Source organism: Ornithorhynchus anatinus, chromosome 1 (genome assembly GCF_004115215.2).
Source record: "Ornithorhynchus anatinus isolate Pmale09 chromosome 1, mOrnAna1.pri.v4, whole genome shotgun sequence".
Classification (NCBI taxonomy): Eukaryota; Metazoa; Chordata; class Mammalia; order Monotremata; family Ornithorhynchidae; genus Ornithorhynchus; species Ornithorhynchus anatinus.
In genome coordinates, this window is record NC_041728.1 from 71384228 (window position 1) to 71628020 (window position 243793).

General features: G+C 44.3%; 1 protein-coding gene across 1 annotated transcript; it reads left to right on the plus strand.

Moving 5' to 3' along the window:
• The first annotated feature begins 59179 nt into the window (after window positions 1-59179).
• On the plus strand, window positions 59180-218848 carry LRRC1 (leucine rich repeat containing 1). The gene is made up of 14 exons (XM_029072931.2): window positions 59180-59351; window positions 111050-111167; window positions 140375-140453; window positions 152772-152861; window positions 173503-173559; window positions 174344-174407; window positions 175643-175717; window positions 177893-178037; window positions 182320-182438; window positions 184021-184104; window positions 200810-200925; window positions 213469-213641; window positions 214282-214418; window positions 217748-218848. The coding sequence occupies exons 1-14, from the start codon at window positions 59193-59195 to the stop codon at window positions 217904-217906; spliced, it is 1575 nt and encodes a 524-aa protein (XP_028928764.1). The 5' UTR covers window positions 59180-59192; the 3' UTR covers window positions 217907-218848.
• The last annotated feature ends 24945 nt before the right edge of the window (window positions 218849-243793 follow it).

Here is a 243793-nt window from a genome sequence, read left to right on the forward strand (position 1 = left end):
GGGTTTTCAAGGCCTAACTAGTAACTAGTGAAAATATTTTGGGAAAATCAGATATTCTCTTAATTCTCCTGAGTCTTCAAGACCAACCGCTCAAAGATGCCAAGAAAGTATTTAAGAATGAAAAGGAAAGATTTTATTTGTTGCATGCAGTATCTCCTACTTAAGGTTCTCCTGGGTCTTTAAATCTGGCTAATTAAGTAAGCAGGGAATAAATAAACTGGAAAGGGAGGAATTTGCTTCATAACATACTAAGTGCTTCAAAGCTCATTTCCATGAAAGAACAAAGAGAATCTATAGAATGGAAGAGAAGATTCCTCCTTGCAATATTTGCCACTAAATTATCTCCTGTCTTCAAAGCATAAGTCCTAGAGAGAGGAGGAAATATTTGAGAAGTAAATAAAGAGGTTTGATTTGCCGTAATCAATATTTTTGCTTACATCTCAGTGTGAGGCCTGACTACCGGCCTGAACAGAGACAGTGGTCTAAGGTGAAAATGGAGAGATTTGTTTCATGCAATATCTCCTGCTTAATTTCCTCTTTAAAGTCAGTCTCCATGCTAAACCAGAGAGAACTTCATTGAAAGAAATGGAGAGATTTGATTTGCTGCATGTAATATCTGCCATTCCATAACCTTACAGCCTGGATACACAGTGATACAGAGACTATATGTGGTAGAAAAGAGAGATTTGCTTCATGCAATATTTTCCACTAAATTGTCTCCTGGATCTATAAAGCCAAACTCAAGAGAGCAGAGAAAAAATTTTGAGTATTCATTCATTCATTCATTCATTCAATAGTATTTATTGAGCGCTTACTATATGCAGAGCACTGTACTGATCGCTTGGGATGAACAAGTCGGCAACAGATAGAGACAGTCCCTGCCGTTTGACGGGCTTACAGTCTAATCGGGGGAGATGGACAGACAAGAACAATGGCAATAAATAGAGTCAAGGGGAAGAACATCTCGTAAAAACAATGGCAACTAAATAGAATCAAGGCGATGTACAATTCATTAACAAAATAAATGGGGTAATGGAAATATATACAGTTGAGCGGATGAGTACAGTGCTGTGGGGAGGGGAAGGGAGAGGTGGAGGAGCAGAGGGAAAGGGGGAAAAGAGGGTTTAGCTGAGGAGAGGTGAAGGGGGGGTGGTAGAGGGAGTAGAGGGAGAAGGGAGCTCAGTCTGGGAAGGCCTCTTGGAGGAGGTGAGTTTTAAGTAGGGTTTTGAAGAGGGGAAGAGAATCAGTTTGGCGGAGGTGAGGAGGGAGGGCGTTCCAGGACCGCGGGAGGACGTGGCCCAGGGGTCGACGGCGGGATAGGCGAGACCGAGGGACAGTGAGGAGGTGGGAGGCAGAGGAGCGGAGCATGCGGGGTGGGTGATAAAAAGAGAGAAGGGAGGAGAGGTAGGAAGGGGCAAGGTGATGGAGAGCCTTGAAGCCTAGAGTGAGGAGTTTTTGTTTGGAGCGGAGGTTGATAGGCAACCACTGGAGTTGTTTAAGAAGGGGAGTGACATGCCCAGATCGTTTCTGCAGGAAGAGGAGCCGGGCAGCGGAGTGAAGAATAGACCGGAGCGGGGCGAGAGAGGAGGAAGGGAGGTCAGAGAGAAGGCTGAGACAGTAGTCTAGCCGGGATATAACGAGAGCCCGTAGCAGTAAGGTAGCCGTTTGGGTGGAGAGGAAAGGGCGGATCTTGGCGATATTGTATAGGTGAAACCGGCAGGTCTTGGTAACGGATAGGATGTGTGGGATGAACGAGAGAGACGAGTCAAGGATGACACCGAGATTGCGGGCCCGAGAGACGGGAAGGATGGTTGTGCCATCCACGGTGATAGAGAAGTCTGGGAGAGGACCGGGTTTGGGAGGGAAGATGAGGAGCTCAGTCTTGCTCATGTTGAGTTTTAGGTGGCGGGCCGACATCCAGGTGGAGACGTCCTGGAGGCAGGAGGAGATGCGAGCCTGAAGGGAGGGGGAGAGGACAGGGGCGGAGATGTAGATCTGTGTGTCATCTGCGTAGAGATGGTAGTCAAAGCCGTGAGCGCGAATGAGTTCACCGAGGGAGTGAGTGTAAATGGAGAACAGAAGAGGGCCAAGAACTGACCCTTGAGGTACTCCAACAGTTAAAGGATGGGAGGGGGAGGAGGCTCCAGCGAAGGAGACCGAGAATGACCGGCCAGAGAGGTAAGAGGAGAACCAGGAGAGGACAGAGTCCGTGAAGCCAAGATGAGATAAGGTATGGAAGAGGAGGGGATGGTTGACAGTGTCAAAGGCAGCAGAGAGGTCAAGGAGGATTAGAATGGAGTAGGAGCCATTGGATTTGGTAAGAAGGAGGTCATGGGTGACCTTAGAGAGAGCAGTCTCGGTAGAGTGGAGGGGACGGAAGCCAGATCGGAGGGGGTCTAGGAGAGAATGGGAGTTAAGGAATTCTAAGCATCGATTGTAGACGACTCGTTCTAGGATTTTGGAAAGGAAGGGTAGTAGGGAGATAGGGCGATAACTGGAGGGGGAAGTGGGGTCAAGAGCGGGTTTTTTTAGGATGGAGGAGACGTGGGTATGTTTGAAGGCAGCGGGGAAGGAGCCATTGGAGATTGAGTGGTTAAAAATAGAAGTTAAGGAAGGTAGGAGGGCAGGGGCGATGGTTTTAATAAGGTGAGAGGGAATGGGGTCCGAGGCGCAGGTGGAGGGGGTGGCACTTGCGAGGAGGGAGGAGATCTCCTCTGAGGATACTGCAGGGAAGGATGGGAAAGTAGGGGAGAGGGTTGGTCGGGGGGAGGGGAGAGGCGGAGGGTGACTTTGGGGAGCTCAGACCTGATCGTGTTGATTTTCGTGAGGAAATAGGTGGCCAGATCATTGGGGGTGAGAGATGGGGGAGGGGGAGGAACAGGGGGCCTAAGGAGAGAGTTAAAGGTCCGGAAAAATCGGCGGGGGTGACGGGCATGGGTGTCGATGAGGGAGGAGAAGAAGTTTTGCCTGGCGGAGGAGAGGGCAGAGTTAAGGCAGGAAAGGATAAATATGAAGTGTGTGAGGTCGGCTTGGTGCTTGGACTTTCGCCAGCAGTGCTCAGCAGCTCGAGCATAGGAGCGTAGGAGGCGGACAGAGGAGGTGATCCAGGGCTGTGGGTTAGTGGAGCGAGAGCGGCGGAGGGAAAGGGGGGCGAGAGAGTCGAGATGAGTAGAGAGGGTGGAGTTGAGAATGGAGATCTGATCATCGAGAGTGGGAAGAGAGGACAGGGCGGCAAGGTGAGGAGAGATGCTTTTGGAAAGACGGATGGGATCGAGAGAGCGGAGGTCTCTGTGGGGCAGTAGCGAAGATTTGCAGGGGGAGGGAGTGTGAGAGATGAGGCAGGTGAGAAGGTTATGGTCAGAGAGAGGGATTTCAGAGTTGGTGAGGGAGGAGATAGTGCAGCGGTAGGAGATGATGAGATCGAGGGTGTGACCGAGTCGGTGAGTGGGCGTGGTATGGTGGAGGAGGAAGTCGGCAGAGTCGAGGAGGCATAGCAGGCGGGCGGCAGAGGAGTTGTCGGGTACATCCATATGGATGTTGAAGTCTCCAAGGATCAGAGTGGGCAGAGAGAAGGAAGGTGAGAAAGGGGTCAAGGAGTACAAACAGGAGATCTCTAATTTGCAGGAGACAATATTTCCTACTTAATTCTCCCGAGACTTTAAAACCTGGTACTTCAATTAACTGAGAGACCATTTGAGCTGAAAATTTGAGATTTTTTTCATACAGTACTTTCCTCTTCATTCTTTCTCGTGTCTCCGAGGTTCACTTCCACTTGAGAGCAGAGAAAATTTTTGAGGTGAAAGTGGAGAAAGTTGCTTCATGCAATATCTCCTGCTTAATTCTCTCTAGGTTTTTCAAGCAGTGACTCTACGAAAAAACCCAGGGGATGTTCGTCAAGAAAAAGGAAAGATTTACTTTGCTGCTTAGAATATTTCCAACTTTCTCCTTTACAGGGTCTTTAAGGTCTGATTACTCAAGGGAGTATAGAATATTTGAGGAGGAAATGAGAACTTTGCTTCATGCAATATTTTCTATATAATTCTCTATTTGGTATTCAAGGTCTAGTTCCCTAAAACTTCAAAGAGAATATTTGCGGTAAAAAGGAGAGGTTTCCTTTATGCATTATCTCCTTCTATGAGCAGAAAAAATATTTGATATGGAGAAGAGATTTGATTTTCTTCATGCAATGTCTGCCAAATTATTCTTTTGTGAGTCGAAAAAGCGTAATTCATTGAGTTAACAGAAAGGGATTATCTGAGGTGGAAAAGAAGAGGTTTTCATCAAGCCATATCTTCTGCTAAAGTCTTACCTGTTTTTCTTTGAGACATGGCTACTGAGGTGAACAGTAACTATTTAATATGGAAAGAAAAGAATTGCTTCATTCATTAGTTCATGTTTATTTCTCTCCTCTGTCCTTTAAATCCTAATGATGGTGATAGCAAAGAGAATATTTGAGGAAGAAAATGAAATATTTGATTTGCTGCAAACAATAACTTCAACTTCTCTCCTAGGAGGATGAGGTCAGGCTACTTGTATGAACATTGAAAATTTAATGTGGAAAGGAAAGATTTGCCTCTTCCAATATCTCCTACTTAATTCTCTCTTGTGTCTTTAAAACCTAATTTACGGTGAGAGCAGAGGTCATTTTTGTAGTAAAGTTGAGAGATATGGTTCAAGCAATATCAGCCACTTAAATAACTCTTGGGTCTTAAAGGCCTAATTCTTCTCAGGAGCTGAGAGAATAATTGGGTAGGAAAAGGAGGGATATGCTTCCTGCAATATTTCTGGATTTTAAAGGCTTAACTCCTAAATTGAGCAGTGAAACTATCTCTGGGAGAAAATGAGAGATTTGCTTCAGGCATTATCCCTGGCTTAATTTTCTCTTGTATTTTCAAGGCCAGCCCCCTCGAAGGAGTTGAAAATATTTAACAAGAAAAAAGGGATATTTAATTTTCTGTATATACTAATATTGCTAACATATCTCTCCAGGGTCTTTAAGGTCTAGCTACTTAAGTAGGGAATATTTGACATAGATTGGAATGATTTACTTGTGCAATATGCCGTGCTTATTTCTCTCCTTGGTCTTCAAGACTGATCTCATAGAGGGAGCAAAGAGAATATGAAATGAAAAAGTTGTGTTCCTTCCTGCAGTATCTACTGCTCAATTCTCTTCTATGTCTTCAAGGCATAACTCCTAGAGAGTAGAGGAAATATTTGGGAAGAAAAAGAAGAGATTTGATTTGATGCATGCATTATTTCCTGCTAGTTTCTTTCATGTGTCTATGAGATCTGACTACTATAAGGTGGGAATGGAGAACTTTGCTTCTTGCTTTATCTCCTGCTTAATTCGCGCTTGGATCCTCAAAGTAAACCTCCTTGCTAATTCAGAAAAAATATTTGATTTGGAAAGGGAGAGATTTGATTTGCTGGATGTAATATTTGCCATTCTATGGCCTAATGATCTGGATATTTGATTGAGCAGAGAATATTTGAGATAGAAATGAGAGATTTGCTTCAACAGTGTCTTCCTCTTAATTCTCTCCTTGGTTTACAAGGCCAACCTCCTCAAAAGAGCAGAGAGAAAATGTGAGAATTAAAAGGAGATAGCTGATTTAGTGCAGACAATTTCTCCCACTGGATACATGTGGGCAAGAGAGACAATTTGAAGTGCAAAGGTGAGATTTGCTTCATACAGTATTTTCCTCTTTATTCTTTCCAATGCCTTCAAGGCCCACCTCCACGTGAGAACAAATAGAATATTTGAAGTGAAAGTGGAGAAAATTGTTCCTAGCAACATCTCCTGCTTAATTCCTTCTTGGGTCTTCAAGCCCTGACTCCTCAAAGTAGCAGAGAGACTATTTGACAAGGAAAAGGCAAGATTTGATTTGCTGCATGAAGGATTTCCAACTTCTTTCCAGGGTTTTAAAAGTCATGGCTAAGTGAGGGATCAGAGAATGTTTAAGGTAGAAATGAGTTATTTGCTTCATGCAATATTTTCTACATAACTCTCTTCTCAGCATTCAAGGCCTATTTCACTGAGAGAACAGAGAGAATATTTGAGGCATGGAAGGAGAGGTTTGCTTCATGGACTATCTCCTCCAGGGAACAGGAAGAATATTTGATATGGAGGACAGATTTGATTTGTTTTACATTTTATCAGCCAAATAATTCTCTCCTGGGCCTTCAAACCATAATTAATTGAGTTAGCAGAGAGATTTGTATTAAGCATTTTCTTCTGATCAAGTATCTCTTAGTTCTTTAAGGCATGGCTACTTAAGTGAACGGTAAATATTTAACATGGAAAGGAGACATTTGCTTCATTCAATTTTTAATGATGGTACTTGTTAAGCACTTACTATGTGCCAAGCAACCTGTTAATCAAGTTGGACACAGTCCCTGTCCCACATAGGCTCACAGTCTAAGAATTCATTCATTCAATAGTATTTATTGAGCGCTTACTATATGGCAGAGCACTTACTAAGCGCTTGGAATGAACAAGTCGGCAACAGATAGAGACAGTCCCTGCCGTGTGATGGGCTTACAGTCTAATCGAGGGAGACAGACAGACAAGAACAATGGCAATAAATAGAGTCAAGAAGGAGGAAGTAAGATTGAATCCCCATTTTACAGATGGGGTAACTGAGCCACAGAGAATTTAAGCAAGTTGTCTAAGGTCACTCAGCAGATATGTGGCAGATCCAGGATTAGAACCTAAGTCCTCTGACTTCCAGGCCTGTGCTCTTTCTAAAACTAGGCCACACTGCTTCTCGGAAGGCCACACTGCTTCTTTCCTAGGTCTTTAAATCCTAATGATGGTGGGAACAGACATAGTATTTGAGGAACAAAAGAAGAAATTGATAAGTTGCATGCAATTACTTCAACTTCTTACCTGAGTGGTTAAGGTTAGGCTTCTTGTATGGACAGCAAATACTCCTGTAATACCTCCTGCTTAATTTTTCCTTATATCTTTAATATCTAATTTATGTTGAGACTAGAGATCATTGTTGTAGTAAAATGGAGAGAGATATGGTTCATGCAATATCAGTTTTCTTCTGAATCCTAAAGGCCCAGCTCCTCTTAGGGGGCAAAAGAATATCTGAGGTGGAAAAGACAGATTAGATTTGTTGCATATAGTATCTCTGTCATCAATCTTAGGTATTTATGGTCTGTAGGGAATATATAAGAAGGAAGGAGAGATTTTCTTCAATATGTCCTGTTCAATTCTATCCTGGGTCTTCCAATGCCAACCTCCTGGAGAGAGCAGAGAGAATACTGGAGAAGCACAGGGAGAGATTTGATTTGCTGCATGCAATATATTTCTCTCCAGGATCTTTAAAGTGACTCAAGTAAGCAAAGCATTTCTGAGTATAGAGTTTTGCTTCATTCAGTATTTCCCACAGTCTATCCTTCGTCTTCAAGGGCTCACTATTACAGGCACCAGAGAACATCTGAGGCATAAAGAAAGCATGTGCTTCTTGTGCTTCATGCACCATCTCCTGCTTAATTCTCTCTTGGGTCTTCAAATGAGCAGAGAGAATATTTGAGGTGGAAAGGAGAGTTCCATTATGCAAAATCTCCTGCTTAATTTTCTTCTAAATCTTGGAGGTATAACTCTTCCAAGGAACAGAAAGGGCAGTTCAGGTGAAAAAGGAGAGAGTTGCTTCATGCTTTATCCTCTATGAAGACTTGAAGGCTAACCACCTCTATAAAGCAGAGAAAGTATTTGAGAAGGAAAAGGGGAGATGTAATTTTCTGCTTGCAATTTTCCCACATTTCTCTCCTGTGCCCTGAAGGTCTGGACTACTCAAGTTAGCAGAAAGTAGGTTACAATAACAATAATAATAATAATAATAATAATGTATTTGTTAAGCACTTAATTAAGTGCAAGGCACTGTACTAAGCTCTGGGGTTGATACAAGCAAATCAGTTTGGACACAGTCCCCATCCCATGTGGGGCTCATAGTCTCAATCCCCAGTTTACAGATGAGGTAACTGAGGCCCAGAGAAGTGAAGTGACTTGCCCAAGGTCACACAGCAGACAGGTGGCCAAGCTGGGATTAGAACCCATGACCTTCTGACTCCCAGGCCTGTGCTCTATCTGCTACAAGAGATTTACTCCATGTAAATCTTCCTTTTTCCTATTCTTTGGGGTCTTCGAGATCTAATTGAACATCAGAGGTGGAAATGGAGTTATTTGCTTCATGCAATATCATCCACTTAATTCTCTCCTGGATTTAAAAAAATCAGTCAGTGGTATTTGGTCAGCACTTTCTTTGGGCAGAGCAATGTATTAAGCACTTGGGAGAGTGCAAGACAACAAAATTGGTAGACACTTTCCTTGCCCACAATAAGTTTACATTGGGCCTGACTTTTCAAGTGAGTATAGAATATATGAAGGAGTACAGGAGACATTAGCTTCATGCAATATCTCCTAATTACTTCTCTACTAACTCATCAAGGTCTAGCTACTGAAGAAGCCAGAGAAAAATAATTCAAGTTGAAAGGAAACCTTATACTTCATTCAATATCTTTTTCTTAATTATTTCTTGGATCTTCAAGGTCAATCCCTTTGAGAGAACAGAGAGACTATTTGATCAGGAAGGAGATATTTGATTTTGCTGCATAAAATATCTTCCATTTTAGGTATCACCTGGGCTTTTAAAGTCTAGCTACTTAAGCAGAGAATACATGAGGTTGGAAAGGAAGGATTTGCCTCACACCATATTTCCTTGTTTCTCTCCTGGTTCTTCCGGGCCTAACTTTCTTTATGAAAATTTTCTGAATGAAAATTTTAGGAGTCAGCCAGTCAATCGTATTTATTGAATGCTTACTGTGTGTAGAGCACTGACCTAAGTGCTTGGGAGAGTACATGTAACAATATAACAGATATATTGCCTGCCCAAAACAACCTTACAGTCTAGAAGGGGAAACAGACATTAATATAAATAAATAAATTACAGAAATGTTCTGTGGGGCTGGTAGGCAGGATGAATAAAGGTAGCAAGAGAAGCCAACTTGGAAAGGAGTGGGAGAAGAGGAAAGGAGGGCTTAGTTAGGGAAAGTCTCTTGGAGGAGATGTGCCCTCAATAAGGCTCTGAAGGAGGGGAAAGTAATTGTCTGTCAGATATGAGGAGGGAGGTGTTCCAGGCCAAAGGCAGGATGTGGGCAAGAGGTGAGATAGATGAGATCAAGATAGATTGAGAAGGTTGGCATTAGAGGAGCGAAGTGTGCGGGCTGGGTTGTAGTAGGAGAGTAGCAAGGTCATTCATTCAATAGTATTTATTGAGCACTTACTATGTGCAGAGCACTGTACTAAGCGCTTGGGATGAACACGTTGGCAACAGATAGAGACAGTCCCTGCCGTTTGATGGGCTTACAGTCTAATCGGGGGAGATGGACAGACAAGAACAATGGCAATAAACAGAGTCAAGGGGAAGAACATCTCGTAAAAACAATGGCAACTAAATAGAATCAAGGCGATGTACAATTCATTAACAAAATAAATGGGGTAATGGAAATATATACAGTTGAGCGGACGAGTACAGTGCTGTGGGGATGGGAAGGGAGAGGTGGAGGAGCAGAGGGAAAGGGGGAAAAGAGGGTTTAGCTGCAGAGAGGTGAAGGGGGGGTGGTAGAGGGAGTAGAGGGAGAAGGGAGCTCAGTCTGGGAAGGCCTCTTGGAGGAGGTGAGTTTTAAGTAGGGTTTTGAAGAGGGGAAGAGAATCAGTTTGGCGGAGGTGAGGAGGGAGGGCGTTCCAGGACCGCGGGAGGACGTGGCCCAGGGGTCGACGGCGGGATAGGCGAGACCGAGGGACAGTGAGGAGGTGGGAGGCAGAGGAGCGGAGCATGCGGGGTGGGTGATAAAAAGAGAGAAGGGAGGAGAGGTAGGAAGGGGCAAGGTGATGGAGAGCCTTGAAGCCTAGAGTGAGGAGTTTTTGTTTGGAGCGGAGGTTGATAGGCAACCACTGGAGTTGTTTAAGAAGGGGAGTGACATGCCCAGATCGTTTCTGCAGGAAGAGGAGCCGGGCAGCGGAGTGAAGAATAGACCGGAGCGGGGCGAGAGAGGAGGAAGGGAGGTCAGAGAGAAGGCTGAGACAGTAGTCTAGCCGGGATATAACGAGAGCCCGTAGCAGTAAGGTAGCCGTTTGGGTGGAGAGGAAAGGGCGGATCTTGGCGATATTGTATAGGTGAAACCGGCAGGTCTTGGTAACGGATAGGATGTGTGGGGTGAACGAGAGAGACGAGTCAAGGATGACACCGAGATTGCGGGCCCGAGAGACGGGAAGGATGGTTGTGCCATCCACGGTGATAGAGAAGTCTGGGAGAGGACCGGGTTTGGGAGGGAAGATGAGGAGCTCAGTCTTGCTCATGTTGAGTTTTAGGTGGCGGGCCGACATCCAGGTGGAGACGTCCTGGAGGCAGGAGGAGATGCGAGCCTGAAGGGAGGGGGAGAGGACAGGGGCGGAGATGTAGATCTGTGTGTCATCTGCGCAGAGATGGTAGTCAAAGCTGTGAGCGCGAATGAGTTCACCGAGGGAGTGGGTGTAAATGGAGAACAGAAGAGGGCCAAGAACTGACCCTTGAGGAACTCCAACAGTTAAAGGATGGGAGGGGGAGGAGGCTCCAGCGAAGGAGACCAAGAATGACTGGCCAGAGAGGTAAGAGGAGAATCAGGAGAGGACGGAGTCCGTGAAGCCAAGGTGAGATAAGGTATGGAGGAGGAGGGGATGGTTGACAGTGTCAAAGGCAGCAGAGAGGTCAAGGAGGATTAGAAGGTCAGGTCAGGTAGTGGGGGCAAGGTGATTGCTTTTAAATCTGATGGTGCAGAAGGAGGGATATGATTTGCTGCATGCAATATCACATACTTCTTTCTTAGTCTTTATGGCTTCAGTACTTGCATGAGAAAAGAGATATTTGAGAAGCGAAGGGAGAGATATAATACACTGCAAGAAATATCTACCGTTCTCTACATGGTCTTGGTGGTCTAGCTACTTGAGTGAGTAAAGAATAATTGAGGTGTAAGGGAGTGATCTGCTTCATGCTGTATCAGCCACTTCTATCCTGAGTTTTTAAGGCCTCATTACTCAAGTGATTAGAAAATCTCTGAAGAGTAAAGGAGACATGTGCTTCATGCTCTGTCTCCTGCTTAATTCTCTCTTGGGGATTCAAAGTTTAACTCCTGAAGTGGACCAGAGAAAATATTTCTGGTTGAAAAGGAGAGATTTGCTTCATGAAATAGCTCCTGCTAAATTTTCTTTTAGGTCTGTAAGGCCAACCTCTTTGGAAAGAGCTGAGAGAATATATGAGATGCCAATGAATAAATATGGTGTGCTTCAGAAAGGAAATTTGAGGTAGAAAAGGAGTGACCTGATTTACAGCATGCAACATCTCCTACTTCCCTCTTTTTTGCGTCTTAATGACCTGGGTACTTGAGTGAGCAGAAGGAATATTTGCAATTTAAGGAAGAGATGTCCTTCATGCAACATCTCCTACTTAATTTATTTCTAAATCTTCAAGATGCAACTCTTACAAAGACAGAACATTTCAGATGTAAAAGGAGATATTTGCTCCATGCAATAACTTGTGCTTACTATTTCCCAGTGTCTTCAAGGTCTACTTGGATAGTTAAGGTGGAAAGGAGAAATTTCCTTTATTTAGTATCTCCTACATAATTTTCTCCTAAGTCTTCAAGGTGTAACTCTTCAAAAGGAACAGAGAATATTTAAAGTGTTAAAGAAGAGATTTGCTTCATAAAATTTTTACTGCTTTTATTCTCTCTGACGTCTTGAAGGCCAACCTCTAGAGAACAGAGAGAATATTTGAGAAGGAATAAGAGAGTTGTAATTTTCAGCATGCAATATTTTCCACATCTCTCTCCTTGGTCTTTAAGGATTGAACACTCAATAAACAGAAAATATTTTATGTAGAAGAGATTTCCCCCATGCAGTATCCCCGTATACTATTTACTGAGGTCTTCAAGGCCTAATTGGATGTTAGAGGCCGAAACAGACAGACTTGTTTCATGCTATATCTTCTTAGTCTTCAAGACTACTCCTTGGTCTTCAAGGAGTGGACTTGAAGACCACTCCTTGGTCTTCAAGACCTATTAACTCTATGAGTGACTAACTATATGTGACTTAGTGAGGGAAAACAGTTTCATGCTTGTCTCATGTTTTCTTCTTTACTGTGTCTTCAACAACTCGAAAAAATATTTTAGGTTGAAAAGGAAAACTTGGCTTCATGGAATATCTTCCATTTATTTTTCTCTTGGGTCTTCAAAACCAATCTCCTTGAAAGAGTAGAGAGAAAATTTGTGCTGAAAAGGGGATATTAGATTTATTGCATACTGTATCTCCCACTTTTCATCTCATCTGAATCTTTAAGGGCTGGATAAGTAAATAATAATAATAATAATAATAATGTTGGTATTTGTTAAGCGCTTACTATGTGCCGGGCACTGTTCTAAGCGCTGGGGTAGACATAGGGGAATCAGGTTGTCCCACGTGGGGCTCACAGTCTTAATCCCCATTTTACAGATGAGGGAACTGAGGCACAGAGAAGTTAAGTGACTTGCCCACAGTCACACAGCCAACAAGTGGCAGAGCTGGGATTCGAACTCATGAGCCCTGACTCCAAAGCCCGTGCTCTTTCCACTGAGCCACGCTGCTTCTCCTAAGCAGATAATCTCCAAATAAGCAGATAATATACGTCAGAAAGGAGGCACTTGCTTTATGCCATACTTTTTTCTTAATTATCTCATGTTTCTTCAGGACCTAACTTCCTTGGGATGCTGAAAGAAAATGTGAAGTGCAAAAATTAGGGATTGGTTTTGCTCCATGCAATACCTCTTACTTGTCTACTGAGTCTCTTTGGCCTGGTTACTTGAGTGAGCAAAGATATTAATTGAGGTGAAATAGAGAGATTTCTTTAAGACAGTATCTTACTAGGTCCTTCAAGGCTTAACTGCTTGAAAAAGCAGAGAAGATAGTTGTGAAAGAAAAGGAGAAATTTGATTTGCTGCATGCATTGTTCCCAACTTGCTTCTTTCCTGGATCTACAAAGAATGAACAGAGACTATTTAAGGAGGAAAAGCAGATAATGGCTTCATGCATTATATCCTGTGTAATTATCACTTCAGTTTTCAAGGCCTGACTCCATGAAGGAGCATAGAAAATAATTTGAGGTGGAATAGGAAAGTTCACAATGCAGTATCTGCAGCCTAATTTTCTCTTGGGACTTCAAGTATAGCTTCCTTGAAAAAACAGAGAGAATTTGTGAGAAGGAAAAGAAAAGATTTTATTTGTTTCCAACAATATTTTCCACTTATCTTCTGTGCTTTTAAGGACTGGCTAGTTGAGTAAGCTGAATATTTGAGGCAGAAAAGAGAGAATTGCTTCTTGCAATATCTTCCACATAACTATCTCCTGGGTTTTCAAAGCCTAGTGAGTCTGAGAACAAGAGGAAAGAAAAAGAATCATGTCAATTATCCTAATTAACCCTGAAAGAGGTTTTTTTCTTTTATACTCTCACTGTAATGACCGACAGAGGAACCAAGCCCCTGAGCCTTTGTGCCAGTGAAAAAGGTAGGAAGAGGACTGCTAGAGTGGGGTATAAGGGAAGGGAGGAATCCAAAGTTTGGGTTTTCTTGGGATTCTAGTTTGCAAGTAAGGGAAGTAGGGCCCTGGAATGGCCAATGATTTTTGAGCAACTTATATTATGAAAAAATGTATTCTTGTAATTCAAAAATATTACGTTCAGTAACGTTTTGCTTAATTGTAATTTGGATCCATGAAAAATGAGTGTTTGCATAATAAATGCTATGCCATGTCCCACATTTGTAATTCCTTGGGAAAACAGGGAGAGAAATTAATCTTTTCCAAATTTCCACTTTTTTTAAAAATTTCCCGAGAATGGACTGTCTCCAAATATAGTCCTAAGGAACTTAGAGGATGCTTGCTGTGTGACTTTGGGAAAATCACAACTTGTCTCTGCCTTAGTTGAGGAAACTAGGATAAAGTGAATTCAGTTTCAAAGTCCTGATTCTAATATTAGGCTATAAATAATTTATCAATATTTACTGCCCTATTGCAGTGCCAGCATTGCTCTAGAAAGGCTCTGTGGATTGTTCAATAGCAGCAGAAGCCTAGAGAATGGATGGAAATCAGGCAGCTGTTATGTTGGGAGAAAATCAGGCAACCAGTTGGCTCAAAGAAAACTGTTCTGGGTCCAGTCACCATCTCTGGTCTTTATGGCCCAAGCAATGGGAGAGGGAAAAGAGAATATTTGAAGGGAAAAGAAGGACTTTGCTTCCTGCCAAACCCTTCTTTAATCCCTTACAACCTTCTAGGAAGTTCTCCACCTTGGGTCTTCTAAGTCCTGCTGCTGGAGGGAGAGGGGAGCTTCATGCAAATCTCCCGTCACACATACCCACTCTATTACCCCTTTTTGGGCTGGAAATGAAAGTAAAATTTACAGAGAACTAGGGTACTGCAAGTTCTTTAGAGTCATATCAGGTTTACAGTTTCAATGATTCAAGCAGAATCTAGAGATAAAATCTTTCTCTTCTTTCTACATCATTTTATCAATAATTTTGACTCAGTGGAAGGATAGTTTCATCTCTTTCAAATAGTAAAAAACTCATGCCTTTAAGCCCGCTGCACATTCATATCATTTAAAAAACAATAAAGTAGTTTAAATAAGTAAATTGAAAAGTAAAACTAGGGAACCCACAACTCAATAAAGTAGTTCAAAACTAAAATTAATCATTGAAATCATTATTGACATATAATCATATATAGCTTTAGACATAGATAATGGGGAATTTTTTAAGGTAAAAGACCCTTCTCTCCAATATAAACATTTGGAAGTGGAAAGAGGGAAAGGCTTTTCTCTGCATTTTGGGCTGTTTGTTAACCAAATGGCTTTGAATCAGAAAGCTCGATGTGGCCCTATCCTCCCTCCAATTTACTCTAGGGAAAATTCAGCCCAATTCATTAATAACTTTAGTTCCTTATTTTTTTTAAAAAAGCTTCTTTGGGAAACTCAACCCTTCTCTCCTTTGGATCTTTGGTTCCTAATGATGAATGCCTAGGTTTTTGTCCGTGCGAGAGTTGGAGGGTGGCACTCTGGTTTTAATATCTCCAACTTGGGACAATGAGCACTAGGCTCCACTGCAGAGCAGTGGACGGTCTATTCAGGAAGTTGCTGGCAGTGCTTGAGCAAAGGTAGGAAGGGGTGGGGCTCCAGGATTATTCATGGAGAGAATGGTGGAGGCAGGAAATATTTGTTCTTACTCACTGTCAATGCATTCTTGCCTACTGTGTTCTTACACTTCCTTTAGCTGTGGGGAAAATATTTATTCTCTCAAGGAGGGTATTATCACCAGCCTTCTTGGGTCCAGAAAGAAGGAGGTAAAAATAAATTGGAGAATGAGAGCATCCCTGGATAGTAAAGGAGTTGTGTGATTGTGACTGCATTGCTAGCCTAGCGGCTGTCCCTGCAACCCCAAATCACTGGCAGAAAGCAGAGGCATGGTGGTGGGAGTAGGGGCTTAGTGGATAGAGCAAGGCCTGGGAGTCAGAAGGTCATGGGCTCTAATCCTGGCTCTACCACTTGTCTGCTGTGTGACCTTAGGCAGATCACTTCACTTGTCTGGGCCTCAGTTAAAATGGAAATTCAATCATTCATTCAAATGAATTTATTGAGCACTTACTTTGTGCAGAACACTGTACTAAGGGCTTGGAAAGTACAATTCAGCAATAAAGAAAGGCAATCCCTGCCCATAACGGGTTTACAGTCTAGAAGAGGGGAAACAGACATCAAACCAAGTAAATAGGCATCAGTATAAATAAATAGAATTATAGATCTGTACATATGTATCAAAGTGCTGTAGGGCAGGGAGAGATGGTAGAGCAAAGGGAGCGAGTTGGGGCGACAGGGAGGGGAGGGAGAGCTGAGGAAAAGGAGGGCTTTGAAGGGGGGGAAGTGTAATTATTTGGTGGATTTGAGAAGGAGGGCTTTCCAGGCCAGAGGTAGGACGTGGGCCGGGGTCAACTGTGGCTTAGGTGGGAACGAGGTAGAATGAGAAGGTTAGCACTAGAGGAGCAGAGTGTGCGAGCTGCGATGCAGAAGGAGAAAAGGGAGGTGAGGTAAGAGGGGGCAAGGTGATGGAGAGCTTTGAAGCCAATAGTGAGGAGTTTTGGCTTGATATGGAGGTTGATAGACAACCACTAGAGATTTTGGGTGCGGGGGGGGTGCGGGATGACATGCCCAGGGAATTGGGACAGTGAGCCATGTAGTATAGGGACTGTGTCTAACATGATTTGTATCCACCCCAGTGCTTAGTACAGTGCCTGGCACATAGTAAGTGCTTAATAAATACTATAAGTATTATTATTATTAGGGGGACCAGCTGAGAGGAGGTGCGATTGCAGGTCTGTGCCTGCATCATCACTGCCCCCTGATCCTCAGAGGGAGGAATTGCAGGGGGAAACAGTAACAGGTAAGAGATGAGGGGACTATCAGGAGCTCCTGGTTCCTCCTTTCCCCTTTCTTTTCCCCATCCTCCCCTCCCCTTTTTCTCTCCTACAGTTTTTTCCATCCCTTTTACTCTGAACTAAATTCTTGGTCGCATGTTTTGGGACCATAGCTCTAGGCCCTAACCAGATGGGCCTTTGAAATTCACTGTCAGCCATGCAGGGACAGCACTGAATCCTCCTTCCTCAGCACTCAAGTCGGAGGGAAAAAAAAAGGTAGGCAAAATCCTTCTGTTTCAGGGAAACAGGAGATGAGAGAGAGCACACACCTTTGAAGGAGGAATGAAGAAATCAATTTATTGTAGAAGTTTATCACAAAGAGCTGAGAGCTCACCTCCTCCAGGAGGCCTTCCCAGACTGAGCCCCCCTTTTCCTCTGCTCCCCCTCCCTTCCCCCTCCCACCCTTTGCTCTTACCCCTTCCCCTCCCCTCAGCACTATGCTCATTTGTATATATTATTTATTACCCTATTTATTTTGTTAATGAGGTGTATATCTCCTTGATTCTATTTATCTTGATGATGTTGTCTTGTTTTGTTCTGTTTTGCTTTGCTGTCTGTCTCCCCTGTTTTGACTGTGACCCCATCATTGGGCAGGGATTGTCTCTACCTGTTGATGAATTGTACATTCCAAGTGCTTAGTACAGTGGTCTGCAAATAGTAAGCGCTTCATAAATACTATTGAATGAATGAATGAACAAAGAAGGGAAGTAACTTTGGGTATCAGAGGAACTTTATTTTTGGACATACATTTAGTGTGGTTATTTTAAAAATTTACTTTGTAGGCAAATGTTCTGATGGAATTCAAATTCTTGTGAGGGGAAAACAAAAGGTGGAAAGTCACTGGGAGTTTACATTGCTCCTTTGTATTACCCAAATGTCTGGGGAAATATCCTGAAGGAGGTCAGTGGGGATAGATCTGGACTCACCTGAGAAAGGAGAGGTGAGGTGATGCAGCAGACCTCTGGAAACATAGTGAAAGGGGAAAGGAGCTGACAGCTTGACAGAGGAAAAAAATGCTATCTAGAATTGTTTCTGGGGTTGTCAGAAATTCAAATAATTTACTGTGCAAATCAACCTTTGAAAGCCTCATTCTAGCAACTTCTGAACTTAGAAATATTTCTCTCAAACTAGCCATCATAGAAATCAGGGAAATTACAGGGAAATTTATTAATATTTTCCTCATAGAATATTTGCCCAATCCATTTTCAGTTGAAAAAACTAGATTTAAGTTGAGCAAGTTTTCATTCATTTGTAAATATTGAGTAAATTTTCAGCTTTAAAAAATAAAATCCAATGGGCAAATGAGAAAACATCCCTTCTAGTTATATGAAGTTTTATAAACTTGAAGAGAACATTCATCATAGAGGACCAAAATATCTCCAAAAATCTACAGTCACATCCTTCCCCGGTCTTGTCAGTTTTGTGACAAAGTCTAATTTATATATTTCAGACCTATGAACCTACCTGCTCTGAGAAATGTATGATTGGGAGTGTTTTCTTTCATTTTTTCACTATCTGTCCAATCTGTGTTTATCCAAGTTACCTACTATATTTTATTACTTCCATTATCTCACAGACGAAGGTAAAGGAGACAAAAAAATCCTCAGGGTCCCCAGAGATCAGCAGAACAGAAATATGACCTTTAGTTCTCAGAGCTCTTCTCCACACTGATTCAGTAGGTTCAGAATTAGGTTAGATGGAATTTAATCTCACTTCTCTTCCCCAAATACTGCCTCACCCTGACCCAGAGAGTCCATTTGGATACATCAGTGCCAGAGATAAGGAGAAGAGTTGGACTCACATGAGGGAGTGAGAGAACTGGGGAGAGCAAGTTTGGATTGGGCCAAAATGGATAGCGGGAGAAAATGAAGAAAAGTAGTCCTAATCCTACCGTTGCTACTCAGAGAAACCTTTCATATACAGAATTTATCTGCCACTTGTAGCCAGCCACAGCTGGCTCTGGGGTGATGAGGGGCAGCAGGAATAATTGCTCCAGGAGTTTCCCTTTGGTTTTTCATGCCATTGTCTTAGGGCTCATGGCCAGCTGCTTATCATCCCCTTTCTTTTCCCCTCCCCAGAAAGAAGGAGACTGTGCAGGAGTATTCACAGTGGTGACCCACCCCATTTATTAAGGTGGTAATGTCTGGGTTCCTCAGAGCTTTCTGTCCCACTCAAGTGGAGGGAGGCAGGGAGGGATAAAACATTCCCCCTAGGGCCCCAATATGTGCTGATCACGCCCCTCTGAGAAGGCTAAGCAGGATTGGCCATGGGCTGTGTTCATTGGGCATTCAGAGTTTGGGGCAGTGGGGAAGGACAAGGGTTTCCTGAGGAGGGGTGGTAGTGTCTGTCCCAGGAGGACTCTGCCCCTGTCCCTTTCCAGTTTCGGCTTCTGGAAGGACCAAATGACCTGCCCATCCATCTTTTCTCACACCAAATAGTCCAGAAACAGAGGAGAGGGGTTGTTTTGGGCAGGAGCTACTTTTACTCCCCTGAAGCTTTTGTAACCCCCTGCAGCAATCATGGCTTAGAAGTGCTCAGTTGCACTCCTAGGGAGAAGGAAAATATGGAGCTTTTGGGAAAGTTTCTCCTTTCCTGCTCCCATTATTGATTAATAATGACTGGAATATGTAACCTTACTCTTTCAGTGACACCATAAAACTTGGCCCATAATCATTCAATCAAACAATCAATTGTATTTATTGAGCACTTACTATGTGCTGGGTACTGTACTAAATACTTGGGAGAGTACAAACCACAGAATTGGCAGACACATTCCTTGCCCACAATTAGCTAATAGTCTAAAAGGGGGGATGGATATATTAATAAATAATAAGTTGGAATACTTTAAGCCCTATTTAAGGCTAAACCATGTTCTAAGTGGCCTTTCTTAAAATGACAGTCTTTCAAATCGATAATGGGATAAGTGGAAACTGGGCTCTTATGTTTGTGGCCAAATGCAGGAGAAATAATGGTGTCAGTCAATTTCCAATTCCATCTGAGCAGGAAAAAGATTCATGTTCATTCATTTATGTATATTTGCCTAGTCAGATTCAGCTAGGAACCCTACAATAACATACCACAGATGGGAATTCCAGTCCAGTGAAGCAATATTTTATCCCCCAGTTACTTTACCCTTCTGTTCTTAAACATGAAATGCCACAGGTAAGCCATGCTTGTCTCCCACTGTCAGGAAATTAAAGTATTTAATTTTCACTAATATGGGAAAATTGCCAAAGAGCACCTGCCAATTCTGGATACCCACTGTCTGTAAATAACAGTGATAAAGGGCTTTTCTTTTACCAGTAAAGAACTGGAACAAAAATAGACACCCATTTGCTTGTGTTTTCCAGTGGAAAAAATAATCTGAAAAACTGAAGAGTTATTGAGGAAAATATAACAGTGGATCAAGATATAGATAATTGGTCAAGAGCTGATAAAGGAAAGCTCTTTTTGGTCCCAGATAAATTTCTAGAAGTTCATAAGAGCTCAATCCCAAGTCTTTATGCCTAGAAGCATGGAGATATAAAAAATATGTTTTTCTTATAGTTTCTTGGAAATTCTACTGTAGTCACTGAAAAAATCCCCAGGCCTTTGGGACATAGAAGCAAGAGAGGAAAATGCCTTTCCTTGAAAATATTCTAAGATTTTACTGCAAGAATATTTGGGGAGAAAAAGAGATTGTTGGTTGCTTAATCTCCCACTTTTTCAGTGGGTCTTCAAGATCAGGTTACTCTGTTGTCTATAGAAGGGAGAGATTTGCCTTGTGCAGTATTTCTCATTTAAATAACACCTGGGTTTTCAAGACCTAACTCTTCAAATAAGCAGAGAAAATATTTGAGTTTGAAAAGAAGAGCTTTGCTTCATGCTATCTCTCCTGCTTAATTCTCCCTTAGACCTTCAAAGCCAACCTCCTCAAGAAATCTGAGAGAATATTTGATAAGGAAAAGGAGAGATTTGATTTGTTGCATGTAATATCTGCAATTTCATGGTTTTTGTGGCCTGATACCGGAATGAGCAGAGACTATTTTTTTTAATGGTATTTGTTAAGCACTACTACATGCCAGACACTGTACCTTAGTACAGTTGGGGTAGATACAAGTTAATCACGATGAACACAGTCCATGTCCCACATGGGGTTTACAATCTTAAACTCCATTTTTTAGATGAGTTAGCAGAGGCACAGAAAAGTGACTTGCCCAAGGGCACACAATAGACAAGTGGTAGAGCCGGGATTAAAACACAGCTCTTTCTGAGTTTCAGGTCCATACTCTACCCATGAGGCCACTATTTGAGAGAGAAACAAGATATTTGCTTCACATACTATCTCCCTCTTAATTTAATCCTCGGTTTAAAAAGCCAGCTTCCTTGAGAGCAGACAGATCCAATTTGCAGAAGGCAATTTCTTCCACTTATTTCTCTCCTGGGACTTTAAAGCCTGGGTTCTTGAGTGATCTCGTAGAGAGACTATTTTAGGTAGAAAATAGATATTGGCTTCATTCAACATTTTCCCTGTCATTCTTTCCTGTGTCTTCAAAGCCCACCTCCACTTCAGAACAAAGAGAATATTTATGGTTAAAATAAAGAAATTTACTTCATGCAGTACCTCTTGCTTAATTTTCTTTAGGTTAGTTAAGGCTTGACTCCCAAGAATTGATTTCCTTCTTTCCAGGGTATTTAGGCCTCACTACCGGAAGTAGTAAAGAATACTTGAGGAGAAAATGAGAGATTTGCTTCATGCAATATTTTCTACCTATCGGTCTACTCAGCATTCAAGGCTTAGTTCCTGAGAGTGCAGCCAAAATGTTTGAAGTAATAATAATAATAATCATAATGGCATCTGTTAAGTGCTCACTACGTGCCAGGCACTGTACTAAGTCCTGAGGTGGACACAAGCAAATCGAGTTGGAGACAGTTCCTTGTCCCACGTGGCGAGGTGGACACAGTCCCTTGTCGCACGTGGGGCTCACAGTCTCAATCCCCATTTTACAGATGAGGTAACTGAGGTACAGAGAAGTTAAGTGACATAACCAGGTTCACACCGCAGACAAGTAGCAGAGCCTAGGTTAGAACCCATGACTTTCTGACTCCCAGGCCCATGCTCTATCCACAATGCCATGCTGCTTCTGTATGGTACAAAAAGAGAAATTAGTTTCATGCAATATAATCCCCAACAGGCAGGGAGAATATTTGATATATGGAAGAGATTTGAATTGCTTCATATGTTTGCCAAATAATGCTCAATTGGGTCTTAAATTCATAATTCATTGAATTAGCAGAGGAGAGTACTTCAGATAGAAAAGGAGAGATTTACGTCAAGCCAAATCCCCTGCTAAAGTTAGTCCTGGATCTTTTAAGACTTGGCTACTATTGGCTGCATTCAATAATTCATATTTATTTCATATTTATTTCTCTCCTGTGTCTTTAAATACTAATAATGGTGGGAGCAAAGAGAATATTTGAGGTAGAAAAAGAGAAATTTGATTTACTGAATGCAATAACTTCTCTCCCAGGTGGTTATGGTTAAACTTGATGTGTGTACATTGAATAAATGATGTGGAAAAGGAAAATTTTGCTTCTTGCAATATCTCCTGCTTAGTTTTCTCCTATGTCTTTAAAGCCTAATTTGTGTTGAGGCAGACATCATTTTTGTGGTAATATGGAGGGAGATTTGGTTCATGCAGTATCAGACTTAATTTTCTCCTGGTTCTTAAAAGCCTAATTTCTCTCAGGAGCAGAGAGAAGAGTTGAGTTGGAAAAGGTGAGATATGCTTCCTTCAGTCTCTCTCAATTCCTACCTGGGTCTTCAAGGCTAGAGAAACAGCCATGGCTTAGTGGATAGAGCATGGCCTGGGGAGTCTGAAGAAGTTAGGTTCTAATCCCAGCCTCGGCTGATGTCTGCTGTGTGACCTTGGGCAAATCACTTAGCTTCTCTAGGTCTCAGCTACCTCATCTGTAAAATGAGGATTAAGACTGTGAGCACTCATACTCCCTCCAACCTCCACAGCACATATATATCTGTAATTTATCTACTTATTTATCCACTTATTTATCTATTTATTAATTTACATTAATGTCTGTCTCCTCCTCTAGTCTGTGAGCTCATTGTGGGCAGGATTGTGTCTGTTTGTTGTTATATTGTACTCTCCCAAGCACTTATTACAGTGCTTAGCACACAGTAAGCATTCAATATATATGATTGAATGAATGAATGTGGGACAGGGACTGTGTCCAACCTGATTACCTTGTTTCTACCCTAATGCTTAGAATAATGCTTGGCACATAGTAAGTGCTTAACAAGTACCATAATTATAATTATTATTATTATTAAGGCTCCCTAAGTGAGCAGAGAAAATATTTCAGGTGGAAAATGGGAGATTTGCTTCATGCAATACCTCCCGCTTAATTATCTTGGGTCTTTAAGGCCTAACTAAAATGAGTAGAGAAAATATTTCAGGTAGATAATGAGTGATTTGCTTCATGCAGTATGTCCTGCTTAATACTCTCTTCTTACTTCAGTGCAAACCCTCTTGAAGAAGGAGAGAAGAAACAGGAGAGAGTTCATTTGCTATAATTATAATAATTATAATGATGGTACTTGTTAAGCACTTACTATGTGCCATGCATTGTACATGCATTGGAGAAACACCGTGACTTAGTGGAAAGTGCATGGGCTTGGGCGTCAGAGGTTGTGGTTCTAATTCCGGCTCCACCACTTGTCAGCTATGTGACTTTGGGCCAGTCACTTAACTTCTCTGAGCCTCAGTTACCTCATCTGTGAAATGGGGATGAAGACTGTGAGCCCCATGTGGGATAACGTGATTACCTTGTATCTACCCCACTGTTTAGAAAAGTGTTTGGCACATAGTAAGCCCTTAACAAATACCATTATTATTATTATTGTACTTAGGTGCTGGCATCAATACAAGATAATTAGGTTGGAGAGTCCCCATCCTACATGGGGCCCACCTTCTAAGTAGGAAGAAGTAGCATTTAATCCCTGTTTTACAAATGAGAAAAATGAGCCACAGAGAAGTGTGATTTGCAGAAGAACATACAACAACTAAATGGCGTAACAGGATTAGAACCCGGGTCCTCTGGCTTCCAGGCCCATGCTCTTTCCAATAGGTCACACTGTGCTTATTACAGTGCCCTGCACACAGTAAGGACTCGATAAATACAGTTGAATGAATGAATGGATGAATGCTTCATGTAAGGTTTCATGTCAAACCTAAGTATCGACAGCTTGGCTATTTCAGTAAGAAGAAAATAATAAAGGCTGAAAAGAGGGATTTTCTTCATGTCCTATTTTCTTAATTCTCTTCTAGTACTTTAAGGCCTACCTTTGTCAAGGTGCTGAAAGAAAATTTGAGGCACACAAGGAAAGATTTGATTTGCTGCCTGCCATATCACCTATTTCTCTCATGGGACTTTATGACCTCCTTGAGAGAGCAGAGAAAATACTTGAGAAGGAAAAGGAGAGACATTATTTGCATCATAAAGGACTTCCAATTTGCTTCTTAACAAACTCTCTCTATGGAGTGAATCGAGAATATTTAAGTAGGAAAGACAGATATTTGCTTCATGCATTATAATACTCTATTCAATATTCAAGGCCTGACTCCTCAAAGGATCAGAGAAAATATTTGAGGTAGAAAAGGAGAGATTTGCTTCATGCAATTCCACTTAATTCTATCCTGGGTCTTAAAGGTCTACCTCCTCAAGTGAGCCAAGATGATATTTCAGGTTTAAAATGTCAGATTTTCTTCAGGCAACATCTCCTGCTTAATTCTCTTTTGGGTCTTTAAAGGCCAGCTGCCTTGAGAAAGCAGACAGAATGTTTGAGAAACAAAAAAAGAGATTTGATTTGCTGCAAGTAATTCATCCCCCAATTTTATTCCGTGATCTTTGCTTCATATAATATCTTTTGCTTGACTATCTTTTGGGTCTTCAAGGCCAATCTCCTCCAGGGAACAGAGAGAATGATTGCATTGGAAAAGGAGAGACTTGTTTTGTGCAATATCCCTCGCTTAATTGTCACCTGGGTCTCCAGGCCCTAACTCCTCAAGTGAGCCCTGAAATAATCTATGGTGGAAAAAGAGAGATTTGTTTCATGCAGTATCTCCTGCTGAATTCTGTCTTGAGTTTTAAAGCCAAATCCCTTTTAAGGAGGCAAGAATATTTAAAAAGAAAAAGGAGATATTTAACATCCTGCAAATATTATCACACATATCTCTCCAGGGTCTTTAAGGCCTGGTCATTTAAGCAGAGAATATTTGAGGTGGAATGTAATGATTTGCTGTACATCTGCTTAATTCTCTTTAGTTCATCAAGATTCACCCACTTGAAAGAATACTGAGATAGCCCAGGAGAGAGTTCCTTCATGCGATTTCTGCGGCAAAATAATCTGCTAGGTTTTACTGACTTGGAAAAAGTTTCAATATCTTCCTCTTAGTTATTCCTTGAGTCTTCAAGGCCAAACTCCAAATATGAGCACTCTGAGAAGGAAATGGAGAGATTTGATTTGCTGTGGGTAAAACTGGCCTCATTTCCTTAGTCTTTAAGGCCTTGGTTAGTATTTCCTGTTGAAATGAGATATTTGTCTATGCAGTACAAATCAACCAATCAGTGGTATTTAATGTATACTTACTGTGTGTAGTTTTGTACTAAGCTCATGGGAGAATACAGTGCAATAGAGTTGGTAGATCCCTGACCTTGTAATAAGAAAATCATAACCACAGATCAAGTGGCAGAACATTAGACAAGAGACAGATAAAGGAAAACACTTTTAGGACCCCAACAAATTCTCTTTAGCTTATCAAAGCCCAACCCTTGGTCTTTATGAGTGGGAATATGCCGGGAGAAAAAATATTTTTGATAGAAAAGGAAAAATTAAAAAACTGTTTCTGAAAATCCACTCTATTTATTGAAGGAATCAACAGGCTTTCAGGATGTAGGAGCAAGAAAGGAAAATTCCCTGTGAAATGTCCTTGGAAATAGTCTGTACTTTGACTGACAGAATATTTGTTGAAAAAATGGAGAGATTGCTGAATGTAAGATATCCTACTTCTCTCCTGGGTCCTTAAAGGCTTGGGTACTCTAGTAAGTATAGAGTATTTGAGCTGAAAGGGAAAGATTTGCTTCATGCAACATCTCTCATTCATTTATCTTCAGAGTCTTCAGTGCCTCACACCTCAAGTGAGCAGAGAAAATATTTCAAGTGGAATATGAAAGATTTGCTTTGTGCAACATCTCCTGCTTAATTCTCTCCTGGGTTTCCAAGTCTAACCTTCATGAAGAAGCCAAGAAAGTATTTAAGAAAGAAAAGGAGAGATTTAATTTGCTGCCTGCAATTTCTCTCACTTAGGTCTCTCCTGGGTCTTTTAGGACTGGCTTCTTCAGGAAGCTGAGAATATTCGAATTGAAAAGTAGGGAATTTACTTTATGACATATCTCCCAATAAATTCCCTCCTGGGTCTTAAAGGCCAATTCTTCTAGGAAGTAGAAAAATACCTGAAGTGGAAAAGAGAGATTTGCTTCATGCATTTTGTCTTGCTTACTTCTCTCCTGGTGGAGGGGGAGGAGGGGCGGTTCAAGGTTCATATCCTCTAGAGAACCAAGGGGGAAAATATCTGAGATGGAAAAGGAGAGATTTGCATTGTTGCATGAAATATTTCTAACTTGTTTCACTCATGGTTCTACTAGTTACTAGACTGAGCAGGGACTATTTAAGGTGGAAAAGCAGAAATTTCTTTCATGCAATACCTTTTGCGGTAATTTATCTCTTGTTTCTTCAAGTCCAACCTCCCTGAGAAAGCAGAAAGAATATTTGAGAAAGAAAGCAAGAAATTTGTTTTGCTGTATGCAATTTCTGCAATTCCTTTACATTGTCTTTCTAGCCTCTCTCTTACCTAATGACCAGACAATATTTAAGTTAGAAAGGAGAGCTTTTCCTCATACAATATCTCTCACTCAATTATCCCGGGAGTCTTTAAAGCCCAACTCCTCAAGTGAGCAAATAAAATATTTCATGTAGAAAATTGCTTCATGAATTATCCCGCACTTAATTATTTCCTGCGTCTTCAAGACCAACTTTCTTGAGAGAGCAGAGAGAATAATTGAGAAGGAAAAGGACAGATTTGTAGAAGATGATGGCACTTACTATATGCCAGGCACTGTATTAAACACTGGAGTGGATACAAAGAAATAGAGTTGGATACAGTCACTGTCTCACCTGGCCTGGGAGTCAGAAGGTCTTGGGTTCTAATCCCGGCTCCACCACGTGTCTGTAGTGTGACCCTGGGCAAGTCACTTCAATTTGCTGGGCCTCAGTAACCTCATCTGTAAAATGGGGATTGAGACTGTGAGCCCCATTGCTCTATCCACTACTATTTTCTGCAGGAAGTATTTCCAACTTACTTCTCCGTAGGATCTTTAAGGCCTGAATACTCCAGTAAATATAGAATATTTGAGGTTAAAAGGAGAGATATGCTTCATACACTACCTCCTCTTCTTGGTATTCAAGTCCTAGTTCTCTTGAGAGAGCAGAGGGAATATCTGAGGTAAAAAGGAGATATTTGCTTTATATTGATGTCTCCTTGAAGGAGCAGAAAAAATATTTGAGAAGAAGAGATTTGCTTTGCTTCAGGTATTATCTACTTTATAATTATCTCCTGGGCCTTCAAAGCACGATTCCTAGAGTGAGCATGAGATTATTTGAGGCAAAAAGGAAAGATTCATGCAATGCATTATCTCCCTTAATGGTATCTCTTGAATCTTTAAGGCATGGCTGTGAGCAGTGAATATTTAACATGGAAAGGAGTGATTTTGTTTCATGCAATATCACGAATGCCTGTGTCTATGTATAAAATTTAATGGATGGTGGGAGCAGAGAGAAAATTTGAGATAAAATGGAGAGTTTTGTTTCATGCAATACCTCCTACTCATGGGTCTTCAAGGCCTAACTCCTCTAAGAAGCAGGTAAAATATTTGAGGTGGAAAGAGAATAATTAGCTTTATGCAATGTCTCCTGCTTGACTGATTCCCTCTTGGGTCTCAAAACCAACATGCACTAAAAAGCAGAGAGAAAATTTGAAATGGAAAAAGAGAGATTTGATTTTCTCCCTGTAATAGCTCCCACTCACCTCTATCCTGGATCTTTAAGACCTAGTTACTCAAATGAATGGAGATTATTTGAGGTGGAAAATGAGAGATTTGCTTCATGAAAAATCTCTTGCTTAATTATCCCTTGTCATCAAGAACAGAATTCACAAAGAAGCTGAGAAATTATTTTAAAAGGAAAGGAGAAATTTTATTTGGTGCAGAGCTCGTCCTCTAGCCTGTAAATTCACTGTGGACAGGGAATGTGTTTACCAACTCTGTTGTACTGTACTCTTCCAACTATAGTATTGTACTCTCTCTTAGTACAGTGCTCTTCACACAGTAAGCACTCAATAAATACCGTTGATGATAATGATGAAGATATGATGCTTGTAATATCTCCCACTTACATCTCTCCTGAATACTTGGGTCCAGCTACCCAAGTAGAAAATACTTGAGTGAAAGTTGAACTGGCAGGTTTTAGTAATAGATTGGATTAATAATAATTCATAACAATAATCATAATCATAGTTATTTCATTCTCTTCTCTCCCAGGCTGAGTCTCCCAACTCCCACTTCAGCCCATTGGTAAACACAACCCCAGCAGCTGTTCTGACCCCATTTATACGGGGGCACTTATTTTGTCCCTTGTCCAATCAATTGTACTTATTGAACGCTTACTGTGTGCAGAGCACTGTACTAAGCACTTGGAGAGTACAATAGAACAGAGTTGGTAGTTGCATTCCCTGCCCAATAAGGAACTTAGAGTATAGAGGAGGAGATGGACACTAAAATAAATTATGGATATGTACAGAAGTGCTGTGGGTCTGAGGGTGGGGTGAATATCAAGTGCTTAAAAAGGGTACAAATCCAAGTTCAATGGTGACACCGAAAGGAGAGGTAATAGGGGAGATGAGGGCTTAATTATGGAAGGCCTCTTGGAAGAGATGTCATTTAATAAGGCTTTGAAAGTGAGGAGAGTGGCGGTCTATCATTTATGAAAGGACTGGAGTTCATACATTCAATCATATTTATTGAACCCTTCCTGTGTGCAAAGCACTGTACTTAGCACTTGGGAAAGTACACTATAGCAGTGAACAGACACACCCCCTGCCCAAAATGAGTTTACAGTTAGAGGCAGGGCATGGGCAGGGCATTGGCAGAAAGTTGGATTGAAGTACAATGCATATGTTGGCCCCCTCTGAGGGTCACACCTGGAGAGTTTCCAGGACTCTGCCAGTCTTGACTATGGGAGAGAGAGAGTCAATCAGAGGCATACCCATTCCATTCCTAGCTTGGCCAGTGGAATAAGTGGAAAGTAATCGGCTACAAGTCAAAACTCACCTGTGTTGGATAGCAGCAGCATGGGAGAGAGTTGAGGGTGGAGACTCAAGTTAACTGCATGGAAGAAGGCAATGGTAAACCACTTCCGTATTTTTACCAAGAAAACTTTAAGGTTACCCTACCAGAACGATTTCAGGTGGAGGTGGGGGTGTTCTGAGAGAGGGGTGTCCATGGCATCACTATGGGTGAGAGATGACTCAACAGCATAAGACAAGAGTAGGTTGGCATTAGAAGAGTGAAGTGATCCTGGTGGAGTATAGAAGGAGATCAGTGAGGTAAAATAGGAGGGATCCGTGGTGATTGAGTGCTTTAAAGCCTATGGAAAGAGGTTTCTGTTTGATGAGGGTGGATGGGTAACCCCGGGAAGTTCTTGAGGAGTGGGGAGATGTGGACTGAACACTTTTTTAGAAAAACGATCTAGGTAGCAGAGTGAAGTATGGACTGGAGTGAGGAGATCAACCAGGAGGCTGATGGAGTAATCAAGGCAAGTACATGTATATCGATCAGCATAGTAGTGGTTGGGGTTGGGGTGGAGAAGAAAGTGCAGATCCAACTTTCTGTCCTTCAAGCCTGCTCTAACAATCAAATGTATTTACTGAGCACTTACTACATGCAGAGTACTTACTATGTTGGGAGAGTACAACACAACAATAAATTGTACCCATTCCTTGCCCATAACAAGCATCTAATAACACTCCTACCAAAATGAAATGATGGAATCCTAGCCTGCCCTCTGTGCCCTATGCCATGAATAAATTCCTCCACCCCTCTGATTTGTCTCCTCTACAGTCTCATAAATCAGCACAAATAGAGAAGGCCTGGTGGCCCAGTGGAAAGGACCCAGTACTGGGAGAGAGATCAGGGTCATAGTCCCAGGTCTGCCACTGACCTGCTGTGTACCCTGGGACAAGTCACTTAACCTCTCTGGGCCAACGTCTCCTGGTTTGTAAAGTGAGACTAAAATACATGCTCTCCCTATTGATTGGGAAGCCCATATTTGATTGGATTTGGGAAGCCCATATGCGCCATGGACCATGTCTACCCATAGCCTCCATCTGTTCATTCAGTCGTATTTATTGAATGCTCACTATATGCAGAGCACTGTACTAAGCACTTGGGAGAGTACAACATAACAATAAACAGGCACATTCCCTGCCCACAGCCCAGCACAGTACCTGGTACCTAGTAAGCACTTGCTACCTTCCATCATCGTTATTGAAATGTGTCTGGCAGGGAGTTGATACTGTTTGTATATATATTGTGGCATTCGCTAAGTGTTTACAATGTGCTATGCACTATACTAAGTGGCAGGGTGGATACAAGCAAATCAGGTTGGACAGAGTCCCTGTCCCTCATGGGGCTCACAGCCTTAATCCCCATTTTACAGTTAAGGTAACTGAGGCTCCGAGAAGTGAAGTGACTTGCCTAAAGTCGCACAACAGACAAGTGACAAAGGTGGGATTAGAATCCAGGTCCTTCAGACTCCCAGCCCTGTGCTCTACCCCGAGGACATGATGCTTCTCATTGTTGGCAGACCTCTTAACAGCCGTGGCTCCCACCTGTGACCGGCCGCATGTGGAGGCAGTGTCCATGTCAGGCCGTGCAGGAACCTGGGTCCCAAAACTTCGGTAACTGTTGGCACAGGTTGGGTGGGTACCAACCAACAGCTTGGGAGTCCAAAGGTCATGAGCCCGTTGTTGGGCAAGGATTGTCTCTATCTGTTGCCAAATTGTACATTCCAAGCGCTTAGTGCAGTGCTCTGCACATAGTAAACTCTCAAGAAATACGATGGAATGAATAATCCCGGCTCTGCCATTTATCTGCTGTGTGACCTTGGCAAGCAGTGTGGCTCAGTGGAAAGACCCCTCACTTGGGAATCAGAGGTCGAGGGATCTAATCCAGGCTCCATCACTTGTCAGCTGTATGACTTTGGACTAGTCACTTAACGTCTCTGTGCTTCAGTCCCCTCATCTGTAAAATGGGGATTAAGATTGTGAGCCCCATGTGCGACAACCTAACCTTGTATCTATCCCAGCGCTTATAACAGAGCTTGGCACATAGTAAGCATTTAACAAATGCCATCATTATTATTCTCCATGCCTCAGTTACCTCATCTGTAAAAGGCAGATTGAGACTGTGAGCCCTATGTGAGCCAAGGACTGTGTCCAACTTGACTACCTTGTATCTACCCCAGTGCTTAGAATAGTGCTTGGCACAAAGTAAGCACTTAATGAACACCATTATTATTATTATTATTATTATTATTATTATTATTATTAATACCAGCTGGGAACAGGGCAGAGAGAGAACACGTTCAGGCTGCAGTGACGGGGAGGCGGCTGGAAGGGGACACTGGCCTGACAGCTCTTCCTGCAGCCCCATATTGCTGAAAAGAGGAAGTAATATAATAATGATGGCATATAATAATAATAATAATAATGATGTTGGTATTTGTTAAGCACTTACTATGTGCAGGGCACTGTTCTAAGAGCTGGGGTAGATACAGGGTAATGAGGTTGTACTACTTGGGGTTCACAGTCTTAATCCCCATTTTACAGATGAGGTAACTGAGTCATAGAGAAGTTAAGTGACTTGCCCAAAGTCACACAGCTGACAGGTAGCGGAGCCTGGATTAGAACCCATGGCCTCTGAATCCTAAGCCTATGCTCTTTCCACTGAGCCATGCTGCTTCTCTAGACTATAAGGTTGTTGTGGGCAGGGAATGTGTCCATTTATTGTTATTTTGTCCTCTCCCAGGTGCTCAGTACAGTGCTCTGCACATTGTAAGCGCTCAATAAATACAATTGAATGAATGAATGAATGAACGAATGTTTAAGCTATCTAATAGAGATTACAAACAGCCCTTCCTATCAGGAAGAGATGTTTGGGAGACTACCAGTCCCTCTAGACCCTACGCTCGTGGTGGGCAGGGGATGTGTTTGTTAAGTGCTTACTATGTGCCAAACACTACAAAACATTAGCCTAGTGGTAAGGGGGGACCTGTGGGAGCTCTGCACGCTGGCATCCAGATCCTCACGAGCTCACGCGCATGCGGAGCTTCCCAAAGGTCTAAGGCTTGCAGAGGCTAACTTCAATGGTATTTATTGAGCGCTTACTGTGTGCAGAGCACAGTACTAAGCGCTTGGGAAGTACAATTCAGCAACAAATAGAGACGATCCCTACCCATCGGGCTCACACTCTACAAGGAGGGAGACAGACATCAAAACAGATGCAGCATGGCTCAGTGCAAAGAGCCTGGGCTTGGGAGTCAAAGGTAATAAATTCTAATCCTGCCTCTGCCACCTGTCAGCTGTGTGACTTTGAGCAAGTCACTTCACTTCTCTGGGCCTCAGTGACCTCATCTGTAAAATGGGGATTAAGGCTGTGAGCCCCACGTGGGACAAAGTGATCACCCTGTTTCCCTCCCCAGTGCTTAGAACTGTGCTTGGCACATAATAAAGGCTTAACAAATGCCATTATTATTACTATTATTATTATTATTAAAACAAGTAAAGAGGCATCAACAGCATCAATATAAATACATAGAATTGGAGATATATGAGCATCATTAATATAAAGCAATAGAATTATAATTCTGTACACAGATGCACAAATGCTGGGGGTGGAGGGGAAGGGGGAGCAGAGGAAAAGGGGGGCTCAGTCTGCTGCTTCTATGTGCACAGGATTTCCAGGGAGTCAGTAGGGCCGTGCCGCAGCCTCAGTTTTCCCTGGTCCCATTCCTCTCCCTAATCCCTTCTTCCCGCACCGCTTTGGAGCGTCGGCAAAGTCCTGGGAAAAACGGAGATTCCCGCTTGGAACCGCTTTGTTCTAGGAGGCGGCGCCTCTCTCGCTCGCCCTCTGGTGGACTCTGGGCGTTACTGTGGGCGACTGCACCTCTCTATTGCCCCCTGGCGGCAATAGTCGCTTCTCCGGGGGGCGGGCGGGGGAATTGCGCCTCTTTATTGCCGCCTGGTGGTACTAGAGGAGCTATGACTTCATTCATTCATTCGTATTGATTGAACGCTTACTGTGTGCAAAGCACTGTATTAAGCCCTTGGGAGAATACAATATAACAATAAACAGACACATTCCCTGCCCACAGCGAGCTTACAGCCTAGTGGAGGAGATAGACATTAATTTAAATAAATTATAGGCAATAATAATGATGGCATTTGTTATGCACTTACTAGGTGCCAAGCACTGTTCTAAGCACCGGGATAGATACAGTTATCAGGTTGTCCCACGTGGGGCTCACAGTCTTAATCCCCATTTTTAAAATGAGGCAACTGAGGTACAGAGAAATTAAATGACTTTCCCAAAGTCACACAGCTGACAAGCTGACACAGCTGACACTGTACTAAGCCCTTGGGAAAGTACAATATAGCAATAAACAGACACATTCCCTTCCCACAACGAGCATACAACCTAGAAGGGGAGATAGACATGAATCTAAATAAATTATAGACAATAATAATGATGGTATTTGTTATGCATTTACTCGGTGCCAAGCACCGTTCTAAGCGCTGGGATAGATACAAGGTTATCAGGTTGTCCCACGTGGGTCTCACAGTCTTGATCCCCATTTTAAAGATGAGGCAACTGAGGCACAGAGAAATTAAATGACTTTCCCAAAGTCACACAGCTAACAAGCTGACACAGCTGACACTGTACTAAGCCCTTGGAAGAGTACAGTATAGCAATAAGCAGACACATTCCCTGCCCACAGCGAGTTTGCAGCCTAGAAGGGGAGATAGACATTAATCTAAGTAAATTATAGATAATAAGAATGATGGTATTTGTTATGCACTTACTAGGTGTCAAGCACTGTTCTAAGTGTTGGGATAGATACAAGCTTATCAGGTTGTCCCATGTGGGTCTCACAGTCTTAATCCCCATTTTAAAGATGAGGCAACTGATGCACAGAGAAATTAAATGACTTTTCCAAAGTCACACAGCTAACAAGGTGACACAGCTGACACTGTGCTAAGCCCTTGGGAAAAGTACAGTATAGCAATAAATAGACACATTCCCTGCCCACAACGAGTTTACAGCCTAAAGGGGGAGATAGACGTTAATCTAAGTAAATTATAGACAATAATAATGATGGTATTTGTTATGCACTTACTAGGTGCCAAGCACTGTTCTAAGTGCTAAGATAGATACAAGGTTATCAGGTTGTCCCACGTGGGTCTCACAGTCGTAATCCCCATTTTAAAAATGAGGCAACTGAGGCACAGAGAAATTAAATGACTTTCCCAAAGTCACACAGCTGACAAGTGGTGGAGCGGGGATTAGAACCCACATTCTCTGTCTCCCAAGCCCAGGCTCTTTCCACTAAGCCATGCTGTTCTCTGTACATAAGTACATAAGTGCTGTGGGCCTGGGAAGGGGATGAATAAAAGGAGCCAGTCAGGACAATGCAGAAAGGAGTGGAAGAAGAGGTGCAGCTTTTCAGAGCAAAAGGACTAAATTTGGAAAAATGATTATCATTTTATTTATGGTATTTGTTAAGCACTTGTTATGTGCCAGGCACTATATTAATTTAGGGTAGATAAAAGATAATCAGGATGGAGTCATGCCGTGTCCCCCATAGGGCTCAGAGTCTTACTTCCTATTTAACAGATGAGGTAACTGAGGTGCAGCAAAGTTAAGTGATTTGCCCAAGGTCACACAGTAGACAAGTGGCAGAGCCAGGATTAGAACCCAGTTCCTTCTGACTCCCAGCCCCGTTCTCTATCCACTAGGCCACACGACTTCTCATTCTTAACTGTTCCCAGGACATTGCAGATGGTGGAATGGAAAAGGGAAACTGAGGCAGTGACTGTAAACAGAGTGCACTGACAGCCTTGTTCCCTGCCCTGTTTTCTCCCACCCTTCCTCCTGGAATGCACTGAGATGCTGGAACAGGGCACCTTGGTCACCGTGACCCAGAAAGAGCCCTAAGTGCCTACCCTGGAGAGTAAGGGAGGGATGGAACCAGCTGCCTGTGGTGCTGCAGTCTGGCCTTCTGCCCCATGATCCCCTCAGGTTGTGGCCTGGGCTTCTGCCCCACAGCTTCCTTGGGCTCCTGGGGGAACAGTCCCAGCCAGCAGCGTGGGGTGATAGCCATGTCTGGGCTCCCGGCAGCTCAGACCCTGATTTGGCAAGAGGAGGGTGAGCACAGGGACAGCCCTGGGCTGGTATAACCCAGCTCCAGATGCAAACCAGAGCAAGTCTCTGTTTTTCCCCCACCCCCCCAAATCCAGAGCAGGCCACTGTGTGCCCAAACCAGAACAGCCTCTGTGTGTCACCACCTCCCATAACCAGTGGAGTGAAGGGAGGATTTTTTCTGAACTAGGGGAGACATGAACATGTTTGAGAGCAATGGGGAAGAAGCCAGTGGAAAGTGAATGGCAAAAGATGGCAATCAAGGAGGGAAGAAGGAAGGGAACAAATGTTTCCATAAATTGCAAAGAAATGGAGTCAGAGGTGCAGGTGGAAGGGGTAGATTTTGAGAAGAAGAGGGAGATCTGCTGGATCTGATAGGAGAGTCAAAGAAGAGGCAAGAGGAGGGAGGGATTGGAGAGGAGCAGGGGAGATTTTAGGGAGCAAAAGCCTGGTGATTTCAGTTTTATCATTAAAGTAGATGGCTAGGTCAGTAGGGGCAAGCGACAGAGTTATGAGGGGACAAGGTGGGGTTGAAGAGGGAGTTAAACTTTGCTGATGCAGAGAACAGGCAGTCAATAAGGATGGAGAAACAATGTTGCCATCAGAGGAGAGGCCAGACTTAAATAGGAGAATTTTAATTTGAGTTGGATGAAGTTGACCTGATATTTGGATTTCCTCCAGCACTGCAGAGTAGCTCACACACAGGAGTGGAGGAAGCACAGTGTGGAGGTGATCCAGGGTTGCAGGTTACTGGTATGAGTTTGCAGAGGGTCGGGGAAGCATGGGTCATGTTGAGGGTATCAATTTATGTGCCAAGAGAAGGTAGTTTGGATATGGAGACCAAATGGGGCATGATGACTAAAGAAAATTTGAGGGTTTCAAAAGATCGGAGGTCTCTGTGGGGAAAAAGACAGATTCATGGAGAGGGTGTGTGTGGGAGAAATGACAGGTTAGGAGACTGTGGTAGGATAGAGGGATTTCAAAGTTGGTGAGGGTAGAAACTGTACAATGAGTAGAAATGCTGAGATCAAACATGAGTCCAAATTGTTGAGTGGATAAATAATCAAGGATGGTTTCTGTGGAGTGAAGGGGCCAGAATCCAGATTGGAGGGGGTCAAGGAGAGAATTAGAGTAGAGAAACCTGAGACAGTGGGTGTAGACAACTTGCACTAGGAGTTTGGAGAAAAATGGTAGGAGGGAGAAGGGACGATAACAGAAGGGAGCAATGGGGTCAAAGGGAGGGGTTTTTTTTAGAATAGGGGAGACTTGGGCATGTTTGAAAGCAGTGGGGAAGAAGCTACTGGAGACCGAAGAGCTGAAGATGGCAGTTAGGGAGGGAAGAAGGGAGAGGGCAAGCATTTTGATAAGGTGCGAAGGAATGGGGTCGGATGCATAGGTGGAGGGGGTGGATTTTGAGAAGGAGGCTAGGTCATTAGAGGCAAAGGTGGGGGTGGTTGGGGGACAGGGAGTTTGAAGAGGGAGTCGAACATCTGGAACAACTGGCAAGGGTGATGGTCATGGGTGTCAATAAGGATGGAGAAACAATTTTCCCAGGCAGAGGAAAGGGCAGAGTTAAGGCATGCAAGGATAAACTTGAAGTGCACTACGTCAGTCTGATAACTAGATTTCTGCCATTCATTCATTCATTCGTTCAATCATATTTATTGAGCACTTACTATGTGCAGAGCACTGAACTAAGCTCTTGGAATATACAGTTCGGCAACAGAGACAATCTCTGCCCAACAACGGGCTCAGAGTCTAAATGGGGGAGACAAACAACAAAGCAAAACAAAATAAAACAAAACAAGTAGTCTGGCATCAATATCATCAAGATAAATAGAAGCATAGATATATATATACATCATTAACAAAATAGAGTAATAAATAATATATACAAATATGCACAAGTGCTGTGGGGAGGGGAAGGGAGAAGAGCAGAGGGAGGGAGGAGGGGGAATGGGGAGGGGAGGAGGAGCAGAGGGAAAGGGAGGGCTCAGTCTGGGAAGGCCTCCTGGAGGAGGTGAGCTCTCATTAGGGCTTGGAAGAGGGGAAGAGGGGAAGAGAGTTAGTTTGGCAGATGTGAGAAGGAAGGGCATTCCAGGTCAGTGGTAGGATGTGGGCCAGGGGTCGACGGTGGGATAGGCACAAACAAGGGACCGTGAGGAGGTTAGTGACAGAAGAGCGGAGTGTACAGGGTGGGCTGTAGGAGAGAAGGGAGGTGAGGTAGGAAGGGGCAAGGTGATGGAAAGCTTTGAAGCCAAGAGTGAAGAGTTTTTGTTTCATGCGAAGGTTGATAGGCAACCACTGGAGGTTTTTGAGGAGGGGAGTGACATGCCCAGAACGTTTCTGTAGAAAGATAATCTGGGCAGCGGAATGACAGGAGGATGGGAGATCAGAGAGGAGGCTGATGCAATTATCCAGTCAGGATATTATGAGAGCTTGTACCAGCAAGGTAGCAGTTTGGATGGAGAGGAAAGGGTGGATCTTGGAGATATTGTGAAGGTGAGACTGGCAGGTTTTGGTGACGGATTGGATGTGTGGGTGGAATGAGAGAGCGGCGCTCAGTGGGGCAAAGGAGGTGGACTTTGGAGGCGATCCAGGACTGTGGGTTAGCAGGTATGAGTTAGACGAAAGAATAGGGAAGCAAGTCAGTTGAATTCAGTAGAGTGGATGGTGTTGAGAGCATCAGTTTGGTCAACAAGGGAAGGTAGTTTGGGTATGGAGGCTAATTGGGGCATGATGAGTTGAGAAAATTGGATGGGGTCAAAAAACCGGAGGTCTCAACGGGGGGACAGTAAAGATTTGTGGGGAGGAGATATGTGGGAGAGAAGGCAGGAGAGGAGACTGTGGTCTGATAGAGGGATTTCAAAGTTGGTGAGGGTAGAGATTGTGCAGTGGCTAGAGATAATGAGATAGAGTGTGTGTCCAGTTTGGTGAATGGGTGAGCTGGGGTGGAGGCAGGAGAGCAGTGGAGTTGAGGAGTGATAGGAAGTGGTCAGCGGAAGGGTTGTCAGGAACATCTATGTGAAAATGGAAGTCCCCAAGGACCAATGTAGGGATAGAAAAATGGAGAAGGATCTGAAAAAACATCAGAGGTAGGACCTGGAGGTTTTTGTGAAGTGAAGAGACATGGATGGAACAGTTTTTTAGAAAAATGATCTGGACTGCAGAATGAAGTACGGAAAGGGGAGAGGAGAGTTAGGATATAAGAGGTCAGCTAGGAGGCTGTTGCAGTAGTCGAGGCAGGAAATGATGGATGTGTGGTAGCTGGTATCTACCTATGTTGTGAAGGTAGAATGACAGGATTTCACGACAGACTGGTTGTGTGGGTTGATGAGTCAAAGATAATGCATGGTTACAGACTTGTCCTACAGGATGGTGGTGCTGTCTACAGTCTTAGAAAAGTCAGTGGCAGGACAGAGGGTGGGAAGGTGAGGGAGTTCTGTTTGGACATGTTAAGTTTAGGTGTCAGTGGGACATCCAAACTGAGAGGTCCTGAAGGCAGAAGGAAATGTGAGATTGCAGAGAAGGAGAGAGGTCAGGGCTGAATATGTAGATTTGGGAACCAACCACATAGAGACGGTAGTTGAAGCCATGAGGGTGAAAGAGTTCTCCAAGGTAGTGGGCAAAGATGGAAAATAAAAGGGGACTCAGAACTGAGCCTTGAGGGACTCCCACAGTTAGAGGGTGGGAGGCAAAGGAGGGGCCCACAAAAGAGATTGAGAATGAGCAGTCAGAGAGATAGGAGGAGAACCAGCAGAGGACCAAGATTAAATAATGTTTCTAGGGGAAGGGGGTGGAGTACAGCATAGAAAGCAGCTGAGAGGACTAAGGAGAATGGAATGGAGAAGAGGCCATCAGATTTGAAACAAAAGAAGGTCATTGGTGACCTTGGAGAGGACAGTTTCTGTGGAGTGAAAGGGGCAGAACGCAGATTGGAGGAGGTCGAGGAAGGAATTGGAGAAGAGAAAGTGGAGTCGGTGGGTGTACACAGTTCACTCAAGGTGTTGGGAGAGGAGTGGAAGGAGGGAGATGGGGCAACAACTGGAGGGAGCCATGAGCTCAAGGGAGGGTGTTTTTTTTTGGAGAGGGGAGACATAAGCACATTTGAGGCAGTGGAGAAAAAGCCATTGGAAGATGGCAGTAATGGAAGGAGAAAAGGAGAGGTAAGTGTTTGACTTAAGCATAAAGGGTTGGGATCAGAGGAGCAGGTGGAAGGGGTACATTGTGAGAAGAAGCAGTATATGTCCTTTTGAGATACTGCTGGGAAAGATGTGAGAGTCAAAGAGGGTACAGGAGAAGGGAGGGACTATAGAGGAGCAGGAGAGATTTATGAGAAAGAAGCTAGGAGGAAACTGTACCTCAATTTCTTTAACTGCATAAGGGACATTAAATTCCTGTCTCCCTAACTCAGAGTGTGAGCCCTATGAGAAAGAGGAACTGTGTCTCACCTGATTAAATAGTATCTTCCCCAGCACTCAGAACAGAGATGAGCATATAGTGAGTTCTTAACAAATTGTCACAGTTATTATCATCATCACCATAATCATTGTTATTTGCGAAAGTAGGCCAACAACTCTTTAGGATTTTAAATTATTCTGCAAATAATCCACTTGTACACTTCTGAGCAGGGCCTGGAGTCAGGGGAGGGTATGAGGGTGAGACAGGCTGGTAAATGTTTGAATTTATTTGAAAAGCTACCTAAGAATGAAAAGGGCATCAAAGAGCCACTGTAGTATCTGGGGAAGATATATTTCATCATCTCCCCTGGTTACAAGAGGATAAGAGGCTTCCTCCAGAAGACAGCTTTGGCTCTGACTCCTGGTACTAGGAACTGGGGCATGTATAGGGACTGTGTGATAATAATAATGATAATTGTTATATTTATTAAGCACTTACTAAGTGCCAGGCACTATACTAAGCACTGGGGTAGATACAAACAAATACAGTTGGACATAGTCCCTCTCCCCTGTGGGACTCACAGTCTCAATCTCCGTTTTACAGATGAAGGAACTGAGTCCAGAGAAGTGAAGTGACTTTTCCAAGGCCACATAGTAGACAAATGGTGGAGGTGGATTAGAACCCATGACCTTCTGACTCCCAGACCCATGTTTTTGGTCAAGTCACTTGACTTCTCTGTGCCTCAGTTTCCTCATCTATAAAGTCCCTTCTTTTTAGACTGTGAGCCACCGGTGGGCCAGGGGCTGTGTCTGACATGATTATATTGTATCTACCCAAGTGCTTAGTACAGTATTTGGCACATAGTAAGCACTTAGCAAATATCACCATTATTATTTTATTTTTTTAAATGGTAGTATTATTATTGGGTTCCCTGGTTCCCAGGTCTGTGTTCCTTCTTACTAGGTCATGCTGTTTATTATTGCACTTTGTAAGCCCTTCTTATCTGCCAAATCAATCAATCAATTGTGTTTATTGAGCACTTAACTGTGCAGACGACTGTACTAAGTGCTTGGGAGAGTACAATAAAACAGAGTTGGTAGACATGTTCCTTGCCCACAAGGAGCTTTCGGTCTAGAGGGGGAGACAGACATTAATACAAATAAATGAATTATGAATATATACATAAGTGCTGTGGGGATGAGGGAGGGGTGAATAAAGGGAGCAAATCCAAGTGTAAGTAAGGGTGATACAGAAGAGAGAGAGGGAGTAGAGGAAATGAGGGCTTACTAGGGGAAGACCCCTGAAGGATAATAAAGTTTTGAAGATGGGGAGAATGATGGCCTGTCGGATATGAAGAGGAAGCGTGTTCTAGGCCAGAGGCAGAATGTGGGCAAGGGATCATCAGCAAGATAGATGAGGTTGAGGTACGTTGAGTAGGTTGGCATTAGAGAAGTGAAGTGTGTGGGCTGGGTTGTAGTAAGAAATCAGAGAGGTAAGGTAAAAAGGGGCAAGGTGATTGAGTTCTTTAAAGGTAATGATAAGGAGTTCCTGTTTGAAGCAGAGGTAGATGGACAATCACTGGAGGTTTCCGAGGAGTGGGGAAACATGGACTTGTAGAAATGTTTTTGTGTTTTTGTAGAAAAATGACTGGTGTAGCAGAATGAAGTATGGACTGAAGTGGGGAAAGACAGAAAATCTGGGTAAGTGAAACATGTCTAGGACTTTGGGAACTCTCTAAGGATTTTTAACTTCAAAACAAGCAAATTTCTGCAGGAGTAAGTGTCTGTAGCCCATGATGCTTTTGTTCAGTGAATCAATCCATGACATTTATGGGGCACTAAGTGAGTACATGCTAAAGTACTAAGTTCTTGAGAGATGACATCAGAAGCACGACCCATTGTTCTCTGCCCTCAAGAAGCTCACATCGTAAAATAGGAGACTGACACAGTGCATTTACAAATATGGGAAGCAGGAAGGCCAGCAAGTATAAAGCAGGAATCTGAACAAACACTTCAGGATAAAATGGCTGAACAAGTATTTGAATGTACAGATACATAAAATCTTTGTTCATGAGTGCAACACTTTTCTCGATTTTAATGTCTCATTTCATCCTTTTAAAGACACAGTGAAAGTGAAATAAATTTCCAGTTCATGGCATTGTATTGGCTCACTGCTGCTTTTTGGCAGAAAAATTGCAACATCCCAGAGTCCACTTGGGGGAGTCAGTTCTCTGCAATTAATAGTAATCACCACTTTGACCTTGCTTTAAGAGTGCATCTGTTCATTACCCAAGATATCAATTCTAGAGAGAAAGACAATTAATTGTAAGATTGATGCCTGAGAAAATTGCCGCACATCTCCATTCCTCTGCCCTCTCCCCCCCCCCCCCCCAAACCCTGCACTCCTCTCCCACAACCCAGCCAACTCCCAGACAAGTTTCATGGTTAAAGAGAAACAAGATAAAACGGGTCATTACCTCACAGCCATTACAGCCAATGCAATTCTGGGAAAATGGAAACCCTTGCCAGCAGCCATCTTGTTTCTACAGTGTCTAAGGCCGAAGAAAAGACGCCAACTACCACACGGTTGTGTGGTCTAGTGGAAAGAGCATGGGCCTGGGCGTCAGGGCATCTGAGTTCTAATCTTAGCTCTGCCATTTGCCTAATGTATAATTTTAGGAAAATCACAACTTCTCCATGCCTTCATTTCATTAGTAAAATGGGGGATTAAATACCTGTTCTCCCTCGCCCTTAGACTGATAGCCCCGTACATGACTGGGACTGTGTCTGACCTAATTATCTTGTATTTCCCCCAACTCTTTAAAAAAATAAAATGTTAGTATTTGTTAAGCGCTTACTATGTGCCCAGCACTGTTCTAAGCGCTGGGGTAGACACAGGGGAATCAGGTTGTCCCACGTGGGGCTCACAGTCTTCATCCCCATTTTACAGATGAGGTAACTGAGGCACCGAGAAGTTAAGTGACTTGCCCAAAGTCACACAGCTGACAAGTGGCCGAGCTGGCATTCAAACCCATGACCTCTGACTCCAAAGCCCGTGCTCTTTCTGCTGAGCCACGCTGCTTCTCGAGTGCTTAACAAATACTATGTTTATTGTTAATATTATGGGAATATCATTTTTTCACTGGTTCTTTTGAGTTCTTCATAGAGGAGAGGAATGATAGTTGATAAACAGACACTAATCTCAGAACACAGGGAAATGTTATGATTCTAAAGAGTCCACATTTTCTTCTCAAAATTAAAAAAAATCTTTAAGCAGTTGGAACAGCTCTGCCCATCTGCACTGGCTGTTTCTTTGCCAATGCATTTAAGGAACATTTTATGCAATTTTAGCCTGCTGCTTCGGATCTATTGCTCAATTAACAGCAGAATTCGTCTGTTAACACAAAATGATTGGGAAAAAAACTGCTCACAGCTGACATTTTGTAAAACAGTGCACACCCAGATATACCATGCAGTGTATTATGCAGTATTATGAGGTCTGTTTGCCTGGTATGGGTGTGATCTCTGCTCTGAATATTTATAGTCTTGTCCTCTCTCCTGAGCTCCCAGCTTGGGCCATCATAGTTAGCGGGCAAGGAAAGAGTATCAAAGAGACCCCAGCAATGACATGGGATCATTGCTCTTTATTATTACTATTACTGTTATTATTATGGTATTTGTTAAGTGCTTACTATGTGCAAAGCACTCTTCCAAGCACTGGCATCGATCAGCATGGCTCAATGGAAAGAACACAGGCTGGGGAGTCGGAGGTCATGGGTTCAAATCCCGGCTTTGCCGCTTGTCAGCTGTGCGACTTTGGGCAAGTCACTTAACTTCTCTGTGCCTCAGTTACCTTATCTGTAAAATGGGGATTAAGACTGTGAGCCCCACATGAGACAACCTAATTACCTTGTATCGACCCCAGTGCTTAGAACAGTGCTTGGCACATAGTAAGCGCTTAACAAATACGACAATTGTTATTATTATTATTATTACAAGGTAATCAGGTTGTACACAATGCTTGTCCCACATGGAGCTCACAGTCTGAATCCCCATTTTCCAGATGAGGTAACTGAGGCACAGAGAAGTTAAGTGACTTGCCCAAGGTCACACAGCAGACAAGTAATAGAACTGGAATTAGAACCCATGTCCTCTGACTCCCAAGCCCTGGCCCTTGCCACTAGACCATGCTTCTTCCCTCTTCCTTTTGCTTGGCTCTTTCTCTGCTCTCTCTTTGCTTCATCCTACTTTCTCAGAAAGGTCTGTCAGGAGTGTGTGCATAAAGTGTCCCGTGACTGCAGAAGCGGAGGGGAGACAACTAGGAGCTCCTTCAGGGCAGGGATTGTGTATTTTACTTTTAATGTGTGTCTTCCTGGATCACCCCCCCAAAATACACACATCCATCCCAAAGAAAGCACTCTGCACTCAGGAGGTGTTTACCATTTACCTTCTGTGTCCAGATCTCTGTACTGAATGCCTCCTGTGTGCAGAGTTCTGTAATAATAATAATAATGGTATTTGTTCAGAGCTTAATATGTGCCAGGTCCTATTCTAAGTGCTACTGCATGCCTCCTGTGAGCAGAATCCTGTATCAGGTGCCTTCTGTGTGCAGAGCCTTGAAGTGCTTAGAACAGTGCTTGGCACATAGTAAGTGCTTAACAAATACCATTATTATTATTATTATTATTATTATTATCACCACTTACTTTCTATGTGCTGAGTCATGTACCAGGTGTCTTCTGTGTACAGAGCCCTGTACTGCATGCCTTCAGTGAGCAGATTATTGTACCAGGGGCCTACTGTATGTAGTAGACTGTACTGAGCACCTCCCCTGTGCAGAAGGCATCTGATCACAGGGCTCTACACACTGGAGGCATACAGTACACAGCTCTGCATACAGGAGGCACCTATTATAGGACAGCACACAGAAGGAACTTGATACACAGAAGGCAAGGAGCAACTGGCATTTGGGAAGCCCAGAGGCAGTTCAGAGTGGAGTGAGTACGCAGTAAGTGCTCAGTAAATATGATTGAATGAATGAATGAGTGGTTGGCTGGCAGTCTGTCCATCCATTGCTGTGAGCCACCATTTAATGCTCATTGCTCAGAAACCATTGCTCTCTAGGGCTCTACGTCATATTGGACCTGTCTTTAGCTTGAAGACTTTTCTCCTTTTCTCTCTTTTCTCCTAAATGAAGCAGAAGGTGGGACTGTACTGCATTCTCAAGCCCCTCCCCCCCACCACATCCATCCTGGGGGTTACACTAGCCAGAGAGGGATTGGGATTCAGAAGAGCAGGCCAGGTCCAGCCCCCGATACACCAGGACCAGACTGCAGAACCTGGTCCAAGTGTCCCACTGGGTCCAGAGGGTCCCATGGTGACGGCCATGTGAGAGAGGCAGCCACTTCTGGGTGGTACGTCTAAGTGGGGCACACTGGTGGGGGTTGTCTGGGGGACAGTGTCAGAGGGAGTCAGCGGTGATGAAGGGCCAGAATCAGATAGTGTGGCAGCGGAAGTTACAAATGTAGACGTGACTGCTCGTTGGGTGGGGAGTGGAGCCTGTTGAAACAGGACCTTGGGAAGGAACACATTAGCAGTTAAACCCCAAGTCCCATGTGGGATGGGGATCATGTCCAACCTTATTATCTTCTATCTACCCCAGCATTTGTATAGGGTCTGGTACATAATAAGTGCTTAACAAGCACGATTAAGGGGCTCTGCAGCAAAAGGGAGGTGTCGTGGTCCTCCTGGCATCCCGCTCCAGGTTTGGTTCAAATGGACTTCCATATGGCATCCCAGGAACAATAGCATGGTGTAGCGGATCAAGCATGGGCCTGGGAGTTCTACTCCCGACTCCACCACCTGTCTGCTCTGTGACCTTGGACAAGTCACTTCATTTCTCTGGGCCTCAGTTACCTCACCTGTAAAATGGGGATTGAGACTCTGAACCCCACATGGGACAGGGACCGGGTCCAACCCAATTTGCTTGTATCCACCCCAGAGCTTAGTACTGTACCTTGTGTACAGTAAGGGCTTAACAAATAGCATAATAATAATTATTATTAAAATGTCATGGGGAATGGGAGGGGGGATGAGTCATTAATGTCAGAAACATTTCTTTAGTGCCTGTCTCCTCTGCTAGACTGTTAGCTCCTTGAGGTTAGGGGTTGTGCTTGCTAACTCTATTATATTGTACTTTCCCAAGCTTTTAGTGCACTACTCTGATCAATAAATAGGGAAGCCGTGTGGCCTAATGGAAAGAACACGGGCTTTGGAGTCAGAAGACTTGGATTCTAATCCCAGATCTGCCGCTTGTCTGCTATATGACCTTGGGTAAGTCACTTAATAATAATGATGTTGGTATTTGTTAAGCGCTTTCTATGTGCCGAGCACTGTTCTAAGCGCTGGGGTAGACACAGGGGAATCAGGTTGTCCCACGTGGGGCTCACAGTCTTAATCCCCATTTTACAGATGAGGGAACTGAGGCACCGAGAAGTTAAGTGACTTGTCCAAAGTCACACAGCTGACAAGTGGCAGAGCCGGGGTTCGAACCCATGACCTCTGACTCCAAAGCCCGTGCTCTTTCCACTGAGCCACGCTGCTTCTCTACTTCTCTGTGCCTCAGTTTCCTCATATGTAAAATGGTGATTCCATACTGGCTCACCCTTCCATTTAGACTGCAGAATCTGGTTATTTGGTGTCTGCTTCAGTACTTAGTACAGTGCCTGGCATGTAGTAAGTACTTAATAAATACCACATATAAATAAATACCACATAAAACATATAAATAATGCTATCATCATTACAATTGGTTGATTGATTCATTCCAGGAGGAGTGGCTGAGGTTCCCAGGATTCCAGAAATTCTGACTGTTCAAGTTAGGGAAAAAGCCTGCCTGGTGCAGGTGGTTGAAAGCCTAGCACAGGGCAGTTGAACCCCCCTGGAGGCTTAGGCAAGGAAACACATGGAGGCTATCCAACTGCCATAGGCACTTGCCTCAAGACACATGCTGTCTACACTCTGAGCCTGTGGTCAGCGCTGGGGATTTCCTCCATTGGAAGAGCTGAGATCGTCCCTCCTGAAGGAGCCTGACAGCTGAAAGGATCCAGAGGAAGAGACACAACATCTCCCTGATGTGATCATGGCTCTGGGATGGACTTTAATCAGTAAGGGATAAGGGGACGTCTGAAAATAAGGAAACTTTGGATAAGCGGAAAAAGGTGCAAGTGGGATATATTGTAAAACCAAACTGATGGAAAAGGAAATGAACTAGCTAAAGAAAAAGCACTTTATTGTTTGAATTCTGTGCTTTTCTGCTTCCTAAATGGAATCAATTGATGAACGTTATTTACCAAGTGTTTACTACTTACAGAGCACTGTATTAAGCACTTGAAAGAGAGCACAACAAAATAAATTTCATGGAGATGCTCCCTGCTCACAAGGAACAAATGGACTAGTTGAAACGTCTGTGCTTCCCAGGGCAATGCAGATCCAGAAGATGACTTTGCCTTCAGTCAAAGGCAGGTACTGGTCTCCGGAAAGTGGGACGTTTCTGACCGGTTCCTGCTCCTGGGGGAGATTCATTCATTCATTCATTCATTCATTCATTCAATTGTATTTATTGAGCACTTACCATGTGCAGAGCACTGTACTAAGCGCTAGGGAGATAAACAATAAACAATTAGCAGACACAGTCCCTGCCCACAGCGAGCTTACAGTCTAGTGATGGACCTGACTGAGGGATGGTGGCTGGTGGGTGGGTGAGAAGGAAAAACCATGCCCCCTTCCTCTCCACCCCAGCCCCCGCCAAACCCAGAATTTCATTGATCATTCAGCCTCGTAAGTCAGCCAGAGCCAATTGCAACTGATTGACAGATCCAAGTGTACACACATTTGCACACATGATGCTTTGATGGATAGGTGCCTGCCTGTCCACCCAATTGCACTGTGAAATGATAAAGCCTTGCTTCTCAGAATTTTTGCCAGCAAGTAAAACTAATGCACTCTAACTATAAACAAAATATTTCTTAGAACAGATGCCAGGAGTTCAGAGTAGAAGACATGTTTCTCGGAACTCCGAGCACAAATATGAAGAATCAAAGCTTAGAGATTTCCCGCCCCCTCAGTTTATCAACTTAGTGGACATTATGTTTAATGTTTTCCAAACCCTAACCACTAATTCATCAGCCACTTATCCTAGAAATATGTCACCTGTTGCTAGAAATGTCAAAAGCAAGGTAAACAAAGTGAGAAACACAGTTTTATACGTTGAAGAATTTCCCTGTACAGTACATCAATTAGAATTCTTAAATTCTTGAGAGGACAGGTCAGACTCATTCCTATGAACAAGCCACTTTTGTGGTTGTACAACTGTATAAGAGCAGCACTTCAAAAAAGCTGCAAATTACTAAATAAATTCGTGGTAAAATTATGAGCTACTTAATGCAATGTTGTTAGAGCTAATGGTAACTAAATTGGGAAGCAGAACTGACTTTATTAGTCTCTGGCCGATACAGTATTGATGAGTATCAGGAGAATCAGGAGAATGCGAGGAGAGAGAGTAAAGACACAGGAATCCACTGAGTCTCCATCTAAATAACCTTTAAACTTTCATTTGCTGGGCCACAAAATCATGGAATCACGGTCTTGGATTAATAATAATAGCTTGTATTTGTAGAACAGTTTTATTTTTACAAGACACTTTCATATCATATCTCATTTTGTCTTCACAACAACCCTTTAAGTTGGAAACCATGTTACAGATGAGGAAACTGAGGTCCATTAAGCTTAAATGACTGACCCAAGGCTATTCTGAAGGCCAGGGACAGAAAGGAGACAGAACCCAGGTCCTTGGATGTCCAGTGTTCTATCCACCGAACTTCACTGATGGTCATATAAATCACCTCTCTGCTTTAGATTCAATATTGTATCCACAGTGTCATAAAGAACATAATAATAATAATTATTGCTGCTATCAAGGAAAAAAAGAACTGTCTTCACTTTGAAGCCCCTATGTAAACTCTGGGGAAATGAATTTAAAGACACAAAAAGTAACAGCATTTCAGAGGTTGTTGCTTAGCAGTATGCAAGGTTTCTGCAAACAAATTCAGATTATAAAATGTGCCTTAAGCAAGTAGTGTAATATTTTACTGGTTTCTATGGATTTAGTCCATTAATTATCGTACAGGTACAAGGTTAGGCAGAACACCTCAAAAGCCCACCCCCCGCACAGAGACATAAGGAGCTGGCATCAACTGTTAAAAATGACCGTGAAATTACTGGAACTCTAAAAAAAAAATACAGAAACTTCCAGAAAACTACTCGTTGCAAACGACTGTCAAATAACTTCAGAATATGGAGACGGGAAGGCTTGAAGTTTGACCTAGTAAAATCGTAGGTAATCACTGAAGCAGTTTCAAAAAGGACTCCCAGTTGTCTCATGACTAAAGAGAGGTTAGGCAGGAAGAACTGATGTTAAAGAGGCCAAGGATTATTGGATCCTAAAAATACGCTGGTCACGTCCTTCTTTGATGTTTCATTAGCAAAATCTTTGCTGACACAATTATATTTGCATGCAGTTAGAGCTACAGGCAATTTTAACCATTTGTTCATGCTGTGAGGTCTTAGGTACAGTCTAGCTGACCAGAGTACAGTGGGGAATTTAGATGGGTAAGAGGTGAACTTGAGTTTTTTGGCTTTAATGTCTTGGGTGGACTGTGGTGACAGTTGTGTGTTCCATGGACGATGCTCCTCTTGACTCATAGAGTGTAAACTCTCTCCTGCTTCATATCTGACAGACTGCCAATCTACTCATCTTCAAAGTCGTATTAAAATCATCTCTCAATCAATCAAATGTATTTATTAAGTGCTTACTGTGTGCAGAGCACTGTTCTCCTCCAGGAAACTTTCCAGTTTAACCTCTTCTTTCCCCACTCTACTCTCCTTCCTTTCGATGTTATCTACGCATTTAAATCTGTATGCCTCAACCCCTTCGAGGCCCCACCCCCACAGCATTTCAGCATGGCTTAGTGGAAACAGCACGGGCTTGGGAGTCAGAGGTCATGGGTTTGAATTCCGTCTCTGCCACTTGTCAGCTGTGTGACTGTGGGCAAGTCACTTAACTTCTCTGTGCCTCAGTCCCTCATCTGTAAAATGGGGATTAAGACTGTGAGCCTCACGTGGGACAACCTGATTACCCTGTATATACCCCAGTGCTTAGAACAGTGCTCTGCACATAGTAAACACTTAACAAATACTAATATTATATTCTGTTACTTTCCCTACCTGTAATGTAATGTCTGTCTCCCCAGCTCCTTGAGGGCAGGGATTGGATCCTGGAGCACCATGGCCTGATGGAAAGAGCCTGGATTTGGGAGTCAATAGGAACTGAATTCTAATCCTAGCTCTGCCACTTGTCTGAGGTCACACAGTAGTTCTCAGGCAGGACTCTTACCTCCCTAGCCTCAGTTATCTGATCTGTAAAATGGGGATTAAATTCTCTTCCCTCCGGTTTAAACTGTAAACCTCATGTGGGACAGAAACTGTGTATGACCTGGTGATCTTGTATCTATCCCAGTTCTCAGAACCATGCTTGACACATAATAAGTGCTTGATAAATGTCATTTTTTTTAAAAAAAAACCTCTTATTGAATTGTACTCTCCCAAGTGCTTAGAACAGTGCTTTGCACACAGCAAATCTTCATTTTACACGATCATTTGGCTGAATGAACTCCTTGCATAATACTAATTGTGGTATTTGTTGAGTGCTTACTATGTGCCAAGCACTATTCTAAGCACTGGGATAGATCAGGGTAGTCAAGTTGTCCCACATGGGGCTCACACTTTGAATCCTCATTTTACAGATGAGGAAACTAAGGCACAGAGAAGTTAAGTGACTTGCCCAAGGCCACACAGCAGACAAGTGGCAGAGGCAGGATTCGAACCCAGGTCCTCTGACTCCCAAGCCTGTGCTCTTTCCACTAAGCCATGCTGCTTCCCATAAGGTAGGTAGGTAGGCCTTGGCTTTACCTTCTATTGTATGTTCTCCAAGTGCTTACAGTATTGAATGCTTAGTAAGTGCACAATAGATACCATTGATGAGGATGATAGATTTCACACACAGATATTGTGGAACGCAAATGACTGGGACTGGGTGTGTGGTTGAACCCACGCTGATTAACTGATTCTACCATTTGACATTTTACATCATCTAATATTCACCATTTTAAATCATCATCTAAAGTCTAACAAGCTTCATGGGCCAGGCAGCCTAAATGGGTCACCTTTGCTTAGCTTGGAGCTGGGGAGGCAGTGACTAGCCAGTCTGATCTGAGGGGCTGTGACTTTCCACACTCCTCCACCCACATCAGGCTACTTCTGACCTATGCCTGCCGGGTCAGAGCAACTGTGGTGGTATAACAAGCCCCTCCATGCCAACGGAAGACAGTGCGTTTACACAGACAGCTGCCCTGCTTCTTCCAATCTCCAGAAGACAGGAGGGTGCCTGGCTAGGCAGACTCTCCACACAGGAGGTGCTCAATACAGTAATTGATCAATTAATCATCAGTGCAGAGCTCTGAGCACAGTAACCAGAGGTATTAAATGAGGGCTTGCGGTACGCAGAGCACTGTACTAAGTGCTTATAAGAGTACAGCAGAGTTGGTAGACCCCTTCTTCACACAGAAGACATTTGGTACAGTGGTCTGTATCCAGGAGGTGCCCACTGCACGACCCTGGAATTCCCCACAGAGACGACATGGGCAATTGCACCAATCTCCATATTCTAGAACACTGACCCCTCCTTGCCTTGGAAACTTTGCAGGCGTTCATCGAATCATTGAGAAGATTCCACCTGCAGTCCTTGAAATCTCCAAAGCTAGGGCCGGAGGTAAATAAGGACAGAGATGAGGAATGGGAAGGGGTTGGACAGAGATAGCAATGGAGTCAGTCTTCTCTGTTTTAAAGGGGTCCCAGTTAGGTTAGCAGTCCCTCTTTCTCACCTCCACCCCCTACACATCTTTTAGCAGCTGCCTTGCTTCAAGCTCTTTGGCCCCTTCTTCTGGCAGTTCCACCCCTTTATTTCACTTTTCCCACTCAGGGGTGACCAACTATCATACTATGCTTACCTATTGTCTTGTTCTCCTCTAAGTCTTTCTGGTCGCCTCTCACCAAAGTTGGGGCAAACCCTAGTTTCCCATTCATTCTTCCTTTATTTATCCCCCAGCCCTGACTTCTTCCTTTCTCCTCTCGGTCCTTCAAATTAGCCCCTTTACTGCAGCAGATGGGAAAAGACACCAAGAACTGTTTTCATGTTTGCAACATCTTCAGGGGTTGCATGGAAGAGGTCATTAGAACTGGTGGTTAAAGTGAGGTTTTGGATTATTCAATCTGTCGACTGACCGCGAGACTGACATGAGGTCGTGGGTTTTAATAGTCACCAGAGAGGTTTAGGAGAAGCAGAAAGAACACCCTGTTTCTGAGGTCCTGCTAATTGTCATGCTGGGCTCCTCAGAAAAGTCATGGAATCTTGTCTATCTTGAACAGTTTGGGTGTAGCACTGCCTGAAGGCCAGGGAGAGGTTCAAGACTCGTCAAGATGACCTCCCAGTTCCTCTTCTCAGCCCATGATTCCGTTCCTCCCTTCCATTAATAAGAGAATTAGCTGTCTAAATAGAGCCTCTGCCAAGCAGGAGAGTCTGCCCCTAATAACCAGGGTGGATAGACTTGGGGTTTTATGAATTTACTGTGCTGGAGACGACAGACTCCTCCCCTCTTTCTCTCCCTCCACATTCCTTTTCTCTCACAGGTTATTTGGGAACCTGACCCATTAGTGAGTTTCACCTGTCCACTGAGACAGGCAAGGTGAAACTGAATTTTTCAGCTGTCTGGGAGGAAACTAATTAATGCCAGCCTCCTCCAAGAGTTTTGGATTGACCCCCATTTTTGGCCTGCTTCTCTCCCCTATGAAACTCCATTGAACTCTGCAGGGAAAATAAAAAGTGGGGCCCTTTTCAGTTATGATTATTTAAAAGTATTTGGTAACTGAACTAAGTACTGGGGCAGATACAAGATTATCAGGTTGGACATAGTCCCTGTCCCACATAGGGCTCACAGTCTTAATCCTCATTCTACGGATGGGGTAACTGAGGCACAGAGAAGTTAAGTGACTTGCCCAAGGACATATAACACAAAAGGTAGGAGCCAGGCCCCTGTTCTTTCCACTAAGTCATGCTGCCTCCAGGACCACATTTAAACAGACTCCTTGCAATAAACTCTCTGTCACTTCTGATTCTTGTTCACCCCATCGCCCCCTCCCTCCCCACCAAACAAATCCCTTAAAGCAGACACACTCCCCAAATTGCTTTCGGGATATGTCAGACAAGAAGCACCTCCAGCACCTCCATTTTTTACCTCTGGACAGACCATTCTGACTCCTTTTTAGAGTGTGGGGGCTCCTTGAATTTTCTGAGCAGCCAAGCTGGAACCCCAGCCAGGATGGATCCCCAACTCTGGTTGTGGAGGGGAGAAGGGGGTGGCACTTCTGCTGGTACCAGGCCACTCCCTCCCTCTGTAACTTCATGGGAAAATCGTCAGAGACAGACTCCATAAGAGGGAGAACCAGCCAGCACACAGTGTTTCCCAACCCAACTAGGAAGTGTGAGAAGAGGGTGCTGGGCAGGGGGCACCTAGGATCCAGTCAGCAAAGGGAAGGGAACTATAGTGGGGTTCCCAGGCCCAAGCAGATGACACTGAAGGGGTCCTGACAAATGGCATGAAGGTGGAGGCGTGGTGGCTGGGGTGTGCACCATAAAATCCTCTGTGTGTGGGTATGTGTATGTGTGTGTGGGACCACTTTGACCGGTGTCCCAAGGGAGGAGAGTATGCGGCTTTTGAGGGATTCTGGGCGCCAGTTCCTGGGTCCAAAGCTGCTGGAGCACTGCACAACTCCTCTCTGGTGGCTGAAAGCTGCCTTGGCCACTGAGCACTCCCAACGCAGAGCCACGAAACTGGGCAGGGACCCAGGATCCACTCTTCTGATTTGTAGCAGCAGCAGCAGCATAAAAGGGGGAGAGTAAGAAAGAGGTAAAGGCCTTCCCTGGTAGGGTGGGAAATGAAAGGTACAAATGTGGAGGAGGAGAAGAAGGAGGAAGAGGAGGAGGAGGGAGATAAGAGGGGAGGGGGCTGCGGGGAGGGCATCACCTCCTTGGGAAAAGCCCAGGAGAGTGGCATTCCATTATCCAGCCCTGCCCAGAACCTGTCTTATAATTGCGAGCACCCAGATACAATTTAAAGAAGAGTTTGTGGCCTGGTAGACACAGACCACCCCCAAGATATTATGCTAATCAGTTTCATTTATCATCATTATCAGTATTTACTAAGTTTCTATGGCTTGCAGAACACTGTACTGGACCCCTGCTTTGTCTGGAGCAATGTGCTAGGCATTTAAAAATATACTATATGGTCCCTTGCCTTGGAGAAGTTAATTTAACAGGATGCTGGAGTATTGACCTGGTTGTTGTGCCAGCTTAATCCCCACCCCACTCTTGCTTTGCTCCATTAATGCCAACCAGGGGTGTTCAGTTGGCTCAGTGGAAAGAGCATGGGCTTTGGAGTCAGAGGTCATGAGTTTGAATCTCAGCTCTGCCACTTGTCAGTTGTGTGACTGTAGGCAAGTCACTTCACTTCTCTGTGCCTCAGTTACCTCATCTGTAAAATGGGGATTAAGACTGTGAGCCCCACGTGGGACAACCTGATTCCCCTGTGTCTACCCCAGCGCTTAGAACAGTGCTCTGCACAGAGTAAGCGCTTAACAAATACCGACATTATTATGAGGTCTGGGAGGGACAGGCACTGTGTTCAATGTTCAATTCCCACTTCTGTATTTTTTCTCCCAGTGTTCTGCACCTAGTAAGCACATATACTATTACTACTTCTTTTAAGCTTTGTGGGCAGAGAATTTGTCTGTTTATTGTTATACTCAACTGCTTAGTATAGTGCTCTGCACATAGTAAGTGCTCAATAAATATGACTGAATGAATAATTGTGGTATTCAAGTGCCTACTAGGTGCCAAGCGCCAGACTACTACTTCTGTTACTCCTACCACTTCTCATAGTACTACTGCATTTAGTGGGTTCCTTAAACTGAGCCTGTCTCGCTGGACACGTTGAGGAAAGGAACTCACAAGCCTGGAAACCATTCAGAAGAGAAAGGGCATGGAAATAAAGCTTTGTGTTGGAAACAGCCGCTCTGGGATTCCCTTTCTTTTCGCCAGGGTTGGGCTGTTGGGCATGGGACCAGTGCCAAGGTGCCCTGAGTGGGAGGGGAGGGCCCAGAAGAGACACTCATCCCTGCTCTTCGCCCCTCCCTGCCTCATCCTCCCACTCTCCTGCACAACTTCCTGGCAGCGCTTCCTGATGGTGGCACTGGCATTGGCGCCTCCCCTCCTATGCCCCATCGCACTACTCTTCAACCGGAACGGACAGAGGGGTCATTTGGTTTGCCTACCCTGCAAGGCTTTTTAGTTTTACATCCTCCTCGGGTGGAGCGCCTCCAGCCTCCCTGTGCCCGTGCCTTTAATCGCCCTGACTGCCAACAACTTCTTCCTTAGGAAGTTAGTAAGAAAGCAAATTCCACAGTAGGTCACTGTTGTGCTTCTCGGCTGCAAACCCAACCAGGGCGCCTGCAAAAAAGGAGCTCCACCTTCGCAGGGGCAAACCCGGATTGCCCACAATGTCCCCGGAGTCTCGGGGAATGTTTGGGATCCCCCTGCTTGGGTGCCCCTCCACTCCCCACAAATGACAACAATGTTGCAATACAGCACTTTCTTCTTTTTCTTCTTCTCCTTCTCCCGCCCTCACCAACAGTTTCTCCCTTTAGACTGTCATTTCCTCATGGGCAGGGGATGCAGGGAAATCCACGAGAAGCCCCGTGGCTTAGTGGCAAGAGCACAGGCTTGGTAGTCACAGGTTGTAGGTTCTAATCCCAGCTCTGCCATTCATTCATTCATATTTATTGAGTGTTTACTGTGTGCAGAGCACTGTACTAAGCTCTTGGAAAGTATAATTCGGCAACAGATAGAGACAATTCCTACCCAACAACGGGTTTGGGCAAGTCACTTAACTTCTCTGAGCCTCAGTTACCTCATCTGTAAAATGGGGATTATTAGTAATCATTCACTCAATCATATTTACTGAGTGCTTACTGTGTGCAGAGCACTGTACTAAGTGCTTGGAAAGTACAATTTGGCAACAAATAGAGACAATCCCTACCCAACAACAAGCTCACAGTCTAGGAATAATAATAATAATGATGGCTTTATTAAGCACTTACTATATGCCAAGCACTGTTATAAGCAGTGGGGTAGATACAAGGTAATCAGGTCATTCCCATTTTACAGATGAGGTAGCTGAGGCACAGAGAACTGAAGTGATTTGGCCAAGGTCACACAGCCCGTGCTCTTTTGCCCCACATGGGACAACCTGATGGCCTTGGAGAAGCAGCGTGGCTCAGTGGAAAGAGCCTGGGCATGGGAGTCAGAGGTCATGGATTCTAATCCCAGCTCCGCCACTTGTCAGCTGTGTGACTTTGGGCAAATCACTTCTCTGTGCCTCAGGTCCCTCATCTGTAAAATGGGGATAAAGACTGTGAGCCCCACGTGCGACAACCTGATTAGCTTGTATCCATCCCAGCGCTTACAACAGAGCTTGGCACATAGTAAGCACTTAACAAATACCAATATTATTATCTACCCCAGCGCTTAGGAGAGTGCTTGGCAAAGAGTAAGTGGTTAACAAATACCATCAGAAGCAGCGTGGCTTAGAGGAAAGAGCACGGGCTTGGGAGTCAGAGGTTGTGGGTTCTAATCTCAGCTTTGCCACTTGTCCGCCGGGGGACCTTGGGCAAGTCACTTCACTTCTCTGGGCCTCAGTTGCCTCATTTGTAAAAATGGGGATTAAAAAATGTGAGCCCCACATGGGACAACCTCATTACCCTGTATTTACCCCAGTGCTTAGAAGAGTGTTCTGCACATAGTAAGCACGTAACAAGTATCATTGTTATTATTATAATTATCTGTTATAATGTTGTGTCACCCTCTCCCGAGCACTTAGTAATAACAATAATAATGTTGGTACTTGTTAAATGCTTACTATGTGCAGAGCCCTGTTCTAAGTGCTGGGGTAGATACAGGGTAAGCAGGTTGCCCCATGTGAGGCTCACAGTCTTCATCCCCATTTTACAGATGAGGAAACTGAGGCTAATTATTATTATCTGTTATAATGTTGTGTCGCCCTCTCCCGAGCGCTTAGTAATAGTAATAATGTTGGTATTTAAGAGCTTACCGTGTGCAGAGCACTGTTCTAAGCGCTGGGGTAGATACAGGGGTCAGTTCTTGGCCCTCTTCTGTTCTCCATTTACACTCACTCCCTCGGTGAACTCATCCGCTCTCACGGCTTTGACTACCATCTCTACGCAGATGACACGCAGATCTACATCTCCGCCCCTGTCCTCTCCCCCTCCCTTCAGGCTCGCATCTCCTCCTGCCTCCGGGACGTCTCCACCTGGATGTCGGCCCGCCACCTAAAACTCAACATGAGCAAGACTGAGCTCCTCATCTTCCCTCCCAAGCCCGGTCCGCTCCCAGACTTCTCCATCACCGTGGATGGCACGACCATCCTTCCCGTCCCGCAGGCCCGCAATCTCGGTGTCATCCTTGACTCGTCCCTCTCGTTCACCCCACACATCCTATCCGTTACCAAGACCTGCCGGTTTCACCTCTACAATATCGCCAAGATCCGCCCTTTCCTCTCCACCCAAACGGCTACCTTACTGTTACGGGCTCTCGTTATATCCCTGCTAGACTACTGTGTCGGCCTTCTCTCTGACCTCCCTTCCTCCTCTCTCGCCCCGCTCCGGTCTATTCTTCACTCCGCTGCCCGGCTCATCTTCCTGCAGAAACGATCTGGGCATGTCACTCCCCTTCTTAAACAACTCCAGTGGTTGCCTATCAACCTCCGCTCCAAACAAAAACTCCTCACTTGAGGCTTCAAGGCTCTCCATCACCTTGCCCCTTCCTACCTCTCCTCCCTTCTCTCTTTCTACCGCCCACCCCGCACGCTCCGCTCCTCTGCCGCCCACCTCCTCGCCGTCCCTCGGTCTCGCCTATCCCGCCGTCGACCCCTGGGTCACGTCCTCCCGCGGTCCTGGAACGCCCTCCCTCCTCACCTCCGCCAAACCGATTCTCTTCCCCTCTTCAAAACCCTACTTAAAACTCACCTCCTCCAAGAGGCGTTCCCAGACTGAGCTCCTCTTCCCCCTCTACTCCCTCTGCCATCCCCCCTTTACCTCTCCGCAGCTAAAGCCTCATTTTCCCCTTTTCCCTCTGCTCCTCCACCTCTCCCTTCCCATCCCCACAGCACTGTACTCGTCCGCTCAACTGTATATATTTTCGTTACCCTATTTATTTTGTTAATGAATTGTACATCGCCTTGATTCTATTTAGTTGCCATTGTTTTTACGAGATGTTCTTCCCCTTGACGCTGTTTAGTGCCATTGTTCTTGTCTGTCCGTCTCCCCCGATTAGACTGTAAGCCCGTCAAACGGCAGGGACTGTCTCTATCTGTTGCCGACTTGTTCATCCCAAGCGCTTAGTACAGTGCTCTGCACATAGTAAGCGCTCAATAAATACTATTGAATGAATGAATGAATGAAAGGTTGCCCCACGTGAGGCTCTCAGTCTTCATCCCCATTTTGCAGATGAGGTAACTGAGGCCCAGAGAAGTGAATAATAATGTTGGTATTTGTTAAGCGCTTACTATGTGCAGAGCACTGTTCTAAGCGCTGGGGTGGATCCAGGGTCATCAGGTTGTCCCTCGTGAGGCTCACAGTCTTGATCCCCATTTGACAGATAGGTTAACTGAGGCCCAGAGAAATGAAGTGACTTGCCCACAGTCACCCAGCTGACAAGGGGCAGAGGCGGGATTCGAACCCCTGACCCCCGACTCCCAAGCCCGGGCTCTTTCCACTGAGCCACGCTGCTTCGCTCAGTAGCGCCCCCTATTGCCGGCGGTAAGCGCTCGAGCACTACGAGGGACCGCCCCGCCGGCTCGGACGCCGTCCGGATCCTGATCCAGGTCCGGGTTTTGATCCCGTCCCGGGGAGGGAAAGGGGCGGAGAACGGGGGGAGGCGGGGACTCCGCGCTCCCTTCTCCGCCCCTTCTCTGGGCGCCGCCTAAAACCCGGAGCGGATCGTCCGGAACGGTCCCCGGCGGCTGCCGCTAGCTGCTGGGCATGCTCAGTAGCCGGGGCCCGGCGACGGGGGCGAGGAGGGAGCGCGCGCCCGGGGGTGGGGCGGGGTGCGCGCGCCGGGAGGGAAGGGAGAGCGGGAGCCGGGCGGAGCCGGGAATTTGTTGGGAAGCGCCGTCCCGGTTCCTAGAGCGAGGGGACGGAGGACGGGACGGACGGGAGAAGGAGCTGCAGGGGTGCAGAGCTGCAGGGGTGCAGGGTTGCAGAGCTGCAGGGTTGCAGAGCTGCAGGGTGCAAGGTTGCAGAGCCGCAGGGTGCAAGTTTGCAGGGGTGCAGGGTGGCAGAGCTGCAGGGGTCCTGGGCTGCAGGGCTGCAGCAGCTCCAGCTCCAGGGGGTGGGGCGGGAGGGTGGGGAAGGGGTCGGCGGCGATGTTTCACTGCATCCCCCTGTGGCGGTGCAACCGGCATGTGGAGGCGATCGATAAGCGCCACTGCTCCCTGCTCGCCGTGCCCGAGGACATCTACCGCTACAGCCGCAGCCTGGAGGAGCTGCTCCTGGACGCCAACCAGCTGCGAGAGCTGCCCAAGGTGAGGGAGACGCCCCCGACCCCCGTTCAAGTCATTCGGTCGGAGCTTGCTCTCATAATCATGTGGGGATTGGCTGAGCGCTTTGTGCAGGGCGCTGTGCTAAGCGCTGGGGTAGAGACGGGGTCATCGGGTTGTCCCACCTGAGGCTCCCAGTCTTCGCCCCCGTTTTCCGGATGAGGGAACTGAGGCACAGAGAAGTGAAGGGACTGGCCCACAGTCACACAGCTGACCAGTGGCCGAGGCGGGATTCGAACCCGTGACTTGTGACTCCCAAGCCCGGGCTCTTTCCGCTGTGCTTAGCGCTTGGAATGAGCTATCGCCACCCCGTGATCCCATTCGTTCATTCAGTAGGATTTATTGAGCGCTTACTATGTGCCGAGCACTGTACTAAACGCTTGGAATGAGACATTGCAGCCCAGGAGCACAGGTCGGTCATGTACCCCCTACTTCGGTCTTTCATTCAGTAGTATTTATTGAGCGCTTACTATGTGTAGAGCACTGTACTAGGCGTTTGGAATGAGACATCGCAGCCCCGTGCCCTCATTCATTCATTCAGTAGTATTTATTGAGCCCTTACTATGGGCAGAGCACTGTACTAAGCGCTTGGAGTGAGACATCGCAGTCCCAGTGCCCTCATTCATTCATTCAGTAGTATTTATTGAGCCCTTACTATGGGCAGAGCACTGTACTAAGCGCTTGGAGTGAGACATCGCAGTCCCAGTGCCCAGGTGCACAGGCCGGTCATGTACACCCTACTTCTGCCTTTCATTCAATATTACTTATTGAGCACTTACTATGTGCAGAGTACTGTACTAGGCGCTGGGAATGAGACATCGCAGCCCCGTACCCCTATTCATTCATTCAGTAGTATTTAATGAGCGCTTACTATGGGCAGAGCACTGTACTAAGCGCTTGGAGTGAGACATCGCAGCCTCAGTGCCCAGGTGCACAGGCCGGTCATGTACCCCCCACCTCTGCCTTTCATTCAGTCGTATTTATTGAGCGCTTCCTATGTGCAGAGCACTGTACTAAGCGCTTGGAGTGTCCAATTTGGCAACAGATAGAGACCATCCCTGCCCAATGACAGGCTCATCTACCCCCTATTTCTGCCTTTCATTCAATAGTATTTATTGAGAGCTTACTATGGGCAGAGCACTGTACTAAGCGGTTGGAATGAGACATCGCAACCCCAGTGCCCAGTTGCACAGGCCGGTCATGTACCCCCCCACCTCTGCCTTTCATTCAGTCGTATTTATTGAGCGCTTCCTATGTGCAGAGCACTGTACTGAGCGCTTGGAGTGTCCAATTTGGCAACAGATGGAGACCATCCCTGCCCAATGACAGGCTCACTCCCTCCGGTAACCTGCTCCCACCCGACACTGGCGAGGCAGTAAACTTTAGCAGGCACGCTGCTTTCGTTCCAGTGGCGATGATGGGATTTGTTAAGCGCTCGCTGTGTGCCAAGCACTGAGATTTCCCTGGGAGAGAGGGGTGTTCAGTGTTCAGGTGGTGTCCCCCCCCCGACCCCGATTCCCAAGAGATGATTTGAGGTCGAGATCTGTTTCTCTTTAGGACTGCACTCTGTGACTTTTCAATCCCTGATCCTGGAAAGCGACGGCAATTCGGTTTAAATTTGAAACGCTGCGGAGATCAAAATGAAGCGGAACTTGCCACAGGAGTTGCTACTGCTGTAGAGTTTTGGAGGGACAGCCTGTCACCTAATTCAGCTGCTAATGTGGACTTGGGTGGAGCCCAGATGTGGGTTCGAATTTGTCTCCCCCTCTGCTAGGCTGTGAGCCCGTTGTTGGGCAGAGATTGGCTCTCTCTGTGGCCGAATTGTACTTTCCAAGCGCTTAGTACAGTGCTCTGCACACAGTAAGGGCTCCATAAATACAATTGAATGAATAGAAGAACGAATCCCAGCTCTGCCACTTGTCTGCTGTGTGACCTTGGACAAGCCGCGTAACCTCTCGTCGGTGCCACATTCCCCTTATCTGTAAAATGGGGATGAGGCTGTGAGCCCCAGTTGGGACAACCTGATTACTTTGTATCTACCCCTAGGCTTAGAACAGTGCTTGGCACATGCGTGGCTTAGTGGAAAGACCATGGGTTTGGGAGTCAGAGGTTGTGGGTTCTAATCCCGGCTCCGCCAGTTGTCAGCTGTGTGACTTTGGGCAAGTCACTTCTTCTCTGGGCCTCAGTTACCTCATCTGTAAAAGGGGGAGTATGACTGTGAGCCCCCTGTGGGACAACCTGATGCCCTAAGTTCTACCCCAGCGCTAAGAACAGTGCTTGGCTTAATGTAAGCGCTTAACAAATATCAACATTATTATTACATTGTAAGTGCTTAACAGATACCATTATTATTATTATTATTATGGCAGTGCTCTGCACACAGTAAATGCTCAAGAAATGCATGCATAGTTATAGGGGAGGGGCAAATCATGTGACTTGGTGCAGGTGAGCGAGGAGCCAGGTGTCCTGTATGTCTCTCCCAACTAGGCCCAGGTCAAAGGGAAGGGGTCATTTTTCCCTCCCCACCAGGGGCTCCATCCTCGCTTTGGCGTGATCTACCCTCCGCAGCGCTCGGCACAGCGCTCTGCACATAGCGCTCCCTAAATGTCATCGATCGATTGGACACTCATGCCGGGCCAAGGTCGTCTGCGGATGGGAAGGTCAAAGAGGACTGGTCCTGTGGGGAGGAAGCGGGGTGTGTCCGGAGCCAGGTGGGCAGGTGGGGCTGTGCCCGGTGGAGCTGGAGGGGTTCATTACCTGGCACCTGGGTGGAGTTCCCCAACTGGAGATAAGGAGGAGCCAGGTGGAGGTGGGCAGGAAGTTGTAGGTAGGTGTGTGTCTGTGTATGTGTTTGTTTTTCTGGTGCCCGTCTCACAATGCTGGCCATTCTTGCTTGTCATAAATTTTGGAAGGTGTATTTGTGTGCAGTGCCTAAGCTAAAAGGAGTCTGCTTCAGAAGTGAGATCCATGCAAGGGTCTTTCTCCCTCAGCCCTTCTTCTCTCCAGGGGTGAATCTTCTCGGAGCCTTTGATTATGGGGTGCGGTCCTGCTAGATTGTCACCCCCCCCCCCCAAGTTCTTAGTAGAAAACTTAATTCAGTGCCTAGCGCTTAATACAGTGACTGACACACAGTAAGTGCTTGACAAGTTCCATAATTATCTCTGCTGAATTCCCCACCACCCATGCCTTTCCTTGTGATGATTGATGCTTGTTTACATACAGAAGCAGCATGGCCTAGTGGAAGGAGCCCCAGCCTGGGGGTCAGAGGTCGTGGGTTCTACACCCTGCTCTGCCAAATGTCTGTGGTGTGACGTTGGGCAAGCCACTTCACTTCTCCGTGCCTCAATTATGTCATATGTAAGATGGGGATCAAGATTGTGAGCCCCATAAGGGACATGGACTTTGTCCAACCTGATTACCTTTTATCTATCCCAGTGCTTAGCACATAGCCCTTAACAAATACAACAGTTATTAGAGAATCACCACTCTGCTGCGTGCAAAGGAACGAGAGAGCTGAGGGCGGAAACCTCGAATGGGCAATTGGCTGCCAACTCTATTGTTACATCAGGGTCTCCTGAGCACTTAGTACGGTGCTCTGCCCACAGTAAGTGTGCAAGAAATAGCATTGATTGAGAGTCCAAGAGGCAGAGCTGGTGACCTTGGAGGAAAAGGAGGAGAAGGAGGAGAAGAAGGGATTGCCCCCAGGATGAGGGAGGGATCTGAAGGTTTGCAGGAAAACCGGCACTGCTGGGAGTGGGGAAGGTTTCAGAAACCGGAGTTGCAGCTGGAATCCCCTAGCCCCTGTGAAATCAGTGTCACTGGAGCACACAGCTTAGTGAACTGCTCCAGCTTGTTTGCAAGACCAGATAGGATCTCCAGTGCTGACTAGTTCTTTTTTTTTATTTTTGAACTGCAAGCGCATGCTTCCTTCCACACCCAATCATTCTTCTCGCAGATTTCTAGATTGGCCTTCTGAGTCCTGCGGAATTGGAATTATAAGAGGTTTCCTTAACCGCAATGGCCATGAAGTCCTTGATATTTTATTAGCTCAGAGCCGAGAAGTCATTCAACCTCCTTTGGCCACTTACACTTGCTGGCTTTTTCAATCAGAAGGTTTTCGTGTGCCTTTTAACTCTGAGCAAAGGTTTAAGGACGTTTGTTAAGTAGTTGTGTAACTTATAGGTGAGGCTGCTAGCATGAATGAGCAATGTGATGTAGTGATTCTCAACACTGCCAAAGCGACAGTGTATAAAGAGATTGTAAAAAAAACTATCCAACTGGAAATGTTTGCTGCTGGTAGACTGTTTTTGTGACTTGTTAAACTATTTACTTCATACACCCTTTATGTACAAATATGAAAGCAAATTCACCTAGCTGATTCTAGTTCTTTGGCTGTGGAAACAACATCCTATTGTGAGGTTGGAAGGAAACTTCATGGAAAGATAAAAATGCATCATCTTCAATGGTGTTCAAGCACTTACTCTGTGCAGAACACTGTTCTCAGCGTTTGGGAGAGTACAATGAAACAGAGTTGGTAGACACATTCCCTGCATCAAGAAGCCTCTGTAAATGAGCATATAATCCCTAATTTGTTCAAAAGGCGTGTGTGCTTTTATTTCCAGTCTGTTGATGTTACTCCTTTAGAAAATTGAATGATTTTAGCATTTATTAACCTTTAATGTTTTGGGTGAATCTGAGGTTGTTTTAGTTCCACAAATTCAAGGACAATGCAGTCTGGGAACCTGAATTCTGCATTTGTAGAACTAAAGCCTGAAGGCGTTTCTTACTTGGTTGAAATAAGATTGGTTCCCACGTGTTTATACCTTAACCCTCCCTCAAAAAAGGAATTTTTCTTAGGTGAAAGGACACCTCCTGGCAGATTTCCCTCCATCTTCCCCTGGGGAACTGAGCTTGATGTTATAGGTAGCTTGTTTGTTTATCTTTAGCCTTGTCTGCAGTGTATGTGATCATCAAGTTGTGAAAACAGCCCCTTAGAAAGATGGGTAGTTTTCATGAGCACAGGTGTATTGTACTTGTGAAAATATATTGTGAGTTTCCATGCGGTTCTTCTGTACTGTTTCATCACCTACTGATAGTAGTAAAAGCTGCTGATCTTCAGGATGACTATTTCTCGTAGGGTGATCTGGTGATTATAAGCAAACTGGTTAATAGTATGATCACAGAGAAGATGGAAAAATGATGTTTAACTTTTCCAACCCTATCTACCCTCTATTCCAATATCCACCCCTCCCCAAAGAGGATAGGAAATTAACAACTATAATTGAAATCTCAAGTACTGCTATAGTAAAGTGGATCTGTTTTTAAGATTTTTCACGAGCAGGATTACTTTTTAACTGGATTAAGGTAAATTTGATTTTTTTTTTATAGGAGGTAAGTGGGAAGCTGTGTGTCCGAGTGAAAGCTGAGGCTTGGGAGTCAGAGGATCTGGGTTCAATCCCAGATCTGTCACTTGCCTACTGTGTGACTTTGGGCAAGTCACATAACTTCTTTGTGCCTCAGTTCCCTCATCTGCAGAATGGGGGTGAAGTACCTGTTCTCCATCCCCTTTAGATGGTGACCCCCTTTTGGGACAGGGACTGTGCCTGATCAGTTTATACCGTGTCAGTCCTAGCGTTTGGTACAGTTTTGGCACATAGTAAGCAGTAAGTAACAAATGCCACAATTAAGTGAAGTATTTCCTAGTGCAGAGTAGGTAGTCCACAAAGACTTGATAATGATAATTAAGGATAAAAAAACAAAACTTCAGATGCATCTGTAAAGAGCCCAAGTGGCCTGAGGATGAGAAGTTAGACCTGTTATTTTGTTCAGTTCCTGTTTCCCCTGATCACCAACAAGAATTGAACCTACCTGCTACACTCTCATACATCTGGAAAGTAATACAGTAATTGGCCCCATTCACTTAATTGAGGAGTAATGAGATCACAGCACTTCCAAAAGCACCAGGAGGGTCAAGGGCATGTTTGGGGGAACACTAACTTTTTTTCTTAGATGCTTTTATCTACTGATTGATGTTTTTAAGGCACAGGGGGAAAAAATTGACAAGAGATGCTATCCTTGTGTGTGTGTGTGTGTGTGTGTGTGTAGAATACTTAGTACTCTTTGGAATAATAATAATAATGATAGTAATAGTGTTTACAATACTTGTTAAGCACTTACTGTGTACCAAGCACTGTTTTTAAGATCTGGATAATATATTCAGGTTGGACACAGCCCTTGTCCCACATGGAGTTCAGTCTAATCAGGAGGGAGAACAGGTACTGAATCTCCATTTTTACAGCTCAGGAAACTGAGGCACAGAAAAGCTAAGTGACTTGCCCAAGGTTACACAGCAAGCAAGTGACAGGCAGGATTAGAACCCAGATCCTCTGACTCACACCTATGCTTTTCTATTAGGCCATGCTGCTTCTAGTAGAAGAAATGAATCCCATTACTATGTATTGCAGTCGTGGGTTCTTTTTGTGTCATTTTGAGGCCACTCACCTGCTGAGATCTGGCTATTGCCTTCTGGGCAACCCTTTTGTGGGCTTTGCTTCTGAAGCCCTATTTCAACTCTCCCGTATTTCCCAGTAATATCTGAAGAGGAGTTTTTAAAATTGTATTTAATCATTTTCGATGTGCCAGACACCTTACTAAATGCCAGAGTAGGTAAAAGGTAATCAGGTTGGACAGAGTCCCTGTCCTTCATGGGGCTCACAGCCTTAATTCCTATTTTACAGATGAGGTAACTGAGGCACAATGAAATGACTTGTCCAAGGTCACAAAGCAGACAAGTGGCAAAGCCAGGAATAGAACCCAGTTCCTCTGACTCCCAGACCCATCCTTTATCCACTAGGCCATGCTGCTTTTCGAAATCTCCCTCCTACTCTCAAAATCCACCCCATCCACCTGCACCTCCATTCCATCCCTTTGCATCTAATCAAAGTGTTTGCCCCCTCCACTTTTCCCTCCCTGACAGCCATATTCAACTGTTTACTCTCCACCAGCTTCCCCCTTACCTGCAAACATGCTTATATCTCCCCTAGCTTAAAAAAAAACCAAAACAAAAACCTCCCACGACTCCCTCCGGGTATCGCTCTGTCTCCCTTCTCACATTCTTCTTCAAACTCTAACTCCTTGAGCAAGTTGTCTACACCTGTTGCCTCCACTTCCTTTCCCCTAATTTTCTCCTTGATTCCCTCCAAGCTGACCTCTGCTTCCTTCACTCCAAAACTGCCCTGCCCTCTCAAAGGTCACTAACGATCTCCTGCTTGCCAAATCCAATGGCCTTTACTCCATCCTAATCCTCTTTGACCTCTCAGCTGCCTTTGTCACTTTTGATTACCCCCTTCTCCTGGAAATACTATCCAATCTTGGTTTCAATGACACCGTCCACCCTCCTGGTCTCCTGTCTCTCTGACCGCTCAATCTCAGTCTCTTTCCCAGGCTTCTCCTTTGCCTCCCACCTTCTAACCGTGAGAGCCCTTCAAGGCTCAGTTCTGCATCCCCTTCTCTTGTCCGTCTACACCCACTCCCTTGGAGAACTCATTCACTTCTGTGGCTTCAACTACCATCTTTATGTAGATGATTCCCAAATCTACATCTTCAGCCCTGATCTCTCTCCTCTGCAGTCCTGCATTTCCTTTTGCCTTCGGGACATCTCTATTTGGGTGTTCCACCAGCACTTCAAACTAAATATGTCCAAAACAGAACTTATATTCCCATCAAACCCTGTCCTTCCCCTGCCCTGACATTCCCATCACTGTAGACAGCACCACCATCCTCTCTTTTTCACAAGCCCTTAACCTTGGCATTATCCTCAGCACAACTCTCTTTCAGCCCACATATTCTATCTGTCACCAGAACCTGTTCAAGCTTCACAACATTGCTAAAATCTGCCCTTTCTTCTTCATCCAAACTGCTACCATGATGATCCAAGCACTTATCCGCCTTGATTACTATATCAGCCTCCTTGTTGACCTCCTTGCCTCCTGTTTCTCCCCACTCTAGTCCATACTTAACTCTGCTGCCTGGATCACTTTTCTACAAAATTGTTCAGTCCATGTTTTCCTGCTCTGCAGAACCTCCAGTGGTTGCCCATCCCTCTCCGCATCAATCTGAAACTCCTTACCACTGGCTTTAAAATACTCAATCACCTTGGCCTCTCCTATCTTACCTCACTGATCTCCTACTACAACCCAGCCCATACACTTCACTCCTCCATTGTCAACCTACTCACTGTACCTCGATCTCACCTATCTCATCACCACTCCCTTGCCCAAGTCCTACCTCTGGTCTAGAACTCCCTTCCTTTTATAGTATCATAAATGGTATTTATTGTTTGCTCTGTGCAGAGCATTCTACTGAGCTCTTGGGAGAGTTCAATACAACAGAGTTGGCACAACTCTGACGGCGGTGAGCTTGCAGTCTAGAGTGGGGGAAGCGTAAGGAGCTTACAGGCTGAGGTAGGGTGGTCCTGGGGCAACAGGATGCAGACACCAAGGGACTGGAGGCTGAGGTGCCTGCCAGCTATACCAGGCACTCAACTGACATGTACATTCCAAGTGCTTAGTACAGTGCTCTGCACATAGCACTCAATAAATACTATTGAATGAATAAGCACCTCCAGTTGCTGATTCCTGAGGTCTACTTTTGTTTTTTATCATTTTGAAGTGCTTCCTCAAGGCTTTCAATTTTTTTTCCATTTCTCCTATCCCCTTGCTCCTTTTTATCAGGGGTGAATGCTGTGGAATAAGTCAGTCAGGTTTGTTCTGCCCTGGCCTTTCACCTGTTCTTTCTCCCAACTGAACTTGTCCCTGAGATGGGGAGGTGAGCTGGAGGGGTGTTCTTGTTTATTGCCTTTCTGGGTTGGTTTCCAGGAGGGAGAGGCCCAGCAGGGGAGGATAGAGTGTTCACTTATGGTCACCTTTGCGACTTTAGTGATCTTTAGTTCTTCCTGTCCTGTTCCCTGGGAAAGCCAATCTGGAAACTCTGCCAGCTCCCCAGCAGTGGGACTCGGCTTCAGCCTCCTGACAGTTGGAAAGCTTGGGGAATGTTTGCTGCCTAATTTTTTTTTTTCCCCCCTACACTTTTTTCTTAACCCCAAGGGATGGCTGTGTCTTTTGGTCTTCATACATAGCACCATCCTCCTGCAATAGTCCATGCCTGACAGTGTGACCTGCACCTGCCTCAGTTTCCTCATCTGCAAAATGAGGGTTTAATGGTCTTTCTCCTACTTAGACTATGAACCATATAAGAGTCAGAGTGACCAGCCTGATTATCTTATCTACTCTAGCACTTGACTTCATCCAGTGCTTGGCCCAAAGTAAGCCCTTAACCAATTTATTATTACTGTTATCATCTGCTGTAACTTCAGGCCTAGGCTAGGTACTAGGCCCTGCATTTGTTCAGAAGGCCTATGGGTTCACCACAATTTCAGGTTTACTCCTTATCTAGGATTCACTAGATAAGTATTAATGGGCTTCTTGAAGCACATGGGCAGAAGAAAGAGATCTTTGGTGTGTGCTTGTGATTTTCTAACCAAATCTGAGCAGTGGCACTTTGCTTTATGGGAATAGCATTCGGCAAAGCCCTGTTTATGAATAAGGAGAACTGAATGCTAACGATCTGCCCTGCTGTAAGAATAATTGTAATAACTGCGGTATTTATGAAGTGCCTACTCTGTTGCTAAGCACTGTAGTAAGTACTGGGATAGGTACACTATTATCAGGTTGGACATAGGTGCTCCCCCACATGGAGCTCACATTCTGAGAAGGAGAGAGAACACATATTGAATGCCCATTTTAGAGATGAGGAAACTGAAGCGTAGAGAAGTTAAGTGATTTGCCCAAGGTCATATGACAGGCAAAATGGTGGGGTTGGGATTATAACCGAGGTCCTCTGATTTTCGTGCCCAGGCTCTTTCCATTAGGCCATGCCACTTCAGAGTTAAGTGCACTTGAATAAGTCCGATGTGAATTGTTTTAAGCTTCATTCTTTGTTGACATGATCAGCTTTGAATGCCGGAGACATGCAATAACACGAAACCTGGTTATATGGGCCACTTTCTTTTCTTGCCTCAATTGAGCATTTTCAAATGCCAGTGAAAAGCTTGTGGCTCAGAGGAAAAGTTTCTGAGAAATTTGGGATCTGTACAATTAGAAGTGCAAAGAAAACACTTTGATGTCAGGCAGGGTATGGGGCATGGGGGGAGAGACTGGAAATCAAGCAGCCCTGAATTCAAATTCTATCTCCTGTCTTGCTGTGACCTTGAGCCAAACCGCATAACCCCTGCTTAATCATCTGTAACCCAGCAACAAGAATGCACTCAGTTTTCCTGTAATGTCGGGTTATGTTCTTGACAGAAATTCCTTACCATAGGCTTTAAAGCACTCAATCACATTGCCCCCTCTACTTTACCTCTACTGTACTCTCACTACCACCCAGTCTGCACACTTTGCTCCTTTTAATGCTAACCTTCTCACCGTACCTTGATCTCATCTATCTTACTGCCGACCTCTCACCCACGTCCTGCTTCTTGCCCGGAACGCCCTCTGTCTTCATACCCGAAAGGCAATTACTCTCTCCACCTCCACATCCTTACTGAAGGCACATCTCCTCTAAGAGGCCTTCCCTAACTAAGCCCTCCTTTCCTCTTCTCCCACTCCCTCTATGTTGTCCTGGCTTGCTCCCTTTTATTCATTCCTCTGTGCCAGCCCCACAGCACTTAGATGCATATCTGAAATTTTATTTGTATTAAGATCTGTTTCCCCGTACAGACTGTAAGCTCACTGTGAGAAGGGAATGTGTCTCTTGTTTATAATGTACTGTCCCAAGTGCCAAACACACACTATGCACTCAGTAAATATGACTGACGGACTTGACGATAAGGAAGATTGTGTGCTGTGTGTGTGCCTCGTGCAGTGTCACGTGCATGAGCACAACTGCTTCATTTTCATTTCACATTGCGTTCTCTCCAGATAGACACTCTTGGGAAGAACATTCCCTAATCCCATTACAGCGTGATTTCCGTAGAGCAGAGTAAAGACACACATTAGGGAGAAACTGATCATACCAGCCTTCTCTTTGGGAGCATCATAAATATAAATGAAAGAGGAGCAGGTTGAAGGAAAACTGACACAACTCTTAGGGCTGTGTAAAGATATTATAGTCTGTGGCTGGTACAGAATGGAAAAATACTTGTAAAAGGCAATGTCAAATTTAGGAGTGTTACAAACAAAATGGGCCATAGCTGTCATGTGGGAGGAACCAGAAACACGTCCTGTGGGAAGCAGTGTGGCCAAGCGGAAAGAGCATGGGCGTGGGAGTCATAGGACCTGAGTTCTTTTCCCTGCTCTGTCACCTTCGGCAAGTCACTTAACTTTTCAGTACCTCAGTTCCCTCATCTGCAAAATGGACCTCGAAATCTCTTCTCCCTTCTACTTAGTCTGTGCTCCATGTATTTTGTGTCTTGTATCCTGCCAAATAACTCGACTTAGATTAGCATATTTTGAACACATAAACAGGAGGACTAATTCTCTAGAGAAGATACTGATGCTAGGAAAAGTCCAGGGAAAATGTGGAAGAGGCAGACCAACAGCTAGATGGATAGAGAAGCAGTGCGGCTTAGTGTAGAAGTAGTGTGGCTTAGAGGAAAGAGCACTGGCTTGGGAGTCAGAGGATATGGGTTCTAATCCTAGGTCCACCACCTGTCTGCTGTATAACCTTGGACAAGCCACTTAACTTCTCTGTGCCTCAGTTACTTCATCTGTAAAGTGGGGATTAAGACTGTGAGCCCCACATGGGACAACCTGATTATCTTGTATCTACCCTATTGCTTAGAACAGTGCTTGGCACATAAGCACTTAACAAGTACCATAATTTATTATTACCATAGAGACCATAACGATAATGGAAGAACCATTCGAAAAGTTGTGGATTATGGCGGAGGACAGGACTTTCTGGGAAAAAGAAATCCATGGAGTCGCTGTGAGTTGGAAACAACTCGATGACACTTAATAATCTTTCACAGCACTTAGTACAGTGCGTGGCACCTAGTAAATGTTTAACAAAATCATTATTATTATTACTATAACATGCTAAACTCTACTGGCCAAAGGAATGTGGCAGGTCAGAGTTGGGAGAGATGTTTGAAAGGCCTAGGAAAAAGAATGGAAGAGCTAGAAATGGGGCCTAATGGAAAGATCACAGGACTGGTAGACAGGAGACCTAGGTTTGAGTCCCAGCTCTGCCACTGACCTTGCTGGGTGACCATGGCAAGTCATTTAACCTCTCTGGTCCTAAATTTTTTCACTTGTTAAAGGGTGATGATAGCGAGCCCCATATGGGAGAAGCACGGTGTCTGTTCTCATAATTTTGTTTATATCTCTCTGCTTGGCACATACTAGAAATAAAATTTATTTTATTTATTTATTCTAGAAATAAGACAACCCAACAAATGAATTTTTAAGTAGTTAAATGTAGAGAGTTACAATAAAACATTATTTATAAACAATAAAACTTTACTCAGGATTAATGAGATGTGAAAGTGCTCTGAGGGCTTCAAAAGAAGGTGCTGTGTAAATTTGGATTATCAGATGAGAAGGTATATGACTGTTACTTTACTGCAGTGACCTTCAAATATCTTTTATGTTAAAACAACAAAAAAACTCCTAAGTTTGGGTGAAAAAATGCAGCAGTTTGAAGGTTTGGGTTCACATTCTTGCTAAACACATGAAAGAACCTCCCTCTTCCCTCATGCACCATCCCCCACCCTTTTGCTTCCCTCTGGCATTGCCCCTAAAAAATACTTTGCCTGGCGTTGCCACATGTCTGCTGTGTGACCTTGGACAAGTCACTCCACTTCTTTGTGCTTCAGTTACCTCATCTGTAAAAAGGGGATTAAGACTGTGAGTCTCATGTGAACAGGGTCTGGGTCCAACCTGATTAGCTTGTTTCTACCCCGCTACTTAGTACAGTGCCTGGCACATAGTGAACATTTAATAAATACCATAAAAAGTGGTTTCCCTTTCTATTTCTTGCTGTAATTGGGGTATGGAATGTAGCCAAGAAGAGGGGCTGAGCTTTAAAACAGCCATTTCATTTATTTTACAGTTGCGGAACTCATGAAAAGCTTAGCGATACCTGAAAAGCCCGAGTCATCCATTATTTTAACTCCTAGGGGAGATGAAGATGGAAATCCATCCAAGTCTTTCATTGCAGAGACTCTGGCTAAAAAATGTTTCCTATCTCTTTAGGTGTGTATCCAGTAACACCCTGCTTGCTGTTACTCAGAGTGATAATTATTTCTAATGGCCTGTAAACCAAACTGCTTTTAAACTTTAACCATTTGTTTCCTTAAGGCCACTGGCTGCCAAGACTGTGAAGGTGGATCAAATGCAGGGTGCCAGAGAGGTTGAGCAGGCATACTCTGCCTTGATTGTCCTCTGGACTATGCCAGGGAGTTGTTCTAGAAGTGCAGAAGTGTGGGAAAGGGGAGGGAGGGCTGGTTGGGCCCATGGAAGCTGACCCACCTTCTCCTTGGAGCTTGTGTCAAGGGGAGGGTTGGCACAGTGCACTCCACGCACTGCCAGGGCAGACCTGATCTGTGCCCTGTCTGGGCTGTGTGGTGTTAGCCCTGCATTCTATGGCCCAGACCCATCTGGTGGCCACTACAACATTTTTGTCTGGTCCTTCAGTAGTGGGATATGCAGCCCATTCTTGACTATCTGTGATCCAGAGCCATCAATCCCAGATTCAGAAAACGCAGATAATCCAAGAGCCTCACTTCTTCACATCCTAACCACTCTGACCAAATCTGTCAAGTAGCAATTGCTGTGAGCCCCATGTGGGACATGAACTGTGTCTAGCCTGATAAGCTTGTATCTCCCCCAGCCCAAAGCAAAAGTTAGGTGTAGTGGTTCCCCCTAGAGTCCCGCTCCAGGTTCAGTTTAATAATAATTATGGTATTTGTTAGGTGCTTACTATGTGCCAAACATTACTGTAAACAGTGGGATAGATGCAAGTTAATCAAGTTGGACACAATCCCTGTCCCACATTGGGCTCACACTTGTAACCCCCATTTTTACAGGTAGGGTAACTGAGGCATAGAGAAATTAAGTGACTTGCGCAAGGTCACATAGCAGATAAGCAGTAGAGCTGGGTTTAGAACCTGTGGCCTTCTGACTCCCAGGTCTTTGCTGTATACACTACACGTCCTCAGTATTCCTGTGTAACCCTCTAGCAAATCACTTCTTTCAGATCCCGTTGTCAGAACTCCGCATCTTCTCTCCCAATCCTCTCCTCCACCTAACTTTGGCATTATCTTTGACTCCTCCCTCTTTTGACCTCCATATTCAGTTTGTCACCAAATCCTGTTTTTTTTCCTTCCACAATCTTTCCAGCATCTGCTCTGGTCCCTCCATTCCAAATGGCCACCATGCTGGCCCAGGTTCATGTCCTATGAGAAGCAGCACGGGCCTAGTGGATAGAACCTGGGCCTGGAAGTCAGAAGGACCTGGATTCTAATCCTGGCTCCACCACTTGTCCACTATGTGACCTCGGGCAAATCACTTCACTTCTCTATGCCTCAAGTTACCTCTTCTGTAAAATGGAGATAAAGAGACTGTGAGCCCATATGGGACAGGGACTGTGTCTAACCAGATTTGCTTGTATCCACCTGAGTGCTTAGTACAGTGCCAGGTGTGTAGTAAGCACTTAATAAAATACAACAATTATTCACAAAAGCAACAACCTCCTCATTGGTCTTCCTACCTCCAGTATCTCCCCTCTCCAGTCCCTACTTCACGCCGCTGCCTGGCTCACATTTCAAAACCATCATTTTGTGCATCTGTCTCCACACTTCTCCAAACCTTCCAATGGTTGCCCATTCCTCTCTGCATCAAGCAAAAACTCCTGACCTTTGGCTTTTAGGTGCCAAATCTGCCCTATCCCCACTACTTATCCTCACTCTTCTCCCACTACAGCCATCCTCTCATGCTTTATTCCTTTCAAGCTAATTAACTCGCTGTGCCTCACTCTTGTCTCTCGCCACCAACTTCTTGCTCACATCCTCCCTTCGATCAATTGATCAATCAAGGGTATTTATTGAGCACTTACTTTGTGCAGAACCCTGTACTCAGCACTTGGGAGAGGACAACACAACAATATAACTGACAGTCTCTGCCCATAGTGAGTTTACAAGAACTCCCTCCCTACCTTCACACTCCTTTTGAAATGACATCTTCAGGTAGCCTTGCCTGATTAATTTGTGACTTTTGGACATTTGATATTTGCCCCACAGCACTTAAGTATGCATCTATAAATTATATAATAAATTATCTGTCTCCCCCTCTAGTCTGTAAACTCATTGCGGGAACGGAACATGTTTGTCAGCTGTTGTATTGTACTCTCCTATGTGCTTCACCCATTCAGACATATTTAGTGAGCGCTTACTGTGTGCAGAGCACTGTACTAAGCACTTGGAATGTACAATTCAGCAACAGATAGAGACAATCCCTGCCCAACAACGGGCTCAAAGTTTAAAACGTGCTTAGTACAGTGCTCTGCACACAGGAGATGCACATGTCTACAACTGAGCCCCACATGTCTAAAACTGAGCTCCTTGTCTTCCCTTCCAACCCCGGTCCTTTCCCTGACTTCCCTGTCACTGTGGACGGTACTACCATCCTTCCCGTGTCACAGGCCTGCAACCTTGGTGTCATCCTTGACTCTGCTCTCTCACCCCACACATCCAATCCATCACCAACACCTGCCGGTCTCACCTTCACTATATTGCCAAGATCCGCCCTTTCCTCTCCATCCAAACTGCTACTGTGCTGGTACAAGCTCTCATAATATCCCGACTGGATTATTGTGTTAGCCTCTCTCTGATCTCCCTTCCTCCTGTCTCTCACCACTCCAGTCTATTCTTTCTTCTGCTACCTGGATCCTCTTCCTTCAGAAATGCTCTGGGCATGTCACTCCCCTCCTGAAAAACCTCCAGTGGTTGCCTATCAACCTTCACACAAAACAAAAACTCCTCACTCTTGACTTCAAAGCTCTCCATCACCTTGCCCCCTCCTACCTCTCCTCCTTTCTCTCTACTGCCCACCCCGTGCACTCTCCTCCTCTGCCGCTCACCTTCTCACAGTCCCCCGTGCATTACTGTCCCGCCGTCGACCCCTGGCCCACATCCTACTGCTGTCCTGGAATGCCTTCCCTCCTCACATCCACCAAACTAACTTTCTTATCTTCAAAGCCCTACTGAGAGCTCACCTCCTCCAGAAGGCCTTCCCAGACTGAGCTCTCCCTTTCCCTCTGCTCCCCCTCTTCCCCCCCTCCCCCGCTCTTCCCCCTTCCCCTCTCCTCAGCACTGTGCTTTTTTGTATGTATTATTTATTACCCTATTTATTTTGTTAATGAGGTGCATATCTCCATGATTCTATTCATCTTGATGTTGTCTTTTTGTTTTGTTCTGTTTAGCTTTTCTGTCTGTCTCCCCCATTTAGACTGTGAGCCTGTTATTGGGCAGGGATTAGCTCTATCTGTTGCCGAATTGTACATTTGAAGTGCTTAGTACAGTGCTCTACACATAGTAAGTGCTCAATAAATTCTATTGAATGCATAAATACAAGGATTGATTGGATTGATCAGTCTATCACCTCTAAACCATAAATCCTCCACTATCACTTCAGTACTTCTACTGTCACTATCAATCAGTGGTATTTATTGAATATTCACAATGTGCAGAGCAATGTGCTAAGCTTTTAGGAGAGTCCAAAGACTTGATACAGTAGAAATGATCCCTGGCCTCAAGGGAGCTTATGATACATTCCCTGAGAACTTGCATACGTTTCTGTAAACTCCATTGCTTCCTCGTATCTGTAGTTTATTTTAGTGTCTGTCTCTCCTGCTAGATTGTAAGCTCCTTGAGGGTAGGGATCATGCCTACTATTTCTAGCGTACTTTCCCCAATGTAAATGTTTAGTACATACTATTGAGTTGGTGAGAGAAATAAAGTTATAGCCCATAAGTGCCTGCTGTAATTTCAACCAGCAGACCAATCTTCCTTGGTGTCCTCTAAATTCTGACATCCATCAAGCAAGGCATGCAGACTGGATTTCATCTCAGTGTTCTGTCTGGTTAAAGACATTCAGCCCCCTGTTGGTACTTAAATCTTGAATTCCAGATTGTTTTATGAATTATGTGGAATTATGTGCAGCGCTGTTATAACTCTTTTGAATAAAAATGTGTTCATGTTGGATTGTTAGCCCAGTTTTAAACTCGGCTTTCTCCAGTCATCTTTTCTCACCCTTACTTACCTGGTCTCCCCAGTTTGTCTTCTAGTTGGTCTCGTCTTGAAACACACCATCTTAAATTTGTGTTGAACTGGGCCCCCTGAAGTTTTGTATGTGCACCAGCCAAGGGCTGACAACTTCATTTGTTTTGTCCCCAGTATGTGGGGGAAGTGTAGCAACCTGGATAAACATCTTTTCACCCTGAGCATGTGGATCGGACTGAGTTTCTGCTGGTTGGAAGGAAAGGCAAAAGTCCCAGTCCAAAGCGACTGAGGAGCAGATGTAGTCATGGGTAAGGATTACTCCAAGTTCGCAAGGCAGGGTTGTGGGGATTACCCTAGGGGAAATCCTGAGAAGCCAGGTTCGACCTTGACAAAACTAGGACCCTTCCTTTCCTCCATTCTCTCCCCCCACCCCCCCAGCTGGTTCAGGACAGTGATTTAGAGACCAGGGCTGAGATCGTACCAGGTGCTTTAAGTAGGGGACTTCTGCTTCCCAGTCAGGGATGGGATTGGCCTAAGGGATTCTGTGAAAATCCCAGGGAGCCTGTGTGAGCTCCTGCATGCCACACTTGGCTTTGGGTAGCTCAGAGACATTCTTTTGATTCCATTCACTGTCCCCTCCTGCCCTCCCCCAACTGGTTCACAATATTTTCTTAGGATCTAGGAGCAAGCATGGTACTGGAGAGAGGAGTGGTGGACAAAAATTCTGCTCCTCAAACCTCCTTTCCTTATCCTCCCTTCATTTTCAAAGTGTTCAAACCAGAAGTTCTCCCCAATAATTTTGGAGCCAGCTTAACCCTGGTGGCAGTCTTCCACTTCTTAATCTTTGAGCTGGAGCTCCAAGGTTTTCCCCCAAAACCTCCTTTGGTGTCCCTGACAAAATTGAGCCTCCTTTTCCCCATCACAGACTGTCTCCCCGTCCGTCCGTGTCTCCCCGTCCGTCCGTGTCTCCCCGTCCGTCCGTGTCTCCCCGTCCGTCCGTGTCTCCCCGTCCGTCCGTGTCTCCCCGTCCGTCCGTGTCTCCCCGTCCGTCCGTGTCTCCCCGTCCGTCCGTGTCTCCCCGTCCGTCCGTGTCTCCCCGTCCGTCTCCCCGATCCGTCCGTCTCCCCATCTGTCCCACTCTCTGTCCTCTCTTTTCTTTTCTCCACTCCTTCTCTCCCCTTCATCCCCCAACCTTCCCTCCTCTCCCTCCCTCTTTAACCTGGCCTCCAGAGACCATGATATCATGTCTGTGATCTCAGGCAAAAAAAGAAAAGGCCATTTCTTCATTCTGGTTCATCTTGATGTTGCCACAGCTCTTGACACTTTTGATTAACAATCTATTATCCTCTCTATCATTGGCTTCCAAGGTCACTTTCCAACTAGCTTTACAGGCTCACCATTTTTCTTTTCTAGTCCTCTATCTGTAAATTATTTTGTGTATGTCTCTCCTGCTGGATTGTGAGCTCCTTGAGAGCAGAAAATTAATCCACCTTTTTTGTGGTCTCCCAAGTACTTAGATCAGTGCCCTGAACATAGTTGAGACTCCTTAAGTGGTATCAATTGGTTGATAGGGAACACTGCTTTGCTTCCTACAGTCAGTTAAATCTATGCATCGATAACCCTCAGATCTGCTTGCCCATTTCCAAACTTCCATTCACTTACTGAATATATTCTGCCTGAAAAGTGTTCCTCATAGCCATGACAAAGAGTGAGGACCCCCTCCCCCCACACCATTCCTTCTACACCCCCTGAGGATAATAGGTAATTTTTCAGCCTCAGTGAGCTCTCTGCTTCCAGTCTCTCCTTGTCTAATGTATTCTATTTGGTTCTGCATATGGATCAGTTTCTTGAAGCATCACTTTGCCTACATCTTGCCATTCCTCCGAACCCTCCTCTGGCTTCTTGAGTCCTTCTGCATCAAGCAAAAACTCCTCCAATTTTCTTCAAAGCTCTCCACAAACTTACCCCACCTTCACTTGCTCTTCCCCTGCTGGTGCTCTTCCTTCATCCAAACTAACTTTCTAACCCTACCTCACTTTTGACTCTCCCACCTGTCTCTTCACTCATGCTATTTCCCTGGCTTGGAATCCCCCATTTCTTTCACAAAATCCTTCTCTGTTTGACTCCAGGCACCCCAAATTGTATTAACGTATAGCACTTGCATGCTTTTTATACCCATCTCAAACCTTCTGGGTGTGTGTTCAGCTGTATATTCAGTTATTTGCTTTGGTTACTCTCTTCGTAAAACACTTTTCAGTTTCCTCTGATAGAGTGAGAGCTCCATTTGGACAAGGAATATGCCATTTCTCTATACTTTCTGAGCATTTAGTACAGTGCATAGCATAAATGCATGCTCAATAATGGTGCTGCCCTTTTGACCTCCCTCCAAAGTCAGAAAACCCAGGGATATCTTTGTGCTTTTCATGCTGTCGGTTTCCACACCCCACCCTTTCTTGCTGCATACACGCACCCCTTCTTTCCTTCTCTCTATAACGGCCTTAGAAGTGACTCTGACCTCCCGTGTCTGGATGGCTGCAGAAGGTTGCTTATCAACTTCCTGGTCCCTGGTGTGCTAAGTGGCAGTCAATCATATGAAACCCCCCTGCCCCCCCTTCTGTGCATCCACCGGCCCAAACGGTAACACTCCACCCTGCTCTCCAAACCCTGAAGTGGCTTCTCACTGCCCTAAGTGTCAACCAGCTCGCAAGGGGTGCTGCTGGGGGTGAGGAGACCTGCCTGTTTACTTGTTTTGATGTTGTCTCCCCCATTCTAGACTGTAAGTCAGTTGTGGGCAGGGATTGTCTCTATTGCTGAATTGTACTTTCCAAGCACTTAGTATAATTATCTGCACACATGTGCTCAATAAATATGATTGAATGAACGAATGAATGAGGGGAGAGGACAGCCCCGAGCCATCCACCTTCACCCCTTGTCCCCAGCAGCACGACTCCTGCACTACCTTGGATCTTTCTGCTGAGTTCTGCAGGTTGGAGGCAGCACCCGTGTCCAGAGAGACCTGAGAGAGGAACATAGACTGTGCAGGAGGTGGGCAGCCAAGGTCAGAGAGGCTTTCAGAATACTGCTCTAGGGTCTTCTGTGTTGCTGCAGAATGTTCCTTCAGCCAAGCCATCACCACTACTCAAGCATGCAACCTTTCTCCTTTTAGCCTCTCGACTGTTAGCTTGTTGTGGGCAGCGAATGCTTCTACCAACTCTGTATTCTCCTAAGCATTTAGTGCAGTGCTCTGCACACAGGAAGAGCTCAATAGATGCCAGTGATTGACTTATGTATACATCTTTGAATTATATGTTGTCATTTATATTAATGCCTGTCTTTCCCTCTCGACTGTATACTTGTTGTCATCAGGGAACATATCTACCAGTTTTGTAATGTTTTCTCCCAAGCAGTTAGTACAGTGTTCTGCACACAGTTAGTGCTCAATAGTTACCATTGACTTATGAACTTATCTTTAAATTATGTATTAAAAATTATTTATATCTCCCTCTAGACTGTAAGCTCGTTGTGAGCAGGGAAAATGTTTGCTAACTCTCTCGTACTTTCCCAAGTGCTTAGTAAAGTGCTGTGCACGTAGTAAGCGCTTAATAAATACTATGATTGATTTAGCCATTGGCCTCTGAATAATGCTTAACTGGACAGAATGGCAAAGGGCTCAGTAAGTAACACTAATGTATTTCATGAAACAAATGAGCAAGAAATTCTCCCATACCCACACTTGTGGATTCAGCCTCACTATCGACTGGTTCACATGTGAACCCGAAGATATCTCCACCTTGCATTAGGACCCTCCTCCTTACACTCCAGCTTCATTGCCCCAGACTACTTAAGCTCTTTGTCTTCCATCTGCTTCTTTGTCTCACCCCACCGTTGTGGGAAATCTAACTGCTGCCCCCATTTTTATGTGGTCTTTCCTTGAGCGCTTTTCTCTCCTGAGCTCACTGAGCCTCCCTTTTCCAAGTCAGAAGTAAAAGAGAGCCTCTGGGTCAGTAGCTGAATACAATTACTCTGCATTTGGCCAGTATGAGAAATGTGGTGAAATAATAATAATATTGTGTGTTAAGTGCTTACTATATCTCAAAGCACTGTTCTAAGTGCTGGGGTAGATACAAAGTATTCAAGTCCTACATGAGGCTCACAGTCTACATAGGAAGGAGAATGGATATTGAATACCTATTTTGCAGATGAGGGAACCGAGGCACAGGAAAGTTAAATGGCTGGCCAAAAGTTACACAGCAGACAAGTAGTGGAACTGGGATTAAAACCCAGGCCCTCTGACTCCCAGGCCTGTGCTCTTTCCACTAGGCCATGTTGCTTCTCAAATATTCCTTCTAGTAATAACTCAGATATTTAAGTGCATACTATTTAGTGAACACCGAATTGATCACTGCGGTATATAAAAGATAATCAGTTTGGACGCAGTCCGCCTTCCATTTAGGGCTCACAGTCTGAAAGGAAGGGAGAATAGGAATTTAATCTCCATTTTATAAATGAGGAAACTTAGACACAGAGAAGTTAGGTGACTCTCCAAGGGTCACACAGCAGACAAGCGGTGGAAATAGGATTAGAATTTGGGTCCCCTAATTCCCAGGCTGGTGCTCTTCCATGAGTTTTCCTCCTCCCTTCCCCCTATAGCAGAAATTGGAGAAATGGAACCAAAAGGCAATGTAAATGAGTGAGACCCATAAAGCATTCTTTCTTGTTTCCTGGTAGACAAAATCTGATAATCGGATTAGCTGGATTTCACTTCTCTTCAGACAGTTCCAGATCTCCTAAGCATCTTGGAATTTGTAGTCCTTCACCAGAACCTGCCTCTATAGCTAGAAAGTGGTTAGTGTTAGTCCAATAAACATCCTCCCAAGGGAAACAAATTCCTGCCTCTCAGGTCATGGTTCAACACTGGGCCAAATCTAACTGAATATTAACAGCGCCAACCTATGCCAACTCTCGTCCAGAGTGAAAGAAATTTCATCTCCTCCAGAAAGTCTTGCCTGAATACTTCCCTGAAGTGAATGGGTGACTTTTTCTCCCCCTCGTCCTTGTGATTGTCCTGGCTCTTGCTTCACCTTCCAACCCCAAAAGTACTTGCCCCAGTGCATATGTGACCGGTGTATTGGTTGGAGTTGGTAGAGCTATCTGCGTACTCATTAAATGCCATTTGATGATGGAGATATGTTTGCAGTGCCGTCGTGGCTTTAGACTTTAAGCTTTTAGAGGGTAAAGCTTATGTTTTATGTGTCATGCATGCGTGTGGGCAGTTAATCTCTCTAAATGATGTTTTATTTTATGCCCTGCAATTAGTTCGGCTTTACCTTAAGAAGCTATTTAGACCCTGTCCTTCCTTTTCTTACCCTCCCAAGTAACTCTCAATCCTTTAATTCACTGAGTAAATCCTTCACTTCTTCCCAGTCCCTTATTCCTGTTTGTCTAGTTGCTCTTCTGGTGAAGAGGAGCTCCACATTACTGAAGAACCCACTTGCAGGGAACTGTCTCTTGCAGAGCCTTTCTAGTTAGGGTGTCCTCAGTCCACCTTGTCTATGCTATGTAGTTTCTTCACCCATCAAGTTTTTAAGCTTTCTTTCCCACTTGTTTTCCGAGTTGGCCGGAACTGTTTGCTCTCTTACACTCCTGCTTTTATGTTTCCAACTGCCCCACTCTGTCCTTATTTTTTCCATCATCCTACTTGTTCCCAGATGTGGGAAAACATGAGTAGTCCAAAGGGCAGTTCAATAGTATTTATTGAGTGCTTACTATGTGCAGAGCACTGTACTAAGCGGTTGGAATGTACAAATCGGTAACAGTGACAGTCCCTGCCCTTTGACGAGCTTACAGTCTAATCCGGGGAGATGGACAGACAAGAACAACAGTTCCCATGAAGGACTCGGTACCTGTCCAACAATCTGGTCTGGGTGACTAGGAAATACCAAGCTTCCCTCTGCCTTGGGTCCTTCATTCAATTTTATTTATTGAGTGCTTACTGTGTGCAGAGCACTGTACTAAGCGCTTGTGAGAGTAATATAACAGGCACGTTCCTGACCTACAATGAGCTTCCAGTCTAGAGGATGAGCTTACAGTCTCCTTCGAGGTCCCCGGCTGGGCCTGATGTCAGTTCTACTCGGGAAAGGGGACACAGAGGCTCTGAAGAAAGTCGAGGCAAAGATGCCTGCAGTGCTGGCATAGCTGCCTAGTGTAGGCTGGTGGCTTCTGGGCAAAGGCAAGACAGCACTGGGCTTAGACTGCAGTGTGCCAGCAGTGCCACCCACGCCCGTAGCAAGCCTGGCAGAGGGTCTGGGCCTGTTCTGTTTGGGATGGGGAAACAATCGGGCTGCTGCCCCCGTTGCTCCTGCCATCAAACCGACTTGTGACAGAGGTGGGAGCCGGGGCATCGGTTCTGGGCAGTGGCAGCCTCTGGCTGGATGCTGTTCACATTCATTCAGTTGTATTTATTGAGTGTTACAGGGTGCAAAGTACTGTACTAAGTGCTTGGAAAGTACAGTTTAGCAACAAAAAGAGACAATCCCTACCCACAGTGGGCTTACAGTCTAGAAGGGGGGAGACAGACATCAAATCAAGTAACTGGGCATCAATAGCATCAATACAAATAAATAGAATTATAGATAAATACACATCAAAACAAGTAAACAGGCATTAATATAAATAAATAGAATTTTAGATATGTACACATATGCACACGTGCTGTGGGGTGGGGTGGGGTGGCGGGTAGAGCCAAGGGATTGAGTCGGGGCAGTGGGAAGGGGAGGGGGAGCTGATGGAAAGGGGGGCTTAGTTTGGGAAGGCCTCTTGGAGGAGGTGAGCCTTCAGTAGGGCTTTGAAGGGAGGGAGTGTGCTTGGCGGATTTGAGGAGGGATGGCATTCCAGGCCAGAGGAAGGACATGGGCTGGCGTCAGTGGCAGAGCAGGTGAGAATGAGGCACAGTGAGAAGGTTAACACCAGAGGAGCGGAGTCTGTGGGCTGGGCTGTAGAAGGAGAGAAAGGAGGTGAGGTTGGAGGGGTCAAGGTGATGGACAGTTTTGAAGCCAATAGTGAGGAGTTTTTGCGTGATATGGAGGTTGATAGGCAACCACTGGAGATTTTTGAGGAGGGGAGTGACATGCCCAGAACGTTTCTGTAGAAAGATGATCCAGGCAGCAGAATGAAGTATAGACTGAAGTGGGTAGAGACAAGAAGTTGGGAGATCAGAAGGACGCTGATGCAGTAATCCTTAACAGCAGCAGCGAGGGCTCTGTGGTCTAAGTGCGGTACCCCATCCATGCTCCGGCCCTGCTGCTAGGAGCCGGGTGCCCGCAGGGGATGGTAAGGGCCGACTGACTCACTAGGTAATCCCCTCCTGGGTTGGAGGACTAATCTAGGCACCAGTGAGAGTGATAGCTGCCCCCTGTGGGTCCTTGTTTCCCACACCCCAGCCTCCTCAGTGGTTTAAATAGCTCATTGTTCATCTGTGTACTTGATTTTTGACCAGTCTAATTGAAAATATTGTTACGATTGGTTCTCCCATTAGAGTGCAAGCTCCTTGTGGGCAGGGAATATATCACTTAAACTTCCTAAACACCTAATATAGTGTACCACACCAAGTGGGCACTCAATAACTAGTACTACTACCAACCATCATTAATGGGAGTACCTGTTAAAAAAACTACTTTCATCCCCTCAATTCTAGTTTTTGTTTTTTTTTTGTTACTGAGGATAGAATTGCTCTAGCTTCTGTTTGAGACCTTATCTTTTCCAATTTGCTTATTTTGTTTCTCTCTTTGCCCCACTGAATTGTAATCGAGGTAAGAGACTGTCTTCCATTGTACTCTCCCAAGCACTCTGCGTACAGTAAGTGCTCAATAAATACCATTGGTTGATTTTTGCTTAAAAGGCTTCACACATGTAGCAGATCCACAATTATATGGACCTGGTAATTGGAAAGGAAGGATTTCAGTCTGTTGGTAAGAATAAGCACTTAATACAGTGCTCTGCATACAGTAAACACTCAAATACGTTTGAATGAAAGAATATAATATTTAAGGAGAAAGATAACAGAAGAGATGGAGAATACCCTGAACAGAACAGTCTTGAGGAGACTATGTAGATCAATTTAACTACTGATTTTTCAGCAGTCCTGAGCAGATCGCTAAAGCTGAAATAACCCTATCCAAGCCCCTAAATAAAACCAGGGAAAGTAGCAATGGATTAGGAGAAACTGATTAGAACAAATTGTCAGGAGAGAATTGTCGTTTCTTCTTGCCCATTAGTTTAGACAGGGAAGGTAGCTTTGACAATTGTTTAATAATTAATCAATCACTTAATAATCAGCCTAGCCTTCATTGAAGCCAAGATCTACCAAAACATGTAGTTCCCTGGGCCCAGGTAATAATTTAATAATTAATCAATCACTTAAAATTCAGTATATCCTCTGTGGAAGCCAAGACCCACCAAAGCATATGGTTTTCCGGGCCTAGCCAGAAATTTTAATTCTGGTACATCTGTGCCTGCAGTTTATTTCTCTGGTTGAAAAACTGGTTTTTTGTTTTTTTTTTTGCCACTGGTAATGGTGTGCTTTCCTCAGGGTGACTGGGAGAGTGAATTTCAAGGGGCTGGTCCTGAATTATTCCTTGGTTGCTCACTGTACTTTTCTATTGGGATCTCTTTCTCTCTATTGCTGTTTCTCTCCTTCTTGCTCTTTCTTACTGTTTTTTTTTCTCCAATTCTCCCGTAGAAGTAGATGATTCGGGTCAACTTTAGTGAGGTTTTGAAAATGCTTCAATTTTTCAATATCTAAGCCATGATGTCATAGTAAATGAAGCACCAGCCAGTTTTTTTTTTGCTGACTCCTGAGCTGTCATAGTCCTCATTCATCACAGTTAATAATTCACATGCTCAAATACTCTTGAAATATGAATATTTTTAGAGGTAGGGATGGGAAATTTAAAATTTGTGGTATAAACTCTAATATTAATGTTGGTATTTGTTAAGCGCTTACTATGTGCCGAGCACTGTTCTAAGCGCTGGGGTAGACACAGGGTAATCACGTTGTCCCACGTGAGGCTCACAGTCTTAATCCTCATTTTACAGATGAGGGAACTGAGGCACTGAGAAGTTAAGTGACTTGCCCATAGTCACACAGCTGACAAGTGACAGAGCTGGGATTCGAACCCACGACCTCTGGCTCTCAAGCCCGTGCTCCTTCCAACGAGCCACGCTTTAGGCCCATATTGATTTCTCTCCTTCCACCATAGTTCCTGAAACTACCGAAGTGCTTCAATTTTATGAAATTCCTTAGTGGTTATCAAACCCTTGACTTCTGCTCTACTGATATAATGACAGAGTCCAGAGCTGAGGAAAAATAGTGTATTTCAAAGGAAGCACGATACCACTTTTGGTAGCTGTATGTTTCAATGGATGTTATCTTAAGTGGGGAATATTCAAAAAGAATCCATGGTGGTCTTTCTAAAAAATGTAAGTAAATAGCTGAAAGAGAATGTATTATGATTGCTATACTTTCCTTTGTCCATGGTCTGAGGTAATTATTTAGTGTATAACCTGTATGATAATTGGTGGGACACCTGAAGGTTGAGGATCATTCATTTTGCTGGAAACTGGAGTCTTTTTTTTCTTTCCTGCCCATCCCAGTTGGTGGTGAAACTGTATTGCTGACCCACCCTAACTTACTCCTCATTCCACAGGCTTTCCTGGGTTTGGGGCCTCTGAAGTTTTCTGTGTAGAAATCGGAAGAGCTTTTTGTGCTCTGGAGATTCTTGTTGCTTGCTTTGTGACTTCTTTTGGAAATGCCAAATCCTTGCACCTGGGCAAATGTGTGCGTATTCTTTGTGGCAGGTAAAATGAGAATGTTGTCTTCACAAACTGCTGCAAATTGTGCATGGAGGGGGAGGAGGGGGCTGCTTCAGATGATTTTTCATTCTCTGAAGGAGAAAATGTTCATACAGTGAGAGCTCAATAAATACAATTGATTACTGTAGCTCTGGGTGGTTTGAGTCCATCTGGTAAAGGAGAGAACCAGGTGTTTGCAGCCCTCTCAAACAGTGAAGTACTGAAGATGAAGGAATTTATTCAAGTCAGGGCGTTTTGGGACTGTGTTGGCTAAGTATACTGAGGAAATAGTTGTTCCAGTTCCTGAGTCTCATAATGTTGAGTCCATTTCAATTGAGTTTATTTAATTGTGAGATTGTAAGCTCCTTCAGGGCAAAGATCATATCTACCAACTCTGTTGTATCGTACTCTACCAAGCACTGAGTACAGTGTTCTGCACACTATAAACACTGGATAAAAAAAGGATTTGAAGTGGAACCGACTAGCTCCCTGACTCGTATACAGACAATTTTTTCCTGGCAGAGGAACAGGCTAGGTAGACCATTCAGCTATTTCTTGTTTTCAGTGGACTCTCTACTTCCTGTTGTCAGACATGGGCTTTGAGAAGTTTGGTACATGGACTGAGTGTTGAGACTACTTGACTAATTCTCAAGAGCTGTGTGTTTCCTTCCTGCCCTCTCTGTTTGGGAAAGGGGATGGGCCATTTTAAGGTTGGTGGAGTCTCCTTGGAGGAAGGAGCCTGGGGTAAGTACCAGTAGCACAGTTGAATCCTGCCAACATCAAACAGTGAAAAGGAAATCCTGTCAGACCATTCTCATATGAGGGGGCCATCTCCCCTTTCTCTTCCTCTTTCCTTTTTTCCATCCAGTATTCCCCTCTCCCCTCACTGTAGCCACTATATACCTTATTCCTTCTTTTAGCGTGGAATGTGTTTTCCAGCTCCATTGTATTGCACTCTTCTAAGCACTTAGTACAGTGCTCTGCAGGTAGTAAGAACTTAGTAAATGCCAGTGATTAATTGATTCCTCTCCTTTCAGCATAGTTATTGAAACTACTGAAGTGCTTCGATTTTATGAAATTCCTTATTGGTTATCACACCCTTGATTTCTGCTCTACTGATATGTTGACGAAGTCCAGAGCTGAGAAAAAGTAGCCTATTTCAAAAGAAACATGAAATCACTTTCGGTAGGTGTGAGTGTTTCTGTGGGTGTTCCCTTAAGTGGGGAATTTTCAAGGTGAATCCATGTTCATTTAAAATAGTTATGCCATACTTTTCAATTATAAACTCTTCTGAAGATTATACTACTTGCTGTTTATGGGTTTAAGGGATTTTCCAGTTCTTGTTCTTGGGTTAAAGTCTCCCACATGTTTACGTGAGTAACTGATGTGTGAGTGTTTGAACTTGTATGTTCCCTTTTTTCCTCCTTTCACTGACCGGATTATTCTTAGCTGAAGTTCCCCTTTTTGTCCAGTTTTCACCCAGGTAGACTGGTTTGAACCATCTAACCAGCTGCCTTTAGTGTGGCCTAGTATAAAGAACACAGGCCTGGGAGTCAGAGGACCTGGGTTCATATCCCAATTCTGCCATCTGCCTGCTGAGGGGCTTGCTGAACTTCAATTTCCTCATCTTTCAGGAAGACTGGGGGACAAGAATTGTCTGCTTGTAGTGTTTCTGCCCAGTGCTTAAGAAATGCCAAGATTATTACCTGTGCCAACTCTTGCCCAGTCCCTAATGGAGCCCTTAATGAGCCAGATTTTGGGTAACAAGCATAGAAAAATTAAGTCTAATCTAACTAAACCCCAAATGTTTTGGAATTTACCCTCATTTAAAGGGATGCGACCAAGTTCTCCAGTGACGCCTTTATCAAGCAGCAGCTGGGAAATATAAAAGAACAAATATTCATTCAGTTGTATTTGAGTGTTTACTATGTGCAGAGCACTGTGCTAAGCGATTGAGAGAGTACAGTATAACAAGAAACAGACACATTCCCTGCCCATAATGAACTTACAGTCTGGAGGACGAGCTTACAGTCAAATGAATTTAGTTGGAGTTGAAACCAGAACCTAAAAGAACATTGATCATGTCTCTGATAGGGTCCCCTCTAGATTACTGCAGTCAGTGGTCAGAAGCATCATGGGGGATGCCTGTTGGAAGGAAGCCAACTGGGTTTGGGTTGGGGCTAGTCCATCCTGGCCCCTGTAGACCCTGATGTTGATGCAGGGGAAGCAGCACAGCTAAGAGCATCAGGGGTTCTAATCCTGGCTCTTCATTAAGGGGTCATCTGCCTGCCGGGACTGGGCCGTCAGTGGCCAAGCTTTTTGACTGAAGCTAGTCCGTTCTGCCAGGTGAATAGAAATTCAAAAAAATAGCTGGTCTACATGAAAGATGAGTTACATTGGCACCCAAGGAAATTCCCTACACAATATGTGGTACAGTTACTTTGGCCACAAGAGTTGAGCTAGAAAATCTTGGGCATGCTGCACCTCTGTCTTCTTACTGTCTCACACCTCTAGACCAAAAACCTGTTGTGGGCAAGGAATGTGCCTACCAATCCTGATATCATAATCTCCCAAGCAGTTAGTACAGTGCTCTGCACACAGTAAGCGCTCAGTTACGATAATTACTATCGATTGATCAGCAAACTATTGATGGAGAAAATGTGAATGAGCCTGGGTTAATCCCTGTCTCTCTGAAGAGTTCCTTCTCACATTTGGTATTTAAGTGCTTGCTGTGTGCCAGGCACTGTAGTAAATTCTGGTGTCAATGCAGGCAAATCGGGTTGGATGCGGTCCCTGTCCCACATGGAGTGCTTGGGCTTGATCTCCATGTTCCAGATGAGAGAACTGAGGCACAGAGAAGTGAAGTGACTTGCCCGAGGTCACAGAGCAGACAAGTGGCAGAGCTGGGATTAGAACCCAGCTCCTTCTAAATTTTAGGTCCATGCTCTATCCACTAGGCCATGCTGCTTCTCTGTTGTTGTTTTTGTGTGGCTGCATCTTCTCCTGTTTTTCTGGGACTGGGGCGGTGGGGGGCCCTTGAATTTGTCCTGAAGTTGTTGTGGAATTGGACATTTTCTGAATAAAGAGCAACTGAACTCGCTCTCTCCTATATTTCAAAGCGAGCTGGTTTCCGTTTCTTTGGTCTCTATCACGTGACATTATCTTCTGCGAATGTCAATCAGGCATTCGATGCCTAACAGGACATAATGGTAAATTATTTCCTTTAGGAATCGAGTCACGCAAGTTTTTGAAGACCCTGCACTTCTTGGTCTTCTTCCCTCCCGGGTCAGACCCATTCATTCCCTGCCACTCATTGTCCCTGATCAGTATGGATTTTCAAGGGGTCTTGCTAGAGAGAGAAGCAGCGTGACCTAATGAAAAGAGCATGAGCCTGGAAGTCAGAGGACATGGGTGCTAATCCTGACTCTGCCATTTGCCTGCTATGTAATCAGTTAATAAATTAATTAATAATAATAATTATGGTATTTAAATGCTTATTGTGTGCCAGGCACTAAGCTCTCAAGGGGATAAAAGCAGATCAGGTTGGACACAGTCCCTCTCCCACGTGAGGTTCACAATCTCGAGTCCCATTTTACAGATGAGGTAACAGAGGCACAGAGAAGTGAAGTGATTTGCCCAAGGTCACACAGCAGAAATGTGGTGGAGCCGGGATTAGGATCCATGTCCTTTTGACTCCCAGGGCAGAACACTGTACTAAGTGCCAGGGAGAGAACAATACAGCAGACCTGGAAGACAAGTTCCCTACCCACAAGGACCTTTCAGTCTAGTGTAATCTTGGCAAGACGCTTAACTTCTCTTGAGTCTGTTTCCTCACAGGTAAAATGGGGATTCACTACTTGTTTCTTTCCTCATTCATTCATTTTCATTCATTTCAGTCATATTTACTGAGCGCTTACTGTGTGCAGAGCTCTGTACTAAGCACCTGGAAAGTACAGTTTGGAAACAGAGGCAATCCCTACCCAACAAAGGGCTCACAATGTAGAAGGGGGAGACAGACAGCAAAGCAAGTAGACAGGCATCAATAGCATCACAATAGATAAATAGAATTATAGATATGCACATCATTAATAAAATAAATAGAATAATAAGTATGTACAAATATCCTCCTTAGACTGTGAGCCCCATGTCGGACAGAGACTGTATCTGACCTGATTAACTTGTATCTACCCCAGCACTTAGTAATAATTATAATAATTGTAGTATTTAAGTGCTTACTATGTGCCAAGCACCGTTCTAAGCATTGGGGTAGATACAAGGTAATCAAGTTGACCCATGTGGGGCTTACAGTTTTAATCCCCATTTTACAGATGAGGTATCTGAGGCCCACTTGTCCTCTGACTCCCAAGCCCATGCACTTGCCACAGGCCTTGCTGCTTGATACTTAGTAAGCAGTTAACAAATGCCATTATTATTATTGTTGTTGATAATAATTTTCTGTCTCGCTTCTCCAGATGTGTGGATAAAGAGAGCCATATTGTAAATTTAGTATTCTCTGAGTCACTGCTGAGTTTTTTTTTTTAAATTGGCAAAATATGTGATAATACCTTGAACCTGTAAAATGCTTTTTTTTGTAATTCCAATGCATTTTCACATCAGTAATGTCATTTTGTACTCACAACTTTCTTAGGAATTAGGAAATAAGGAAACTGAAAAACAGAGAAGCTAGTTCAGAGGCTGATGCAGTAGTCAAAACAGGATATGATAATCTGTGGTATTTGTTGAGTGCTTACTGTGTGCAGAACACTATACTAAGGACATTAATGCTTGGATCTGTGTAGTAACAGTTTGGAGAGGAAAGGGCAGATATTAGTAATATTCTGAAGGTAGAACCAAAAGGATATGGTGTCAGGCTGAATGTGCGAGTTGAAGGGGAGAAATGAGGTTAATGTCAGGATTATGGGCTTGTGAGATGGAGTATAGTGATGTTGTCTTCAGTTGTGAAAAAGTCTGGAGGAGGACAAAGTTTGGGTGGGAGGATGAGTTCACTTTTGGACATCAGGTATCGGTGGGACAACTAAGTAAAGATGCCTGAGGGCAAGAGGAAATGCGAGACTGCCAAGAAGGAGACAGGTTTGGCTGGAGAGGTAGATTTGGAATCATAGCTACAATCATGGCACCTCCCACCCCAACATTCTGAAAATTGAGAGACCCTCATGTTGCTGCTGATTCCTCAGGCTTTCTGTGCTGGAGCAGGGGCTGCCGTGAAGTACCAAAGGGGCCTGGGGCTGGTCTGGGTCGCAAGCCAAGGGCCTTAGCCCCTAAACTCCAGTATGTTCTTCTTAAGCAAAAGTGACCAAAATAGCCTTGTCAGGATGTGGCTAAACCCTTTCATGACAAACTGGATGTTTGCAGCCCAGGAGAGAAGCAACCCAGTCCCGATTCCAGTTGAGCCAAGATTTGGGCAAATAATTAGCCATTTCTTAAATATGTTGTAGGATCTGAGCACATCCACACTTAATTCATTTATATCAGCTGTAGGATGATCTGGAATCAGCTGCCTTTGACACTGTTGACCATCCCCTCCTCCTCAACACCTTATCTCACCTTGGATTCACGGACTCCGTCCTCTCCCAGTTCTCCTCTTATCTCTCTGGCCGGTCATTCTCGGTCTCCTTCGCAGGCCCCTCCTCCCCCTCCCATCCTTTAACTGTTGGAGTTCCTCAAGGGTCAGTTCTTGGCCCTCTTCTGTTCTCCATTTACACTCACTCCCTTGGTGAACTCATTCGCTCTCATGGCTTTGACTACTATCTCTACGCAGATGACACGCAGATCTACATCTCTTCCCCTGTCCTCTCCCCCTCCCTTCAGGCTCGCATCTCCTCCTGCCTCCAGGACGTCTCCACCTGGATGTTGGCCCGCCACCTAAAACTCAACATGAGCAAGACTGAGCTCCTCATCTTCCCTCCCAAGCCCGGTCCTCTCCCAGACTTCCCTATCACTGTGGATGGCACGACCATCCTTCCCATCTCTCAGGTCCGCAAACTCGGTGTCATCTTTGACTCATCTCTCTCGTTCACCCCACACATCCTATCCGTTACCAAGACCTGCCGGTTTCGCCTTTACAATATCTCCAAGATCCGCCCTTTCCTCTCCACCCAAACGGCTACCGTACTGCTACAGGCTCTTGTTATATCCCGGCTAGACTACTGTGTCAGCCTTCTCTCCGATCTCCCTTCCTCCTCTCTCGCCCCGCTCCGGTCTATTCTTCACTCCGCTGTCCGGCTCATCTTCCTGCAGAAACGATCTGGGCATGTCACTCCCCTTCTTAAACATCTTCAGTGGTTGCCTATCAACCTCCGCTCCAAACAAAAACTCCTCACTCTAGGCTTCAAGGCTCTACATCACCTTGCCCCTTCCTACCTCTCCTCCCTTCTCTCTTTCTACCGCCTACCCCGCACGCTCTGCTCCTCTGCCGCCCACCTCCTCACCGTCCCTCGGTCTCGCCTATCCCGCCGTCCACCCCCGGGCCACGTCCTCCCGCAGTCCTGGAATACCCTCCCTCCTCACCTCAGACAATCTAATTCACTTCCCCTCTTCAAATCCCTACTTAAAACTCACCTCCTCCAAGAGGCCTTCCCAGACTGAGCTCCCCCCTTCTTCCCTCTGCTCCCTCTACCCCCCCTTCACCTCTCCGCAGCTAAACCCTCTTCTCCCCCCTTTCCCTCTCCTCCTCCCCCTCTCCCGTCCCACCCCCTCAGCACTGTACTCATCCGCTCGACTGTATATATCTTTATCACCCTATTTATTTTGTTTATTTTGTTTAATGAGATGTACGTCACCCTGATTCTATTTAGTTGCCATTGTTTTTATGAGATGTTCTTTCCCTTGACTCTATTTATTGCCATTGTTCTTGTCTGCCTGTCTCCCCCGATTAGACTGTAAGCCCGTCAAAGGGTAGAGACCGTCTCTATCTGTTGCCGACTTGTACATTCCAAGCGCTTAGTACAGGGCTCTGCACATAGTAAGCACTCAATAAATACTATTGAATGAATGAATGGAGTGGGAGAAGCTGTAAAGCTTCTCTCACAGCTTTAAATGATCAGAAAGATGAAACAAAGTTTTGAAGAAGGCTCCCCTTGTGATGGTAGCTGTCAAATCAGTAAACAGAGTTACGGTTGAGGTTTCCATTTCAAATTTACTATTCAATTTGGACTGGGTAGCTAAATCGTGGTGATGAGACGTTAGGATTAAGTTGCCCCAGTTTGTTTTTGTGGAGCTGTGTTAGTGAGTTGCTAGGGAATCGAGTCCCTGCTTTTTCCATGTTGCCTTGTGCAGGCTGTTTTGGTAAAGCCATTAGGAAACTGTGGGCTCAGCATGTGTGAGAAAGGTAAACATGGAAAAGGAAGGGTTTATTTTGAGAACAACGATCCACCTATTATATGTTGTTTAAAAGTTGGGGGAAATAGGAAAAGGTAGAGATGAAGTAAGTTTTTTGAGAACATAAAGGCCCACTGTGATCTTTGATACAGTGCAGTAAAATCCACTTTTTATCTTTCAGAATATTGCAGTGATTTTAAAAAAACTAATTTTTCAGACATCAATATGTGCTTCTAAAATTTATGAATTGGAAGATCATCTCAAAGCAGGTTAGTCCCAGTCTGCTGTTTACCATTCAGGGACTATGGGTTGGACTATTTTAATTGCTCACTTTTCAGGCTGGGCATGACATAACTGCCTGAAAAAACAATGTTGCTCAATAAATCCAATTCACTTAGTTTCATGGCAAATGAAAAAAAAAAGTTGCATTTATAAATCCTGAGAAATAGGAGAGCTAGAAAGGTCTGCATCCTGTATTTTTAACTCACATTAATGGGTGCAGCATGTCTTCTCTGATAGTATTACCTGGAAGAAGAGTTGCAGACAGGCTTAGGAAGGGTTGGTTGAGCCACACAGAAGAGAGAAACTAGGGTATATGAGCAATATTTGTATAAAATTTATCTATAAACAGATTATTTCTTAAATGAAAAAAGGACTGGTGCTTTTCCTCCCCAAGGATCACATTGTTTTTCCCACCATTGTAGACAACTCCACAATCCTTCCTACTACAGAAGGTCAGACTTTGGCATAATCCTCAATTCATTGCTCTCATTCAACCCACATATTCAATGTTACCAAATCCTGTTGGTTCTACCTTCACAACATTGTTAAAATCCTCCCTTTCCTCTCCATCCACACTGCTATTCTGCTGATCCAAGCACTTATTGCATCTTGCCTTGATTACTGCACCAGCTTCCTTATTGACCTCCCTGCCTCCTGTCTTTTCTTACTCCAGTCCCTACTTCACTTGGCTGCCCTGATCATTTTTTTTTTTAATGTTCAGTACACATTTCCCCACTCAAGAACCTCCAGTGGTTGTCCATCCACCTCTGCCCCAAGCAGAAACTCCTTATGTGTTTTAATGGTATTTATTAAGCCCTTACTAGGTGCCAGGCACTATAATAATAATTACGGTATTTAAGCACTTACTATGTGCCAAGCACTGTTCTAAGCATTGGAGTAGATACAGGGAAATCAGGTTGTCCCACGTAGGGCTCATAGTCCTATTCCCCATTTTCCAAATGAGGTAACTCAGGCATAGAGAAGTTAAGTGACTTGCCCAAGGTCACACAGCAGACAAGTGGTGGAGCCAGGATTAGAATCCACTGTACTAAGCAGTGGGGTAGATACAAGATAATAATTATGGTACTTGTTGAGTGTTTACTATGTGCCAGGCAATGTACTAAGTTTGAACATCCATACCTTACGTGGGGCTCACAGTATTAATCCATTACCCCATTTACAGATGGGTAATTTAGACATGGAGAAATTAAGTGACTTGCCCAAGGTTACACAGCAGATAAGTGGTGGAGTCAGAATTAGAACCCAACTTCTTCTGACTTTCAGGCCTGTGCTCTATCCACTAGACCATGCTACTTCTAGGTTGGGTTGGTTCCAAGGCACTCAGTCAGCTCTTTGCCTCCTACTTTATCTGACTGATCTCTTACTATAACTCAACACATTCACACTGCTCCTCTAATGGCAACCTACTCACTTTACCTCAGTGTCACTGTCTCATTGCCTACCTCTTACCCATGTCCACCCTCTACCTTGAACTTCCTCCCCCTTCATATCTGGCAGACTGTCATCCTCCCTACCTTCAAAGCAGTATTAAAATCACTTGTCCAAGTGGCCTTCCCCAGCTAAACCCTCATTTTCCCTACTACCTCTCCCTTCTCCAACGTCCTTAAGCACTTGATAGTGCCCCCACCCTCTCAGCCCCACAGAACTTATGTGCATTTTTGTAATTTATGGTAATGCCTGTCTCCCTGTCTAGATGGAGGCTGTCCACCCCTATGGATCTCCACAAGTTCAAGGGGCACCCCAAAACCACACAAGTGCATGAACCCCCACCATACTCATCATCATGAGCTTGGTTCTGTCTTTGGAGGCTACCATCTGTCTTTGAGGGCTGCCACTGTATATTGATTAGGGCAGGGGATGGGGTTTAGAAATGAATGTAGTCTCTCTCACATAATAGTGATATTGTGGGCAAGTCTTAAGCCACCCTCTGGTGATATATGTTTTTATTTAAAGAGAGGAATCCCAAAGATTTCTGAAGACACTGAAATGCATTGTCAGTGGAGGCTGTGCAATCTTCTCTGGAGATTTTTGAGAAATGGCTGGAAAAGAAGTTCCTGGATTATTTAAGGGGAAGGGACTGGATTACAATTTAGACTGTGAAGCCTGTGTTGGGTAGGGACTGTGTCTGACCTGATTATCATCTATCTTCCTCAATGTTTAGAACAATGCTTGGCACATAGTAAGTACTTAACCAATACCATTATTATTATTAGACTATAAGCTCCTTCTGGATAGGGAATTTGTCTGATAACACCATTGTATTGTACTCTCCTAAGTGCTTAGTACAGTGCTCTGCACACTGTAAGTGCTTAATAAATATCATTGATTGATTTTTGTCCATTGTCACACAAGAGAAGTAATGGAACCAAGATTAGCTCACAATATCTCCTGGAGAAGAAATTGGGACCTTAGGTTATTTATCATGGAGAAGGAAGACCAAGGATGAAAACTTAATTCTCGTCAAGCACTTTGAAGAGTTTTAATGCACCCAGCAGAGGATGGTGACTGGGGAGTGAACATGAGGAATAAATTTAAATGGGCATATGTGTGTTTAGGTTAGGTAAATTAAGTATTTCATGATGGAGGTTGATGAATTACTGAGATGGGTTGTGGAGTCTCTTGCCTGGGAGGTGTTTAAAAAGAGGCTTCTCTACTATCTGGCTTGCTCTTAAATTCAAACCTGTTCAGTGAGAGGAACATGACCTGGTCCTTTTGGAAGCCTGTAATTAGGGTGTTAAACTCTCTGTGAATTGGCTGAATTCTTTCACTAATAAACTTGGCCTATGATAGATTGAAACCACCTATGAGAAAGAGCTTGAGTCAATTCTGAGGCCAATTTTTTGTCCTTTTACTAGAGCTGACAGTTTTACAGTCTCCGATTAATCTTGTAAGATTTCTAGAGGTTTTTCGAACCAGAAACCTTCACTGGTCAACTTTTACAGGAGACTTCTCAGAGAAAGTTCAGGTTGGGTTACTTGCGGGCCCCCTTCCCATCCATTCATTAGCCCAAGATGTGGGGGAGAAGGTGGGAGGCTAAAGAGGATCACTGCCAGCCTTCTGGCTGGTGCCCCTCATGTGAAAAAGAACTGAGATTGTCTCTAAGGCGAGAAAGGTCTGGCATGGTTCTATGATTTTTTTAATTGTATTTTTTTGTGCTAAGCACTGGTAAGGTTCAAAGACAGACCTGGTTCTTGGCCCACAGTGGGCTCTCAGACCAAAAGGGGAGGAAACTGACGACAGACTCTTGAGGATAGAATAACAGGGTGAAGCTAAAACAAAGCAAGGACAGTGATATAAGCGAGAGTGACAGTGGTCCGTTTGGCTAAAGGATCAGTTTCCAGGGTCCTTCCTCCCCACCCTGGCAGGGCCACCCCCTGGCCCAAACCACAACCTTCCCAGCAGTTAAAGGCTGTGGCTCCAGCTTGCATCTGACCTGCACCAGCGGGACAGGATGTAAGCCTCAGCCGCTGTGGCAAGAAGGGATTAGACTCTAAGCTCTTTATGGGCAAGGAAAGTGTCTGCAAATTCTGTTGTACTTTCCCGTGTGCTTAGTCCAGTGCTCTGCACATAAGTGTTCAGAAAATGCCATTGAATAATAAGAAGCAGCATGGCCCAGTGTGGGTAGTGGAGAGGGGGGGAGAAAGGACCTTGGTTCATATGCCAGCTCTGCCACTAGCCTGCTGTGTGACCTTGAGCAAGTCAGTTCATTTTTCTATGCCTCAGTTTCCTCATCTATAAAAAGGGGGTTCGGTGTCTGCTTTCCCTCCTTATACTGTGAGGCTGTTGAGGGACAGGGACTGTTGGACCTAATTACCTTATCTATCCTAGTGCTTAGTACATTGCTTTACACAGAGTAAGTGCTTAACAAATGCCAACCCCCATTATTATTATAGGAGAATTTCAGAGTCTGGCACTGTTAAATGTGTATTCATTTTAATCTTCAATTCTCAATTGCAAGGACTTCCATCTGTGTTTTGTGCTGTTTTGCCCACTTCAAGAGGTACAACTCTGTAATTCCCATCAGGCTGAATTTGAAAGCAAAGGAGCTCTTCCTCCTGTTGAACTCAGCTGCTTTTATTCCTGCCAGGCAGCATGAAATGGCTCTCCTAATTAGTTTGTCGGTTCAGCCGGTAGCATTAATCTTTCAATGGTCAGAGTAATGTTCCTCAGCTCTTGCTACCATTTAGACCGAGTCAGCAGTTCTATTCAGATCTTCCTTGTGGGTCACAGCTGTTTTTTAAGTGGAAGAGATAAGGGAAAATTTGAATTTGACCATATCTTGATGAGTATGCCCACTTTATCCTGGTGGGACTGCAGGAAGACAGAAGTGTGTTCACACTTAGGAATCACCACTTTATTCTGTTTGGAATTAATCAGTGGGCTTTATTGAGCACTTACTGTATGCAGAGCACTGTTATAAACACTTGGGAGACTACAGGAGAATGCAGTTGGTAGATCCAATTCATGCCTTCAAGGAGCTTATGATTTATCAGGAATTTCCTTGAGTTACTCCAACCAACTCCATTTGTCTTGATTTTCACAATGCCCATGTTAACTAACAACCACATTCATTATTTGCAACCAGTTATTTTAGTAATTGAAAATAAATATGAGGCTTCAAGGGAACATTTACATACTTAGCAGTAACTATTAAGTTTATTGCTTTTCATTTAATAGAATCTGTGGAGTGACTAGTTGTTCTAAGTACCATCCTAGAGACTTGGGAGAGAATGATAAAAGCAAAATTCATAATCCCTGTCCTTGAGGAGTTTACAAGCTAATGGCAGAAGCAGGCAAATGCAGGTTGTACAGCTGTAGCAGGAGCAGAAAGTAAGCTTAAAAGTGGGAAATTTAAATAGGTGGAATACGTCTGCTGATTGACACAGAATTACTGTGGATGGCTGTTGCTATGCCATGACAGGAGTAGTGGAAATCACCATCCTTTGCCCATTCATTCATTCAGTCGTACTTACTGAGTACATAGTATAAGCAGAGTACTATACTGAGCACTTGGGAGAGTACAATACCACAATAAACAGACACATTCCCTGCCCACAATGAGTTTACAGTCTAGACTTTCCAGCTTACATTCTGAAATGTAGGCACCTAGTGCTGGAGCCAAGGGCTGCGATGAGCTGGGTGTGGGAGCCAGCAGGTAAGCAGGGGCTGTGAAGACTACAGCTCCCTCGAGATTTCTTGTGATCTCCTTCTGGAATTTTGGGATTGGATAGAAGGTGAAAGGGATCCATATGTAAGAAGGTTCTGGGTAAAGGAGGAAGTGTGTTTAGTGACCCAGTTTCTTTTATTTTCTTCCTTGTGTTGCTGCTTGATTCCTTCCTCCATTATCCTTGGAGGGTTCAGAAATCCATCTGTTGAACTCTAGTCACCTGGACCAAGGGCTCCTCCCCAGGCATGGGAGATCCGTGTGTCACCCTGCCTGCCATGGCTGCTTAGGTTAAGTCCTGTCCTGCTTTGCCATCGCTGGCTTCAAATGTTTAGATTAATGAAAGCTTTTGTCAGCGTGGAACACATGTTAGAATCAGGTAATTCTCACTGTTGGGAAACCTTCCTGATTTTCAGTTTATAACTTGGCCACTATAGGCAGCGCTTGCTCAGTCAGGAGATGTATGTTTAGGAGGACAGCACCACTCCCATCCTTGACTGGGGAATGAACGTATCCAGTTGTGACAAGCTGTGTGGCCTAGTTGAAAGTAAGGGCACCTGGGTTCTAATCCTGACCCTGCCGCTTACTGTGACCTTGAGCAAAACCACTTCTCTGTGCCTCAGTTTTCTCATTGATAAAATGGGGATAAAATACTTATTTTTTGTCCACCTTAGACTGTGAGCTCCTTGGGACAGGGATTATATCAGGCAATCATGTTTATTAGGCACTTATTTTGTGCAGAGCACTGTACCAACCACTTGGGAGAGTACAGTAGACACGTTCCCTTCCCACAAGCAGTTTACAGTCTAGGGCGTGGAGAGAGACACTAATATAAAAAAAAAGAATTACGGATATGTACAAGAATGCTGAGGGTGGAGTGAATAAATGGTGCAAATTCAAGTGCAAGTGTGACGGAGAAGGGAGTGGGAGAAGAGGAAATGATGGCTTAGTCGGAGAAGGCCACTTGGAAGAGATGTGCTTTAAATAAGGCTTTGAAGGTGGGGAGGGAAATCACCTGTCGGATATGAAGAGGGAGAGAGTTCCAGGCCAGAGGCAGGATGTGGGGCGGGTCATCAACAGGGTAAACGAAATTGAGGTACAGTGAGTAGGTTGGCATTAGAGGAGTGGTGTGTATGGGCTGGGCTGTTGTAGGAAATCAAAGAGCTCAGGTAGGAGGGAGGTGAGTTAATTAAAGCTGGTGGTGAGGAGTTTCTGTTTGATGTTGAGTGGATGGGCAACCTCTGGAGGCTCTTGAGGAGTGGAGAAACATGGACTGAATAATTTTGTAGAAAAATAATCAGGTCAGTGGAATGAAATGCGGAGAGGCAGGAAAGTCAGTAAGGAGGCTGATGGATTAATCAAGGCGGGATAGGAGAAGTGCTTGTATTAACATGGTAGCAGTTTGGATGGAGAAGAAAGGGTGGATTTTAGTGATGTTGTGAAGGTTGAACTGACAATTATATCGGATTGCATTGTATCTACCCAGGGCTTAGTTCAGTTCTTGGCACACTGTAAGTGCTTAACAAATACTGCAATTATTATTCATTCAGTCTACACTAAGACAAAATAGTCATTCTCACATACTCCCTCTCACCTCATAACACTTTTTCATTCCAAATGTTTGCAGACTATCATATATCCCTACCATTTATAACTTACCTATGCCATTTGGGCTCAACTCATCTTACTGGAAGTCTATATTTCCAGTCCTTTTATCATATTCTTGTGGCTTTTTTATATAAAACACTTTGTTTACATCTTTCTGCCATTCACTATCAGCAAAAAGCACCATATATAAATGCCACAATTATTTCCAGACTTAGTGCAGCACATAGATAACTGTGGTTTTCTGTGTGGTCTGACTCAGCTTAAAAATCGCCAGAACTCTTTTTATCATATCGCATTAGGAGTTTAGTATCTCCCACTGGTTGCTTTCAATCCTTTCTAGCTTTCCAGCTCTCTTTCTGGATACGATAGTTAGCAGCTTTCCCCAAGATAGTGCACTTTGGACTCATTTGCCTGGCTTGCTTTCTTTCATCCCTAGACCCTTGGGAGAGTTTTCAACTTTGAGAAGCAGCTTGGCCTAGTGGAAAGAGCATGGACCTGGGAATCAGAAGACCTGAGTTCTCATCCCAGCTCAGTTACTCGTCTCGGGAAAGTTGCTTCACTTCTCTGTGCTGTAGTTCCCTCATCCATAAAATGAAGATTCAATACCTGTGATCCCCCTGTGGGACATGGACTGTGTTCAACCTGATTTTCTTGTATCTACCCTGGCACTTAGTACAATGCCTGGCACATAGTAAGTGCTTAAAAAAAAACCCAACAAAAAACAGATAGCATTTATTGATTAAGAATTACCTGCAGAATTCAGTATATGCTGCTTTCTTGCACTTCTAAATCATTAGGCAATATATATTGTCGTACTGGCTTGGGAAGACATCCCTTTCTGCCTAAATATAGCCCTATTTATCAGTGTCCCTTTAAAATGAATCTCAGTTGATTTTAATCCAAGTAACTATAGCTCTGCACAGCCTAATTAGGAAAAAGACTCACTGCAGGTTCAATTATTGAATGTTCTCACGGCTGCTCTCCTGAAGTCTTAGAAAATACATTCGATCATCTTGCTGTTCATATATGTAGAATCCTGTAATTAGCAAAAAATTTGCAAATGAAATGATTAAGCACATGGGTACTCCCCGATAGCAGTTGTGGACATGTCTTTAACCACTGTTGCTTCTCCCTGTAATTTATTTTAGTGTCTGTCTCCCCCTGCTAGATTGTAAATTTTTTTGAAAAGGGAATTGTGCCTACTCATTTTATTATATTCTCCCAAGATCTAGTACATTACTTTGCGTAAAGTGCTCAATAATTGATCGAGTTAATTGGGCTTTCCCCAGATCCAGGAGCAGAATACTGCATTCAGTCTGCTTCGTGCCAAGTAAAAGCAGTTGAAGTAAATTCTGTAGATACTTACTCTTTCTATGAATGTGCGCTGGCAAATACTTCATATTTTCATCATCTGATAACAAGTCTATCATTTTGTTCATTTTTAAGTGATCAGTTTTTCTTTTAACTGCCTTTGAAGAAATGTCAACAACTAGGTTTTTTCCTTTCAGAATTATTCGGTGCAATTTTTGAGCACATTTTTCCTTAGTTTTTTTTGTAGCTCCTATCCCATTGGTGTGTGTTTTAAAAGCCCTGGTGCTGATTTAATCCCATTTCCTAGCATGCCATTCAGTTCTTCACTGCATTTGCTTTCTGCTGACCAATGCATGATGGTTTGGTTTCTAGCCCTTTTCATTTCCTGAAGGGGAGTCGAGTTGCCCGAAATTTAATTATGGCAAGGCTGGGACTATGATTAGGATTTTTCACTTTCACATTTTTTCAAACCCCCAGTGGAACCATTCTTAACTGTGCGTTTTCTCTAAGAGGGGTGCATTTCAGCTGGAAGGGCTTATGGGAGGTGACCAGGCATCTTGCTCTGGGGGATTCTGTTCTGCCACCACACAGGTTTGTTAGGGTGAAGGGAAGGGAGGTGCCCATCGAGGGTGCCATTATAGGTTAAGGTCGAGACACGGATACCTTTATCCAGAGCAGTCATTGAAGTGAAAATTTCTGTTGGGTCTAAGCACTTCATCTGGCTGTGCCAGAAGCTTCCATATGTGGCCTAAAAGGGGCCAGTTGTGCTGTGGCTGCTATTCGCCAATGCCCCTCGCCGTGTCTGCAGATTGGGTTTAGGGTTTGGCTGGTGGTTGGTGGAAGTTACCTCGACTGGGCGGGAAGGCTATGGCAGAGTGACTGCTGACCTCTGCAGGGGAGAAGAGGGAGGAAAAGACCCCCACCACCATCTCCACCTTTCCTGCTGCCTTCCTTCCTGTCCTTTCTTTTTCTTCCCCCTCCTCTCTCATATTCCCCATCTCCTCTTTCCCTCTCTCTCTTGCCTTCTCCATTTCCCATCATCTCAGTTTCCTCTCTCCCACTCCCCACCATTTCCACTCTTCTTTTTAATTGGGCTTTCCCCAGATCCAGGAGCAGTATACTGCATTCAGTCTGCTTCGTGCCAAGTAAAAGCAGTTGAGGTAAATTCTGTAGATACTTACTCTTTCTATGAATGTGTGCTGGCAGATACTTCATATTTTCTTTCCTCTCCTCATTCTGCCACCCCTCGTAGGCCCTGTTCCACCAAGATCTCTCTATTTCTGATTCCCTTATGCTTGTGCCACTAGCAGAATTTCACTGCCCTCTGGGTATATGCTTTGTGTTTGCTTTCCTAGGGGGAGGATGAGGTTAATCCACTTGCTTACTGGTTTGCTTTAAATAAAACTGGAGCCCTTTAAGGGAGTGGAGATTTGCTTTCCCTTGTAGGTATTGTTCTCGTTTTCAGTTCTGAGTCTGTTAGCTGTCTTGCTTTCCTTTCTTCCTCCTCCTCTCTGGCCATTCTTCTGTTGGAGAAGCAGCATGGCCCAGTGATAGAGCATGGGTCTGGGAGTCAGAAGGTCATGAGTTCTTATCCTGGCTCTGCTGTTTATCTGCTGTGTGAGACCTTGGACAAGTCACTTCACTTCTCTAGGCCTTATTTACCTCATCTGTAAAATGGGGATTGAAACTGTGAGCTCCATGTGGAACAGAGACTGGGTCCCCCCTGATTTGTTTGTATTTACCCCAAAACTTAGTACAGTGCCTGGCACATAGGGCTAAACAAATACCATATTATTATTATTATTCTCCCTACAGTACCAGTCTCTGAGCTGGAAGGGAACAAGAAGAAGGGAATCCCATTCTGATGGGAAATACTAGCCATGGAGGTAATGGAATTCCCTTCTCTTGAGATCTGGACTGATGGTATGATCATTTCTTGGCTTAGAGGCAGAGAGCTGGACAAGTTGACCTTTCAAAGTCCCACCCAGCACTATAATTATTTTCTGCTTCACTTTCCATGCTCTCTGCAAATCTGTTGCAAAGCCCTCTGTGTCATTTCTCATTTTTTTCCAGGCAGTATCCGGGCAAGGGAGTTTCAGTTCAGGTCTTGGTTTTCTTCCCAGCTTTCAGGAGTTGTGATTTTAATCCTGAAACCACCTTTCACATTGTATTCTGGGATTTTACATTATAATTCAATTCTTTTCATATTTAAAATAAGTAGTCTTTGCCACACTTTCTTGCTACTTTGAGCGAGACTCTTTTTGGAAGGGTGTTGCCTTTGCATTGTTGAGACATTTTCAATCACCAAGAGGGCCAGAGTCTGGCAGGGGCAGGGTCACACACCTAATTTAGGAGGATCAGGGCTCCCTAGACTCAGCGGTTCTTGCTCCACTGGATCGTAGTGGTCCGGGTTCTCCAGCCTCATTCACTTTATCAGAGAAAACATCCCAGATCTAGTGCCAGCAATCCAGCACTGTTAGGAGGAGGAAGATCTGGGCTGAAATAGACTCAAGTATTTTGTCAAATTTAGAAAGGGAAAAAAAAAACCATCTTGCCACACAAAGAAGCAGGGGTGGACGTAAGACATCATGGCAAATAGTGTTTTTGGATCCCAGTGATTTGTCATCCACCTCCATGTAATTGTGTCACACAGAATCTACTGGGCCAACATATCATTATGGGGCCTGGTGTAGCTGGAGCTGGCAGTCAGGCGGGATGGTGCCTTGTGCTTTCAGCACCACAACTGTCCTGTTCTGCACTGGCAGCCTTTCCCAGACAACTAAAACAATTGTTCCTTTTGCCATCCTGACAGAAGACAAAGGGAGGAAAGAGAAATATTTTCCTTTGGGGAAGCTGATAGAAGAAAAAGATCCAGGTTTTTAGGGAGGCTGTGTTGGTTTCCTAGGAGGTGACTGTCCACCAGCAGTTCTCCAGAGCAGCCCCAGTAGCCATGACAGCAGCCACTCACAGGGGCATAATTATAATAATTATGGTAAGCGCTATGTGCCAAGCACTGTTCTAAGCTCTGGGGTGGATACAAGCAGGTCAGGGTGGACACAATCCCTGTCCCATGTAGAACTCACAATCTCATTCCCCATTTTACAGTTGAGGTAAATGAGGCACAGAGAAGTGACAGACTTAACCAAGGTCACACAGCAGACAAGTGGCGGAGCTGGGATTAGAACCCATGACCTTCTGACTCTCAGACCAATGCTCTATCCACTATGCCATGCTGCTTCCACTCTCCCTCCTCCTTCTCCCTGCTCCTCCTCCTTTGTGACTCAGTTTCTTCTTCTGTAAAATGAGAATTCAAAACCTGTTCTTTCTCCTGCTTCGACTATGAGTCCCATGTGGGAAAGGGACTATGTCCAACCTGATGATCTTGTATGTACTACAGTGAATAGCTTTTTTTTAAAATGGTATTTAAGTGTTAACTATGTGCCAAGCACTGTACTAAGCACTGGGGTAGGTACAAGATAATCTGATTGGACACAGTGCATGTAGCACATGAAGCTAACAGTCTTAATCCCTATTTTACAGATGAGATAGCTTAGACACAGAGAAGTTAAGTCACTTGCCCAAGGTCACACAGCAGACAACTTGCAGAGCCAGGATTTGGTCCCAGGTCCTTTGGACTCCCAGGCCTATGCTCTATCTACTAGGCAATGCTGTTTCTCATAATTCAGTGTTTGGCACATACTAAGTTCCTAACGAATACCTCAGTTGTTATTCAGAGTTGGATGTAGTCTGGAAAACAAGTGGGTCTTATGGAGAAAGGGATAATGATAATACGGTGGTATTGGGTAAGCACTTACTGTGTGCTAAGCACTAGTGGAAGATACAAAATAAACAAATCAGATGTAGTCCTTGTCCCATCTGGAGCTCACAGTCTAGGGGGAAGGGAAAAAGGAGGAAACCTGTGTGGAAAAGAGTTCTGTGTAGTTGGACAGTTCAGTTTTTAAAGGGGCAGCCTCCAAAATGGAATGAAGGCCCCAGTAGTGGCCTCAGCAAGACTTTCTTGGCTAGTCATGGCTGTTCATTCAATAGTATTTATTGAGCGCTTACTATGTGCAGAGCACTGTACTAAGCGCTTGGAATGAACAAATCGGCAACAGATAGACACCCTGCCCTTTGACGGGCTTACAGTCTAATCGGGGGAGACGGACAGACAAGAAGAATGGCAATAAATAGAGTCAAGGGGAAGAACATCTTGTAAAAACAATGGCAACTAAATAGAATCGAGGCGATGTACATTTCATTAACAAAATAAATAGGGTAATGAAAATATATACATTTGAGCAGACGAGTACAGTGCTGAGGGGATGGGAAGGTAGAGGGGGAGGAGCAGAGGGAAATGGGGGGAAAAGAGGGTTAAGCTGCGGAGAGGTGAAGGGGGGCGGTAGAGGGAGTAGAGGGAGAAGGGGAACTCAGTCTGGGAAGGCTTCTTGGAGGAGGTGAGTTTTAAGTAGGGTAGGTGAGTTTTAAGTAGGGTAAGTGAGTTTTAAGTAGGGTAATTATATATATTGGGTGATTTAGATTTTGACATGGAGAGGAGAAAGTCCTTTACTTTGTAGAATGTGGCAAATTGGATTTTTTTAAATGCCTATTTTATCTCAATATTTTCTGTCAGTTTTTGAGACTAGTTCAGTATGTGATGAAATATGCAATTGAACACGAATGAAGGTGTCAAAAATGACATCCTACATTTGTTTCATTTCCTAAGAAGTGTGCTTTAGTGGAAAGAGCACAGGCCCAGGTTCTAATCCTTGTCCTGTCACTTGCCTGCTGTGTGACCTTGGACAAGTCACATGACTTTTCTGTGCCTCATTTTCTTTATCTGAGGAAAAAAAAATTGGGGATTTAATACCTCTCCTCCTTTCCTACTTAGACTGTGTGCCCCATGTGGAGCAGGGACTATGTCTCACCTGATTATCTTTCATCTACCTCTATTTAATTCTGTGCTTGGCACATAGTAAGCACTAAATAAATACCACTATTGTTATTACAGTTGAATTTCAGGTGTGGAGTTTGATCATCCTCCACCTGTTGTAGTAATTAGACTTTTGCCTGTTTTCCAATCAGAAATCTCCACAGACTGGATTTCATCTGTCAGCTAACCATTGTCGGTTCCGAATGTGACCCAGGCCTGTGGGATTAGAGATGTTCTCTTGTACTTGTGCCTTACTGCACTTCCTCAGAAACAAAGGCAGCATTCATATTTGAGTAAACACATTGCCGTGTTATGAAACTGTCAGACTGAACAATTGGTTTGGGCACAGTCATTTAGATATGTGGCTGTCTTGGAGTGGTTTTTGTACTGCCTAATGGAGCAGGCTTCTAAAAAAGATCTTATTTGGTCTTTTGAATGTAAACTTTTCAATCATAAAAATCACACATGTCCAAGGAGCATTCATCATTTTGGACACTCACCAAACTTCAGTTGCAAGTAACTGGAGCAGTGTATAGCATATAAGATTCATTTGCTCTTAAAATATGCTCGTTAAAAAAAAAAACACCCCAACAATTCATGGTTTTTTAAAAGCTGGCACTCTTAAGAAGGATGATTGGGCGTCTCCTGTAATAGCTCAGAGAGATTCAGGCTGTTTCAATTATTTTTTTTTTATTTGAAAATAAGATGTCCTATTCCCTGTTGCATGGAGTTTTATATTTTTTTAAATCACCGATCACTGTCCTCAACATACATTTTTCAAAGAAGATACTCCTTTTCATGTCTTATTTTTACTACCACCACTTGTCAGCTGTGTGACTGTGGGCAAGTCACTTCACTTCTCTGGGCCTCAGTTCCCTCATCTGTAAAATGGGGATTAAGACTGTGAGCCCCATGTGGGACAACCTGATTCCCCTGTGTCTACCCCAGCGCTTAGAACAGTACTCTGAACATAGTAAGTGCTTAACAAATACCAACATTATTATTATTACTACCACAGTTACTTAAGGGTTAGGATTGCAAACATCCAGTTTCAAAGTCAGCTAACGGAACTTTAGATTTTAGACTCCTTGTTCTCTCCCAAGCAGAAACCAGTCAATAAATACCAGTAAATGAAGGAGAAAATGAATGAGCCAATTGGTGACATCACCATCTGAATTATTCTGTTGGGAAGCAGACTTTTCTGCAGAATGTTGATTGACAGGTAGAAGACCAAAAAGCACTCTTGCACTCTGGGGTCCTGATGGGCATTGTGGGGTTCACTCTGGCATTTGAGAAGCAGCATGGCTCAGTGGAAAGAGCACGGGCTTGGGAGTCAGAGGCCATGGGTTTGAATCCAGGCTCTGCCGCTTGTCAGCTGTGTCACTGTGGGCAAGTCACTTTACTTCTCTGTGCCCCAGTTCCCTCATCTGTAAAATGGGGACTAAGACTGTGAACCTCATGTGGGACAACCTGATTACCCTGTGTCTACCCCAGTGCTTAGTATTCAATAGTATTTATTGAGTGCTTACTATGTGCAGAGCACTGTACTAAATGCTTGGAATGTACAAATCGGTAACAGATAGAGACAGTCTCTGCCTTTTGACGGACTTAGAACAGTGCTCTGCACATAGTAAGTGCTTAAATACCAACATTATTATTATTATTTAACTCCAAACCAGATTGAAAGCTTGCGGAGTTAAGGTTGGGCTCGTGTCACAGACTTAGGCCTGCTACGGACAGCCCCTCCACTTTCTTGGGCAGTTCCGTCATCCATAGCTAGCCTTATTTAACTTGAAAAGGCAAAATAGGATTACTAACCAGAGGAATGTAGCCATTATAATCAGCATTGAAGCAATACCTGTTGCAACACAGCTTTGCCAGAGTGGACATTTGTGAAGAATGTGCAGCAGTAGGCAATCCCATTGATAGATGAATGGCAAACTGAGGTGAGCCGGAATGGAAAGCTCTAAGTAGACTGGGCAGAGGAAATGCTTTCGTGGCATAAAGAGATGTTCCAACATTTTTTAATTGCCTGCGACTCATACTTACTTGATGCTTTCGCACATCATATTGGGCTTTGCCAAATTAAGCTCCCTGCCGTGCTGGGTACTGGGAATATTCAGTTTGGGTGCGGGGGTCCCATATGACACATGCCATCTTCTAGACTGTAATAATAATGTTGGTATTTGTTAAGCGCTTACTATGTGCCGAGCACTGTTCTCAGCGCTGGGGTAGACACGGGAATCAGGATGCCCCGCGTGGGGCTCACAGTCTTAATCCCCATTTTACAGATGAGGTAACTGAGGCACAGAGGAGTTAAGTGACTTGCCCACAGTCACACAGCTGACAAGTGGCAGAGCTGGGCTCGAACTCATGACCTCTGACTCCAAAGCCTGTGCTCTTTACACTGAGCCACGCTGCTTCTCTAAGCTCATCGTGGGTAGGGAATGTCTGTTTATTGTTATATTGTACTCTCCCAAGTGCTTAGTATAGTGCTCCGCACATTGTCCGTACTCAGTAAATACAGTTGAATGAATGACTCGTGGTTATACTTTGCGGTCTGGCCTCCTCCTCTGTCTTCATCTTGAACCTGCCTCCAAAGCCTCTTCACTGCCACCCTCCACCCTTCCTTGTGTCTCTGAGGAACTGCAGGCAGGAGCCCAGACTCCTGCAGGCTTGGGTTTTGGCAGTCCCTGGTTACTTGATTCTCACCAGCAGCGATCTGGACCCAGCTCTGAACATCCCTCACTCACGTTGGCACACTCTCACTGCAGCAGAGATGCTGATCCGACCCTAGCTACAAGGACCAGGCAGGAGAAAAGGCGAGGCCCGGGAATGCCTCTCTGGTAAAAGCCAAGACCGTTGTTCCTTCTCCTGCTCATTCCTTACACATCTGGGACCTCCCCGCCATCCCCGGGACTCAGGATGGGGGAAGGAAGGCAGAACGGCAGATCTCAGCCATACCTAATCTAATGACTTTGGAGGGCAATCAGGCTGTCCTTTCAGGCCACCCGCCCTGGGCCTCCCAATGGGGCAGGTCCCTTAGAGGATGCATCCCCTCAAAGAGCCCACTCTGTCACCTGCTGGAACTTAGACAGACCACAGGCTGCTGGTTGTGGGCTGCCAGATCCCTAGGCCTCAATGTGAAGGGTGGGTGTCCTGGGACGGAGGAGAGAGCCATGCGAGCCTTGAGTGTGCCACCTTGTATGGCCTCCCTGCCTCACCTTCCACTACCCCCCTCCCTGCTTCTCTCCTCCAGCTTCATCAGTGGTCCTGAAATTGAATCTGGCTCCTGTGCACCTATCCCATCAGCAGGAGGAGTGGGTCAGTCAGCGGAAACTGCAGATCAACTCCATTGCCGCCTCCCCTCCTCTGATGTTGTGTTATGTGCAGAGATCATCTTGGCCAGTTTTAGTTCAGGTGCCATTTTAGTATCATCCCAAGCAGCAACCACGTTAGCAAGTTCAGGAGGCTTGCAGCTGCTATCTGAGGTGGCTATGGCTTGATTCATGCATCTTGGCAGTGGCCCGGGGCTCTTCTGGGTCATTCCTTGTTGCACCCTCATCTTACTCTGGGATCGAGATCTGCAGCTTCAGCCCCTGTAGCCGTTGATTTAATCTGGCCCAGTTTATAGGGATTCCATCTGCAAAGCAAAGTCCAGAATTTAGCGTTTGTAATGTTGAGTGGGCTTCTGGATACCCTTTGGGCTTTTTTCAGTTTCCCCCTTGCAATGAAGATATAGCCATCTCAGGGCTCTGAATGCAAAGAACTAACCAGTGTTCTTTGTCAGCGGTGCAAATTCATTGCAGGCATCTGTCTGCCTCTTTAAAATGACAGTGCAATCAAGAAGGCAATGGTATAAATGTAGCTTAACACTTACGGAGGACTCTTTTGTCTTTCAGCCATTTTTCCAACTAGTAAAATTACGGAAACTTGGACTTAGTGATAATGAAATTCAGCGACTTCCTCCAGAAATAGCGAACTTCATGCAGTTGGTGGAGCTCGACGTATCCAGAAATGGTGAGTCCTGAATTAGATTCGTTTTGATGTCTAAATGCTTGCTCTGTTGCATGCCATTAAATGTTATTTTAATGAACGTTATTCCAAAGCACTGTGTGTTCAAACAGTATGAAAGCATGTCTTGAACCTGTCTTACTAAAATGTACCTTGCTTAACAATCAGATTTCCTGGCTGTGAGAATTTTAGAGAGGATACGCTTCATTATTGGGTGGAATAAAAAAAAAAAAACACCTCCCTTTTCTTCCTGAACACATAAATTAACTCTGTAGAAAAGTGCAGATGTGACCAGCCAGTCCTCCTAATGGAGGCACTTGATAAGTAGTAGTAAGTGAACAAATCGGCACTGCCTCCACCTCAGACAGGCAACCATTGTTTTTCTGTTTCCTCCCCCAACCCCCACCTCCATTTGATTTGTCATTCTCAAATAGATTTGTCACCCTCAACCCCAAATTAAATCATGTCAATGAAAATGACTGCACGAAGTAGCCAGCACATTCTTCTACACATTTAATGCCAACTCCTCTTTTTGGCTGAGATCAAAGGAATAAAGATGATCTTACATGGTTTTTATCTGCCTTTCTCAGGGTCATAGTGATATTCATAGGATGGTGGGCATCTCTTTCCAAAGAAATAGTTCGTATTTTGTTGCCCCTTATTAAAACATCTCAGCTGTACCTTCCATTCATGGCTCATTCATTCATTCAATCATATTTATTGAGTGCTTACTGTGTGCAGAGCACTGTACTAAATGCTTGGAAAGTACAATTCAGCAACAAATAGAGACAGTCTGTGCCCCAAAACGGGCTCACAGTCTAGAAGGGGAGAGACAGACATCAAAACAAGTAAACAGGTATCAGTACTATCAATGTAAATAAATAGAATTGTAGATGTATACACATCATTAATAATATAACTAGAATAATAAATGTGTACATTATATACACAAGTGCTGTAGAGTAGAGGGGAGAGTCGGGATGATGGAGAGAGGAGGTGGAGCAGAGGAAAAGGGAGGTTTAGGTTCCAAGCTCCCTGGTGTGGAGGGAGAGTGATGGAGGAAGGTCCTGATATAGGGTTTACTAGGGTTAGTGGAGGGGAGAACATATTATTCCTCCAGCAGAAGCTGGTGCTTGTTTAATTGTTGATCTTTTATCTTTAATTGTTGATTTAACTTTCTCCTCTGTCTCCTAAAGCAGCTTGTGGGGTCAGCACTGTCTTGTAACTCACATTTCCACACAGTCTGTTTGTAATTCACATTTCTAATGTGTATTCTCAGGAGCCTAGTACCACATGGTATGTGTTTATGCGCTCAATAAATTGTTTTGATGGTGAAAACACTTTCCTGTGGCCGGGGATAATTGGCCTGGATTCCAGCCCAAGAAGAGCTCTGTTCTGTCTGTGGGAAACCGCACAGGTCTTTTCTAAGGAAGCTGTTTACAGGAACTCACATATTCATGAATGCCAGGAAACCTGAGAGGCAGCATTGCCTGTTGAATAGAGCACAGGACTGACTGGGAGTCAGGAGACCTGAGTTAAAGTCTCAGCTCTGCCACTAACCTATTGTGTGACCTTGAGCAAGTCACTTTATTTCTCTGGGACTCACTTTCTTCATTTCTAAAATGGGGATAAGGTAGATTGTGAGACAGAGATTGCATCAAAACAGTTGATCTTACCCCAATGTTTAGCATATAATAGGCACTTAATAAATGCCATAAAAATAATTCTAATAATTATTCACAATACATTCAGCCCTCAGAGTACTTCCTAAACCTGATGATCCTGGAATGGAGTGGCCTTATTTTGTCTCACAGACTCAGACTTCTGGGTTTCTGTTTCTAATAATAATGATAATAATTGTGGTAATTAAGTGCTTACTATGTGTCAGGCACTGTATTAAGTGCTGGGGTGGATATAAGCTAATTGCATTAGTCACAGTTCCTGTCCTGCATGAGGCTCACAGTCTTAATCCCCATTTTTCAGCTGAGGTAACTGAGGCACAGGGAAATGAAGTGACTTACCCAAGACCACACAGCAGATGAGGCAGAACCAGGATTAGAACCCATTACCTTCTAACTCCCGGGCCCATGCCCTACCCACTACACCATGCTGGCTGCCATCAGCATTAGCAGGAATTGATTGGATAACTGATCTTGTTGGCAGATGCGTGGCTGAAAGAGGCATTGATGTCTCACTTGGGAAAATCTCCCAATTACGTGGTGCTTTAAGGGTCTCCTGGTACCCAAACCAGGGTGACAGGAGAATCCAGGTAGGACAGGCTTCTGGTTTGAGCAGGGTAGTTCAGTTCTTCCTCTTTCCGCTCCCTAACCCATTACCCCCACTCTGCCCCACTTCCCTAATATTCCAATAGACTCCAGTGTTTGTGTTTTGGTTGAGGAGTTGGGAATAGGGAGGGTAGACTGATAACTCATAATTTATCCAACTTTTTGTCCGTATGGGAGCATGGAGCCCATAGAGAAACAGTGAGGCCTAGTGGATAGAGTACGGGCGTGGGAGTCAGAAGAACCTAAGTTCTAATCCCAATTTTGCCACTTGTCTGCTGTGTGACCTTGGGCAAGCCACTTAACTCTCTGGGCCTCAGTTACTTCATCTGTAAAATGGGGATTAGGACTGTGAGCCCCATGTGAGACAGGGACTGTGTCCAGTCTGATTAGCTTGCATTCTGATTAGCTTGCATCTACCCCAGCACTTAGTACAGTGCCTGGCACATAGTAAGTGCTTATTTTTTTCTTTTTTAATTATGCTATTTAACTCCTCTGTGCCATAGTCACCTCATCTGTAAAATGGAGGTTGACTGTAAACTCTGTGTGGGACAGGGACTGTGTCCAACCTGATTAACTCGTATCTCCCCCAGCGCTTAGTTCAGTGCCTGGCACAGAGTAAGCGCTTAAGAAATACCATGAAAAACAAAGCAACATGGAGAGAAGCTGGATCCTTTTATTTCCCCTTAGCCTACTAGGAGTTTGTGCTGATACAGTAGTTTATGCTGCTGTCTGAGGTGGCTGATTGACGCTTGGGCTTGAGAACCAAAGTATTCTCAGTGGGGATACATTCAACAGGGACTAATAGCAGTGGTTACTAAAACAGGCACTTCAGTATGGATTGTAGAAAGTCAAATTCCCATTCCTGGTAAATCAAAAAGACAATCTGGGGCTCAACCAGCCCAGTGGGTAGAATCCAACCATTCTCTCTCGCAAGTCAAGGGACAAAATCAAGAAGATAGAAATCCTTTATTTCTAGCCCAGACTGGATTATACTCTATAACCTGGTTCACGGTATTGCAGAAACAACCTAAATGTGTGAAGAGCCACTAACATTCATGAGCAGGTGGGTGTGGCCATATAATTTAGATGAGTATTTTTGGGGGGAAAAAGGAACAAGGAACTCAACAAATGCCATTAAAAAAAACACATGCACACACAAAAAAATCCTGCTTTCTATACTGGGAGGAAGTGACAGTCTTTTGATTTAAAAGGAATTAGTATTTTGGCTCAACGATAAGCTTTCTATCTCAGATGAGTAACCAAGCAGGAATTGATGAAGTTAAGCCAGTGTTTAATTTTTAAATTGTATGGAGCTTGACGTGGGAACTGACATTAGAGGTCTATTAGATGCTGAAACAGAGCTTGGGGGCGGAGTAATGTGTTACCTCCTGATGGGTGTGATGATTAAAAACAGCAACAACAACAAAAATCCTTAACATTTATTTTCCAAGTCAATATTCCTCCTACTCCTCCTTATCAACAGCTCCAATTGATCATGTAAAAGCAATGGTATTTGAGTGTTTACTTTATGCAAAGTATTGTGCACAAAGCAGTTAAGAAGGTACAGTAAAGTTGGTAGACAAGATCCCTGCACAGCACTCTTCTAAAAGCTTGGTAGGATCCAACAATCAAATGGTATTTTTGGAACACTTACTATGTGAAGGGCACTGTACTAGGTGCTTAGCACAGCAGAAGTAAGGCATTGTTTCTGCCCTTGAGGTCAAAGATATTACAGTCTACTTGGGAATGACAATCAGACATAAATTGCTAAATGTACAATAGGTAATAAAGTAAGGGCACCTCCCCTTGTCATATCCCATTAGCCACCCATGGTATTTGCTTGGACTCTTGCATCAGCCTCCTTACAGATCTCTGCACCTCAGGTTTCTTCCCTTTGCAATCTCTCCTATGATGAGCTGCTTTGATGATCTTTGTAAAACACCATTCAGAACACCTTTCCCTTCTTTGAAACCGTCAATGGCCTGCCGTTTCATTTTCTCCCCAGTTTGCACTCTTCTCAGCGTGGCTCACTGGAAAGAGCCCGGGCTTGGGAGTCAGAGGTCAGGGGTTCTAATCCCAGCTCCGCTGCTAGTCAACTGTGTGACCTTGGTCAAGTCACTTAACTTCTCTGTACCTCAGTTACTTCATCTGTCAAATGGGGATTAAAACTGTGAGCCCCACGTGGGACAACCTGATCACCTTGTATCCCCCAGCGCTTAGAACAGTGCTCTGCACATAGTAAGCGCTAAACAAATACCACAATTTATTTTATTTTTTATTCTCCCTACCTTCCTAGCTAACCACCTAACTTATCATCGACTGTATTTATTGATCCACTGCTGTGGGTGCCACACTGTATCATTTGTTTTCCTACAAAGAAGTAGTTGGGCTCTTGAGCTCAGTACCTCACTCTGGAAAAAGTTGCATTAAGGTATGCAAACCTTGACAGATGTCACGTGTTTGTGCACAACCGTTTCTTCTTACGCTGCATCTACTTGATTTGTAGATCCCTCTCTCTCCAGACAGATGTAGATTAGGAAAAGAACGTTCCCTAATTGATCAATAGCATTCTATCCAAACTGCATAGTGAAACTATGTACCAGAGCAGAACTGGTCCTGCTAGGCCTGTTGGAACATGGAATAGGTTAAAGGTTTATCATCATTTATTCCTCGCTTGACTCTCTCCTACCCCTCACTTTGGGAGAAGGAATGAACGTGAGCAGGGGTGAGTGGGAAAGAACGGAAAGCTGAAGAGGCTGCTGGTGGGGCGTGGGAGTGGGTGGGTGATTTATATGAGGAGCAGTGGGGACATTTTTGGAGATTTTTTAAAAAGGAAGGGATGTGTTTTGAGGAGTGTTTTACATTTGGAAAAGTTGGGTACAGCAAAGACTCAGAGGAGCAATTTGTGACTGGATGGCACAAGGCTCCTTTTATTCATCTAGGAGCAAGTACTTTTAAGGTGAAGGAAGTTAATAGAGGATGCTAAAGTTTGCTAAGCTTTGTTCTCTCCAGTCTGGATCCATGAGATGAAACAATCCCATGTCAGAAAGTGGTTGCAACATTATGATGTGGTGAAACCCTATAGGAGGAAGCGGGGAGGGAAAAGTGGTCCCTCTGTAGAGGAGCCCATTCTTTCCATGTTATCCATCAGTGGTATTTATTGAGCATTTACTATGTGCACAACACTGTTCCAAGTGCTTGGGAGATAACAGTACAAGAGAATAAGCAGAGACGTTTCATGTCCATAATGAATCTTACAGTCTATAGGGACAGGCATGAGGGAAGCCACTTGGGGTGGCCATGAACCAGAAGGCCTAAAGGACATTGAGAATTCAGAGAGCTGAACAGCAACAGGAAGAGGAGCGAAGCTAATCAGTGGAATTTATTAATTGCAAGGAGCCCTGTACTAAGCACTTGGGAGAATACACCAGAGATGGTACCATGAATCCTGCTCTCTAGGAGAGTACAGATGTAGTGAAGGCAGTAGATAAGAGCAGTTAAGCCATGGTCATTGCCTCTCTGTCAGTACTGACTCATTTGGTCCCATACACAAGCTCCCAAAGGCTTATGCCAGGAAACTCTAGTGGGACTGAGACTTTTATTTGGCTTTGGGCTTAGCATGCCTGGGGGTGGGGAGGTGGAGTAGAGGGGGGTGGGTTGGTGGGGAAGGAAGAAGAGAGAGAGAGAGACTCACCAGTGTACCTCTGTCCTTTCCAAGCTTTAAGTTGAAAACTTGGTCCTGTTTCTCAGGAAGCCCCTCCTACTGGTTGTCTAATAGAAAGACCACACACAGGAATTCAGGAAACCTGGACTCTAATCCCAACCCTGCTCCTTGCCCCATGTGTGATCTAGGGCAAGTCATTTAGCTTTTTTAAAAAATGGTATTTAAGGGCTTAGTATGTGCCAGCTACTATACTAAGTGCCGGGATAGATAGAGCTAATCAGATTGGACACAGTCCATGTCTCACTGGGCTTCACAGTCTTAATCCCCATTTTACAAATGAGGCAATTGAACCAGGCACAGAGAAGGTAAGTGACTTGCCCAAGGTCACACAGCAGAGAGGTGGCGGAGCCTGAATTAGAACCCAGATCCTTCTGACTCTCAGGCTTGTGCTCTATCCGTTAAGCCCCTGCTTCCCTAAACTCCAGTTTCCTCATCTGGAAAATAGGGATTAAATGCCTGTTGCCCCTCCCCTTTACACTGTGAGACCAATGTGGCAGAGAGTTTGGGTTTGATCTGAGTGTATCTACCTCAGTGTTCAGTACAGTGCTGGGAACATAAGTCCTTAACAATACCGCAATTGTTAGTGCTCATGAAGAATTCTAGAAAATCTAGTCACTTTAATTCTGAGATTACCTCTGACTCAGAGGAAGGGAGAAGAGCTTTACAAGTTGGTCCATTATAGGAACATATTTGTACCGTGTAAAGTATTTAATGGTCCCCAATTTTTTTTTTCCTAGCCTTACTTCTTTTGCCTGATTTCCCCTATGACAGCTTGTTGTTCCCCAGCTAGAGAGTTTCCTGGAATCACCAACGTATTCGCTGTGTGGACGTCAGTACTGGATTGTTCACCACTTTCATTGCTCTATTGTGTGTCTGTCTGAAGCCGACTGCTTTCTGGGAATCGGAAAAATCTGGACTCCGTCACACAACTCGCAGCCATACTATTCTCACCGTACAGTTTTGGTTGGCACCACCTAAAGATTACAGTACAAAAGGCTTTTCTTAATTCTTCTGGGTTAATCATTCTTGCTTTCAAGTTAGCAAACCCTCTGTCAGTTCTGCGACCTAGGTTTTGCCCTCCAACTGATTGGGACTTTTGCCCCTGTAGTTTGGACCTTCCTGAGGAGCCCTTCCTCACGCCGTCCTGCAGGAACTAGTCAGCTAGCCAAAGGAGGGGATGTCACAGGAGCAGAATTTCTTGCTCCCTCACCAACCCCTGCCTTTTGGGTTTGTTTTTTTTAATTAAAGGAGGGGAAAAAGTCCGCGTGGGCTGGTAGGTGTTATTAATTGGTTGGGCAATCCGTGTGGTTATCGGAGGTTTGTCATTGGCTGGCCAAAAGCAATGAGGACGAGCGGCGTTGCTTCACTTGGTTTTGGAAATAATCTATTCTGTCATGTGAATGTAGCTGGAGCCAAGTGATAATAAGCCTCCCGGCAGCCGAGGGCATCCTTCTCATGGATCTAATTAAAAGTGTTGTGACCTGCATTTCTCCATCTGGCTGGTGATGTCAACTTGGCCCCAAACAGGAAGTGGCTCTCACCAGACGGGAGGGGAAGAATCCTGTAGGGGTTGTGAAGGGTTTGACCTCAGAGTAAAACTTGGTGGGGAGGCTGTTAATAATGACTAATACTCATCAGTAATGATTATTGATCACATTAAAAATAGTACCTGGGAAAGGGAAATAGATCTCAAACCTAGGAATCCCTCTACTGTGGTAGGGCTCCCATCACCATATTTTTCCTCCAGCTTTCACCATCAGAAAAATCTATAAACATCAGTAGAAAGAGAAAGCAACACCTGTATATTTCCTACTTTGCAGTTTTGGTAGTTATTAAACATTTACCCCTGTGCCAAATCAGTGTTCTAAAGCCCAGGGATCCATCAGGTAATCCACTAAGAAGTAGGGAGAGCAGGTATTATCCCTACTTTGCAGATGAAAAAATTGAGGCACAGAGAGGTTGTGCTTGCCCAGTGTCACACAGCAGGCCAAAGGCAGAGCTGGCAGAATTGGGATGAGAACTTTTCCACCAAGCCATACTGCACAATTGAGTAACTTCTTGGGGATCTTGCTGCCCTCTGTTCTCCTCACCCGTTCGTCGGGTGGAACTGTGCTATCCATCAGTGGTATTTATTGATATTGTTTACTTGATATTTGTATTGATATTGATTTACCATCAGTTTTAAAGCATTTAATTAGCTTGCCACTCCTGATCTACTGCAGCCCAGCCCTCACACTTGGCTCCTCTAGCACAGTTTACTCACTATGCCCCAATTTCATCAATTGCACTGCCAACCCCTTTCCCCCCATCTTCCCTTTGGCCTGGAACTCTCTCCCTGTTCATACATGCCAGACCACCTTTCTCCCCACCTTTAAAACCTAATTAAGATCACATATCCTCCAAGAGGCCTCCCCTGATTAAACCCTCTTTTCCCCAACTCCCTTGTCCATACATTTAGATCTGTGCCCTTTGAGTATTTGGTAATCACCTCACCCTCAATCCTTTCATTCATTCAATAGTATTTATTGAGCGCTTACTATGTGCAGAGCACTGTACTAAGCACTTAGGATGAACAAGTCGGCAACAGATAGAGACAGTCCCTGCCGTTTGACGGGCTTACAGTCTAATCGATCCCACAACACTTATATAAATAATATAAATTATTTATATTAATGTCTGTCTCCCCCTTTAAAATTCATTATAATAATAATCTTGGTATTTTTAAGCATTTAAGCATTTACTATATGCCAGGCCTTGTACTAAGCACAGGGGTGGATATATGCAAATCAGGTTGTATACAGTTGCTGTCCCACATGGGGCTCACAGTCTTAATCCCCTTTTCACAGCTGAGGTAGCTGAGATACAGAGAAGTTAAGTGACTTCCCCAATGTCACCCAAAAGACAAGCCACAGTCAGAATTAGAACCCAGGTCCTTCTGACTCCCAGGCCTGTGCTCTGTCCACTAGGCCATGCTGCTTGTGGGCTTGTTGTTGTACTCTCCCAAGCACTGCTTTCTATAGAGTAAGCACTCAGTACTGCCATTAAGTGAATGGTTGATACAGAGCACTGTGATAAGCACTGGGGAGAGTAAATCAGAGTGAAAGACAAGATCACCACTCTCCAGGAGCTTTTGGTTGTCTAAAGTACTAAGCAAAGTCTCTGTAGAAGGGCATGCACACAAAATTCAGGATTTTGTTTCTGACCTTGCTCTACACTTGGTGGAAGAATCCAGTTGGGAACTACCCTGCCCTCCCTGCTAGGGTAGCCTGGGCTACAGCCTGTCAGTGCCTTGGGCCTTGGGCCTTGTGCCCTGGTTACGAGAAGCATGACTTCAGTGGGAGTGTTCGTCTTTTGGGACTAAAGTAGACACCGGAAAATATGACCTTTACCTGTTTCATTATTTTGGTATGGCCTCATGGTAAGAGAGCAGGACTGGGAGTCAGACTTAGGTTCTAATCCCAGCTCTGCCACTTGCCTGCTCTGTGACCTTGGGCAAGTCGCTGATATTCTCCGTACCTCAGTTTCCTCATCTGTTAAAGGGGATTAAAATAGCTTTTCTCCCTCCTCTTTAGAATGTGAGACCCATATGGCAAAGGGACTTTGTCCAAACTGATTGTATTGCATCTACTCCAACACTTGGAACACAGTAGCACTTAGAAAACACCATTATTATTACTATTGTCGAGATAAAATTTTCACATTCCCTTAACTGTGACATTCATAAACTATCTTGTCCATAAAAATGGATAGAAACTATAAAAATTCTGGTCTGAGGTCTTTCTTGGATAGAGAAACTACATAATCTTCCATATTAGTATTAGTGAATTATTTTCATTATAGACAGAAAATGATCAATAGAAGGGTTTGGAATGCTGTTTCACCAAGAGACATAATTTTTAAAATGTAGAGCTGCAAAGGTGTAATATCAACATAATTGAATGCTTGCTTATTAAAAAAAATGTAAAGTAATGACATATTCCCATTTTTTAATGTAATAGGTTGATGTATTTCAGTTAAAGTAGTTGAGCAGAAGCTGAAGCTCAGTCATGGCTAATGACAAGTAGAAAGTCATTCGTCATTAACTTTAGGCACACAACTTTATCTTGGCATGATCCTCAACTCCTCTCTCTCTCTCTCTCTCTCTCTCTCTCAACTCACATATTCGATCTGTCACCATATCTTGTCAGTGTTACCTTCACAGCATCACTAAAATCCTCCCTTCCCTCTCCATCCAAACTGCTTTTCTGTTGGTCCAGGCACTTATTCATTCAGTAGTATTTATTGAGCGCTTAGTAATGTGCAGAGAACTGTACTAAGTTCTTGGAATGTACAAATCGGTAATAGATAGAGACAGTCGCTGCCCTTTGATGGGCTTATAGTCTAATCAGGGGAGAACAGTCTAATCGGGGCAGAGATCCTTCCTGGTCTAGTACATCAGTCTCCTTCCTGACCTCCCTGCCTCCTGACACTCCCCACTCCAGTCCATACTTCCAGTCTGCCTGGATCATTTTTCCCAAAAAGAGTTTAGTCCATATTTCCCCACTCCTCAAGAACTTCTAGTGACTGCCTGTGGCTGCCCATCCACCTCCACATCAAACAGAAACCCCTTACCATTGGCTCTAAAGCCCTCAATTAGCTTGCCGCTACATTTTACCTCACTGATTTCCTTCAACCCAGCACACTTACTTTGCTTCTCTAATGCCAAGCTGCTCACTGTACCGCGATCTCACTTCATTGCCAACCCCTTGCTCAAGACCTACCTCTGGCCTGGAACTCCATCCCTCTTCATATCCCACAGCTCATCACTCTCCCCTCCTTCAGAGCCTTATTGAAATCCCATGTCCTTCAAGAGGCCTTCTCTAAGCCCTCATTTCTCCTACTCCTCTTCTGCGTCACTCTTGCACTTGGAATTGCACCCTTTAAGCATTTGCTATCCACCGCACAACACTTATGTACATATCTATAACTTATTTTAATGTTTCTCTCCCCCTTTAGGCTATAAAGCTTGTTGTGGGCAGGGAGCATATGTACCAACACTGTTGATTGTATTTAATGAGTCCTTACTGTGTGCAGAGCACTGTAATAAGTGCTTGGGAGAGAACAATTGATTGATTGTGTTTATCTCCCATATTTTGAGTGGTATAATATCCTAGACATTTTACCTTACATAAGAATTGTAGTAATACCTGATGAGTTGAAGGTTAGTTTCTCAAGGCACTGGGCAGGTTTGTTAACCAAGAGGTAATTGGCATTCCAAACTACAATGTTAATGACTACTGGTTCATTAGGGACAAAATGGCAAAAAGGAAAACTGGATTGTACCTTGAAAAATCTGTGTGTTCACTCAAAGGTGAGATTTATTGAAGAGAGGTAGCTGGCAGGGCAATTTTCTAGAAGGATGGAGGCAAAGGAGAAGATTGAGAAGAGATTGGAGCAAAGAGGTAGAGTAGGCAATTAGTCATCTTTATTGAGTGCATACTATGTGCAGAGCATTATACGAAGATCTTGGGAGTGTATGGTGTAACAGGGCAAGAGGTTCTTGTGCTGGACTACTCGAACTGTTCTTTTGAAGAATTAAACTATGGAGGGACACTCTTGTCTACTTTGAGATGTCGAAAGGTAAAGGCCAGTTAAAGTAAAGGAGAGAGTGGAAACAAATAATCCCCCAAAGCATATCATTCCTTTCATACCATTGCTTTGGAGAAGAAACTACCTGTTGTTGGATAGGGATCGTCTCTATCTGTTCTGAATTGCATTTTCCAAGCGCTTAGCATAGTGCTCTGCAAACAGTAAGTCCTCACTAAATATGAATGAATGAATACTGTAAAGCTCCTCCTCTTGACTGAAAGCTCCATTTGGACAGGGATCATGTCTACCAACTCTATCATATTATATTCTCCCAAGCACTTACTATAGATCTCTCTGCACAGTAAGCACTCAATAAATACCATTTATTGAAAGATGGACAGAAATAAAAGAATTGGAGAGCAGAGAGGAGGTCAAGGAAGCAGGTAGTGGGGGATGGGTGGGGTTGAGGGTGGAAAGTGGTTTTTTTTTTCTTCTTTTCTTTGTGGTATTTAAGCACTTACTATGTGCCAGTATTATATAAAAGTGATGGAGTAGATCCAAGCTAGTCAGATTGGATACAGTCCAAGTCCCACCTGGAGCTCACAGTCTTAATCCCCATTTGACAGTTGAGATAACTAAGGTACAGAGAATTTAAGTGAGTTGCTCAGGGTCATGCAACAGACAAGTGACACAACTGGGTTTAGAACTCAGTTCTTCCTAACTCCCAGGCCCATGCTCTACCCATGATATTTACTGGGGAATATGGGAAAAATGCATCCTCTTTTCATGTTCATGTTTCCTACATTTAAAGAGGTTAAGAACTAGAAAATGAATTCAAGGACACCAAATTACCCAAATTCTCTAAATGCAAATAAAATTGGAACAATAAAACATATAATAAGGAAAATAAAATCATGGATCAAGTTGTGGATAATTAGACAAGAGGTGGACAAAGGAAAATTCTTCTTAGTCCCAAATTTCCTGGAGTTTATAAAAGTTCAGTCCCAGGGGTTTTCTTTGACTAGGAACATGGAGTGAAAATAAAAACACATTATTTTGATAGAAATGGAAAAATTGCAAAAGGTGTTATGAAAATTCTACTACAGCCATTGAATAAATCAACCAGCTTTTGTGATCTAGGAGTGAGAGAGTAAAATTGCCTGTGAAATGTCCCTTAAAATTTTCCATACTTTTATTGCAAGAATATTTGAGGAGGAAAAGGAGAGATTGCTGCATATATTGACTCCCACTTCTTTACTGGGTCTCTAAGGCCTGGGTACTTGAGTGAGTGAGGAATATTTGAAGTGGGTGAGAAATTTGCTTCATGCCATATCTCCCAATTATCTCCTGGGTTTTTAAAGACTTTATTCTGTAGGAAATAGAGTATTTGAGGTGGAAGGAAGGATTTCTTTCATGTCCTGCTTCTCTTGTGGGTCTTCTAGGCTTACCTCCGCTTGAGAGCGGGAAAGCAGTGTGGTCTAGGGGAAGAAGCATAGGCTTGGCAGTCAGGGGATTTGGATTCTAATCCTGGCTCCTCCACTTACACAGTGTTACTTTGGGTAAGTCATTTAACTTCTCTGTGCCTCATTTTCCTCAACTGTACAATGGGGATTCAGTACCTGTTCTCTCTGGTACTTAGACTGTGAGCCTCTTGTCTCTACCCCAGAACTTAGAACAGTGCTCGGCACTGCTTAACACTTTAAGCGCTTAACAAAGACTACAATTACTGTTGTTGTTATGTTTCCACCATCTTGGTTGTCCAAGTGATTGGTGGCCCAAGGCTAAGGGTGGCCCAGTGGGGAGGCACACCATGGTCCCTAGTCAGGGCACCTCATCTACCTTCCCTTCGCCTTTCAGCCCTGGGAGTCTGTGGGCCCAGCTTGCAGGGCAGCTATGGCAGCTGAGACCCAGATCCAATGACCCTGGCTTTGTGGTCTAGGGCTCAGCTGGACTTATCTGTAGGGCTCAGACACACCTACCTTCAGGGCTCAGCTGGGCTTAGTTTAGGGCTGAGCCAGACCTACCTTTAGTAAGTAGTAGTAATGGTGTTCATTGAGCATTCACTTTAGGCTGCAAGGTTCTTGTGGGCAGTGATTGCTTCTACTAACTTTATTAACTTTATTATATTCCACTTTCCCAAGCACTTAGTAAAGTGCTTTGCACATGGTAAGTGATCAGTAAATACCACTGATTTAATCCACTAGGTGCTATGCATTGTATTGAGTGCTTGGATTACAACAGAATGAAGAGATATGTTCCCTTCCTACAAGGAGCTTATATTCTAGTGGGAAAGACAGACCTAAAATATTTAGAAATGGAATAAGGATAAATAATTGACTTATGCAATTGATTATATATGAGTATTGAGGAGGGCTATAAATAAGTATGTAAGTGCTAATGGAAGCTGGTAGGTTGATTATAATAATAATTGTGGCATTTGTTAAGTGCTTACTATGTGCCAGGCATTGTTCTAAGCTCTGGTAATTGAATCGGGCACATTCCTTGTCCCACTTTGGACTCACAGTCTTAATCCCCATTTTATGGATGAGGTAACTGAGGCACAGAGAAATGAAGTGACTTGCCCAAGGCCACATAGACAATTATCAGAGCTAGGCTTAGAACCCAGGTGATTCTGATTCCCAGGCCTACGCTCACCTTGCTTCTCTCCTGCTACAACCCAGCTCGCACACTTCGTTCCTATAAAGCTAACTTTTTTACTGTGCTTCGATTTAATTTATATTGCCCGACCCCTCGTCCATGTCCTACCTCTGTCTTGGAATGTTCTCCCTCCTCTTGTCTTACAGACAGTTACGCTCCCACTCCTTCAAAGCCTTACTGAAGGCAGATTTCCTCCCAAAGGCCTTCTCTGAGCCCCCCTTTCCTCTTCTCCCCCTCTATTCTGCATCGCCTTGACTTGCTCCCTTTGTTCATCCCCTCCCCCGCCACAGCCCCACAGCATTTGTGTACATATCTTAATTTATTTATATTAATGTCTGTTACCCACTCTTAGACTGTAATCTCATTATGGGCAGGGACTGTGTCTGTTTACTGTTGTGTTGTACTCTTCCAAGTGTTTAGTACAGTGCTCTGCATGCAGTAAACACTCAAAAAATACTGTTGAATGAAGTAAGATAGGGAGAGTAGGTACAAAGCCAGGAAGCTGATTGTGCTTAATATGGAGGGAAATAGGAAGCTAGTGGGGGTGGTGATTGGAAACATCAGGAAAAAAAAGAGGGGAATAGAGAGAAGGAAGGGCCCTGAGAGGAGGAACACTGTTTTCATGAACTGTTTTCAGGAGGGACAATATCAGCAATCTCTGCTACTGTCATCCAGTCTTGCTGTTCCCTGTCCTGCTGGCCTCAGCAGGCCTAGGGCTGGGACAGTGACTAATTAGGACATGAGGGGCGATATGGTGAGGGAGCAATTACCTATCCCGATGTGTGCTTTCTGTTTGTAATCTGTCTGATCCATCTCTAGTAACCTCCACCCCTCTTACACTGCCTCCCTGCCTGCCTCCTCCCTTCCTATATCAGAGTCAAAGGCTGCAGGGGCGGGGGCGGACAGAGCTTCCCTGAGAGGGAGGCAGGACCAGTCACGGGATCATTCCTGCACCTTGAATTGGGTTTGACTCACGTGTTAAACTCCCAGTGGGCTGTCATTAGCTGTACAACCCTGGGACGGCATCTGCCACCTCTCTGCTGTTATCTCAGGGTGGACCTAGATGGAGTTTGAAAGGCAGAAGGGCAGCAAGTGAAAAGAAGGCCTGGTGTTCCCACAGGATGACTCACCCTAGGTGACACAGCTACCTCCATCGATGACATCTCGGTTCCTAGTTCGACTTCATCATCAGAGTGAGACGCTGAACGAGATGTTGGGGACAGTTTGAACAATCCTGCCACCTGGGGTTTTCATCTTAAAAAAGTGTCAGGATTTTCCAGGTTGTGGGCCTTGCTCTCCTAATTTAGTCTTAGATTGGAGACTACTCGTCTATTACTGTCTAAATAGACACAGAAGACATGCCTATGCCAACAGATGGCTTTAGCATTAGAGTCTTTTGGGGGACACAGACATTAAAATAAATTACAGGTTGGGGAAATGGTGGAACAATGGGAGGTTAAACAGGAAAGGCCACTTAGAGAAGATATGACTTTAGTAGAGCTTTAAAGATGGGGAAAGTGGTCTGTTGGATAAAAAAGGGGGAGGGAGTTAAAGCCAGAGGGGTGATATGAGCAAGAAGTTGGCAGTGAGACAAACAAGATCAAGGCACATTGAGCAGACTGGCATTAAAGAGTGAAATGTGAGAGATGGGTTGTAGAAGATGAACGAGATTAGGAAGGAGGGAAAAAACTTCTTGCCTAAAAGCCGACAGTAGGGCGTTTCTCCTTGATGTGGAGATGGATGGGCAAACTGCTGGAAATTTTTGAGAAGTAGAGAGATGTGGACTGAATAGCTTTTTCAGAAAAATGATCTCAGGTAGCAGAGTGAAGTTTGGGCTGGAATGGGGAGTGATTGCAACCAGGAAGAAGACTGGTGCAATAATCAAGGTAGGATCTAAATACTTGTGGTCAGGGCATGTGTCTTCCAACTCTCTTGTATTGTACTCTCCCAAGAGCCTTAGTGCAGGGCTCTGCGCATAGTAAGAGATCAAGAAATACCACTGATTGATTGGACCAGCAGGGTAGCAGTTTGGATGGAAAGGAAGGGATGAGTTTTAGAGATGCTGTCAAGGTAGAACTGATAGGATTTGGTGTCAAACTGAGTATGTGGTTGAATGAGAAAGATGAGTTGAGGATAATACCAAAGTTTCAGGCTTGCAAAACAGGGAAGGGGGTAGTGATATATACCCAGATGGTAAAGTTGCAGAGAGGACAGGGTATGTGTTGGAAGGCGAAGAGTTCTATTTTGGACATGTTAACTTTTGAGGTACGTGTGAGACACCAGGTAGAAGTATCCTGAAGGGCAGGAGGGAATGCGAGGAGAGAGGTCAGGGCTAGAGAGATATATTTGGGAAACATCTTCATAGAGTTAGTATTGAAGCCATGGGAGTGATTGAGTGTATTGTACTTTCCCAACTGCTTAGTATGGTGCTGTGCACAAAGTTAGTGCTCAATAAATGCCATTGATTGAGTTAAGTTCTACAAGAGAGTGTTTGTAGCTGGAGAATAGAAGGGAACTCAGAACTGACTTGGAGGAACTCCCACAGTAAGGGGATGGGAGGTTGCAGAAAAGCAAATGAAGAGAGCACAAAATGAATCAGAGAAAATAGATCGGTTTATCCATAGAAGTGTGCTCAAAGAGGAAAGGTGTCAGTAGGGCCTCTCAGAGCCAGAGTGGAGAGATTTGAGGTAGTAAGTCAGTCAGTAAATCAGTTCTATTTATTGGACACTTACTGTCTATAGGGCACTATACTAAGTGCTTGAGAGTACCATATTATTAGTGGACATGATCCCTAACCTCGAGCTTATATTTGTCTGTGGAATAGTATTTATTGAGCATCTACTGTGTGCAGAGCACTATATGGGATACGTGGGAACCTATAGTAAAAGTAATAGGCATTGTCCCAGCCTTCGAGGAAATTACAATGTAATGAGAGTTAAGTAAACACAGCTTGTGTATGAACTGTATGAGGAAGAGGAAAATTATAGATAGAACTGGCAACTACAAGGGAATGGGCAAATGAAACAAACAAAATAGGTAAATTTAATATCTACCCAGGACTGATGATGATGAAGCGTGGCTCAGTGGAAAGAGCACGGGCTTTGGAGTCAGGGCTCATGAGTTCGAATCCCAGCTCTGCCACTTGTCGGCTGTGTGACTGTGGGCAAGTCACTTAACTTCTCTGTGCCTCAGTTCCCTCATCTGTAAAATGGGGGTTAAGACTGTGAGCCCCACGTGGGACAACCTGATTCCCCTATGTCTACCCCAGCGCTTAGAACAGTGCTTGGCACATAGTAAGCGCTTAACAAATACCAACATTATTATTATTATTGACTGAAGTTACATCCAGGATCAGTGGGAAGCTCTTGGAGGAGGCTTTGGCAGATGTGAAGCAGGGGGAGTTCCAGGAGACTGTAAATTTGTTGTGAGCAGGGAATGTGTCTACAAACTCTGTTGTATTGTACTCTCTCAAGTGCCTAGTACGGTGCTCGGCACAAAGTAAGCACTCAGTAAGATCCACTGAAGATAAGGGGAAGTTTGTGAGCAAGGGCTTGGAGATAGGAAATGTGGGGTTCAAATTAAATTTTGTATGACCTGCTTCCAGTAACTTCCCAAATTGGTTTCTGCTAGATAATCAGTTGTGGGAGTCATTAAGCACTTACTATATTCCAGACATACTCTCTTTAAAGCCAGCCTACTTTCTGAACACACTAACCTACTCCCTAGTCTATCTCTCTGTTGCCCACATCCCTTGCCATGTACTCCTTCTGGACTGTAACTCCATCCCCTTTCACATCCAACACTCCCCTTCTTAAACAACTCCAGTGGTTGCCTATCGACCTCCGCTCCAAACAAAAACTCCTCACTCTAGGCTTCAAGGCTCTCCATCACCTTGCCCCTTCCTACCTCTCCTCCCTTCTCTCTTTCTACCGCCCACCCCGCACGCTCCGCTCCTCTGCCGCCCACCTCCTCGCCGTCCCTCGGTCTCGCCTATCCCGCCGTCGACCCCTGGGTCACGTCCTCCCGCGGTCCTGGAACGCCCTCCCTCCTCACCTCCGCCAAACTGATTCTCTTTCCCTCTTCAAAACCTTACTTAAAAATCACCTCCTCCAAGAGGCCTTCCCAGACTGAGCTCCTCTTCCCCCTCTACTCCCTCTGCCATCCCCCCTTTACCTCTCCGCAGCTAAAGCCTCATTTTCCCCTTTTCCCTCTGCTCCTCCACCTCTCCCTTCCCATCCCCACAGCACTGTACCCGTCCGCTCAACTGTATATATTTTCGTTACCCTATTTATTTTGTTAATGAATTGTACATCGCCTTGATTCTATTTAGTTGCCATTGTTTTTATGAGATGTTCTTCCCCTTGACGCTGTTTAGTGCCATTGTTCTTGTCTGTCCGTCTCCCCCGATTAGACTGTAAGCCCGTCAAACGGCAGGGACTGTCTCTATCTGTTGCCGACTTGTTCATCCCAAGCGCTTAGTACAGTGCTCTGCACATAGTAAGCGCTCAATAAATACTATTGAATGAATTGAATGAATGAATGAATGAACAGTCTACCACCACTCTTCTCACCTTCAAAGCTCTCCTAAACATGTCATCTTCAAAAGGTCTTCCCTGATTAAGTCATTTTCCCTCCCCTCTGCATGATCTTTGCACTTTGGTGTGTAACTGTTATACACTTGAAATACACTTGACTACTCACCCGAGCCCCACAGAATATATGAAAATATCCTATACTGTATTATTTCCCCATCTGTAATTTATTTTAATGTCTATTTGCTCCCTGCTTTTTTAATGGTTTTTGGTAAGCGCTTACTTATGCACTAGACATTGTACTAAGCACTGAGGTAGATATAAGACAGCCGGATCGGACATAGTCCATGTCCCACACAGGGTTCACTTTCTTAATCCTCATTTTACAGGTGAGTTAACTGAGTCACAGAGAAGTTAAGTGACTTGCTCAAGGTCACACAGCAGATAAGAAATGGAGCCGGGATTAGACTGCCCCTCTGAAGATTGTAAGCTCCTTATTGGCCAGGATCATGTTTAACGATTCTATTACATTGTACTTTCCCAAGTATTTAGTACAGTGCTTTACACAAAGTGAGTGCTCAAATGCTGTAGATTGAGTGATAACATAAAAGATCAGGCACAAACCCTGTCCCTATTATTATATTATCATTGTCATTGTTGTATTTAATTTATTTCTACCTCAGAGTTTAGGATAGTGACTGACACATACTAAATAGTTAATCAGGTAGGATACAGTCCTTGTCCCAAATGGAACTGACAGTCTAAGAAAGAGGGAGAACAACAGGTATTTATTCCCCATTTTACTACTGAGGAAACTGAGGCACAGAGTAGGTAAGTGACTTGCTCAAGTTTCCACAGCAGGCAAGTGACAGAGCTGGGATTAGAATCCGGGTACCCCAACTCCCAGACCCATGCTCTTTTTCTTAGGCCATGCTGCTTCCCACCTGGGGTTCACCCTTTAGGTAGGGGTTCTAGGGATAAAAGCAGTGGTCACAATGGACTGTCAACAACAATAAGCAATAGAACCACCAAACCAAGACAATAATGTTAAAACAAGTAAACCAGTGATGTAACTTCTACAGCTCCCGGTACACAGCCCATAGAGACAGATCAGTGGCAGTCACTCCAAGGATTCAGGTTTGCATAGTCTAAAGTCATCAGGCTTGGTGAGGAGGGTGGGCACTGTTCCCTTTTCTAGAAGTTTAAAAATTGTCCCTTCCTTGCCTCAGGCATGGCGAGGATAAGGGTGTGGGGATCTTTTTTTCCCAGCGATCATCTGGGTTCCCCTGTCAGAGGCTGGGATTGGGGAAGGGTGGGGCTCTCTGGTCAGTAACATGGATCATTTCACATACTGTGAGCTAAGGGCAGAAAATCAGCCCCCAAATCTCTGCTCAGTAACAAATGGATGATTTCACATAATGTGAGCTAAGGGTAGAAAATCAGCCCAAAAATGAAGTCACCCACTGGAAAGAGGAGCTAGGCTGGCCTGCTCACCAGGATCCTGTGAGAAGCAGTGCGGTCTAGTGGATAGAGCACAGGCCTGAGGATCAGAAGGATCTTGGTTCTAATCCTGGCTCTGCCACTTGCCTGCTGTGTGACCTTGGGCAAGTCACTTAACCTACCCCCATCTGTAAAATGGGATTTGACAGTGTCTAGCCTTGTAACTACCCAAGTGCTTAGTAATGATAATAATAATTATGGTATTTGTTAAGCTCTTACTAACTACCAGACACTGTTCTAAGCAGTGGACAGTGCACTTAACAAATGCCACTAATGAAAAAGACTGAGCTAAAGCTAGTTGATACCTCTGGAAACAGTGAAGGAAGGAGCATTGTTAATCAGCCCAGGGAGAAGGTTTTCCAGGCTCTGTGTCCTTATCTGAAGGTGGGTGGAGGTGAAGCGTAGGCACAGTCACACTCAGTCCTTTCCTCAGCCCTCTCATCACCCACCCCCACTAGCCACTGCAGCCTCTGTTGCAGCCTCTGTTGCAGCCTCCGTTGCAACCTCCATTGCAGCCCCGGAGCTCAGCTCCTTCTCCTGCGGGACCATCCCAGGGCCAGGGAGGAAGGCTTGCAAGAATTTCTTTGTTACAATCAATCAGTGATATTTATTGAGCTCTACTGTGTACAAAGAACTGTACTAAACACTTGGGAAAATACAGTATAGTAGTCACAATGTATAAGAAGCTGGTTGGGGAGACAGATGATAAAATATGTAGGAGAAGCAGCAGAGCGTAAGGATGTGTATGTTGTGTTGTGGGGCAAGGAGTGGGTGAGTATCAAAGAGCTTAAATGGTACAGATTAAAGTGACAGAGAATGGAGGGAAAATAGGGTGGTGAAAATGTGAGGCTAGCTAGTCAGGAAAGGCTTCTTGGAGGAGATATGATTTTAGTAGGACTTGGGTGGGGAGAGTAGTGGTCAGACAAATATGAGAGGGTTGGGGGTTCCAGGCCGGAGGGAGGAGCGGTCAGTCAGTGGTATTTATTGAGCACTTTGTGCAGAGCACCATACTAAATGCTTGGGAAAGTAAAATATAATACAATTAATAAATGTAATCCAAGCCCACAAGGAGCTTGCAATCTATAGAAGGATTGACGTAAATACAGACAGAGGAAATGGCAGAGAATAAGGACGTGTACATAAATGCTGTGGGGTAAATATGAAGTGCTTAAGGGATAGAGAGCCAAGTGTGAAGAAGAGATCATCAGAAAGAGAGAGATGTTCCAGCTTTGGAATTCCTGTTGTCAGTATTGTTTTCAAGCTGTGTCCCATAGTCTGCAGTTCTTCTGTGCCTGAGACTTTGCAGGAATACCAAAGGATCTGTTTCCTTGATTGCTTTCTCCCACCAGGGAATTTGGCTTTCAGAGGATTTTGGAAAAAGTGGGGTAGAGAAGTCAGCGGTGGGGAGGAGACAGGTGAAATTACTTAGACCATGAGCCCCAAGTAGGACAGGGACCGTGTCCAACTTGTTTAGTTTAATTCAGTGCTCAGCACATAGTAAACGCCTAACAAATACCACAATTCAAAAAAAACCAAAACAGAGGTCCTGAGAGAGATGTAGTTGAAAAGCCTGGACACTTCTGTGTCCTCCCTTGGGGAGGATTGGAGGCTTTGCATTGGAGGGTGAATGAGGACCGCAGTGGGCTGTAAGTATTGCTTGGATATTCTCAGCCACTGGCTTGCTAAATCATCAAGTGGCACTCTGGCCTTTGGCCTTGGATCAGGCTCTGGCTCAGGCTCTTCCCCTTTGACAGTGAGCTTCCTGTCAGACGACGACTGTCTGGACAGATTATCGTGTATCTACCCAGTGTTTAACACAGTGCTTGTACATAGCTGTATTTATTGAGCGCTTACTACATGCTAAACACTGTACTAAGCACTTGGGAGAGTACAGTACCACAAAAAACAGATACTCCTTGCCCACAACGAGCTTACAGCCACCCTCCCAGGTCTCCCTGGCTGTCCCCGGCTCGGTTTGGAAAGTCAAGTCTGGGGGTCCCCAGATGGTGGCACTGAACTTGAGAGTGGTGGAGGATCTGAAAGGGGCAACTGCCTCTAGTGCCAGCTCCTGCTGTTTTTACTTCTGCTGCCCCTGCCCACATTATGGCCTCATGGGAAAGGTGTTATTCACGTCTGAGGAGATCATTGTGGTCTGGAAAACTCAATAGTTTGGGAGTCAGATGACCTGGGTTCTAATTCTGGCTTTGCCACTTGCCTGCTTTGTGACATGAGGCAAGTCACTTAACTTCTCTGTGCCTCAGTATCCTCATCTGTAAAATGAGGATTCAAGGCCTGTTTTCTTTCCTTTGTAGACTTTGAGCCCCATGTGTGACAGGAACTGTGTCTGTTCTGATTAACTTGTATCTTTCCCAGGGCTTAGTACAGTGCTTGGCATATGGTAAGCACTTAACAAATACCACAGTTGTTGTTATCATTGTTTTGTGCAGAATCATCAAAGAGGAGAGGGGGGCATCCATATGGGGTTTGTGAAAATGCCCCTACCAGGCCTTTAGTTTAAGAGATTTAAACCTATCTGTTTGGGAATGTTGAACACAAAACAGTAGAGTGGATGGTTTTCCAGTGCCTCCCTCCTCTCTTGCTCATTTGGCAATTTTCTCTGCATATACAAAGCAGCAGATGTGGTAGCACATGGAAACTTGGAGCCTGTGGGAATGTTTAGCCTTGTTTAACTATCCTAGGTATTTTTAAGTAATTGAGTCAGACACCTCACATGTTGTGCTGCTCCACTTGCCTGCACCGATGAACCCAGGCTTGTGGGAATGTTGTCAACAGTTTACTCCAGTAGGAAACAGTTCAGAAAGCCCCAGCCTGGTCCCTTGAATTCAGCCAAAGTCAAAATTCATCTTCAGACTTCTACTCTGTCAGCACCTCATTTATTGATGCCATTTTTCCCTACCCTCCCCGCTACGCTGCCATCCAACTCCTGGATAGTTTTTGGCTTGTATTTTTATGCAGTGCTAGAGTTCTTTGCAGGAATTACAATTATTGGGTTATTTTTTGGCAGAGCAGGGGGAAGTCCAGGATAGCATCTCATTTTGGTTTGGGATCGTGTCCCCTTTGGGCAGCAACCAAAAAATCTACTGTGGAGAAAGCAGGGTCATCTGGTGTAGATTGAGAAGCAGTGAGGAAAGAGCAAAGGGACCAGTAGTTAGGATACCTGGGTTCTAATCTTGGCTCAACCACTTGTTTGATATGTGACTTTGGGCAAGGCACTTGACTTTTCTGTTCCTCAGTTTCCTCACCTGTAAAATGGTGATGAAACTCCTGCTTTTCCTTCCCCTTTGACTGTAAGCCTCATGTCAGACAAGGACTGTGTCTGAATAGGTTATCATATATCTACCCAGTGCTTAGCACAGTGCCTGTACATAGTAAATACCTAACAAATTTTACTATTATCAGTATTGTTATTATTTTTGTCCTGGCAGTGAGCATAGCTTCTGCCCTTCACCTCTTGTTTTCTCCACGTGGTTCTGAAGTTTGTGACCCAAGTTACCAGAGAAAAATCTTTACCTAAATTCTTGCTGGGTAGAGTGAATTCCGAGAGCTAGTTTTCAATTGATTGTCTCCTTGAGTAATCTGTCAGCTTCTGACCACTGCCTACTGGGTCATTAAAGTAAGTGAGTAGAAACCTGCCGCACTGTGATGTGTGAATTTTGCTCCACTGTGTAGCGCGTGAGGCAGTGGGTGCCCGGCATGGTGGTGGTCAGCTTCAGGATATCTTGAGTATGGAGGCCGTGGCCTGGCTGACTTCAGAGCTAGGCGATAGGTGGTGATGTCCCTGTGGCCAGGTTCTGGCCTTTTGCCCCCCCTGCATGGTCCAGGGTGTTTCTCACACCCCCACCACTGACTGCTTCTGGTAGGGCTTGGTCCAAGGATGTGGCTGGTCTCATAATCTAGGTCGTGACCAAATGGATTTGTTTTGAAATGCAATGCATTCGGACTCCATATATGTTGTGGCCAGAACAGTGGGTTTGAGGGCAGTGGCAGCATGCTGCATCGATTAATTTTCTCCTCCATCCTTAAATGTACATCAGAAAAAAATGCAAGGTTCCACTTCATTCCAGACTCTCCAAACTCTCTTTTGGAAACAGGCCTGGAATGCTGTCGAAGTTTATATTGGGCACCCTTCCCTCCTTCTCCCCGAAACACTTTGGAGATGCTTCACTGGCCACTTGCAGACTTAAAGCTTTGTGCCTGCAGAGCAGCCTCTGTGCCTACTAGTAATAGTAGCAGTCATAGTGGTCGATATGTTGAGTGCGCTATGGTGCCCTGTTCTGTACTAGACCCTCAGGAAATGTAGAATAAAGAAGTGATACATTCGCCCCCCACTAGGAGCTTTCACTCTAATTTGGGGAGACAAGTGCCTAGTGCTGTTGATATGGAGCAGCTGAACAGGGAGCGGGACAAGAAGCTAGGACCACCTGGGATGATGCCAGGATCCTGGGCCACCTTCCAGGAGACTAGGAAAGTCTGAGAGAGTTTGAGTGAGGATGAGGCAAATTGTAACAAGAGACTTCTACAGTGCAATCCACTAGCTGTTGACCTGGAAAGTGAAGAGGTGAGGCAAGGAAGCACAGAGAGGTTAAGTCATGTGCCCAAGATCACCCAGTGCTCTTTCCATTAGCCCTTATTGACTAATTCTACCCCAAGGTCGAGGAGCACAACTAATATATGCACTCATTCTGTACAGCTGGCCTTGTAGCCTGCACTTAGGTCAATGCTGTACATTCCAAGCGCTTAGTACAGTGCTCTTCACACAGTAAGCACTCAATGAATATGATTGAATGAATGAATGCTGAGATGCTACCTGATCTCCTTAAATTTAGAGTCCCAAATTTGTGATTTCACCAAGGGAATAGATATTGCTATGTTTCAATTGATCAGAGTACTGTATTAAGTGCTTGGGAGAGTAGAATATAGCAGTCAGTAGTTATGTTCACTGCCAACAAGGAGCTTGCAGTCTATTTTAATCATTTCATCTTTATTTTCTTTTCCTTTTTCTTCTCTGTCTCTCATCAACCTACCTTCTCTGATATTTAATAAGTTGTTTTCCAAAAATGCTCAGCTTTATGAATTCCTGAGAGGATTTCTGCTCTGGCCAGCTCTGTGTTCACTATGTATCACATAGTTTGACCTGAAACTTCCCAGAGGTGGTGATATGTATCATATCTAGTCGTCTGCATTCTCAAACCAGTTTGCCTGTGGGTAGGGGAGTAAAAGGTTGGAGGCTTTTATTAAAGTTTGGTCCTTAATAACAGCTGTTGACACAGCCTGTATTCGTCTCCCTCTAGGCATTGCCCCGGAGTTGGGCTCCCTTGGAGGACTCGATGAAGAGGGTGGGTGGGCAGCTGAACAATCTACTGTAAGGCCAAGTCCAGGTCTTCTGACTGTGGGCACCATCTGTAGGTCTTTGGCTTGGCTGGGTAGATGCTGACAGGAAAACTTACATGCCGTCGCATCTCCAGGGGCCATAGTGAGTTCCTCCTCTCCCTGACTCCACCACCAGCTAATGGGTGGTGTGCTCACAATATCACCCCATTCCCACAGAGAGGCATTGGCCCCAGTTCCTCTCCACCAGAAGCCCCAAGGGGTGCAATTCTCAGGCCAACTGACTTCCCCCACCCCCCAACTTGGGAAGTTAAGCTCTTCATGGAAGGACTATCTGTGGGTCTATCACCTGGGGGCTAGGACTCTCCGCCACCCCTACATACACACTTCAGCATCTGTAGAATCCTAAGTAGTGTGCCCTATGTGGACCAGGGACATGCTAACAAATGTTCTGTGATATGGATGAAATGTTGCTTCTGTTTTTCTTTGGTTAGAGTCCTGCTTGTACCATGAAACTGAAACTAAGCTCCATGCAGCAGTTAGTCCCTGGAGTTGTTGAGACTTCCCCAAAGAAGTGTGGCAATCTTTGCTGCATCTCTCTCTCTCTCCTTCTCCCTCTCTCTCTGATGGGCAAGACTCTGAAGGGCTTAGGTCCCATGGGCTCAGAGAGGGGGGCCTTTCTGGGGAAAAAATTGAGGCTGGAACAGTGCATTTATGGCTGCATATGTTTGAAACACTTCCCAACTTGAAAAATGAAAAACTAGCTGCTTTCTCTGTCTGGAAGGGAGTTAAGCAGTATCCTAAAGGAGAAAGCAGAGTAGGCAATAGGCAATGGCTCTGCTTTGAGTGATTGAAGCTTGATTTTGAAGGGAAAGCAAAACTATAAGAGACTTTTGAGAAGGGGAGAAGAGATGACAAACATTTTAGGAAGACCATCTGACCTGCGACGTGATAGTGAAGATGGAAGAGGTTGGAGGCAAGGAGAAGTAATCTAACTGGGAAATGACAAGAGCTGGAACTGAGTGGGTGGCTGTTTGGATGGAAATGCAGGGATCGATGGGAGACTACTGTGGGGGAAAGAACAGGAAGCATTTAAGGAATCTGAATCGAGGGTTAAAAGACAATGAAGACTCAAAGATGACACCAATGACACCAAAGTTCTGGGCTTCTGAGATGGGGTTGGGGTGGTGGGGATGTTAAGAGCAGGTGTGGATTTGTGGGGGAAAGATTAGGAATTCAGTTTTAGACGTGCTTAGATTGTTACTGATGGGGCATCACTGTGGCTGAAGGTGTCCTGGAGGCAAGGGAAAATGTGAGTCTCCACAGCCCCAAGGACTTAGTACATTGCTCTGCACACAGTAAGAGCTCAATAAATGCCATTGATTGATAATTGGCAAGAGGTTGGGATTCCTGAGGTAGAGGTGGGAGTCTCTGTGGAGAGATGCTAAGTGAAAGCGTTCCAGTGGTCGGCCTTCCCAAGGGAGTGAGCAAAAAGTGAGATAAGTAAAGGACCGTAAACAGAACTTTTGTGGGACACCCACTCAGCTAGGGGGCAAGAGATGGATGAGGAGCTAGCAAATGAGACACAGAGAATGGTCAGTGAGGTGGGAGGAAACCAATGGCAAGAAGGAGGCTGTCCTAAGGGTTACCAATGCCCAAAGGTAATGTCAAGACAACTTTTCACCCCCATCCTCATCCTCACTTTGAAAGTGAAGTTGGACTCCTCTTCAGGCCCTCTCAGGTGTTGAGCTTGGTGAGTCCACAGTGCTAGGATTTAGCCTGGCCCTTGTGGTGGGCTCACATGGCCCACAGAGAAGCAGCATGGCTTAGTGGATAGAGCAAGGGCCTGGGAGTTAGAAGGACCTGGGTTCTAGTCTTGAGTCCTCCACTTGTCTGCTGTGTGGCCTTGGGCAATTCACTTGATTTCTCTGTGCCTCAGTTATATCACCTGGAAAATGGGAATTAAGATTGTGAGCCCTGTACAGGACAGGGACTGGGTCCAACCCAATTACCATGTATCTACTCCAGTGCTTTGTACAGTGCCTGGTATATAGTAAGCACTTAACAAACACCACAATTATCATTATTATTAATTAGCCACCCCCAGCACTACCCCATCCCACCAACACACGTTACACCATCTATGTATGCAAGTGTGCAGGCCCTGGAGGGTGGAATCCTGGACCAGGAAGGGAGACGCTGAAACAAACCTGTTCCTTCACTCTCCTGCTGCCTCGGGACCTCGGCCAAGCCACGATTTCCCAGGATCTTGTTTCCCTAGAGTACAGGGTCATGGTATTTGCCCTTGCCCTATCTGATAGTGATGTGGCCAGGATGAATGTCTTACGATGCCCTGGAGAAAATCATTGTGACAAAATGAAAGTTCCATAAGTGTTTAAAATTCCAGTTTTAAAAGCTCCAGGTATATATTGATATTATTGGAGCTTGGTGTCTTCCTAATTTATAGGCAAAATAAACTCCTCTGACTCAATATGCTAGGAAAGTCGACAGTGCTCATTTATACTTTCTTCACACTACAACAATAGTGGAAACCATGTGGGACAGGGACAATTATAACTTGGATTTTGGCTTTTACTGTGGCTGCCCTACCCTGATTAACTTTAATAATTCAGAAATGAATTTATACCTTTAAAATGCTTTGATATAAGAAATAGCCCATCACTAGATCCCTGGACTAGATGGTTTTGAAATTCATTTTCTGGTACCTTTTGAAATGCATTTTTTTTTAAATGTGTGACTTGGTTGTTCTACATATTTGGTTTCAGAAAATGGCTTAGGGCTGGTGTTGAGACAGGTTGAAGTTCATAATGCAAGTGGTGGTGATGATGACTCTATTTCCCAAGGATATTATAAAGATAAAGTGGCATAATTAATAGGAAGATCAATTGATCAATTAATGTTATTTATTGAGCATTTACTGTGTTCAAAGCACTGTATATCTTCTAAGCACTTGAGAAACTACAGTAGAGTTGGTAAACATAATTCCTGCCCTCAAGCAGCATGGCCTAGTGGATAGAGCATGGGCCTCGGTGTCAGAAGGACCTGGATTCTAATCCCGATTCCTCCACTAGTCTGATGTGTGACCTTGGGCAAGTAACTTCTTTCTGTCTCAGTTACCGTAGCTTAAAAATGGAGATTAAGACTATGAGCCCCATGTGGGACATGGAGTGTGTCAAACCTGATTATCTTGTATCTGCCCCAGTGCTTAGTACAGTGCTTGACACATAGTAAGCATTTAACAAATACCACTTTTATTTTTTAAAAAAGGAGTTTAGAATCTAGTGGGGTGACATTTCAGTCAGTGGTATTTATTGAGGGCTTTATAAAGATGGGTTCATAAGTGCTGTGGATCAAAGTCTGTAGGGAATACAGACCCAAGTGCATAAATGATTCAGAAGAAAGGGAGAATGGGGTGGGAGATGAGAGGTTAGTCAGGGAAGGCTTTCTGGAGGAGTTGTGGATTTAGTAGGGTTTTGAAGTTGGGGAGGTTAGTGGCCTTTCAGATAGGAAGGGGGAGGGAGTTTCTGCTGTACAAATACAAGATCTGAGATAGTGACTATTTTTCCCCTCTTCCAGATATTCCTGAAATTCCAGAAAGCATCTCGTTCTGCAAAGCACTACAGATAGCTGACTTCAGCGGAAATCCCCTGACCAGGTAACGACTATGTATCTCTGCTCTGAAAGCAAAGACAAAAATACAATTTCATGTGATGCATGAGTGCTTCTTTGGTGGGTCAAGGCGGGAGACCTTGGCTCCCACAAAAGAAGGTGATGTTTTCTGATTTTCATAAGTACCATTTACTTATAACCAGATGCCATGGGATTAGTGATGGAAGGAAGGCCATTCTGTTGGTGAGGAAAGTGCCAACTAATAAAATGTAGTCATTAGACAGTAGGACAGCATATGTTGTCATCCATCCTAGTGGAGTTGGGTTGATCCACTGGATAATGGGAAGATCTGGTGGGATAGTTGGTGCCCACCTGGTTCTCTCAGGGTGGCATCTGGCTGCATATGTTTTTTTTCCAAACTCAGAACTCCAAGAGAGAAAGGAGGCTCTCAGAAACAATTAAGAGAGGAGCAGGAGGACATGGGTGAGTTTGTTGGGGGGTTTTAAATGGTATTTGTTAAACAATTACTATGTGTCAAACTGAGGTAGATGCAAATTAATTAGGCCGGACACAGGCCTTGTCCCACGTGGGGCTCGCAGTCTAAGAGGAAGAACAGATATTGAATCTCCATTTTACAGGTGAGGTGACTGAGACACACAGAAATGAAGTTACTTGCCCAAAGTCACACAGCAGGCAAGTGGCAGAGATGGGATTAAAACCCAGGCCCACGCTGTTTCCACCAGGTCACACTGCTTCCCAGGCTGAGTTTCACCTCAGGCTCTCTCCTTCCCTTGACTTCTAGTGTTCCTGTAGGGATTTCCAGGTAATGATTTCAACACCAATCCAATCCTGATCCTGATGCAGTTATTCATTCAGTCAATTAAATGTATGTATTGAGTGCTTGCTGGGTACAGAGCATTCATTCATTCAATTGTATTTATTGAGCACTTACTGTGTGTGGAGCACTGAACTAAGTGCTTGAAAATTACAATTCAACAACAGGGGCAATCCCTGACCACAATGGGCTGACAGTTTAGAAAGATGGAGACAGGCATCAAAACAAGTAAACAGGCATCAATAGCATCAATATAAATAAATAGAATAAATGTATATATAAATATATGTGTATATATTATATTTTATATATATATATATATATATATATATATATATACACACACACATCAGAACAAGTAAACAGGCATTTGTAAGTGCTTGGGTGAGTAAAGAACAATAGAGTTGGTAGATATGATCCCTGCCCTTGAGAAGCTTTTACAAACATTGGGGCTCTACATTGTCAGTTGTCTTAGGCCATTTGCAGGGGGATGGATTTTTCCTGTCTCATAGAGCATTCCACTAGAAATAATTTCCTGACCTTGCTTAGTGTTTATTTCTTTGGCTGTCCTTCCCCTTCCTTGTTTGAGCCTGGGGTTTCTGTGAGTGTTTTTTTTTTCCCAACCTGCTTCCCAGAGAGATTTCAATCAGTCAGTGGTACTTATTGTGTACTTTCTGTGTGCAAAGCACTGTACTGAGTGCTTAAAGTTGAATAGAATGGAGTTGGCAGATGTGATTCTCTCCCACAAGTCTGGAGGTGTCCCTTGTGTATCCTGGAGCAGGTGAGAGATGAATGGCCCTCAATTGCATCAGTTTGTTTGATTTTACAAATTCAGGACTAGGGCTATTTCAGTCAATCTGCCTTATTTATCGTGTGCTTATTTTGTGCAAAGCACAGTACTAAGCGCTTGTGAGAGTATAACAGAGTTGGTAGGCACATTCCCTGCCCACATTGAGCTTATAGTCTAGAGGGGCAGACAGACCTCAATATAAATAAATTATAGATATGTACCTAAGTGCTGTGGGGACTAAAGGAGGAGTGAAAAAAGGAACTAAACAGGCAATTTTATACAAAAATATGTGATTGTATAGTTTGGTGGTGTCTGTTCCATGGCCTTGAGAAAGTCATTTAAGCCCGTCAGATGGCAGGGACTGTCTCTATCTGTTGCCGACTTGTTCATCCCAAGTGCTTAGTACAGTGCTCTGCACATAGTAAGCGCTCAATAAATACTATTGAATAAATACTATTGAATGAATTTAGCTTCTCTGTGCCTCAGTTACCTCATCTGTAAATAGGGATTAAGACATTGAGCTCCATGTGGAACAGAGACTGTATCCAACGCTATTTGCTTGTATCTATTCCAGTGCTCAGTACAGTGCCTGGCACATAGTAAGTGCTTTACAAATACCACAATTATTATTATTACTATTATTATTCAAGTGGAACTTAAGCACAAATTTTTATCATTAGTGAAGCTTTTGTGCTTGTAAAAGGAAGCACACATCCTATTTTTGATATGCATATGCACACGTTCAAAAGTGATCTTGGACACTTACCTGTGTTTTTTATTAATCAGTGTTTTTCTTGCTGTTTCATTCCTGACGTAGTAGGAAAGCTGGGCATCTGTACTCTCCCAAGCACTTAGTACAGTACTCTGCACACATTGAGTGCTCAGTAAATACCAATGATGATGATCTTAATTCATCAGTTTTGAAGGATGACCAACATCCTTTTTGACTCAACATTTAATTACTGCCAAGGCAGTCTTTACACATATTGAGCTTGATTGAGATTGATTAGCCCCCACAATGATTTAGTATATGGCTACTGTTATACCTGCTGAACCGCCAGCTCAGAAAGGCAACTGAAGGAATGGCAGTTGCCCCAGGCTCATAAATTTAGAAAGGGGAATCGCAAGTGAGAACAGGTACAGGGGAAAAGGGAGGTAAAATGAAAAACCCTGGGTGCATCAGGGTGAGAGGTAGTTGCATAGCTGTTTAGTGTTCCTGTAGGGGATGGTGCCAAACTAATATTCATCACCAAAGATAGCCTTTAAAAGGGCAGTACTAGTTAGGCACCATTTGAAGCCATCCGACACCTCCTATACGTACCTCATTTTCTGGGTTAGAATTAATTGAACGCCTACTGCATGCTGAACACTCCTCTAGGCTCCTGCTGTGTCTTGACCACTATACTGGGTAGCTAGCGTGTCCACCACTGTACTGGGCACCTGGTGTGTTTTGATTACTGTACTAAGCACCTGGCGGGTCTTGACCACAGTACTGGGTTTCTGGCGTGTCTTGACCACTGTACTGGGTTCCTGCCATGTCTTGACCCCTGTACTGCGTGTTTGGAGTGTCTTGACTACTGAACTGGGTGCCTGAAATGTTGATCACTGTATTGGGTGCCTGGTGTGTTTTGACTACTGTACTAGGCGCCTGGTGTGTCTTAACCACTGTATTGGGTGCCTGCCATGTCTTGACCACTGTACTAGGTGCCTGGTTTGTCTTGACCCCTGTACTGCATGCCTGGTGTGTCTTGACTTTATTTGGTATATGCTATGCACCAAGCATTCTACTAGGCACTTGAGAAACACTGTAAAGGGCAACTACTGCCTGCAAAGAACCATAGGAGTACTTTCTGGCTGAAGCACACCATACTGGATGCTTAGGGTAGATTATTGGGTGCTTTGGTGAAAAGTGAGGAGCTTGGCTATAGAAACAGGCAGGTCCTACTGTTCAACCCCTCTGTTCCTTGCCTGCTCCCATTCAGCATTTTGGAAAGCAACTGGGACAGGGAAAGTGGGAGGAGGAAAGTGACTGATTGCTGACCCAGAGGGTAAAGGCTGATTTGTACTCTCGACTTTTCTGTCTCCTGGTATAGAGATTCTTTCTGGAATACAAGTTACAATACTAAAGAATTCTGAGTGCTAGACATTGCCTTTCCCTTTAGATACATGGTATTAAAACATTACCCCTTGCCCCTTCTTTCTGCATTTATCATTTGCAGATAAACTCCCCAAATCTTCAGACTGATAAAGCAACCTTCCCTGGCTGTTGGAATTTGCATTGTCCAGACTCTTGCTTAATAGTACCACCCTCTCCTCTCCTACGTCCCTCCCACCTATCAGGGCCAGCTTAAAGCTCTGAGAAAGATTATAATTTGGGCCCTCCTGGGATAAACCCCTACTCCCCCCCCCCCCCCCCCCCCCCCCCCCCCCCCGCCTTAGTAAGTATTCAGCACTTACTATGTGTCAAACAGTGTTCTAATTGCTTGGGTAGATAGAAGATAAGCATGTTGGACACAGTCCCTGTCCCATATTGAGCTCACAGTCTAATTTGGAGGGAGAAGGATTTAGTTCCCATTTTACAGTTAAAGTAACGGAGACACAGAGAAGTGAAGTGACTTGCCTGTCACACAGCAAATGTGTTAGAGTGGGATTAGAACTGGATTCCCCTGACTTCCTGGCCTGTGCTCTTTCTACTAGACCATGCTGCTTCTCAGAGCACTCTCCTCTCCAGTGTTGACTTGCATGGTCAAGCCAAAGTCAAGCTGGGCGGAAGACAGTTTGGTTGGCCTTAGCCAAAGCCCCTAATGGCCATCAGAGGCCCTCCTGTGAGCAGTCAGCATGTGGGCAGTGAGCAGACACTGCTCCTTTCTGCCCAGTTGTAAATAGGGCCCTGCCTCCTTAGGCTGTCCGGATAGCTAGGCTAAGCAAGCACAAGCAAGTTCTGGCAAAAAAGGCCGAGTTCCCTACGAGTATACAAGTTCCCGGGAAACCATAACTGAACAGTAATGGAGGGAGTGGAGCCCGCTTAGCTCATTTTTGGCCTTTTGCCTGATTTCCTAAAGGGCAGGCGCCTGCTTTCCTCTGCCCCACAGCCTGTGCTGATTTGCATGGTTGTGGAAATCTTGTCCTCTATTCTTTTTCAAGTTAGTTTGAATTCCTTGGAACCTAGGTGTCTCAGTATGCATCCTGATCACATGCCAGTGAAACTGTGTCCAGAGGTAAATAGGCTAGAGTAGAGCCAAGAAAAACTGGCCCTTTAAAAAAAAAAATAAAAAATTCCCCGCAACTCCATTCATTATTTCAAATCAAAGCCATGTTCCTTTTTATAAATGTTTGGCTTTGTCCTATCTTCAAGGCTGCCAAGGCTTAAGTCCATATTGGGACTTAACATGTCCAAAAGAGTGCTCCTTATCTTCCCATCCAAACCCTGTCCTCTCCCTGACTTTCCCATCACTGTAGACAGCACCCTTATCCTTCCCTTCTCACCACCACACAATCCCATAACCTTGGCATTATCCTTGACTCTTCTCATTCAACCCACGTATTTAAATCCGTCACCAAATCCTGTCGGTTCCACCTTCACAACATTGCTGAAATCCGTCCTTTCCTCTCCAGCTAGACTCTTACCGTGCTAATACAATCACATATCCTCTCCCGCCTAGATTACTGCATCAGTCTCCTTTCTGACCTCCCAGCCTCCTGTCTTTCCCCATTCCAGTCCATACTTCACTCTGCTGCCCAAATCATCTTTCTACAAAAACTTTCAGGACATGTCATGCCCCTCCTCAGAAATCTCTAGTGGCTGCCTATTCACTTCTGTATCAAACTAAAATTCCTCATCATTGGCTTTAAAGCACTCCATCACCTTGCCACCCTCCTGCCTCACCTCACTTCTCTCCTTCTAAACCCAGCCCACATACTTCGCTCCTCTAGTGCTAACCTCCTCACTGTGCCTCGATTTCTCCTGTCTCGACACTGACCACTGGCCCAAGTCCTGCCTCTGGCCTGGAATGCCCTCCCTCCTCAAATCTGACAATTACTCTCCCACCTCTTCAAAGCCTTATTGAAGGCATATCTCCTCCAAGAGGCTTTTCCAGACTAAGGCCCACTTTTTCTCTTCTCCCACTTTTGCATCTCTCCGACTAGCTCCCTTTGCCCTTCCCCCCAGCTCCCAGCCCCACAGGACTTATGTATATATCTGTAACTCTATTTGTTTTGATGCCTGACTCTCCCGCTCTAGACTGTGAGCTCAATGTGGACAGGGAATGTCACTGCTTATTGTTGTACTGTACCTTCCCAAGCACATAGTGCTCTGTACACAGTAAGTGCTTAATAAATACAATTGAATAAATGAATGAAACGTTTGACTCCTGCTCCTATACCAGATCTCTTGAGCAGGCAGGGCATCAAACAAGTCTAATGTACAGCATTCCCACTGAGTGGATGGGAATGCAATGAACACAAACAGGGAGCCCAGTACAGTCCACTCAGATCTGTTTTAGGCCCTGCTTGCTCAGGGAATCTGGTACAGGGGCAAGAATCAAACACCTGACAAATGCAGACAGAGAGCACAGTACAGTCAAGCGTCCAAAATGCATCCTGAATCACGCAGCAGGGCTGTGGACTGCCAGCAGATCAATTGTAGGGGTGATTCCCCTTGAACAGAAGGAATCAGTCTTCATGACAGTTGCTGTTACGTGAAATGGCAGCAGGGATGTCAGTGAACACTGCCACTCCATGAGTCCCGATGGCTTGTCATAGTGTCTCGGGATTGAGGCCCACTCAGGTGGATTTCTACTGCAGTTTTAGACCTGGGTTACATTTCATTTTCCACTTTCTTTTGAAGTCTTATTACAACTTCTACTAATGATGATTGTGGTATTTGTTATTCCTATGTATCAAGCAATTTACTAAATATTGGTGTAGATACAAGATAAGCAGATTGGTTGCAATCCAGTCCCACACAAGGTTTACAGTCTAATGGGGAGGGAGAACAGGTATTGAAACCCCACTTTACAGATGAAGAAACTGAGATGAGAGAAGTTGTGACTTGCCCAGGGTGACTCCACAGGCAATTGGTGGAGTCAGGATTAGAACCCAGGTCCCCTGACTCCCAGACCTGTGCTCTTTCCAGTAGGCCACTGTACTATATTTTTCCAAGAAGCCCACCAAAATGTCAGAGTAGAAAATATTTTACTCCATCAGAACCTGGTTTAGATAAATGGGGAGGGAAAGTTTTGTTACAGACAGACCGCAACTGCCGTGGCTAATCCCTCATCTCGCCAACCTATTCTCCCTCCCTTCTGTGTCACCTATGCATTTGACTGTGCTCCTTAAGCACTTTGAACCACAGCATTTATGTTCCTATCCTACCTGTAATTGATTTCAATATCAGTCTTCCACACTAGATTGTGAACTTTCTGAGATCAGCAATGGTGTCTTCCAACTCCCTTCTCTCTTTCTACTGCCCACCCCGCATGCTCCGCTCCTCTGCCGCCCACCTCCTCGCCGTCCCTCGGTCTCGCCTATCCCGCCGTCGACCCCTGGGCCACGTCCTCCCACGATCCTGGAATGCCCTCCCTCCTAGCCTCCGCCAAACTGATTCTCTTCCCCTCTTCAAAACCCTATTTAAAACTCACCTCCTCCAAGAGGCCTTCCCAGACTGAGCTCCTCGTCTCCCTCTACTCCCTCTACCACCCCCCCTTCATCTCTCCGCAGCTTAACCCTCTTTTCCCCCCATTTCCCTCTGCTCCTCCCCCTCTCCCTACCCATCCCCTCAGCACTGTACTCGTCCGCTCAACTGTATATATTTCCATTACCCTATTTATTTTGTTAATGAAATGTAAATCGCCTTGATTCTATTTAGTTGCCATTGTTTTTATGAGATGTTCTTCCCCTTGACTCTATTTATTGCCATTGTTCTTGTCTGTCTGTCTCCCCCGATTAGACTGTAAGCCCGTCAAAGGGCAGGGACTGTCTCTATCTGTTGCCGACTTGTTCATTCCAAGCGCTTAGTACAGTGCTCTGCACATAGTAAGCGCTCAATAAATACTATTGAATGAATGAACTCCATGGTATTGTGCTCTCCCATACATGAATTGATTAACAGAGCAACACCGGACCTCTTCAAGATAGGCCACCTTAATTATGTTTGGTTATCTTATCTTTTGATTATATGCAATGCTTGGTCTGGATAATTGACCTTCCTCTAAACTAAAAACAAATTGAATTCAATTCATTGTAGGGGAATTAAAAAAAAATCTAGAGCCTCAAGACTGGCTAACTCAAAACATCAGTTTTATCACCAGTGTGTGCCCTTCTTTGAGTTTATTTGCCTTGCGTAAAGGAAATGATCTTTATTAAGAGAGATTATTCTGGGAAAATATGGCTTTGGGTTGATGGCCAGTTGAAATGCCTCTTTGTGTCAGATGGAGAAATAAATTTTCTTAATTCTGAGTAAATTGCCTCCCCTCCCAGGATCTGGGGTTTACAAGTTTGTTTAACCTTTTTTTCTGAGACCATATTTCTGTTGTTCATAAAAATGCCTGCTAAAATTTCTGCCTGTTAAGATTTCTACCTCTTACATGCCTGGATTTTTCTTTTGGAAGGACTTATGCTAATGTAATCAATAGAACAGGTTTTTTTAAGAGACAACAGAAGGGATAGTCTAGAGAATAAAAACAGTTTGTCTTAAAAGTTGGGAATCCAAAAGCAACTCATTTTCTTTAGAAATCAGTAAAGAAAATAAAAATGAATGAAACATGGTCTTACATGGTCTTCCAAACCCTCAATTTCTAAGGCATAAAGGTTTTCAATTACATTTTATTTTCTTTTGAATACCAGTAGCCATAGAAATGTTGGAATTTCACGGTCCCTTTCTTCATTCTCAAAGTGGCTAAAAGCTTCCCATTATTCTGTAAAACCCAGAGAAAGAGTAACTAATTTCCTCTAATGGAGTACAGTAAAACAAATAATTGTCCCAGGTGACTTTAAATTTCAAGGTTAAAAAAGGGTAAATAGTTGGCTGTCAAATGATCAGCTAGTGAGAACTACTAGCAGCACAGCTTGCAGATGGGTATGTAGGAGGGAAAATTGCAAAGGCTTTTATCCTGGGGACTCACAAAATCTCATGGGCTGACTGAATTGTCTCTCTTGTGATTAGTAGGAGCTAACAGACATTTTCTCTTCCAGTGACCTAAGTATTTTTGTTTATGCTTTTCCCAGTAGCTTGATCTTAGATTTTTCCCCACAAAATACAATATGCAGCTCATACCCGAAGTTCCTTTTTCTTCTCCCCTGCACCCCCATTTGCTGAAACATGTAATAATTTTAATCTTTGTCTTCTGTGTTGCCTGTTCCAGGGTTATCAGTGAAATTGATTATAAAAAGAAACAGCTTAATCTATGATTAGGGTGTTTGGGCCTTATTTTGGATTTTGTGTGGGCCAAAAACATTCAAGAGAGGTTCAATACATTTGGTCTGTTTGCTAGGGAGAATGGGGCAGTGGAAAGAACATGGGCCTTGGGGACTGAGGACCTAAACTCTACTCCCAGTTTTCCCTTCATTTCCTGTCTGACCTCAGGAAAGTCACATTACTTCTCAGCATGGCTTATTGGAAAGAACACAGTCTTGGGAGACAAAGGACATGGATTCTAATCTCAGCTCCACCACTTGGCTGCTCTGTGACCTTGGGCAAATCACTTAACTTCTTTGTGCCTAAGTTACTTATCTGGAAAATTGGAATTAAAAGTGAGAGCCCCAAATGGGACAACCTGATTACTCTATATCTACCCCAGTGCTTAGAACAGTGGCACTTACTTGGCACATAGTAAGAGCTTAACAAATCCATAATTATTATTTTCTGTGCCTCTGTTTCCTCATCTGTAAAGTGGGGATGATAATAATGGTGGTATCTAAGTGCTTACTATGTGCAAAGCACTGTTCATTCATTCAGTAGTATTTATTGAGCGCTTACTATGTGCCGAGCACTGTACTAAGCGCTTGGAATGTACAAATCAGTAACAGGTAGAGACAGTCCCTGCCCTTTGATGGGCTTAAAGTCTAATCGGGGGAGATGCTGGGGGGGATACAGGGTGATCAGATTGTCCCACATGGGGCTCACAGTTTAAATCCCCATTTTTACAGATGAGGTAACTGAGGCACAGAGATGTTAAGTGACTTGCCCAAAGTCACACAGCTGGCAAACGGCAGAGCCGGGATTATTGTTCCGGACCTTTAACTCTCTCCTTAGGCCCCCTGTTCCTCCCCCTCCCCCATCTCTCACCCCCAGTGATCTGGCCACCTATTTCCTCACAAAAATCAACACGATCAGGTCTGAGCTCCCCAAAGTCACCCCTCCGCCTCTCCCCTCCCCCCCACCAACCCCCTCCCCTACTTTCCCATCCTTCCCTGCAGTATCCTCAGAGGATATCTCCTCCCTCCTCGCAAGTGCCACCCCCTCCACCTGCGCTTCGGACCCCATTCCCTCTCACCTTATTAAAACCATCGCCCCTGCCCTCCTCCCTTCCTTAACTTCTATTTTTAACCACTCAATCTCCAAGGGCTCCTTCCCCGCTGCCTTCAAACATGCCCACGTCTCCCCCATCCTAAAAAACCCGCTCTTGACCCCACTTCCCCCTCCAGTTATCGCCCTATCTCCCTACTACCCTTCCTTTCCAAAATCCTAGAACGAGTCATCTACAATCGATGCTTAGAATTCCTTAACTCCCATTCTCTCCTAGACCCCCTCCGATCTGGCTTCCGTCCCCTCCACTCTACCGAGACTGCTCTCTCTAAGGTCACCCGTGACCTCCTTCTTGCCAAATCCAATGGCTCCTACTCCATTCTGATCCTCCTTGACCTCTCTGCTGCCTTTGACACTGTCGACCATCCCCGCCTCCTCCATACCTTAGCTCACCTTGGCTTCACGGACTCCGTCCTCTCCTGGTTCTCCTCTTACCTCTCTGGGCGATCATTCTCAGTCTCCTACGCTGGCGCCTCCTCCCCCTCCCATCCTTTAACTGTTGGAGTTCCTCAAGGGTCAGTTCTTGGCCCTCTTCTGTTCTCCATTTACACTCACTCCCTCGGTGAACTCAATCGCTCTCACGGCTTTGACTACCATCTCTACGCAGATGACACACAGATCTACATCTCCGCCCCTGTCCTCTCCCCCTCCCTTCAGACTCGCATCTCCTCCTGCCTCCAGGACGTCTCCACCTGGATGTCGGCCTGCCACCTAAAACTCAACATGAGCAAGACTGAGCTCCTCATCTTCCCTCCCAAACCCGGTCCTCTCCCGGACTTCTCTATCACAGTGGATGGCACGACCATCCTTCCCGTCTCTCAGGCCTGCAATCTCGGTGTCATCCTTGACTCGTCTCTCTCGTTCACCCCACACATCCTATCCGTTACCAAGACCTGCCGGTTTCACCTTTACAATATCGCCAAGATCCGCCCTTTCCTCTCCACCCAAACGGCTACCTTACTGCTACAGGCTCTCGTTATATCCTGGCTAGACTACTGTGTCAGCCTTCTCTCTGACCTCCCTTCCTCCTCTCTCGCCCCGCTCCGGTCTATTCTTCACTCCGCTGCCCGGCTCATCTTCCTGCAGAAACGATCTGGGCATGTCACTCCCCTTCTTAAACAACCCCAGTGGTTGCCTATCAACCTCCGCTCCAAACAAAAACTCCTCACTTGAGGCTTCAAGGCTGTACATCACCTTGCCCCTTCCTACCTCTCCTCCCTTCTCTCTTTCTACCGCCCACCCCGCACGCTCTGCTCCTCTGCTGCCCACCTCCTCACTGTCCCTCGGTCTCGCCTATCCCGCCGTCGACCCCCGGGCCACGTCCTCCCGCGGTCCTGGAACGCCCTCCCTCCTCACCTCCGCCAAACTGATTCTCTTCCCCTCTTCAAAACCCTACTTAAAACACACCTCCTCCAAGAGGCCTTCCCAGACTGAGCTCCTCTTCTCCCTCTACTCTCTCTACCACCACCCCCCTTCACCTCTCTGCAGCTAAACCCTCTTTTCCCCCTTTCCCTCTGCTCCTCCCCTTCTCCCTTCCCATCCCCTCAGCACTGTACTCGTCTGCTCAACTGTATATATTTCCATTACCCTATTTATTTTGTTAATGAAATGTACATCGCCTTGATTCTATTTAGTTGCCATTGTTTTTACGAGATGTTCTTCCCCTTGACTCTATTTATTGCCATCGTTCTTGTCTGTCCGTCTCCCCCGATTAGACTGTAAGCCCGTCAAACGGCAGGGACTGTCTCTATCTGTTGCCAACGTGTTCATTCCAAGCACTTAGTACAGTGCTCTGCACATAGTAAGTGCTCAATAAATACTATTGAATGAATGATTAGAACCCATGACCTCTGACTCACAAGCCCAGGCTCTTTCCATTGAGCTACGCTGCTTCTCTATTATGATATTACCTGCCTTTCCTTTCTCACAAGGAGGGAATAATGATAAAAATTAGATGTCATGTGAAACCACTTAAAATAAAAGTGACATATAAATTCACAGTATTATTTATGGACAAATGGTCCTTAATGTGTTACTAAAGGGAAACATTTGGGATGTTATATGGTCCACACCTAACTCTGAGGATAATGTCCAGGAAGACTTGTGGATCACAAGATTCTGCCAACCATTCTGTTGTAGTGGAAACACAGTATTGGACTGGATGGCCTATTAGTCTGTCATGCCCTTAAGGTAACTGCTGTTCTCTCTTTTTTAGGTTGCCAGAAAGCTTTCCTGAATTACAAAACCTAACGTGTCTTTCTGTCAATGACATCTCCCTGCAGTCCCTACCTGAAAACATTGGCAAGTAAGTTCTTTCTCCAGAATATTTTGTTAAGATAATGGCTAGCCTTTGACCTCTTGGTATTAATTAATTAATTAAGGTATCAATTAATTGATAAGCTTGTTACTGGGTTTTTTTTGTCTTAAGAACCATTCTAGGGTTGTTTGAGAAGCCCTGCAGCTGATTCAGTCCTCCACCTGCCAGGAGACCACCCAAAACATCACAGGGATAATAAAATGTTCATATCTAAAAGTATCTCCAGAGAAATAGGTAGCACAGCCATGGATAGAATCTGTTTAAAGTCTTAAAGTCTCCATCTCCCCAGAGCACAATACTGTAGGAGAAACTACTGCTACTCCATTTTTTCTTCTTCTCCAAATGCAGGTGGTATTTGGGGGAAAAAAATACACACACTTGAAACACCATCCCCAAAATTCAGTCAGGAGAAGTTGTGCTTGTTCCATCTCTCCATCAGCAGTAGAGGATTTTGGTAGGGAGATCACTTTTGGGCAAAAAGGCCTGGTATTTGGTTGCCATGTTGAAGTGGGTCTGAGCACTTAGTAAGTGCTCAGTACAGTGCTCTGTGGTCAATAAATGCTCAATAGATATTGATTGGGTGCAAGATCTCCAAAGCATTGTGTGACAATTTGAGATATTCCATGAGCAAAATTAGGATGGAGTTGCACATTTGGAAGTCATCCGTTTGAAGGGAGTAGATGGAGCATGGGAACAGCTGAAACCTCTTAGAGAAAGTGAACTACTGGATAGACTTAGAGCCACAGTCTGACTTCCTGAATTTGGCCTGTGTGATCTATAACAAAGTGAAGAAAATGTAGTTGAGCTGAAATTTAATCCTCTTTGGGGCATGCCTGATCCAACTGCTCTCAAACAGCTTCCCAGCGAGGTCAGATCAAAACTTTCCTCTTGTCTTGTGTAGACAGGGCCAATTGGAAAGTGCTGTTTGTCATTAAGGCCCTAACTTTAACTTCAGAGGCCTCACATGCATTACTTTGATTTCATAGAGTCTGGCAGCCATATCGATTGCTTATATTTAATATACTCCAGCTCCAGAGCTGCTCTGCCTAATCCCACAGCCCCATTTTATAGGACACTCCTGGTGTCTGACAGGCCCAGGGAATCTTGTCCAAGGGATGAGCAAAATACTCCTCTCCATGTTTTATATCTAGCTAAAACTAATAATGTGGTATTTAAGCACTTACTATGTGCCAGGCTAAGTGCTGGAGTAGATAAAAGGTAATTGGATTGGACACAGTCTCTGTTCCCCATAGGACTCACAATCTTAATCCTCACTTTACAGATGAAGGAACTGAGACACAGAGAAGTTAAAGCGACTTGCTAAAGGTCACATAGCAGACAAGTGGCAGAGCTGAAACAGTGTGGCCTAGTGGAAAGACCATGGATCTGGGAGCCCAGGACTTGGGTTCCAATTCTGGTTCCACCAATTGCCTGCTATGTGAGTTTGGGCAAGCCACTTACCTTCTCTGGACCTCAATTTCCACATCTGTTAAAATGGGGACTTAGTACCTGTTCTTCATCCTACTTAAAGTGTGAGCCCCATGTGAAACTCTCATGTGCTCTCTCATTCACCCCACATATCCAGTCTGTCACCAAGTCCTGCTGGTCTCACTTTCACAACATTGCCAAGATCTACCCTTTCATTTCCATCCAAACCGCTACCACGTTAGTACAATCACTCATCTTGTCCAGACTGGAACTGCATCAGCCTCCTTTCTGACCTCCCAACCTCCTACCTCTTCCCACTTCAGTCAGTGCTTCACTCTGCTGCCCAGATTATTTTTTTACAGATACATTCAGGGCATGTCAACCCCCTCCTCTAAAATCTCCAGTGGTTTCCTATCAACCTCCGTACCAAACAAAAACTCCTCACTATTGGCTTCAAAGCTCTCCATCACCTTGCCCCTTCTTACCTCACCTCCCTTTTCCTCCTTCTACATCCCAGCCTGGACACTCCACTCCTCTGGTGCTAACCTTCTCACTGTGTCTCGATCTCGCCTTTCCCGCCATCAACCCCTGGCCCATGTCCTACCTCTGCCCTGAAATGTCCTCTCTCCTCAAATCCGCTAATCACTCTTCCCCGCCTTCAAAGCTCTACTGAAGGCTCACCTCTTCCAAGAGGTCTTCCCAGACTAAGCTTCCCTTTTCCTCAGCTCCCCTGCCCTTCCTCGTCACCTCAACTAGCTCCCTTTGCTCTCCCCTCTGCCGTCCCACAGCACTTATGTCTATATCTATATTTCTATTTATATTGATGTCTGTTTACTTGTTTTGATGTCTATCTTCCCCCTTCTAGACTGTAAGCCTGGTGTGGGCAGGGATTGTCTTTACTGCTGAATTGTACTTTCCAAGCACTTAATACAGTGCTCTGCACACAGTAAGCACTCATTAAATATGATTGAAGGGATGAATGAATGAGACAGGTTCTATCTGTGTCTACTCTGATCATCTTGTATCTACCCCAAGGATTAGTATAGCGCTTGACACATAGGACTTAACAAATGCTACAATTATTATTGATATTGCTGGACTATAGAAAGTGGCAATGGAGATGGTAAGCGAGAGTTGTGTGTGTTCAAATTATTTGTCCTTCTTGAATTTCAGTGCATTATGGATGTGCTTTTGCCTTAGAGGTCAGACACCCACCCTCTGCCTCAGAGTCCTTTATAAAGGAATCAAAGTTCATTTATTTCCCTTGTTTCCTTTCACTTTCCTTTGCCTCTGTAGGCAAATATACTCTGCCTTCCATTGTGCCTATCTCCAGATGTTTTCCTAAGCCACTCCATAGGCCTGGACTCTCCTCCCACGTCATGTTTATCAAGCCTCCTCCTCCCTTAGTGTAAATAGCTCTTAAAATCCTGCTCCTCCATGAAGCACTCCTTTCTCAATGGAAAAGAGGGGGAGATTTCCCCATACTCCCTAACCACACATCTCCTTTGACTTTTCCTATAACCATTTCTCCATTTCTCCACAAAATCAACTTGCCTCGTTCACATTGCTCAACATTTGAGTCCACTGCAGTTACGTCATTTCATCACCATCAGTTATTTGATGAGTGCCTGCATGGGGCAGGATCCGAACCAGTTTGATGTTGGGGCCGGGCATTGGGCGCTTGTGTGTGTGTGTGTGTGTTTGTGTGTGTTGGATGGGGCAGGGGGTCATTGGAATCACTGAACTGATTACAGTCAAACCCATGAAAAAAATCTTGCTTGGGCCACCCTATCCCAGTATTTTAGGAGAATTCGTCTGTATATTCCAGAGATTCTAAAGGCCCCGGTTCTGTCCTCTGCCTGCCCCAGTAGGGGTCACAAGAAAGCACTGGATGCCAGTGGCCCAGTGATGGGGATGTGATGATGGTGGATCTTAGGACCTCAAGTTCCCGTACGACCTGGCCAGGATGCTAAGCAACCTGGGTTGTTGCCAGACTTCTTGCTGGTTGTTCGAGACTGTGCCCAACATGGCCACATAACAGAAGGAGCTATTTGAAGAGTATCAAGGCAGTGTTGTTCAACTCACTTTGTACAGCATCTAGCTCGAGGGCCGGGGACCAACACAGCCGTGGGCTCTGAAGCAGGATCTCTGGACACCTCCCTTCTGTCAGACTGCATGCAGTTCTGTTTCTGGGACTTTGAGATCAGGAGGAGGCAGGTGGAGAGGAGATCTGAAGACCCCAGTACTTCTGGAATGTGTAGTTTTTGGGGCTAGAGTTCGCACATCAGGAATTACCCACTCTTCCAGTTCCAGTGTTCAATTCTCATAATCTGGTATTTTCAGAGCCACTTGGCAGATTCAGACCTGCTGGACTGCTCCCTGGATTGCAATGGTCAGAACTGCTGAGGTACAGGGGAATTTTGAACATATGAGGTGGGCCCCAGTTCCTTTGGGACACCAGTGGCCCTCTTATAGTTTGACCACTCACTGTCCAGTACCTCAAACCAATCAGCGTGCTGGATGGCACTTGGATTTGTACCCTTTATTCACCCCACCCTCAGCACTTATGGAATATCTGTAATTTATTTCATAGTTATGCACATAAGACTGTCTCCCTTTCTAGACTGTAAGCTCCTTGTCAGAGCTGTTATTTTGTACTGTCCCAACCACTTATGACAGTGCTCTGCACCCAGTAAATGCTTAATAAATACATTAATTGGTTGCTTAAAACCTTCTGCCTCCCAGCTTTGCTGACATTTCCAGAAATGTAGAAGCATCTACAGAAGATTTACCAGCCAGCCTCTGTTAGCCCATTATGGGTTTTAAAGAGAACTGGTCTGCACCTGATGATTTCTGTAACTCAGGAAAAAAAAAACTGAAGAAAGAGTTTTATTTTTAGGTGAACCTTGAAAATAAAGTCTGCTGTAAAGGGTGATTTTAGTTTCAAGTGCCTGTAAATTAAAGAGAAAAAATTTGGAAGTGTTTCAGTATGTGGGCACTTGAATAGATGCTATCTTGTTTGGGATTTTGAGTTCTTTAAAGTATCTTGGATCCAAGCTCCAAGCCACAAGAATGCAATTACTATCCATGTGGAATTCCATGAAAGCTGGTCTGTCAGGGTTAGTGGTAAGGGAACCAGAGAGAAATTCATGGTGACTCCAGGCATCTTTGAAATACCCAGAGCTCAGACACAGAAGTTGGTTTGCAACACAGGGAGAGTAAAAAGGAAAACTTAAAGCAGATCCTAAATGCTTCACTAATTTCTGCAGAGTTCAGGCTAGGAGATTTCTTCAGATAAACAGAGTTCTGTAGACTCTCAAGCCTTCTGGGGCCCAAGCATTTGTACTTAACAAGTCACCCCTTGAAGCAAGCTGTCCAAAAAACCTGCCAGGGGTGACTCAACAGGCAGCAAGAGGATGAAGGAAGAGAGTGGAGGCAATTCTCTCTCTGCCCAGTTTACTGATTGTGTCTCATTCCTTGAGGATTCTGGGAAACAGTAGCCTCTGGGAATGTAGTTCCCAGGCACCAGGGTGTAGAGGAATCGATCAGTCATATTTATTGAGCTTTTACTATGTGCAGAACACTGTATTAAGCGCTTGGGAGAATACAACAGAATTAGCAGACAGGTTTCCTACCCATAACTGAGGTTATAGTCTAGAGGGGGAGATGAATGTTAGAAAGAATAGATAGTAATTTATAATATATAATTTAAAGATATATACATGAGTACTGTGGGGTTGTGGGTGGGGTGAATATGAAGTGTCCACAGATCACAAATTGAAGTTCATAGATGAGGGAGAAGGGAGAGTGAGTCGGGGGGAAGGGAGTCTTAATCAGGGAAGACCTCTTGGAGGTAGTGTGACCTTATTAGTGATTTGAAGGTGGAGAGAGTGGTGGTCTGGCATATATAGAGGAGGGGGAGGGAGTTCCAGGCTAGGGGCATGATGTGGGAAAGGGGTTGGTATATGAATAAAGTGGCTTTAGAGGAGTGGAGTGTGTAGTCTGGGCTATAGTAGCAGATTAATGAAGTGAGTTAGGGTGGGGAGAGCTGATTGAGTGCTTTAAAGCCGATGGTAAGAATTTCTATTTGATTTACAGGTGGATAGGAAGCCATTGGAGGTTCTTGAGGAGTGGGGAGACATGACCTGAGTGTGTTTGTCGATAAATGATTAGTGCAGCAGAGCGAAATATGGATTGGAGTAAGGAGAGACAGGAGGCCGGGAGGTCAGCAAAGAGGCAGATGTAGTAGTCAAGGCAGGTTAGGATAAGTACCTGGGTCAGAATAAATAGCAGTTTGGATGGAGAGGAAAGGGCAGATTTTAGCTATCTTATGAAGGTATAACCAACAGGATTTGGAGACATATTGAATATGTGGGTGGAATAATAATAAAATGAATAATTAAGGTACTTGTTAAGCGCTTAATATGTGCCAAGCACTCTTCTAAGCACTGGGATAGATGCAAGTTAACCGGGTTGGACACAGTCCCTGTCCCACGTGACGCTCACACTGTTATCCCCATTTTACAGATGAGGTAACTGAGGCACCGAGAAGTTAAGTGACTTGCCCATCTTTGCACAGCAGACGTGGTAGAGTTGGGATTAGAACCTATCTCCTTCGGACTGCGAGGGCCATGCTTTATTAATTAATCCATGCTGCTTCTCTGAATGAGAGAGATGAGTCAAGGAAAATGCCAAGGTTACGAGCTTGTGAGGAAGGGAGGATAATGGTGTTGTCAACAGTAATGGGAAAGACAGGGGGAGTTCAGTTTTGGACATCCAGGTAAATAATGGCCTGAAGGCAAGAGGAAATGAGAGGTTGCAGGGAGGGAGGTAGGTCAAGGCCGGAGATACAGATTTGTGAATTATCTGCATAGAGATGGTAAATTGAAGCCATGGGAGCCAAGAGTTTCCCAAAGGAGTTGGGTATAGAGAGATAATAGAAGGGGACCTGCTATCTCCCCTCAGGTCCCTTTGACCTGCCACTTTCTCTGTCAGGCCTAGTCAATCCCTTCCAGAATGCTTCTTTTCCAAAGCAAGGAGTTTGCTTCTTTACCTGTTCCAGGATGGATTTGAGCCCTCCAGGCTATGTGCTTCTTGTGAACTGGTAGTTATAGGAATTAGGAGTTGAAACCTGATCCCTAATAAATTAATCCCTTGGAGTAAACTGTTCACTTTTTGGAAGTAGTTTAACTCTTTATAGACATACAGACAACTTCTCCATAAGGTGAGCATCTCATGGTCATGTTGTCTTTTGGTCTTTGGTATGTTTAGAGATGGTTTTCATTAAGTGCATATGAAGCACCAAGCACTGTGCTTAGTGATGGGGAATAGATGGGAAAGACTCAGATTGTTCTTGTGTTTCAGTGGAGGGCCCTCATGCTTTATCTTCAGACAGCTTGACTTAGACCAGTGCTTGGCACATAGTAAGTGCTTAACAAGTACCATCATTATTTTTATCCTTGCAGCTTTGAAATGCTTTACTTTTTCCCCATTCTCCCTCTTCCACCTGCCTGATTTAGGAATGGATTGGCACTTATAGATTCCCTTTTGGCAAGGATAATTGAGGATAAACTGGAGCCACATTTTCTTCTCATATAAGTGGTGGTGTTCTTGACTGTTTCATTGTGTGGAGTTGCTTACAGGAATAGAGCAAGTCAGCACTATAGAGTGATTGAATGGAAGTTTTTATAACTTGAATGAACTGTAGCACACAAGACAGCATCTTAATAGTGATTCGGGTAACATTGAGAGTTCTGTTGAAGCTACTTAAAAGAAAAATGTTTTGAAAATGTCAATTTGACAAGCATGCTTTCACAATGGATTAGAAGTGTGAATTTTTCAGTTTACTGGCATTGGTGAGCCAATACCCTGAAGAGAGCACTATATTAAATGCTTGAAAGAGTACAGTAAATTTTGGTATGCATGATCCCTGTCCTCAAGGAGTTTACAGGGTAGCAGAGGAGACAGGCACTGAAATAAGCTCTCCCCTGGAGATTTTAAATTCCTTGGGGGCAAGGTTCACATCTACATAACATTAAAAAATTATCAATGATGTCTGAGCCCTGTATTATATTTTACTTTCCCAAGCTGTGAGCTCTGCACACAGTAAGTGCTCAAATACCATTGATCTTTTTGTAATGGCATGTAAGTGCTTTACTGTGTGCCAGGCACTGTACTAAGCATTGGGTTAGATACAAGCTAATCAGATTCATTCATTCATTCAGTTGTATTCATTAAGCACTTACTGTGTGCAGAGCAGTGTATTAAGTGCTTGGGAAAGTACAATACGATGATAAACAGTAACATTCCCTGCTCACAATGAACTCACAATCTAGAGGGGGAAGGACAGACATCAATACAAATAAGTAAAATTACAGATATATACTTAAGTGCTGTGGGGTGAGAAGCAAGGGGAAGAGCAAAGAGAGCAAGTCAGGGTGATGCGGAAGGGAGTAGGAGATGAAGAAAAGTGGAGCAAAAGCCTCTTGGAGGAAATGTGCTTTCAATAAGCCATTGAAAGGGGGAGAGTAATTGTTGGATTTGAGGCGGGAGGGTGTTCCAGGCCAAAGGCAGGATGTGGGCTAGGTGTTGGTAGTGAGACTGGCGAGACGGGCGAGATTGAGGCACAGTGAGAAGGTTAGCACTAGGGGAGTGAAGTATGCGGGCTGGGTTGTAGGAGGAGAGGAGCGAGGTGAGGTAGGAGGGGGCAAGATGGTGGAGTGCTTGAAAGCCAAATGTGCTTTAAACCTTTGAATTCAAAGGTTGTACCCAGTCTGTGTCCCACATGAAGCTCACAGTCGTAATCCCCATTTTGCAAATGAGGGAACTGAGGCACAGAGAAGTAAAGTGACTTGCCCAAAGTCACACAGCAAACAAGAACTGGGATAAGAATCCAGGTCTTTCTGACTCCCACCAAGCCTGTGCTCTATCCAATAGACCATGCTGCTTCCCACTGATAGGCACGTTATAGATAGGAGCAATTATATATTGGAAATAGAATGGCCTAGTGGAAAGAGCATAAGCCTGGTGAGATTCAGGAGGACCTGGCTTCTATTCCCGCTTTACCACTTGTCTGCTGTGTGATCTTGGGGAAGTCACTTCACTTCTCTGTACCTCAGTTACGTTATCTGGAAAATGGGGATTAAAACTGTGAACCCCATGTGGAACAGGGACTGTGATCAACCCGATTTGCCTGTATCTACTCCAGTGCTTATTTCAGTGCCTGGAATATAGGAAGTGCTTAACAAATACCACAATTATTGTTATTAGTATTATGACTATTATTATTATTGTTTTTATTATGAACTGTATCCAACCTGATTAACGTGTATCTACCACTATGCTTGGAATTGTGCCTGGCACATAATAAACACTTAATAAATATATTTTAAAAAAAGCATGAATATGGGCCTGGGAGTCACAGGACCTGGGTTCTATTTCCAGCTCTGCCAGTTGCCTGCAGTACGACTATGGGCAAGTCATTTAACTTCTCTGTGTCTTAGTTTTCCCCATTATAAAATGGGGATTCAAAACTTGTTCTCCCTCTTACTTAAACTTGGAGTCCCATGTGGGACAAGGGTTGGGTCCAACCCGATTAATGTGTCTCTACCCCAGCACTTAGAACAGGGCTTTACATATTGTAAGTGCTTAACAAGTACCAAAAACTAAAATAAATAAAATGTGTGTATGTGCTATGGGAGATTGAGTACTTGAATGGCTTGGAAGAGCTGACATGACAGTTGGAGGAATAAAAGGTGGGGTAATTTTAGGTTAATTGGGAAAGGCCTCAAAGATGTGATTTCAAAAGGATTTTGGAGAGCTGTGGTATATCAGAAATGAAGGGGAAGAGAGTTCCAGGTCAGGAGTGGTGGATGTAAACTAGAGGAGGTCGAAGGCACAGTAAGTAGAGGAACAGAGATTGAGTTAGGGGTAGTGGGAGAAGAGAGAGGATAATTTGGAGAGAGCTGCTTGAGTACCTTCAAAACCAATTATTAGGAATTTCTTTTTGATGTTGGGCTCCTCTTGTCCTTAACAAATACTTCTCCTGCCTAGTTCACTCCTATACCCACTACCCTCTCCAACTTTTCCAGACATTTAACGCCTACCTTAAACCTCTTATCCCCCCACCCCCACCATCTCTTTCCCCTAATGAATTCTGGCCACATTATTTATTAACAAAATTGAAACCATCAAGTATAGTCTCCCTAAAATCTTCCCTGCTCTTCTCCAATCCTCCCACCCCTTATTACTCTCCAAATATTTCTAACTGTATCTCAAGAAAAGATATCTTGCCTCCTCTCTAAATCAACCCCCTCCACCTGAGTTTCTGACCCCATTCCTTCTTACCCCATTAAAATTTTTGCCCCTTCACTCCTTCCCCCCTTCGACTGGCATCTTGAATCGTTCCCTTTCCAGCAGCTTCTTCCCCCCTTACTGCTTCAATCATGCTTTTGTCCTCATCCTAAAAAAACCTTCCATTGACCCCACGGCTCCCTCCAGTTATTGCCCCATCTCCCTCCTACCATTCCTCTCCAGACTCTATGAGAGTGTTGTTTACACCCGCTGTGTTTACTTTTTTAAATGGTATTTAAGCATGTATTATGTATCGAACACTGTTCTAAGCCCTGGGGTTGGTGCAGATTAATTAGGTCGAATCCAGTCCCTGTCCTGCATTGGGCTCACAGTCTAAGTAAGAGGGAGAACAGGTATCCCCATTGTACAGTTGAAGAAACTGAGGCTCAGAGAGGTTGTGACTTGCCCAAGGTCACATAGCAAGCAGTTGACACAGTAAGGATTAGAACCCTGGTCTTTCTGACTCCCAGGCCCATGTTGTCTTCTCTAGGCCATGCTAATTTTATACTTTCTCTCCTCTAATTCTCTTCTTGAACCCCTCCAATCTGAGTTCCACTCTCTTCACTCCATGGAACCAGCCCTCTCTAAAGTAACCAGTGAACACCTTCTCACCAAATCTGACAACCTCAACTCTATCCTTATCCACCTAGACTTGTCAACTGTCTTCAATACTGTGTGACCTTGGGCAAGTCACTTAAGTTTTCTGTACCTCAGTTACCTCATCTGTGACATAGTAATTATTTGTGGGTTGAATGAGAGAGATGAGTCGAGAACAACACCTGTCCTCTACTTATCCTGTCCTTTCATGGTTTTCCTCATAGCTCTCTGACCACTCCTTCTCAATCTCTTTTCTAGGCTCCTCCTTTGTCTCCCACCTTCTGACAGCAAGGTCCTTCAAGGCTCAGTTCTTGGTCCCCTACTATTCTCCATTTACACTCACTCCCCTGGGGAACTCATTTGTTCTGATGCCAACTACCATCTCTGCATAGATGTTTCCCAAATCTACTTCTCCAGGCCTGATCTCTCTCCTTCTTTGCAGTCTTGCATTTCCCCCTGCCTTCAGGGCACCTCTGTTTCGTTGTCCCACAGACACCTCAAACTAAACATGTCCAAAACAAAACTCTTTATCTTCCCACCAAAACCCTGTCCTTCTCCTATTTTGCCATCTCTGTTGACAATACCTCTATCCTCCTTATCTAACAAGCCCATAAACTTGGTGTTGTCCTCGACTCATCTCTCTCATTCAACCCACAAATAATAATTGTGCTATTTAGGTGCTTCCTATGTGCCAGGCATTGTACTAAGTGCTGGGGTAGAGTCAAGGTAATTGGGTTGGATACCATCCTTGTCACACAGTCTCAGTCCCCATTTTACAGATGAGGTAACTGGGGCCCAGAAAAGTGAAATGATTTGCCCAAAGTTACATAGCAGACAAGTGGCAGAGCCAGGATTAATCAATCATGCTTGTGTGCCTACTCTGTGCAGAACACTGTATTAGCACTTGGGAGAGTACCTCGGAGTAGAAACTAGGTCCTTCTGACTCCTAGTCCCTTCCTCTATCCACCAGACACTAGACCACGCTGCTTATATATTCAGTTTCTCACCATTTCTGTCATATAATCAGTCTGTCACCAAATCCTGTCTGTTCTACTTTCACAACATCACTAAAATCTGCCCTGTCCTCTCCATCCACACTGCTACTATTTTAATCCAAGCATTTATCTTATTCCATCTTGACTATTGCATCTCCCTCCTCACTAATCTCCTTGCCTCCTGCCTCGACCCACTCCAGTCTGTATGTCACTCAGCTGCCCCGATGGTTTTTCTTAAAAAAAAAAAAAAAAAAAATTGTTCATGTTTCCTCACTCCTCAAAAACCTTCAGTGGTCACCCATCCAGCTCTGCATCAAACACTGTTACCTGGCACCCTCCTACCTTACCTCCCTGAATTCCTACTGCAGCCAAGCCCACACACTCAGCTCTTCTAATGCCAGCTTGCTCACTGTGCCCCGATCTCGGCTATCTTATTCATTCATTCAATAGTATTTATTCAACGTTTACTATGTGCAGAGCACTATACTAAGCGTTTGGAGTGTACAAATCGGTAACAGAGACAGTCCCTGCCCTTTGGGCTTGCAGTCTAATCGGGGGAGACAGACAAGAACAGTGGCAATAAATAGAATCAAGGGGAAGAACATCTCATTAAGACAATAGCAAATAAATAGAATCAAGGTGATGTACATCTCATTAACAAAATAAATAGGGTAATGAAGATATATACAGTTGAGCGGATGAGTACAGTGCTGAGGGGATGGGATGGGAGAGGGGGAGGAGCAGAGGGAAATGGGGGAGAAGAGGGTTTAGCTGCGGAAAGGTGAAGAGGGGGTAGAGGGAGCAGAGGGAAAAGGGGAGCTCAGTCTGGGAAGGCCTCTTGGAGGAGGTGAGCTTTATCTTAGCATCGGCCCCGTTTCTGCATCCTCCCTCTGGTTTGGAACTCCCTTCCCCTCCATATGTACCAGACCACCACTCTTCCTACCTTCAAAGCCTTGAGGATGAATCTCCTCCAAGAGCCCTTCCTCAGTCAAACCCTCTTTTCCTCAGCTCCCCCTCCCTTCAACATCTGTGAACTTGGATCTGAGACCTTTGGGCTTTTAGCATTTGCCTCTACCTCCAGCCACACTAGCACTTGTGTACCTATCTATAAATTATATTATAAATTAGTTATATTAATGTCTTTCTCTCCCTCTGGACTCTAAGCTGGTTGTGGGTAGGGAGAGTGTCCAATAACTCTATTGAATTGTACTCTACTACTACAGTTCAGCCCACATACTTCACTTCTCTAATGCTAACCTAATCACTATACCTCGATCTGGTCTGACTTGCCGCTGACCTTTCGTGCATGTCCTGTCTCTCACCTGGAATGCCCTTCCTCTTCATATCAATCAGACAATTACTCTCCTCCACTTCAAAGCCTTTGAAGGGACACCTCCTCCAAGGGTCCCCTCTAAGCCCTCTTTTCCTTTTCTTCCATTCCCTTTTGCATCAACCTGACTTTCTCCTTTTATGCATCACCGTCCCCAACCTCACAGCACTTATGTACTTATCTGTAATTTATTTATATTCATGTCTCTCTCCCCCTCTACATTGTATGCTTGTTGTGGGCAGGGAATGTGTCTGTTATGTGTCTCCAAGTGCTTAGTACACAATACTAAGTGCTTTGCACACAGTAAGCACTCACCACATACCATTGATTGATGTGTGAAGGAACATGATATATAGTTAAATTCTTCCAGAGCCTAGAATTTTCAGGAAAAAAATCTATATTTGGCTTCTAAAATTAAGTGTAGGAAAGGACTTCATTTTTGAAAGTTCTACAGCAAGTTTTCTTTAAAGGAAAAAGCAGGGAAATTTGAAATATGTAACCTCTATATCTTAACCGTTAAATTATAGTAACAAGTTCATTAATTATGAGCAAATTGCTTCCTGATGTGAAAATAAAACTCAACCATTCACAAAAAAGCCTTTCAGTATTGCCTTATGGAGACCATTTAGACTTTTAGTGCTTCCATTTACAGTGTAGTGAGCTTTTTTGAATCACTAGTTGCTTCGGTCCACTCAGCATTTCTTTTACCCCAAATTCCCCAGTGTTTCTTGGCCTGCTAAATGGAAAAGCAATATCCAACAGGATCGAAAGAGCTTTTAAACATAGTGAGAAACAGCTGTGAGTTCGTTTAAAATGCCCACTTCATTAATCCCGGAAATAGAACCTCTAAAAATAGTTTGGTCTAGCTGGTGACAAATTTTTAATGTAATATCTCTGTGGCTTTTAACAAAACTAGCCAATATTAAAGGTGGTAGGTGCCACAAAAAATTCTATGAAGTTCTTCTTTGTTTCTTTCTAGGGGAGACTTCTGAGGGCCAAGAGAGGGTGTTATGGTCTTTCTGGGAACAACGGTGACATTTTAGCCCTGTTTCTTGGTTCCACTTAGGAATCTTGCACTAAATTTGGCCATAGCTTCACCCCCTCATGTAAATTTCTCAGTTGAAAAATTAGTCTTTTAAATAGGATTAGTTTCATTATCGATCAGATTTTGGCACCTGTGCCCCATCCAGCTTGGCCTTGTATAAGATTTAAATTTTTTTTTATTATCTGCAAAATGCTTTGGTTGGGGCCTGGCCCAAAATGGTGGGGTTTGTGTTATGATGTCACGATTGTGAGGTTTGTGTTATGACATCATGACTGTGGAAAGAGCATGGGCTTTGGAGTCAGAGGTCATGGGTTCAAATCCTGGCTCGGCCATTTGTCAGCTGTGTGACTTTGGGCAAGTCACTTAACTTCTCGGTGCCTCAGTTATCTCATCTGTAAAATGGGGATTAAGACTGTGAGCCCCACGTGGGACAACCTGATTCCCTTGTGTCTACCCCAGCGCTTAGAACAGTGCTTGGCACATAGTAAGCGCTTAACAAATACCAACATTATTATTATTATGACTGCCACATTTAGTCTGGCCAAAGTAACAGGGAGAAGTGAGTGGCTCAGGTTGGGGATAGCCTGTCGGCAAAAATGCATTTCCTCTGCTTCCAGAATATCATCAATCATATTTATTGGGTGCTTACTGTGTGCAGAGCACTGTATTAAGCGCTTGGGAGAGTACAATACTACAGAGTTGGTCGACACGTTCCCTCCCCACAACAAGCTCACAATGTAGAGGGAGGGACAGACAATATAAGTGAATGAATTATGGATATATTTGTAAGTGCTGTGGGGCTGAGGGAAGGGTGAAGAAAGGGTGCAAATCCAATTGCAGAAGGGAGTGGGAGAAGATGAAATGAGGTCCTAGTCAGGGAAGGCTTCTTGGAGGAGATGTGTTCCTATAAGGCTTTCAAGGGGAGGATGAGTAATTGTCAGATTTGAGGAAGAAGGCAGGACGTGGGCGACAGGTTGACAGTGAGATAGACGAAAATGAGGTAGTGAGAAGGTTGCCATTAGAGGATTGAAGTGTGTGAGCTGGGATTGTGTAGAAGAGGAGCGAGATGACGTAGGAGGGGGCAAGGTGATTAAGTGCTTTAAAGGCAGTGGTAAGGGATTTCTGTTTGATGCCGAGGTGGATGGGCAATCCCTGGAGGTACTTGAGAAGGAGGGAAACATGGACTGAACATTTTTGTAGAAAAATAAGAGCTGCAGAGAGAAGTATGGACTGGAGTGGGGAGAGGAAGGAGGCAGGGAGGTTGGCAAGAAGGCTGATACAGTAATCAAGGTGGGATAGGTGTAAGTGCTTGGATTAATATGGTAGCAGTTTGAATGGAGAGGAAAGGGTGAATTTTAGTGATGCTGTGAAGGTTGAACCTACAGGATTTAGTGGTAGATTAAATATGTGGGTTGAATGAGAGAGATGAGTCAAGGATTATGCCAAGGTTTTGGGCTTGTAAGACAGGAAAGATGGTGGTGCTGTCTACAGTGATGGGAAAGTAATGGGGAGGACAGGGTTTGGGTGGGAAGATAAGAAATTCTATTTTGGACTTGGACAGAGAAGCAGCATGGCTCAGTGGAAAGAGCACGGGCTTTGGAATCAGAGGTCATGAGTTCGAATCCCAGCTCTGCCACGTGTCAGCTGTGTGACTGTGGTCAAGTCACTTCACTTCTCTGTGCCTTAGTTCCCTCATCTGTAAAATGGGGATGAAGACTGTGAGCCCCATGTGGGACAACCTGATTCTCCTGTGTCTACCCCAGCGCTTAGAACAGTGCTCTGCACATAGTGCTTAACAAATACCAACATTATTATTTTGGACATGTTAAATTTAAGGAGACAACAGAATATCCAAGTAGAGATGTCTTGAAGGCAGGAGGAAATGCGAAACTGCAGAGAGGGAGAGAGAGAAGGGCTGGAGATGTAGATTTAGGAATCATCTGCATAGAGGTGGTAGTTGAAGCCATGTGAGTGAATGAGTTCTTCAAGGAAGTGGGTGTAGATGGATAATGGAAGGGGACTCAGAACTGAACCTTGAGGGCCACGTATAGGGGTTGGAAGGCAGAGGAGGAGCCCATGAAAGAGTTTGAGGATGACTTGCCAGAGAGAGAGGAGGAGCACCAGGAGAGGACAATGCTAGTGAAGTTGTGGTTGGTTAGAGAAGCAGCGTGGCTCAGTGCAAAGAGCACGGGCTTTGGAGTCAGAGGTCATGGGTTCGAATCCTGGCTCTGCCACTGGTCAGCTGTGTGACTGTGGGCAAGTCACTTAACTTCTCTGTGCCTCAGTTATCTCATCTGTAAAATGGGAATTAAGACTGTGAGCCCCACGTGGGACAACCTGATTCCCCTGTGTCAACCCCAGCGCTTAGAACAGTGCTCTGCACATAGTAAGCGCCTAACAAATACCAACATTATTCTTATTATTATTAGTGTTACAAGGAAAAAAGGGTGGTTGACAGTGTCGAAGACAGCTAGGAGGTCTAGGAGGATTAAGATGGAATAGAGGCCATTGTATTTGGCAAGAAGGAGATCACTTGTGACCACTGAGAGGGTGGTTTCTGTGGAGAAAAGGAGATGAAAACCAGCTTGGAAGTGGTCAAGGAGAGAATTATAGAGAATCAGGGCTAGACAACGTGCTCAGGGAGTTTAGAGAGGAATGGTAGGAGGGAGATGGGGCAATAACTGGAGGGAGCCATGGGATTAAGCAAGGGTATTTTTGGCATCCAAGGATAAACTTGAAGTGGTCAAGATAAACCAGATATCTAGATTTCTACTAGCAGTGCTCTGTGGCTAGTATGCAGGAGTGAAGGAGGCAGACTTTGAAGGTAATCCAGGGCTATGGATTAGTGGTATGAGATCAGTGAAGGGATAGGGGACTCTCGGTGTCATCCTTGACTTGTCTCTCTCGTTCACCCCACACATCCTATCCGTTACCAGGACCTGCCGGTTTCTCCTTTACAATATCGCCAAGATCCGCCCTTTCCTCTCCACCCAAACGGCTACCTTACTGCTACGGGTTCTCGTTATATCCCGGCTAGACTACTGTGTCAGCCTTCTCTCTGATCTCCTTTCCTCCTCTCTCGCCCCGCTCCAGTCTATTCTTCACTCCGCTGCCCGGCTCATCTTCCTGCAGAAATGATCTGGGCATGTCACTCCCCTTCTTAAACAACTCCAGTGGTTGCCTATCAACCTCCGCTCCAAACAAAAACTCCTCACTCTAGGCTTCAAGGCTCTACGTCACCTTGCCCCTTCCTACCTCTCCTCCCTTCTCTCTTTCTACCGCCCAGCCCGCACGCTCCACTCCTCCGCCGCCCACCTCCTCGCCGTCCCTCGGTCTCTCCTATCCCGCCGTCGACCCCGGGCCACGTCCTCCCACGGTCCTGGAACGCCCTCCCTCCTCACCTCTGCCAAACTGATTCTCTTCCCCTCTTCAAAACCCTATTTAAAACTCACCTCCTCCAAGAGGCCTTCCCAGACTGAGCTCCTCGTCTCCCTCTACTCCCTCTACCACCCCCCCTTCATCTCTCCGCAGCTTAACCCTCTTTTCCCCCCATTTCCCTCTGCTCCTCCCCCTCTCCCTTCCCATCCCCTCAGCACTGTACTCGTCTGCTCAACTGTACATATTTATTACCCTATTTATTTTGTTAATGAAATGTACATCGCCTTGATTCTATTTAGTTGCCATTGTTTTTACGAGATGTTCTTCCCCTTGACTCTATTTATTTCCATCGTTCTTGTCTGTCTGTCTCCCCTGATTAGACTGTAAGCCCGTCAAAGGGTAGGGATTGTCTCTATCTGTTGCCGACTTGTTCATTCCAAGCACTTAGTACAGTGCTCTGCACATAGTAAGCGCTCAAATACTATTGAATGAATGAATAGGGGACCAAGTGAGAGTGTTCAGTAGGGAGAGTGGTGTTGAGGGTGTCAATTTGGTCATCAAGGGGAGGTAGTTTGGGTATGGAGGCTAAATGGGGCATGATGACTTGAGAAAATTGGATGGGGTCAAAACATTAGAAGTCTCTGTCAAGGAACAGCATAGATTTGTGGGGAGGAGATGTGTGGGAGAGGGAAGGCAGGTTGAGGGCATTGAGTTCAGATAAAAGAATCATTGTCAATGATGATCTCTTTGAAACACTGACCCATAGTGAGCATATCCAACACCTTTGCCTTCTAGACAGTGTAGTGTAGTGGAAAGAGCATGGGCCTGGGAACTAAAGGACCTAGGTTTTAATCCCATCTCTGCAACTTGCCTGCTGTGTGACCTTAGGCAAGTCAGTTATTTCTCTCTGCCCTTGTTTCCTCAACTGCAAAATGGGGATTCAGTACCTGTTCCCCCTCCTACTTAGACTGTGAGCCCCGTGTGGGACGGGGAATGTATCCGGCCTGATTAACTTACATCTACCCCAGAGCTTAGAAACAGTGCTCAACAAATACCCTAAAAACAAAATAATCCTTAGTGGTGTCCTTTTTCCTGCCCAGATCATCCAAGCAGATCTGGGACCTTATTCAGTGACCTCCTCTTTATTTTTCAGCTTCTTGGTCTTTATGTGCCATTTCTATAAAGTTGGTTTAAACCTAATGTTCTACTTCACAAACTTAATCTGAAGCCCAGAGTAGTGTTCAATAGGTGTACTCATCTATATGACTAGGTTTGAAAGAACTACATATTCTGCAAATTAAGATAGACTGATCATGATTGTTTTGCCCATGTGAAGTGCTATGTTCTGTGTCCAACAGGTTTGCTTCAAATTGAAAATTTTTGCTTTAGAGTGTGTGGGGTTTTTTTTTAAGGTATTTGTCAAGCACTTACTATATCCCGTGCTTGTATTAAGTGCTGGAGTAGATGTAAGATAATCAGTTGAACACATCAGTCAATCAGTGGTATTTATTGAGTGCTATATGCAGAGCACTATACTAAGCATTTGGGGAGCACTTATGTACGTATCTGTAATTTTACTTATATTAATGTCTGTCTCGCCCTCTAGGCTAAGCTCACTGTGGGCAGGGAATTTGTTATAATGTTATAGTATACTCAGTGCTTAGTACTGAGTGCTTAGTACAGTGCTGTGCAAAGAGTAAGCCCTCAATAAATTGGATTGAGTGACTGAGATGGGGACACAGTCCTAATCCCCATTTTACAGATGAGGTAACTGACACAGAGAAGTGAAGTGACTTGTGACCTTGGACCAGACCGAGACAGACAGTGTTAAAACCTTGAGGGTAAATTATATATATGCACACTCAGGAGAGTAAAAAAAAAAGAGTTAGAAGATCTGAATCCTGCCCTCAAGGGGCTTCCGGTCTAGCCGGGGTGACAGACACTTTAATTAAGTACAGGTAGGGCTAATGGATATCTGGGAGTTTATTGTGTGATAGGTTATGTGTATTGAATAATTTTTTTAAAACAAATATAATCTAAAAGAAAACAGGTTGGCTGTAGTCTGGTTAGCCTCAGGGTTAGCATTTGTTCATATTATTTTTTGTTGGGAGTTTGTCCTAGGCAAGGTGTTACGTCTGTAGCAACTGTGATTATTAAAGGATTTTATTTCTTGGTGCTAGTGACCCTACGTACATTAGCTCTCCTAGAACATGATTCAGCTTGAACCTGGGGAAAGGGATACTGAGTTGGCACATTTCTCCAAATGGAGATTCTCTTCAGTAGGTTTATTTTTGGTGAAGCTGAAGTTTAAAATACTTTGAAATCTTGTTGCCTCATGTCAAGTGCATTTTTTCATTTGGATCCTCTGCTATTTGCTGGTACAATATATGGTTTTTATTTTGCCCTGGGAAAGGGGAGTTTGGAGGATTAAGGCAGATTATAGAGTTGGGATAATGTCTGACTCCTTGTGTTCTGTTCGCTCATAAATAAAACCCTGAAAAAAATCTGAATGTTACTATGGTGATATTAGCAAAAGCCTGGTTTATGGCATAACTGAAAAGCTTAGAAGCATGCTCTCCCTTATTCCATTATGTGCCTTTCTATGCAGGTTGGGCATTCTAATAATTTGCACCTTTCTAAGACTACTACTTTGTGTAGCTCTTCAGTGATGAAAGCCCAAGAGAAATTTCATGTTCTTAGAGTTAGCTAACCCCAAGAGGAAAAGCAGAGAAAAATCCACACACTATTTTGTTTCCAATTTTCTTTCTGGGGCAGCGTGGTTTACCAGAGAAAACGTTGCTTGGGAGTGGACAATTTTGGCATCTATTCCAAGCTGTGCTCTTTCCTTGGTTGTGATTTTTGTTGTCACTTAACATCATTTTCCAGTTCTTTCAAATGGGGGTTACACCTAATGGCTACCATGAAGGAATGCTTTTGAGATATACACTCACTTGTGCCAGAATGTGTATTTTTCACTGCATTTTCTATTGACTGTGGCAGCTGAGTTAAGGAATGCTTTCCTGGTAGTAGGTGTCCGCCTGCCAGCAGAACACTACAGTGTCAGTAGAAACAGGGTGAATCGTAGAGCATGAATTTCTCTAAAAGCAAAGTTTGGCAAGAACTCAATCCCTACATTGTAGGAGAATTGGGAGTGTGAGACTGTATATACAGAGCACTTTAAATCCTGTGGGATGAAAGTAATTATTTTAGTGTGACAGTATTTTATGTCTGGAGAGTTTTAAGAATTGGTTTTGAAGGCCCAACACTCGCATACTATGTTGCAAACTCTATCCCTGAGTGACTGATGTAATGGGTGGTGAGTAAGAATCACATTTAGCAGTTGTGAGTTGTTTGTTTAGGTGATATTTGGATTGGGTGAACTAAATTGCAAAATTTAGGGTGATAAATTAGCTCTAGGATGTCACACAGTCAGTCAATAATCTGTTTTATTCAACTAAGTGTGAACCAAGCTTGGATCAAGTTTTCATCTTTTCCTTGTTCCAGCCTCTATAACCTGGCTTCCCTGGAACTGCGAGAGAACCTGCTTACGTACTTGCCAGAGTAAGTTTCTAGGGGACTGGGGGAGAGGGAGTATTGTGTGAAGAGCACTTCTGTCAGGTAATTCAGAAAAATTGTCTCCTCATGACGGTTGATTCACTTCCAAAATAAAGGCTTGTGTTGCGTGATTTGAACACTTATTATAACAAGTTTCAGAGTCCAGTGTTACAGCGGCATCTTTGTTGTTTCTAACGAGGTTATCACTCTAGCCTGTATTGGACAAATCAGGGATTTCTCTGCCGAGCCCTTAGCCAAATGGGTAGCTTTTCAAATGTATTTCACACCAGCTTCCTTCCCTTTAACCATTGTAGAGTATTAGAGGCCAGTCCAATGGCTTGTTCCCCCACTGGCTAATTGACGTAGCAGGTCACCACGCTACACTGTGAAAGGGTCCCTGGGCTTTGGGTCCTCTCCTGCCACCGTATTGCCTCACAGTAAATCATTGCCCTGTTTCAGAGGAACCAGTGCATTGGCATTTGAGGCACTTGTTTATGGTGACTTGATTCTCACATATTATGAAGTTGGGTGGAGGCATGATTCAGAGACATGGGGTTGGGTGGGGCATAGCAGTTGTAAACTAGGAGAGAAGGGGTTTCCCTGTGCTTCCAATTCCCTTGCCTTAGGCAGGCTCCCAGAGGTGAAATTATTCATCCCATCCTCAAAATGGTGCCCAGATAGGGTCAGTTTAGATGAGACAGTTGGAGCTGAACACTTTAAAATTTGTATGAAAACAAACCATCATATCCTTTGGGTAGGATGACCTCACATAGCACTTTTCTGTTTCCAGATCACTCACCCAGCTTCAGAGATTAGAGGAACTTGATTTAGGAAACAATGAGATCTATCATTTGGTAAGTGTTTTAAGAAGGAAATTCCATCTGAACCTCATTCTCTTCAGCCCTAATTGGGAAAGACTAGAGGAGAGGATGGAAATGAATTCTCAGTGAGGTGGAGAACAACAGCTGGTTACAGGAAGCAGAATTTGAAAAAGTTGGAAAAAATTTAAAAAGCCACTCTGGGAGTGGCATATAGTTTAAGGAGGCATCTTGGCCTATCAGTAAGAGCGTGGGTCTAGGAGTGTTGAGACACATGTTCTAATCCCATGTTTGCTACAAATTATAGAGTGACCTTGGGCATACCACTTAATTGCTCAATATTTCAATTTTCTCATCTGTGAAATGTGGATAATATACCTTCCTCACCCTACCTCACAGCACTGAGATAAAATGAGACAAATTGATTTGAAAAGACTCTGGAAAAATAAAAGCCCTGTTCAAATTCAAGATATTACTATTATATGAGGGGACTAGGTATTTATTTTCAAAAACATGAACTGTGGAAAGGAATCTGGGAAATGTATTTGGGCTCTTCAGAATACTTGCTACCAAGGATATTTGAGAATCTTTATATCCAGTTTAACAGCTACAGGGCCCAATATATATGTCTATTGTCTGTTCTCTTGTCCATTCATTTTGTGTCATCTTGAGCCCTAAAGGCAGCTGTATGTTGCTTCATCCCTTACTCAGCCGGAACTCTGCAGGACTGATGTCTCAGCAGGCTCTTAGAAATGCAGTGGGAGCTCCATTGGCCCCTCTAAGGTTCAGTCTTACCTCAGTTGACCCTCCTTAATGGCCCAGGCCTCCCTGCTCTAGAAGGCCATGGTCCCCTCAGCAGGCAGGACTCCCAGGAGTGGCACCATCTTGGGGGAGGATGGGACACTCACTGGTGCCCCGGCAGAAAGGCTTCCCCCTCCCTTGGCCTTGTCTGACAGCATCTCCTGGAGAGACAAAGTCTAAGGTTGTCCCAGACTGAACAGAACCGACCCAGTGTTAGCATCCCTAGGCCAACCAGGAAGGAAAGGGAGATAGCAGAGCAGTGTACGCCAGGAGCATATGGGAGACTGCAAGCAGAACCTCAGCTTCCTCCCCTCTTCTGAATGACCAGGATCGGCTCTGGGAGGGCAGTGAAAAGTCTAATTGGAGTTAGAAGTAAAAAGATCACTGGGAAGTGAAAAGTCTAATTGGATTTAGAAGTAAAAAGATCACTGGGAAAGTTGTGACCCTAACCTCATTTTAACTATTTCTAGCCAGAAACTATTGGAGCACTTCTGCATCTTAAGGATCTCTGGTTGGATGGAAATCAGCTGGCTGAATTACCTCAGGTAAGTGATAACAACTATCTCACACTGCTCATGTACTGATTTTTCTTGGGGAAGTTGAAAGTAGGCCCTACCAAACTGAGATGGAATGAATGAGCCTTGTTGTGCACAGGGAACATGTTTCCATCTCTGTTATATTGTATTCTCCCAAGCACTTAGTACATTGCTCTGCACACAGTAAGTGCTCAGAAAATGTGATCGATTGAGCCACACAATAAAACAAACGTGCTGCATTTGTGTGCATTTAACAGTCGAGATTTATATGTAGCAAAATGAAAAGCTCAACGCGCCCTCCCCAGAGGTAGTTGAGGCTGATAATTTTGAAACAGAGGGCCTGTCACCCATGTCCACATCACAGTCTGCTTTAAGCCTAACAAATATGTACAGTCTGAGATCTGCTATTATTGTCATTATGCATTTATGGAGCACTTTATCTTGTCCAAATGGTCTGCAGTAATTTTACTTAGTTATTGGTCACCACATTCCTGTAATAACTGATGGAAAACAAGGCTAAAAGCTTTTATTGAACATTTTCACTCAGCGATATTGTGGATATCTTATCTGGCATGTGGTGTTTGGCTCTTTTTCACTTTTTATTACTGAACGTAAGAATTGTGTTCCAGATGGAGTTGGATCTCTCACAGATTTCTAAGTGCCAGTTATATTTTGGAACTGAAGCAAGCTGGCTCTTCCATCTGGTGAACAGGCACAGCAGACTAAAATAAGTGGGCTTTTTACTAGTTTGAAGTAATTTTTAGCAGAGTACTCAATGCTGTTTCTTGGCCTGCTATCACCTTGTTTTCCCCAACGCATTGATTGAGCTTTGTGATTTGCTATAGACCCTATCCCAATTTTAGTTTAGGACTGTTTAGTTTATTCTCATACTGTAGGTGTGCTTTCAGGATTAAAAACACAGCTGGTCTTTTATTTGGTTTAGCCGGGTTGATAATGTGTTGGATTGAGGATGCCAGTCAGAGCCCCATCGTTGTAACCATAATCATGAGTTGCCCCAGTTTGAGTCTGGAAACTGTTTAACAGTTCACTGGACCAGAAAATACTGGTAGAAGAAGAGGGAGGGATAAAGGGAGAGGGAGGCAGGGAGAAAGGAAAGAAGCAGTATGTAAGGAAAGAAATGGGAGGGAGGAGGAGAGCATTGAATGAGGTTGGCTGTAGAACTAAAAGAACTAAAATTGGGGATGCAGCATGGCTTAGTGGGGATGCAGCATGGCTTAGTGGAAAGAGCACGGGCTTGGGATGCAGAGGTCATGGGTTCTAATCCTTACTCCGCCGCTTGTCAGCTGTGTGACCTTGGGCCTCAGTTACCTCATCTGTAAAATGGGGATGAAGAACTGTGAGCCCCATGTGGGACAACCTGATTACCTTGTATCAACCCCAGTGCTTAGAGCAGTGCTTGGCACATAGTAAGTGCTCAATAAATACCAACATTATTATTATTATTATTAAAGACTGAGGCAGTGTGGGGACTATTCTGGGGTAGGAGAAAGGAATGTAGATTTATTTGGGGGGGGGACAACAAGGGGAAAAGGGGCACAGAGTTTATTATGAGGATAAAGGCATAGGAGCATAGGAAATTTCTGTAGAAAAAAATTAGAATTCCTTAGACTGACAGATTGGAATCAATGGTCTTTTCCACTATATGACCTATTTGCAACCAGTCAGATTGTTCTTATAGTCTCCTCTCACCCCCACTCCCACAGTGCTTTTGGCAATATCTCTTATTTTCCCTTCAACAAAATAAAAGGCTACTGGGTACCGATCTCAACTTTCAAAATAAACAGTTCTTATTTTATGAGTCTTTGGAGTAGCAATGAATTGATCAGGGTCAGTTTGTTGAGTCCTATATATAGCTGGATAACGTTTTAGAACCGTGACATAGAAGAATGAAGAAAATGGTATTGTATCACCTGTTTCTATTCATTGCAGAAATGCTGCTCATAATTGACATATTTCCTAAGCCTGATTTCTTCAACATGTTAGCTGTCAAGCGTATAGTTGAATAAAGGCTTTCGCGGAATCTGTAATGTCGTCATCACACTGTGTTCTCCACAATTTAGAAAAAGTGCAGTTCTTGTTACCAAGAAGGCCAGTTTTAAGAATTTCTCTTTGGAATTGCTTTGGAAGTTATATTACTCTTGTTTTTTTGTGACATTAATATAGGAAATAGGAAACCTGAAAAGCCTGCTATGCTTAGATGTCTCTGAGAATAAGTTGGAGAGGTTGCCTGAAGAAATAAGTGGCCTGACTTCATTAACGGATTTAGTCATTTCTCAGAATTTACTGGAGATTATACCTGATGGCATAGGTAAGTAACCATATTCATTTTATCTCGTTCACTTTCTTAGTCTTTGTTGTGAGCTGAGAAATATGCTTTGGGTATCTGAAATTCCCTGACACCAGAACGGAATTGTGTTAAGGTGTATTTCTGGCCACCATTTTCCACGTTTCCCCCATATCACTGAGCATGATTTCAATTCTGCCTATCCTATCTTTTAATGTATAAATAGAAAAAAAAATATTTCTCCTTTGGATTGCAGTGGGCAACCCAAAATTGTAGGTTGAATTTTGAACTTGGACTTGAAACTGAACTCTCAACTTTGAAATTGTAGGTTGAATTTTGAACTTGGGCTCACATTTCATGCATATGAGTATATTCTAATGACATCAGTGGTAATTAGGGTGCAGTAGAATGAGCAGGAGGCAACATGTTATGGTTTACGCATTCTCATTTTTCATTGTTTTACCAATTGCCTTGGCAAATGTCACCTCCCTTCCCAAAGTGTAGTATCTCAGAGAAATATGTCACTTTTTCCAGAATTCTGCTCCACCAGAAATCCCCCTTTTCAGGAAAATAGTCTCTAAGTTGCTGCCATGTTTGCTCTAGGTGTCTGCTGAGGCCCACTCTTCAGGATTAGATCCAATGCAGTTGAATCCCTCGCCTCTTGAAAGACTCCCAGACTGGGCTTAGGGGCTTCTGAAAGCAGTGATGAGCTTCCAGTTTCTCAGAAAACGGTCCCTACTTCTTCCAAAGGCCAATTTAATTGGAAGTCTGCTCCTTCAGCAAGAACTGTTGCTCCTAAAAGGGACATTCTGTATTAGGGGTTCCACGGTACCACTAACTCTTGAGTGAAGATTTTCTAGCGACTTCCACCATACCACATAGAAATTGCAGTTCCCTTCGATGCTATTTTCTGAAAGTGGGTTACTTGCTGTAACTGAATGAAATATAACTAGCTAAATCAAAGATGGTTTATCAGACACTGTTCAATGCTCCTCTAGGTAATACTGATATCTCAGTTCCCTGGGCCCAGGAGAGCCAGAATGTGCTAACTGAGGGCAGTGTAAAAAAGCCATCTTCTAAAATATTATTCATTCATTCAGTCATATTTATTAAGCGCTTACTGTGTGCAGAGCACTGAACTAAGCACTTGGAATGTGCAGTTCGGCAGCAGATAGAGACAATCCCTGCCCAACAATGGGCTCACAGTTTAAGAGGGGGAGAAAGACAACTAAACAAGTAGTCAGGTATCAGTACCATCCAGATAAATAGAATCATAGATAAATACACATCATTAACAAAATAGAGTAATAAATAATATGTACAAATATGCACAAGTGCTGTGGGGAGGGCAAGGGGGAAGAGCAGAGGGAGGAAGTAAGGGGAATGGGGAGGGGAGGAGGGGCAGAGGGAAAAGGAGGGCTCCATCTGGGAAGGCCTCCTGGAGGAGGTGAGCTCTCAGTAGGGCTTCGAAGAGAGGAAGAGTTAGTTTGGCGGATCTGAGGAGAGAGGGCATTCCAAGTCAGTGGTAGGACATGGGCCAGTGGCCGATGGCGGGACAGGAGAGAACAAGTCACCATGAGGAGGTGAGAGGCAGAGGAGTGGAATGTTTGGGGTGGGCTGTGCAAGGAGAGAAGGGAGGTGAGGTAGGAGGGGGCAAGATGGTGGAGAGCTTTGAAACCGAGTGAGAAGTTTTTGTTTCATGCGAAGGTTGATAGGCAACCACTGGAGGTTTTTGAGGAGGGGAGTGACATGCCAAGAGCATTTCTGTAAGAAGATGTTCTGGGCAGTGGAATCAAGAAGAGACTGGAGCAGGGAGAGACAGGAGAATGGGAGATCAGAGAGGAGGCTGACACAATAATCCAGTCGGCATATTATGAGAGCTTGTACCAGCAAGGTAGCAGTTTAGGTGGAGAGGAAAGGACGGATCTTGGAAATGTTGTGAAGGTGAGACCAGCAGGTGTTGGCGACAGATTGGATGTGTGGGGTGAATGAGAGAGCAGAGTAAAGGATGACACCAAGGTTGCGGGCTTGTGAGACAGGAAGGATGGTAGTGCCGTCCACAGTGATGGGGAAGTCAGGGAGAGGACAAGGTTTGGGAGGGAAGATTAGGAGCTTGAGCTCAGTCTTGGACAGGTTGAGTTTTAGGTTCATTCATTCATTCATATTTATTGAATGCTTACTATGTACCGAGCACTGTACTAAGTGCTTGAAATGTACAATTCAGCATCAGTTGGAGACAATCCTGCCAACAACAGGCTCACAGTCTAAACGGGGAGACGGACAACAAAACAAAGCAGAACAAAACTAAAGTAGTGTGGTGTAAATATCATCAAGATAAATAGAATCATAGATATATACACATCATTAACAAAATAAATAGAGAAATAATATGTACAAATATGCACAGTGCTGTGGGGAGGGAAAGGGGGAAGAGCAGAGGGTGGGAGAAGGAATGGGAGGAGAGGAGGAGCAGAGGGAAAGGGAGGGCTCAGTCTGGGAAGGCCTCCTGGAGGAGGTGAGCTCTCAGTAGGGCTTTGAAGAGGGGAAGAGAGTTAGTTTGGTGGATGTGAGGAGGGAGAGCATTCCAGGACAGCGGTAGGACGGTGGGCCAGGGTCGACAGTGGGACAGGTGAGAACGAGGGACCGTGAGGATGTGAGCGGCCGAGGAACGGAGTGTATGAGCTGGGCTGTAGTAATAATAATAATAATAATGTTGGTATTTGTTAAGCGCTTACTATGTGCCGAGCACTGTTCTAAGCGCTGGGGTAGACACAGGGGAATCAGGTTGTCCCACGTGGGGCTCACAGTCTTAATCCCCATTTTACAGATGAGGTAACTGAGGCACAGAGAAGTTAAGTGACTTGCCCAAAGTCACACAGCTGACAAGTGGCCGAGCCGGGATTCGAACCCATGAACTCTGACTCCAAAGCCCGTGCTCTTTCCACTGAGCCACGCTGCTTCTCTAGGAGAGAAAGGAGGTGAGGTAGGAGGGGGCAAGGTGATGGAGAGCTTTTGATAGGCAACCACTGGAGGTTTTTGAGGAGGAGAGTGACATGCCTAGACTGTTTCTGTAGGAAGATGACCCAGGCAGCGGAATGAAGAATAGACTGGAGTGGGGAGAGACAGGAAGATGGGAGATCAGAGAGGAGGCTGGTACAATAATCCAGTTGGGATATTATGAGAGCTTGTACCAGCAAGGTAGCAGTTTGGATGGAGAAGAAAGGGCGGATCTTGGTGATATTGTGAAGGTGAGACCGGCAGGTGTTGGTGACGGATGTGTGGGATGAATGAGAGAGCAGAGTCAAGGATGACAACAAGGTTGCAGGCCTGTGACACGGGAAGGATGGTTGTGCTGTCCACAGTGACAGAGAAGTCAGGGAGAGAACAGGGTTTGGGAGGGAAGATAAGGAGCTCAGTCTTGGACATGTTGAGTTTTAGGAGGTGGGTAAACATCCAGGTAGAGATGTTCTGAAGGCAGGAGGAGATACAAGCCTGGAGGGAGGGGGAGAGAACAGGGGAGTGGATGTAGATATGGGTGTCATCTACGTAGAGATGATAGTTGAAGCCATGGGAGCGAATGAATTCACCAAGAGAGTGAATGTAGAAGGAGAACAGAAGAGGACCAAACACTGACCCTTGAGGAACCCCTACAGTTAGTGGATGGGAGGGGTGGAGGAGCCTGTGAAGGCAACCAAGAATGAATGGCCAGAGAGATAAGAGGAGAACCAGGAGAGGACAGAGTCCGTGAAGCCAAGGTTAGATAAAGTGTTGAGGAGAAGGGGATGGTCGAAGGTGTCAAAAGCAGCTGAGAGGTCGAGGAGGATTAGGATAGAGTAGGAGCCATTGGATTTGGCGAGAAGAAGGTCATGGGTGACCTTTGAGAGGCCAGTAACGGAGGAGTGGAGGGGACGGAAACCAGATTGGAGGGGGTCCAAGAGAGAGTTGGAGTTGAGGAATTCCAGGCAGCAAGTGTAGAGGCTCATTCTAGGAGTTTGGAAAGGAAGAGTAGGAGGGAGATAGGATGATAGCTGGAAGAGGCAGTGGGGTCAAGAGAGGGTTTTTTTAGGATGGGGGAAACATGGGCATGTACTCCTCTGGTCAGATGGCCTTATCCCTTTTAACAAATATTATTTTGTATCTTCTTGCACCCATTGGCAAATTAATTCGAATTGTGCAGTTTCATAACTAGGAAAACCTAGGACAAATACCACCTCCCTAAAACAAAAAAAAAAATCTCAGAACCAGATACCCAGCATCTGAAGAGTTTTAGTTCAGGAACAGATGAAATTATTGCTTTCTCTTACAGGAAGGTTAAAGAAGCTGTCTATCTTAAAAGTTGACCAGAATAGACTCATCAAGTTGACAGAGGCTGTTGGAGAATGTGAAAACCTTACTGAACTAGTTCTTACAGAAAACCAACTTCTGGTAAGTGAGGTCTGCCTTCTGTAGTGGTAGCTTACCATCTGGGAATATTGGGAAAAGGCTGTTTTGGCTACAATATGTTTCTTTTCATTTCCTTTTTCTCTGAACATTCTGGTTGTAAGTGCTGCTTCTTGGTCTTCAGCCTGTCCTGCCTCACCTTAATTTTGTTCAATGTGTTCACTTTTCATCTATCTTGGCATGGTGCTGAAGTAGTTCAAGTGGCTTAAAATGACTCCAGAATTAGGATTGTGGAAATTCAGGGGACATGGTATGATATTCATTAGTAGTGAACTAAACCACCATTAGAACTCTTCAAAGTTCCTGCTGAAAATAGATGAGCCCTAACTAAACTTTACTTGTGTCATATTGTCCCAGTTAGAGTACGGTTCTATATTGGTGGAAGAGAAAGATTATGGAATAGGCTGCCTCAGTTGTGCATTTTAGTCAGATAGTCTCATCATTAGCATAAGAGACTGAATGGAGAAGCAGCGTGGCTCAGTGGAAAGAGCACGGGCTTTGGAGTCAGGGCTCATGAGTTCGAATCCCAGCTCTGCCACTTGTCGGCTGTGTGACTGTGGGCAAGTCACTTAACTTCTCCGTGCCTCAGTTCCCTCATCTGTAAAATGGGGATTAAGACTGTGAGCCCCACGTGGGACAACCTGATTCCCCTATGTCTACCCCAGCGCTTAGAACAGTGCTTGGCACATAGTAAGCGCTTAACAAATACCAACATTATTATTTATAAGAGCCTATTTGTCCATCACCCTCATCTTCTAAATTTTTAGAGTACCTGTTGTGTGCAGGGTACTGTGTTAGATGCTTGGGAGTATACAATGAAGCTCATAGAGAAGCAGCATGGCGTAGTGGATAGAGCACGAGTCAGGGAAACAGAAGGTCATAGGTTCTAATCCTGGCTCTGCCACTGTCTGCTTTATGACTATGGGCAAGTCACTTTACTTCTCTGTACTTTATTTAGAATGGGGGTTGAGACTATGTCCCATGTGGGACAGGGACTCTGTCCAACCTGATTTGCTTGTATCCACCCCAGTGCTTAGAACAGTGCCTGGCACATAGTAAATGCTTAACAAATGCCATAAATAATAATAATAATGATAATGGAGCCCCTTTTATTCAGTTAATATTGAGCTCCCACTGGATGCTTGGTTCTATACTAAGGAGTCTAGATGCAGAGGGGATCTTTATTTGGGGAAGAATGAGGAAGGGAAAACTCTTATAGTGTATAACAGATTAAGTCCCTGTGTCACATGGGGCTCACAATCTTAATACCCATTTTACAGATGAGGTAACTGAGGCCCTGAGAAGTGAAGTGACTTGCCTAAGGTTACCCAGCAGACAAATGGCAGATTCAGATTAGAACTCAGGTCCTTCTGACTCCAAGGCTCATGCTCCACCCACAACGGCATGCTACTTCTCAGTCTAGAGCTTAGAATCTAGAAGGGAGCCCTGTGTCTCAGGCTATCTGAAGAACATTGCCAGATGACAATTACAAATGCTGGTTGGCTAACAAGCCTGATATTGATAGGACTGTTAATCCATGTCTTCTAATTGTTTTTCATTTAACCAGACATTACCAAAGAGCATTGGGAAGCTGAAGAAGCTGAGCAACTTGAATGCAGACAGAAACAAATTACAACATTTACCAAAAGAGGTACATGCTTTAGAGTGGATGGGTGGGAGGACTGAAATACTAGGAAGCTAACAGGTAGACTAACAGGTAGAATGCTTAAAAAATGGCTTATTTCCTTCAAACCTCTGCACATTTGACAATTTTTGTCCTTTGGAAAAAGGGCTTTGATAATGTTGAGGTAGCACCATAACTCAGAGTTACTGAAGTACTCTTAGTTTTCATACATTTCTTCCTCCTATATATATGGTATGCACACTAACAGAACCCTAGTTGTCTATAAGAGGGTCAGCATTGTTAGTCATTACGATACATTTGTAGAAAATGCTTCAAAATATCAGCAAAGACAGAGTTTGGAAGCTTCTGGCTAAAACTTGTCATTGTTTCCTCCTCTCTCTTTCTCTTGACTGAATAAAGGGATTAGCAGTATCAGAAGCTTGCCTTTTTCCTTTTTAGCTGCTCTAATTGGACAGAGGGAAAAGTGTGGCTACATCCATTGTGTAAACACATAACTCAGCTTTCTAGTGGAAAAGACAGAGAATTGGGAGTGTGAAGACCTGGATTCTAATCCCAGCTCTTCCACCATGGACTAAGCACTTAACTCTTCCAGGTTTCAGTTTCTTCATATGCAAAATTGAAGTTAAAAGCCTTCTCTCTCTATCTTTGCTCTGTTTATATCTTAGACTGTATTCCCTGAGTAGAAAAGGGATGGTGTTTGATGTGATTGTCTTATGTTTACCTCAGTCCTTGGCTTGAAACAAATATCATTATTATTATTATTCAGTTTGCCACAAAGTGTTAAGCCTGGGCGGGAAGCAGTTGTGTGGATAATTAAAACAATTCACCACCTACCTGTACCTGGGACCAGTTTACTTTCAAACATAATTTTATTCATAATTTCCTAAGGGCCCTAACTCTTCCACCACAATAAAATTAGAAGTCAAAATTGTTCATCAAAAATTTCCTTTACTACTGCTACTAATAATAATGGTATGTAGTAAGCATTTACTAACGTTTCCAACACTTCTTCTCTGGCTCATCCCAAGGGTTTTAAAGAGATGATCCTGTTGTCAGTTGGTGGGAGAGATTGTCCGAAATCTTCTTGGATAACCCACAATGTCCAGAAAATCAGAGATGTGCCATTTTATGATAGTGATCAAGGCACCTCATAGTTCTATGAACTCTCAACTCAGCAGTCATATTTATTGAGCACTCACTGTGTGCAGGGTACTGTACTAAGCATTTGGGAAAGTAAAACACAATATAACAGACACATTCCCTGTCCAAAATGAGCATTACTCAACTCAGAAGTAGCATGGCTTTGTGGAAAGAGCATGAGTCAGGGAATCAGAGGACGTGGGTTTTAACCCCAGCTCCACCACTGGTCTGCTGTGATACCTTGGGAAAGTCACTTAACTTCTCTGAGCCTCAGTTACCTCATTTGTAAAATAGGGATTAAGACTGTGGACTCCATGAGGGTCAAGGACTGTGTCCAACCTGATTAGCTTGTATCTCCCACAGTGTCTGTATAGTGCCTGACACATTTAACAAATCCCATTAAAAACAAGCAAACAACAAAAAAAACCTGAAAAAAAAACTCCTAAGCTCTTTGCACAGTGCTGTGCACACCATAAGTGTTCAAAAAGTATGATTGAGTGATTATTCCAACTGAGTTCAGGAAAAACACAGATAATAGAAATCTCAAGATAATCCAAGTGTCTCATAGCCATTTCTTCAAATCTCTCTGTACATCTAAATCTTAACAAAGAGGAATTTGGTCTCATTTGAGTTTCACGTCCTCTGTCTGGTCCTGCCAATTATCTGGTGAAGGTTCTAGGGCTATGAAGCAGCTGAAAGATAGCAGGAGGGAGAAGAAGAATGTGGGGGTGAAGAAAAGAAATGGGATTATTCACAAGATGGATAATCAGCTCTGAATAATTGAAAGCCGGTTTAGTTGCTGTAGAAAATTGCTTTGTGTGCTTTGTCTTTTTAATTTCTATGGTCTTAGCAATGATGAATTGAAAAAGGGCAGTTTTAAAGTTGTGGTAGTCTCCAAATACCTCAGAAATCCATCATGATCTTTTCTTCTACAACAGTCAATCGGTATTTTGCAGCTGTGAAATAGTCTGTTTTAAATGCACTTTGTAAATGAAGTACTGCCTACAAGCAGCATGACTAGTAAAGTTAATTGTCACATTTGTAGGAGGTAGTGAAATGGAGGTATTATCTTTTTTGTGCCTTATGTCTCCACATAACTGGTAGCTTTGCATATTTGACCACCTAAATCAAGGTGGTGCTTTCTGGGTCCTCATCTACCTTTGCTTCTTCCTTTCTGGCCTCATGCTGGTTTAGGGATTTCCTATTTTCCCTAAATCAATCGTGGACCATCAATTCATTAGCAATAATTAAGTGGCCCCTTCCCTCAAGGAGTTTACACTTTAATGGGGGATCTCCTGTGTGGCCATATTTGTGCTGCTGAGTGCCACGCTTAGAGTTCCTGTAAATCTTTAAGCTACTTCAGTGCAGTAATTGTATCTACCAGCTCTCTTGTATTGTAGTCTCCCAAGTGTTTACTATAGTGCTCTGCCCACAGTAAGAACTCAATAAATACCATTAATTGATTAATAGGAGAGAGGAGAAATGAAAAGGTGGGGGGGGGTAAAAAACAGAGAGGAAGGGAAGAAGGAGGGAAGAGGCTAAGGTATTTAAGGCACATCTGAATTTAGGCTGTTTCTTGTGTGAAGACTTGAAGCTATGTTGAGAAGGAAAGATATTATTTTGCTGTGTAAATTTATAAAACTCTTTTCACCATGAACAGTAGAAAATTCACCAGTGTTGGAAGCTGACATTGATTATGTATTTGTTGAACTGGTGGGTCATCTGCATGTTTAGAGGATGGTCATTGTAAATCATCCAGGAGGATGACAGTACCAGAGGGAGAACCATTTTAAAATACAGGAAATGGCCAGTAAATGAGGGTTTTTTTAAAAAAGCTTTGGTTACCAAATACCACCTCACAGAAACATGGGGCCACTCTTTTTGAAAATTGATAATAGTAGGTTCAAATCACACAAAAGGAAACACTCCTTTCCTCAACTTTTGGGTGTTAGGCATATGGAATTTGACACATGATAATTTGTGCAGGCAGCAAATATCAAGAGGTTTAAGAAGTGGGGTGGATAAATTCAGGGATGAGAGTTCCCAAAGGGTTGGCAACATTAGGGATGTTAGGAGGTCCTTCCTGAACCATGCAGTTGGATGGCAAGAAAGGGCTTTTATTTCACTGTGTCTCCAAATATCCTTTGGTGCAACTGTCAAAGGTAGAGTTTTGGGCTTGAATAGCAGTTTGACTCAGGATGACCTTCTCCCCTCCAGGACCATTTTGTTTATGTGACATATGCTAAATAAGCCTCCATTTCCTCTTCTTCCACCACACTGTCATTTCCCCCTCCCAATAATACCTTTTGTCTCTTACTTAGATTGCTACCCCTATGTGGGACAGGGACTGTGTCTAACCTGATTATCTTTGTATCTACCCCAGTGCTTAGGCATTGATTGTCGCAAAGTAGATGGTTAGGAAATGCCACAGTTATTATTCATTCAATAGTATTTCTTCAATAGTGTTTACTGAGCGCTTTCTATGTGCAGAGCACTGTTATTAAGCGCTTGGAATGTACAATTCGGCAACAGACAATTAGTAGTAATAATAAATTATAGTAAGGCTTGGAGATGTCTGACCTTTTCAAGTCTTTGCTTATGACTCCAAGCAGGTAAAACAAAGGAGAGGAGACTTCTTTTGAAGTTTTTTTTTTGGTCTCTGTCTTTTAGAGATTTTTGGTATAACTCTACTAAGAATTTTGGCTCCTTTTCATAGATCCAGAGAAAATCTTCCTGAGAATTGTGATCCATGTGTGTTTTCATCAAGGCCTGGCAGAGCAAATTCATTTTTAAAAAAAAAACAAATCTTTTTCCTGGTGCTTATGCTAGTGTTAACTCTAAATTCAGGGACATGTACTGAGGCTATAATTAGTTTTTTATGCTTGACTCTGGCAAACTGGGAAAAACTAGAATGGTTGACTCTGACCAGAAAAGAAAAAAACACCAAGCCACAGATCGAGGCTTCTGGCCTCAAGTGGCATCAGAGCGGCCACTGTGATCCTTCCCCATTATGGGCTTTCTGTCCCTGAGAGATGTGGATGTGTGAAATGTCGTGTTTTGTGTGTGTGTGTATACGTATGGGAGAGAGAGAGTTATTGTCTTTCTCTTCAAACGTGACACTGCCTAGTCAGATCATTCCATTACTGGTGAATTCTCTCTTGTTTTGTGACAGGGTACAGATGTAAGGTCTGGGCTGAATTGCTTACCATTTCAACTCCTTCCTTGCAAACAAACTTTCAGCAATTGTCAGTAAGAATGCTCAGTGCTTTGCTTTTAGAGATCATATAAACTCATTTTTTTAAGGTAAAAATGACTTCATGGGCCATAGGTGTCATTGCGAGTATGTAAACATTGGGGGTAAGTGAGGTAGGGGATGTGAGTGCTTCACGTAGTGGTTTTTGTATTATTTGTGTGGGTTTAATAGTGTTATTCATGAGCATTCATAGCCAATCAAATGAATATCTCTTGTTTTCTTAATTGGTAGCTGCTTGGGAATTTAGGAAAGTCAGGTAACTTGTAATTTTGTATGCATTGAACTATTCACAAATGCACCACTGATATTCATTTAGTGCTTGAAATGCATGCAGATCAAACTAGATGGCTGAATTGCTGAGGAGCTTACTGTTTTAGGTTGAATGGAATATTCTTATCCGGCTGCATGCCCAGAAACCTCACTTGCTTTACGTTTGCCATACCTTTCCCTCCCTTGAAAATACTTCCCCCTTGACACCCTTTCCCCTTAAAATGAACCTTTGTTATTCAGAAATCTTGCAAACAATAAGGCACCATTTAGCTCATTTGACTTTTGGGAAGGTTGGCAGTACGATTCTATCTCTAAGGCGGAAAGGTTAGATTTGAATGGATGAGCTTGGTAGTGTGGGGCATGCTGCGAATTTTCAATTCACTTGATACGTCTGTAATCATCTAGTAGCGGGGCTTAGTGGAAAGAGCACGGGCTTAGGAGTCAGAGCATCTGGGTTCTAATTCCGTTCTGCTGCTAGTCTGCTGTGCGACTGGGGGCAAGCCACTTAACTTTTCTGTGCTCCTGTTGCCTCATCTGTAAAATGGGGATTAAGACTGTGAGCCCCACGTGGGACAATCTGATTACCTTGTGCCTACCCCAGGCTTAGAACAGTGCTTGGTATATATTATTTACTACCCTATTTATTTTGTTAATGAGATGTACATCCCCTTGATTCTATTTATCTTGATAATGTTGTCTTGTTTCTGTTTCGTTCTGTTTTGCTCTGCTGTCTGTCTCCCCCGTTGAGACTGTGAGCGCGTCACTGGGCAGGGATTGTCTCTAACTGTTGCTGAATTGTACATTCCAAGTGCTTAGTACAGTGCTCTGCACATAGCGCTCAATAAATACGATTGAATGAATGAATGAATGAATGAATGCCATAAGTAGTATTATTATGTATCCCCCAAAAGCCCAAGCGCATGGCCTGCAGAAGTTGTAGTAATAGCAATGGTATTTATAAGCGGCTACTAGGCGTGAAGCGGTGGGACTAATTACAGCGCTTAGAACAGTGCTTGGCACATAGTAAGTGCTTAACAAATACCATCATTTTTATTACAAGGTAAGAAGATTAGACATGATCCTTGCCCCACAGGGCTCTCTCAACCTAATTTGGGGTAAACACATCTAGAATGATAAAGTTTAAATTCAGGTGAGACTTTGATTCTGAACAACCACAATCCATAAAATTCAGAAAATGGTATTTTTTGAGCACTTACTGTGTGCAATTATTCAGTCAGTCGTATTTATTGAGCGCTTAATGGGTGCAGAGCACTGTACTAAGCACCTGGAAATTACAATTTGGCACCAAAGAGCGGCAATCCCTACCCAACAATGGGCTCACAGTCTAGAAGCGGGGAGACACAACAAAACAAAACAAGTAGACAGGCATCAATAGCATCAATATAAATAGAATTATAGATATATAGACATCATTAATAGAATAATAAATATGTTCACTTATACACAGTTGCTAAGTTGAAGCAGCGTGGCTTAGTGGCAAGATCCTGGGCTTGAGAGTCAGAGGTCACGGGTTCTAATCCCGACTCCACCACTGGTCAGCTCTGTGACCTTGGGCAAGTCACCTCACTTCTCTGGGCCTCAGTTACCTCATCTGTCAAATGGGGATGAAGACTGTGAGCCCTACGTTGGACAACCTGATTACCTTGTATCTCCCCCAGCGCTTAGAACAGTGCTTGGCACGTAGTAAGCGCTTAACAATTACCAAAAAAAAAAGTGCTGTGGCGTTGGGGGGGTAGAGCAGAGGGAGGAAGTCAGAGCGATGGGGAGGGGAGAAGGAGCAGAGTAAAAAGGAGGCTCAGTCTGGGAAGGCCTCCTGGAGGAGATGAGCTTTCAGTAGGCTTTGAAGCGGGGAAGTGTGCTAGTTTGGCAGGACGAAGGAGTACATTCCAGGCCAGAGGTTGGACGAGGGCCAGGGGTCGACGGCGGGGCAGGTGAGAATGAGGCACAGTGAGGAGGTTAGCGGCAGAGGACTGGAGTGTGTGGGCTGGGCTACAGAATGAGAGAAGGGAGGTGAAGTAAGACGGGGCAAGGTGATGGAGAGCTTTGAAGCCAATAGTGAAGAGTTTTTGCTTGATATGAAGGCTGATAGACAACCACAGGAGATTTTTAAGGAGGGAGTGACATGCTTAGAGCAGCAGAAAGATAATCTGGACAGCAGAGTGAAGTATAGACTGAAGTATAGCATTGTACTAAGCCATCATGCACTAATTACTGATTTAGTCCAGGACTGAAAGTTCCACCTAACATTACATCCAGTTGCTGCTGGGAATTCAGTACCTTCTCTGTACTTTCTTTTTCCCTCCTCTCCTGAATGCAGACTTGAAACCTAGCTTGTCCACATTGGCTGGCGTCTTGGGAGGGAGGCAACACAGTTGAGGTTGGATAGAAGGGGCAGAGACTGGCTCAGATAAGTGACAAGTCCAAGGTCACACATAAGGCTAGTAGCAGAGACTGGATTAGAACCAGGTCCTGTACTCTTTGCACTCAGCCATGCAGCTACTTGTTGATTTCATTTGTAAAATGTGATGTACCCCCACAGTATACCTATTCAGTGATCACCCATGCTTTCAAGGAACATATTGTGACTGTACTGTGGGGTATGCCTGTACAAACAATAAATTACTAAATTAGCTGACCAAGATGATAATGTAAAACAAAGTAGCTAATCCTAGTCCTTGAAAAGAGGAATCCTCACTATCCTCTCTTCCATCCCTGCACCCCGACCCCCTGCACCCCGACCCCTTCAACTGCTTCATTAGTAAATTTGGAATTTATTAAGTCACTGAGTCAATTGCATTGATTGAGTGCTTTCTGTGTGTAAAGCACTGCACTAAGTACTTGGGAGAGTACAATATAACAGATGTATTCCCTGCCTGCAGTGAGTTTACAGTCTAGAGGAGGAGACACATTAAATATAAATAAATAAAATTACAGACATGTAGATAAGGGCTGTGGGGCTGAACGAGGGCTAAATACAGGCGGCAAGTCAGTGCAACACAGAAGGGAGCAGAAGAAAGGGAAAATAAGGTTTAGTCCAAGAAGGCCTCTTGGAGATGTGACTTGAATAAGGCTTTGAAGGCAGGGGAGAGTAATTGTTGGATAGGAAGAAGGAGGGCATTCCAGGCCAGAGGCAGGATGTGGGCCAGAGGTCAGCGGCGGTATAGACAAGGTTGAGGTACAGTGAGAAGGTTAGCCTTAGAAGAGTGAAATGTGTTGTCTGTATTCTAGAAGGAGAATAGTAAATGTGAGGTAGGAGTGGGGCAAGGATATGGAGTGCTTTAAAGCTGATGGTAAGGAGTTTCTATTTGATGCAGTGGTGGATGGGCTACCACTGGAAGTTCTTGAGGAATGAGGAAACATGGCCTGAAACCTTTTGTAGAAAAGTGATGTAGGCAGCAGAGTGAAGTATGGATTGGAGTGGGGAGAGACAAGAGGCAGGGAGGGCAACCAGGAGGCTTTTAAAGTAATCAAAGCCAGATAGGATAGAAGCTTGGATGAACATGGTAGCAGGTTGGATGGAGAGAAAAGGGCGGATTTTAGCAACATAGTGAAGGTTGAACTGACGGTATTTAGTGATGGGTTGAATATGTGAGTTGAATGAGAGAGAGGAATCAAGGAAAATGCTGAGGTTATGCGTTTGTGAAACAGGAAGGAAGGTGGTGCCGCCTACAGTGTTGGCAAAGTCAGAAGAAGGACAGGGTTTAGGTGGGAAGATAAGGAGTTCTGTTTTTATAAATGTAAATTTGAGGTGACAGCAGAGGAATATCCAGTGGAGATATCTTGAAGGCAGGAGGAAATGCGAGACTACAGAGAGGGAGAGAGATCAGGACTGGAGATGTAGATTTGGAAATCATCCCCATAGAGGTGGTAGTTGAAGCCATGTGAGTGAATGAGTTCTCCAAGGGAGTGGGTGTAGATGGAGAATAGAAGAGGAACCAAAACTGAACCTTGAGGGGGCCACCTACAGGGGGTGGGAGTCAGAGGAGGACCTTGCAAAAAAGGTTGAAAATGAGTGGCCAGAGAAACAGGAGGAGACCAGGAGAGGACAGTGTACTAGGACAGATACAAGATAATCAGAATGAACTCCCTACCTCACACAGGTCTCTATCTAAGAGATAGGTAAAGCAAGGTTCTTATCCTGAATTTACAAATGAGTAAACTGCAATACAGTGAAGTTAAGTGGTTGCTCAGCAAGTCAAGTGGCAGAGCTAAGTCTAGAATCCAGGTCTCCTATCTTTCAGTCCTGGGTTCTTTTAACTAGGCCACTGTCTTTGTGCTTAAAGAAAGTGGAGTGAGCCAAGAAAAACTAGAATCCTACCTTCCATATTCTTTTAATGTGAACAGTTTGAATGAGAGCAGCTTTTAGAGTGTAGGCCAGAGGTGTAGTCCATCATGCCTTTCTGGAAAGTGCCCCAGCCTCAGGGTATGGCTCAGGCATGGTGCTCTGCCAGGGTCTGTGCCCTCGTTAACTTATCTGACTTTCTGTCCCACCACGGTTCCTGTTCTGGAGCCTTACTAAGCCCCCCTGTCATTTGCCTCTTGGGCAGGCGGGAGAGAGGTTGGGGTGGGAAATTGAAGCAGTAAGTTCCTTTAAGGAGCCTGCCATATTTCCCTCAGGATTTCCAATGCTTTACTTGCCTACTGAAGATGCATCAAATGTAGAAATTGGCAGAAGTGGGGACTTACAAAGGCCGATTCTAACTTGTTAGCCTCATCTGTAGTAAGTAAAAAGCTCTGGGGAGAAAGCAGTTAAGCCCCACTGGAGTTTTGGATTCTTGGTGTGGTTCCCCCTTCTCCCTCAATCCACATTCTCCCCCTCCCCTCCACCCCCCAGTGGGTGGCGTCTATTTTAAGTTAAATTTGCCTAGGCAACACACGTGGCACAGATTTAGGCTGTTTGAGCGGGAAGGGATTCGCAGATCCGAAACCACAGCTGAAGTAGAAGCTTTGAATGTGGTTTGGAGCAAGAGGGATACCCCTTGTGCCAGGAAGCTCCTCCCACTTGGAAAGTTAGTGGTTTCTGGTGAGCTCCAGAGAAAAGCAAGATGTTAGTTGCAACTACAATTAGAAGGTGGGCAGGCTTGAAGAAGTTTGCTAGTGCTGATGGTGAGAGCTGTCCCATCAGGGTTGGGCTGCTAAGATTCTGCATAGCAACAGCATTGCTTTTAATCTTCAAAACAAATTGAATTTCACAAAGTTTTGTTTATACAGCTTTCTCCCCACAGATTTTTCCAACCCCAGTTTTGAATTTCCACACTTAATATGGTGTGAAGCACTTTGGCTCACAGGCATGGTACAGTTTGGCTTCACTACAGTTTTCTGTGGCCAGTCATCATCCTGCCCCCAGGCCTTCCGGTCTCCTGTGCTCTCTCTCCCCTAGGGCCCCTTGGCCTAGGTCAGACATGCTTCACTCTCCATCTCACAATGTACTTCGTGCTGCTAAGATCCATTTACATTGCCTCATGTTTTTCTCCCAATTTCATTGTGATACTGGTTTTAATTGTTGTCTCTAATTGCAAAACGAATGATCCAAGTTGGAAGTAAGCAAAGAAAGGAAGTTTATTAAGACTAGTTTAATAATCTGATTATTTTAATTTTTCTAGAGCAGCTTATATTTGTGCAAAAACAGTGTTTATGGGTAAATAAAAATGGTTTTAAACACTGCATGTATATTTAACATTTTTGGTGCAAGCTTAAAAATCTATTTTTGATTCAAAACCTTGAATAATTTTATCTAATGGGACCAAAGCCTCTACAAGGTGCCAGGTCCGTGTGTCCCACAAGCCCCTAGTGTAACCAAACCAAGAACTTTTCTGCAACCAAATCCCACAGTGAGTGAGGGAAAGCAGTAGTGCAAATTCAGCTAATTTAATTGGGATTCCATTTTAAAAGAAAAGACTGCATAGAACAGGTGAAGTTTTGGAGCCTCATAAAAGGAACCAGAATCCCATACATAAAGCAGTGTGGCTTCCCATTCCTTACTGTGTTTACTTCAGCAAAATCCAATTGGAGCATTTGTATGGGATTTATGAAGTGATCTTCTATGCTCTCCTGAAAGGAATAAGATCATTAAAAAAAAAATCATCAAGCAGTGTTTCTTTCCAAAGTCAAATTTTAATTCGTTCAGCCACATATTATTATGTAAACCCAAGACCTTTTGGCTGAGATCTCATTTATTCAGGAAGCCATCTTCCTCTGCACTCAAAATTAGAGAAGCTTTAGTGATTGTGTTTGCCAAAGATGTGGACGAAAGACACTGCTTTTAACTTCCAAAGGCCGTTAAGTTGGGACTTGCAGCCTCCACAGCGACAGATGCTTTGTGTGGACACTTCAGTGTGTGTTATGGAAAATGGGAGTGGATATTGGAAATGATAGAACAGCAGAAAGCAAGAGGCTACTCAATCTGCTTTTACAGCATTGAGATTAGAATCTTGCCCAACTACACCCACCATCGCCCCAAAGAGCTCAGTAGTTTAGAGTCGAACAATCTCATCTTTGTAGAAGATACCATATATCTGCATGCACTCTTCCCATCCCTTTAGGAAAGAATTAAAGTCTCATTGGTGACATATCCAACTCTCCAGCATCCTCCAAACACTGCTCAGGAGGATGTGATGGAATCTGGTCTCCCTCCATTGGGGACCTAGTACATGGAAAGGGACATGGTGTAGCAGGGGTGGGAGGAGCTGTCTTGGCTTTGGGAGGTGAGGCTGAGAGGGCATGGGGACAGTATAGGGGCAACAACTACTTAGGGGAGTTGGGTGAGGGAGGTGAGAAAGACGTTTGGCTGTTAGCCTGAAGCAGCCAGGATGGCAAGGGTGGGTATAGTTCAGAGGAGAGATTGGCAGAGACCACAGATGACCTAGGAAAGAGGGAGCTGCAGAGTGGAAAGGGAGAGCTGACAGGAAAGCCAGAATTAAAGGTGCTGGGTAAGCTTTCCGGGAACCTGGTAAGGAGAAGACGAACCTGAGAGAGGTGGCAGCAGCAAGATGAAGACTCAGCACTTGTGCCAGTTACAGGCCAGGTCTAGGGACAGGGAATCTAGAGACAGGTGGGAATAGGGACAGGGCTCGAGATCTGTTTCAGTCCTGGATCATCTTGCCTCTGGAGGATGCTGAGAGGGCTTGCTATTTCTGAACCCATCTAGGGGTTCAGCTCTTCTGCAGCAGTTGTAGAGTGGATGGCTTGTCTGCAGACACCTTAATGGGGAACTCTTTGGCCTTATCAAGATGGGTCATGGGCTAGTGACATACTTCTGTTTTAGATGGGCTGGTATTTACATTAATGTCGATCTCTCCCTCTAGGCTGTAAGCTTGTGGCAGGGAATGTGTCTGTTTATTGTTGTATTGTACTCTTTCAAGTACTTACTACAGTGCTCTGCACACAGTAAACGCTAAAATGCAGTTGACTGGCTGACTGACTCTTGTGATCTGTGGAATGGAAGACATCCTGGATAGAACTTGTGATATTTTTAGGGGAAAGAAAAAGGGCTCTTACCTCTCTTTCAGTTCTGTAAATATTAATAGTAGTGACATTTATTGAGTGCCTGCTTGATGCAGTCTACTCTAGTAGACTCTTGACCAGTACAGAATGAATCAATCAGTCAATTGTATTTATTGAGCTCTTACTGTGTGCAGAGCACTGTGTTAAGCTCTTTAGAGAGTGTAATACAACAGAATTGGTAGACACAGTCGCTGCCCAGGGCAAAGTGCTAGAGTGTCCAGTTGCCCTGATTATGGGGGAGAGATTGATATCTTTTCATTCATTCAATCTTATTTATTGAGCACTTACTGTGTGCAGAACACTGTAACAAGTGCTTGGAAAGTACAGTTCAGTAACAGATAGAGACAATCCCTGCCCAACGGGCTCATGGTCTAAAAGGGGGAGACACAGCAAAACAAAACAAGTGGTCAGGTATCAGTACCATCAAAATAGATAAATAGAATCAGATATATACACATCATTAATAAAATAAATAGAATAATATATACATATATACATAAGTGCTGTGGGGCAGGGAGGCGGGTAGAGCAGAAGGAGGGAGTCACAGCAGTAGGGGAGAAGGAGCAGCGTAAAAAGGGGACTCAGTCTGGGAAGGCCTCCTGGAGGAGATGAGCTCTCAGTAGGGCCTTGAAGAGGGGAAGAGAGTTAGTTTGGTGGATGTGGGGAGGGAGGGCATTCCAGGACAGCGGTAGGACGTGGGCCAGGGGTTGACGGCGGGACAAGTGAGAACAAGGCACAGTGAGGAGGTGAGCGGCAGAGGAGCAGAGTGTGCGGGCTGGGCTGTAAAAGGAGAAAAGGATGGTAGGTAGGAGGGGGCAAGGTGATGGAGAGCTTTGAAGCCACTCTATGACTAAGTTACATAATCCATAACCAGTGAGACACTTTTGGTGCCATAGCATATGCTAACTAGACTCTAGCTAAATGGACTCTAGCTAAACTGCCAGTAGTGAATAGGTCCACAGTTTGTAGGGCCGTCTTGCTCAACAGGACATATCAATTGTGGGCAACTGAGGGCGTACAGAGACATTCTGCCTGCCATATCTAGTTTTCCCCTGTGTCCCAACCAGCCATGTCTCTGGGTGGCCCAGGGGCATGGGAGGAAAGCCCAGTGAGAGAGGGTTAGGGTGATAGGGTGATCACATCCCAGCTCTGGAAACAAATCCAATCAAGTCCTGTTGCTGATGGGAGAGCCCTCTCCCTCCCAGCCATAAATTAAAAATTATTTGCAGGGGGTTTAACACTACTAGCCCTTCATCTTGTCTGCTGGGTGACCTTGGGCAAATCACTTCACTTCTCTGTGCCTCACTTATGTCTTCTGTAAAATGAGGATTGAGACTGTGAGCCTCACATGGGACAGAGATTGGGTCCAACTGGATTTGCTTATATCCACTCCAGTGCTTAGTATAGTGCCTGGCACATAGTAAGCACTTAACAAATACCATCATTATCATTATTATCTCCCTGGAGTCTTAGTGAATTGGAAAGGGGTTAGCCATGAAAATTGCCTGCCTCTTGGCTGCTGGGCGGAAAGGCTTAGTCTTTTCAGAACACAGATGAATGCGTTTCAAAAGCACGAATACATTGCACGGGTGGATGTGGCTGTCGTTCCAGAAGCTTAACCTTCAGTTAGCCTTCGACCTCCACACAAAAACTCCAAATGAAAATCAGCCCCCTTCACCGGAGAGCGGAGGCTAGGGCAGAGAAAGGGAGGTTCTGGTCTCTTCTTGTCTCAGGGATTTCTCAAGGTGTTTCATTATTTTCTGCTCAGCAGCTCGTATTTCCCTGAAGTTGGAGTTCAACAAATCTTCATCTGTGTTGAGAATATTTTTTTTAGGAGTAAAGGAAGAGATTTTGGAAAATGCCTTGGCTCAGGGAACTAATTGAGCATTAAAAGGAAAGGGAGCAAATAAGGAAGGGACTTGAAGCATTCAAATTGATGTCAGTATCAGCAGTTGTTAATTATTCTGCCACTGGTCTTGTTAAATTACCCACTGAAAATGCATAATGTTAATGTTAAGAAGGAACCATTAAAATCTTATATTAGCAAGTTTGACCATGTAGTAGCATGGGACTGAAATAACTTTCAATTAACATCTACTGGGTCTGTGCTGTGTTAAATATACATAAGTTCAGAACAGTATTTAGAAGCTGAAGTCCTTGCCTATACCATTCAAGGAAAAGTACAAATAGAATTGTAACTCCAGCCTCTTGGACAAATAGAAATTCTATAAGAAACAGGGCAGGTTTTAAATTGGGATTTGAAAACTGACATTTTGTGGAAAAAGTCATTGAGTCATGTTGCTTCTGTGTCTGTATGAAAGTATTTGTTGCTCCTGAAATCAATTGCTCAATCAATCGTATTGAGCATTTACTATGTGTACAGCATTGTACTAAGTACTTGGGAAAGTACAATATAGCAATACAATTGATACATTCCCTGTCCACAGCAAGCTTGCAGTCTAGAGGGGGAGACAGATATTAATATAAATAAGTAAATTATGGATATGTATTTAAGTGCTTTACAGATAGGGAGGGGGATATATAAAAGGAGCAAGTCAGAGCAACTCAGAAGGGAGTGGAAGAAAAGGTAAAGAAGGCTTAGGGAAGGCCTCTTGGAGGAGATGTGCCTTCAGTAAAGCTTTGAAGTGGGGGAGAGATGGGAAGAGAGAGTGTGACCCAGGCCAGAGAAAGGATATGGGCAAGAGGTCGGTGGTGAGCTGGATGAGATATATGTACAGTGAGTAGGTTGGCGTTAGAGAAGCAGTGTGGTTCAGTGGAAAGAGCCTGGGCTTCGGAGTCAGAGGTCATGGGTTTGACTCCCGGCTCTGCCACTTGTCAGCTGTGTGACTGTGGACAAGTCACTTAACTTCTCTGTGCCTCAGTTACCTCATCTGTAAAATGGGGATTAACTGTGAGCCTCACGTGGGATGACCTGATTACCCTGTATCTCCCTCAGCGCTTAGAACAGTGCTCTGCACATAGTAAGCGCTTAACAAATACCAACATTATTATTATTAGAGGAGTGAAGTGTGCGGTTTTGATTGTAGTAGCAGAGAAGCAAGTTGAGGTAGGAGGGGGCAAGGTGATTGAGTGCTTTAAAGCCGATGGTAAGGAGTTTGTTTGATGCGGAGGTGGTTGGGCAACCACAGGAGGTTCTTCAGGAGTGGAGAAACACGGTCTGAATGTTTTTGTAGAAAAGTGATCTGTGCAGCAGAGTGAAGTGTGGATTGGAGTGGGGAGAGACAGGAGACAGGGAGGCCGGCAAGGTGCCGATGCAGTAGTCAAGGCAGGATAAGGTAAGTGGGATTAACGTGGTAGCAGTTTGGATGGAGAGGAAAGGACAAATTTTACTGATGTAGTGAAGGTTGAACCAACAGGATTTAGTGATGGTTTGAATATATGGTTTCAATGAGAAAGAGGAGTCAAGGATAATATCTAAGTTATGGATTTGTGAGACAGGAAGGATGGTGCTGTCTACGGTGATGGGAGAGTCAGGGGAAGGACAGGGTTTGGCAGAAAGATAAGTCTGTTTTATAAATATTAAATTAGAGGTGATAGTGGAACATCCAAGTAGAGGTATCTTGAAGACAGGAAAAAATGCAAGATTGCAGAGAAGGAGAGAGATCAGGGCTGGAGATGTAGATTTGGGAGTCATACGTATAGAGGTGGTAGTTGAAGCTATGTGAGCAAGTGAGTTCTCCAAGGGAGTGGGTGTAGATGGAGAATAGAAGGGGACCCAGAACTGAACCTTGAGGGGCCCCCACAGTTAGGACTTGGGAGGACAAGGAGGGGCCCATGAAAGGAACTAAGAATGAGCAGCTAGAGAGAGAGGAGGAGAACCAGAAGAGGACAGTGTCAGTGAAACTGAGGTTGGATATTGCTTCCAGGAGGGAGGGAGTGATAGACAGGCTCGAAGGCAGCTGAGAGGTCGAGGAGGATTAGGATGGAGTAGAGGCTGTTGGATTTGACAAGAAGGAGATCATTTGTGACCTTTTGAGAGGGCAGTTTCTGTGGAGTGAAGGGGGTGGAAGCCAGATCAGAAGAGGGTCAAGGAGAGAATTGGAGAAGAACTGGAGAGAGTAGGTTTAGGCAACTTGCTCAAGAAGTTTGGAGAGGAATGGTAGGGAGATAGGGCCTTAATTGGAGGGAGCCACTGGGGAAAGGGGGTGTTTTGCGGGGGTTAGGGAAGATATGGGCATGTTTGAAAGCAGAGAGGAAGATGCCATTGGAGAGTGAACAGTTGAAGATGGTGGTTAGAGAGAAGAAGGGAGGAGGGCAAGTGTTTTGATAAGACATGATGGGAAGCGGTTGGAAGCACAGGCAGCTTGGGTGAGAGTTTATTCTTTTTTCCAAAACTAATACTATGGTCAGAAATTGTACTTTGTGTTAATGACTGGTTGTCAGGGAATCTGGGAACTGTATTCTGCTTTTGTTCATGTTCTAGCTGGATTATCTGCTTTTTATATTCAGCGGTTGCCCCAGAATGAAAATATGGAAAACAAGCTCTTTTCTTTCCCAATGCAGATTGGAGGATGTTGCAGCCTCACAGTTTTCTGTGTGCGGGACAACAAACTAACTCGGATACCCACAGAGGTGTCCCAAGCAACAGAACTCCATGTCCTCGATGTAGCTGGTAACAGGTAAGTAGATTCTTGGTTGTCTTTCCCAGGAACTTACCTGCTTAAAATCCCCAGTCTTCTGGTGTGTCTCTGTACCAGCTATACCCTTGTACTTTTTCCAACTAAAGGATGGAGTCCACTAGGGCCAAATGGCTCATCTCTTCCAAACGGCCTTCCCTGATTAAGCCCTCTTTTCTTTTCTTCAACTCCCTTATGCCTAGCCCTGACTTGCTCCCTTTAACACCCCTCCCAGCCTCACAGCACTTATGTACCTTTCTGTAATTTATTTATATTAATATCTGTCTCCTCCTCTAGGCTGTAAGATCATTGTGGGCAGGGAATGTCTATTATATTGTTACATTGTACTCTTCCAAGAGTTTAGTACAGTACTCTGCACACAATAAACGCTCAATAAATTCAATTGACTGAAGAACAAATTCTCCTGGGTCCCATGGGGAAGCTTTATGTATTGGGAAGGAGGGGATTCCTATTAAGTTAGTAGTGGTAGAGTGTTACCTTTGTGGATTGGGAACATGTGTTTTAATAATAATGGTATTTGTTAAATGCTTAATATGTGCCAAGCACTTTCCCAAGTGCTTATTGTGTTGCACTTATTGTGTACTCAGTAAATAACATTACTTCTGCCACTACTACTATTTCTACTATATTGCTAATTTCTAGGCAGCAGAGTTGAATAAGGCCAATCAGGAAAACAATTGGCTTGTGGAGGAGAGTGAGATATATTCTGCAGCAGTGAAGCCCTCTTAGGAAACAGTTTAACTTGAAAAACAGTTTAATAATTTCAAACCTTTTAATTGGGTGAAAATAGACAAAACCAAGGAGGGTGACCAAATTCATTTGTGATGTTTTTTGCTCCAAAAGTGGTGATTCCCTCAATGCCTGGAACTACTCTAAATTCATTTTTAAATATGGGCTACCTTCTTTCTCCCACAATAAAATAAGGTTGCACTGATTACAGCAGGCAGGTGCTTTTTCAGTGTGACTGATTTAGAATCAGTATTGCCATGAATTCAAATTTATTTCAAGTAAATATGGAAGGAAATATGAAGTCAGACATTTTCTACATCTACAATTAGAAGTAAAGAAATATATTAAACAAAATTTTGAAAGCAGTGAAAACCATCCAGATCTTCTAACTTCATTTTATTTTGAAGTAGATAAGATTGTCAAGTTATATTGTTATACTCTCCCAAGCTCTTACATGGTGTAGTGGATAGACCATGGGCCTGGGAGTCAGAAGGACCTGAATTCAAATCCTGGCTCTGCCACTTGTTGGCAGTGTGATTTTGAGCAAGTCTCTTGACTTCTCTGGGCCTCAGTTATCTGCTCTGTAAAATGGGGATTGAGACTGTGAGTCCCATGTGAGACAGGGACTGAGTCCAACCCCAATTTGCTTGATTCACCCCAGTATTTAGTACAGTGTCTGGCATATAGTAAGTGCTTAAAAAATGCCATAATCATTATTGTTATTACTAATATAGTGCTGTGCACACAGTAAGTACTCAATAAATGTGATTGATTGACTGAACCAAACTTCAGATACACATCTTTCCTTCCTCTCTCTTTCTGAGGAGAGAGATATCCCTTACCCTGCCCAAGTTAGAATAAAAAAATCAGTTCCTTAAATGACTGGCTATAGAAAGCCCTTGCCATAATTTTCACTTAAGAGGAGTTTTGTGACTACTGACGTCTGATTTTTAAAAAGGTCACTTGTAATAAAAATAAGTATTTCAGAAGCACTGACAGAAAATGGAGGGAGGAAGCACTTTCCTAATCTCTTTTAACCATTTCTTCTCATTTGCTAATTAACTCTACTGTAGGACTCCCAAGAATCCTCTGTAGATATCTGGGCTTATTGATTTTTGGAGCAAGCCAGTAGTGATGTTCAGAGATTTTTAGCAGGTGATTGGGGTTCACTTTTGCTGTTTTGGGATTGATTTAATTTTTACCACATAATAAAGGATGAAATCTTTGAGAAAAGCCCAGCTGAGGTGCATAGTTACTTCTCTGTCTATTCACTCTGTCAATTGTGAACTCCCCATGTGGGTATTAATAACCAAATTTTTAGCCAATCCAAATATTGAATTATATCGAATTTTTTGCATTACTATAGAAACAAATGAAAGAGACTGAGAAGGAGTGGTTGGAGGAAGAGGAGGAGAACCAGGAGAGGATGGTGTCAGTGAAGGCAAAGTTGGATAATATTTCCAGGAGAAGTGGGTGGTCCACAGTGTCATCTGAAAGGTCTAGGAGAATTAAGGTTGAGTAGAAGATGTTGGATTTGGCAAGGAGCAGGTCATTGGTGACCTTTCAAATGGCAGATTCTGTTAAAGGGGCAAATACCAGATTAGAGAGGGTCAAGGAGAGATTTAAAGGAGAGGAAGCAAAGCCAGTGGGTGTAGATGACTTAATCCAGGAGTTTGGAGAGGAATGGTAAGAGGGAGATGAGAAACTAACTGGATGGAGCCGTGGAGGTTTTTGGGGGGATGAGGATAAATAAGCATGTTTGAAAACAGTGGTGAAGAAGTCATTGGAGAGTGAGCAGTTAAAGATGGTGGTCAGGAAAGGGGCAAGTGTGAAGGGATGGGGTCAGAGATGGAGGTGGAGAGGGTAGATTCTGAGAGCAGGCGTGAAATCTTCCCAAGATATTGCCAGGAAAGATGAAAGAGTTGAAGAGGGGGCAGGAGAAGGGAGGGTTTGGAGAGGAATGGGGAGATTTGGGGGTGATCACACCTGATTTTTTAATTTTATTAATAAAGTATGTAGGTCATTAAAAAGAGATGGGGAAAGCAGAGGTGTTGGTGCAGAAAGTAACAGCTGATGTAGGCAGTGTTTGTGGGAGTTAGTAAGGATGGAGAAGTACGGTCAGGTGGAGGAGAGGGCAGAAAAAGAGCAGGAAGGGATGGATTGAGTTGGATGAGGTCATCTAGTAGTAATAGTAATACTTATTATAAGCACTTTATGCAGAACACTGTACAGAGTTCAGGAAAAGAATATGCACTTAGGAATTCAACATGGTCTCTGTCTCTTGGGGGTCTCACAATCTAAAAATATTTGATGTGGTAGTGAACAATGTGCTCCTTAGAAAGGTTTCAGAGTATCCCTCCCCTGGAGTTAGATAGCGACTATATTATGGGAGAAAAGCATTAAATTCAGAAATTGGCCCTTCTCATAGCTAGTATCAAGAGGCTTTGTGCATTTTGAAGTAATTCAAGTAATAAGTGAACGTGAAACAGTGTCTTGACTGGCAAAGGTAGCCTTCCTAATCCCTAAGCCTTTCTTTCAGAAGTGTAAAGAAAATGTGAGTTTGTCAGCCTCTCTGTTGACTTCACCCTTCCTGTTTCCACTTGTTAGTTTGGTAGTGCCAGCTGGGTTCTTGGCCTCTCAAACCAGAGATCAAAATGTGCTGGACAAATTTGCTGGGCTAAGAAGCTTTCTGTCCCTGGGTGCAGTAAGGGAATGAGTGGGGTTAACTACGGAGGAGCTGGGCTGCATCATGGACTAAGGGTTCTCAATCTTTCTCAGAAACATCCCAACAGTCTCGGGACTTGCCTGATATTCAGTCAAACAGTGATTATTCAATCAGTCGATCAATCATATTTATTGAGAGCTTACTGTCCACAGAGCACTGTACTAAGTGCTTGGGAGAGAACAGTACAACAGAGTTGGTAGAACCGTCGCCCTGCCCACAAGGACCCGAAATTCCCTTTATACTCTGTTCCCCCACCCACCCTTTCACCCTGACATCCCTCCCATCTCTCTCCTCACTACCACACATACCATCAATCCCATAGACAGATATCCTCCTGGGTTCTAGTTCTGGCTCCACCTTTGTGACCTTGGGCAAGTGACTTCACTTCTCTGGGCCTCAGTGACCTCATCTGCAAAATGGGGATTGAGACTGTGAGCCCCACGTGGGACAGGGACTGTATCTAACCCTATTTGCTTGTGTCCACCCCAGCGCTTAGTACAGTGCCTGGCACATAGTAAGTGCTTAACAAATACCGTAAATATCATTATTATTATTATTATTATTATATCCTCTATGGAGGCATGTCTTTGGAGAAGAGCATTACTTGATGAGATGACAAGACAAAACTGAGTCTTCAGTAAGGCACTGTCTTATCACCTGCTTCTACCCTGTTGCTGTTGTGCTGCTTTGATGTAGTTCCTCAGCTAGATATACTCCCAGCAAATCGTCCAACTAGAGGATTCTGTGAGGAGCTTTTATCATAATTTCATTTGCGACGGGTGAAAAGTGGTTCCTAATCATCAGTTAACCCAGCAGTCGCATTTTTTTAGTATCTGCTATTTACACAGCACTGTACTAATCTTTTGGGTGAGTACAAGATTGTAGGCCAACATAGATTTCCCGGGACCCATTGAGGAAGATGAACACTAAAATAATTCACAAATGAGGGAAGCTGGACATGTAGAAGACTGAGTACTTTAATGGGGTGTGTAGAAAATTGCAATAGGTGGTTGTGGATATTAAATGCAGCTTTAGTATAAATTGCTGGAGTAAAGGGCTGGGAATCTGGAGGACCTGGGGCCTAATCCTGACTCTGGCACCTGTTGGCTACGTGACCTTGGGCAAGTCACTTCACTTTTCAGAGCCTCAGTTCCCTCATCTGTAAAATGGGGATTAAGACTGTGAGCCCTATGGAGGACAGGGATTGTGTCCAACCTGATTACTTTGTATTCATTCATTCATTCATTCAATAGTATTTATTGAGTGCTTATTATGTGCAGAGCACTGTACTAAGTGAGCACTGTACTAAGCGCTTGGAATGAACAAGTCGGCAACAGATAGAGACAGTCCCTGCCGTTTGACGGGCTTACAGTTTAATCAGGGGAGACAGGCAGACAAGCACAATGGCAATAAATAGAGTCAAGGCGAAGAACATCTCGTAAAAACAATGGCAACTAAATAGAATCAAGGCGATGTACATGTCATTAACAAAATAAATAGGGTAATGAAAATATATACAGTTGAGCAGACGAGTACAGTGCTGAGGGGATGGGACGGGAGAGGGGGAGGAGCAGAGGGAAATGGGGGGAAAAGAGGGTTAAGCTGCAGAGAGGTGAAGGGGGGTGGTAGAGGGAGTAGAGGGAGAAGAGGAGCTCAGTCTGGGAAGGCCTCTTGGAGGAGGTGAGTTTTAAGTAAGGTTTTGAAGAGGGGAAGAGAATTAGTTTGGCGGAGGTGAGGAGGGAGGGCATTCCAGGACCACGGGAGGACGTGGCCCAGGGGTCGACGGCGGGATAGGCGAGACCGAGGGACGGTGAGGAGGTGGGCGGCAGAGGAGCAGAGCGTACGGGGTGGGCAGTTGAAAGAGAGAAGGGAGGAGAGGTAGGAAGGGGCAAGGTGATGGAGAGCCTTGAAGCCTAGAGTGAGGAGTTTTTGTTTGGAGCAGAGGTTGATAGGCAACCACAGAAGGTGTTTAAGAAGGGGAGTGACATGCCCAGATCATTTTTGCAGGAAGATGAGCCGGGCAGCGGAGTGAAGAATAGACTGGAGCGGGGCGAGAGAGGAGGAAGGGAGATCAGAGAGAAGGCTGACACAGTTGTCTATCCGGGATATAACAAGAGCCTGTAGCAGTAAGGTAGCCATTTGGGTGGAGAGGAAAGGGCAGATCTTGGCGATATTGTAAAGGCGAAACCGGCAGGCCTTGGTAACGGATAGGATGTGTGGGGTGAACGAGAGAGACGACTCAAAGATGACACCGAGATTGTGGGCCTTCGAGACGTGAAGGATGGTCGTGCCATCCACGGTGATAGAGAAGTCTGGGAGAGGACCGGGCTTGGGAGGGAAGATGAGCTCAGTCTTGCTCATGTTGAGTTTTAGGTGGCGGGCCAACATCCAGGTGGAGACATCCTGGAGGCAGGAGGAGATGCGAGCCTGAAGGGAGGGGGAGAGGACAGGGGCAGAGATGTAGATCTGCGTTTCATCTGCGTAGAGATAGTAGTCAAAGCCGTGACAGCGAATGAGTTCACCAAGGGAGTGAGTGTAAATGGAGAACAGAAGAGGGCCAAGAACTGACCCTTGAGGAACTCCAACAGTTAAAGGATGGGAAGGGGAGGAGGCGCCTGCGAAGGAGACCGAGAATGACCGGCCAGAGAGAGGAGGAGAAGACGGAGTCCGTGAAGCCAAGATGAGATAAGGTATGGAGGAGGAGGGGATGGTTGACAATGTCAAAGGCAGCAGAGAGGTCAAGGAGGATTAGAATGGAGTAGGAGCCATTGGATTTGGCAAGAAGGAGGTCTCCCAGCACTTAGAACAGTGCCTGGCACATAGTAAGTGCTTAGCAAATACCATTAAAAAACAAGTGTTAATTGAGGAATAAAAGAGTGGGAAAGGAGAAATCAATTCAGAAAGACTTCCTGAAGGAGCTGTGATTTCAGAAGGGCTTTGGAGATGAAGAGAACTTTAATCTGGCAGATATCGAAGGAGGAGCAAGTTCTAGGTGAGAAGAAAGATGTGAGCAAAGTGTCAGAGGATGGAGAGATTGAGAGTGAAGTATATTTGAGTAGGCTATAGTGGGAGTATTGGTGAATGTAAACTGGTGTAATGGGAAAAGTGTCCAAGTAGACAGGAGATAAGCTATTAAGAGGTGGTAAGCACATCCTCCAAAGACCGTAAACTCTATGAGGGCAGGAATCATGGTCTACAACTCAGTTATATTGTTCTCTCCCAAATGCTTAGTGCAGTGCTCAGCACTCAATAAGCCCTCAATAAATACCTTTGATGATTGAGAGCTTTTGGATTATTCCTCACGGGGTTAAAATCTAGTTACAATTGCGGCTCTTTATTTTCTTCTCCTCCATAGGAATTTAGCCACCACTGAGTTACCTCATAAAGAGCTATTTTCCCTACTTTGTAGCTGGAAGTCGGGAGGGGTGGCAGATTGAGACAGAGCACTATGTGTCTGGTTTTTTTCCCTGGCTGGATGAGTCAGCAGGAGAGCCAAGATTAAAATGAAGAGCTGCTGTGGTCAGACTCTTAGTGAACACTGCTTCTCTTTTTCTCTTTACCTCCAAAAGATTGCTTTTACCCACCAGAGCGTCCTGGCCAAGCATATGTACATTGCTTTGCTTGCTCATCCTGGCTGCTTCCAAGCTGGTACTCTTGACTCCCTGCCAGAGTCCTGATCCTCAGAACAGTCGTTAGAGTAGAGCTGTGGAGTTAAAAATCCAAAAAAAAATCAGTGGGAGCGCAAGTGTCTAGACTGGCAGGGATCGAAATGCTCTTTAGCCAAATGCCAGTTCACCAGCACCAGGGATCAGCCATTGAAGTTTCAAGGAAACAGGTTCAGGATAAATCTAAGGAAACACTTCCTCAGCCACTGGAGAGCCGCAATAAGAGGTGTGTTACCATAGGAAGGTGTAAAGGCAGAAAATATGCAGAAAATATCGACTCTTAATTTATTGGACAAAAAGAACTAACGCTTAGTGGGGAAAGGTGTGATTTTGTTGTGCGCTTATTATGTGCAGAGGACTCTACTGAGTGCTTGGGAGAGAACAGTACAACAGAGTTTAAAGACGTTCCCTGCCTGCAACGAGTTTACAGCCTAGAGGGGGGAGACAAGCATTAATATAAATAAATAAATTAGAGATATGTATATAAATACTGTGGGAGTGAAGGTGGGGTGAATACTAAATGCCCAAAGTTGTTATAATAATTGTGATATTTGTTAAGCGCTTACAATGTGCCAGGCACTATACTAAGCGTCGGGGTGATTACAAGCAAATCGGGTTGGACATAGTTCCTGTCCCACGTGGGGCTCACAGTCTCAATCCCCATTTTACGGATGAAGTAACTGAGGCCCAGAAAGGGAATCGACTTGCCCAAGGTCACACAGCAGACAAGTGGCAGAGCCAGGATTAGAACTCATGTCCTTCTGGCTCCCAGGCCTGTGCTCCATCCACCACATCATAGATCCAAATGCATAGATGATGCAGAAGGGAGAGGGAGTCAGGGGAAATAGGGCTTAATGGGGGAAGGCCTCTTGGAGGTCTCTCTAACCATGAGGAGTAGTGCCATCACATTGCTCTTTCAAGGGTCCTTTGGAAGCCTAGGGGAAAGAGTCACAGAGTTGCTTCACTTTTCTGGGCCTCAGTTACCTAGTCTGTACAATGGGTACAGTATTTGTTTTCCCTCCTGATTAGACTGTGAGCCCCATGTAGGACAGGGATTGAATCCAATCTAATTTTCATGTATCTGCACCAGTGCTTGGTACAATAGTAAGCTTTTAACAAATACCATTAAAAAACAACAACACGGAGTGTATTGTTTATGGATTTATATTTGATTAGAATCCATTTCCCATTAGAATGAGAAAGTCTCCAGGTAAGATCATTATCCACGCCGACTTAGAAACTAGATCCTATCAGAGGGCAACTTATTTTAGTGTTTCTTTCCCTCCCCTCCCTAGATTGCAAGCTGCTTGAGAGCCCGGATAATGTCTGCTTATTCTGTTGATCTCTTACAAACACTTAGTAATAATAATTGTATATAAGCACTTACTCTGTGCTAGGCATTATACTAAACTCTGAGGTGGATAAAAGAAAATGAGGTTGGACACAGTCACTGTCCTAAATGGGGCTCCCAGTCTTTACCCCTATTTTACAGATGAGGTAACTGAGGTAAAGAGGAGTTAAGTGACTTGCACAAGGTCGCACAGCCAACAAGTGGCAGAGCTGGGATTAGAACCCAGGTCCTTCTGACTCACAGGCCTATGCTCTTTCCACTAGATCGTGTTGCTCCTCTGCTCATAGTACAGTGTACAGTGTTCTATTGATTAAGCGGAGGCCTCAGGTTAAACTGTCGTTTCTCGCCACTGTTGTCCTTTAAGATTGGAGATAATCTGTTTTTTCCCTAGATATAATTTGTGGAGGCTCCAGAGACTGCATGGTTATTTGATTATCTCCCAGCCTGCAAAATGGGAAAAAGGGAGACAGTATTGATGACACTGAAAATACCTTGTCAATGATTACTTTGATCACTGCTGGGAATGGCTGGCTGTCTGAGTCTCTGATGAACTGATCAGATGGAATGTTGTTTGACCTTTAGTGATTTCAGGGTGGACAGGGTGCCACAGCACTCTTTCTTGGTGTCAGGCTGCTCAAAGTACAGAATATCGGCAGGGAGTTAACAGACTAGTGGAAAATCCGTATCCTTCCCTTGGACACTGTTTTCTTATCAGCAGCTATGAATGCCATTTTCTACTTTCTAGTTCTCCATCCTGTGGGGGAGTAAGATGTTTTAAGGAGAAGATTAGTTAACCCGGGGAAGACTAGTATTTGGTTGGCCCTTCTTGATTGCTTCCATTGGTTGGAAAATGGGCAGGAGTGACAAGGGCCATGAGCAATTTTAGCTCCTGCTACTTACTGGTCCTTAATTAACTGAACATAGAGCCTTCCATTTGGGAAAGTAAATATTTGGCTAAGCATTTCTGAACTCTGGTGGCCTAGGTCTTATAATTAGTGCTTGTCGCACAAAAGTGTTCTCAGCTGTTTGCTAGCCAGAGTCCCCACAAAATTAATTTTCCAAAGGAATTCCTTGCAAGATTTCTTATCAGCTTCCCCTGAAGGTTTTGCTGACTTGCAGCTGATTCACTCTGAGCTGTCTTTGGTGACACATAGCATGGTCTGTGGGGGTTGGATTTGTTTCAGTGTAAAGAGAGAAAACGTTGCTTATATGGGATACCCCAAGCTCCTGAAAATTAGAAAACTTCTTTTTCTTACTACCTGTCTGGCACTGTGGAAAACTATTAATCAATTGTATCAATTTATTGAGCGCTGACTGTGTGCAGAGCACTGTACTAAGTGCTTGGGAGAGTAAGCTTGTTGTGGGCAAGGAGTTTTCTGTTTATTATTATATTGTACTTTCCCAACTGCTTAGTATAGTGTTCTGCACACAGTAAGGGCTCCAATACGATTGAATGCATGAGTAAATGCAACAAAACAACAGATTATTGGTAGACACGTTTCCTGCTCACAGTGTATATTGGTTCACTGAATCCTACTGTACTGGGATGAGGAGCTGAAGTTTGAAGGTGACAGGTTCAGGATAAACTAAAGAAAAAAGCCTTTCAACCATAGGATAGTAAGAATATTATGTTTGTTACTGTTGGAAGGGACAAGACTCTAAGTGGATAGGGTTACCCACTGGGTGCCTTGCCGCCATGGTCTTTTCCCAGCATGTGGTGCCCCTTCCAGTCACCCAGGGACTTTCCATTTTGGAGAGAAACCATCAGGCACGATCACCTTAAAATCTCCCCAGCCTTTTTCCATTCCCTCTCTCTTACTTCTTCTTCCACTCTCCCATCATTCCCAACATTGTCTCAAGAGGAGATCTCCCACCTCCTCTGAAAATCTGCCCCTTCCACCTGCACCTCCTATCCCATCCCTTCTCATATAATCAAAACACTTGCCCCCTCCTTTCTTCCTTCTCTGACTGCCATCTTCAGCCTCTCATCCTTCAGTGGCTTCTTCCCTTCAGCTATCAAACGTGCTCATGTAGCCCCTATCCTTAAAAAAAAACAAAAACCCAAAATTTATCTTAATCCCACAGCTCCCTCCAGTTACTTCTCCTTCTCCCTGTGCTCCAAACTCATTGATTGAGTTGTTTACACCCACCACCTCTACTTCTTCACCTCTGATTCTCTCCTTGACCCCTTCCAATCTGGGTTCTGCCCCCTTTCACACCATAGAAACTGCCCCTGTAATGTCACCAGGGACCTTCTTACCAAATCCTGCAACCTCTACTCCATCCTGATTCTCCACAACCTCTCAACTGCTTTTGTCAATGGGGACATCCCTTTCTTCTGGAAACATCCGACCTTGGCTTCACCGACACTGTCCTCTCCTGGTTCTCCTCCTATTTCTCTGGCCACTCTTTCTCAGTCTCTTTCTATGCCTCCTCTTCTGCCTCCAACTGTCTAAGTGGGGGAGTCTTTCAAGGCTCAGTTGTGAGTTCCCTTCCATTTTGCATCTACATCCACTTCCTGGAGAACTAATTCACTCCCATGGTCTCAACTACCATTTCTACATGGATGACTAACAAATCGACATCTCCATCCCTAACCTCTCTCCCTCTCTGCAGTTTCCTATTTCCTCCTGCCTTCAGGACATCTCTACTTGGATGTCCCCCCCATTTATCACACTTAATATTTTCAAACCAAAATTCTTCAACTTCCCCCCCAGACACTATCCTCCCCCTTTCTGTCCCATACTGTAGACAGCACCACCATCCTCCCTGTCTTGACTTTTCTCTTTCATTTCACATATACATTCTGTCACCAAATCCTGTTCTGCTTTCACAACATTGGTAAAATCCACCCTTTCCTGACCTCTCTGCCTCCTCTCTACCCACTCCAGTCCATACTTCATTCTGCTGCTCAGATCATTGTTCTAAAAAAAAAAAATCATTCCCTATTTCCCTACTCCTCAAAAATCTAAAGTGGTTGCTCATACATCTCCACATGAAACAGAAACTCCTACCACTGGCTTTAAAACATTGTCACCTTGCCCTCTTCTACCTTATCTCACTGATCTGCTAATACAGCCCAGCATGCTCACTTTGCTCCTCTAACACCAACCTACTCACTGAACCTCAGTCTCATCTCTCTTGCCATGACCCCTTGCCCTTGTCCTCCCTCTTTTCCTCCCTCTGGCCTGGAGTTCCCTCCTTCGGAACTAACAGACCATCAGTGCTCCAAGAAGCCTTCTCTAAGTCCTCATTTTCCCTACCCCCCCTCCCTTCTATGTCTTCTGCGTAGAACAGTGCTGGGCACATAGTAAGCGCTTAACAAATACCATCATCATCAGTTTGTACCCTTTAAGCACTTGATATTTACTGCACCCTAGCCCCCTTAGCACTTATGTACATATCAGTAATTGATTTTGATGTCTGTCTCCCCTTCCTGACTGTAAGTTCATTGTGGGCAGGGAACATGTCTACCAACTCTATTTTATTGTACTTTGCTCTCTGCATCCAGTAAGCACTCAATAAATAACCACTGATTGATTGGGAGAAAACTCTTAAGAATATGATCTTTTGTGGGAAAAAAATGGAAAATTGGTAGCAGAACTCCTGAAACTGCATAGCTATCTCCTCATGGTCATACTCTAACAAAAGTTAGCAGATGAACAGTCAAAATGTGAGCAGAGTAGAAGTTTGGAGGGGAAGCACAACATCTGGGCACTCAAGATTAAAGAATCCACCCAATGGAATAGAGATTTTCACTATAGCATAGAATTTGTATCAATCCCATGTGTGGTGGGCTAATATCAGTGCATATTAATAGCATCATGTAAGGAAGAGAGTTGTGACCAGTAAACCTCTCCATGGAGCCAGTACAGTGGGATAAAGTGGATTTTTTTGGCCTGAATTGTGCGTTTGGACACAGGGAATACATTAAGTAATCGACATCTCCCATTTTCCTGGGTGCAGGGAACCCCCAGCGACTGAGTTTTGTCTTTTCTGAAAGTCATTTAAATTATGAATATCAAGCCTGTAACTTGTTCTTTTTTTTAAATTAGGTTGCAACACCTGCCCTTATCAATGACTAACTTGAAGTTGAAAGCTTTGTGGTTGTCTGACAACCAATCTCAGCCTTTGCTTACGTTCCAGACAGATACTGACCGTACAACAGGAGAAAAGATTTTAACATGTGTTTTACTTCCTCAGCGGCCTTCTGAACCTAGTTGCCAAGGTGAATATCATTTGGGAGTCATTCGTTTGTGGTTGCAGTCATGGTCAGAACAATGGGGAAGAAGACATTAGACCACATTGGCTGGATCAATTGGACTGAAGCTTTCTGGTCACCCAGAAGGCAGGAATATTTAAAGGTGGCTGAGTAAACATTTCGGGAAAGGTACCATCTTTACACTTGAGTGTGGGGTGAAAAGGAGACAGGGATTTTAGTGTGGGGGGCGGGGCATGGAGATTGAGAGAGAGCAGACTTCAAAGAACGCACAGGCCAGAAAGATGCCATTGAGGTCTTTTGGAAACTTCTCAAACTTAGTCAGAACTTGGGATGAGCCAAGCTAGGCCAGCTCAAAAAAGATTTGCCCCCATGGAGTTGGCACCTATGCAATTTGGGCTTTGTTGTGATGGTGAGAGGAAGGGGAATTAAACCCACTGAAGAACTTTGCCACAGACTTTTGGTTCAGTCAGCTGTGTCCTGGCCAAGAGTTGGCAGGTAGTCTGGTGTCAGTAGTCATTTTCTTTACTCTGGGTGTTTTCTTAACTCTTTGGGATATGAAGGTATTTGGGGACATTAATTGACAGGTACCATGTGTTGGTTGCTGAGGTGGAAAAGTTTCATTCTTTCTGTTTTACTCTAACAACAGAAAATCTTCCCCGCTGTGGAGCCTTTGAGAGCCTAGTAAATGAAATGTCAGATGAAACCTGGAATGAGCGAGCAGTGAACAGAGTCAGCGCCATCCGATTCTTAGAAGATGAGAAAGATGAAGAGGAAAATGAAACGGTACGTTTCTCAAGCAGGAAGAGATTTAATAAAAATAATAGTGGTGTTTAAGCACTTTCTATGTGCCAAGCACAGTACTAAACTCTGGGGTAGATACAAATAAGCAGGTTGGAAACAGTCCCTGGCCCACATGGGGATCACAGTCCAAGTAGGAGAGACACCAGGTCTTGAATCCCCATTTTACTGATAAGGTAACGGAGGCCCAGAGAATGTACCTGACTGACCCAAGGTCACTCAGTAGTCACTAAACCAAGTGGGGATTAGAACCCAGGTCCTCTGGCTCCTAGACCTGTAGGCTTTCCATTAGACCTCACTGCTTCCACCTTAGACCTCGATGTTCATTCATTCATTCATTCAGTCATTTATTGAGTGCTTCCTGTGTGCAGAGCACTGTACTAAGCACTTGGAAAGTACAGTTTATTAATAGAGACAATCCCTGCCCACACCAGACTTACAGTTTATAAGCGGGAAGACAGACATCAAAACAAGTAATCATTCACCAAGGAACCTGCTTCAGAATGTTAATTAAGTACCCATAAGGGACTTATCAGTGCTTGAAAAGTAATAACTTCCAAAATAGCGAAATGATTGCCTCTCCATGATTCCTGTAACCTGTAACTGAAAACTGTAGGCGGAAAAGTTGGTTCATGTTTTGGTTCAACTTTTTTAATTCCTAGAAGACAATCATAGCTACAGTAAAGTCTCTCCTTGTTTTTTATAGGTCTTCACCTAATAATCTTAGTAATAATTGTGGTATTTGTTAAGCCCTCAAAGTGTGCCGAACACTGTACTAAATCCTGGGGTAGATACAAAATAAACAGATCTGACACTGACCCTTTCCCACCTAGGGCTCACAATATAAAAGGGAAGGAGACTGGTGTTTTATCCCCATTTTGCAAATGAGGGAAACTGAGGCATGGAAGTTACCCAAGGTCACATCACAGGCAAGTGGCAAAGTTGGCATTAGAACACAGGTCCTCTGACTCCCAGACCCACACTCTTACTACTAGACCATCTTGCTTCCCATTATCCTAACAATAAATGCAATGAGAAGCAGCGTGGCTTACTGGAAAGAGCACGGGCTTGGGAGCCAGATGACCAGGGTTCTAATCCCTGCTTCGCTATTTGCTTGTGTTCCCTCAGGCAAGCCACTTAACTTCTCTGTGCCTCAGTTACCTCATCTGTAAAATAGGGATTACTCATGGGACAACCCAACAACCTTGTTTCTACCCCAGAGATTAGAACAGTACCTGGCACATAATAAGAGCTTAACAAATGCCATAATTATTATTACTCTGCAAAGTCAGTAACTCTGGCTAAATACTATATGGCACTTCCCTCTAGAAGCAGAAAGTGGGGTGGTGGGACTTTGGCTTTTAGAAACATAGAACAGGGAAGAGTCTTTTCATTTCTTAAAACTGGATAAGCCCTCTACTGTAATTGGTCCACTTTTTTTTAACACACTGAATTGGCTCGTATTTCATCAGACTGGATGTTTCAATCTGCAATTCTATTTTTCCAGGCTTTCCCCTCTCTCACTCCTGTGGCCATTTATCTTGGCCATAACTGCAGCATTCATGATGGGTTGGAGATGGCCTGTTCTCTGGTTATCTAATAAATGAGACCTTCAGTCACTGAACTGATGTAGCCACCAGCTGTCCCAAATGAGTTTGCTTCAGCCTTTGAAGCCAGTTGTCTTGTGGAGTGGTTTTTGTTTCTTACTTAATCTGCGTGTCTGAATGGAGTTTTTCGTAACCGGGCCCTGCATCTCTCTACTGAAAACAGTCTTAAAGTTGCAGTGGATTTATCATTTCAGCGGGCACACAGTAAGAGGAACCAGTGCCCTGTCAGGTTGTATTGATTGATTGAGCAAAGTGAGGGGGAGGACCTTTGATTTTTCTATGTAGCTTATGATTGACTTCATGAATTGCCTCTGAATCTGGTTATTGAGTGATACAGGAGGCCAAAAAATTGACATTGCTGGAGTCAAATATTGGACAAATAAGGACAACATCCCATAGCTAGCATACCGTGGGTTACCTCATCTATAAAATGGGGATTAAGACTGTGAGCCCCACGTGGGACAACCTGATTCCCCTGTGTCTACCCCAGCGCTTAGAACAGTGCTCTGCATATAGTAAGCGCTTAACAAATACCTACATTATTAATGCTCTGAAATCAGCAAGTGCCTGTTACTGTATAAACTATGCAGGGTGGAAGTGTTATATAATCAGCTTCTGTTGTTCTATAAACTACATTACTTATTTTGTTAGTCCCACCTGACCAGGCCTCTCTCTCCCTCCATGCCCCCTAGATATTCCTTTATTAGTCTCTGTTGCTGTTGAACAAAATATAAAATGTTTTCTTAAAGTCCCTTTTCCCAGCCCCATTCTCCAGTGCCCAAAGTAGTCAAAACCTTGATAGAACAAGAGCAATAACCCCATTAGAACAGAAGAAATGAGGCTTTCTGGTGATTCCAGGCCAGGGGATTTTATTTTTACAAACCATTTGCTATTTCCAGGTTTTTTTTTAATATTTTAAAACTTACCATATGCAAGTTCTCCTGTCATCTCAGGGTGAGTATTGTGGCCCCTCTTGGAGAATTAACACTTGATGGCAAATTGCAAAAATAGGATTCTATTTAGTTGCTCTTGATATATGACCCAGACAGGCATTTTACTTGATAATGCATTTTCACAAGATGAGGAGAAATGTGAAGCAAGGAAAGCAATGAAGCCCAGTTCTATCCCTTGCCTCCTTTCTTCACTTTCCACTCTCTACCCCTACTCTACACAAACACTATGGGATCAAGAAAAATTCCAAACCTATTGCTAAACTTAGAGCTCCAAGATTAGTAATATGCAGGCTTCCCCTCTCCACACCCTCTGTCCTTGGTTTGTGTTTAGGCCACTGTATTCTCAGGAGGTGAGAAAAATCTTTCTAAAAATCTTCTTATCTCTTCCACACTAAATGGGTATTTCTCTTCTGCCCTATCAAGGCAGTCTATTGCGATCTTACATTATTTGACTCCAGTGGAAAAGTTCTCCTTCAGCCAGCTATAACCCTTTCATCTTTCGTACATGTAGTTGGAACAGTAGTAGCAGAATTTGTTTTTTAAAGCAAATTCATTCACTGTTGTATTTATAGAACGCTTTGTCAGCACAGAGCCCTTGGGAGAGTATAGTACACAATAAGTAGTCATATTCCCTGCTCACAATGAGCCCCTCCTTGAGATTGCAGCTGTGATTTAAAAACTGGCCCTGTAATTACAGGTGCCCAAAATGAATGACCCCAACCTTCCTCCAGCTAACTCTGCTGTTATTTTATAGAGAACACTTCTCAGACGAGCCACACCACACCCAGGCGAGTTAAAGAACATGAAGAAGACAGTGGAAAACTTGCGAAACGACATGAATGCTGCTAAAGGACTGGACTCCAACAAAAACGAGGTCAATAATGCCATTGACAGAGTGACCACTTCTGTGTAGACTCACCTCCAGGCTTTACCTCCTGTGTCTCCCCCTGCTGTCGAAGTGTTCCTGTCGTATCCTGGGGACCCTCATCCAGTCCTTTGTTGTAACCAGAACCTGATCTGTCATCTCCTTTGTATCCCACATCGGAAGGTGCCACTCCCACGAAGGAAGTGCCTTACTGTAACCAGTTACTGAACCAATAAGCGCCACATATTATAACCTTATGGATTTTAGTTGTTTTTAATGAGTAGGATACACTACTGTATACATTTGACTTTTCTTTTGGGGGGGCTTGTGGGGGAAAATATCTTTCCCTCCTCCACTCCTAAAGTGCTGGGGTGTTTTAGACCCAGTTCGCTGTGGACCTACTGTCAAGAGATCTAGTTTTATGTGAAAAATTGAGACTTTTTAAAAACCTTTTTTGGCAGCTCAGATGGTGTAAATTTTTAAATTTTGTATAGGCTTTTCATAACAGAATGATGTACTTTCTTTTTTTTTTTAAACCTTGAAAACGGTACATATTTTAGTATTTGTGGAAGAGTCCACTTCCCAGTGAGTCCTAAAGTATTCATTGTATCTGCATCACCTTCCTGTGCCTTAATGTGTCCTGTTGTACATCAAGCTGGTCTTAAAGATCAGCCGCTGAGCAGTGAGATGAGTTTTGAAACGCGGTTTGTTTTTAGCTATGTTGGTCTGTAATTATTTGTCAGTCTGTTCTTAACCAAAAAGAAGAAAGCCTCTTAGGCTGGGAGACTCGCGCTTCATGGAGCCCATCAGTTCATTTGACTTGTATGTGTGAGCTGAAGCTCAGTTACTAAAGGTCTCCCATCTCTTTTGACAAAGTGCCCTTGCTCTCCTTTTCCATGAAGAGTATCTCCCTTTCACAGCAGTTGCGTTTTGCTCTCCTGCCAAAGGTGTGAGCCCGTTTGTAAAAATAAAGTGGAACCAATTCATTCAGTCGTATAGAGGCTGGCTTGTGGGGGAAAAATTGATTTTATGCTTTACCAATGACTGTATCCTGTGGAAGAAAGCTATGAACGTTTTGCATCAAGATGGAAAACTAGAGAAAAGCCACCTCTTCCAAGGTTCAGAACTTTTTCTGCCATGACCGATAACATCAGGTGTGGAAATGGAATTGGTTGAAATTGACTCATTGTTGCTTCAAAGTATGCAGAGGTTTTTCATTTAAATCAAGAATGCCTCTTGTGAGCGAGCACTGTACTGGAGCTCCCAAGAAAGGACAGCTGAATGGTAGATGCGGTCCCTTTGTTCCATGAAGTTCTCAAGTCAAGAGCCCAAGAGGGACCAAGAGTTCCAGTAATTTACGTGGATTAGGGCACCAATGGCCTGTTTTTTTTTAACCAGGAACATGGCAGGTTGCTTGGGCTTGGGTCTGGTAGTCTTGCCCTCATCCCTATTGACTAAATTGGTGAGCAGTTTTTTCAGGACTGGAGCCATTCACCTGAATCAATCATTTTAAGCACTTATTTTGTGAAAACACTCTACTGAATATTTGGGAGAGTATAATAGAATTGATAAACACAATCCCCACCCTAATTCTGTGGTGTTTATTGAGTGGGCAAAACGCTGTATTTAATTTTTGGGAGAGTACAATACAACAGAGTTTGGTAGACATATTCCCTGCCCACTAGGAGCTTTACAGTTTAGAGGGTGAGACAGACAAGTGCTATAGCATAAATATCAAGTGGTTAAAGGGTACAGATCCAAGTGCATAGGTGACACAGAAGGGAGAGGCAGTAAGGGAATTGAGGGCTTAGAGGAGACATGATGTTAATAAGGCTTTGAAGGTGCAGAGGGTGGTGGATTGTTGGATATGAAAGGGGAGGGAATTCCAGGCCATAGGAAGGGTGTGGGCAAGCGGTTGGCGGTGCAGTAGATGAGATACAGTGAATAGGTTGGCATTATTGGAGCGAAGGTGTGAAGTGGGCTGTATTAGAAGCTCAGGCTGTATTAGGGGGTCAGCAAAGTATGGTAGGAAGGGAAGGGGAGACCTGATTTAGTGTATTAAGGCCAGTGGTAAGGAGGTTCTCTCTGTGGAGGTGGGTGAGCAACCACTGGAGAGTGTTGTGGAGTAGGACGATGTCGAGCTCACAGTCTAGCAAGGTACTTTTTAAGATTGCTCTATAAGGTGGTGATGAACATAGTGCTGACAGGTCACACTCCAGGTGCTGACAAAGCTACTGGCCCAGACCAGCCTAATAATAATTGTGGTATTTCAGTGCTTACTATGTGTCTAGCACTGTTCTAAGTTCTGAGAAAGATATAAAATAATCTGATCAGACACAGTCTCTGTCTCACAAAGGGCCCGCAGTCTAAATAGGAAGAACAAGTATTGACTCCCCATTTTACAGTTGAGTTAACTGAGACACAAAGAAGTTATGCATGTGGAGGATCCAGGATTAGAACCCTGGTCCTCTGACTCCACTAGGCCATTCTGCTCCTCTAATGGCCTGCGAGCCTAAAACATGGCCCAAGAGGCTAATCTGGCCACCCTTGCTTTTTAACATGGACCTTTATTCTCTCTGTGCCCCAGCTGCTCCCTAGTTGGACGTTGCCATAAGTGTAACCAAAGAGTAGGGCACCTTCCAGCAAGGCTTATTAGGAAGGAGTTAGAACAGTGGGAGAGCCGGGCTTCTGCAATCAGTGGGCTTGTTCTAGGGCCATCTGGCTCCTGGAAGCCGAGCTGAAGAATGCCAGCAGGCACGGTCATCCCATTAGAATAGTAATGATAACGATGGCATTTGTTAAGTGCTTATTATGTGCAAAGTACTGTTCTAAGCACTGGGGAGGATACAGGATGATCAGGTTGTCCCATGTGGGGCTCAGTGTTCATCCCCATTTTAGAGATGAGGTAACTGAGGCACAGAGAAGTGAAGTGACTTGCCCTAAGTCACACAGCTGACAAGCGGCGGAAGTGGGATTTGAACCCATGACCTCTGGCTCCCCACCCTGTGCTCTTTCCATTGAGCCACGCTGCTTAGTGTCCAAAACAGGAAACTTAGAGCCATTCACCCTGGATCCTGACTTAGTACAAACAACATAGGTGGAAGATCATTTCTGTTCTTCGGTTTCTTCATTGAAAATGCTTTTCAGATTCTCTAACTGAACCTTCATTCACATACCTGTAAATTCCTGCATCTTTGCTTGTAACCTGAAGGCCCAAGAAGAGAATGCTAAAGTTGGACTCCAGAGCAAAGTTCATTCTAAATTGCTGTCTTTAACCAATGGTATTTTCTGAGCACTGTACTAAGCATTTGGGAGTACACAGTAAAAGGTCAAAACCCAGTTCCTTCCCTCAAGAGCTTTCAATCTTGCACCTTCCTTGAGTCTTAAGAGCGTTGAGTAGGGGGTTGGGGAGATGAAGGGATGGAGGGGGAGGGTAGATGTAGTGACCCGCTGAGGTAGAATACTTATCTGTGCCTCAGTTTTCTCATCTGTAAACTGGCGATTAAATGTCCATCTCTCCCTCTAGACTGTAAGCTGGTTATGGCCAAGGAATGTGTCTATTGCTATATTGTTCTCTCTCAAATGCTTAATACAGTGCTGTGCACACAGTAAACACTCAATAAATATGATTACTTTTTCCCCAAATCCAAATACCCTTAGATTTTGAGCCCCATGTGGAACAAGGACTGTTGGATCTTGTTTGCATGGTATCTACCCCAGCATTTAGTATATTCCTTGACACATAGTAAGTGCTTAGCAAATGCCACAGTTCTTCAGTAGGCATGTTAACGGAGCTAGGCTAGGGTTGCCATAAAATCTAATTCGGTGCTGGAGCTGTGTTGGGGCAGTGTAGTAAATATGGGAACAAGTCTGGCTGAGGTGAGAGTGTGTGAGCAATGCTAAGCAAACCACTGTTACTGTAATCAATTCCTTCATGCAGATTCTTGTTCCTGAGGTTCCAGAACCGAAACCTATCCATTGTTCTAGCAGGAGATTCCATCATTCATCATCCTCAATACGTAAGAACTGGCTATGGAGTTTATTAGTAATTGTATTCGTTGAGTGCCTAGTGAGTGTCATGTATTCATAGCAAAAGACATTTACCTACTCATGTTGAATTACTGGTGAATCTTGGGGTTCATCCTATTGGGGAGAAACAAACATAGCACTGCAGGCATATCATGCTCCACAGTTTAACACCATAGGACTTACTGAAATGTCTGTAATTCCCTGATCCTCACTCAGCATTGCACTTTAAAAATGAATCCTTAATCAAATGAGGACTAAGTTGCATTTACACTGGAAAGAGAATGACTCTCATAAGCTCATTCCCATTCTATTGGATGGAGCAGAGATGCCAAAGCAGCATGGCTCAGTGGAAAAGGCATGGGCTGGGGAGTCAGAGGTCATGGGTTCAAATCCTGGCTCCACTGCTTGTCAGCTGTGTGACTTTGGGCAAGACACTTAACTTCTCTGTGCCTCAGTTACCTCAACTGTAAAATGGGCATTAAGACTGTGAGCCCCACGTGGGACAACCTGATCACCTTGAATCCTCCCAGCACTTAGAACAGTGCTTTGCACTTAGTAAGCACTTAACAATTACCATCATTATTCTTTTTATTGTTTACTCAATGTTCTCTATCAATAACCCTCTCTTCTAGTGTGTCTATTTTCAGGGAAAAGTCAGTAAAATCCCTCACCTGGACCACTTAGCCGGTCATGACTGCCTTAGTGTGCAGGTGAATGTGGGGCCTTCCCATAAATTTTTCTAAATACTGCCCTCTATACCAGGGTCATACTCTTTTCATGTAGAGTTTTTTCCATCCTCTTAAGGTGTAAAAGCAAGCCCAGTCTCCCAGATAGAACACTAGATAGGAAATCAGGAGGCTTGGGACATGGCTCCTGCCATGACCCTGATTCCCCATTGCTTTTGATGAGTTACTTCGTGTGACTGCTTGTGTGTTTGCATTGTGAGTTGTATTTGTCTTGTGTGTGTGTATGTGTGTTTATATAGAGGAACATACACAAAGGTTCATAGTTCTGCCCCGTCTGCCTCTGAGACATCAAGAGCTTGAGCCATTTGAGAAAAGGAACTGTGGTGCATTTAGGGGTGATATTATTCTGTGATTTGGGAGGTGATGCTAATTTTAATTTGTATAGCGCTTTTATTTTTCCAAAGCAATTGTGCATTGTCTTGTATTATCCTCACTACAACCTTGGGCGGTAGGAAGTGGCAGGTGTTATCCCATAATATAGGTGGAAAAGTGGAGGTACAGAGATGGTGGTGGTTTGCCCATGGTTACCCAGATCAGTGGCAGAGCTGGATCTAAAGCTGAAGTTGGTGACTTCATTGTCCCTCCAAGCTGCTTCATTTTCTAGTCACAACTTTGGATTCACTGGCAGCTTTTCTTCAAGGTATTCCTCATGTGTGGTATTGAGCCTTACTTTGTGCAGAGCATTCATTCAATAGTATTTATTGAGCACTTACTATGTGCAAAGCACTGTACTAAGCACTTGGAATGTACAAATCGGTAACAGATAGAGACAGTTCCTACCCTTTGATGGGCTTAGAGTCTAATCGGGAGAGACAGACAGACAAGAACAATGGCAATAAATAGAATCAAGGGGAAGAACATCTCATTAAAACAATAACAAATAAATAGAATCAAGGTGATGTACATCTCATTAACAAAAAAATAGGGTAATGATATATACAGTTGAGCGGACGAGTATAGTGCTGAGGGGATGGGATGGGAGAGGGGGAGGAGCAGAGGGAAAAGGGGGGAGAAGAGGGTTTAGCTGCGGAGAGTTGAAGGGGAGGTAGAGGGAGCAGAGGGAAAAGGGGAGCTCAGTCTGGGAAGGCCTCTTGGGGGAGGTGAGCTTTAAGTAGGATTTTAAAGAGGGGAAGAGAATTCGTTTGGCAGAGGTGAGGAGGGAGGGCATTCCAGGACCACGGGAGGATGTGGCCCAGGGGTCGATGGCGGGATAGGCTAGAACGGGGGACGGTGAGGAGGTGGGTGACAGAGGAGCGGAGCCTGCAGCGTGGGCAGTAGAAAGAAGGGAGGAGAGGTAGGAAGGGGCAAGGTGATGTAGAGCCTTGAAGCCTAGAGTGAGAAGTTTTTCTATTGTGCGGAGGTTGATAGGAAACCACTGGAGGTTTTTAAGAAGGGGAGTGACATACCCAGAGCATTTCTGCAGGAAGGTGAGTCGGGCAGTGGAGTGAAGAATAGACTGGAGTGGGGAGAGACAGGACGAAGGGAGATCAGAGAGCAGGCTGACACAGTAATCTAGCCGGGATATTACGAGAGCCTGTTGGGAGGGTATAGAGCAACAGAGTTGGTAGACATGTTCACTTGCCACAACGAGCTTCTCACCTCACTTATTCTCCCAACATTCCCATATAGAAAGATGTTTGCAGTAATTACCTTCAGTGACCCTGAGTTGGAAATTGGGGCAGGAGGATATTGTGACCTGCTTAAGGCCTCATCCACTGAGCAGACCAGAGTCTGGACATTCTAAGTTATCCTTTGGCTTCAGCTTTTCTTGTCTCGAAAAAGTATATGACGTAGTGATCCTCCAAGACTTGAAAGCATGTGGTGTTTGTTGTCAAGGAAGACGATGACATACCTAACACTCTGCCCTTTAGAGAAGCAGTATGGTACAGTGGAAAGAGCCCTGGCTTGGGAGTCAGAGTTCATGGGTTCGAATCCATGCTCCGCTGCTTGCCAGCTGTGTGACTTTGGGCAAGTCACTTAACTTCTCTGTGCCTCAGTTACCTCATCTGTAAAATGGGGATTAAAACTGTGAGCCCCACATGGAACAACCTGATCACCTTGTGTCCCGCAGCGCTTAGAACAGTGCCTTGCACATAGTAAACGCTTAACAAATACCACCATTCATTTATTTATTTACCTCTGTCTGACCATGCTATAATTTTCTAGGGAGGACTTTTACTGTGTACTCGTAAGTTCTTAGGACAGTGCTCAGATCAGTAAATACCAGGGAGAGCATCTCCTGACTATTATATCATACTCTTCCAAGTGTATAGTACAATGCCCTGCACATGGTAAGTGTCCAATAACTATTATTGCTTTAGGGCTTACTGAGGTTCTGAGTTACCAAGAGTCTAAGCATTCTTAGAAGTGGGAAAGCGATGACTGAATCGTCACCATAGGAGCGTACAAAAGGGAAATGCCTGCCTAGCAAGACCTCTCTGAAAGGCAATGTGGTGCTTAGAGGTCCTGGACCGAAGAGTGTTATGTTCTGGGCTGATTTGCTCATCGTTAGAGCTCAGTGATAAGGATCTGGAGGCTTCTAGAATCACCTCAAAATGAGACTGTCAACATGTGTTTACTCCCCTGACTTCTATAGGCAGCGTGGCTCAGTGGAAAGAGCCTGGGCTTCGGAGTCAGAAGTCATGGGTTTGAATCCCTGCTCTGCCCCTTGTCAGCTGTGTGGCAACTGTGGGCAAGTCACTTAACTTCTCTGTGCCTCAGTTACCTCATCTGTAAAATGGGGATTAACTGTGAACCTCACGGGGGACAACCTGATTACCCTGTATCTACCCCAGTGCTTAGAACAGTGCTCGGCACATTGTAAACGCTTAACAAATACCAACATTATTATTATAGCATCACATCCACCATATTTTGTGAGATTACCTCACCTTAAGAAGAGACAATCTGCTGAAAGTAGAGGAGACTGGAACAAAGTTCATGGCTGATAGGAAGCTAATTTGAACAAGTGAATACTTTTTAATGGTACCAAAGTGCTTACTGTGTGCCAGATACTGTACTAAGTACTGGGGTAGATACAAACTAATCAGGTTGGATCCAGTCCATGTCCCACATGGGGCTCACAATCATAGAGAAGCAATGTGGCTCAGTGGGAAGAGCCCAGGCTTGGGAGTCAAATGTCATGGGTTTGAATCCCGGCTCTACCACTTGTCAGCTGTGTGACTGTGGGCAAGTCACTTAATTTCTCTGAGCCTCAGTTACCTCATCTATAAAATGGGGATTAAGACTGTGAGCCTCACATGGGACAACCTGATTATCCTGTAAAACTACCCCAGTGCTTAGAACAGTGCTCTGCACATAGTAAGCACTTAACAAATACCAATATTATTATTATCTTTTACAGATGAGATAACTGAGGCCCAGAAAAGTTAAGTCACTTGCTCAAGGTCACACAGAAGACAAGTGTTTCAATAAACACCCCCTGCCACGTACCTATTTTGGGGTGGATGTTGTGAATGCTGAAAATGATGGTTAGTACATAAAATTGATAGTCTACTTCTGGATGATTGGGAGTGCACTTTATTCTGCAGTAATGGATGATTTAACTCCACATTTTGGCTAGAATGTTGTTAGCAAATTAGAATGTCGTCCAATAATGTGGGCCTGTTTGGATGTGGGGTATCTCAGAAGAAAAGGCCTGTGCAAGTACATGTGGTGTTGGAACGGTGGGTTGAACAGAGTGAGTCTTTCATAACGTGATGTTTTGCAAGAACACAGCACATGTATTACAGGAGAACTGGGTGTATATGGCATAGTCCCACTCTCCTGGTGTCTCACTAGAGTGAACAAGTTTCCTATTGTGAAACTAATAGGTAATTTTTTCCAGAGTGGAACCCAGGGAATCAGGAGACATGCCACTTACTTGCGCTGTGACCTTGGATAAGTCATTTCTGGCTGCCTCAGTCTCCTCATCTGTAAAATGGAGATTCAATACCCTTTCTTCCTCACCCTTAGACTGTGAGCACCAGGTGGGACAGGAACTGTGTCTGATCTGATTATCTTGCATGTACCACAACACTTAGCTCATAGTAAGTGCTTAACATACATCCAAATTGTTGTTAATTTCATTCTGCCTTCCCCTTTGGTCCAATCTTTTTTTTTAACGGTATTTTTTAACTGCTTACTATGTATAAGGTACTGTATTAGGTGCAGGATAGGTACAAGTTAATCAGGTTAGACAAAGTCCATATCCTACATAGGGCTCACAGTCTTAATCCCCATTCTACAGATGAGGTAACTGAGACAGAGAAATTAAGCGACTTGCCCAAGGTCACACAGCAAACAAATGGCAGAGGTGGCATTAGAAACCAGGTCCTTCTGACTTCCAGGCCCGTGCTTTATCCACTAGGCCACACTGCTTCTCTTCCTCTGCTTTGCCCATTTTTATTCTACTTCCTCATTTTGGTCAGTGACCCTCTTAGTATTTTGGAGCTGGAGTGAATCCCTTTGGCTATTTGGCTTTTTCTTTAATTGGTATTTTGCTTTTGTTCTTTTTCTGCCCCATCCCCATTTCTCCTTGCTCCATGGAAAGAGATTTTCCATCTCCTAGGAGGCTCCAGCTTTCTGCAAGGAGAGTGGAGTTTGTGCTCTGGTCAGGCCAGACCTGGCCTGGAGGAGGAAGGCAGACCCGAGTAGCACTGTCATAGAAACAAATTGCTCTCATCAACAGTAAGACTACTCCCAGTTCTATTACAATGGGGGATGCGTTCTTCCAGATTCAACATTAAGGAAAACTCATATTGAAATATTCATTCCAGTCCAGGCACAACCATTTTGTCGGACACCACATTGCCTTGCATCCAAACAGATGTATGTTGTCAGGAGAATGGTCCAGTAATATGAGTTTGGACCAAAAAGGCATCATATAGAAGAACTAAATTACTAGTTAATCTGAAAAACAGACCACTGGAGACCAGCCCTGAGGAGCGGGAGCTGTCATTGTATGTAGCCTGGCTGCAGGGCAGGGCTCTCCTTCTTCGTCTGCCGTCACACAAGATGGATGGGAACATTTTGAGCTGAAAGAATAGACAGCTGGTAGGAGGGTGGGAGTTCTTGAACCTGGCTTGTCTGGGAATCTCTCTAGGATCATGAGGTGCAGGGATTGTATTGTCAAGCACTGAGCTGGGTCATTGCTTCGGGGAATGACTCTGCCAACTCCGGACTTGGTAGGAGGGTCAGTCCAGCAGGTTACGTACAGAGCATGAACATACTTGTCCCAAGTGTGGAAGAACTAGCCATTGCGCGATTACCAGCCTTACCCTCTATAGCTCCACTTCCGTCTCTGGTTCCTGAGGGTGACAGAGTTCAATCAAACTTCACCCTCTTTCTAATTGAACATTATTTCAAATGCTTTGGACAATAGCTTGACTTTAAGGTGTTCTCTCCCCCTACTAGAGATGAGAAAACTGAGGCAGGGGTAGCCTAAAGGGCCAGACTTATGGTCCTTTAATCAGATGTGGCAGAAACTGAGTTTCTAGCCATAGTCCACTGGACCTCTGCTCCTTCCAGAGAAAACACTGCCGACATCTAACTTTGGGAGCAAGAATACAGCCACCTTGGATGAACGGAGGAACATATCTAAAAACTGTCACTTTCGCTTATTCAGAGCTGCACTGGGCACTTCAAATAGGCAGGCAGAAATTAGAGGAGGATTGCTAAATGTCTGTTGAGTACTCATGCATGGGTAAACCCACTCACACGTACCTTGCCTAGGTGCAGTGTAATTAGTGGAGCCACCCACCCAGGGTGCACAATGCTTACTGACCACCCTCTATTAAAGAAAATAATAATGAAGACTGAAATGAACCTAAGCGGCAGCAACCCAACCCACAGCCCTCTCCCGAAACTCCCGAACTAACCTGAAACTTGCCACACCCTCGAAGTCTCTAGGAAGCTGGATAGAACAGAAACCTGGGAAGAAACTCCACTGCCCAGACAGGTAGGTGTGGGGTTTTGTTTCTCTGAGGAGGAGAGATTTAAATCAACAAGAACCCACACCTACAGAGATGGTGGCGGAAAGGTAAGGGAAAGCTGAGGAATCAGTGAAAGTGATTGTGGTGAGCTCTATAGACAGATGGCCTCAATGCAAAGGGTCTCCACAAGGACACATTCTCTCATGAACCCCATTTCAAACAGGGATTTCCTCAGGTTTTGTTCTTTACAGTTTTGTTATGATTGCTGGAACAGGTGTTCCCCTAACGAGACAAGTTGCTTAATGTCCTCTCTGTGCCGAGTCTCTTCAGCTGTAAAATATAATGATGTGGCCGCCTCCTCCCTCTGAGCCTGCGAAGGTTTGAAAACATTTTGCTTTACATGGTGTGATTTGGGTGATGCTCTCAAGGGTCAGGTTACCACTATTAACCTTGAATGTTGCTGGATGAAAGGGAGATGTGAGATGTTGAAAACTTTCTAAAAGCAGGGGGACCAGTTTTGACCCTATCTGCTTCAAGTTATTTTTTAAGAAGCTCTCCTGACTATTCAACAGTTCTATTTATTAATTATAATGATGATTGTGGAATTTGTTAAAAGCTTGTTATCTCTTGAACTCTATGCCGAGTGCTGTGGTAGATGTCATACAGTCAGATCACAGTCCCTGTCCTTAGAATTGTGAGCCATTTTAATTTTTCCAAAGTGCTTACAGGCTTCTTCAGTTTGTCCTCACAACAACCGTAGGAAGTAGGGAGAGGAAGGTATTACTACCTTCTTTCTGCAGATGGAGAGACTGAAGTTGAGAGATGTTATGTGAATTGCCTGAGGTCACACAGCTGATAAATGGCAAAGCTGGGGCTTGAACCCAGGTCATTTGATTCCCTTCCCATGCTCTTTCCACTAGACTACACTGCCTTGGGTGATTTTATGCTTTCAATGTCCTGCTCTGTAAATTAAACCATGGTTATTCACTGCATGCAAAGAGTAGTGTTTTTCTAATCTAGTCTGACAAAAAAGACATTGAAAAACATAATAGAGACCTATAAACATAACCCAATTTTTCAAATTCATTGGGGAGAAACACTAAGTTGGTAGCTAATTCTTTTGATTTCCAGTGTAACACTCTTCATAGTATGGGAGGTGGTATCAAGGGGCAATATCACCAATAGCCATTCAGATGAAGCCAACCCCCAAACCATTACCCAATAAAATGGCATCTAGGTCCTGCAGATAAACAAACCTCAAAATATGTTCCCACCCAAAAGCCCAAAATACTTGCATTTATGCTTCTTTTCCTTCCCACTCTCTAGTACTAGGAGCCCTCATAAGCCTTTAACCCAAGATTTGGCACCCAACAATCTAAATTGCCTCAGCTAGGCATCTGCACGTTAAATTTCCATCATGATTCCAGGGAATAACAAAGCATTTGCCACTAATGAGCTGTCATGGCAAATGCCAGGAAGTCAGAAAAAGAATGTCAATTGTGGGTGTTTGTGTGCACATATACATACGCTGGAGGTGGCAGTGGTCGCATTTGTTCCTTAAGGAGAGAAGAGGGGGAAGGCATATTAGAGTGTGTCACAGTGACAGGTAAGGTATGGTGCCCAACAGCCAGAATAGATTGTCATGAAGCCAAAGTGCCAGAGGGCAGATAATTAGCCAGACACTGAAATTAGGTGTCTGGGTGTCACTACCCAACACCCTAACAGGTTTTAACCAATTTTACAGGGTGTTTAGGGTTATGAGGATTATTTCCTATGAAGACGGGGAGTTCCACATGGGGCTTGAGTTCATTGGAAGGGAAATCTGAACAAATATTAAACAGAGTGTGTGGCTTGTCTGCTTCCCAGGGGGCTCTGGGAAACAGCCAAGAGAGAGAATTCTCAACATGGATCAGGGTATCGTTTGTTTGATGCTTGGTTTTGTCTAGCTTCTTGTAGCGAACCTCACTCTCCTGCCTCTGTCCCTTTGCTCACACCTTTCTTCCTGCCTGAAAATGTCTTTCTTGTTCAAATCAACCAGAGTATAGCTCTTTCTATCTTCAAAGTCCTTCTGAAATTCTACTCCTTCTGAAATTCCTTCCTGATTAATTTTTCATCTCCTTCCTTTTGTGTGTCTCCCCAGCTAGAGTGTAAACTCCTTAAGAGCAGGGATTGTCTTCTATCTTGACCAAGTCTATTACACTGTACCTTTCCAAATCCTTAGTATAGTACTCTGCACAGTAGTAAGCATTCAGTAATTGTTAAGCACTTACTATGTGTTCAGCACAGATCTAAGTGTTGGGGTAGGTACAAGGCAATCAGGTGGGACACAGTTCCTGTCCCATATGAGGATCACTGTCCAAGTAGGAGGACGAGCAAGTATTCAATCCCCATTTTACAGATGAGGCAACTGACTTTCCTAAGGTCATACAGCAAACACTTGGCAGAGCTGGCATGAGAACCCAGGCCCTCTGACATCCAGGCCTGTCTCTTTTCACTAGGCCACACTACTTCTCGTTCTACTGATTGATTGATGGATCTATTGTATTTTCCCAAGCCACTCATTTCAATGATCTGCACATAGTAGGTGCTTAGTAAATATTCTTTGAAAGGTGACTGATTCTTCTCAAATCCTATCCCAACTACTACATAAGCACTTTGTCACCACCTCTACACTTATGCACTTGCAAGTGCTTAAAACAGTTTTGAACAGAGACATATATTCTCCCTCATTCTATATTTTTCCCTTACTCCCTAACTCCCAATCTTATCCCCTTGGTGACCTTGCCACCTATTTCATAGCTGTAATTAATACCATTAGGTCCAATTTCCCTAATCATAATAATATTAAAGTGCTTACTATGTGTCAACCACAGTTTTAAGCACTGGGTTAAAATTATGGTCTGTCAAATATGAGGTGGAAGAGAGTCCCAGGCCAGAGACAGAATTTGGACAAGGGGTTGGCTGTGAGATAGACAATACTGAGGTACAGTGAAGATACAAGCTAATCAGGTTGTCCCCTCTCAGGGTTGTACCTGGAGAGTTTCCAGTATTATACCAGTTACGACTACAGGAGGGAGAGTCAAGCAGTTGCATTGCATACCCATTCAGCTTGGGCAGTGGCTACTGAGTGGAAGGCAATGTGTTACAAGTCAAAGCTCACTTGTGCTGGGCAGCAGCGGTGTGGGAGAGAGTCGAGGGCAGAGACTTGTTTACTGCATGGAAGGAGGCAATGGTAAACCACTTCCCTATTGTTACCAAGAAAACTCAATGGATATGCTACCAGAATGATTGCAGATGGAAGTGGGGCATTCTGGGAGAGATGTGTCCATGGCGTCGCTATGTGTTGAATATGACTCGACAGCATAAGACAACAACAGCAATCAGGTTGGATACAGTCAGTGGGACATAGTCCCACATTGGGCTCACAGTCTTAAGTAGGTGAGAGAACAGGTATTGAATGCTTATTTTTCACAAATGAGGAAACCGAGGCACAGGGAAATTAAGTGATTTGCCTAAGGTCCATCTCCTCCTGCCTCCGGGACGTCTCCACCTGGATGTCGGCCTGCCACCTAAAACTCAACATGAGCAAGACTGAGCTCCTCATCTTCCCTCCCAAGCCCGGTCCGCTCCCAGACTTCTCCATCACCGTGGATGGCACGACCATCCTTCCCGTCCCGCAGGCCCGCAATCTCGGTGTCATCCTTGACTCGTCCCTCTCGTTCACCCCACACATCCTATCCGTTACCGAGACCTGCCGGTTTCACCTCTACAATATCGCCAAGATCCGCCCTTTCCTCTCCACCCAAACGGCTACCTTACTATTACGGGCTCTCGTTATATCCCGGCTAGACTACTGTGTCAGCCTTCTCTCTGACCTCCCTTCCTCCTCTCTTGCCCCGCTCCGGTCTATTCTTCACTCCGCTGCCCGGCTCATCTTCCTGCAGAAACGATCTGGGCATGTCACTCCCCTTCTTAAACAACTCCAGTGGTTGCCTATCGACCTCCGCTCCAAACAAAAACTCCTCACTCTAGGCTTCAAGGCTCTCCATCACCTTGCCCCTTCCTACCTCTCCTCCCTTCTCTCTTTCTACCGCCCACCCCGCACGCTCCGCTCCTCTGCCGCCCACCTCCTCACCGTCCCTCGGTCTCGCCTATCCCGCCGTCGACCCCTGGGTCACGTCCTCCCGCGGTCCTGGAACGCCCTCCCTCCTCACCTCCGCCAAACTGATTCTCTTTCCCTCTTCAAAACCTTACTTAAAAATCACCTCCTCCAAGAGGCCTTCCCAGACTGAGCTCCTCTTCCCCCTCTACTCCCTCTGCCATCCCCCCTTTACCTCTCCGCAGCTAAGGCCTCATTTTCCCCTTTTCCCTCTGCTCCTCCACCTCTCCCTTCCCATCCCCACAGCACTGTACCCGTCCGCTCAACTGTATATATTTTCGTTACCCTATTTATTTTGTTAATGAATTGTACATCGCCTTGATTCTATTTAGTTGCCATTGTTTTTATGAGATGTTCTTCCCCTTGACGCTGTTTAGTGCCATTGTTCTTGTCTGTCCGTCTCCCCCGATTAGACTGTAAGCCCGTCAAACGGCAGGGACTGTCTCTATCTGTTGCCGACTTGTTCATCCCAAGCGCTTAGTACAGTGCTCTGCACATAGTAAGCGCTCAATAAATACTATTGAATGAATGAATGAATGAATAAGGTCACATAGCAAGCAGTTGATAGTCAAGATTATAATCCAGGTCATCTGATTTCCGGACTCATGGTCTTTCCACTAGGCCATGCTATTTCCTGATGCTATTTCCTGACTTTATACATCATCAGATGATCAGATGATGATCTAAACAAATCAAACCTCTCCAGCTCTGACTTATCTCCCTCTCTACAGTCCTGTGTTTCCTCTTCCCTTTAGGAATATTTTCTTGTATGTCCCACTAATGCCTCAATTTTAACATTTACAAAACAGAACTCATCTTCCCACCCAAACTGGTTCCTCCCCATCACTACAGACAGCACCACTATCCTCCTCCCCATTTCCCAAACCTTGACATTATTCTCTACTCATCTCTCTCATTCAAGTCACATATTGAGTTTGTCACCAAATCCTGTCCGTTCTACCTTCTCAATATCACTAGCATCTGCCCTTTCCTCTTCAACCAAACTGCAATCTCACTAGTCCAAGAATTTACATCCCACCCTGACAACCTCCTCACTGACTTGCATAAGTTGATTTAGTTGGACAAGATTCCTGTACCCCATGAAGCTCACAATCTAAGAAAAGGTATTTAATTCCCATTTGTATTTTGAATCTATCCCAGTGCTTAGTACAGTGCCTGGCACATAGTAAGTGCTTAACAGATGCCACAAGAAAAAGAAAAGGGACTATGTCTAACCTGATTATCTTGTATCTACCCTAGTATTATGCTGTTGAGTGGTTTCTGACCCATAGCAACTCCGTGGACACATCTCTCCCAGAATGCTCCACTTTCCATCTGCAGTCATTCTGCTAGTGAATCAATAGAGTTTTCTTGGTAAAAATATGGAAGTGGTTCACCGTTGCCTTCTTCCATGCAGTTAACTGGAGTCTCTGCTCTCGACTCTCTCCCATGCTGTTGCTGCCCAGCACAGATGAGTTTCAACCTGTGGCAGATTGCCTTTCATTCGCTGGCCACTGGCCAAGCTAGGAATGGAATGGGTATGCCTCTGCTTGACTCTCCCTCCCATAGCCAAGACCAGTAGAGTACTGGAAACTCCCCAGGCTCCATCCTAAGTGGGGCATTTGTCATATAGTAAATGCTACACAAATACCATAAAAAAATGAACTTAAGTGTTGTGGGGCTGGGGCGGAGTGAGCATCAAAGTGCTTTAGAGTGGCATGGGTCTGGGTTGGGGAGACAATCAAAGTGCTTAAGGGCTACAGACCAAAGTGCATAGACAACACAGACTGGAGGGAGAATAGATGGGGAATTGAGCAGTTAGTTAGGAAAGGCTTTTTGGAGAAGGAATGATTTTAGTAGGTCTTCAAAAAGGGGGAGAGTTATGGTCTGTCAAATATGAGGTGGAAGGGAGTCCCAGGCCAGAGACAGAATGCGGACAAGGGGTTGGCTGTGAGATAGACAATACTGAGGTACAGTGAAGTAAGTAGGCATTTGAGGTATGAAGGGGTGGGCTAGGTTTTGGAAGGAGATTAGTGAGGTGAGGTAAAGAAGGAGAGAGCTGATGGAATGCCTTAAAGCCAACTGTGAAGAGTTTCTCTTTGATGCAGAAATGGATCCTACAGACTGTAAGGTCCTTGTGGGCAGGGATCATATTTACTAACTTTGTTGTATTGCACTTTTCCCAAGTGCTTAGTGCAGTGTTCTACACCCAGTAAAGTGCTCAATAAATACTGCTGATTAATTGGCAGTCTGTGGAGGTTTTTGACAAGTAGGGAGACATGGACTGAATATTTTGTTTTTTTTAGAAAAATGACCGGAGAAGCAACATTGCTAGTGAAAACAACATGTGCCCAGGAATCAAAGGGCCTGAAATTCTAAACCCAGCTCTGCCATTTGCCTGCTGTAAGACTTTGGGCAAATCACTTAACTTCTCTTTGTCTTAGAGTCCTCATCTGTAAAATGGGTTTTAGTATCTGTGCTTAGAACAGTACTTTGCACATCGTTAAGTGCTTAAAAAATACCATTATTATTATTATCTGCTCTCTCTCCTACTTAGACTGTGAGTCTCAAGAGGGACAAAGACTGACCCAACCTGAATTAGCCTGTATCTATCTCAGGACTTGTACAGTGCTTGGTACATTTTAAGTGCTCAACAAATACCATGATTGTTAATGGATAGATAGTAGACATAGTGTTTAACTTCACTGTGGACAGGGAATGTGTCTATCAACCCTGTTTTATTGAACTTAGTACAGTGCTCTTCACAGAGTAAGCATTCAGTAAATACCACTCATTGATTATTAAGGGCCTACTGTTGCCTTTTAATGGCTTAATAGAAGGAGAAGTTAGGTATGGAGAGGGGGAAATAAGGTGTGTTAGGTTCTCACTTATCTAGGTGAGAACCTGGACATCTATCTGTCATTTCTTTCAAGTATCTTGTAGGCACAGTTGGAAACTGTATAGTTTGGATGGATCCTAGGTCTGACCCAGTAAATACATTGCCTGTGTTCCTTTATGCCACTTTTTAGAAACCTTTTTTGAATCTCATTATCTTCATCTTACTCATTACTTTGATTCTGGGAATTCAGAAATGCCTATGTGCCACCCTCGCAGGATACCATGTCAAGCGAATTACCCTAACCTTTTCCTTGTAGACTCTGTCCTACTCCCTCTTCAGGTTGTTGATAAAGGTATATATAGGGGGCTACATTAGCCAAAGGTGGGTATGTGAGGTCCCCACCTTCCATAGGAAAGAGTCCATGTCTAATTCCCACCTGTATATTCTTTCTCAGTGCTCCGCAGAGTAGGAACTTAAATACTAGTACAATAGCCACTATATATCTTCCAATATGCTCAGTAAATACCACTCCTCCTCCTCCTACTATGCCATTTAGAGTAAGTTTGTTTTAGCAAGTGGTTTGACCCAGCTGTTCCTAACTAATGTGCTTATAGGTTTGTAGGGAAATGATTAACACTCAAAGATTCCAAAAGCCTCTTCAGTTCTCAAGGGTCTGGCTTGTGAAAGTCCTCAAAGTTTTGGAGATCCTGACAATTGGGTGACTTTGCAAACCATGGACATATGGGTTTCAGTCTTGGAAACCTAAACTGTAAGCTTGTTATGGGGAGGGAACATGTCCGGTAATTCTTTTGTATTGTACTCTTCCAAGTGCCTAGTACAGGGCTCTGCACAGAGTAAGTATTCAAAAAATAACATTGATTGAGAGTGGGGAGGCTTTAGGTAGGATGAGCTGGGGCTTTAAGTCACGTCCCTCTGGCTACCCGCCTCCTTATTTCACTTTGGTGATGTAGTGACATCACACTGCTAGATAATGAGCAGTCCCACCCTTAATTGCTGGATTGTTCATTGCTGACAACAAGTTCCCTGGCCCATAGTGGACCCCAGTATGGACGTGTTTTGTTCTGAGACACGATGAAGACAGATGCAAGGTTTGTGAGAGTCCTAGCTACTTAAGGGAGGAGGGAGAAGACATGATGCCCATTTGCCATCCCCTCTTGTCATTCCCTCCTGGATGTTGACTTTATCAACTGATAGGGTTAGGGTCTGCAAATTGGATTAGACACCAGTGTCTGGAGGATGGGGATTAAATTTTGGATTAGATTTGATGCCCCTATCTCTCTGTGTTTGTGTCTGTTCTTGCAAAATCTGTGTCTGACTCTCCATGTTCTTGTGGGTTTTACCTTCTGGTTTGCATGTTCTAAATTTGTTCCTGTATATTTGAATGTTCACCTCTGAATCCCTGTGTGTGTGTTTTGTATGTGCGTGCATATCCATGTGCCATTATCCCTTTGTGTCTCTGCATATCTGTTTTTGACAATATCCCTTTGTGTGCATCCCTGAGTGTGTCCATATTCATGACAACATGTGTGTGTGTGTGTGTGTGTGTGTGGCTCCTATCTAACTCTGGTCCAACAGCTACTCTAACTTTGTGGCTTTATACTTTTTGTATCTTTTTGTGTGTTGTTGAGTCTCTTTTACATCTTCCAGCTTGGTCTAGTGGATAGAACATGGGCCTGGGAGTCAGAAGGTCCTGGATTCTAGTCCCAGCTCCACCACGTGACTGCTAAGTGACCTTGGGCAAATCACTTCACTTCTCTGTGCCTCAGTTCCCTCATCCGTAAAATGGGAATGAAGACTGTGAGCCCTATATGGGACAGGACAAGCTGATTATTTTGTATCTATCCCAGCATATAAAACGGTGCCTGTCACATAGTAAGCACTTAACAAACACCAGAATTATTATTATTATCATTATTATTGTATGTTTCTCATGATTGGTGGGTAGTTTATGATCTGGTTTTTAAGATTTTTGGATGGAGCTGGGCCTTCAGGGATTGGGGCTGGGGACTGAGAAGGGAGAGGAATTGGTGGCAATGACTTCACCAAGGCCAGTTTCTGATGATGGGATTGGGGCTCTGCTGTTGTAATGGTGGATTTTCTTCCATGGAACTTGGTGAGAGATGGGTTCCTGGGGACTGGGGTCTTGCTGGGAAGTTGGGGGAAGGAGGAAGCCAGGAGCAATTACTATGAAATTGGTGTAATTGTCTCTTATGTTTCTAGGGGACCACTTTAGATAAATAGATTAGCATGCCGCCCCTTCTAAAAATCCTTGCCAGAAGGAAAGGAAAACAGGTGTGTGTGTGTGGGTTTGGAGGGGACAAAAACATATGAGGTGTCCTGAGAGTTTGGATTCTAAATGGTAGGCCTGTGCGATGGAGAAAAAGCAGGGAGTTTATGCCAAGATTCACATGCTTGTGTGTTTGTGAGAAGCAGTGTGGCCTAATGGATAGATGATGGGCCTGGGAATCAGAAGGACCTGTTTTCTAAACCTAGCTCCTCCACTTGTCTGCTTTGTGACCTGGGGCACTTCACTTCATTTCTCTGTGCCTCACAGAGAATGGGGATTAAGACTGTGAGCCCTATGTGTCACATGGACTGTGTCCAACCTGATTAGTTTGAATCTACTCCAGAGCTTAGTACAGTGCCTGGCATATAGTATGCACACAACAAATGCCACATTTATTATGTTATTGGTCAAGGGGTTAATTTAACAGACCTTCCTGGAGAGCTGGAAGGGGTGTCTCATACTTCTCAGAATTCTGGGGTTCCTCTTCCCTCTCCACAAAAGCCCATTTTCTGAAACAGAGGGGCTAGCCCAGGCTAATAGAGCTGGGAGGGAGGGTTCTTCAGAGAGGAGGCATTCAGGGAGGAGGTATTCAGGCACAGGGCTCCACCAGACAGACTTTGGGTTGGCAGTGGTGGTAGTGCAGCCGAGACTCGATTCAGGATACCCCAGGAACAGGAAAGAGGAGGAGCACGAAACCTATTTGAAGTAGAGTTGTATGCTGGCTTTTCTGAGCCAGGTGCCCCGGGGCAATGCATTTGATCTACTTTGTAGCTTTAAAGCAGGGGCAAACCTGTTCTGGGGAAGCACCGATCCTGTTTTCCAGCTGAGGAAAAAAAAAACAAACCAAAACAGGCCTATTCTTGATTTCACTAAAAATTCCTTCTTTGAGGGAGGGAGGGGTTCACACAATGCCCTTGCTATCAGGTGGAGGTCTGGAGGGGAGCTTCAGGGAGCAGGATTCAGAGGATGAAATTTTACCTGGTGTACATTTGGCAAGTTACAGCCTCTTGTCTCCTCTATTAGATTTGTTCATTCAATCGTAATTATTGAGAGCTTACTGTGAGCAGAGCATTGTACTAAGGAGAGTACATTATAACAATGAAGACACATTCCCTGCCCACAACAAGCTTATAGTCTGGAAGGGATTGTAAGATTTTAAGCCCCAGTTCTCTTCTCCCATTATATCATGCTCCCAAGTGGCTAGTACAGTGCTCTGTACCCCCTAGGCATTCAATACATTGCTGATGAATTAGATTTAGTGGGACTTGCTCCTTCTTTACCCCCACTGCTGCTTTGGCCTGTAGAGAAGTCCCAGGCTCACCACTCTTCCTGACCTTCCTATCTCCTTGCCTCTGACCAACAGATGGCCTGTTTTCTTCACAGTATGTCACTAGCTGTGATTAACCCAGAATTATAATAATAATAATAATGTTGGTATTTGTTAAGCGCTTACTATGTGCCGAGCACTGTTCTAAGCGCTGGGGTAGACATAGGGGAATCAGGTTGTCCCACGTGGGGCTCACAGTCTTAATCCCCATTTTACAGATGAGGGAACTGAGGCACAGAGAAGTTAAGTGACTTGCCCACAGTCACACAGCCGACAAGTGGCAGAGCTGGGATTCGAACTCATGAGCCCTGACTCCAAAGCCCGTGCTCTTTCCACTGAGCCACGCTGCTGGGAATAATTATTCATAAGAAAGTAGAAAATTCACACCTGCAAGTCTCCAAAATGCAGAGGTGACCATGATTTAAAATGTTCTATCCATGGTTCACCAATTTGGAGTGGACAGATATGTTCCTGAGCAAGTACATTTAATCATTTTGTACAGTGCTTTGTGTAAAGTAAGAGTTCAATAAATACAACTATTTGATTTACAATCACCAGACAGATCACATTTTGAACCTGCATTGGATATGCTTAGGCCATTTAAGATTTCTGTATGCTCTAACCACCTCCTGTCTCCTCTGAGAACTAAAATACCTCCAAATTCTCAATTCATTCATTGCTTGGACCCAGAATTGCAGATATGCTGATTGTCAGAAAGACAAACTAATCACAAGCATCACCAAAATCCTTCTCCCTGATTGATCAAACTTCATTGAGTTTTCCCAGTTTGTGGACCATTTAGACCCCCTCATTCAATAATGAAAATAATAATAATTATTATATAATGGTATTTATTAAGCACTATGTGCTAAGCACTATATGCTAAACACTATACTGAGTGCAGGGGTAGATACAAGATATTCTGGCCAGACACAGTCCCTGTCCCACATAGAGTTCACTGTCTAAGTAGCAGGGAGAACTGATAGTTAATCGCTATTTTACTGTTGAGAAAACTGAGGGACAGGCAAGTTAAATGACTTACCCAAGGCCACCAAGCAAGCAAGTGGCAGATCTGGAATTAGAACTCAGGTTCTCTGATTTTCAGGCCTGTGCTCTTTCCCTTGGGTCACACTGCTTAAGTGTAAGGAAGGATCACACAGAAATGGGCTCTTATTTCTAGCATCTCTGTATAGCCCTACTATTACACCAATGGAAAGAATATGGCTCTCAGAATCAAGAAACCAGTGTTCCAGTCCTGATTGCCTGGGGATTTAATGCTAAGAACTGGGGGAAGGGTACCTCAATCAATCAATTGGTGGATTAATGGTATTTATTGAGAGCTTATGTTGTGCAGAGCACTGTAGTGCATGCTTAGGAGACTAGAGTTGATAAGACAAGTTCCCAGCCTACAAAGAGTTACAGTTTAGAGGGGAAGACAGACAGTAAAATAAATTGCAGGTAGGGGGAATGGGAGCATACATTGTAGAGCTGGGGGTGGGGTGACTATCAAGTGTTTAAGAAGTGCATAGGCAGGGAAGAAGGCAGGGAAAATAGGGGAGATGAGGGTACATTCAGGCAAGACCTCTCCATCGAGATGTGATTTCAGTAGGTCTTTGAAAGTTAGAAGAGTGTTGGTCTGTCATATATGAAAGGAGAAGGAGTTCCAGGCCAGAGGGAGGTTGTAGGCAAGGGGTGGACAGCAAGAAAGATGACATTGAGGTATAGTGAGCAGAATGATGTTAGATGAGCAAAGTGTGTGAACCGAGAAGTGCAGCATGGTGTGACTGGAAGGGGAGAGTTGATTGAGTGCCTTAAAGTCAAGGGTAAGGAGTTTCTGTTTGATGCAGAGGTGTTTGGGCAACCATTGGAGGTTTTTGAGGAATGGGGAAACATGGACTGAGTGCTTTTTTAGAAAAATGATCCGATCAGCAGAGTGAAATAAGGACTGGAGTGGGGAGAGACAGGAAGCAAGGAGGTCAGAGAGGAGGCTGTTGCAGCAGTCAAGATGGGAAAGGATAAGTGCTTGGATTAGTGTAGTAGCAGTTAGGATGGAGAGAATAAGGTAGATTATGGAGATATCGTAAAGGTAGATCTGACTGGATTTGGTGACGTACTGAATATATTGGTTGAATGAGAGATGAAGTGAGGATAATACCAAGGTTACAGGTTTGTGAGACAGGAAGGATAGTGGTGGTTTAGTTTGTGTGGGAAGATGAGGAGTTCTGTTGCTCTTGTTGTCCTGGCAATTATAGATGGCCAGATTTAACTAGACAATTCCAGTTTTTCCCAAGCCTTGAAGGAGAGGGTATTCATTGCATAGGACAATTCATTGCCTTTATTTTCCCTTGTTCCTCATCTCTGTCCTAAATCTCCTACCCATCTTGTATCTGAAGCAGGCAAGGAGAGATGATGAACATTACCCATTCATTCATTCAATAGTATTTATTGAGTGCTTACTATGTGCAGAGCACTGTACTAAGCGCTTGGAATGAACAAGTCGGCAACAGATTCCACAATAGCTCACCCATGTTCAGTTCTTTGCTCAATATGATCAGAAGATACAGTTTCCTCAGCCCCTAAAAAGATCCTTTAACTTGGAAAATTAGTTTACGCTCTGCATACTGGATTGTAAATTCACTGCAGGGAGGGAACAGGTCTATCAACTCTGTAACTTTGTACTCTCCCAAGTGTTCAGTTCTGTGCTCAGCATCAGTGAGTGCTCAATAAATATAATTGATAGATTGACCCATTCAAAATTCACTGAATGAACAGTTTATAAATCTGTCTTCACTGGTAGCTGGAGGTGATGGTGGTTGGGGGAGAAGTCAGGTGGAACCGAATGAATGCTGAAAGCATTCAGGGAACCTGCTATAGTTGGCCCACTGATTTAAGAGAAGCGGATGGGCTAGAAAACCCATGGAAATCTCAGCTTCCAAGCTCTGGCCAGCTGCCAGTTGCAACTAAGGTATCCAATCATCTGGTTTTATACTAGCAAGTCCAGTTTCCAGCTGATCGGTTCCTTTCTGGTGTAGAGACATTACTAGATTTGCTTATGCCTGGTGCTTCTATTTTAATTAATTGTGCTATTTGTTAAGTGTTTACTATGTGCCAGGCACTGTACTACCTGCTTGGGTAGATACAAGATAATTGGGGTGGACTCAGTTCCTATCCCATATAGGGCTCCCAGTCTCAATCCCCATTTTATAGATGAGGTTAACTGAGGCACAGAGAAGTCAAGTGACTTGCCCAAGGTCACACAGCAGATGAGGGGCAGAGATGGGACTAGAGTCCAGGTCCTTCTCACTCCCGGGCTGTGAGCACCCGCATCCCTCCATCTCAGCTCCTGCTGCCAGGTTTCACAGCTCAGAAGCAGTGCCTGTGACAACAGGGAACTCTGTGGGGATGTGAAGACTATGGAGCAAAAGACTGGCATGGATCTCCCCGGGAGAAATCCTCTAGAGTCAAGTGGACTTCAGTGGCCTTCCACACACTGGCGTGCATGATGTCTCCCATTTTGTGGTGTGCCTGGTCTAATGCACATGACATCACATATGTATTAATGTCTGGAATCTGTGAGGGTCTTCAAAGGATGGAGCTTGAGTAAGATTTCCTTATAGGATCCTTATCTGTGGGAAATTTACTTAGACAAGTACTCAAACATTGATTGTTCCAGATTCAAGTCCAAAGCTATTTGTTTAACTTAACCATCTAGGATTAATGAAAATGTAATTTACTACTAAATTTCAAATTTTCCTTTTCCTCCTTGTATTTGATATTTATAATGCCTAGCCATGTCACAGGGTGATTGTTGCAATCAATAACATTCACTGAGCACCTACTGAAGACAGAGCACTGTACTATGTCCTGGGGGGAGTACATTAGAGGTAAAACTCTCTGAAAACATCTGTGGCTTCAGGGAGCTGACAATCTGACTTGAGAGAAAGGTTTGGAATAATTTACTGCTAAGAAGAAAAGGACAGTGGCTAGATAATTCAATGAATAAGTGCTTAAATTGTTATATGTGTTATAGGTGGCTGTGAGTGAAGAAGTGCTGAGGAGGTAGGAGGAGGGACCTTTGGGAGAAGAAAATGACTCAGGGAAGGCCTCATGAGGGAGGTGGAAATCTTATAAAACCTTTGAGATTTGGGTGATTTGAAAGAGGAAGAAGGGAGTGAGCAAGAAGTGGGAGGCAGGAGAGGACATAGTGAGAGATAGTGAGGAGCTTGGGAGGAACGAAGAAGCAGCAACATAACCTAGTGGATAGAGCATGGGCCTGGGAGGGACAAGGACCTAGGTTTTAGTTGCGGCTCCACAACTTGTCTGCTGTGTGACCTTGGGCAAGTAACTTAACTTCTCTGTGCCTCAGCTACCTAATCTGTAAAATGAGGATTAAGACTGTGAGCCGCATGTGGAACATGGACTGTGTCCAACCTGATTAGCTTGTATCCACCCCAGTGCTTTAAACAGTGCCTGGCACATAGTAAATTCTTAACAAATACCATTAAAAAAAAAGTGAAGAGTATGAGCTGGGGTATAGTACAAGAGAGTTGATAAACAAGAAGGAAGAGCTCATGAAGTAACTTCAATCCAAGAG

Coding starts and splice junctions, on each gene's coding strand:
- LRRC1 (XM_029072931.2), top strand. CDS start 59,193: ATGTTTCACTGCATCCCCCTGTGGCGGTGCAACCGGCATGTGGAGGCG. Junction 178,038..182,319: donor GATTATACCTGATGGCATAG/GTAAGTAACCAT, acceptor TTTCTCTTACAG/GAAGGTTAAAGAAGCTGTCT. Junction 184,105..200,809: donor TACAACATTTACCAAAAGAG/GTACATGCTTTA, acceptor TTCCCAATGCAG/ATTGGAGGATGTTGCAGCCT.